The sequence below is a fragment of the Salvelinus alpinus genome, chromosome 15, assembly GCF_045679555.1.
Source record: "Salvelinus alpinus chromosome 15, SLU_Salpinus.1, whole genome shotgun sequence".
Taxonomy (NCBI): Eukaryota; Metazoa; Chordata; class Actinopteri; order Salmoniformes; family Salmonidae; genus Salvelinus; species Salvelinus alpinus.
The window spans coordinates 48,432,369-48,720,726 of NC_092100.1; the positions used below are offsets into that span (position 1 = coordinate 48,432,369).

General features: G+C 42.4%; 2 protein-coding genes and 1 long non-coding RNA gene across 9 annotated transcripts; 2 read left to right on the top strand and 1 right to left on the bottom strand.

The window, feature by feature from the left end:
* Positions 1-6,429: 6,429 nt before the first annotated feature.
* On the top strand, positions 6,430-7,217 carry LOC139539284 (uncharacterized). Its single transcript, XR_011667914.1, has 2 exons — positions 6,430-6,999; positions 7,127-7,217. It is a non-coding gene; the product is annotated as an uncharacterized lncRNA (long non-coding RNA).
* Positions 7,218-53,816: 46,599 nt separating this feature from the next.
* Positions 53,817-226,103, top strand: tmtc2b (transmembrane O-mannosyltransferase targeting cadherins 2b). Its single transcript, XM_071343867.1, has 12 exons — positions 53,817-54,229; positions 128,885-129,464; positions 170,275-171,121; positions 178,426-178,540; positions 179,065-179,150; positions 180,456-180,640; positions 180,942-181,020; positions 190,009-190,130; positions 196,178-196,259; positions 203,045-203,159; positions 210,475-210,538; positions 223,070-226,103. The coding sequence occupies exons 1-12, from the start codon at positions 54,147-54,149 to the stop codon at positions 223,247-223,249; spliced, it is 2,538 nt and encodes an 845-aa protein (XP_071199968.1). The 5' UTR covers positions 53,817-54,146; the 3' UTR covers positions 223,250-226,103.
* On the bottom strand, positions 197,505-201,245 carry LOC139540220 (putative nuclease HARBI1). Of its 7 annotated transcripts, XM_071343874.1 has the most exons (11): positions 200,851-201,242; positions 200,489-200,559; positions 200,225-200,401; positions 200,073-200,134; positions 199,904-199,990; positions 199,775-199,816; positions 199,533-199,706; positions 199,418-199,453; positions 198,765-199,319; positions 198,372-198,483; positions 197,505-198,277 (listed from the first exon to the last, which is right to left on the bottom strand). In XM_071343874.1, exons 1-8 carry the CDS (start codon positions 201,006-201,008, stop codon positions 199,418-199,420), a joined length of 807 nt encoding a protein of 268 aa, XP_071199975.1. In that variant the 5' UTR covers positions 201,009-201,242; the 3' UTR covers positions 197,505-198,277; positions 198,372-198,483; positions 198,765-199,319. The 7 variants fall into 7 exon arrangements, with proteins under 7 accessions (XP_071199975.1, XP_071199974.1, XP_071199973.1 ...); XM_071343873.1 differs by having other exon boundaries at positions 198,765-199,706; positions 200,851-201,245; XM_071343872.1 differs by lacking the exons at positions 200,489-200,559; positions 200,851-201,242 and adding an exon at positions 198,580-198,695 and having other exon boundaries at positions 198,765-199,816; positions 199,904-200,134; positions 200,225-200,311.
* Positions 226,104-288,358: the final 62,255 nt, after the last annotated feature.

A 288,358-nucleotide genomic window follows, 5' to 3' on the forward strand; every position in this document is an offset into this window, starting at 1 on the left:
TTCATGGACCCAAGGTCACTTGCCATGTGTATGCACCTGTGTGTATTCAAGGCACTCATTGCTTTAAGAGCACACAATCCCTCCTGCAACAAAAATGCAAACACGCTTTTTGACAGTCCAAAGATAGAGGCAATAATATAATTACATGTTAGTTTTTCAGAAAAACAACAGAAAAGACCACATATTTCGATGTTGGCAAGTCATACTGCATTACACATTGTATACAGTACATGTCTTTAGCTATCCTGTGTGGGTGGTTTCACGGTCAGTAACTCTAAAGCTAATAAACCTCTGCTCTATGACTTAATTGGATGTTTTTCCATATTTTTTCTCTGGCTTACATGCATTTCTGAGCCTGTTAAATTGTCTCGATGAAAGATATGCAAGCAGAGTTTGCTCACGGAAATCCATGTGGACGTGATGACAGTCCTCTTGGTTGCTATTTGTATTTGTATGTTATTTCAGAGCTTTTGCGGCCATCTACAGTTTTACCATTCTCGAACATGAAACCAGGGTTTTACATTGCAGCCAGAAAGCTGGTTATCTTAGGCTGTTACACTGACTGGATATTATGGGGCGATGCTATACTGGATCTGTGGATCTCTTAAGACATGTTTAAATTGAAACTTTCTTGGATGCAGACAGCAGTCAGCTGGATATGTCACTTGAAATCATAGGCCTACATAAAAAGCAATCACTATCATATTTCACTTTGCACTCAAGATAGTTGACAATATAAAATGCATCACCACTTAAGCTGTTGCCATTTAGAGTAATATACATTTCGATCTTTCCATTTTAACATTATGGCATAACTATCTCCGTATGCTAAAGTGGAATAGGCTGCTACAGTACCCCCCCCCATTCAAGACCGGTGAAATGTGAGATGCGAAACTAAATTAAACGTTATTGCCCCCTCTGTAGTGGAGGATTTGATCTGATCTGACCTCCATGCAGCTTATTAGCGTTAGCTGTGCTGAACGATAAACCTTCCCTCCCGGGACACCAGTGTCCCTGAGCCACATTTGGATTCAATTTGCACCAGACATTCTTTGTTGTTAAAAAATTATATTTCACTTTAAGGCGTTGCACAGGGTGGTCGTTGCATTGTCGTGCAAAGTTAGTGGGGAGCATTCCCTGCGATCCGATAGCTGTGGATTTATGGTGCCCAGTTGTGGTGGGGCTTTGTCACAGCTCTTGCTGACAGGCCCGGTGCTGGAAAAGCCACCATTGCATCTGGCTGCTCCTCCAGCTCCCAACACCCACTGTGGTTGGAGGGGTGTAGGAGAGCCAGGACTGGGTGGGGGTGAAGAGACAACAATTCTGATGTCTCATTGTCTCCTTTCTGTTGGCTGAAAATCTGAGGTTTTCAGGGAGAAGAATGGGTACCTTGAGATCTCTCACCTGTGCAGTCTGTAGGGATTGTGAGGGACAGGTTCTACTTCTCTTCAGCTGGTGAGGTCAAGCTAACGTGCCTTCATAAGCAGATCCCAGAGAACAGTCTAGTTTCAACAAAGCCAACTAAACTAAGGCTGAAAGCAGTGAAAGGAGACAGACTTTCCAAACCTAAATAGATGTCTCGTGACTTGTTTCTCTACCATATGGCGAGGGATGCAAATGTTTTATATAATTACATGATAATGGAATATATGTTTTAGTTGATTCATACCATAGAATAGGGAATCACAGTACCTGTAGCCAATTGAAGAGTACAAAGAGCAACATAACAAAGGGGAGTATAAGGACGTTGACTGTCCACGTTGTTTTGGAAAAGCTCCTGTTGCAGTGATATTTTAACAGATGTTGTAACTCATGGGGATCATTGATGCCATATTATTAAACCATATTGTTCCTCCAGGGTCTATATTCACTGTCTAAGAATATGGCTTATATTGTAAAAGGGAAATATGGAATGTGCTATGTGCTTATATTGATGTGATGATGGTTTTTGTGTCCCCAAGAGACTACACTATTATCTGTACCGACAATCTCTGGTGTCAGACAGAGATGTTCCGGGGCCTCCAGAGAGAACTCTTTGGACAACTTGAGAATTATGACTTGTTTTAATATGTACATCTTGATTTTATGCATCTTGTTTTTAATGTCCTGGAAATCACACTCTCACACTTTTTTGTCTTGTTATGCTCCATTAACTCCTATCCCTACAGTCCCAGTGAGACGTTCAGGTCATTCATTTTCACCTGAATATTATTTGCAGCGTGATACATGGCCTTTTTACGACAATGACACATAAATTGCGGCAGAGATGGAAAATTGGATGAAATGTTGTAGTGACATTACAGCACTGTTTCCTCTGCAGTGGCCATGGATTTAATGTGTATTATCTCCTGAGTTATCTCTTTCAACAGAGGACAAAGCCCTCATCAAGAAATAGAGCTGAACATTCAGAGAGAGAATAATGGCAGGTCTGCAAGCAGAGAACATACATTTGTCTTTTTATTGTAGCACATCCCTTTTAGTGTTTATTACTGTACAGTAGCCTTTGTCGGCCTCTCGTGTGTACAAAAGCAGTGCCATAAGTTGTTTCACATTAGACATGTTCAGATTACATTGCATATCCCACATCATCAGGCCAGCTGTTTTTAAATATGTATCCCTCCTAGTGCAGTGCCGTTTGTGACCCGCTTTTTCATTTCGAGAAATTCACTTTAATACAGTGAAGTTGTACATGCTACCATAAAATCAACAATACCATTGAAAGTGATGTTGACATGTTGTATTTTTTGCCATAAATATTATGTTGTGAAAGACACATTCAAAGTACAGAACAGTACAGTACAGCACTCACTTCTGTAATTTGAGAGGCTAGTTAAGGACCATATCATCTCCATTTTACCTGACAGCTTAGACCCAGTACAATTTGCATACCGCCGCAACAGATCAATGGAGGACTCAATCGCCATTGCACTGCACACTGCCATGTCCACTGGCGTAGCGCAGTTCCTTTGGAGCCCCCCCACCACAAAAATCGAATGGGTCATCCACTCACAAAATAGACTACCAATCGCTGTCCAGGGTTCTGAAAATGCGGCATTTACGCAGCCTCTTATCGACAGACTATCAGATTATATGGTGATGGTGCTTGAGTATAGCTTTGCTTTAATGGATACAAGCCAGGCTTCCCCAAAATATTTACCATGAAAAAAAATCAAAAAACGTATAAAATAATGCATATTTCGTCTCTCTGTGTTTCATAATGTACCTTACATTCACAAGAGGCTGAATGTATCGTGAAAGCTTCTGAGCGAGCGAAAAAGCACCCCCTCTGTCTCTGTATGTGTAGGCCAACTATCTGATGCTGTCTGGTCCAAAGGAGTATGACATTGTTGGCAGCGAGCATTTGGCCTCCCTTGATAGAAAATGTTAGAAAAAAAAAAGAAAATGCCAATCAGCATTGAACTAAACTGAGTGAGCTCAACTGTGAATGGTCCTGGTGCACAAAAAAAAGTGCCAAGAGAAGCCAGGTTGGACTGCGCTTCACTCCAAACACATCACATCGAGAGCATACATCACTGACAGAAACTCGTTGTGCATCTTGTTGTGTTGTTGTGCTCTGGTGGCTAGCTAGCTAGCTAAAATTAGCCCTTTCCTAAATTAGCCATGGATGGAGATAGGGATTTGGACTTGTGGTTTTACTTAATTCTCCGTACTGTCCAAAGATTATAACCGCGATTCTGATCCAGCCATAAATTCATACATTGTGCCCCTGGCCTGAGAGGATGGAAGTTCTATATGTAGCTAGATATAGAAGGCTAATCATAACTAGATAACGTTGCCCATGAAAGGAAGTTGGCTAGCGAGCAAGCATTTTAGCCCCCCAAAAATCTAAGTGTGTACTGTATAACAGAGTGATAGACCGTTTCATCAACATGAAATAGAGGACAGGATTGGTGTTCCTCTACAAGTAGGGTGAGTCAACATGTTTTTTCTACTTGCACAAACGCATGCACGCGCACACACACACACACACACACACACACACACACACACACACACACACACACACACACACACACACACACACACACACACACACACACACACACACACACACAGAAATCAGAGCCATGGACAGCCACATCTTATTTAGCTTATGTTGATTGGACTAAATAGTTTTTGGTATATTTTAGTTGTCACTGTATTAGACTAAGAATAGGTCATTTGATGATGTTGAAGTTGAAATTGTGTTGGAATAGTGGAGGCAGCTCCTGTTTTCTTTGCAACTTGTGGTAACTCTGTGGTTCTAAATCAATAATTGTTTAGTGGTTCGAAAATGTTGGAACATTAACTTGCTTGAGCAATATGCTTTGTGGACTTCACCGAACAGAGGTTGCTGTCCTGTTTTGTGATGAAACAAAGGTGTGGTTAAATTTATTCTGCCACTGTGTCTTCTTATTGTCTTGGCCTTGGGCCTATATATCACGGTGGCAAGGCATATGAACTAACAGGTTATAGAGCAAACAACGCAATTATCACAACAAATAGGTTGTAATGTGGCATTTTTTTCTGGATCGGCTTCCCCAGAGATTTTACCCACGTTTCGCTACTGATTATGCAGACAATGCAATCTACCCTAATAGCATATTTATAGCTATCTGAAGTATTTAGCTGGTAGCCTATTTACTGTATATTACATATTGGAACCAAATTTCAGGCTATCCGTCTCATCATTTGTAGGCTTACCAGTGTTCACAGAAGGGGGGTCGCTCTCAAGAGCACTGCTGGGTCTCTGGCAGTCATCAGCTTGGTTTTCTGGGAGAGGAGGAGGAGGAGGAGGGCCAGCACTCTCACTAGAGGAACTGTCACCATTTGAGGGGAGGAAGAAGAGAAGGAGCAAAGTCACTGTCATTGCCAGGTCCGGGCAGTGAGGTCTCTGTCAGGACTGGGAGGCTGCATAAGTAGGCTTACTAGTTTCCACTTGCGATGATGTTTAGTCAGTCGAGGGCGAGGTGGTAGCTTTGCTGATGTGGTTATCTTTGGTAATTTGGCACGAGCTTGATCAGATTGATTCACCTAACTTTTTTGAACTTGATAGCCAATTACAGAACCAGTCAAAAATTTGGATACACCTACTCATTCCAGGGTTTTTCTTTATTTTTACTATTTTCTACATTGTAGAATAATAGTGAAGACATCAAAACTATGAAATAACAAACATTGAATCATGTAGTTACCAAAAATATGTTAAACCAAAATATATTTGAGATTTGAGATTCTTCAAAGTAGCCACCCTTTGCCTCGATGACCGCTTTTGTCACACTTTTGTCATTCTCTCAACCAGCTTCATGAGGTAGTCACCTGGAATGCATTTCAATTAACATGTGTTCCTTGTTAAAAGTACATTCATGGTATTTCTTTCCTTCTTAATGCGTTTGAGCCAGTCAGTTGTGTTGTGACAAGGGAGGGGTGGTATATAGAAGATAGCGCTATTTGGTGAAAGACCAAGTCCACATTATGGCAAGAACAGCACAAATATTCAAAGAGAAATGATGGTCCATCATTACTTTAGAACATGAAGTTCAATGAATTCCGAAAATTCCAAGAACTTTGAAAGTTTCTTCCAGTTCAGTCTCAAAAACCATCAAGCGCTATGATGAAACTGGCTCTCATGAGGACCGCCACAGGAAAGGAAGACCCAGAGTTACCTCTGCTGCAGAGGAGAAGTTCATTAGAGTTACCAGCCTCAGAAATTGCAGGCCAAATAAATGCTTCAGAGTTCAAGTAACAGACACATCTCAACATCAACTGTTCAGGATACTCAGGCATCAGGCCTTCATGTTCGAATTGCTGCAAAGAAACCACTACTAAAGGACACCTATAAGAAGAAAAGACTTGCTTGGGCCAAGATACACGAGCAATGGACATTAGACCGGTGGAAATCTGTCCTTTGGTCTGATCAGTCCAAATTTGAGATGTTTGGTTCCAACCGCCATGTCTTTCTGAGACGCAGAGTAGGTGAACGGATGATCTCTGCATGTGTGGTTCCCACCGTGAAGCATGGAGGAGGAGGTGTGATGGTGTGGGGGTGCTTTGCTGGTGACACTGTCAGTGATTTATTCAGAATTCAAGGCACACTAAACCAGCATGGCTACCACAGCATTCTGCAGCGATACGCCATCCCATGGTTTGGTTTGTGATTGGTGGGACTATCATTTGTTTTTCAACAGGACAATGACCCAACACACCTTCAGGTTGTGTAAGGGCTATTTGACCAAGAAGGAGAGTGATGGAGTGCTGCATCAGATGACTTGGCCTCCACAATCACCCGACCTCAACCCAGTTGAGATGGTTTGGGATGAGTGAAGGAAAAGCAGCCAACAAGTGCTCAGCATATGTGGGAACTCCTTCAAAACTGTTGGAAAAGCATTCCAGGTGAATCTGGTTGAGAGAATGTCAAGAGTGTGCAAATGTAGCAGTGTGATGTTGTTCCCCTAGATTACGCACCAAATTGCACACAAGGACCAATTCAAATAGGCCAGGTCAAGAGGGGATGTTAATAATTTGATAATAATAATAATAATTCAGTGTATTTTTTTATTTAATTACAGCTGCATAGCTAATGTTTTTATTTGGTGTACAAACACTTTTTCATACCAATATTGTACATACAAGTGATTGTAAAAGTTTTGTATATTTTGGTTTGGCCCATCGCGGGTTATCTGTATTCCCATACCACTTTATCGTTCTCTTTTGCCTGACCCTCGGCTAGCAAGGTATGTTGTCCTTGGCTCCGAAACTGTTTGATATAAAACCGTCATAAGGTTATACAATGTACTGTTTTGCAACCATACGTTTGTTATAGTGTGGACAGTGTAGGAATTTATGTTAACAAGTTTCACATAGCTCACTGACTGGAGTATCTGTTGTAACTTCTGAGTACTTGTGACAGTGGTTGAGTGAGTGTCCATGTGCTCGCGCAGGTGCCGGAGAGCTGTGACTGCACCAAGGGTAACGTGTGTGTTGTCTCTTCGTGTGCAGGTATGTCTTTTATTTTGTCAGAATTATGTTCTGTATAGTTTTACTTGTATATGCTGTTGTGCAGCGAGTGTGTGCACGCAGCACCTGTTAATTCCTTTTGGCGCTCTTTTGCCTGACCCTCGGCTAGCAAGGTGCCGGAGAGCTGTGACTGCACCAAGGGTAACGTGTGTGTTGTCTCTTCGTGTGCAGGGCAAATAAAAAGATTTCAACGAGCAGACCATCAGTTGTGGCAGCGTCCTAATTAAAAAATACACAACGCAGAATGAACCACGCTACACAAAGCTGTCATCAACTCAAAGGGTTGCTACTTTGAAGAATCTAAAATATAAATGATTCCATATGTGTTATTTAATAGTTTTGATGTGTTCACTATTATTATACAATGTGGAAAATAGTAAAAAAACAACAAAAAAAACATGAATGAGCCGGTGTGTCCAAACTTTTAACTGGTACTGTAGGTAAGGAGGCAGAGATTGGCTGCCGCCGGCACCTCTGAGAAGTAGGTAATTAGATGAATGACAACTATATTGTCAGATTGGTCAACACAAACAGTTCGCTTGCTAAATGTGGAAATTAAAAAGGAGGGTTACTGTCAAAACTTACTGTTACAGTTAAAAAATAGCTTTGGCTGCAGGGGTTTCCGCTACGCATGTGGCCCTATCCCATTTGGACAAGAGGAATACCTACAGTTGAAGTTGGAAGTTTACATACACCTTAGTCAAATACATTTAAACTCAGTTTCTCACAATTCCTGACATTTAATCCTAGTAAAAATTCCCTGTCTTAGGTCAGTTAGGATCACCACTTTATTTTAAGAATGTGAAATTTCAGAATAATAGAAGAGAGAATGATTTATTTCAGCTTTTATTACTTTCATCACATTCCCAGTGGGTCAGAAGTTTAAATACACTCAATTATTATTTGGTAGCATTGCCTTTACACAGTTTAACTTGGGTCAAACGTTTCGGGTAGCCTTCCACAAGCTTCCCACAATAAGTTGGGTGAATTTTGGCCCATTCCTCCTGACAGAGCTGGTGTAACTGAATCAGGCCTCCTTGCTCACACATGCTTTTTCAGTTCTGCCCACAAATGTTCTATAGGATTGAGGTCAGGGTTTTGTGATGGCTACTCCAATACCTTGACTTTGTTGTCCTTAAGCCATTTTGCCACAACGTTGGAAGTATGCTTGGGGACATTGTCCATTTGGAAAACCCATAACTTCTTGACTGATGTCTTGAGATGTTGTTTCAATATATCCACATCATTTTCCTCCTTATGATGCCATCTATTTTGTGAAGTGTCCCAGTCCCTCCTGCAGCAAAGCACCCCCACAACATGATGCTGCCACCCCCGTGCTTCACGGTTGGGATAGTGGTCTTTGGCTTGCAAGCATCCCCCTTTTTCCTCCAGACATAACGATGGTCATTAAGGCCAATCAGTTCTATTTTTGTTTCATCAGACCAGAGGACATTTCTCCAAAAAGTACGATCTTTGTCCCCATGTGCAGTTGCAAACCGTAGTCTTGCTTTTTTATTGTGGTTTTGAAGCAGTGGCTTCTTCCTTGCTGAGCGGCCTTTCATGTTATGTCGATATATGACTCATTTTACTGTGGATATAGATACTTTTGTACCTGTTTACTCCAGCATCTTCAGGTCCTTTGCTGTTGTTCTGGGATTGATTTGCACTTTTCGCACCAAGGTACGTTCATCTCTAGGAGACAGAACGCGTCACCTCTGTGAGCGGTATGACGGCTGCGTGGTCCCATGGTGTTAATACTTTCGTACTATTGTTTGTACAGATGAACGTGGTACCTTCAAGCGTTTGGAAATTGCTCTCAATGATGAACCAGACTTGTGGAGTTCTACCGTTTTTATCGTTGGTCTTGGCTGATTTCTTTTGATTTTCCCATGATGTCAAGCAAGGAGGCACTGAGTTTGAAGGTAGGCCTTGAAATACATCCACAGGTACACCTGCAATTGACTCAAATGATGTCAATTAGCCTATCAGAAGCTTCTAAAGCCATGACATAATTTTCTGGAATTTTCCAAGCTGTTTAAAGGCACAGTCAACTTAGTGTATGTAAACTTCTGACCCACTGGAATTGTGATACAGTGAATTATAAGTGAAATAATCTGTCTGTAAACAATTGTTGGAAAAATTACTTGTCATGCCAAAACTATAGTTTGTTAACAAGAAATTTGTGGAGTGGTTGAAAAAAACGAGTTTTAATGACTCCAACCTAAGTGTATGTAAACTTCCGACTTCAGCTGTATGGTAGAATGCTGTTCATCGATTACAGCTCACCCTTCAACACCATGGTGCCCTCCAAGCTCATCACTAAGCTCAGGGTCCTGGGTCTGATCACCTCCCTGTGCAACTGGATCCAGGCCGACCACAGGTGGTGAAGGTAGGCAGCAACACCTCCGCCACACTGATCCTCAAAACGGGGGCCCCACAGGGGTGCGTGCTCAGCCCCCTCCTGTACTCCATGTTCACCCATGACTGCATGGCCACACACGTCTCCAACTCAATCATCAAGTTTGCCGTAGCCACAACAGTGGTAGACCTGATTACCAACAACGATGAGACGGCCTACAGGGAGGAAGTGAGTGCCTTGGTGGAGTGGTGCCAGGAAAATAACCTCTCCCTCAATGTCAACCAAACAAAGGAGCTGATCTTGGACTGCAGGAGACAGCAGAGAGATCACGCCACTGTTCACATCGACGGAGCCGCAGTGGCGAGGCTTAAAAGCTTCAAGTTCCTCTGTGTTCCTGAGGACCTGAAATGGTCCCTTCACACTGACATTTGGCTGGTACGGCATTTTCACCGGCATTTTCACCTTGCATCCGCAGGGCTCTCCAGAGGGTGGTGCGGTCAGCTCAACACACCATTGGCAGCACACTGCATGCACTCCAAGCACCCGGTGTCACAGGTTGACAAAGAAGGCCATCAAGGACCTCATCCACCCAAGCCACGGCCTGTTCACCCCACTACCATCTATAAGGCGGAGACAGCACAGGTGAATCGAAGCTGGGACTGAGAGACTGATAAATAGCTTCCATCCACAGGCCACCAGACTGTTAAACAAACAGCCACCACTAGACAGCCTCCGCCCAGCACCCTGCCCTCTGCCCAGTACCCTACTCTGCCCCTTAGTCACTGTCACTAGCCGGCTACCACTGGGTAATCTATGTACTTAGTCATGGAACACTGGTCACTTTAATAATGTTTACATACTATTTATATGTGACCGACCGCCTTGATTCAGTCTTATGTAGCAAAATTTGAAATTGTGTTTTTTACATTGGATAAAAGCATAGACACAGAGCTACAAAATGGTATATCATACACTGCATTTGAGGAACAATGGGAAAGTAATTCTGCTTTGAAAGTTGATAAACGTATCCTCACTTTTGTGAAAATGGCCTTTGAATACTTTTGGTACCTACTGGAGAGCTCTCCTTTGTCTTTACCCATTCAGCATCGTTCACACCCTCTTAAGCTTTAGCCCTACCCATCTCTTTAAGGATTGATCAGGGCATTCTGTCCTAACAACAGCTGTCAAGCACCCAAGCTAACTAGCTAACAATGGCTAGCTTGCTAGCTACATTCAGACACAAATGAGAGAACAGCTCACTGACCATTTTACTTGCACTAGCAGAGCTGGTTAGGCTGTTTTTATGTTATCCAGAGCATTGGTGACTGTAACTGTGCTGCTGGCAACAATTTACGCTTTTTGCTGGCACCGGCCATGAAATCGGAGTAAATAGCCAGAGCAAAATTACCAGCTACGTCTATCAACAGTTGTCGCAGTGACATTCTATTGAAATGGTTACTTGCATAGTGGAGTCTTTTATAAGACATGTTGCTAGCTAGCTAGGCAAACAATGAACCATAATCCTAACTCATGACGTTACTACCCTGCATGAATCTGCAGGTAGCTAACCAAACAGGTTCAATGTTAGCTAGCTAACATTAGGCAATAACTAGCAAAGCAAATGGCTCTGAGATACAAATAATGAGATCATACACGTAACTTTAGCTAGCGATCCTTGACAGCTAACGTTAGCTAGCTAGCTAACAGTACACTTCAACTTGAAACGAAAAAGACTTTCTGTCAAAATTGGAAACGTGTAATATCTGAAAATGTTGCTAGCTAGACTATTTTACCCATATACATCATGAATTGACTCTTCTCCCTGTCACGAATGCCATGGTTTCCCTTAATTTGAAGATGTAATCCGGAGACAGGTGTTTTCTCCATCTCCTAAACTATCAAACTCTAATTCCACTGATTTCAAAACTCAGTCCTTCAGAAAGTGGAGAGCAGCAGTTATATAGTTCTATTACGAAATACATTTAAAAAAAAGCCGCGTTAGACAAGATTACCTACTGTACAGATACTGACCAGCTCAAATAGACAGAAGCTTGCTGTATGGCAGACCAATCCGAACTCATCACTTGGTATGTCCAGCCCACTCATTATCTCAGCCAATGATGGTTTGCGGGATGGTTGCCGACTTTTTCTAAAAAACACTAAAACTAAAACACCTAGGCTCGTAATTTAACAATTTTATTCATATTTACAGATGGCATGCAAGTTTGTTATTAAGGCACATGAAAGTTCACATGTTTCAGCAGGCATTTCTGCAAAAAAACACATTGGATTAAAACATGTTTACGTTCAAATGGCTCTCCTGTGAATCAGTGGCCCACGACATACGCCTACTTTCCTGAAACAAGTCACACATATTAATTCTACTGCTGTAGATGATTTTTTCTTTCTGGATTATTGTGTGCTTGTTTGACATTTACTGCATTGATAAGAACTAGAAAAATAAGCATTTCGCTGCAACCGCCATAATACCTGCTAAATTGTGTATGTGACCAATCAAATTTGATTTGATTTTAACAGTACAGTGCAGTGTCAGAACATACGTTTCTGATATTGAGTTTCACTATATTATGATCAATATTGTGTTACAGTGTAAGGAGTGATAAACTACCATACTGCACTGTACATACAGTACAGTACACTGTCTTGATCCCATCAGAGCAACGTCTCCAGCAGTGCCGACCTCTAGTTGACTTAGGGGCTATGTGGACAGGGGAGTTTCACTGTGTCACCATTATCGCTTCATAAACACTTAACTACCACAGAACTTTGGTTTTCTCAAACCTGCTGGGAGAAAAATAGAGCCCCCTTGGTACATTAATGTTGATCATATATCCTGAGGTGGGACCAGAGCAAGATGACTGGGGAGGAGAGCTAGGAGATGAAGAGCACTGTGGCGCGGAGGCTGCGACTCCCCCAGGGTACGCTTATTCAGACGTATCTTCAGTCCGCTATGTTTTTAATTCAAATAATCATGTTACCTGGAATGTGGCTGTTATACCGCTGTGAACGTGGGTTGTTTTGTCAGAAAACACTCTGATCGAGGCTGACGACAGCTTATCATCGTAACAGCTTTGAACTCTATCTTCTGATGTATTCCCCACACACAGATAATGGCTTAATATTGCTCACATATTGCAGTAGATGAGCAGTGTGATAGCAATAGCTCAAGGAATCCCCCGGGTATGCCCTCCCTGTAACCGAACCGAACCGAAAGTCATCACTTTCAGTGAAATATTTTCAATTATTTCCACAGACCACCTTGTGGTTGACACACCTGCTAGATAGATAATATGTTGTGGTTTCCTCTATGTTTTGGTCATATATCTCTTTTAACTGTGTCCTGTGAGCACAATTGGCCACACAGCGTCCAGCAATCCAGTCCCACGGTTTAAATTGGGCAGTAAATCTCTAGCACTGTGCTCCCAGGGTGAGGCCTCAGATGCTATAGCAATGTCTTACTGGCAAGTCTGTCCTCTCAGTCTGAGCTGTAGTACTTGTCTTCAGCTTGCTACTAATGATCCTGTGGCCTCCATGCTCTGATCAAGGACAGGCTACATCCTCCCCCACAGCCCAGCTCAGTTATCTCTGCCTGGTGAAGCTCTTGGTTCGAGTCACGCTCATTATTCCACACATCAGGCCACACCAATAAGCAGCAAATTGGCGCCGTCTTTTTTATTGTTCCCCCTAGATTATTCACTACCTTCAATGGGAAGATGACTTACATGCACATGCCATTATAGACTCCTTTTGTAATTGCTTAATTACTGTGCCACCATCCGAGAGAAAGGGAATACATATTGCTTTCACTAAATGTCACGGAGAGAATGTATTTGTACGGAAGAAACCTTTACCTGAGTAGATTTGAATGGCTTCTCTTCCGTTAATGGACATTGTTGGGACAGAAAGGTCAGTTCACTTCAGGAGGCCCCATTCAGCCGGCAACGTCATTAGGATAAGCCTTGAATGGCGTAGAGCTAATGGGCACCAGATAATGGGCACCCCGAGCATATCAATGAGGAGGGAGGGTAGTGAGCTGTTAAATTAGGGATATTTATCATTTAAGTTGAAATGCAGTTAAGCTTGACAGTGACATATTGAGTTCGCCAGTTCATCACAAAAACAAATCATTCCATATCATCCTGGGTGATCCTCCAGTCCCCAGAAAAAACTCCACACAGAGGGCCCCTCCTCTGCATGCTGACACTAGTGATATAATGCACAATGGCCCTGCACATGGGCTGTGCTAGTTAGGTCAACGCCTGTGTGTCAGTGTGGGGAGATGGGGTCCAGATGGCTGCAGATATATGGCCGAACGGTGGCTTTTTAATGTGAACGTGTGGGATGAGAGAGCAGGGACCTCGGAGCTCCACTGCTCTGATCAAGTCAGCCTGGCGGGCCTGCCACAGGTCTGAGTCTGGGCCCTATGTTAATTGCCTGTTCCATGCAAACATTCCAGCCTGAGCCTCTGAGGGAAAGGAGGAGGAAAGGAGACACTGCTGGCAAGCACTCTAATCCCAAGAAACATGCATCCTCCATATTTCCACGACCTCTCCGTTGGATGTAATCTTTGGAGCATCTAATTTCTCGCTTGTCAAGGCTGTGAGTGTTTATGTGTCAGTGTGGAACTTGCTCCTCCCTACCGATCCACAGGCTCACTCTCTTTCTCTTTCTCTTTTTCTCTCTCTCACGCCCACGCACACACACGCACGCACACACACACACACACACACACACACACACACACACACACACACACACACACACACACACACACACACACACACACACACACACACACACACACACACACACACACACACACACACACACACACACACACATAGATTCCCCAGTGACAAAATGTTCATTCAGCAACTCCTGCAGGGGGTGCCATTTCACCAGGATGGAGGCCCCCCCCTAGGTCCTGCCCTAAAGACCACCCTTTATAGATACACACAAGGCATGGTTTAACGTGACCACACCCCCGAGTAGGATACAGCCATAGGGTACACCCGTTACTTTGAAATTGCCTACTTTACTCATAACCCGACAACGGCTGTATTCTTTTTTTTATCATTCTATAAACATTTTGGATGTACTTGGTTGGTCATTTTTCACATACTTCCATGTAATCTTAATCAAGAAACTACCTCATACCTAAAAAGATTGATTCTAAATGTAAATTTTTAGCATTAACAGAGACTGCCGCATGGAATGTACGTCATGACTATCAGTCAAAGAGCTGATTCCAACAGACTTTCTTCAACTAGCTAACTAACCCTGCTTTTAAAATGCCGAACAGCTGTTACGTACTGCTTTGTTTGAACAATAGTAGGAGAAAAAGAGGTAGGTTAGGTTTCAATGACCAGGACGAACCTCGTGGTTTCAGGCTATTACGCCACGATGATGATGGCAAGCTGTGGGTTCCAGTTACTCAACACATTTATGTGTGTTCGAAGCACTTCATCACCGGTAAGTCGCTGACACTTGTTTGTATATAACTAGCTATGTGTAATGCATAAAGCTTGTTAGTTAGCTTGTAGTAAGGACTAGTAAGCTGTATCCTTCCAAATAACAGTTATAATAATTTTCTGCATTTGGATATTTATGCAAACCTGGAGATTCCACCAAGAAGGTGTAGATATCACTATAGGCCACTTTGGGCCATTTGGTATTGTTGTCTCCCCAGCTGGTCTCCGGCAAGTTGAAAGGATGTATAGGCAAGCCAACGAGAATCAACTAAATACCTAGCCCATTCAGGGGCAGGCAAAGACTGGAAGTAGTGACACAACATTTATAAGACTAGCGAATTAGATTGCGATAAACTTCAATCGCTAGCCAGCCAGCTAACGTCAGCTAACCGGTGAAAAGGCAAACAAACAGTGACGTCAGTATAATGCGACAGCTTTACTAACTTTACTGTCACTGTTAGCAGGTTGGGGGAAAAAATGATAGTGGCAGAATAAGTATCATGCAAATAATTTGTTGTTGTGACAGCCAAGTATGTTAATAATTACACGTGAGGCTTCTGAAAACATTTATTGAAGCTACAAAAAAGTGTCAGTATTTTGCTTAGGATGATGTTAATACCCTACTCGGGGGCGATGTCACGTTAAGCCACGCCTCTCCATGTGTATTTATAGCCGAGTGTAATGAGAGGAGTGAGCTGAGGACTAATTGGGCTTTCGCAGGCATCAGGCTGTGCTTTATGATGTATGGGTGGAATATGTACGGCTGAGGCTCAGCCAGCCTGCCACTTCTGAGAGAGCGGCAACACAAATAAAACAGCCTTGATGAGATTAAGCGCTTCAAGATGTGTTCGCGTTCATTTAAGGCAAACCGTGAGAGAGAGACACTCAGGGCACTCCGTTGTCACTTCCTGTTGTTTTGTACGTGTACCTTGCTCCCTCTCTCTCTCTCTCTCTTTCTCTCTCCGTCTGTCTGTCTCTCTCCTTCACTCAGATCAGCAGACATGCCATACCCACACCCACACAGGTCTTATGTGTCCCACTGCAATAAACAAATTCTGCCATTTCCTGGATCCACATTCAAAAGGGAAAAGGCACATGCAGGATATTGTTGAAGATATACTCGAAGACGTCTGCTGCCCTTAAAATATAGTCTTAATGGGAAACAATGCTCTTTCTGTCTGGGTTCCTGGAGAATCTTTTTACTGGCAGAGATGAGTAAGTAGAGAACTCACAGCGAACATGGGGAAACATGTGTCCTTCCTTACAGCGGTTAGAAATCTTGAATGTCTCACACACATTTGCTAGCTAGTCTAAAAAAGTTTCCATTTCTGAAGCCAAAATGTGACAGAGCTTTGGCCCCTTCAATCTGGTTGCAAAGCTCTGAGTTATAGCCCAAAACAAATTCTGTTTGAATAGTTAATTTTATACTTGCTCATGTACACACATTCCCGGCCCGGATTGCCCTGGAGGACGGCCCAATGTCCTGATTTCTGAGCCGCAGCAGCTTTTTCATTTGGCCCCTGGTTCCCTCCAACGTACACAAGTTCATTCCTTTTTCCCACTAAAAAGGGAAAACAGTCTCATTAAAAAGCAGTGCTGAAATAACCTTTGTATGTTTGTTTTTCATGGTGGTATCGCGCGCAGATAGTGAAAATGACGTTTTTGAGAGAGTGTCATAGAGAGTCACAGCAGTAGAGTGTATACACGGCTCTGTTGGTGGCAGGGCCTGCACAGCACTGGGGAGCAGGATCCACAGGGCACCTCAGCACAGATAAGATCATCGTGAAGTGGAGGCCAACTGAACAACATCACTAACCCAATGACAAACAATAGGTTGGTGAAGGTTATCTGACATTGAAATAGAGTGTTTATAGTCTAGCCTGACCTTTGCGCTTGGAGGGAATGTTTGTTAAGTTTAGCTTGCCATTGCCATTTCATAATTTTTTTTACTATGTTATTTTATTCATACTCCTAGTCCTAGTCTTATTCGATCAACACTCTCTGTAACCTGCACTCTCTGTAACCTGTTTGAAATTATTTCACTGAGCTTTTTATGATAGAAAATCTTTAATATACACTGAATGTACTAAAGAGTAGGAACACCTGCTTTTTCCTTTTTTGTAAGATTTTATTTAGGATTTTTACAATACAAAACATACACATACAGATGCACACAAAGATCCACAACATCTCCCCTACCCAGACCCACCTCCTCACACCCCTATCTCCAACGCCCGTATCACTCTCCGCCACATGGTCTCCAACTGCACCGTTTTGTTTCTCTCCCTCGCCCACACACTTTCAACCTTCACATACAGGGCCTTAGGAAAGTATTCAGATCCCTTGACTTTTTCCACGTTATGTTACATTACAGCCTTATTCTAAAATTGATTAAATACGATTTTTTTCTCAGCAGTTTACACACAATATCCCATAATGACAAAGCGAAAATAGGGTTTTAGATTTTTTTTCTCACATTTATTACAAATAAAAAACAGAAATACCTTATTTACATACGTTTTCAGACCCTTTGCTATGAGTCTCAAAATTGAGCTCAGGTGCATCCTGTTTCCATTGATCCTCCTTGAGATGTTTCTACAACTTGATTGGAGTCCACCTGTGGTAAATTCAATTGATTGGACATGATTTGGAAAGGCGCACACCTGTCTATATAAGGTCCCACAGTTGACAGTGCATATCAGAGCAAAAACCAAGCCATGATGTCGAAGGAATTGTCCGTAGAGTTCCGAGACAGGATTGTGTCGAGGCCCAGATCTGGGGAAGGGTATCAAAAAATGTGTGCAGCATTGAAGGTCCCCAAGAACACAGTGGCCTCCATCATTCTTAAATGGAGAAGTTTGGAACCACCAAAACTCTTCCTAGAGCTGGCCACCTGACCAAACTGAGCAATATGGGGAGAAGTGCCTTAGTCAGGGAGGTGACCAAGAACCCGATGGCCACTCTGACAGAGCTCTAGAGTTCCTCTGTGGAGATGGGAGAACCTTCCAGAAGGACAACCATCTCTGCAGCACTCCACCAATCAGGCCTTTATGTTAGAGTGACCAGACGAAAGCCACTCCTAAGTAAAAGGCACATGAAAGCCCGCTTGGAGTTTGCCAAAAGGCACTTAAAGACTTTCAGACCATGAGAAACAAGATGTTCTGGTCTGATGAAACCAAGATTGAACTCTTTGGCCTGAATGCCAAGCATCACGTCTGGGGAAAACCTGGCACCATCCCTACGGTGAAGCATGGTGGTGGCAGCATCACGCTGTGGGAATTCCTTTCAGAGGCAGGGACTGGGAGACTAGTCAGGATCGAGGCAAAGATGAACGGAGCAAAGTACAGAGAGATCCTTGATGAAGTACATTAAAGTGTCTAGTTTGAGAAACAGATGCCTCACAAGTCCTAAACTGGCAGCTTCATTAAATAGTACTCGCAAAACACCAGTCTCACCGTCAACAGTGAAGAGGTGACTCCAGGATGCTGGCCTTCTATGCAGAGTTGCAAAGTTAAAGCCATATCTCAGACTGGCCAATAAAAAGAAAACATTAAGATGGGCAAAAGAACAGACACTGGACTGAGGAACTCTGCCTAGAAGACCAGCATCCTGGAGTCGCCTCATCTCTGTTGACATTGAGACTGGTGTTTTGCGGGTACTATTTAATGAAGTTGCCAGTTGAGGACTTGTAAGGCGTCTGTTTCTCAAACTAGACCCTCTAATGGAATTGTCCTCTTGCTCAGTTGTGCACCGGGGCCTCCCACTCCTCTTTCTATTCTGGTTAGAGACAGTTTGCGTTGTTCTGTGAAGGGAGTAGTGCACAGCGTTGTACGAGATCTTCAGTTTCTTGGCAATATCCCACATGGAATAGCCTTCATTTCTCAGAACAAGAATAGACTGACGAGTTTCAGAAAAAAAGGTCCTTGTTTCTGGCCATTTTAAGCTTGTAATCTAACCCACAAATGCTGATGCTCCAGATACTCAACTAGTCTAAAGAAGGCCAGTTTTATTGCTTCTTTAATCAGCACAACAGATTTCAGCTGTGCTAACATAATTGCAAATGGGTTTTCTAATGATCAATTAGCCTTTTAAAATGATAAACTTGGATTAGCTAACACAACGTGCCATTGGAACACAGGAGTGATGGTTGCTGATTATGGGCCTCTGTACACCTACAGTATGTAGATATTCCATAACAAATCAGCTGTTTCCAGCTACACTAGTCATTTACAACATTAACAATGTCTAGACTGTATTTCTGATCAATTTGATGTTATTCTAATGGACAAAAAATGTGTTTTCTTTCAAAAACAAGGACATTTCTAAGTGACCCCAAACTTTTGAATGGTAGTGTATGTATATATATATATATATATAAAATACTGATATTAGGACTTACTTTTGGGACATTTGATTATATCACATAATCCACATAAACGTCTCATTATCTTGAGTAAAATGTTTTGCCATATCCACAGAACAGTGTAATCAGCACAGCATGCAAGAGTATACAGAAGAAGAGTGGCGGTTTTAGCATGGAAATCTTGGTGTGGCAATAGAACAAAAATTGTGGCATGCATGCCAGCAAATTCATTACACAACACAACACTAAACAATAGATTAATTGCACTATAATGGTGAGAAACGGTGCCCACAAACTACATAAAGCCTACATAAAGCTGTCCCAACAGCAGAGTCCTAACAGCAGTCCCAACACCTTACCACTGCTACACCTGGCTATCAGTGGAGCCTTGTCTGGCAGCGAAACAGTTCATTCAGCCTCATTTACTGCCTTTAAAAAAACATAGCTGATATGGCTGACTTGCTTAAACAAATGTGGTTTATACTGACAATTGAGGTGTACAAACTATGGCATGAGGGGCCGACAAGCGGATATGAGGCAATCCGTAATTTCGATTAAGACATTAATGGGTGAGCTTGGACGGACGTAGTCAATATAAATATTTGTTCAGCACTTTTGAAATGTACAGCGACAGAATTCAGAACATGGGCCGTTCTTAGTGTAATTTCTCTTAATGATTTATCTTCATATGACAAGGACTTAAAAGGATTTGCCAGTAGATTGTCGACTTGATTTATGATGACTGCTCGGTAAGATTTTTTAAGTATGATGTTGACATGATCAGTCCAATCAAAGCTACTGTAGATATAACGGGATTTGACAATTGTATCTGTGGCCAACGACCTTGAGCCTTCTTGGATGGGCACTTCTAATGCAACACTATGACAGCATCCAAGGGGCTTGAATTTCCGAGCTCTACCCTTAGACTTGGCGGTGACGTAGTGTCCCCATGAGTGACAGAACACTGAGCCAATTACAGCACAACTAGAGAACATTACCAACACCTACGCTCCGTATTTTCCGCTGGCTGCCCCACCACATTTACATTACATTTAAGTCATTTAGCAGACGCTCTTATCCAGAGCGACTTACAAATTGGAAAGTTCATACATATTCATCCTGGTCCCCCCGTGGGGAATGAACCCACAACCCTGGCGTTGCAAGCGCCATGCTCTACCAACTGAGCCACACGGGACCACCACAGCAAGCACTGAGCTAGGCTGAAACACCTGCATTTTGTTGCTGGGCTCTGCCCCACCTGCCATGAATGACGGGTTGCCACTGCAGAAGAAGCATCTCACTGGGTACACCACATAAATTCAATGTGGAAATGTGGGCCAATACTTTGGCTGAGATGTTGATCAATGAGACTTCAACCATTATTCATCCACTCAAAAAGACAGACAGAAGTTTGTTGAATTCCCAATGTGTCATCAATATGCTCTCAACCATCTAAAAGCACAACCGAATTCCAATGGAAAAACAATGTCTGATTTACGGTGAAGTTGTTATCGCTGCGCCATTTAAATGCACAACAAAGTTCAAATGGGAATACAATGTCAGATATTTTGAACGTACCGTGTATAACAACTTAATGTGTTATCACTGTGCTTCATCTAATAGCACAACCAAATGACCTGGATTGCAGTTGAGATTACATTAGAAGTACATAGTGCAAGTGATTCATGTTGTTTGACATTCTGCACAGATTATTCCAGCAATTGTGAAGATCTCCATATTCCTGCGGCCTTTGCATGCTACCTTGAACATGCACGCGTTCTACGATTACATAACAAAACATTTATAGTTCAAGTAATCTCATTTAAAGTAACCTCAATGTGGCCATGGATGTGTTACTCATTTCGAGGTTTAATAAATACTGTTACAATAGTTTGTAATATAGCCTTAACTTTAGGGAATGACAAAAGTAATAATGAATTGTGTTTGGTTGACAACACAACCAAATATCAACATTTAAAGAAAAGGACTAAATCAAATCCAACTTTATATAAAGTGCATTTGAAGTTTGATTTGATCCTATTCTTTAACTTTGATTTTAGGTTGAGATGGAGACTTGAATCTGACATATCAATTATTAATTTGCAGACAAACTGGAATTAAAGCAGATTAAATCAGTGACACAGATGGTTGCATTAACAACCAAACACAATTCAACATTCAGTTTGACTACAAATTAATAATTGATATGTTGGATTCAGAAATATATACTGTATATATATATATATATATTTTATAAAGTATAGTTACATTTAATTTGCTCTGTTAAACACACCATTTGGAATGACTTCGATAGCAGTGAATCTATTTAGTTATTAAGGGAACTCTCCGTAATCATTCTCACGATAGCACATCGGTAGTAGTCAGTGACAAATATCAGGGCTGGCTTTAGTGAACACCCTGGATGGGAGACCAAATGGACAGCTGTAGACAGAAACTCTCCAGTCGGAGCTTGTTTCTTTCTGATAGTGGATCTGATGTTTCACAGGTACAAATTCAACATATTTTATACAAGGTTTGTCTATGTTGAAAATTGGTTGCCATAATGATATAATCCTGTGGTTAAAATGATACTCTCAAAACAAGAGTTTACGTTGTGAATTTTTGAAAATCCAATGTATTTTCCCCATAGATTCCACCTCACAATACATTGACAAATTACGTTGAAACAACGTTGATTCAACCAGTGTGTGACCAGTGGGATAGTCTTTAATTAATGTTATACTTGCTGTGTTTGCACCATGCTGTAATGTAACATTAATTCCAGCTCCTGTATTAGTAGCAGAGCCTTGAAGAATTCCCCATCGGTGTTCAGTGTTTCCACTAGAGGGACCATTTTATCTTTGCATTGAACATGGCCAGGATGCTGTAGAGTGGAAAAAAAATATTTCGAAATCACTGGGCCTGGCTTAGAGCGACAACGGATGCTCAATATCATCTGATGACTTCCATTTGAAAATAATCACTGGGGCTAACTGTTGATGCTGTTTTCATTGTCAGTGAGCATGGAGGGATTGAATCATTCAGCCACATGTGTTTTGGAATGGCTGCAAAAGGAGACAAAAATAACACGAGTTGATTTATGTTTTTGTCTTTAGGAGTTGAATTGGAACACTGCAACGGGGATACATCAGTTGTGTCAATGGCAGTATACTGTGTTATAGTAGGCCTACCTTGATTTCTCATCATGACAAAAGTTGAGGCCAAAATAGCAGGGTGACAGCTTGTGAATGCATGGGACCCTGACCTGTTCACCGGACGTGCTACCTTGTCCCGGACCTGCTATTTTCGACTCTCTCTCTACCGCACCTGCTGTCTCAAACTGCGAATGCTCGGCTATGAAAAGCCAACTAAGATTTAGTCGTGAGGTCCTGACTTGTTGCACCCTCTACAACCACTGTGATTATTATTATTTGACCCTGATGGTCATCTATGAGTGTTTGAACATCTTGGCCATGTTCTGTTATAATCTCAACCCGGCACGGCCAGAAGAGGACTGGCCACCTCTCAGAGCCTGGTTCCTCTCTAGGTTTCTTCCTAGGTTCCAGCCTTTCTAGGGAGTTTTTCCTAGCCACCGTGCTTCTACATCTACATTGCTTGCTGTTTGGGGTTTTAGGTTGGGTTACCTTAAAGCACTTTGTGACATCGCTGATGTAAAAATGGTTTCATAAATACATTTGATTGATTAATTATAAATACATTTGATTGATTTGATAGATGTAACACACCGTTACGTTTACCAGGGTTAGAATGTTGCTTCTGCTTTTCTCACCACCTTTACATACTGCAATTTAAATGTCTTGTGCCCTTTTGTTTTCAGGAGCTCTAGGGCTGACTTAGTTCCTGGCAATGGCAAAACAAACTGATCTCGATGTGGACGACTGTCAAACTATTATCCATATCACCCATCCAAATATTTACCCTGAATCCTCCATTTCTCTCTCCACCACACGTATGTTTACCCCCAGTGTTGAAGGTCTCTCCAGATGAAGACATATTATTACCAGAAGGATATCTCTGATCACCGGCGCTGCCGTGGAACCACAGAGGTTACAGTATGTAACTCTAGACAGCATGATAAACTGTTAGGAATATTACACCGCCCAGAACACAGAGGACAAAAGACATTCCTGTATGGTAGGACGTGCTTCACTCATGGAAGCCATTATTTTGTGATACAGTCCTGAGCTATCGGAGGATTTCCTGTAATTTAATTTGGAGTTTTGAACTGAGCACTTTCTGCTCTTTTATCTGCTTACCTTGCTGCCACACTGTAGTTTCTGTAAAGGGAGGATCCTGAGTTGCAGATAAGCAGACTCCTTTATGATGTTGAGTTACTGATGATAAACTGTAGTTAAATGGACTCTTAGAAACCTCATCTGTATCTTGTATTTCCATGTTTGTTCTTTCCTACCCCTGCAGGTATTTATAGTGCCTAATATTTCAGGAGGACATGAGGCTTACTGGTAGAGAATCGGTCTGGAGTAAAACCGTTCGTTGACCATGTGTGATTGACAGGTGAGTGGATGTGACTACATGTATTGTCTCAGCAGCGCACAGCAGCCTCTCATGATGTAAAATGCTACCTTAATTCAATGATAATTCCGAGGATAATGACTTTGTCTCCTTAGATGAAAAGTTAAACAGACATTGTCTATCAAACAATGCTTCTGAATGTTAGTGGCCTGGCATTCACTGAGAATTCTAGTGGCATTTCAGTACGTTACCATAATTGATCACAACATTACCAAGGTTCATACATTGGACTTGGAGAGACTCCTTTAGAAAACAGGCCATCGATACCCATCACATTAAATCAGCTCAAAGCTGATCAGTCTGTTGTGGACCTAGTGTAATAAAACTGATGTGCTGCACACAGAAAGCATGAAATCCAAAAACATTACATGTGAAGGAAAATATGCAGAGGTTGGTTGTGGCATTTATTCTCATTTTCAACTTTCACTCTTTGCTTCGTTTCTTCCGTCTCCACACTGCCTTTCCAGGACTGAAGTGGTCTTGTCTTCAGCTTGTTTTATATAATACACTATGAACTCATATTTGTCCGATCCAATTTGGTCCTTAAGCATTGAAGGCCTTACTAAAAAATGAAATGTCCGTGCAACAGGCTAAATGGATGCAGAAAGTCCCTTTCATGTGTCAGTTTGCATCTGAGTAAAGTCAGAAATGAATGGCTTTCGCTCGCATTTCCATCAGAAAGAGGACACACCCATCCGCACTGTAATTGGCTGTGCATCTGTTCTTCTGTGGCTGCTGTGTTTGGGTTATGTCATAAAGAAACATACCAACATAAGCACTGTAACTGAGAGGTGTCAGCATGTTCAGCTCTCCTGACCATCTCGTCCTGTGGAGGAGAGTCCAGTTATTTCAGGGCAACAATCCCTCCTTTCCCCTCCCATTATGTGCAATTCATCATGAACTTGTAGCAATAAAATAACAGACTCAGAGATCCAATAATGGTCAATGTTATTTGATCAGTCTATCACCTCGGAGTGCAGTCCTTCTGACAGCAGTGTGGTGAGTTCACTCGCTGCATGGGTCCTCACTCAATATGCCTAGAAATGCCTGCTGGAACCCCTTGCTGTCCCACACGGCCATGCTGTTTCCATAGACTTTACTGCTCTAATCACTAAGTCCCTCTCCCCAATACTCTATACAGATTATTCTGTATCAGCCTATACACTACAGAGCTCTAGGAACAGCCGATCCCTATGGTGCAGAGTTAAACGCTAGTTTCACGGTCGTTTAAAGGAGTGGACCAAGGCGCAGCGTTTTGAGCGTACATACTTGTTTATTTAACGATGTCGCCAACAAAACAATAAACAACCAACTGACACGTGAAGCCAACGTAGTGCTCACAGGCAACTAAACATGGACAACTACCCACAAAACCAACATGGAAAATGGCAACCTAAATTGGCTCCCCAATCAGAGACAAACCTAATGAGAATGTTTGGGGAATGTTCTGTGATGGTTGTTACAGATGTTGTGCACAACATTTCAGTGAACGTTAGGAGAACATTCATTTAAAACATTTTCAGTTATAAAAAAAGGGTTTTATCGAAAACATTCTTTGAATGTTTTTGGGAAGGTATCATCCTAGTGTTTAGCCTGTTCTCACAGACTAGACATAACAGTAAATTCTGGACACTAAAATGAGTATCATAGGTTACGTTTTGGTATGGCTATATAAGTCAGAAGGTTACTTAATGAAAGAAAGGAGGATGGCCATATAATGCGAACGTCTAGCAACCCAAACGTTGCATGTAAATATCATTTAAATATCATCACGGACAATTTTAGGTAATTAGCAACTTTGCAACTACTTACTATTTTTTAGCTACTTTGCAACTACTTACAATGTTAGCTAACCCTTCTCCTAACCCCAACCCTAATGTTAACTATTTAACCTAACTTCTAACCGTAACCGTAACCCTTACCCCAAGCCTAGCTAACTCTAGCCACCTAGCTAACATTAATGTTAGCCACCTATCTTTTGTTAGCTACATCAAATTGGAATTCGTAACATATTATACGAATTGAAATTCGTAACATATCATAACAATTGTAATTAGTAACATATCTATCATACGAAATGGATGATGGACATTCACAAATTAGTACATACCATACATATTATATTAAATGGAGGGATTTTTGCTTTTAATATGTTACGTCTACCCTTTAGTCCAGGTTGTAATGTTAGATTAAACCCTAACTACATAGAGCTTCATGGGAATCTTAGGGAATGTTCTGGGAATGTTCCCAGTTTGCTGGGAGGACAGGGAGGGAATCAGAGGAGAAATCGATGGAAGATGCTAGAAAGACCAGCTCCCCAATAGGCTACAGTAACTAAACCCCAAGCCTCTCCTCCCAGTATGTGTGGGTGTGTTTGTGCGTGCGTGAGTAAATGAATGTCGCTGGCAAATAAGAAAAAGGGGGGAATGAGCGTGCAAGACTTAAAGACCAAAAATGTGTATGCAAGACTTAACTTCCCTGCACTAGCTTCAGTGACTATTGCCCCTTTCTGCTGAGTGTTCAATCCATGATAAATCAAGTAGCATGTTTACGACCAAGAAATACTTCATCTTAGAGGTTTTCACTGCTACACACCGTGTGACTACTCTGTAAGCCCTCCATATTTAACACATTACAGATGTCCAATAAGTAGACTCAGATTCACCAGTTGTTCATTCTTCAGTACAGCATTGAAGTGTTAAATAGAGCACTGCATGAAATCCACATGAATGATGACACATTAGGATCATTTAGAGATAATACAAGTAACTGGCTTACAAATCTACCAAATCAAGTTTTAGTCACAATTATAATGTTGATTTGTAATGTAACTACTGAAATAAACTAGCAATGTGCTTTAAAGTGTTTGTGGCCAGTAAGTACATGTAGAACATGGCAAGAAAGAAATTGTTATTAGGATTGTCTTAGTTTGAGTTCATGTGATTTCCAGAGGCATAATGTCAAAGTCATTTGGGGTGTCAGGGATGTCAGAGGGGTCGGAGAACTACTACCTTAACATCCCATTCACCAGCTGTCACGAACCGGCTCAAAGCCCGTAACAAAAGGGAGACAACGTGGAGATAAGGAATAACAAAATATATTTATTTAACTAAGGTAACCTAAATGCAATTAACAATGGTGTGTGTAATCAGTAATCAGTAATGTAAGTGGGTGTTTTGCTTGCATAAATGTGATAACGCGGTGTGTTGAAAGGTGCTAAAGCAAACAACCAAAAAGTCACAAAAAGCCACAACCAAAATCTATGACGGTGTCTGCATGGAGAGAGTCTCCTCCATGAACGGGGAAGTGGTGTATTTATCCTGGGAGACACCTGGCCCAGGTGTTTCTGCATGGAGAGAGTCTCCTCCATGAATGGGGAAGTGGTGTATTTATCCTGGGAGACACCGGGCCCAGGTGTGTCTGCATGGAGACAGTCTCCCCCATGAACGGGGAAGTGGTGTATTTATCCTGTGAGACACCAGGCCCGGGTGTTTCCCATGTAGCTGACGACCCTCCCAACTCCGCCCACCGACATCCTAATAAGGAAACAAGAACAAAGAGAGAATACGGCAGACAGAGTCTGGGTCGTCACACCAGCATACATAAATCCTCACTTCCTGCTTTGTACACAGAACTACTAGAAAGGGCACCCCTCTCTGGTCCTCTATGCATCCATAAAATATGACGATTACTGCAGTTGATATGCCAGAGGGTATTGCTGAATACATGTAGTTTCCACATCTATTGTAGACAAGGTGTGTACAAGGTCATTTCCATGTGAAATGACCCATGAGCAACAACAGGTGAAGTTTATAGGGGCATGTCAAATTGGGTGTCAAATGAAAGCTAAGAGTCTATTTTTGAGTAATGAAGGCATACAGTGCAATTGGAAAGTATTAAGACCCCTTGACTTTCTCCACATTTTGTTACATTACAGCCTTATTCTAAAATGGATTAAACAGTTTTGTTTCCCTCATCAATCTACATGCAATACCCCATGATGACAAAGTGAAAACAGGTTTTTAGAAATGTTTGCAAACAGAAACACCTTATTTACAAGTATTCAGACCCTTTACTCAGTATTTTGTTGATGCACCTTTGGCAGTGATTACAGCCTTGAGTCTTCTTGGGTATGACGCTACAAGCTTGGCACACCTGTATTTGGGGAGTTTCTCCCATTTTTTCAGGTCTTTTCAGGTCTCTCCAGAGATGTTCGATCGGGTTCAAGTCGGGGCTCTGGTTGGCCACTCAAGGACATTCAGAGACTTGTCCTGAAGCAACTCCTGTGTTTTTTTGGGCTGTGTGCTTAGGGTCGTTGTCCTGTTGGAAGGTGAACCTTCAACCCAGTCTGAGGTCCTGAGCGGTATGGAGCAGGTTTTCATCAAGGATCTCCGTACTTTGCTCCGTTCATCTTTCCCTCGATACTGACTAGTCTCTCAGTCCCTGCCACTGAAAAACATCCCCACAGCATGATGCTGCCACCACCATCCTACCTGGTTAAATAAAGGTTAAATAAAATAAATAAATAAAAATCTTGCCTATGCCGTTCTGTACCATCACTCATTCATATATCTTTATGTACATATTCTTTATCCCTTTACACTTGTGTGTATAAGGTAGTAGTTGTGGAATTGTTAGGTTAGATTACTCGTTGGTTATTACTGCATTGTCGGAACTAGAAGCACAAGCATTTCGCTACACTCGCATTAACATCTGCTAACCATGTGTATGTGACACATAAGATTTGATTTGATTTGAATTAATGCAGGTGCTCAGACATTCTCCTAAGTATTGGCATGGGTTTTTGGGCTTTGGGTTTTGTTTTATATTTTATTAATAAAGCCAGTGTTGAATAATACCTAAATATGCAAAGTAGGATATTACATATTTATATCTTTGTGTACCTATTTAGGATACAACACCATGAAGAGAATGACATTGTAATGTGGATTCTGGGAGTCAGGAAGCAGGTGCAGTTAGTGAGTTTAATAATAACGAACATGGAACGTAACAAAACAAGAAAAGCGTCTGACATGGGAACACAAACAATACTACCTGATGACTGACAAAACAGAGTGCTAGATAAATGGTAAGTAATGAAGGTAGTAATGAAGTCCAGGTGTGACTGATGGTAGGGCGCAGGTGTGTGTAATGATGGTTGCCAGGTGTGCGTAAAGATGGGTTGCCAGGACCAGTGGTTAGTAGACCGGTGACGTTGAGCGCGGGAGTGGGCGAGCGGGAGTAGACGTAACAGAAGTTCATATTAATAATAATGCATTTCTGAGTAGTATAGATCAGGGACCCATGATGAAATTATGTTACTGCAATTCCGTTACAGGGTGGAAATCTACTTAACTTACTGTAGTTCAATAACCAAAATGGATTTTTTCAAAGTCAATATGTCATGTCATAGCTGACATCCCATTCTTTCTAGGGGTTCTACATTATATGCCCTACATTTTTTTGTAGGGTGGCAGGTAGCCTAGCATTTAGAGCGTTGGGCCAGTAACTGAAATACCTGGGCCGACAAGGTGAAAATCTCTTGAAGTGCCCTGGAGAAAAGCACTTGACCCTAATTTTCTCCAGGGGCGCTGTATTATTATGGCTGAACCTGTAAAATAAATCATTCCACTGCACCTATCCGGTGTATGTGACAATAAAACATATATTTAATTGTTTTTGCAGACAATGTACAATCTTAATTTGGAGCAGATATTAACAGAGTTTTTGGAAAACGTGGACACATACAGTATATGTAGATTTTACCTACATTCTGTAACCAAACTTTGCATATGCACAGTTCTTCCAGTTAAAATCTTTTGTCAAATGCTCAACGAAAATCTTTAAAAATAGTCATTGTGGGTAGGTAGAGTTGTACGGTTTATTAAAATGTTAAATCAATTGTTTTTGTTTGGCATACCTTTTAAGTGAAAAATCAATTATTTACCGTGGAATTGAACAAATACCTTTGTGCATCTTTAATTTAAAAAAAAATCTTCCATCTACAATTTGGAAACATGTTGCCTTTTGTCCTTGAATGCCTGACTCCAGCCTCACATAACACATATTCACTGTTAGCATAGCTGCTCCCTCAAACTCACTCTGATATAATGACATCACCACGAAAGTAAATTCCTGACTGTCCGTATCCTCTACCTTCCCTCTACCAGGGGAAGGGAGGAAGAGCGGGCCAAGGGGATGAGTAGGAGGACTCTGCCTCGGGCTCCTCTGTCGGAAGCTTTAACACAGATCATCTGGGATTCTCATCAAAAGCGTTCAGGATTATTACCACATGCTACACATCAGGCCCAGTGCTGCTGAAGCATAAACACACACAGACACAGCATTGTGATTCACAGTCTTCACCGACTGCTAGGGTGGAGCGCGACAGTGTTCACTCATCACTCTAATCCCCACTCCTATCACACGTGACTCCCATTTCCATGGCGTGGAAATATTCAACCTGACAAAGTTATTGGAGTTTATTTTGAATGTGATCATTAAAACACTTTAAGGGTGTTGAATTATTGCAGGTGCTCAGACATTCCCCTAAGTATTAGCATGGGTTTTTGGGATTGGGGTTTTATTTTATACTTTATTAATCAATAATTGTGTTACCACATATACCTTTTGTGCAACCAAACGTTCCCTCCATCTATCTCTCACGGTTTCTCTTCCTACTATTTCTTTCCACTTTACCCTCCTTATTGTTCTTGCTTCTCATTCCCCTCTTCTCATTGTCCATTAAAAGCCACCCCGGCCATGTGAGCTGATTGTGGAGGTATGTTGTGGTCAATGTTCCCTCTAATTTCATCACTGAGCAAATTTCAGGTCTGCTGAGCACAAACTTGAATGTTTTGAAAATTCAATGCAACTTCCGGCACGCATTTACTATGAACACTGAGGCTGTACCCACTTTGAGTTAGTTTTAACAGTGGCCAAGTAGGTCTACTGTGGTATTTGATCATGATGTAGGCCTACCAAAGTGGCCTACCATCAAAAACAATGCAGAAAATACATCCAATAACATTTTAACATGGACATAGCTGTACTATCATTCAGCCTACAGTAGCAGCCAATGTGTGGTGATCAATGTAGGCCTACATTCCATGAGACTTTTGAAGAAAACATGCAGGGCTTGACATTAACCTGTTCATCCACTTGTCCTTCAGACAAGTAGGTGACTGAAAATGTTGTTGTGTTGTTTGATGCAAGACACCAATTTACAAAATAAAATGCATCATTATTCCCATACCATTATAACAGAGAATCAGACAAATTATGCTACCCTCAGCCTATTTGCTACTTAGCTTATTCAAGCATGTCTCAAATGCAACACTGCCCCTTTACGACATAAAAAAGCTCTTTACCTGACTTGCTTTTCAAAGATGTCTAAAAATGCACATGTTTGGTGCTCTTGTAAGAAGCAATCCACTCCCCCATTGCTGACTACAAATTATCTATAACTAGGCTAATAACTCACTAACTAGCAAAGGATGTGAACAAATGTACAAATGTGCACACGGCGCTACATGTCGCTTTTGTTTTGATCTCAAAACAAGATCATCTACTCACTTCAGCTGATGCTGTAGAAACAGTCCAGTTCAAAGTGGATGGCACAGATCCATACATGGCAATGGTCTATTTGCATATTGGCCTGCTGCAGCTCTGATTGGTTATGGCGCACCGATATGTGTAGAGTACGGGCTTGAGTTGTGCCTGTTAAAGCAATAGAATCTTACTCCGATGCGTTCTGCCTATAACAAAATATATTGTATAGTTCGTTTTGCATACTAAGTCTTGCATAGTTAGTTTTGTTTCAGTATGTTGCATTGAAAGTGGCTAATATTGTGTTGATTCGATCACAATTGCCACAGTAAAGGGAAACATTGATGGTGTTAACTAACAGGGAAACTCTTTGAGTTGAGTGAAGTTAAATCTTGTGCTTCTCAGCGCACGCTGATATTTCTTATTCGAGTCAGAGGGAACATTGTTTGTGGTGGCCATGTTGGATTTGGTCCTGTACTGGGGTCACTGCCAGAGTGTCTGCCTTCTGACCCACTTCTGAGGACCTACCAAGCTCAGCCACATCCAATCACCAGAGGGCATTCACCAGCGTAAACAATGCCAATTGGGGCAGATGGCCTAATGGCACTATGCCATTTGGGGCAACGTGGGATATGGTGGGTCATGGTGGGCTATAGTGATCCAGTGAAACGCTGCTTGTGTAACAGATGGAGATTTGTAAACTTACTCCTAAGCCTGAAATGTCTCCACTTGCGTTGCCAAATACCTAGCTTTTGTGTGGCACGACTGGGTAAGAACGTTTTAGGAGGGCGGTCATGTGAGTTTGCCAAGCAGAGTTCCTGGTTTCTACTCTCAGTGTGAACTAGAGCAGGAGGAAGTGGGAAGGCTAAGCAAGCAGCACGATGTCTATTATACTTGTCCACGAAGAACTGAGTTTCAGGAGGATATGAGCAAAAGCCACAAAGTCTGCGTTGATGTTATACGCTGTCAGTCAGTTGGCCGCCAGTGTGGGATGTGGAGACAGACGTTAGGAATGACAGAGGTTTTAGTGATTGTCTAGAGAGACTTTGATTCAACCATGGAGGAACTCTGCTCTGATGTCATTTGATCATGTAAATGAGTAGGAGTGCTCCTGAGTTTGTTTGTACGCTGAAGGGGACAGGGGCGTGTGTCTGGCGGGATGTGTGGGGGTAGGCAGAATTATCCGGACATTTTGCGGGAAGCGTGCCACCACCCTGACCCTTGATGACTTGCAGTGATCCCCTTTGATTTGCTTGAGAGAGAAAATGGCATTATGAGAACGCCGCAACATTCCTTCCGGGAATGTATAGCATAAACAGATGGGAGGTCTTGGCAGCATCAGTCCAGACAGATATAACCCATTGTTCACTTCTAAAAAGCAGAAGAGTTAGCGAGCTAATTCAATCAGGTAATGTAAGGAATCATTCAATCAGGTAATGTACAGTGTCAGCAATATATGCTGATAATTATTCATTCATCATATAAATAGTTTCTAAATAAATAGTTGCTTGTCCTTCTTGCGGTTAGTTGCATTGTTCCCTGTCTTCTCTAGTCCCTCTCTCTGCTGTTTGAATAAACAGAGTGCTCCATCTTGTCCGGAAATAACCTTGACCTCTTCTGATGCGTTGCAAATGTGTGCAGGTGCAGGTACCGGAGGGAAAATACTGATGCTTTGAGCTGTATGGGCATGAACAACATTGGCCCCGTTCCCATAATAGGAAGTGACTAGTGGAAATTGCCCAAACAGAGAATTCTCTCCCACTTGACATCACAAGTGCACATACTTGAATGGCCACGAGAACTGATACAAACTAAAAAAGAACTAAGATTCCCCAAAGAGATGGCGTAGTCCGATGCAGCAGCGTGGGTGAGGGAGCGGAAATATTAAAGTTATTTATCCGTGACTCATTCAATCCAGCTTGCTCAAATTCTACCCAGAGAATAATGAGAATTAAACTCAGAACTACCCTGTTTTTTTTTACCCTCCTAGCCAGAGATCAGGACAGGCCTGCTCCCTTTAGACAAAAACACAATAATGTAACCAGTGTCTGTCACAGTTCAACGGAGAAGGCATTGAGAGCACTGACACGTCAGCACACAGCTCGCTGATGGACTGAGAGGAGTGAGGTTAGACTACTGGTAATCTGACTGTAGAACAGGAAGTGAACAGTGTGTTGACATAATGGGAGTCAAAAGGAGTCAGTAATTGGAGTCAATGCCCCTCTGTATTAAGTACCTATGACTTAGTCAAGTTCAGTCTAAGCTAACAGCGGGTCCTGATGGACTCTCCTGATTATACAGTGAGCTTTCTACTCATTTTCCCACTCAATTGGATTGTCTCTCTCTCTTTATCATTACACTTGGGGAGAGCTGACGTCATCGCCAATGATGGTTCTTTTATATTATCAGACAACTCAAGAGTCTCAAGACCCTACTCCCCTTTAGCAATGTTAGAGTCTGTAAATGTACAGTAACAGTACCACCCATGTCAGAATTGGAGGTGGTCCGACAGACCTCCACTTCCTCCAATCTCCTCATTATTAATAGGCCTGCTACTGTAGTAAAACTCCCTTCAGTCTAATGGGGAGGGAAAGAAATTATATTAATGACCATGTAACGGATTCCAGACCTATGCTGAATACATCTTCCTCACTTTCCAGCTCCATCTAGCCATAAGCAGCCTGTCCCTCTCCGTTAGGCCATCAAACCTGAAGTGACAACATGATTTATTTTAAAGCTCTCTATTTTGCGGCTGAGCGAGCCATGTGAGAGGAGGAGTATTTTGAGCAATGATATAAAGCTAATGATCTCATGTTTTCCCTTATGGCTGTGAGGCTGCCCATTATGGGGCAAGACTGTCTGCGATTGGAGCACAGATTGCACAGCAGAAGGGAGAGGTTCGATGTCACAACAGGGAAGAACAATATGACCAACAATACGCATGAGGAGGTAGAGGAAATGAAGTACAGGGAACTGCTAATGGTGCTAGAATAATGTTACCTTTGCCAGAGAATGCATTCATAAGAGATAATCCTACGTTACCTCATGCATCACCTACAGAATGAGAATCTGTCTTCTGTTTCCAGCTTTTTGTCTGTTTCCATTGTAATGGATGAATGAATATCGATATTCAGGTGGGCTTCATTGAGTTGCGGCAGTGTAAAACATTATAGAGCAACTGGCTGGTTAGCCATGTATATATTTCTGTTCATCACCCTCATTATATTTTATGTGTCAGTCAAACCGTATTACACATGTATCCCTCCAAAAAGGCCCTGTACTGTAGATGCTCCCATTAGAGTTCATACGATGTTACTCTCCATAGCCAGCTTCAGTTACTGTAAGTACCATTCACATTTTTTCCACTTTCTTTCCAGACAGTACTTCCTTTACCCCCAGATGTGGTCCTGAACCTGTTATTATCTCACAAGCCCAGAGCAACGTTCCTGTAATTCCTTGAACATGTAAGATCGGAAGATACAGCAAGATGGTCTGTCACATACTCGATCTCAGGCTGCACACATGTTTTCGCTTAGGTGGACACCTCACATGTGTCGGGACTAAGGGTTTATGGAATCAACAGGACATGATTGATCAACAGTACCACAGTATTAGAGCGCTCTGAAAGGGGAGCAGCAGGAGATGATGCAATATCTTGAGTTGAAATGGGCTTGTGATCTGACAATACAACCTCTCACCCTGATTATTGGCCTACAGCTGTGTAGCACTTGTGACCTCACTGTCCATCAGTCCTTTGTAATACATGGTAGGCCACACAAGCTCATAGAATGGGACCTCCGAGTGCTGAAGCGTGTAGAGCGTAAACATCGTCTGTCCTCAGTTGCAACACTCACTACCCAGTTCCAAACTGCCTCTGGAAGCAACGTCAGCACAAAAACTGTTAGTCTGGAGCTTCATGAAATGGGTTTCCATGGTCGAGCAGCTGCACACAAGCCTAAGATCATAATGTGCAATGCCAAGCGTCAACTGGAGTGGTGTAAATCTCGCCACCATTGGACTCCTAGCAGTGGAAACGCGTTATCTGGAGTGATGAATCACGCTTCACCATCCGGCAGTCGGACGGACGAATCTGGGTTTGTTTGATGCCAGGAGAACGCTACTTGCCCGAATGCATAGTGCCAATTGTAAAGTTTGGTGGAGGAGGAATAATGGTCTGGGGCTGTTTTTCATGGTTCGGGCTAGGCCCCTTAGTTCCAGTGAAGGGAAATCTTAATGCTACAGCATAAAATGACATTCTAGATGATTCTGTGCTTCGAACTTTGTGGCAACAGTTGGGGAAGGCCCTTTCCTGTTTCAGCATCACAATGCCCCCGTGCACAAAGCGAGGTCCCTCCAGAAATGGTTTGTCGAGATTGGTGTGGAAGAACTTGACTGGCCTCTACAGAGCCCTGATCTCAACCCCATCAAACACCTTTGGGATGAATTGGAACGCTGAGTGCGAGCCAGGCCTAATCACCCAACATCAGCGCCCAACCTCACTAATGCTCTTGTGGCTGAATGGAAGCAAGTCCCTGCAGCAATGTTCCAACATCTAGTGGAAAGCCTTCCCAAAAGAGTGGAGGCTGTTATAGTAGCAAAGGGGGGATGAGCTCCATATTAATGCTCATGATTTTGGAATGAGACGTTCGAAGAGCAGGTGTCCACATACTTTTGGTCATGTAGTGTACCTCTGTCTCCCAGATCTGGAATACTACATTTGCTCCTATGCTCCCCACACAGCAGGCTTCCTGTTGCTCCTGGCCGAGATGACATAAAGCGAAGCAGGAGAAAAGAAAGGAAAGGACTCCAAGCTAGGCTGAAAACATAGTATCCTGATGTCTAATGTCCAAACTCTGGAAAATAAACTTTGAACTCAGAAGAAGGCCTCAATCGCAGAGGGACATCAGTGAATGCTGTGTCTTTTGTTTTTACAAGTATGGCTTTTCAATTTTATGTATTGATTGAACGGCAATTTGTACCGAAATTGAAAACATCTCGAGCTCCTGTTCAGCTGACCGAGTTTGTGATGCTAAAATGCCGACTCCACTATATGCCAAGCGAATTCACATGTGTTATTATCACAGCTGTGTACTTACCGCCACAAGCAAACATCAAGGCGGCACTCAGCAAACTGTACAAGAAAATTAGCCAGCAAGGATCATCTCACCCGTAAGCAGTTTTTATTGCAGAGAGAGATTTTAAACAAGCACGTTTAAAACAAATTCTTCCAAAGTATCACCAACATGTATCCTGCCCCACGAGAGAAAATAACATGCTTGACCATGTGTACACAAACATCTGGGATATGTACAAAGCCATCCCCGCCCCCACTTTGGCCAATCAGGTCATGTCTTTCTGTTCCTACTCTCCGCCGACAAGCAGCAACTCAAGATGGAGCCACCATCAACGAATGAGGCACTGGACAGAGGAGGCTGACTCAATGCTGCAGGACTGTTTTGAGAATATTGATTGAAATATGTTCAAAGAGTCATCCACCCTGGACTCATCCATCAACATTGAGGAATATACATCGTCAGGCACAGGCTTCATTAGGAAATGTATTGATGATGTTGTACCCACAATAACAATCCGGAAATATCCCAATCAACTCACAAAGCCGCCAGCCCAGATGGCATCCCTGGCCGCATGCTCAAAATTTACGCTGACCAGCTGCCAGGCGTCTTCTCTGACCTCTTCAACCTGTCCCTGTCCCAGGTTGTAGTCCCCACTTGCTTCAAGGAGACCACCATCGTCCCAGTGCCCAAGAAAACCAAGGTGACATGCCCAAATGGCTATCACCCCATCACACTCATTCCTGTCATCATGAAGTGCTTTGAGAGTCTGGTCATGGCACACATCAAGGCCAGCATACCAGGCACACTGGACTCACTGCAATTTGCCTACTACTCCAACACATCCACGGAAGATTCCATTTCCATAGCTATTCACATGGCCCGAACACAGTTGGACAAGAGGAACACCTATGTGAGAATGCTGTTCATTGACTACAGTTCAACACTATTGTTCCCTCCAAGCTTGTCACCATGCTCAGAACCCTGGGTCTGGACACTATGACTTCCTGATGGCAGACCATAGACTGTGTCGTGTCTTTGGCTATGCCGGATTAAGTGATATGACATGCTATTCTATAAAATCATTTCTCTGTAATTCATATACCTGATTAAGCTAATCAGGTGAATGTAAATAACTAGAAAGTCGGGGCACCACAAAATAATGTTTATAGAGCTGTTTTCTTCTGAAAAAACTCTTAAAGACCTAGTAATCTTTTACATCAATAGCAGTCAATATTTAATCCTCGCCTTATTTAGTCGCACCTGAAAGTTGTAAATTCTTGGTTATCTTCACGAACCCTGGCTAACAAGTTGAATCAGCAATACAAAATTTGGTTTAATTATTTATTTACTAAATACCTAAATAATCACACAGAATTACATCTACACAGAATGGATCATACATTGATTACAAATTATGTGTTTAAGGAAAACGTCCCTAGCGGACGGAACAGATACGACGGCTGGTTACACAAAGAGAGGGGGTTGGGTTTGAGTGAAAGAGCGGGAAGACTGAGGAGCAAAAAGGTTTTGTGTCTCTATCGGGCCGTAGGCAGCCATGCTATTGTAAATACAGTATCTCATGCATTCTAAATAACCGCCCATTTGAAAAAGGAGAATGCAATAAATATTTACTCTGAGCTGCGCTTCGGTAGATTGTTCGTAGATGGGAGACCGGGTGGTCCAGCATGGAACTCTGGTCGTCTGAAAAATGTCTCTGGTGGTAAACTGTATATGTTGTAGTATTGTTGTGTGTGTTAGACTGGATACGTCGTCCGTCTTTTCCTAGCCCACGTTTACAGCGACTGCTGCTAACTCAACGGCTAGGAGGTATCACTTCTGGAGTGAATAAGAGTTCAAAGTTCATACCAAGTTGCCATACTGTTGATGGAATTTATATGTTTAAATTAATGATTAGAATATTCCACCCTGAAACCATATAATGGTATGAAATTGATTAGAATCATAAAATTATTATTAATGATGTGTGTAGTTTTTAGTCAGTAAAAACTACACTCTATAGTATCTTAAACACAAACTGTCTGAGCAAGATTCGGTGCCGACCTTGGCTAGGGGCCACTGAGAGATTTGGGAAAGGACAGGGAGTGCTTCTCACGGTCCCTAATCTTTGTCGGCTGGGTATTGATACAGTATGTGCGTAGGATACCTACTGTTCGTGTGTATGTATGTGCGTATGATATCTACTGTTTGTGTGTGAAAGTATGTGCGTAAGGAGCCAGTATAAAATGAATGGTTTTGTACAACGGACTAGCGCGCCCATGAATAAACATTTTGACTATCATAGATGGGCCTCCGTCTTTCATTCAACCAGTATCTTATAAATCCTGGGTTGCAGACTGAGTAGTTTAATTGAATTGGGTTATGAACATTGAGAACATAATTCTCGTAACACATACTTTTAAGCTCATGCTATATTCTGGTATCGTCGAAATTCATCCTTTCGGCATGTTGACCGTCATCTTCACGTTGAAATTCAATGCTAATTTCGTTAGGTTATTATCTGAGCCCTTTTAACGTAGGACCGTCGCCCTAACGTCCTCGGAACAGAAAGTTACATTTTCGTCAAGGGGTTTATATAGTGGTGAAAGAAGGGCGTGTTTCATAGTTTACAACCCATGTCTGTTCACTTGGGCGGGGCCTCAGTGAGCAGAGTGGTGTTCTTCTGACAAACCGTCCTCTCATTAAGAAGATAAAAATTACATTTAATCTTTTCACAAATAGTTTCATATTTAAACATTTAAATTGCACAACAATTCTATGTGAATCTGATAGCTAGAATGTGTAGATTTTCCAAGATACAGTTTATGTCGTCCTATCATCAGTAAGCATGTCTCAGACTTCAACTGAACTGACATCAAATTCATTCCCAACGCATATTTTCAACTGGTTGGATTACTGAAATATGGTTCCATTTCCCATCTTTTGATGTCACCAGACTCTCTCTCAATGTTAACAAAGGGATTTTCAATAGTCACATCGGTAGAGTAGAGAGAGGAAAAAGGGGAAAGGAATTTATGGGGGTCATAAACCTCCCCCCTCAGGCCAACGTCATGACAACTGTGAGGATTGGCAACAACACCTCCTCCACACTGACTCTTAACACAGGGGTCCCAAAAGGGTGTGTCCTCAGCCCTCTGCTGTACTCCCTGTTCACGAACGACTAGGTGGTTTTGCACGACACCAACTCCCTCATTAAGTTTGCTGACGACACCACAGTTGTAGGCCTGATTACCAACAACGACGAGTCAGCCTATAGGGAGGAGGTAAGTGAACTGGCATTATGGTGCCAGGACAACAACCTCTCCCTAAACATCATCAAAACAAAGGAGTTGATTACTGTCTTCAGGAAGCAGAGGAGGAACACACACTGATCCACATCAATGGGACTGCAGTAGAGAGTAAGCAGTGTAATGTTCCTCGGCATCCACATCACTGAGGACTTGTCATGGACCAACAACACCACCACTATTGTCAAGAGGGTGCAACAGTGTCTCTACTTCCTAAGGCAGCTGAAGAAATTAGGCATGCCACCCCTGGTCCTCTCCAAATACTACCGCTGCATCATCAAGAGCGTCCTGAGCGGTTCCATCATGGCCTGGTATGGGAATTACTCCGTCCACGACCACAAGGCCCTCCAGGGGGCAGTAAAGATGGCCCAGTACAAATCTGGGGCCATGTTCCCACCCATCCAGGACATCTTCTTGAAACGGTGCCTGAGGAAGTCCCACAGCATCATCAAGGACTCCACACACCCCAGCCACGATCTGTTCACTTCCTTACTGTCAGGCAGATGTTATCGGAGCATGAGGTCTGATACCAACAGCCTCAAAGACAGTTTCCAGCTAGCACATTTGGTTCCTTGGAAGTTGTGGGAAAGTACGTTTTTGGTTTCCGATTGGTTCTGAGTACGAAGCCATACGTTTCCTGACCGGTAATACGGAACGTTTTTTAAACGTTCTGAGAACTGGAGTGAACATTTTGCTTGTTCTGGGAACATACTGTCCATTTTTAGGACGCTACGTCACCGCCATGTCTAAGGGTAGACCTCTAAAATTCTAGCCCCTTGGGTGCTGCCATAGAGTTACATTAGAAGTGCCCATCCAAAAAGGCTTAAGGTCATTGGCCACAGATAAAATGACATCAAATCATGTTATATCTATGGTATCTTTGATTGGACTGATCATGTCAACATCATACTTTCAAAATCTTAGCTAGCAGTCATCATGAGTCAAGTCGACAATCTACTGGCAAATAATTTTTAATCCTTGTCATATAAAGATGAATAATGAAGAGAAATTATAGATAAAACGTATCGGTGCTCATCGGCCATTGGACATAAACATTACACAAGTTGGAAATCGCAAATTCAACAATGAGTGGTTTAGAAGGAATCAGTGGCTAACTGCAAGCATTGCAAAGCAATCATTAGCCTGCTGTTCAGTGGAGTGGCTGTGGCTGTGTGGTCCTAAATCTAAGATTAAGACTCTCTTTTCCTAGTTTGAAATGATAAACGTTCAACATTGGCCATGCTGTCAATGAAGCATGATTTGTGCCACGCTCAAAACAACTGTTAACTCGGTACTGCAAAATCTAACTTTAGTGAGTTCAAGACAACTGGGAACTCTGGAAAAACGAGCTACGACTGAGAAAATACATTTTGAACTTTAATCCAACTCGGAATTGGAATTCGGGAACTCAGGCCTCTTTCTAGAGCTACGACCTGAACATTACTGACATTATCATGATTCAACCTTTTTTTTCGAGTTTCCAGTTGTCTTGAAAGCACCATAAATCCAGAGAATTTGATGACAAAGTTTGATGACAAAAGTTGACGCGACCTTCCTGTTCAAGTGAGCACCACAAGGTGAGTACAAAAATGTATTGTATGCTGCTGCATAAATTATGTAATATGCCAGGGAGATATGTACAGTATACTGTAGCTAAGAAAGTAATACTAAGTGTATGTTATGTAGTAAGCTGTTAGTAGCCCATAAGTGTCACCCTAATAATTTGGTCTATTTTCACCTCTTAATTTTGCTTACTGTTCAGACTTGGTGGTGCATATGTAGCCTATAACCTGTTTTTGAGAAATGTAATTATTGAATATCGTGAGAGCTTTCATTGTCTGCTTATATGCCCCCTTTATTTATCCTTACGGTTCTGACTTGGTGTACAGGGAGAATACTGTAAAAACTGCCCATGTTCTGATTTCTGTTGCTGTACAAATAGTTATATAGACTACGTCCATCCTAGCTCGCTCATTAATGTGTTAATCGAAATTACGGATTGCCTCTTATCTACTTGTTATCCCCTTGTGCCATAGTTTGTACATCTCAATTGTCAGTAGAAACCACATTTGTTTAAGCAAGTCAGCCATATCAGCTATGTTTTTTTAAAAGGCAGTAAATGAGACTGAATGAACTGTTTTGACTGCCAGACAAGGCTCCGCTGATAGCCAGGTGTAGCAGTGGTAAGGTGTTGGGACTGCTGTTAGGACTCTGCTGTTGGGACAGCTTTCTGTAGGCCGTAACAATTTGTTGGCACAGTTTGTCACCGTTATAGTGCAATTAATGTATTGTTTAGTGCAGTGGCTTGCATCCCATTTTTTTTTTACCCACCAAGATTTACATGCTAAAATTACCACTGGTCTGGTATAAAGCAGACTGAAATATTATTATGCAGTTTTTTTATTTTACCAGATAAGTTGACTGAGAACACATTCTCATTTACAGCAACAACTTGGGGAATAGTTACAGGGATGAATGAGGTTTTGTAAGCTGGGGATTATTTGGTGACCGTAATGGTATGAGGGCCAGATTGGGAATTTATCCAGGACAGTGGCGTTAACACCCCTACTCTTATGATAAATGCCATGGGATCTTTAGTGACCACAGAGAGTCAGGACACCTGTTGAACGTCCCATCCGAAAGACAACACACTACACAGGGAATGTCCCCAATCACTGCCCTGTGGCATTGGGATATTTTTTTACTTAGAACAGTGGAAAGGGTGCTTCCTTCTGGCACTCCAACGCCACTTCCAACACCACTTCCAGCAGCATCTGGTCTCACATCCAGGGACCCACCAGGACCAACTCTGCTTAGCTTCAGAAGCAAGTCAGCAGTGGGATGCAGGGTGGTATGCTGCTGGCAAAAGCAAGTTGATTAAATTAAACCTGAAGCAGGTTTGTCTCTTGGACTTTGCCTGTGCTTAGCCATATCCTGTTTATTTCTATCCTGAAAAACGCCCCAGTATTTTCCAATGTCAAGCAAACCCATGATGCAGTCACCACCACGCTTGAAAATAAGGAGGCAGTTACTTAGTGATGTGTTGGATTTGCTCCAAACATAGGGCTTTGGATTTAGGTCAAGTTTTACTTCTAGCCATGTTTTTTTGCAGGACTGCTTTAGTGCCTTATTGCATACAACATGCATGTTTAGGAATATTTTTATTCAGTCTTGAGTGGCCCAGCCAGAGCCCGGACTTGAACCCGATCGAAAATCTCTGGAGAGACCTGAAAATAGCTGTGCAGCAACGCTCCCCATCCAACCTGATATCGCTTGAGAGGATCTGCAGAGAAGGATAGGAGAAACTCCCCAAATACAGATGTGCCAAGCTTGTAGCGTGATACCCAAGAAGACTTGAGGCTGTAATTGCTGCCAAAGGTGCTTCAACTAAGTACTGAGTAAAGGGTCTGAATACTATATACAGTTGAAGTCGGAAGTTTACATACACTTAGGTTGGAGTCATTAAAACTCGTTTTTCAACCACTCCACAAATTTCTTGTGAACAAACTATAGCTTTGGCAAGTCGGTTAGGACATCTACTTTGTGCATGACACAAGTAATTTTTACAACTATTGTTTACAGAGAGATTATTTCACTTATAATTCACTGTATCACAATTCCAGTGGGTCAGAAGTTTACATACGCTACATTTACATACGCTAAGTTGACTGTGCCTTTCCAGCTTGGAAAATTCCAGAAAATGATGTCATGGCTTTAGAAGCTGCTGAGGCTGATTGACATCATTTGAGTCAATTTGAGGTGTACCTGTGGATGTATGTCAAGGCCTACCTTGACTCAGTGTCTTGACTCAGTGTCAAACTCAGTGCCTCTTTGCTTGACATCATGGGGAAATCAAAAGAAATCAGCCAAGACCTCCCATTTTTTTTGTAGACCTCCACAAGTCTGGTTCATCCTTGGGAGCAATTCCCAAACGCCTGAAGGTACCATGTTCATTCATCTGTACAAACAATAGTACGCAACTATAAACACCATGGGACCACGCAGCCGTCAAACCGCTCAGGAAGGAGACGCGTTCTGTCTCCTAGAGATGAACGTACTTTGGTGCGAAAAGTGCAAATCAATCCCAGAACAACAGCAAAGGACCCTGTGAAGATGCTGGAGGAAACAGGTACAAAAGTATCTATATCAACAGTAAAACTAGTCCTATATCGACATAACCTGAAAGGCCGCTCAGCAAGGACGAAGCCACTGCTCCAAAACTGCCATAAATAAAGCCAGACTACGGTTTGCAACTGCGCATAGGGACAAGATCTGACTTTTTGGAGAAATGTCCTCTGGTCTTATGAAACAAAAATAGAACTGTTTGGCCATAATGACCATTGTTAGGTTCGGAGGATAAAGGGGGATGCTTGCAAGCCGAAGAACACCATCCCAACCGTGAAGCACAGGGGTAGCAGCATCATTTTGTGGGGGTGCTTTGTGGCAGGAGGGACTGGTGCACTTCACAAAATAGATGGCATCATGAGGAAAGAACATGATGTGGATATATTGAAGCAACATTTCAAGACATCAGTCTGGAAGTTGAAGCTTGGTCGCAAATGGGTCTTCCAAATGGACAATGACCCCAAGCATACTTCCAAAGTTGTGGCAAAATGGCTTAAGGACAACAAAGTCAAGGTATTGGAGTGGCCTACAAACCCGACTCAGTTACACCAGCTCTGTCAGGAGGAATGGGCCAAAATTCACCCAACTTATTGTGGGAAGCTTGTGGAAGGCTACCCGAAATGTTTTTACCCAAGTTAAACAATTTAAATGCAATGCTCCAAATACTAATTGAGTGTATGTAAACTTCTGACCCACTGGGAATGTGATGAAAGAAATAAAAGCTGAAGTAAATCATTCTCTCTACTATTATTCTGACATTTCACATTCTTAAAATGAAGTGGTGATCCTAACTGACCTAAGACAGAGAATTTTTACTAGGATTAAATGTCAGGAATTGTGAAAAACTGAGTTTAAATGTACTTGGCTAAGGTGTATGTAAACTTCTGACTTAAACTGTATATATATATATATATATATATATATATATATTTCTTTGGTATAACTTAGCAAAAAAAATACAAACCTGTTTTTGCTTTGTCATGTGTTGGGTGTTGTTGGGTGTTGTTTGTAGACTGATGAGGGGGAAAAGCAATTTAATCAATTTTAGAATAAGGCTGTAACATAACAAAATGTGGAAAAAGTCAAGGGGTCTGAATACTTCCCGAATGCACTGTATGCTATCACAAAAATTATAATTTAGTTGTGTTAAGTGCTACTGTAACATTAGAATACGATTTTTATTTTAAGTAAAACAATAGCATTTTCATTAGTGTATGTTACTGTAGGCTATATGTTAAAAAAAAGTATTCAATCACATTTTTTTGTGGAATGCCTTTGTTACAACTATGAAACAGAAAGCATATGTGTTGGAATACGTTAACAGCTTATTTTTATAACAACGAAATAAATACAAAAATACCCCAACCACCAAGAAGCACAGTCATAAGACGCGAGGTCAAATGATGAAAACATCAGTAGCCTAAACCTCATAATAAGCGCCAAGTGGCCTTGATAAATAGTGAAACTTGACACAAAAGCAATAATGGCATTAGAATGAAAGTATTCACACCTCTTGAGTTTTTCCACATTTTGTTGTGTTACAGCCTGATTTTAAAATGGTTTCAATTTATATATTTTTGTCACTGGCCTACACACAATAATCGGCAAATGTTTCACATTCCAGGCGTGGAAAGCTCTTAGAGGCTTACCCAGAAAGAATCTCAGCTGGCTGTCAAATGCGCTTCTACAAAGTATTGACCCAGGGGTATGAATACTTATTTAAATGAGATATTTCTGTATTTCATTTTCAATGCATTCACAATAATGTCTAAAAACATGTTACACTTTGTCATTGTGCGGTATTGTGTGGGGAAAAAAGTACTATGTTTAAATACAAAATGTATGTCTAATCCATTTTGAATTCAGGCTGTAACAGTGTACTGGGATACAAGGTAGTTGGGGTGATTGATTGAGGTAATATGTACATGCAGGTTTGGTTAGGTGATTGATGTAAGTACTATGTACATGTAGCTAGGGGTGAAAAGTCAAAAGTCTGGGTAGCCATTTGATTAACTGTTCAGCAATCTTATGGCTTTTGGGTAGAAGCTGTTCAGGAGCCTTTTGGTCCCAGACTTGGCGCTCCGATACCGCTTGCTGTGCAGTAGCAAAGAGAACAGATTGTGAATTGGGTGGCTGGAGTCTTTAGTGCCTTTAGCGCCATCTGTAGCGCCTTTGCTGTCAGATGCCGAACAGTTGCCATAACAAGCGGTGATGCAGCCAGTCAAGATGCTCTCAGTGGTGCAGCTGTAGAACTTTTTGAGGATCTGAGGGCCCATGCCAGATCTTTTCAGCCTCCTGAAGGGGAAGAGGCATTGTTGTGCCCTCTCAATGACTGTGTTGGTGGGTTTGGACCATGATGGCTACTTAGTGATGTGGACACCGAGGAACTTGCAGCTCTCGACCGTCTCCACTACAGCCCTGTTGATGTGAATGGGGTCGTGCTTGGCCCTCCATTTCCTGTAGTCCATGATCAGCTCCTGAGGGAGATGTTGTTGTCCTGGCACGGCCAGGTCTCTGACCTCCTCCCTGTAGATTGTCTCATCATTGTCGCTGATCAGGCCTACCACCGTCGTGTCGTCGTCAAACTTCATGATGTTGGAGTCGGCCACCAATGTGAATGCGTTCTATAGTTTATATGCTTAGAATACCAGTAAAAGTACATGTACTGAATGATATTGTAAAACATATCGAAGATAACAGCCAGACAGTAAATAATGATATGGATTTGAAAAAAGTTTTGTATTTGCACAGGCAAAAAAAAACATAACAATATTTCTCTATTGTCCATTATCACTAGCTTTGACTGAATAGCATTCCTTCATAGGCAACTCAACCGCCTGGTAGATCATATTTTTCAAGAGTTCTCATAATAGTAAAAGAACAACATATTAGTAATTTAATCATTCTTAAATTATGTTTTAGAGGTCAACAACATTTTACAACTTGGTAATTTCCCATTTTATACACAATTAGTTCAAGAAAAAGTGTGGTAAATGATGTTCGGTTTTGCGCATGTTCACTTCCTTGTTTTCAACCATCTTTGAATGGGGTGTTTAAACAAATATGTGAGTCTGATAATGAAACCCCAATGATCCTTTTACTAAATAGCATTGGTTGAGATGATAAAATGTGCGAAACAAAATGAATATGTTTAATTTAATTTAAAATTGGTTGTCAACTGCTCGGTTTTCTGAATTTAGACCTTAAACAGATAGTGCAAGGTGCAAACACAGTATTTGAGCATATGCGTGTAAAGATACCTGAGGAAATCTACACAAACACAGAAATATTCTTAATCATCAGTGACATAATCATTGATTAACTTTTCCACTGTTCCCTTAGTCACACTAGTCAAAACCCACTGGGTACACACTAACTGAATCAACGTTGTTTCCACGTCATTTCATTTAAATTTTGTTGAACCAATGTGGAATAGATGTTGAATTTGCATCTGTGCCCAGTTGGAATTCTTGTGCAAAGAGAGACCAGATACAGACCAGCTACAACAACATGACTAATGAGAGAGACCCGCTACAGAGGGAGACAGAAAGGCTGAACAAGAAGCTCAAAGGTGAGTCAACTAATGAGTCAGGAGTGCTTTCTCTATGCCAAGTTTTCTTCTGGTTACTTCATTCAATGTGAGTGGTATCAATCAATGTAACTAAAATAAGGACATGAACAACTTCTAGGGAGACCTTGTCAAGAAGGATGGAGTGTTGAATTCAATTTTTACTTCCTCTTCCTGTCTGCTTAAACCTGGGAGGAAAGCAGACAGAATTGTCTAGGGAGCGAAGCACACCTTGTGATCCTAAACAACAGAAAGGAACAGGTGAGAGAAAGAGAGAGAGGGGGGGGGGGCAGAGAGGCTATGTACAAACAATGTTTTTTTTCTGTGCCAAAATAACAGATATTTATTAATTGCTTATACGGAGTGAAAACAATCTAGATTGGTCTGACTAACTCAATTGCCTGGAAATGGGTGGATGGCACGTCACTGACCACACTGTAAGACATGAAGAGTTCTGTGTCACTAAGAAATCCCTCACTGGAGTAGTAGGATCTCAGAGAGTGGACCGTTTTGAATCTACAGTATGTGTTGTTTCTACTGCAGATATTGGCAGGATGGACAGCCTCTTAAAATGTTTTGCCAGAATTTCTGGCAACCCCATTTTTTTTGTGCCAAATTTCCGTTGACCACAAATCTCATGATGCAACTTTAAAATCTGTAAATTTCGGGGCCTCCCGGGTGGCGCAGTGGTCTAGGGCACTGCATTGCAGCGCTAGCTGCGCCACCAGAGACTCTGGGTTAGCGCCCAGGCTCGCGACCGGGAGGTCCGTGGGGCGATGCACAATTGGCCTAGCGTCGTCCGGGTTAGGGAGGGTTTGGCCAGTAGGGATATCCTTGTCTCATCGCGCACCAGCGACTCCTGTGGCGGACCGGGCGCAGTGCGCGCTAATCAAGGGAGCCAGGTGCACGGTGTTTCCTCCGACACATTGGTGCGGCTGGCTTCCGGGTTGGAGGCGCGCTGTGTTAAGAAGCAGTGCGGCTTGGTTGGGTTGTGTTTCGGAGGACGCATGGCTTTCGACCTTCGTCTCTCCCGAGCCCGTACGGGAGTTGTAGCGATGAGACAAGATAGTAATTACTAACAATTGGATACCACAGAAAAGGAGGTAAAAAAATTTAATAAAAAAAAAATATATATATCTGTAAATTTCAATTCATTTTATTTTCATATCTCTTATCAAGTTATCTTTCCCAAAAGCATGTGTATCTTGTTGCATGTAGTAATATGTACTCTTAATTAAAAAAAATACATAATTATATGTATAAAATATACATGCTTTGGCATCCCCACTGCAATTCCCCCACTAGGGGTTGCGACCCTGCCTTTGAAAATCACTAGCCTAATAGCTGGAAAGGAACAGAGCAAGACTGTGTGGAGTTTGTATACTGTTTAGAAGAAAATTACAATCTATTTGTCTGAAGAGCCTAACACTGTAAGATCATATTTTATAACTTGATAGCTTAATACTGTAAGATCGTATTTTATAATTTAGCAAGACGTGTTGGCAATAGAATAAGATTTCAAATTATGCCCACCTGACCCAGATTACAATGTATAATAGAACGTTTTTGGATTACATAAAGAACAACAGTAATTGTGGGACGCAGGTCTGTGTTACAAACAAAAAACTACAAGTGTGTTTGCTTCAGTTCCTCAGTGGCAAAGCTAGGAGAGATGAAAAAAGCCTTTTATAGTTGAAGGCTGTTTCATAAAAGTGCATTGAAATGACATAGTTTGGAGAGATGTGCGGCCGCTTGAAGACACCAGTTAGACACCCTTGTAATCGTTTTTCTAATCTTGAACCTACTCTAAAATGTCAATGAATTTTCTTGTTATGCTGTATGAACGTATCCAGAGTATTTTCAGATTCTGTTATTGATAAAATGCTTTGAAAAGTACAATAAATTAACAATGCACATAAAATCAACAGTGTAATGTTTGGATTCAGTCTTGTGTCAAGTGAACTGTTGTGTCCTCACCTTTAGTCTGATAATTTCCCCTTAATCTCCAAAGTGTTCTCTTTCAATGGCTACCATGGTGATGCATATGCTTTTTATAGTTTTACATTTCAATTTGGCCCAATTTCCAAAGGACCTCTCTGTCCTATCAATATTACCCGTCTAATCGTATGTCTGAAGACTGTTATTTGGTGGATTGGTAGTCTGAACTAGATGTGGGAAAATGGCACATGCCCACACACACAAATGATCTTAATATTTCACACAATGTACATCATTCAATAGCAGTTGTCAATAAATCATTGTTAAAGGTCCAATGCAGCCATTTTTATGAGTGTACAAAACATTAAGAACACCTTCCTAATATTGAGTTGCACCCCCCCCCCCCCCCATCACCCGCCATTTTGCCCTCAGTCAATACTGATTCCAATACTTCCACAGCGCCAGCCACCTACTACCATACCATGTTCAAAGGCACTTAAATATTGTGTCTTGCCCATTTCCCCTCTGAATGGCACACATACACAATCCATGTCTCAATTGTCTCAAAACCTTCTTTAACCTGTCTCCTCCCCTTCATCTACACTGCTTGAAGTGGATTTAACAGGTGACATCAATAAGGGATTGTAGCTTTTACCTGGATTCAGCTGGTCAGTCTAAGTCAGGGAAAGAGTAGGTGTTCTTAATGTTTGTATACTTAGTGTATTGCCACACTATGATGGTTGGAATAATACTGGGAAATTGTGAAAATAATGAAAATGACATTTTTGTGTAAGAGCTGTTTGAAAAGACTGCCTGAAATGTTTGCCTGTTTTGGTGGGATGGAGTTTTGGCCTGCCTGGTGATTTCACCATGCCAAATTAGTTAATAGACCAATAAGAAAGAGTTCCAAACTGCCAATAACAGTTCATTTGAAGTTTTCCACTCCCTACTCAGACCACTCCCAGACAGTCATAGCTAAATTCTTGCTTGAGAAATTTCTCTTTGCTAGGAAGACAATTTAAGTTGAAAACAATCACAGTAAAGTACTTAACTGTTACCCAGAAATTATTTGATATTTATATAAAATGGCTGCATTGGACCGTTAACTATACTGCCTCCACTATTATAATGCAGAAAAACATTGCCTGATCCCAGACATTTACTAGCAGATGGGTTAAATGCACATGAAAACACTGGGTCAGTCACTCCGATCAGTTTAATTAATTCTTGAAATCTATTACATCATCATGTCCTGCTGTTCAGTGAATGGCCACATTGATGCCTCCTCGATAGACTGGGGTCCCTCTATTGAAATACCATTGCATCAATATGCAGTGGACCATACTGGCCTCTTTGTCTATGGAGCACACTTTGGAGAACACTATGGAGCACAAAGATTGATTTAGTTTTTCTTCTCATCTGTTCCCCTGCTTCCTCACATTCTCCTTTATAGTATGCAATCTCAAAATACTCAAATGGTTATATTCCAATAGTGGATGTTGAAAACATTTGCTTTAGTGTAAAACATTTGCTACAGTTGGAAGCATGACTGTGCTGCTTTGCTTCAGTGTTCAGCCTCTATGTAACTGTGTACACTCAGTGTTGGTCTTCTTGCTGGGTGAGCCCTCTACTGGACGTTTTCAACGGCCAAAGGAAGCACTCGTAGTAGCCTGCAATGGCCACAAGTCAAGAAAAAATAAATACAACCCTCCTGGTTGAATTAATACTAAAGCAATGGACCTGCTATAAATGTGTAATAACCATGTTATACATTATGGATAGTAATAGGGCATATACATATCAGGCCTACGTCCCCTAGAAATCACACTTTTACCCAACTGTTCATACTCCTTTCTGCCATACATTTGTTTCACACAATAAGTTTTAGTAAATGTTATTTAAAACAAATAATAAACTCTCCCTTATTTACCTCTTTAATCATTGTTAGTTGTTAAGTTCTTTACTGAGGCTTCTTAAAATATTGTTAATTACTTTTTTATTGGATTGTCTTTTCTGCCTCAGGTTTATTGCACCGTGGAGTGTTTTGACTCAAGGCAGGCACCCATGGAATATTTACTACAGGGTTAACATGTTGTAATGCTCTAGAGCAGACTACTGTATTTTCCCATGATCCTTTCTGACATATAATCCTTAGTCTCTTATAAATACTAACTAGTTCAATATACAGTTGAAGTCGGAAGTTTACATACACCGTAGCCAAATACATTTAAACTCAGTTTTTCACAATTCCAGACATTTAATCCAGGTAAAAATAAGTAATTTAGGATCACACCTTTATTTTAAGAATTTGAAATGTCAGAATAATAGTAGAGAGAATGATTTATTTCAGCTTTTATTGCTTTCATCACATTCCCAAGGAGTCAGAAGTTTACATACACTCAATTAGTATTTGGTAGCATTGCCTTTCAATTGTTTAACTTGGGTCAAACGTTTTGGGTAGCCTTCCACAAGCTTCCCACAATAAGTGGGGTGAATTTTGGCCCATTCCTCCTGACAGAGCTGGTGTCGGCCTCCTTGTTTGCACACGCTTTTTCAGTTCTGCCCACACATTTTCTATAGGATTGAGGTCAGGGCTTTGTGATGGCCACTCCAATACCTTGACTTTGTTGTCCTTAAGCCATTTTGCCACAACTTTGGAAGAATGCTTGGGGTCATTGTCCATTTGGAAGACCCATTTGCGACCAAGCTTTAACTTCCTGGCTGATGTCTTGAGATGTTGCTTCAATATATCCACATCATGTTCTTTCCTCATGATGCCATCTATTTTGTGAAGTGCACCAGTCCCCCGTGCAGCAAAGCACCCCTACAACATGATGCTGCCACCCCCGTGCTTCATGGTTGAGATGGTGTTCTTTGGCTTGTAAGCCTCCCACTTTTTCCTCCAAACATAACGATGGTCATTATGGTCAAACAGTTCTATTTTTGTTTCATCAGACCAGAGGACATTTCTCCAAAAAGTATGATCTTTGATCTTTGTCCCCATGTGCAGTTGTAAACCGTAGTCTGGATTTTGTATGGTGGTTTTGGAGCAGTGGTTTCTTCCTTGCTGAGCGGCCTTTGTTGTTTGTTGTTGTTCTGGGGTTGATTTGCACTTTTCGCACCAAAGTGCGTTCATCTCTAGGAGGCAGAACACGTCTCCTTCTTGAGCAGTATGACGGCTGCGTGGTCCCATGGTGATTATACTTGTGTACTATTGTTTGTGCAGATGAACGTGGTACCTTCAGGCATTTGGAAATTGCTCCCAAGGATGAACCAGACTTGTGGAGGTCTACAATTTTTGATTTCTTTTGATTTTCCCATGATGTCAAGAAAAGAGGCACTGAGTTTGAAGGTAGGCCTTGAAATACATCTACAAGTACACCTTCAATTGACTCAATTGATGTCAATTAGCCTATCAGAAGCTTCTAAAGACATGACATAATTTTCTGGAATTTTCCAAGCTGTTTAAAGGCACAGTCAACTTAGTGTATGTAAACTTCTGACCCCCTGGAATTGTGATATAGGGAATTATAAGTGAAATCATCTGTCTGTAAACAATTGTTGGAAAAATTACTTGTGTCATGCACAAAGTAGATGTCCTAACCGACTTGCCAAAACTATAGTTTGTTAACAAGAAATGTGTGGAGTGGTTGAAAAACTAGTTTTAATGACTCCAACCTAAGTGTATGTAACTTTCCAACTTCAACTGTATATCTAAAAATCTAGTTTTGGTTGATTCGTAATTATGTTATGACTGACATTATGCCATTTCGGATTGTATAATCCAATAATCAACAGACATTTGAAGCCTAAATTAATAATATTTTGTATCATTTTGGGACAGTAGTTCTATTGAATTAGGTTACATTTTATATGTATATATAAAATTGGTTGTAGTAGAGCACAGATCAAACCTAGTGTTTTGTATGCCTGGAGGGTGAAGCCCTATAGCCCAGGTTTTCCCAAACTCGGTCCTGGGGCACCCCCTGGGTGCACGTTTTGGTTTTTGCTCTAGCAAAACTACACAGCTGATTCAAATAACCAACTCATCATACATGATTTTAATCAGCTGTGTAGGGCTAGGACAAAAACCAAAATGTGCACCCCAGGACTGAGTTTGGGAAACCCAGCTATAGCCTACTGCTCGGATTAAATCCAGATTATGGCACTATGCTGTATAGGCCTATACAAAGAGCTCTCCCGAGGGTGAGAATTGGAAAACACTGGTGGGCCTGGTGTCACTGTTCCACCGAGATTTACATATTCACACTCATAAGGGGCTATATACCGTAATTATGGCTAGATTACCTATAGCAAGGCAATGTGGATACAGCAGTTGGCAATAAAGAGGAGTCCCATCATGCAGTCTAGCTCTAGCCTAATCCTCAAATCATCAGCATCATTTTCTTCTATTCACTGCGAGGAGGAGGGACACCGCACATGCGCAGAAGATCCTTTAAACCACACGCGGCTCAATCACGACGTTTATCCACCGGACCACTATGAATCACACGAGCAGTCTTGTAGGAAAGGCGTGCAAATGCAGTCAGAGACACTGTAAATGCTGGCCGTTTGCTCTATTTCGTGTCGGATCATAGCTGTCCTCCTCTAGCTCAAAATGGGTTAGAGGGAGGATGCCTGCCTGGATTATCCACTTTCAACACTTTGCGAGGATGTGGAATTGGAATATCTGTTTTTGCAGAGGCATCTTGACAAAGACGGAGAGAGATAATAGAGATAGTATTTGAAATATATCTCCACTGTTCTTCTTCGTTTTCTTTCATTGTTTATTTTTTTGAGAAATGATTGCAGAATTCGTGTGCAGCGCCGTGGCTTTGGTCCTCTATGTCAACACTCTGGGCGCCGATTTCTGCTACGATGACAGGTACATGAATGAATGACATTGCTGCCCGTGGGCCTACTGTCAAAGAATACAGTGGTTTTTAATAGCGGTAGAGAATTGCTTGGCCTAGTAAAATATGTCTTAACATCTCTAGACAACATTTTGCGGTAGCGTACGGAATAGCGGGCAGAGGGAGGGTGACTTCTGTCAGTTCTCTCTGTTGGCTGCAAGGTCTCGGTAAACAGCAGGCACTTGCTTGCCAGTACTGTGTCACTGCATAAAGTTTGAGTCCTGAGAGGATCCAATGATACATAGTTGCAGGCGAGATGAACCGAACGCTACGAAATTATTAGGGGAGTAATTTGATACATTGTAACTCCATAATGCCATGCTAATAGTTGCATGAGGCAGCACCATGTACGTAGCACTGCATTAAAACCATTATCATGACCAAGTCTCGTCTTAAACAGAGATACTATGTATGACACAGTAATATTTGTTAGGGGCTGTACCGTCCACATAAACGGGTGAATAATATTTTCTGAATATCATTATTCTAACAGACAATAGTGAATGATGATCCCAAACGAATGAAATAAAACAACCCTGTTTTATATAGACGATAGGACTGAAATCAAATAAGACCAGTGCGCTTCATTAGGCAGGCTAAAACATATTGATACATTTTAATGTGGTTAATTCTCCATTAAAAAATGAACTGTCTAAAAAGTGGAAATGCGTTCAGTGCAGTCTGCCGCCGGCTGTTGTGCCTCCAGATAAATAATATTTCTCCCGGGCCTGATAATTTATTGTGCCAAACAGACTTAAGTACCTGTAAGGGCTGAAGATCTTAACACAACACCTTCCCGGTTTTATTTTACCAACGGCTGCAATACATTTGGACAGTTAAACATAATGGCCTCAGTATAATAGCTTGGTTGATTGATTTAACGAGTGATAGTGTAGTGCAAATCACACTATATTACATTTCAATATTTTATAACTGGTTTGATACATGCAGAATTGGAGGGTGGTCTCAGGGCAATTTGTATTATTCTGTGACACTCCATTTAGAATGATATGTTACATTCGGTTACATTATGAATGGAATAGAGGTTGTAAAATATCATACGATTTAGAGGACATACACTGAGTGTACAAAACATTAAGAACACCTGCTCTTTCCATGAGATACTGTAGACTGACCAGGTGAAGGCTTATTGATGTCACTTGTTCAATGACGTCAATCAGCGTAGATGAAGGGGAGGAGACAGGCTAAAGAAGGATTTTTAATAGGGATGCACCGATATGACTTTTTTGGCCGATACTGATATCCAATATTTTCCTTGCCAAAAAACCTGATACTGATAACCGATATTTAACATTTTAGCAGCCTTTTAAGCATTCTAGTACAGTTAACTAGTTGAAACAAAGTGTCATATGTTCATTTGTTCAGTTAGGAACAGATTGTTTAATAACTTGTAAATGAGAAAAATGACACATCCATGAATGTATTTTATTCCACAACAGATATTCATGACACAAATATTTTATCTGCCCCGCATTACAAAGATGGTTAAGTGGTTGGTGGCTCTTCTTACTCTCCAATCTTGACTGTATGAAGAAACTTTAAAATGATTTGAAAGAAATATAGGTTGAAACTAAAATTCAGTTAATCATTTTAGCTATAACTGCTTGAAAAAAGTACTGTCTCTAGGCTGTCATAAACTGCTATAAATGGCACAACTTCAACTTTTCAAATGTGCTCAACTGACATGACTAGTGAAATGAGAGGAAATTTACAACACGTCATCTCATCTTTCATTTATGAAATGAAAAAAATAAACAAAAAAACAACTGCTTTGTTTTAAATGAAATTAAAGTCTTGACCTATACCAGCCATGAATGAACAACAGAAAAGCCATTGGGCTTAGTTCCTTTTTTCCCTAGTGACTCTAGATGGCTGTGTTACAATATGACTGCCCATTTACAATTTTAACATTTGGGGGAGGTTTTTCTTCACAAAGAGGACCTGCTCGGCTTTGTCACAACAGAGTCTGTTTCTTTTTTTCGTCTACAATGTGTGAAGCTGCTCTGAAAAGTCGCTCACTGTCCACACTACTACAGGGAGCACCAAGATACTTGCGCACAGCTTTAGCTAAGGAAGGGAAACGGTGCTTGTTACTTCTCCAGTATCCAAGTGCATCTTCATTCCTGGGAATAGTAGGTTCTGTCAGGTATGCTAGTATCTGCAAATAATAGGGAAGGGGGGTTAGTACATTTAATACAACATATTGCATTATTCTTGCATTCCAAAGGATCATTAGGCATAGATCAACAATGGCAAATGTTGGCCGATGTAGTAACAGAAAATGAAAATACAACGCGTCTCTCTCTCACAGAGATACATACACACACTGACCAAAAAGTTATTTTGTTGGCATTTACGTATGTCCCCATTACCAGTAAAACATAATCAAAACCTAGTTCTTTCACTTACTCGCTGTGCTGTTTCGTTGTTCATTTGTTCAGTCGTTTCATTCTCAACCAAGATTTCATCATACATGTCAAGCAGTGAAATTTCAGCTCTGTTTGTGGCCTCTTCTGTCGTGGGTCCCCTTCTTTGGTGCGAACTGTCACTGTCCATTTCCATATTGTCCAGCTATGTTTGTAACATTTCACATAAACCATGTTTTTGTCTGCATCGAAGTAGCGGTCCTTGTACCTAGCATCAAGCATGGTGGCGACACAGTAAAGAGGCTCAGAGAGAATGCCACCGAATCGCTTGTTCAGAGCGTCTAGTAGAGTACTTTTGCAAGTTTTAACCCCACGGTCTGTGTCGGCAGTTTTGTTGAACAGGCATTTCAATGCCATGACAGAGGGTATCACGTCTGCTGCAGACGCAGTTGAAGAACTTACTTCTCGAGTCATTTGGTCGAATGGAGCTAGGAGGGTGCTCATGTTTTGAATGAGCGTCCACTGGTTTGTACTGATTGTTGCAGGTAACGCATAGTCGGCTGCGTACACGCCAAGCACGCATTTTTGTTCCAGCAGGCCCTCCATCATGTAGAAAGTACTGTTCCATCTGGCCTTGCAAAAGCCTTTTAATTTTCACTCCAAGCTGCTCCTGTATTGCTTGCAGGCGGCTATATGCTCGCTGTGAGTGTTTAAAATGACCCACTATCTTTCTACCGGTTGCCACTATCAAATATGCTGCATTGGGCTAAAACACCTTAGTTCACAGCCAGTTGCAGCATGTGCATTCTTCCAAAGCCTTTGTCATGTTACGTGCATTATCACGTAGCACAAGCGTGTACATTGTTCTTGGAGATTTTCCAAGTTTCAAACATGTTCTTAAATGCCATTTAAGTGGCAGCAGTGGTATGAGAAGCAGCACATTCTTGAGCATGCAATATGGCTTTCCTCAGTACGAAATCCTTGTTAACCCACTGTGCTGTCAGACTCGGCATGCTCATGGGGCTGACATCGCTGGTCCAAATGTCAGTCGTGAAGCTAATAGCAGTGACGCCCATAGCAAGTAGCTTGTGGATGTGCGATTCAACAATACTGTGTAACTCCGGTAGGGCAACATCTGAAAAATAGCGCCTACTTGGTAGTGTGTACCGGGGCTCGAGGAGAGCCAACATCATCCACAACAGAGAACGGTTGATTGTCAAGGGCAATGAATTCCATTATCTTGGCGTTAATGGATTTCGCCTTTGAGTTGTCTCGCTGAAATTGTATTACTTTTTCAAATGACTGCTGGACTTGAACTTGTTTAGTTTTTGGAAGTGTGCGCTTATTTTTTTCTGCTTTTGTTCTAAGTATTCGCTGAACGTCTGGGGGTGATGCACTTTCAAATTAGTAATTAGGTTAGTGGTATTGAAAGATTTGAATTTCTCCCCTCCTCGGGAAATAATATCAGCACAAACGTTGCATATGGCCTTTTTGTTATCTTTCGTTGAAACTTCAAAATAGAAACACACCGCAGACATTGTGGGCTAGGTTGGGAATGCTGTGTTGCAAGTGTGATACTGTATTTTTCGTGGCATCATTATGTCACCTACCTATGTTATATAGGTATGCACGTCAGCTTTGACACCGGTTTTGCACATTGGCGTTAAACTAGACATCGGGCCGATGTCGATGTTGGCATTTTTGGCTAATATTGGCCTATTCTGATATTCTCACCGAAATATCGTGCATCCCTAATTTTAAACCTTGAGACAATTGAGACATGGATTGTGTATATGTGCCATTTAGAGGCTCAATGGACAAGACAAAATATTTAAGTGCCCTTGAATGGGGTATGGTAGTAGGTGCCAGGCGGACCGGTTTGTGTCAAGAATTGCAACGCTACTGGGTTTTTCACGCTCAACAGTTTCCTTTGTGTTTCAAGAATGGTCCACTGCCCAAAGGGCATCCAGCAAACTTTACACTACTGTGGGAAGCGTTGGCGTCAACATGGGCCAGCATCCCTGTGGAACGCTTTCGATACCTTGTAGAGCCCCAACGAATTGAGGTTGTTCTGAAGGCAAAAGGGAGGGGTGAAACTCAATATTAGGAAGGTGTTTCTAATGTTTTGTATATTCAGTGTATAGTGTCATATGTCAGTCTCTGTTGTCTATACCTTTTAGCTACATGTAGGCCAAGTTGTGCACTCAACAACCCATGTTGTTAAATAGCAAGGAAAATGGCAAGGAATCAAATATGGAAGTTTTATCACAATGTTTAGTAAATCCTCCTCTCGAAATTCAGAAAGCAAATTTGTACACTAGTAGAGAAACCTCAAGTCAAGTGCCTTGACTTAACCCAGCTAATGAGTTTAAATCCAGTGTGGCACTGTGTCGAGCATAGCCAGGAGCACCGAGGGTGGCTGAGAACACTACCTGAAGATTTCTCATCGGTCTTGCTGCTCAGGAATACGTAATTATACTGCTCTCGTTACATTCAGTTGTTTTCTTGAGAAAATAAATCCTACAAGAAATTGAGTGCTCTGCTTGCTTTACTTAATGTAGGGTTTGCTGAGTCAGATCTCTATAGGACAACCCTGTTCAAAGATCACTGGTTTTACGGGTTGATTTAAGTCACCTTCCACTTACCAGTTGTTGTACATTGTAACTCATCATGGTTAAAGTTAACAACACCTTAACTACATGTTTTGTGTGATGTGTTTGCTAGCCTAGCACCAAACAACTATTTTATATGGAGGATTCTAGGGGCCTCACAAGGCTTTCCACTGTCAATGCTCTCAGCACCACCACCAGTTCCCTGCACAAACAACCCAGCCTTGAAGAGTCGTCCATTATGTGGTGCCAGAATCACCCCTGGAAGTTGGTTCTCCATCTGGCCATGGTCATCATTATCACACAGAGCCTTGACACCTGCACTAGAACATAGTGAGTCATATGTATAGTTCATATCTCAGCCTATTGCTATAATCCTGTATGAAAATAAATGGTCTGTACTCTGCAGTGTTGTGTATCCATGGATGCCATGAATACACCTTTATTTAACTAGGCAAGCCAGTTAAGAACAAATATTTTCAGATTCCACCTGCGAGAATACCATTGAAGTTCAGCTACATTCTCATACAGCTCATTATTTTGGGATTGCAGTTTCTTCAGCTCGTTCTCCAGGAACGTTATATTTCCCTTGTTCTCACTCACAACTGTGAGAAGCCGACGGACAGTTTCTAACAATTTATCAATCTTCTTTGATGTTTCTTTGGTAGCCCACTCTATGGTGGAGACTTTGAAGACCGTGGCGTCTTGTTTAGTAGTCAGGGTATTGATTACAGAGAGAAGTTCAGACATGGAAATGTCCTCTCTCACTTTTTTTTCTCCGGGGGATTTTAATTGGGGTCTGAGGTAAAGCATGTAGCACTGCAGTCTGATGATGTGGTGTGGCACTTGGTGGCCAGAGCGCTAAATGTTTCAGTTCAATGACACACTAGATTAGTCATTCTAAAGTTCATCAGTTGGGGAGAGACAGTGGAATGCCAAAATGACTAAATCAAATCAAAGTTGATTTGCCACGTGCACCGAGTACAACAGGTGTAGCCCTTACAGTGAAATGCTTACTAACCAACAGTGCAATTTTTAAGTAAAAAATAGGTATTAGGTGAACAATAGATAAGTAAGGAAATAAAACAACAACAGTAAAAAGACAGTGAATAATAACAGTTATGAGGCTATAACAGTAGTGAGGCTATAACAGTAGTGAGGCTATAACAGTAGCGAGGCTATAACAGTAGCGAGGCTGTAACAGTAGCGAGGCTGTAACAGTAGCGAGGCTATAACAGTAGCGAGGCTGTAACAGTAGCGAGGCTGTAACAGTAGCGAGGCTGTAACAGTAGCGAGGCTGTAACAGTAGCGAGGCTATAACAGTAGCGAGGCTATAACAGTAGCGAGGCTGTAACAGTAGCGAGGCTGTAACAGTAGCGAGGCTGTAACAGTAGTGGTGGCTGAAACAGTAGCGAGGCTATAACAGTAGCGAGGCTATAACAGTAGCGAGGCTGTAACAGTAGCGCGGCTGTAACAGTAGCGAGGCTGTAACAGTAGCGAGGCTGTAACAGTAGCGAGGCTGTAACAGAGGCGAGGCTGTAACAGTAGCGAGGCTGTAACAGTAGCGAGGCTGTAACAGAGGCGAGGCTGTAACAGAGGCGAGGCTGTAACAGAGGCGAGGCTGTAACAGTAGCGAGGCTGTAACAGTAGCGAGGCTGTAACAGTAGCGAGGCTATAACAGTAGCGAGGCTATAACAGTAGTGAGGCTATACAGGCACCGGTTAGTCAGGCTAATTGTGGTAGTATGTAGATGTAGGAATGGTTAAAGTGACTATGCATATATGACAAACAGAGAGTAGCAGCAGTGTAAAGAAAGTAGGAGGGGGGGTAGGTTGCCATTTAGGTTGCCAAATAGTCCAGGTAGCCATTTGATTACCTGTTCAGGAGTCTTATGGCTTGGGGGTAAAAACTGTTGAGAAGCCTTTTTGTCCTAGACTTGGCACTCCGGTACTGCTTGCCATGCGGTAGTAGAGAGAACAGTCTATGACTGGGTTGGCTGGGGTCTTTGACAATTTTTAGGGCCTTCCTCTGACACCGCCTGGTGTAAAGGTCCTGGATGGCAGGAAGCTTGGCCCCGGTGATGTACTGGGCCGTACGCACTACCCTCTGTAGTGCCTTGCGGTCGGAGGCCGAGCAGTTGCCGTACCAGGCAGTGATGCAACCAGTCAGGATGCTCTCGATGTTGCAGCTGTAGAACCTTTTGAGGATCTGAGGACCCATGCCAAATATTTTTAGTTTCCTTAGGGGGAATAGGCTTTGTCGTGCCCTCTTTATGACTGTCTTGGTGTGTTTGAACCATGATAGTTTGTTGGTGATGTGGACACCAAGAAACTTGAAGCTCTCAACCTGCTCCACTACAGCCCCGTCGATGAGAATGAGGGCGTGCTCTGTCCTCTATTTTCCTGTAGTCCACTATCATCTCCTAGACTCAGCATTTGGGAATTGACCTGTTTGTGTCTGACTCAGATTGTACATTCTTTCTGTATGATGAAATGGGGATATGTGGGAATAATATTTTCACCGATATAAAGCACTGCTTAGAGGTAGGATGAATATTTTATTTCCAACATGAGTTATAACTTAGTGTTCGGAACGGATTATGGACCTTAGTTCTTTCCTGCCTGTCTGCCAGTAATCTGTTGTTCATAAATAGCCTTGACATTATGTATTTTCCCACGGATCACATTAAGGAGTGGCTGAGTGGCTCAAACTATAATGAATCACTTGGTTTGATGACACACGCCTCTAAGTAGCTTTCTGTTCACTAACACCCTCAGCCTCGTATAATGTGCTCAGAGTGCTGTGTGTCTGTCTGTGTGTGCGTGCGAAATCGTCATCACTGACAAATCATCCCACGTACCTACCAGGATAAAGGAAATACAGACAATAAATATGTAGTCCTTCACACGTCTTAGGCATTCCTTCTTTATTCTTTCCTGCCTGTGCTGAGGGCCTGAACGTATCTGGGTTGTCTGTCTGTGTGAGGCTGACTGCCCTGTAAATAGCCCTGGCTGGCCTGCCCCTGGTTGGGTTTCGGTGGTATTGCTGTCTGAGCTGGCTCTGCTCTGCTTTGCTCTGGCTGTAGTGTCCACCCAGTGGAATAGGATGGGCCAGCCCACTCCAGTCCGGGCCCAGCACTGTGGTAATGTAGTGAGCCCAAGGGCGTCATCCCAACAGTCTGAGCATCTCTCCCACAGTCTCTCCCAGTGCCCTGTAATTAGTGGAAGCCTCCAGAGTGGCGTGGAGGCACGGACGGCAGACTCTCAACAGGCGTGCAAAGCCTCTCGCTCTAATCTTCCGTCGTCTGCAGCCAGATGGTCGTGTTTTTGCGAAGCGTTGAGGTTTTTTCTCGCCTGTGCTCTCGGGTTTGAGGTGGAGTCAAGAGCAACATGTTCAGTGCAGCCAGGATGGAGACGTCAGTGTTTTTCAGACTGAATGATGAAGCAATCTAGGAGGTGTGTGTGAGAGGGGTCCTTTGGTATTGTTCACACATTGACGTTTGTTATTTTTTTTGTTGTTGATGTGCCTCGGGATTGATTTAAACGTCATTGAGACCCTGAAGAGTGTTGATGTGTTCTCTTATTTCAATGGTTTACCATACAATACAAGGTCCTTCCACGCTTTTCTGGCCTGTCACTGAAACAGCGTAAATCAGGGATGCATTTTCAAGTCAAGCAATCATTTCCACTTATTGAGTCATGCAGTTATTGTTCTCTCTATGCGAATGCTTGGAAGTTGGCTTCTATCGTGATCAGACAGACAATTTCTCATCTACCTATAGCCCAACAAGATCAGCACACAGATATATGGGTTGACTTCCTTTCATAACTATATTTTCCAGCAGATAAAGAGCTCAAATTGTAAATGTTATTTTCACAAATGTGACATAGACTAAGAAGCTTTCAGTATTTGTTGCTAAAAATACTATTAATGAGAGGTTTCAGTATGTTGTGCATTGCTTCAGTTTTGCATAAACCCACAGAATTACTTGAAGCATTTTAGCCTTGGATTCGATCAGTTCACCTTTAGGCCGTGGGAAACCATTGACTAGATACGATGCACATTTTTCCATCAAAATTTCCATCAAAATTAACAATCGTATCGTATCAAATTTGTAAAAATGTGCTCAATATTCCAAGTTTTAACAATAAATGGTGTTGTTGATGATGCAAGGTACAGCACATAATCAGGAAGTGAGTAGGAAGTGAGGGATGGATTGGGGCTACATGTTACCCAGCAGCAACAACTCTGGGGTATATTTGACTCCCCTTTCCCTCTGGGTCACTGCCTCACTCAGTGACTGTCAACACTATTACTATTTAACCCCATCTGCGGCGCGGTGTGTGATGGCAGCTCCCACTGGGTGATCTGTGTGTCGGCTGGTGTGACCCTACCGTGCTGAGGTGAACTTTCTCAGTCATTATCCCACTGAGCTCTCACTGTCTGAGCACTGCTTCAGGTGATCAAACCTGGATTTGGGATTTTTTTTAAATCATGGGGATTTGTGGAGAGTAATAACTTTTGGATAGGTATCTACTGTGTAGTAACATACTATATATTTGTTTTAACATAATGTCAAAGTGATACATCCTCTGTAATACATCACTATAGGTTGATTCAAAACAGTAGTGTAAAATGTGTGCAAGTCAATTAACTTTTGATTTACAGTCCTTATCGATAGCATTTAACATGATGAACGTGTTCCGGAGATGCCACCAGATAGCCATAACCGCCGTTGTCCAGATGGTGTCTAGACTTAAGACAGGGGACTTAAGATAGGGGACATCCATCCATCGGGTTTTACCCTCTCTCCATGGGAGAAATTGGATAGGCCTGGCCCATTCTGCTGCTGTAGTAGGGGAGTAAATTGCCTCTGTGATTGCCTGGGCAGATGATTGTCATGTGTGAGGTGCAGTTGGAATAGGGTGATTGTGGGTTGGCCTGATCAGTCACTGCCCACCGGTTCATGAAAGACCCTGTGCACAGACAGACAGCTTCACAGTCAGTCTTCCCAAATTCAGCAGCCCTGGATGCTTTGTAATCGTCCCACTGGAACCCACAGAGATGAGGAACTGGCCATAAGTAGTTGTCGGGTTTACTGCTTTGTGGTGGACAGCATTAAAGATGAACTTGAACCACGCTACACAAGAGTTTAATCAGCGCCCTCTTTGCCTTTTCACAATCTCTTTGTTGACTATTTAATTAAAGCCAACAGATTATCTCTCCAAATGTATCATGTGGTGCGCCTACCACCCCTCTTGACACACACACACACACACACACACACACACACACACACACACACACACACACACACACACACACACACGTTTATACACACCCACACGGAAACTAATCATAATCACCTTAGACGTACATATAACGGCAGATTGAATTATCCAGCATTAAAATTGTTCACATGGGCAGCAGTGCATTGTGAAACATTTTACAGCGCAACAAAGTAATGAGACGTACTGTAAGTACTTAAGCTGCCAGAAGAAGACTTGAAGCTTGTCTGGGCAAAAATCATCTTTTTTGAAAAAGCTGCTTGGTCAAAGAATAAAACCCTTGCAGCAACACGATACTGCACTCTCCACAATGGCTGAAGGGAGTCCCCCCTCTGTAAAGGTTTGGTGTAGTGTTTCCTCCCATCATTAGACATGGGTTTTAAATCATTTGATTTCATGCGGGTGAGTCGGTAATGGGTCTAGACAAGGCCTTGGATTCAGAGGGCCAATGTTGGCTGATGGATCTAATGCCGTGTCCAGGCCCGGGTTGCCGAGCTCTCTTCATATTAATGGGATTAACAAGGGTTTTGGATGAGAGGGCGACTGTAAGCAGAGAACCCAATCCATTAGAAACAAGAACTCCCTTGTTGCCAATATCAAACAAGGATGCTATAGTTCATCGGTGGCCTTGTTTTCCTGTAACATGGGACATTGGCACGTTGTGATAAGACTATTGACAGCCTGGCCCGGGCCTGGGCCTTTGTGCATTGTGCATGGACTGTGTGCATTGTGAATGGACTGTGTGCATTGTGAATGGACTCTCACTATTCTCCCTGGGCCCAACGAAGGTCCTTATTTGTCACAGATGGGCGAATTAAGACCCTGGTTGTGTCGGCTGTTGTTTTGGGCAGATAATGAAATAAGACCTCACTGTTGTGGCACCTTTGTGGGCCAACTTGTCAGAACCAACCGGGTCCGCTCCTTGTGGGTGTACGTGCCTGGGTTAATGTAGCCTACTCAATGGGAGGGAGAGCTCCGTTTTGCAATGGCCAACCCAAGCTGTTTTGTTGTGTCCACTCAGCAGTGGGTGGCATGGCTGTGGGATGGAAGGATGTCGGAAGAGCTGGGAAAGAACAAACTGAAGTGACTTGTGATAAAAGTGTAATATTGTATCCAGTGCTGCAAAATACAAGTGTTGGATTTCTTTGACGTTCTATTATTATTGTGGTCAAAGGGGTTTCAAATATGATTACAGCATCCTGTTTTTGGAGAGTGAGTCAGATGTAGGACACGTTAGTTTGATTTAGCTACTGTACTGTTGGCGAACAGGCAATCCTCTCAGGTCGACCTCCAGAGGGACGTGATAGGCCTACTGCTACTGTCCTCACTGCTGAGGTCATTTTGATGCCACAGATGGGTTTGTTACAGCAGAAAGAGAAAGAGAAGGATTAGGCCATATTGTGTTGTCAGTCAAAAAGTATTTTGATGGTGATTTGTGGGTAGGCTGTGTGGGAGGTGCTTGCACTGAGGACCTTTATGTTTTCCAGGTCTGTGTGATGGAGAACCCATCTCAGGTTGTCACGGTCTGTCTCTAATTGCTACTGTAAAAGCATGAGTCCTCCCAGCGTACCTTTGAATTCACGTCACTGCGTCGTCAGACAACCTCTGGGACATCGGCACATATTAACATCCAGACGGTACTGTCTTTACTGTATATCGTTTCTCTTAAGTGGGTGAAAAAACAGCTTGGAAGTGGGACCCCCAGCATTTCATCAAATTGCTACATTGAGAGAGGGCAAGAGTTGAATCCACTCCAGCACTGTAATCTAAGCTCTCTGAGCTTTTCACCAAGTGGTTGTGTGGGATATGAAAGAATGAAACCAGAGCTGTTGCAATGTTAAGTCATCGCTAGTGGAGCTGGGGCAAACTTCATCCCAACTTTTTTTCCCTGAGCTCAGTCTAACCCAGGCTGGCTGTTATTTTAATGTCTGCTGAGCAGTGGGGGTTTTGTCAACCCTATTTCTGTTTTGGCCATAACTGTTTTTTTGTGTGTGTTGGAAAGTTGCATACAAATGACATTATTTGCACAACAAGTAACAACTATGGTGATGAAGTTTAGTGTGTAATAGATTTTTTTCTAAATCCAGAGGAAGACAAGTCTGACATTTCTCCAGATAGAGAAAGACTCATGTTATATTGCATTTCTCATTTTCAGCCAACTCTCTCCGTCTCTCTCTCTCTCTCTCTCTCTCTCTCTCTCTCTCTCTGTGTCTCTCTTCTATCTCTCTCTCTCACCATCAAACGTATTTATTTTTAAACAGCAAATTCTTCATGAAGACTTCACCAGTGAGTCAGCGATAGACAGTGTCAGTTTGAAACGTGAACACATTTGATTCCCATAGTTTATTTTGGCTATGCATTGACCCTCAGGATCGCAAAACATATTATAGGCATACTGTATATGTTGGCATAATGTACATGTTTTTCCCCCCTCTAGTGATCCAGCCAAGTGAGGTCTTCCTCTCCGACGTGAGGAGGATACACATGGCGAGTGACAAAGGTTTATTTTTGGTCGGTGAGGAAGTTTGGGGTTCTGAGAGAGTGGTGCAAATTATTTGATTTGACTTCTTGGCCCCTGAGGTTTGAGAAGCTGTAGTGGTGTGCTGTCAGCTCATCTGCCAGACTAATGAGACTTCCTAAATGTGCTCTCAAGAAAAATAACGAAGTGGTCAATGTGGAGGAGAGAAAGAGAACGTGAACTGATCTCTGATCTGCTGTCTGTTGGCTCATGCTGCTGAGAAGACCTTGGGCTATCTGTTCTCAGTCTGCACAGAACAGCATGAGTACTGACCATCAACTCCTGCAGCCTAAGGACTAGACTTAAAGGACTTTTACCTGAGGAGCTGTTAGAGATGTCATCACCACATCGGAGGCTTTGCATGGGTATTCTTTAGGCATCGGCACCAGCCACACCATCATCAGCCTGTCTAGTAAGGAGCAGTTTAAGTCAATCCATCCTAGTATTGATTGGTGTTTTAAGCTCTGATTTGCTTCAGGGTGAGGGACTGCTGATAAAGCCTGGCGTCTTCATGAAGCCATTCACATCTGAGCGGGAACTCTTTGCAACAAATTGTCACTCATCATGGCTCATTTGGACCCACATTACAGGATTGGTAATGTGGTGCGCTTGTCACTCTCTCTGATTGATGTGTCTGAGTACTGAATGGCAGCTAGCTAGCACAGCCCGGTAATCCTCAGGTTGGTGTATTGTGTGCTCACTGGACCCAGGCTATTTATTTGAACAGAATAGATTGACAACATTATCTGTGATCTCCTTCTGGAACGCTCCACAGCTATTGTCATTTGCCATAGAGGCATTAAAGACTGACATTATGGGGGTTGATTTCTGTTGATGAATAAAAGTGTGGGTCGTAGGTCGGTACTGAGTCACAGATGTCTGGTCTTCATCGGAATACTTTTTTCAATTTTCATTCAACCCCAGTTTGACAATAAAGGGTTTTAGTGTCTCTTGCCTGCAATTTCACAGCGGTATATGCTTTTATGCATTATATATACACCCTGGGCCTGGATTCCGTCTCAAAATGGCTTGTGCACTTAGCCTACATATTGATGAATGGTGCCGCAAAGCCCATTTTTTGGGGGCTAGCACAAGGAAATGAAAATGCACTAAAATGACTCTTTCATATCTTCTTAACGTGTGATCCATAGCATGTGGGGCCTGCTGACACGCAGAGATTTGAGGTGTGTCTGGAGACGTGGTGTATCTCACCCGCTGGGTGCCGTATTGGGAAGGGCGTCTGGGAGTAAACCTTGGGAGTGATTGATACTGGGTGTCATGAGAAACAGATGTGTTTGTGTGTTCCATGAGCCTTTAATTGTGTGGTAATTACTCGACATGAACAAAGATGGGGGTCTCTGGTAATCAGAAGCCTTGGGAAAGAATACTACCAGGTTACATTTCCATTTCTCAGGATGCAGTGTGGTAACACATGGCAGCTGTGTCTGATCGACGAATCTTGCGGTGAGAAGAGTTGTAAGATGTCTGTTGGACAAGGGTGACCCAAAGAAGTAATTTCAAAAAGACAGTCCGGTGACCTTAGATGTTTCAGTTGTTTCATTTTGATGTCCTGCTGCCCGACGTGATCGCAAGCTGTGCTCCCAGGGCGCTTGTTCTTGTCAAAAGCGAGCAGAAACTGAAAACTAGGAGGCGTCTCGTCTGAAAGTGCCTAAACTACACGTTAGACATGTTCCCTTCAAAATCAAACAGACGAATCCATGGTTGCTGTGAATTTTTGCTACTCTGCACAACATTTGGGATTGATCAAAATCTTGAAAGTTTCAACGTTTATTTGCCATGTGCACAGGATAGAACAGGTGTAAAACAGTACAGAGAAATTCTTACCTTGAGAGCTCTTTCCCAACAATGCAGTAATAATAACATGGGCACTAATAACATAATAATAATACAAAATAGAATTAAACAGAAATACGATGTGAGTTAAAGAAACACAAGAATGCAAGGACAGTGCATTCGGAAAGTATTCAGACCCCTTGACTTTTTCCATATTTTGTTACATTACCGCCTTATTCTAAAATTGATTAAATCGTTTCCCCCCCCTCATCAAACTACACACAATACCCCATAAAGACAAAGCAAAAATGGGTTTTTAGATTTTTTTACACATTTATATATTTTTTTGACTGAAATATCACATTTACATAAGTATTCAGACCCTTTACTCAGTACTTTGTTGAAGCACCTTTGGCAGAGATTACAGAGGAGGAGTTTCTCACATTCTTCACTGCAGATCCGCTCAAGCTCTGTCAGGTTGGATGGGAAGCGTCGCTGCACAGCTATTTTCAAATCTCTCCAGAGATGTTCGATCAGGTTCAAGTCCGGGCTCTGGCTGGGCCACTAAAGGACATTGAGACTTGTCCCGAAGCCACTCATGCATTATCTTGGTTGTGTGCTTATTGTCACTGTCCTATTGGAAGGTGAATCTTCGCCCCAGTCTGAGGTCCTGAGCGCCCTGGAGCAGGTTTTCATCTTTCCCTCGATCCTGACTAGTCTCCCAGTCCCTGCCACTGAATAACATCCCCACAGCATGATGCTGCCATCACCATGCTTCACCGTAGGGATGGTGCCAGGTTTCCTCCAGACATGACACTTGGCATTCAGGCCAAAGAGTTCAATCTTGGTTTCATCAGACCAGAGAATCTTGTTCCTCATGGTCTGAGAGTCTTTAGGTGCCTAAAGCATGCTGTCATGTGCCTTTTACTGAGGAGTGGCTTCCATCTGGCCACTCTACCATAAAGGCCTGATTTGGTGGAGTGCTGCAGAGATGGTTGTCCTTCTGGAAGGTTCTGTCATCTCCACAGAGGAACTTTAGAGCTCTGTCTGAGTGACCATGTTCTTGGTCACCTCCCTGACAAAGGCCCTTCTCCCCTGATTGCTCAGTTTGGCTGGGCGGCCAGCTCTAGGAAGAGCCTTGGTGGTTCCAAACTTCTTCCATTTAAGAATGATGGAGGCCACTGTGTTCTTGTGGACCTGCAATGCTGCAGAAATGTTTTGGTACCCTTCCCCAGATCTCTGCCTCAACACAATCCTGTCTCGGAGCTCTACGGACAATTCCTTCGACCTCATGGCTTGGTTTATGCCCTCACATGCACTGTGAACTGTGGGACCTTATATAGACAGGTGTGTGCCTTTCCAAATCATGTCCAATCAATTGAATTTACCACAGGTGGACTCCAATCAAGTTGTAGAAACATCTCAAGGATGATCAATGGAAACAGGATGCTCCTGAGTTCAATTTCAAGTCTCATAGCAAAGGGTCTAAGTACTTATGTAAATAAGGTATTTCTGTGTTTTATTTTTTATACATTTGCAAAAATGTATAAACCTGTTTTCGCTTTGTCATTATGGTGTGTTGTGTGTAGATTGCTAAGTATTTTAAAAAATGTAATCCATTTTAGAATAAGGTTGTAACTTAGAACTTGGAAAAAGTCAAGGGGTCTGAATACTTTCCGAAGGCACTGTATATACATGTCAGTGCCAGTACCTTATTCAAAGTGCAGGGGTACTGGAGTGGTTGAGGTGGGTTTATACATTAAAAGTGGAAAGTGACATACAGTACTAGCAGGGATATATAAATACTTATGGTGATATACTAATGGTAATACTGTATACTGTACACCTAAACAGGAGTGATAGCCTTCATGTAGGTCCTGGATGACTGGGGGCTCGCCCTCAATGATGCACTGGGCCATCCGCACCAACCTCTGTTGGACCTTCCTGTCGCGTTTGGTAAAGTTGCCATACCAGATGGTGACACAACCAGTCAGGATGCTCTCAATGATGCAGATGTACTAGTTCCTGAGGATCTGAGAGGCCATGCCAAATCGTTTCTCCCTCCTGAGGGAGAATGGGCGTTGCCGTGCCTTTCTTCACGGCTGTTTGGGTGTGAGAAGAGCATCTTAAGTCCTCAGGCCTCTACAAAAGCTGGCCTATATTTTAGCCCACCACTTTGTGTCATGCTTTTCATACAAATGGGACATCTTCAGATTAATTGCGGTACACTTATGTCACCTATTGTCAGGCTCAAAATATTTCCTGGTATTTGACCAGGAATCCTGCAGCAACTGATGTGCAGCCAGGCCTGTCTTTGGGAGCCTGTGTTTGAGTGCAATACAAGCTTGTAGTGTATTTGAGTTTTAAAAAGCCTTCAACATTTTTGTAATTTCCACTTTGAAATTTCCGACTTGATTTGCCCTAACAAAAAATGTATCAATCACTACAAAAATGTCCATTAATTACAATCCACATAATAATTCAAATTTCCTGTTGCTGCAATTAAGATCCTACATCTGTATGCAGAATCTGGCCTGATGTGAAATACAATGAGGCTCAATAATGCTTAATTTGATCCAGTTTTCTATAGCAGGAAAAAAATCTGAAAGGTTGCTGAATCGAATCCCCGAGCTGACAATGTAAAAATGTGTCGTCCTGCCCTGAACAAGGCCGTTAACCCTCTGTTCCCTGGTAGGGCGTCATTGTAAATAAGAATTGGATGTCCCATTTCCTCGCCTGGTTAAATAAAGGTTACAAAGTTTTTTAAATACACGTAAGACGAGCATTACGCTTTGAAGCGTATTTCTTTATTTAACCATTGAGAACACATTCTGTTTTACAATAACGACCTGAAAGTAACTTGATTTAGCAGCATCTGGGAAAGAGCAGTTAGACGTTAAACATTAGTCAGTGAAATTATCCTCCCCTTTCTTTTTGGCCAATGGTGTTGTGCCTTGGGCTTATTTCAGGCCAATTGGCAGTTGGTTCCTTGCGAGTTTGCAGTTACACAATTTAAGATCTTGGCCCTCACCCTGAACAATTACAATCCCTCAGTTGACTGCCGTGATTAGCTGTTCTTGCTCTCCATGACACACTCAACACTAGTCACCTATACCGGAAAGTGGTAGCACTCATTCCTGAATAGCCGTACATGTTAGAGTTTTAACAGCCTCCTCTCTGAGGCTAGAGACATTAGCACTGGGGCCCCGCAGGGTTGTTTGAGTTTACCCATCTTATTCACACTGTACACAAATGAATGCAGTAAATGGGCTCCCGAGTGGCGCTGCGGTTTAAGGCACTGCATCTCAGTGCTATGGGGTGTCACTACAGACCCTGGTTCTATCCCAGGCTGTATTACAACCGGCCGTGATTGGGAGTCCCTTAGGGCGGGGCACAATTGGCCCAGTGTCATTAGGGTTTGGCCAAGGGTAGGCTGTCATTGTAAATAAGAATTTGTTCTTAACTGACTTGCCTAGTAAAATAAAAATCCTGATAACTATATTGTCACATTTTCTGATTATACTGCCATTCTTGGTCTGATGTATAAAGATGATGATATGTACAGCTCAGGGATTCAAAGATTTGTCAAGTGGTGTGATGAGCACCATCTCATCCTTAATGTAAACAAAACGGGGGAGATGCCAACAATGCCTCTATTTCCTACGTAGACTCAGGGTTTTTGGAGTTGACCAAAAAATGCTCCTGTTCTACCATGCGGTCATAGAGAGTATCCTGAGATTCGGCCTCAGTCTGGTTTGACTATTTATCAGTCCAATTGAAATCCCAAGTTTGCTGCCTGATACAAACGGCCATGAAGGTCATGGGTGTGAGGCAACATCCTTCCCTGCAGAGTAATTCTGAACAGACCTTTATCAGACAAGCGCAGAAAGTAATTTCAGGTCAGATCAGATCAAATCCCTCCCATGTACTTTACTCTGAGTATCAGCTCCTCTCCTCAGACAGAGACTATAGGGTCCCTCCTCCCCTCAGACAGAGACTATAGGGTCCCTCCTCCCCTCAGACAGAGTCTATAGGGTCACTCCTCCCCTCAGACAGAGACTATAGGGTCCCCACATGTAAGCTGAATAGATATTGGCTGGAATAGATATTGGCTGGTGTTTTTACAGACATTTTCCAATCCTCACTTGACCAGCAACACGTGCCAGTATTGTGGAAAAACTCAATAATTATACAAATTCCTAAAGCATCTAATCCCTCTGTGCTGAATGCCTACCGCCCTGTCGCCTTGACATCCTTAGTAATGAAATGCCTTGAGAAAATTGTGAAAAGTCATATTCTCAGCGTCACCCAGAAGCTCCTCGACCCATTTCAGTTTGCCTATCAGCCTAGCAGAGGAGATGAATGATGCCATTCCTACCCTCCTTAACATGGTCTATAGACATCTAGAGGGTGCCAAATCTCATGTCAGGGTTCTGTTTGACTTTTCTTCTGCCTTCAACACAATCCAGCCTTACATTCTGGCACAGAGACTCATTCGGGACTTCTCCTTAGATGGGGGGCTGGTTTTGTGGCTGTTTGACTTCCTGAACCAACGCTCACATCGAGTCAAAATAGGTCCTCACTCGTCAGACATACGCAATACCAACACAGACTCTCCTCAGGGATGTGTTTTGTCCCCACTCCTGTACATCTTGTACACTAATAGTTGTACTAGTTCCCATCCTGACAGACACCTCGTTAACTTCGCTGATGACACTGCCTTGATCAGCCTGTTGCATGATGACGAGGAACATCCAAGCCCGGTTCTAGATGACTTTGTAGAGTGGTGTGACGAATCACACTTGGTCCTCAATACCAACAAGACCAAAGAGATGTGCATAGACTTCAGGAAGCATACAACACCTACCTCTGCAACATCTATCAGAGGTCAGAACATAGAGATTGTAGAGGAATACAAATATCTGGCTGTCCTCTTGGACAATAAGCTTCAGTGGAGAAAATGTACAGACCTGATCTACAAAAAGAGCCAACAGAGACTGTACTTTCTCAAAAAGCTGGGATCTTTTCGTGTTGACTGTACTATACTGACTCTGTTTGACAAATCTTTCAGTGAGAGTATTTAAACTTTTTGTATTGTTTGTTGGTTTGGCAATGCCACTGTCATCCAGAGAAATATGCTGAGAAGGATTATCACCACAGCAAGCAAGGTACTTGGAGTCAAACAGACAGGCCTGGATGAGATCTTTAAGGTCAGGGCCCTCCGCAAGGCTCACAAAATCATTTTAGACCCGAGCCACCCCCTGTACCCGGACTTTGAACTACTCCCCTCTTGGCGCCAGTATAGGGCACCCATCGGCAGGAAAAACACAACTAGACAATCATTTGTGCCAGGTGTGATATCCCTCCTAAATAGCTTGGGCTAACGTTCCTATCTACCCAGTAAGGCCAGCAGGCTAACGTTCCTATCTACCCAGTAAGGCCAGCAGGCTAACGTTCCTATCTACCCAGTAAGGCCAGCAGGCTAATGTTCCTATCCACCCAGTAAGGCCAGCAGGCTAATGTTCCTATCCACCCAGTAAGGCCAGCAGGCTAATGTTCCGATCCACCCAGTAACGCCAGCAGGCTAATGTTCCTATCCACCCAGTAAGGCCAGCAGGCTAATGTTCCTATCCACCCAGTAAGGCCAGCAGGCTAATGTTCCTATCCACCCAGTAAGGCCAGCAGGCTAATGTTCCTATCCACCCAGTAAGGCCAGCAGGCTAATGTTCCTATCCACCCAGTAAGGCCAGCATGCTAATGTTCCTATCCACCCAGTAAGTCCAGCAGGCTAATGTTCCTATCCACCCAGTAAGGCCAGCAGGCTAATGTTCCTATCCACCCAGTAAGGCCAGCAGGCTAATGTTCCTATCCACCCAGTAAGGTCAGCAGGCTAATGTTCCTATCCACCCAGTAAGGCCAGCAGGCTAATGTTCCTATCCACCCAGTAAGGTCAGCAGGCTAATGTTCCTATCCACCCAGTAAGGCCAGCATGCTAATGTTCCTATCCACCCAGTAAGGCCAGCAGGCTAATGTTCCTATCCACCCAGTAAGGCCAGCAGGCTAATGTTCCTATCCACCCAGTAAGGCCAGCAGGCTAATGTTCCTATCCACCCAGTAAGGCCAGCAGGCTAATGTTCCTATCCACCCAGTAAGGCCAGCATGCTAGTCTTTTTTTATTGGTATGTAACTGTTATGAAAGTTGTATTGTCAATTTTGTTTTGTATTTAAACGGCACTTTAAACGTGTACATGACACTGCAGCAAAATGTCTCTATGGGGACAATAAAGTCAGTAATTAAGTAAGATATAAATAAGCACTCATTCATTCCCATGTCCATCACATACTGTACCTAAACAGCAATAAGTAAAGCTCAGCTGTGTTAGGACACCACTGTGGCTCAGTCACTTACAACACCAGGGTTGTGGGTTTGAGTCCCATGGGGGACCAGTACAAACAAAACATGAAAATGTATGCAACCATTACTGTATGTCGCTCTGGATGAGAGCGTCTGCTGAATGACTAAGTATGTAGCTAAATGATAAGGGTAATGCAGTGTATGTATTATGTTGAGTGTGTAATGTACAGTGTCTATTTTGTACACAGCAGTACTGTGTGTCGAAGACAATTTTCCCCTTGGGACATTAAAGTTCATCCTATCCTAGTTAAGCCCAGCTGTTGCATTAGCCTAAAACTCACTTTATTAAAAAAAAAAAAAAACTCTGCGCAAACACCACAATGCATAATGTAGTTCGTGACCTTGTGGACGATACAGCGGTAGTGTTTAATGCTCAAGCATCTTTGGAGAGCATATTCAGCTCTGCTATAATCATCGTGAAGGATCTCGTGTCAGTGAAAAGGGCTTCTGCCTTGCTTCAGGTGTACTGTGCTGCTTTATTCCTATGTCCCGCTTTGATTTATAGTGGAAAGAGCTGTTTGAAAGAACAATTTCTCTTGATATATATATATATGCTCGGAAGCCCTCAGAGCTCATGGTGGTTCACAGTGTAACATTTTTCCCCCTTGTGGAATGGTTGTCATTGTTTAATATCAACGAGTTCAGCCCCATTAAATTCCCGTTAGTCATCATCTTGGGCAGGATCATCTCTTGCGTGGGACAGAGCCAGTGAGGGCTAGGTAGGCTGCATCTGCACTGGGTAATCGGAGCTGGGTTTGAGATGAGCCGTAGGTCAACTGCACTGCCGCGTGCGTTCACCACAGTGTGTCTCAGCGATGATTCAGCCGCCCCTAATCAAAAGCACATTTTGTGTGCGGTTATGCAAGTCCCCTCCAAAACGCTGCTGGTAACGCTGAAGTGCTGTGGTGGACGTCGCCTCACATGAGACGTTTGCCTCTTCCCTTTGCGCTGATCTTTTCTTCTCTCAAAGGAGAGATCACGACACACAGACAATTTGGCACCCTGAATTGTTTTCTCATTAAGGCATTTGTTTTCTCTGTGTGCAAGCTCTGAAGGTATTACAAATAAAACAGCGGACAACCCACCGAAGCTTTAATTATTTGCAGATTTGTCTGACTTCAAATCAAATCAAATCAAATTTATTAGTCACATACACATGGTTAGCAGATGTTAATGCGAGTGTAGCGAAATGCTTGTGCTTCTAGTTCCGACAATGCAGTAATAACAACAAGTAATCTAACCTAACAATTCCGCAACTACTACCTTATACACGCAAGTGTAAAGGGATAAAGAATATGTACATAAAGATATATGAATGAGTGATGGTACAGACGGCATAGGCAAGGTGCAGTAGATGGTATAGAGTACGGTATATACCTATGAGATGAGTACTGTAGGGTATGTAAACATAAAGTGGCATAGTTTAAAGTGGCTAGTGGTCCATGTATTACATAAGATGGCAAGATGCAGTAGATGATATAGAGTACAGTATATACATATACATAAGAGATGTGTAATGTAGGGTATGTAAACATTATATTAGGTGGCATTGTTTAAAGTGGCTGGTGGTACATTTTTACATAATTTCCATCAATTCCCATTTTTAAGGTGGCTGGAGCTGAGTCAGTTTGTTGGCAGCGGCCGCTAAATGTTAGTGGTGGCTGTTTAACAGTCTGATGGCCTTGAGATAGAAGCTGTTTTTCAGTCTCTCGGTCCCTGCTTGGATGCACCTGTACTGACCTCGCCTTCTGGATGATAGCGGGGTGAACAGGTAGTGGCTTGGGTGGTTGTTGTCCTTGATGATCTTTATGGCCTTCCTGTGACATCGGGTGGTGTAGGTGTCCTGGAGGGCAGGTAGTTTGCCCCGGGTGATGCGTTCTGCCGACCTCACTACCCTCTGGAGAGCCTTACGGTTGTGTGCGGAGCAGTTGCCGTACCAGGCGGTGATACAGCCCGACAGGATGCTCTCGATTGTGCATCTGTAGAAGTTTGTGAGTGCTTTTGGTGACAAGCCGAATTTCTTCAGCCTCCTGAGGTTGAAGAGGCGCTGCTGCGCCTTCTTCACAACGCTGTCTGTGTGGGTGGACCAATTCAGTTTGTCCGTGATGTGTACACCGAGGAACTTAAAACTTTCCACCTTCTCCACTACTGACCCGTCGATGTGGATAGGGGGGAGCTCCCTCTGCTGTTTCCTGAAGTCCACAATCATCTCCTTTGTTTTGTTGACGTTGAGTGTGAGGTTATTTTCCTGACACCACACTCCGAGGGCCCTCACCTCCTCCCTGTAGGCCGTCTCGTCGTTGTTGGTAATCAAGCCTACCACTGTAGTGTCGTCCGCAAACTTGATGATTGAGTTGGAGGCGTGCATGGCCACGCAGTCGTGGGTGAACAGGGAGTACAGGAGAGGGCTCAGAACGCACCCTTGTGGGGCCCCAGTGTTGAGGATCAGCGGGGTGGAGATGTTGTTACCTACCCTCACCACCTGGGGGCGGCCCGTCAGGAAGTCCAGGACCCAGTTGCACAGGGCGGGGTCGAGGCCCAGGGTCTCGAGCTTGATGACGAGTTTGGAGGGTACTATGGTGTTAAATGCTGAGCTGTAGTCGATGAACAGCATTCTCACATAGGTATTCCTCTTGTCCAGATGGGTTAGGGCAGTGTGCAGTGTGGTTGCGATTGCGTCGTCTGTGGACCTATTGGGTCGGTAAGCAAATTGGAGTGGGTCTAGGGTGTCCGGTAGGGTGGAGGTGATATGGTCCTTGACTAGTCTCTCAAAGCACTTCATGATGACGGAAGTGAGTGCTACGGGGCGGTAGTCGTTTAGCTCAGTTACCTTAGCTTTCTTGGGAACAGGAACAATGGTGGCCCTCTTGAAGCATGTGGGAACAGCAGACTGGGCTAAGGATTGATTGAATATGTCCGTAAACACACCAGCCAGCTGGTCTGCGCATGCTCTGAGGACGCGGCTGGGAATGCCGTCTGGGCCTGCAGCCTTGCGAGGGTTAACACGTTTAAATGTTTTACTCACCTCGGCTGCAGTGAAGGAGAGCCCGCAGGTTTTGGTAGTGGGCCGTGTCAGTGGCACTGTATTATCCTCAAAGCGGGCAAAAAAGGTATTTAGCCTGTCTGGGAGCAAGACATCCTGATCCGCGACGGGGCTGCTTTTCTTTTTGTAATCCGTGATAGACTGTAGACCCTGCCACATACCCCTTGTGTCTGAGCTGTTGAATTGCGATTCAATTTTGTCTCTGTACTGGGACTTAGCCTGTTTGATAGCCTTGCGGAGAGAATAGCTACACTGTGTGTATTCGGTCATGTTTCCGGTCACCTTGCCCTGGTTAAAAGCAGTGGTTCGCGCTTTCAGTTTCACGCGAATGCTGCCGTTAATCCACGGTTTCTGGTTTGGGAATGTTTTAATCGTTGCTCTGGGTACGACATCGTCAATGCACTTCCTAATGAACTCGCTCACCGAATCTGCATATTCATCATTGTTGTTGTTGGACGCCGTGCGGAACATATTCCAATCCGCGTGATCAAAGCAGTCTTGAAGCGTGGATTCAGATTGGTCGGACCAGCGTTGAACAGACCTGAGCGCGGGAGCTTGTAGTTTTAATTTCTGTTTGTAGGCTGGAATCAACAAAATGGAGTCGTGGTCAGCTTTTCCGAAAGGAGGGCGGGGGAGGGCCTTATATGCGTCGCGGAAGTTAGTATAACAATGGTCCAGAGTTCTGCCAGCCCTGGTCGGACAATCGATGTGCTGATAGAATTTAGGGAGTTTTGTTTTTAGATTAGCCTTGTTAAAATCCCCAGCTACGATGAATGCAGCCTCAGGGTGTGTGGTTTCCAGTTTACAGAGAGTCAGATAGAGTTCGTTCAGGGCCATCGATGTGTCTGCTTGGGGGGGAATATATACGGCTGTGATTATGACCGAAGTGAATTCCCTTGGTAGATAATGCGGTCTACATTTGATTGTGAGGAGTTCTAGATCAGGTGAACAGAATGACTTTAGTTCCTGAGTGTTGTTATGATGGTCACACCACGTCTCGTTAATCATGAGGCATACCCCCCCGCCCCTCTTCTTACCAGAAAGATGTATGTTTCTGTCTGCGCGATGCGTGAAGAAACCAGCTGGCAGCACCGACTCCGTTAGCGTCTTTTCAGTTAGCCATGTTTCCGTGAAGCAGAGCACGTTGCAATCCCTGATGTCTCTCTCGAATGTTACCCGTGCTCGGATTTCATCGACCTTATTCTCAAGAGACTGGACATTGGCGAGTAGTATGCTAGGGAGTGGAGCGCGATGTGCTCGTCTCCGAAGCCTGACCAGGAGACCGCTACGTTTGCCCCTTTTTCGGCGTCGTGTAGCTTCGCCGGCTGGGATCAGGTCCATTGTATTGGGTGGAAGGCAAGACACTGGATCCGTTTCGGGAAAGTCATATTCCTGGTAGGAAGGGTGGTTAGTTGACGTTAATCGTATATTCAGTAGTTCCTCCCGGCTGTATGTAATGAAACTTAAGATCACCCGGGGTACCAATGTAAGAAATAACACATAGAAAAACAAAATACTGCATATTTTCCAAGGAACGCGAAGCGAGGCAGCCATCCTGTTCGGCGCCACATTAAGAACCTCACAGGGGATGAGGCAGCTGTTACAATACTAGACCCCACTAAACCAGATTAGGGGTTAAAACCTTTTAGAGGCAAGGGTTGGGAAGCTCTTTAAAACTCTCCTGTGGTGTGCATCTATTCTCTACGAAGGCTTATACAGTACATGGGAGAACAACGTACTGTAATTGCATCACAGATCCTCATTATCATTCAACTCAGGTTTAGAATCCAATTCAATCTGCAGGAACATGTCCAAATTCATGACAAAAATTCTGTTCTGCTGCCATGGCTCAAAACTGAGGATGAATCTCAAAGGGTCAAAGAATCAAGCCTCAGATCTCTGGAAGCAAAGGAAAAATCCTGCTACACTTCCTGACACCTGGAGACCCAGGTCCACTCTTGCATTTAATAAGCCCTTGGAAGGTTGACCTAGCACAGGGAGGTGTACAAGGTTCTTTGACGCCGGCAGGAAAGGGCTGCTCTGACAGGTTCATCCATCGTTGTTGGAAAAATGGTAGTGAGATTTATTGAAATCACACAAAAGCAAGTTTGGCTGTACACGTCATTGCTGGGGACTTGCAAGAACCATTTATCAGGGCAGGCCTCCAATCAGTTAAAATGTTCAGGGGATTGCAGATGCTGTCATGCTGCGGAAAAGTGAACAGCTCTATAAAGGGTATGCCTAAAGGCCAGGGTATTCAAGCTAACAGCAGAAATACTCAAATATAGGCACCTCCTAGAGCTCCTGCGCTGTCAATCGAATGAACTAGTGATGATGCAAGTGTAGTGGGGTGAGGGGTAGCCCTTGTCTCATGCCCAGCCAGCCTCTTGTAGCAGCCAGCCTCGCTCTCGCCCCTTAGCTATGTAGTCGGCTTCCACGTCTACTTTTACAGAGGTAACTGCTGGCAACCCTAACAGGAAGGGGCTTACATGGCCAGACGCGGCTTTATAAACATTGATACATTCGGCAAGTCTCCTCAACATTTTTATGCAACACAAATCGGACAGATGGCCACATTAAGAGTGTTTTTGAGGTCTAACCAGTCTTTATTAGCATAAGCATGTACTCACCTATTTCTTTTAGCAGAAATCCAAAGAAAAACGAAGCTTTGTGACCTTTGCCATTTTATTCCAATGCATATTTGACTGTTTTACTGATTCACGTTGAGTACTACTTTTCAGCAACCTGTACAAGGCTATTGACTGGATGGTAAAGCCAGTATTTACTTTGAATGTCGAATTGTTCCTTTCTTTTATGACTGAGCTAGCAGCAGCCAGGAAGTGTTCCTGCACTGTGAGACGCTTAAAGAACAAGACACTAGCACCGATAAAACATGCTTTACTTAGCCACTCTACTTACACGTTGTTCGCTTCGAGGCTGAATGCCCTGGACAGCTGTATGCAACAGTGTTGTTGGCTATGTGCTGAGAACTTTATTTTAAAAAAAATAAAAAATTGCTGTTTTCCCAAACATGTCAAGGAAGTTTGACAGTGTGTATTTGCTTTGAGTTTACGTCAGTGTGTATTTCCATTTCAACAGCAGCTGAGTTATTAGATGGATGTGTGCATATGCCTGTGTTTATTTTTTAGAGATTTAAGGCAGATTTGATTAGGATCAGAGCCCAGGCTCAGTGTATAGTAGTGGTAGTTAGATAATGCAGAGTAATTAGATAATGCGGAGAATGAATGAGTTCCGTAAAAGGCCAACGGTTTTGGTTACCAGTGTTGGAAGGTCTGCTGTGGCCTTTACATTGATAAAAAAAAAGCTTGCCCCTGACCTCAACACACTCGCTCACCTCAGGTTTTTGTCCATCGTCCACCGTTTCCTACTTGGCAGCATTTAATCAATAGCACCTGGTGTGGAATGGGCAGAATGAGCCCTCTGATTGTGAGAGGCATAGAGTGTACCACAGGCAGTCCGCTAGGGCTAAATAATTAAAACATTGTCTGTGTTCTACCCCACTTTGAGGATTGAGTGGGCTGCCTAAAAAATGGAACCACAAATGATCCAAAAAAAGACAGCGCCGCCTTCAGACGAGGGATACTGCCGTAGGTTTGTATACAATAACCTTCATTGTGTACCATGGCAACACAATGGTGATGACTCACTGCTTACTGCAGTGGAAGTCGGGATGGGAATTCCCAGGCACCTCACGATGCAACGTTATCACAATACTTAGGGGCCAATACGTATTCACTCATGTATTGCGATTCGATATTGCGATTTTATTGCGACTTCATGTTCCAAACATATTGCTCACTATACGTCTGCTGCAGAGAGTCGAGAGAACATTAGAAAACACGTTTTTTTTTTTTAAATCAGTTACAAATAAAAGTGCTGAAAACATGTTGGCTCTATTTAAAAAAAAGATGGAGAACAACTATAGGATGAAGAATACCAGCGTTTTGGCACAGGTAGAGCTGAGAAGCGCTAGCTAATGCTACCCTACAGTAGCAAAAAATACTTGGAGACATGTAACTGTATCGACCCCCCCATCACTACGTGGAAGATCCCATTTAGTCTCATGAAGCATGACATAATCCAACAAAATGCTCATTGTAATGTGTGCATTCAAACTCATGTCCATGTTTAGCTTGGTTTTTTGTTGTTAATCATGTACTAATCGTGTTCTTTAAAAGAAAAAAATGATCCTATGGTCCTCAACCTCTCCCTGACTCTGTGCTGCTGGCTCTTTATCAAAGGCAATGCAATCATGTTGATTTCTGTATGGAATGCTGTGCTCTGCTTTGTTGTGAACATCAATGATGGCTTTTAAGTTGAAATTCCACCCGTACTAGATCAGACCCAAACTGCTCTCTCCTCTCAATACTTTCACATTTCATACAAAATGATTCCAGTTCTTCTTTGTGATTTGAGGGAAAACAGGCCTTCAGTCGCATGTCTCCAAAAGCAGGCAGCACTGGATCAGTCCAGTTCATTCCTATTAAGTGGAGGGAGCAGCATCTGATCTAACTCGACAGACTAGAGCCAGGGAAGCTTCCCACAGCATGTGGCTGGTAATTGATTTGATGGAGCTCCCCTCACTGAGGTGGTGAATGAGATGACAAGCCCAGAGGGGGACGATGGGAGATGAGAGAGCATGGGGGTGATCAATGCTGCGGATACAGAGGAAATGGCCTCTAAGATGGGCATTTGTTTGCCGAGCATGGACCTCTCTTACCAACTGCCACTCTCCGTTGTAAGATTACAAAAGGACCATGTTTCTGCACAGCCCATTTGTTTTTACGGCCATGTATTAGATCATGTGGTTTTTCGTACCACAGGCCAGAAATATTTTTAACTTCCCCTCATTTTAAGAGATATCAAGGTCATAAATTCAATATGAGTCCCAACCAAAATCTGTTAATATGGCATGACACGGTCCTGCTATGAGGGGATGTATACGTTATTCCCCCTTTTACTGAACTCAAGTGTGGTTTAACATCCCCTAGAAGTCATAATGAAGGGCAATAACCACAATTATTTTCGATTGGAAATGTGGTGATATACAGGAGTTGATGCGCGACATTGAGATTGCAGTGAAATTGCTGCGAGGCGTTGAATGGAATAGTTCTCCCTTTAATGACTTAACAAACACTCTTGTTGGGGTTTGTGAGTACAATATGCATTTCACAGTGGAACATTAATGAAAAAACGTAATATTTTGAATGCCTTGCAGTACGTATAAACTCCAAAACCAGATGTACCCATAGAGTTTCATTCATCTGTTTTCATGCAACTGAATCCTACCACACAATACAGTACCTGACAGCTTTGCCTTCCAGCACAGCCTTTAGCAGCCAACAGACTAGCTTGCTCAATTGCACTGACACTTCTCAAATCGTAAAATTCCATATTCTGTAAAAAAAATTCTTTAAGTTCAGAATTCCATACTGTGGGGAGGAGAGGGGAAGAGAATAATACCCCACTTTGCACCTCATAAAACACGAGCGTTTTTCAGCAGAGTGCGCTCTCTCTCCTTCTCTGAAGGGGCCTCAGTTGCACCCCTCCAAGGGGGCGTCCCAGAGGAGAGTAATTTGAAGTGGTGAGGGGGGGCGTGTGAGGGTACTAACTGTCCTCACACTGTCATGTGGATCTGATCTCCTTCACCTGGGAATGGATAGGTATGGCAAGTATTCAGGAATGCCTCTGCTATTTCTCTCTCTTTCCCTGTGAGAATAGGCAGTTATTTGGACTGATAAAAACAAAAGAGTGTCCTAAAGAGGACAAGTATGAAAGAGGTTTGCACAATTTCTTTCTTTCTTTCGTGTTCTTTTGTTCTTTCTTTCTTTCTCTGCTCCTTTCCCTCTGCCTATGTCTGAGAGTTAGGAGTGGAAGTTGATAGGATGCAGGAGAAGCTTGTGGCTGGCTTCCACTTTGACCCTGCTGACTCCTCTACCCCACGCGGCTGCCAGTCGACACTGCCGAGCGGTAAACTGTGTACTGAGATTAAACCCCCTTTTTGCTGCAAATCCAAGAGTCTGGGCTGAGCCTGTGCCTACTGAGCTTAATAGAATGTGTTCACTGTGGTGTTTTAGCCCAGTTTGCGTGACTTAAATTTTTTATATCTGTTAAGCTCTAGGAATGCTCTCTGTGGCACTGAAGTAGCGGGATGGGGGGGAGAACTACTCTCCCCCTAAGTGATTCAATTATTTTGCAACAGTTCACGAACACCCACCACTGTTAAAGTGCTATGACAATTCAGTGAGGTGGAACAATTGAGGAAGTGTTTAAAAAAAAAAATTGTAAGCAAAAAATTTAGTATTGCCACAGATAGACGAAAAAGCGGTAGACGAAAAAGAGGTAGACGAAAAAGAGGTAGACGAAAAAAGCCAGTATCCTCGTATAAGAACAAGCCCTCTTGAACGTGTTGTTGGTTTGAAAGCTGTATTGTCGCAGTATTTGGAAAATGCAATATAACATTCAGATTCCGATGTAGTCCATGTAAAACTAAGAGGGGGGGGAAGAACATGAGGCATGCTCATACTCCTAGTGGTTTATAATGACAGACTGGGTCATTATCCATGTAATGTGGTTATAGACCTTCCACCGGGAGATGGGTAAGTGATTGAGGAATGATTGACCTTGTTGTGAGGGATATTATCGTCCCAGAGATGTCACCAGAGCTTATCAAACCACTTTGTGCTCTGCTTGTGATTGTGATGTGTAGCTTATATCAGACAATGCCAGAACAGGAGGTATTTTGTAGCTGCTATAATTTATCAGACCAGAGAGATCAGGACAATCAGAGTCAAATTGATTATCTGGGGGGGTGGCAGAAATTAGCAAGGAAATGGCTTCCCCTGCTCTTCTCAGAAGTAATAAATTATAGTATGCCACTCTGTTGTCCAGATGGATGTGGTCCTCATGTCAGTGGATTATGTTAATTATCAGACTGGGTTGGAATATCATACAAATAACTTTACAGTACTGTATGTGACATGATAGGACATTGAAATAAATCTGTTCATTCACTGACTTATCCCAGACAATGAGGCCTAATCCTCACAATGAAGTGTAGTGACCACACGTGAACTCTGTTATCAGGGATCAGATCTCTTACAGGCAGGTTGAGCCCAACCATGAATATAATTCAACTTAATGTTTTAATGGGGAGCTCTCTCTCTCTCTCTCTCTCTCTCTCTCTCACTCACTCACTCACTCACTCACTCACTCACTCACTCACTCACTCACTCACTCACTCACTCACTCACTCACTCACTCATATATTACTAGGTGAAAAGTCTGTCGATGTTCACTTGAGCAAGGCACTTAAAGGGATACTTTGGGTTTTGGCAATGAGGCCCTCTATATACTTCACCCAGAGTCAGATGAACTTGTGAATACCATTTTTATGTCTGAGTGCAGTTTGAAGGAAGTTGCTAACTAGCGCTGGAAGTCTATCATTGCGCTAACGCTAGTTAGCATTGACTTGTCCTTTATTTGTCATCTATGCTTCAGAACCAAAAAGTTGTGTTTTGATCGTTGACCAATGACCATATCCAGATTAGTTACCAGAAAAAACTTGTTTATTCTCCTCCAGTATTGCCTGGAAAAAAGAGAGTAAGCTTATGTTTATCATCCATATAAAATGCAGTTTAGAAATCTACTGCTGACTCAGCTTTGCCAGAAAAATAGTCTACCTGGCGATTTGATTGATCATTTTCATATTTCAGATCGGCCTAGTTTGGGTGGTGACTAGCTACATGTCTAAAGACAAGCAGCTGTAACAGTTGACTACCTTTAATATTATGGGTTAAAAAAATTTGACATTGGTGAATTTGTTAAGATATTTGTGAGGAAGAACAGGGCAACCCAGCAGGCAACGAGCACTCTGCAGGTAGACTACCCTTCAAAGTGATGGCGCGGTGCAGAGAGAACACGTTTTCCATCTGATCCTGCAACCTCTGCTACAAGTATATCGTATGATTTCCCTGGACTCCAGAGAAGTGACATGACACCTGCTCGTCGAACATCTCGTTCCAAAATTATAGCCATTAATATGGAGTTGGTACCCCCTCTGCTGCTATAACAGCCTCCACTCTTCTGGGAAGGCTTTCCACTAGATGTTGGAACATTGCTGCGGAGACTTGCTTTCATTCAGCCACAAGAGCATTAGTGAGGTCGGGCGCTGATGTTGGGCGATGAGGCCTGGCTTGCAGTCAGCGTTCCAATTCATCACAAAGATTTTTGATGGGGTTGACGTCAGGGCTGTGCAGGACAGTCAAACTGTTGACACAGAGTTGGAAGCACAGAATCCTCTAGAATGTCAATTTATGCTGTCGCGTTAAGATTTCCCTTCAGTGGGAAACCAACCAAACTTTACAGTTGGCACTATGCATTGGGGTAGGTTGCGTTCCCCTGGCATCTGCCAAACCCAGATCCGTCCGTCGGATGGTGAAGTGTGATTCATCACTCCAGAGAACGCATTTCCACCGCTCCAGAATCCAATTGCGGCGAGCTTTACACCACTCCAGCCAACGCTTGGCATTGCGCATTCATGAAGCTCCCGACGAACAGTTCTTGTGCTGACGTTGCTTCCAGAGGCAGTTTGAAACTAGGTAGTGAGTGTTGCAACCGAGGACAGCTGATTTTTACGCTGTTCAGCACTCGGCATTCCGGTTCTGTGAACTTATGTGGCCTACCATTTCGCAGCTGAGGAGTTGTTGCTCCCAGACGTTTCCACTTCACGATACCAGCACTTAAAGTTGACCGGGGCAGATCTAGTAGGGCAGAAATGTGATGAACTGACTTGTTGGAAAGGTGGAATCCTATGATGGTGCCACGTTGAAAGTCACTGAGCTCTTCAGTAAGGCCATTCTACTGCCAGTGTTTGTCTATGGAGATTGCATGGCTGTGTGCTCGATTGTATACACGTGTCAGCAAAGGGTGTGGCTGAAATAGCCAAATCCACTAATTGGAAGAGTGTCTACATACTTCTGTATACGGTGCATTCGGAAAGTATTCAGACCCCTTGACTTCTTCCACACTTTGTTACGTTACAGCCTTGTTCTAAAATTTGTTACAAATAAACATCTTCATCAATCTACATACAATACCTAATAATGGCAAAGCGAAAACAGGTTTTTTGAAATGTTTGTTAATTTATTCAAAATTAAAAACCAGAAATACCGTTTTGAATACATAAGTATTCAGATCGTTTGCTATGAAACTCGAAATTGAGCTCAGGTGCATCCTGTTTCCATTGAGCTCCAAGACAGGGTTGTGTCAAGGCACAGATCTGGGGAAGAAGCCCAAAACATTTCTGCAGCATTGAAGGTCCCCAAGAACACAGTGGACTCATTTTCATTCTTGAATTAAAGAAGTTTGGAACCACCTAGGCTCTTCCTAGAACCCAATGGTCACTCTGACATAGCTCCAGTTCCTCTGTGGAGATGGGAGAACCTTCCAGAAGGGCACCCATTTCTGTAGCACTCCACCAATCACGCCTTTATGGTAGAATGGCCAGACGGAAGCCACTCAATAAAAGGCACATGACAGCCTACTTGGAGTTTGCCAAAATGCACCTAAAGGACTCTCAGACCATGAGAAACAAGATTCTCTGGTTTGATGAAACCAAGATGGAACTCTTTGGCCTGAATTCCAAGCATCACGTCTAGAGAGGACCTGGCACCATCCCTACGGTGAAGCATGGTGGGGGCAGCATCATGCTGTGGGGATGTTTTTCAGCGTCACGGACTGGGAGACTAATCAGGATCGAAGGAAAGATGAACGGAGCAAAGTGCAGAGATCCTTGACGAAAACCTGCTCAGGACCTCAGACAATGCTAATGTTCACCTTCCAACAGGACAATGACCCTAAGTACACTGCCAAGGAGTAGCTTCGGGACAAGTCTCTGAATGTCCTTGAGTGGCCCAGCCAGAGCTCGGACTTGAACCTGATCGAACATCTCTGGAGAGGCCTGAAAATAGCTGTGAAGTCCAACCTGACAGAGCTTGATAGGATCTGCAGAGAAGAATGGGAGAAACTCCCCAAATACAGGTGTGTCAAGCTTGTAACGTCATACCCAAGAAGACTCAAGGCTGTATTCGCGGCTAAAGGTGCTTCAATAAAGGGTCTGAATACTTATGTAAATGTGATATTTCAGTTCTTTTATTTTTTATACATTTGCACATGTGCATGGGCGTGCGCTGGGGTCGCAAGCTTGGTGGGCTAACGCTCCTACTCCTTTTTGGGGTCGAGGGTCAAAAAGTTTGAAAACCACTGGGATACATGATAGTGGCAACAAATGGAGTTGGGTTGGATATAGTTATGGTAGCCTACAGTATTTCTGACAATATTCTATTTTGACTGAAATTGTGTTAGTCATTGTTAATAAGTGCAGCATTTATTCCACTTCAAAATAGTTTACTCATCAGGTTGTGCTGCTTTTTCCTCATCTTGTAGTAATTGCTCAAGGAGTCTGTGACCGCAGATGCAGGATTTTTTTTGCCCCCAATAGATCTGTACACTGCCCTACTTTTGCTCCTGTAAGTCGCTCTGGATAAGAGCGTCTGCTAAATTACTCAAATGTAAATGTAATTTAGTACATCAGTGAATTAAAGACTCTCAGACTGGCTCGCTCAGGTGGCACACTGGAATTGACCACACGCACGCACGCACGCACGCACACACACACACACAAAACCTAATGGAACTGAGTATCAGCTGAAGTTTCAGGAGTACATGAGCAAAAGCCACAAAGTCTGCGTTGATGGTATACGCTGTCACTCAGTTGGCCGCCAGTGTGGGATGTGGAGACAGACGTTAGGAATGACAGAGGTTTTAGTGATTGTCTAGAGACACGAGACGTTGATTCAACCATGGAGGAACTCTGCTCTGGTATAATTTGATTATGTAAATGAGTAGGAGTGCTCCTGAGCTTGTTAGTACGCTGAAGGGGACAGGGGCGTGTCTGGCGGGATGTGTGGGGGTAGGCAGAATTATCCGGACGTTTGTGGGAAGCGTGTCACCACCCTGACCCTCGATGACTTGCAGTGATCCCCTTTCTTTGGTTTGCTTGAGAGAGAGAAAATTGCATTTTGAGAAATCCGTAACATTCCTCCCAGAGTGCTTATGTCTGTACAGCGTAAACAGATGGGAGGTCTTGGCTGCATCAGTACAGACATAACCCTAGGTTTCATTGTTCCCTTCTAAAAAACAGTAGAGTTAATTCTGCCAAGGATCCAGCAGTAGGTGTCATACCCTGCGCCAGCTGGAATAGGTCGAATAGCTGGAATAGGTGTCGTTTTTGGCTGCAAAGGAGTTCAGTAAAGCGTAGCAAAACAGCGTGGGCTCAGTGTTTGAAAACATTACCTCTCCTCAGGCTAACGAGAGGCGTTCTGGGTAATCCAGGGAGACAAGGGGATTTGGATGATGATGTGATCAGCTCAAGGCTTTCTTCCCAGTAATCTGTGTGATTACATTGAAGAGAGGCGACTGACCGATCTCTTGATTTACAGATACTCTGGGGCTGTATTCAAAAAGCATCTCGGAGTAGAAGTCCTGATCTAGGATCGGGTCCTCCCTGTCCATATAACCTTATTCAAAGAGAAAAATGATCTTGGGTCAGAACTCTTTTGTGAATACGGCCCTGGACTCAACGGACCGATGGTCCTCTACCCCTTCAGACGACGGGCCTGGGGTGCTTACAGATTGAAACAGGAGTGAGTACAAGTCTAAGCAGCTGTAATTTCAGCACTGTTAACCAATAAACCCTGATGTCTGACTGTTTCAAAAGGTCTTGGCTTCGAGGAATGTTTTCAAAACGGCCGTGTCCGCATGACAGAAAGATTTTCTATCGACGCCGGAAGCCTCGACTGACATGCCAAAGGCACAAGCCATCCACCCAAACAATAACCAAATCCCTCTCCAGGGACAAAGAGTGATAAATCCCTGTGAATTGATGATGATTGCTCAGTCACTCAGAATGCCCTGTTTTTATGAGCTCGTATCAGTAATATCCCAGAGAGAGTTTTACTGCTAGATTCCTCTAGCATGAGTTTGACTGTTTCACTGGCCCAGTCGACCGCCAGACCTCCCAGTCTCTGGTTTCTTAATGAGCGTCACTCCTAACAGGTGATCCGGGTGTGAGGAAGGATGCTTGCGTGTGTCCTGTTTATTTGCCTTACTGTAGATTATAGGCTATACTCTTATGATTCCAGCGTCGCCTTCTCTATGCTGCAAATACCATAGTGATCCATAATGTTGAAATCCCAATATACTGTATACCAAATGCCTAAATCAGAGAATGCAAGATCTTAAAGTAACTAATCATCCCTAATTGAAATGCATGATTGTTTACCATGACATTTAATAATACTGTAATAACTCTAACATGAGGCTGCTGGCGTTTCCTACACATGCTGCATTGCACGGTGAGTGGGCTGTTTTGCAATCCAAATATAATGGCGGCTCCATGTAACAGCACAGCTGGAATGAAAACAGACATAAAACAGGCTATTAATTGTTTCCAGTCGTTGCCTGTCCAGCATTCTGCTGGTGCACAGCATGTAGTCATTACATCTTTTTGTCAAAATGTATCTGTATGTATAAAGGCCTATATCCAAACAGTTTCATGCATCATATACTGTTGTTGCCTTCTGTTATTTTCACACTTGAAAACCCAACATAAATATCGCACGTACATATGTTTCTTTTCCCGCTTTCAATACAGGCCTGTATGGTGAACCACAACTATACTTTTTTCCTATAATCGGCAAATGTTGCTCCCATTACTATCTTTGTGTTTTACATATGCTTAGGGCTGAGTCAGGTTTGTTTCTTTGTGTCACGACCGTCAAAGGAAGTAGACCAAAGCGCAGCATGGTGAGTGTACATATTCCTTTTTATTTAGGATGACGCCGACAAAAACAATAAACAATACAAAAACAACCGTGAAGCTTAAGGGCTATAGTGCCACAAACAAAGCCAACTACCCGCAACGAAAGAAGGGAAAAGGGCTACCTAAGTATGGTTCCCAATCAGAGACAACGATCGACAGCTGTCCCTGATTGAGAACCACACCCGGCCAAAACATAGAAACACAAAATCATAGAAAAAAACTAAACATAGAATGCCCACCTCAAATCACACCCTGACCAAACCAAATAGAGACATAAAAAGGCTCTCTAAGGTCAGGGTGTGACACTTTGTTTCAATTAATCATCTTTGCCATTTCTTCAGGTGAGGAGAGAACTGTTACTTTCGCTATGCCAATGCATGCATAACAGGAGGGCTCCTATGTTCGTTTCACTTTCAACTCAACCTCACTTGCCAGTGTGATTTAGAACTTGTTAAAGCTATCCACATGAAACCTGTAGTTGTCACTGCTACGTTGGTAAATGGTATAATGAGTCACGCTGAGTAAATCTAGTCTGCAGCTCCATTCAACATCTATTATTTCCATGTACAAAATGTGGAAGTGCAGTCCCTACCAGGGAATAAAATAAACCAACTTTCATCTTTAGTTGCTGGCAGTAACTAGGCTTTCATTTGATTACAGAATAAAATTTGGACACTTGCAAGGAACAGACTAAGGTCATTTCTCACAAGACTGTAACAACATGCACCGTGCTCCCCGGCTGTTCTCTACAGAAAACAAATGAGTCACACAGGACAAAACATTACTGAAGTCTTATTTGATACACGCTTTCATGTCAGTTTCAAAGGAACAAAATGTGGAATGATACCTGCTACATCTGAAACATAGCTATGTTCTATATTGATCATTCATCTCCCTCTATTCTTAAACAGCCCCAATGTCAGAAGAAAATAATGGTATTATAGTATTTTGGAACAAATGGCTGATTAATGTTGCACTAATCCATTTGGACCATTCAGAAGATGAATAAGCAGAAAAGCAGTGTGCCTGGGTAGTTGTTTCCTTGGCAACCTAGAATGTTGGACAGCTGGTTGCTTAGGCCTACACTGACTGCCATGTGCATGTGATTCTACCTAAATGCACCTCTCTTTAACAATATCCGGGAAGAAAGGTGAAAATAAAGCTGCCATGGACATTGTGGTGTATTAGATCAAGAAAAGATTATGGTGAATTAGATCAAGCTGTGTTTCTTTTTCCATCTGGGCCCCATGGGGACCATTTGTTCTTACACGTCTGGGTTTGCGATTCTTGGTCAGTGCCGGCTGACCAGAGTGATGGAACAAAGCAGGCCTGCCTGGCGAGCCCATGTCTTTGTCTCAGAAATATAGCTCATTAGTTGAAGCTGGCTGCTCAGGACATTCCTCTGTACTACAATGTTACGCCACAGGATTGCTCCGGGCTGCAGCTGACTTTCAATAGAAATCTGATTTGAAGGATGGTGAATAATTCCTTTTGGGGGGGGGGGGTTTATAGGTCACTGTGCCATCGTTTGTTCCTGGAGGAGGGAAGTGGATTGGGGAGGGGCGATGGCTGTGGGGGAGAAGGAGCTCGCTTGTCTAGTTGAAAAATCTCAGCCCCTCTTGCACTGCGCTGCTGTAGGGGGACAGGAAAATATTCCCAAGCCTGCTTGACCCAGAATTCCCCTCTTCACAGCAACAAAGGGATTCGAGTCCAGGTATAATTTATAATATAATTTAGTGCCTTCAGAATGTATTCGTACACCTTGATTTATTACACATTGTGTTGTGTTACAGCATCAATACAAAATGTATTAAATACATATATTTACACCCATCTACACACAATATACCATAATGACAAAGAAAAACTAACTCGGCCACTTAGGAACATTTACTGTCTTCTTGGTAAGCAACTCAAGGATAACATTTGGCCTTATGTGTTAGGTTATCGTCCTGCTGAAGGTGAATTAATCTCCCAGTGTCTGTTGGAAAGCCGACTGAACCAGGTTTTCCTCTAAGAATTTGCTTGTGCTTGCTTTTTATCCTGAAAAACTCCCCAGTCCTTAATAATTACAAGCATACCCATAATATGATGCAGCCACCACTATGCTTGAAAATATGGAGAGTGGTACTCAGTAATGTGTTGTATTGGATTTGCCCCAAACATAACACGTTGTATTCAGCACGAAAAGTGAATTGCTTTGCAAGTGCCTTGTTGCAAACAGGGTGCATGTTTCGGAATATTTGTATTCTGTTCAGGCTTTCATTGGCCTCATGGTGAAATCCCTGAGAAACGGAGGAAGGACGCCTGTATCTTTGTAGTGACTTTTCATGAAATAGAGTATGTTACAATCCCTGGAAGGAGATTCTCGCCCTGAGCTTGTCCACATTTTTATCCAGAGACTGAACATTAGCGAGTAATATACTCGGAAGCAGTAGATGGTGTGCGCACCTCCTGAGTCGGACTGGAAGTCCACTCCGAATACCTTTTCTCCCCCGGCGGTGTTTTGGATCAGCCTCTGGAATCAGTTCATATTCCAGGTCGTAATGCTGGTGAGTTACCGCCAATCTGATATCCAAAATGTCTTTCCAGCTGTATGTAATAACACAAACAATTCCCTGGACTAATAATGTAAGAAATAACACAAAAACGAAATACTGCAAAGTTACTTAGGACAGCTCTGCTTCTAGCTCCTATCTGTCAGCGCCATCTTTATATTTAAATGTTTATTTAACCTTTATTTAACTAGGCAAGTCAGTTAAGAACAAGTTCTTCTTTACAATGACGGCCTACCCCGGCCAAACCTTAACCCGGACGACGATGGGCCAATTGTGCGCCGCCCTATGGGACTCCCAATCACGGCAGGTTGTGATACAGGGTCTGTAGTGACGCCTCTAGCACTGAGCTGCAGTGTTGATACACCATCCAAAGTGTGATTAATAACTTCACCATGCTCAAAGGGATATTCAATGTCTGCTTATTTTACAACAAAAAATATATATTTAAGAAACTTTAATATCTGAAGCGAGCAGTACTACCTTCATATGAGTAATGCAAATGTTGTTTTTTGAGTAAGACACGACTTAAAATGTATATGTAAATCAACAGTTATTTTTGATTTCTCGTTAAATTAAATCAGTATGGTGAAGTAAACATACAATCTTTTTAAGTCAAGGTCACTTAAGTATATAGTTGCAATACTTTAAATGCTTGAGTTTAGGAAAGGCCACCTTACTTAGAAATTGTAATTTACCATTACTCAAATGTATCTAAGTTTACTTAAAACATTTTAGGAAACTGATTAGCTAAAATGTTTCAATTAGCCTTCACTCATATAAAAACAGTGAATTAACTACACTCAAAAAGCAAAAGTTCAGATGCAGAAGAGTTTAGCTAAAAAAAAATGTATTGCACCTTAGGAAATTACACATGGTCAACTTCAAATTGCAGGTGTGAAAAAACATATTCAACCCTCCAAAGCTGCCCCTGTTCCATAAAGGGTGAGCTGGTTGCCTAGGGCCAGAGAAGAAGAGGCAAAACGAGAGGGATATGGACCAAACTAGGTCAAGAGAGTGATGAATTTGGTCAACAAAAATTGTAATGGTTATTTGCTATGTGAGGTTCATTTGATCGAATAAAAGATTCATAATGCTTAGGTTTTGAGTGGTCTGTAACGGTCCTGACCTGTTTTATGTTGTTTTTTGTATGTGTTTAGGTCAGGGCATGTGTTTTGGGTGGGCAGTCTATGTTATCTGTTTCTATGTTGGTTTTGGTTGCCTGGTATGGCTCTTAATTAGAGGCAGGTGTTTTGCGTTCTCCTCTAATTAAGAGTCATATTTAGGTAGGGTGTTCTCACTGTTTGTTTGTGGGTGATTGTCTCCTGTGTCGTCGAATGTATGTACCATACGGGACTGTTTGGCTGTTCGTTTATTTTGATGTCGTCTGTTTCCTGTCCGTGAGTTTACGTTTAGTTATGTAAGTTTATGTTCAGGTTTCGTCAACGTCGTTTTCTTGTTTTGTACTTTTGAAAGTGTTTTGTTTCTTTCGTGTTGCCATCATAGTTTTTTCCAAATAAAGAGATGGCCTATTTCCCTACTGCTGCATTTTGGTCTGATGATCCTTCTCTCCTCTCCTCGTCCGAGGATGAGGAGAGCGACAGCCCTTACAGAATCACCCACCATTCCAGAGCCAAGCAGCGGAGTAAATGGAGTAAGGGACAGGAAAAGAAGGAGCAATGGACATGGGACGATATATTGGACGGAAAGGGTTGCTACACATGGGAGGAGATCCTGGCTGGTAGGGATCGCCTCCCATGGGAACAGCTGGAGGCACTGAGGAGAGCAGAGGCTACCGGAGAGAGGAACCGGAGCTATGAGGGAACGCGTCTGGCACGGAAGCCCAAAAAGCCCGTAAGTAACACCCAAAAATTTCTTGGGGGGAGGCTAAGAGGTAGTGGGCCAAGGGCAGGTAGGAGACCTGCGCCCACTTCCCAGGCTTACCGTGGAGAGCGGGAGTACGGGCAGGCGCCGTGTTACGCAGTAGAGCGCACGGTGTCTCCTGTACGAGTGCATAGCCCAGTGCGGGTTATTCCACCTCCCCGCACTGGTAGGGCTAGATTGGGTATTGAGCCAGGTGTCATGAGGCCGGCTCAACGCATCTGGTCTCCAGTGCGTCTCCTCGGGCCGGCATACATGGCACCGGCCTTACGCATGGTTTCCCCGGTTCGCCTACATAGGCCGGTGCGGGTTATTCCACCTCCCCGCACTGGTCGGGCGACCGGGAGCATTCAACCAGGTAAGGTTGGGCAGGCTCAATGCTCAAGAGTGCCAGTACGCCTCCACGGTCCGGTATTTCCGGCGCCACCTCCCCGCCCCAGCCTAGTACCTACAGTGCCTACACTACGCACTAGGCTACCAGTGCGTCTCCTGAGCCCAGTTCCTCCTCCACGCACTCTCTCTGTAGTGCGTGTATCCAGTTCGGTGCCTCCAGTTCCGGCACCACGCACAAAGCCTCCTGTGCGTCTCCAGAGCCCTGAACACACTGTATCTTCTCCCCCTACTAATCCTGATGTGCTTGTCCTCAGCCCGGTGTCACCAGTGCCGGTACCTTGCATCAGGTATAGAGTGGGCTTTGAGAATACAGTGTGCCCTGTCCCTGCTCCCCGCACTAGTAGGAAGGTGCTTATCCTTAGCCCGGTGCCTCCAGTTCCGGCACTACGCACCAGGTCTACAGTGCGCCTTATCCGGCCAGAGCCATCCGTCTCACCAGCGCCATCTGAGCCATCCGTCTCACCAGCGCCATCTGAGCCATCCGTCTCACCAGCGCCATCTGAGCCATCCGTCTCCCCAGCGCCGTCTGAGCCATCCGTCTGCAATGAGCCTGCAAAGCCGCCCGTCTGCCATGAGCCTGCAAAGCCGCCCGTCTGCCATGAGCCTACAGAGCCGTCCGCCAGACAGGAGCCGCTAGAGCCGCCCGCCAGACAGGAGCCGCTAGAGCCGTCCGTCAGACAGGATCTGCCAGAGCCGCCAACCAGACAGGATCTGCCAGAGCCGCCAACCAGACAGGATCTGCCAGAGCCGCCAACCAGACAGGATCTGCCAGAGCCGCCAGCCAGACAGGATCTGCCAGAGCCGCCAGCCAGACAGGATCTGCCAGAGCCGCCAGCCAGACAGGATCTGCCAGAGCCGCCAGCCAGACAGGATCTGCCAGAGCCGCCAGCCAGACAGGATCTGCCAGAGCCGCCAACCAGACAGGATCTGCCAGAGCCGCCAGCCAGACAGGATCTGCCAGAGCCGCCAGCCAGACAGGATCTGCCAGAGCCGCCAGCCAGACAGGATCTGCCAGAGCCGTCAGCCTGCCATGACCAGCCAGAGCCGTCCTGCCATGACCAGCCAGAGCCGTCCTGCCATGACCAGCCAGAGCCGTCCTGCCATGACCAGCCAGAGCCGTCCTGCCATGACCAGCCAGAGCCGTCCTGCCATGACCTGCCAGAGCCGTCCTGCCATGACCTGCCAGAGCCGTCCTGCCATGACCTGCCAGAGCCGTCCTGCCATGACCTGCCAGAGCCGTCCAGCCAGGACCTGCCAGAGCCGTCCAGCCAGGACCTGCCAGAGCCGTCCAGCCAGGACCTGCCAGAGCCGTCCAGCCAGGACCTGCCAGAGCCGTCCAGCCAGGACCTGCCAGAGCCGTCCAGCCAGGACCTGCCAGAGTCCCTCAGCCAGGACCTGCCAGAGTCCCTCAGCCAGGACCTGCCAGAGTCCCTCAGCCAGGACCTGCCAGAGTCCCTCAGCCAGGACCTGCCAGAGTCCCTCAGCCAGAACCTGCCAGAGTCCCTCAGCCAGGACCTGCCAGAGTCCCTCAGCCAGGACCTGCCAGAGTCCCTCAGCCAGGACCTGCCAGAGTCCCTCAGCCAGGACCTGCCAGAGTCCCTCAGCCAGGACCTGCCAGAGTCCCTCAGCCAGGACCTGCCAGAGTCCCTCAGCCAGGATCTGCCAGAGTATATCAGCCGGGACCTGCCCCTTGTCCCGGTGTTGCCCCTTGTCCCGGTGCTGCCCCTTGTCCCGGTGCTGCCCCTTATCCCGGTGCTGCCCCTTGTCCCGGTGCTGCCCCTTGTCCCGGTGCTGCCCCTTGTCCCGGTGCTGCCCCTTGTCCCGGTGCTGCCCCTTGTCCCGGTGCTGCCCCTTATCCCGGTGCTGCCCCTTCTCCTGGTGCTGGCCGTTTATTTAGGGGATGTGAGTTTTAGGGTGGTCATTGGGAGGGGTAGACAGAAGCGGGGGGTGACTATGGTGGTGTGGGGACAGCGTCCAGAGCCGGAGCCACCACCGTGGTCAACTGCCCACCCAGACCCTCCCCTGGACTTTGTGCTGGTGCGCCCGGCGTTCGCACCTTGAGGGGGGGGTTCTGTAACGGTCCTGACCTGTTTTATGTTGTTTTTTGTATGTGTTTAGGTCAGGGCATGTGTTTTGGGTGGGCAGTCTATGTTATCTGTTTCTATGTTGGTTTTGGTTGCCTGGTATGGCTCTTAATTAGAGGCAGGTGTTTTGCGTTCTCCTCTAATTAAGAGTCATATTTAGGTAGGGTGTTCTCACTGTTTGTTTGTGGGTGATTGTCTTCCGTGTTTGTGTATGATGTTACACCTTACGGGATTGTTTCGGTTTGTTCGTGCGTTTTTGTAGTAAGTACTTGTTCGTTCGTTCTGCGTGTGTTATGTCAGTTCGTCGTACTAAGTCTGTCTATTTTCGTTTTGTTATTTTGTTAGTTTATTCAAGTATAGTTTGTTTCGTTTTGTCTTATAAATAAAATTCATCATGTATTCACAACCCGCTGCGCCTTGGCTCGATCACTACTCCACCTCTTCTTATGAAGAGAGAGAGGACAGCCGTTACATGGTCTGATATAAGTAGTGACACCCTGCAACTTTGAGAAAAAAAACACAGCTATACATATTAATGATATGAGGCTGCTATGCATATTAATGATATGAGGCTAGTAGCATAGCATCTCTCTCCATTAAATACAGGTGGTTGATGTCAAGCCCCTCATCGAATTTAAAAAAAAAAGTTTTAAAATCACAAGCTGTGGCCACCAATCCAAAGAGAGGAATAGGCGGGAGCTTGGCTGCCTGCCGTTCTGCTCTGTGGACAACGAGTCCCATTGTTAGGGTGGAGACATAACCATCTCGTCATTTTATCCAAATCTCTGCTTGAGCCTTAGGCCTGTGCAGACAGCACAGGAGAACACAAGAGGTAAGAAGGAATAGTCTTTTATAGCTTATTCCAAACAGATTTATGGGGAATATTTTCAAAATAGACTCAGGCTGAAGATGTGAAATAAAAGGAAGCAATCTATCCATAAATGTGCACACAAGTCATTTGTGCCGAGTTCAACTGGAAGCAAATGTGCAAGCTTAAAAGACCCCTGTAAAATCCAACTACAACTAATAACATGGATAAATTGACATTTGTCACTACACATGAACATAGAAGAACATAGTACAATACATTCTACATCTTGATGTTGATGTGCGTGATTTACAATTGTTGTCGTCTCCTTATATGGGGTCACTGCAAATTTCCACACTTTCGTTTAGAGGTTCGTAGTAGGTCCAAACCAAAATTGAGAGAGCAACATAGTGAGTGTATATAGACCTAGTACCTGTGTGAGTGTAAAAGAGAGGGAGAGTGTGTGCACGTGTCAATCACCCCACTGACTGTTTACTTCACTATAATTGGAGAGCATAGACTGTGTGCCATTAATAGTGACCTTAGATATTCAGTAGATAGTGTGCCTCAAAATGAGAGGGAGTGCGTGAGAGAGAGCACAACAGGCTGCTCACAGCATCACTACACATGCATCAATAGATCATTCTTCAATAACTGGAGCTGAGCATTCAGCTTACTACCATCTACGCCCCCAACACAGATCTTTCTGGATGAATTGGAATGTGTTGGTGAGTTCCTTTGGGTAGCTCAAATGTCGGGCATAGATCATACCTAACGAATCAATGAATCCCTCAGCAAAAGTGGAGAGGTTGGTCACCACAACTTCAACCTTCACGACAACGGCCATCATGACAGGGTTGAAACGGACTGGTACTTGGTATGTTGTCACGGGTGACCGTGAGGATGACTACCGCTGCATCTCCCAGATCTGGTTCATCTGAATCCTCCAGCTGGAAGAGATAAAAAGGACAAGAACATTCAGAAATTTCACCAAATATACTAGTGATTAGGTATACATTGTCTTGCCATATTGTTTTCATCCAACAATCACAGGTCTTCTTATGTGTCTAGGAGTTAAGACAAGATGCTTCATGGGAAAGACATACATGTACAGATAAGCAATTGTAGCCAGCAAGTCTTGAAAAATCCTGAGGCATCTTCACGCAGAAACACAGGAAGGATGCGGGAACAGTGGTTCGTCTACTGTAGGAATAAGCGCTATACATTTTTGTGACACCGCAGTCTAATCTGACCTGGTACATTTGGGCTCGGTTTCCCGGACACAGATTAATAAGCCTAGTCCAAGACTAAAACAGGATGTGAATGGAGATTATCCATGGCTTAATCTGTGTCCGGGAAACAGGTGGGCTGTTGACGATCTCCTGCTGTGATACATGTAGAATAGAAGGCATCTTAAGAAATACTGAGCTGGGTCGTCAATTGACCAGCGTCACTCAGATTCTCAGGAGCATCAAGTGTATCTGAGCTCGGGCCAGGACATTACTCTAGCACAGCATCTACATCACTGATGTCTGCAGACTGAACATGAGCTGGGTGTGTCCTAGACTCGTAGGTGTTAAAGGACGAGTACACATTGGTATAATAATCGCAATTCTTAAACTGACATTTTACTGTCTCATGGTTCATTTAAGTGCCCCATTAAGTGACTGAAGAGAGTTGAATTTGAATATGGTTGCTTGAAAGCACACAAGGGACAAATAAAAGATACCTGCTTCACACCTGTACCAACCCTGGTCTGCTCAGTGTGAAACCGTGACAGATTCATTTTGAGGGCATTGGTTGACTGGAATGTGCAGATACAATCATTTTAGAGACACAAACGTGGACTGACCCTAGAATAATGACTGTGCTGCAAACGAATGTGTTTCAGCAATCCTGTCCTGAGTGAGATGAGGCAGCACAGCTTACATTTCCAAGCCCTTCTTCAATGGCACTGTAATAATAACACAAGGAATGAGTTACTAGAAATTCATAAAAGGATAGCTAAATGTGAAATAATTGATATTTTTAAATACGCATACACTATTATTTACAGTGGAACATTTCTCTATACTCTTGCGCTCAGCTGGCATCTGATTGGCTCACTTGCTAAACGCCAAGAAATTTGAATGATTCACAGCTGTTGACTTGAAAACCAACTAATTGGGAAATCTACAATTATACTTAACAATAAATAAATTCCACAATGTGTTTCTTCTTTCTACGTTTTAAGATTCTCCAACACGTCAGTCGACTGTTCTTGATAAAAGTTAGCTAGCTAGCTATCAACTTTGACAACTGAAGACCGCCATGTTGAATGAAATGTTTTACTAATGACGTACCGCACGTTACCCACGTTGATGACGTCTGTTAACGTTTATCGCCAAACGGCTGCAAACTCATTGGGTTCATTACTTGCAAAAACGATTATCACAAGCCTCCTTAACTTCAAACATGTTATGCTGTTCAAGTTTTGTGCACTCAAAAATGAAATAAACGTTGAAGTCACACAAATGTGTCAATTTAGCACAACTACTTCACCAATATTGTGTGGCCCTCAATCAAATGAATCAGTGAATTTAACTGTCCGGGTTTACAGTGTGTTTTTTACCCATCTACCAATAGGGTCATTGAAAAACCTCCCTGGTCTTTATGGTGGAATCTGGGTTTGAAATTCACTGCTCGACTGAGGGACCTTACAGATAATTGTATGTACGGGGTACAGAGATGAGGTAGTCATTCAAAAATCATGTTCAACACTATTACTGCACAGAGAGTGAGTCCATGCAACTTATTATGTGACTTGTTAAGAACAGTTTTACTCCTGAACTTATTTAGGCTTGCCATAGTCCCGTGTGGCTCAGTTGGTAGAGCATGGCGCTTGCAACGCCAGGGTTGTGGGTTCATTCCCCACGGGGGGACCAGGATGAATATGTATGAACTTTCCAATTTGTAAGTCGCTCTGGATAAGAGCGTCTGCTAAATGACTTAAATGTAAATGTAAATAACAAAGGGGTTGAATACTTACTGACTCTAGACATTTTAGCTTTTCCTTTTACATTTTTTATTGTTTTATTTTGAAAAACATAATTCCACTTTGACATTAGGGGCCAGTGCTAAAATATCTAAATGTAATCAGGCTGTAACACAGCAACATTTTGAAAAAGTCAAGGGGTGTGAATACTTTCTGAAGGCACTGTACTTTCTGAATGTATTTATTCAAAGCATTTTTAACACATGCATCTGATTTATTCCTGATATGAGAATGCATGCAGGTTTATCAATACAACGTTTTCATCATGAGAAGCTGCCTCTGTGGTAACATTAGACAAAGAATAAAATCATTATATTATTTATATATTGGAAGTTGTGTATTCTTTAGTAGGTACTTTAAAGGAGTAATGATGAGGTCCAATGTGGCTACCTGCAATAACAAATTATTTTCCCGTAAGTGATTAGAGAGGAAAACAAGAATTGCACCTTGCATGCAGTTTATTTTGTGCACAATATAGATTGTTCAGTAGTTTATCATTTTTCTCATGAAATATTACTCATGGTGTTGCATGCAGTATTGCTCTCTTTAAATGCACTGCTTCTTTGTGAATAGGGTGCACAGCCAAATATCTTTTCACATACAGTACCTAATATATTGTTACTCACTAATTGGATAAATTCCTGGACAGATGTTCTCAGCTGTCTGTAATATATTGGAGCCAGCTAAACTAAAATAACTTTGATCTCCACGTTGTTTGCGTTCCTGGTGTCCCATCTTTATCTCTGTAGAGATAGAGATGTGATTTCCGGACAAATGATCATGAGGTGGAGAGATTGAATAAGGCTGTAGTAATCATCCAGAGCTTTCTTAAGTCACACAGATGGACTAGGGCTGTGTTTCATGGCTGGCTCTAGTTGTCTTATTTAAAGACTCTTGTCTTAATGGTGTGATAAGGCATATCCCAGGTTTATCCGTTTTTTTATGAGAGGAAGAACGAGTCAGGCGATCGATGTGGCTATGTATCACAGAGGGTAGTTTTACACTAGAAAAGACATTAAGTGAAATGATTTTCCTGATAATGATAATTACATTACTGTTTTAATTTACTGTGATCGTTTAATGATCTTCATTAATATGGTCAATTGGGATTAACCAATTATTTTGACCTGACTGATAAATTCATCACACAATCCTTTATCAGTTTATCACAGTCCTAATTGGTCAGATTGTGTTGCATTGATGTCTGATGCTTCTCTGTCTCACATGGGATGTGTTTGACTTGGCACGGTGGGAGAGCATGTGGGCTGTTACTCTGTGAGATATTGTTTGTTGTACTTTTTTCCCCACATCGCCCCTAGATGATGTATACCTGGGTAGTCATCCTCCCCATAACATAACACTACGCTGTTTACTGTCCTTCTGTCGTAAACTGTCTTTACACTTATCCTCTTTACAATTACAAGGAATCAAAGTGTGTACACAGTAGGACCATTTTACTACAGGCACCTTTGCTGGTTTACCTCTCAGTACACACGCAGAACACTTTGCGGTCGTGGGAGACAGACCCTGACGGGGATATTTCCAGATGTTCTAATGGTCAACTCACCACCCCTATTCTTAGACTTGTTGATTTTACATCGGGTTAAAGGGTCCAGTGAGAGCATGGCTGTTGTCTTGATTTTGATTAATTTACAGTGTATTTTGTTCCCAGTAACCTTGCATATACTTCCTCATCTTGGGAGATCCACTCACCTCCACGCCTTTGGGAGATGCACACAGCTACAGTTGGAAATTCTTCTCTTCTGGTAGTGTTGAGGTGCTTCTCTACCCTTATCTGAACCTTTCCTGGACAACCCCATGTTCCATGGACCTGGAAATACTGGAGGATGTCCACACTAAGCCCTCCACACTTACTCCATGTGCATTCAAACAACATGTCGTACCTCCGTCATCGGCTGTAACGAGCTGTTGACTGATGTTCAAAGAATTTGTGCTTATGTGCCCAGTGTAGCAGGATCCTCTCTGACAGTTTGAGATCATGTCATGAAGCACGTACCGCAGGCTGGGGTTGTGTGTAAGCAGCAGATAAAATAACACAAAGCCTGTTGTGTAAGACCTGGCTGACTGGATGACTGGTCACGGCAGGGCAGTGGAGTGACGTCAGTGTCCTCCTGTTCTTTCCTGTGTTCCCATGATCTCTGATCCTATGAACTGTTAGGCTGTTATACGTCTTGGCAGGCTGACCTGGAAACAGTGAGAGAGCTGACGCAGATAGGTCCGTGTGTTTTAAGAGACATGGACGGGTCTGTTTGGCCACTTCCATCTTTTGATGTGAGAAGGACATGGTTCCATCTGTTTCCTGCTGTTCTTTTTGCAGCATTCAGACCAAGACGTGAGACAGATGAATGTGGAAGAGATATATTTACGGTGACACATGAGTGAGTGCTTGAGTGTGATCGTGGAACATTGGTTCAGATTATGCTGAGTGGAGTTAAAGGAAGTGTTTTATGAATCAAGATGGAATGTGACTGAATAAACATCCTTAATTCCCAGATGTATGTGTAGACAATAGAAAAGTGTTTGAAGAGAGTTTTAATGCTGTTGTGTTTACCTGGTAGGGTTCCATTGTGTGTGTCCTTTCTAAACAAGTTACACAAAATGCAAGACATCAATTCCTGCGGAGACAGTTGTTACGTAGGAGTTTGTCTGTTCCGTTTGCTGCCCAGCCACCTCCAGTCTCTGACCCCTTTCTGTGTCCTCTCTGTCCTTCTCAAGCACCTGTCAGTCCCATTGTCTTCCCCTGAAGGAGAGGAAGCCCACGCAGGCATGCTCTTATGGCCCCTAATCTATGGCTCTGCTTCTCTCTCACACTCAGTTGCCACTGGTCCTTTGTTTCCTGGCCCTTTCTTACCAGGTTTGGGGAGAACAACAAGGGACCATCCGTCTTCCTATTGATAATGGACCACACATGGTCCTGCTCCAGTAGCTTTCTAAGGCCAGGCCTCAGTGCGTGCGCAACAGGACCGGCTTTCCTTATCCCTCCCTGGCCGATGGAGAGCTCCACTCAGCTCTTTGTTCACAGAGCCAGCTTCTGGGCAGTGCTTTGCTTGCCTCTTTGTCCCACTTGCTGGGGGCCTGTCCCACTGTGTTCCCTCCCTCTGCTTTGTGTTCACTCCACCTACAATATGCCACCAGCAAGTATTCCAGAAATGCAATGAATGCCAGTCCCTTTGTGGTTGTGAATGTGTGAAGAGGTAGAAGGGGAAAGGGAGGTGCTTTATTTAATGTTGCTGAGGGCTTTGGGGTATTGTGATATTGTGCTGACAATTATGGGCAGTGTTGAGTAGGTAGGTCCGTGAATTCATTCGGGTGTAAGGATAAACGAAATTCCAGAATTCCTTTTCTTTCTTATAATAGGGTTTTTTACTGGGGTAAATTGGTCTTGCTCTTGTAAATGTTTATTTATGGAGGGTATTTTGCTGTATAAAAGACTTCACAAGTAATTGTGTCATTTTCTTAAGTCGATTTGAATTAAAGGCAACGTGTTGCAAAATAAAAATCTGAATGCTTTGGATTGAAACCCTGTGTATTGCAGACGCCTTAACACAATGAGTCCTACCGTATCGCCAGCGTGTTTTGGACTTCTAACCCCTTTTAAACAGTGTGCATTTGAGCTACAGACTTCCGGGTTGTACCAATTGGATTAGGCTATTTCTTTAGGATCTGTAGATACCAACCATTGGTCTGTGTGATTAACGGGGGCTGAGCTAGAGCCTTGTTTGTGAGACAAGGACAGATCCTGAAGGGGCCGGGTCTTTTATACATAAACGTCTGTAGAGTCCGAATGGTTTGAGCTACAAACTACTAAAAGCTATCTAAAAAAGCAGAGACTCTCACTAACATGCACCTATAGCATGTTTTGCTCTATGACACTCACAAGCTGTCAATAAAACTCATGAATGCAACTGTTTATGTCAAATAGTTTCGTGTCTACTTGTAGTCCTAGTTGTCCTGAAAAGAAAATGGTAAAACACTTAATTGTGAGGCTAAATATAAGGGCTGGACATGCAGATAAATGACAGTCAGATAAATGAAAAGCCAATCTTTTTTGCTGGGGTCTCGGGATTGATAGGGTTAACAATACTGAACAGACATCACACCCACATCACTGGTATTGATTGTTGAATCCCCTGCATCACTGACCACGAAAATGCTAGGGAGTGTGGCTAGAAATGGGTGCTTTGGGTTTTGATCGAGCTCAGATCTGGAGACATTATACCATGGCTCTGTTGAAAGAGAGAGCCAAAAATGTTCCTCAGAAGTCTGGATATCATAATAAACACGTCTGCAACGTAACACGGTATATGCCCTCTGTCTTTTAGTTTTAACATGGCTGACATTGCACCCATAAATCCCTCTACATGAGAAAGGCTTATTATGGGGCCTTTCTTTAAGGAAGGGAAGCCGTTTGATGTGTCACCCACATGTTGAAGTCTTTTTTCCCCCCTCTTTCATGATGCCGGAGAGCATGTTCATTTCTAAAACTTCTGTTGAGCCCTCCGGTTGTGCCTTAGCCACTCTGTTAAATTCCCATGAGGCATGTTTAGTAGAAATATGATGTAACCTTAATGACAACCCCAGGCTTGATTAACTACAGTTCATAGTTAAAATACTGTAAACATCCCTTGTGAAATGTTTTAAAACTTGTTCACTCTCGTCAATATAACCGTCGTGACCAGCAAGACAGAGAAGAGTCAGTCGGATGTGGTAGAAGATTTCTCCGCTAATCTCATGATTTAGCAAAACTGCCTTGCCGGTTGAACCGAGCCATAGAAATAAACTGAAGTGTTCTCTCTGTGGCTTGGGTTTGTCCATGCTAACAGTACAACTTAGCCATATGGGCCCCTGTTGTTCTGGTGCTCATCAGGAAATATACTTTGTGAGAACATCAAAGGAGCATATTTGACAATAGGAAATGGCCACTTCCTGTGGCTGGCTGTGCAGGGCAACTTTCCTTAAAAAAGCACTCAAATGTTTTCATTTTTGCTAGGCTAGCTCAGGGACGTTTGCTGGCAACGGCATAGTTTTATACATTCAGAGTGGATACTTTGAGGTATCAGTGGGCAGAAAAGTCATATTATGAAAGGAATGGATTTGATTACCTGACCCATGTGAAATTGCTGTTACTTTATTTGGCCTTTTTTATACGCTTTTTTTATTTTCTGCTGCATTAGATCTGACTTCTGGTAAACTTTTATACCCCATCATCAAGAAAATAAGAGTACGAAGACCAGGAAACCACCCCAGACCAATTGTGCGTGTTTATGTGCTACCCTTACTTCCGCAGGCTTAGGGTTCGTAATAAAATAAAAGGCATCTGTATTTCTGTTGGTTTCCTCTCAGATCAGACCAGTGGCTTTTGCCTCCTGATTTGAGCTAATTCACAGTTTGGACGATTGAGGAGAAATACACACTAAATCTTATTTAGATCAAACTTAATCAAACTTGTACAACCTGGGAAAGATTGAGCTGAAGAAATGCTCCTAGCTAAATCCCACCACACTGTTCTGTCTAGCTAATCAAGACAATCAGCTAGCTGTTCTGCCGACAGGCCTGCCATCGAAAACGGGGTCGGTTTCCAGTAATGCAATCCTTCTTTCTTCATAATCACAGGTATAATGTGGTCAGGCAACGCACATCAATCATAGACAATTGATTCTGCTTAGTTTTGCCTAGGATGGTTCAATGCTATTGATATTGCAAAATCAGTATTCAGCTCTCCCCATTTAAAACACCTCAAATATTGTTTTACTGAATGGATTATGCTGACTGTTGCAGTACATCTAGGTCTGTGATTCAATTAAGCCGGCTGATTGGAGTGAGGAAAATGACCCAAGTATTGTATTGACTCAAGGAAAGTAACTACTTCATAACACATTGATATAATAAGGCAGTGAAGACAATGTGAAGGGATCAGGAAACTGAAGTCAGAGGGGTTGGCATGGTTTGCCCCCTGGTCTGGTGAACTATAAGTACAGTTAACAGCACTGGCTGCGTTGTTGCATTGAAGCCGTTGGTTTCCGTGTGGCTCAGTTGGTAGAGCATGGCACTTGCAATGCCAGGGTTGTGGGTTTAATGTGGGACCATTATGAAAAATGTATGCCCTCAATACTGAAAATCACTCTGGATAAGAGCATCTGCTAAATGACTCAAATGTAAAATGAAACCACATGACTTCTTTAGCCTGTTTGCTAGCTGCAAGCCTGCTAAAAGCGCCCCCCCCCAGATATCTGTCTGATTTAGTGGTTTTTCATGGTATGTGACCCGACGCTGTCAGACTGTGTGACGATTAAGCCCGCTTTGTTATAGCTTCTCACCAATAGTTTTCCATTAATTGTATTTAAACAGCTTGTTTTTATTGGCCAACACAGTTTTATTTTAAACTAAGCTCATGGCAGGACTTAAATAACCCGTCACGCCATCAACTGTCTGACCAACATGTTGTTAATTTGTTTTAATTTCTACATTGAGGAATTCAGCATTATGTAAATGGAAAAGTAAATGGTGAAGTCAAAAAGCAGTAAAAGTACAACTGCTTACCAGGAAGGATGTGTGGTTTTTGTGATTTGGTGGCTGTAAAATTTTAAATGCATAAATGAGCTCCTTCACAAAAATGCAAATTGACACCATGTGGAAGACAAAGCATTTAAAAACACTTACGTGGCTATTTGGATCCCTTTTAGACATGTTTATAGGATTACTAGACTCTGCAGTCTCACGCGAGAGCGGCGCTCCTCGGTTGCTTTGCATTAATGAAGGCCTGAAGGGCGAGGAGATGGACCAGATGTCTTCCTTTCCTCATTTGTTTTATACTTAGATTTATATACATTTTTCAAAATCTCTTTCCAATACATTCAACTCTATATACAAATATTTGTGTTTACAAACCTGAACAAAGATACTGTATATTCCATGTTAAACATGATATGGAATAAGGAAGCTGTAGTTCGGTTTGGAGTCTACTCTGGCTCACCAGTAAATACCCCATTATCTGTTTGATACCCGATTACTAGACCTTGACCAGATTATACTTGTCCTAGCCTAACGTGTTTGTTTTTCCAGATCACAGTCATTGGCCTTGGCTATCTGAGAACGAACACTGAGTTAAAGGCATCATCAGAGGTAGGCCGCAATGGATACCATTCGAGAGCTACCAACTACACAATGGGGAACCACTCAATGTTAAGTAGCCAGGCCCTCCACTGTTGCACTGGGAGCCTTCGCTCAATATGGTCTTCTCCAATGGGAGCTCCATGTGCCTTCAATTAAGCCTGGAACCCTAATGAGGAAGTAATAAGGTGTAGGGTGGGAGGCATATGTCAACACAGGCCTGTAGTGACTATCTAATGAGATCACACAGAGCCGCATCCCGCTCGAAACCTCCCTCATTTGCATAATAAATCTGTGCACATGTGGATACGCCACGTATGCCACCGGTCTGAGGTGTTGTTGTCTCGGGAAAAACAACAGTATCCGATTTCAGAGGGTACAGTTGTATTAAATGAGCAAATGTGTTAGTGTGTCGTAGCAGTTTTTGTTTACATAATGTTAACAGGGTTTATTTTAATTTGGTAATGGCATCCACATTACACTAATCATCACAATGTGCCCGCCCTGAAGTTTTAAAGGATGGCAGTGTTTTTCACCTCTTGCTCATCTACATAAACAGGATATTGGGAATACGACATACCCAGCCATCACCTGTGTCTCAAGACATCTTGAGACATTGCTGTTTTGAATCAATAGGTAAATAATGAAACCTTAGCAATACTACTTACAGTGTCTTAAAAAGTAGTATATTTTAAGACGTCTTGAGACATCTTTAAGACGCGACACGTCTTCACTTTTTAAGAAGTCTTAAGATGTCTCAAGACGTCTTCACTGACGTGTCTTAAGACGTCTCAAGACATGGTAACGCCTAGGTATGAATAGTTTAAACCCCTAGTTAGCTCTCTCTCTCGCATGGCTCCTTGGCCTATTCACATTTGATTTATTTTACATTTTAAATTTAACCTTTATTTCACTAGGCAAGTCAGTTATGAACAAACTCATATTTACAATGACGGCCTACCCCGGGCCAAACCCGGACGACGCTGGCCCAATTGTGCTCCGCCCTATGGGACTCCCAATCAGGGCCGGATGTGATACAGCCTGGATTCGAACCAGGGACTGTAGTGACGCCTCTTACACAGAGATGCAGTGATAGATTGCACAGAGCTCTCAGAAAACACTAGGTAATCACAATCCCTCCCGGAGTGATCAGTAGAGTGGTAAACCATGGCCTCGTTGTGTCCTTATGCACCAGCAGATGCAGGACGATTGGCCATAGCAGCAAAATGAATAGAATGTAATGTTACTCCTACAGCTCTTTTGAATGCCACCGACTGAAATAAGACTCGCGCTAGCGGAGATCAGAGCACTAAAAGCATCCGCTCCTTCTTGGTCCGCTGGCATTCTTTCTCAGTTGCTCTTCCTGCACTTATGTTCCGGCTATAAACTTCAGTGGACAGAGGAAAGAGGAAGGCTCAGCAGTGCCGTGCCACGACCTGGCCCATCCTGAATGTCGGCGTTCCTCTTAAAGTCCCTCAGCGCTGGGGGGCAGGGAAAGAGAGATGGCAGGGCACAGGCCCACCACCCACCCATCTTCCCTGCCACATGTACTGCCTGCATGGGAGTCTAGGGCCCGACATTCTACAGGCCCGCTCTCATTCATCTGGGTCAACAACCCCCCAGCCCAAATGATAAAAAAGCCCCAAGGTGGGCAGGATGGGACCCAGCATGCAAACAGAGCACGAGCAGATGAGAAAATGGGCTCCCGTATTGATGTTCCTGTCCATGGGAGACAGGAGAGCTCTCCAAAACACAAGGGGAACAAAGTTTAATTAATTTATTATACCCTGGCCGAAAAGGTCATGGCGTGACAAAACTTATCCTGTTGTGAATAAGGCTGTGGAGGAGGATGAGCCCCACTAAAACTGTCCGGACTGTCTAGTAGACTGTTTAGACATGGGTCAGAGAGAGAGCGAGAGACAGACAGACTGGCCATGACTAAGTGATAAGATGGATAACATCCTTCCTCCAGAGCATAGGATAAGAGGCATTGGATAAAGCGTATTTGTCTGCCGGAGCTGCCTGTCAGTAAGATTCTTAAGAGCTAAGCAGTTAAATGCAATTAATTGTCTTAAAACTGTTTTTAAATGTCTATTCCTCTGATTTCCTAATCCCGCCACAGATGTTCAACCCAGCAGCACAATGAGCACATGTATGACTGAGTTAATTTATTTTCCCTGTCTGGCATAGCCATACAATAGACCTGTGTTCATGTCTCCCTACACAACCGTCTTGAAGCCTGTCTCATCATACAGTATGTCAACAGGGAGCAGACAGGTGTTTGGGTCTCTGAGTAGACTTTCTCTCAGGAGGGCCTGCATGTTGAATTACACCCTCAGGAAGGAAAACACCTGAGATACAACAGTGGAAACCTCTGACCTATGTCTACCCACAACACTTAACCAAGAGTCGATGTCCATGCCCCTGTAGAAATGTAATTACCGTAATCAAAAATCTCCATCAAAATCCGTCTGTTTAAGCTAGAGATATCTGGGGATTTTTTTTGCATGGGCTGCGTCTCAGTACACCGCATCCGGTGATGTCAGTCTTACGCATCTGCGGTGGAAGGTGGCAGAGTTACATCTGTGTTTGTCAGACCAGCAGACATCCCGAAAATCGGTGTTCTCACAAAAAGTATGTAGTGTCCGAAAAGTTTGACCTACGAACTAATATGGAAATATGAGACTCTCACAAACACGTACATGTCGGTTGTTTTTCTCTAGGACCCCCACAATCCTCGCAAGACTCTTCTGAAGTCAGTACCACCGATCTGCCAACTTCTGTCTGTAGCGTCTGACCAGTTTGACCTACAAACTAATATGAAAATGAGACTCTCACAAACACGCCGGTTGTGTTGCTTTAGGATGCCCTCAAGCCACACAAGACTTGTCTGAAGATAGCCCGGTACCAGATTAAAAATGTATCGAAGAAAGAAAAAAAAATGTATATATACCCCTTTATTTATGCCACATTGTGTTATGTTGCAGCCTGAATTCAAAATGGATTAATAAAAAAAAGTTAGCATCCATCTACACACAATATACCATAATGACAAAGTGAAAACATGTTTTTAGACATATTTGAAAATGAAATACAGAAATATCTGATTTACATAAATATTCACGCCCCCTTCTACAAAGTCAATACTTTGCAGAAGCACCACTCGGGAACATTCAAAGTATCTTGGTAAGCAACTCCAGTGTAGATTTGGCCTTGTGTTTTAGGTTATTTTCCTGCTGAAAGGTGAATTGGTCTCCATGTGTTTGTTGGAAAGCAGACTAAACCAGGTTTTCCTCTAGGATTTTGCCTGTGCTTATAGCTGTATTCCATTTATTTTCATCCTTAAAAACTCCCTAGTCCTTGCCATGACAAGCATACCATGACATGATGCCACAACCATGCTTGAAAATATGAAAAGGGGTACTCAGTGACATAATTATTTGTATTCAGGGCAAAAAGTTAATTTCTTTGCCACATTTGTTGCAGTATTACTTTAATGCCTTGTTGCAAACAGGATGCATGTTTTGGAATATTTGTATTCTGTGCTGGCTTCCTTCTTTTCACTCTGTCGTTTAAGGTTAGTATTGTGGAGTAACTACAAGTTTGTTGATCCAGCCTCAGATTTCTCATATCACAACAATTAAACTCTGTTTTAAAATCACCATTGGCCTCATGGTGAATTCCCTGAGCAATTTCCTGCCTCTCCGGCAACAGTTAGGGAGGATGCCTGGGTCTTCATAATGACTTGGTGTATTGATACACCATCCAAAGTGTAATTAATAACGTCACCATGCTTAAAGGGATATTCAGCGTCTGCTTTTTCTCTTTACACATCTACCAATAGGTGCCATTTTTTGCGAGGCATTGAAAAACCACCCTGCTCGACTGAGGGATCTTACAGATAATTGTATGTGTGGGGTACAGAGATGGGTTAGTCATTCAAACATCTTGTTAACCACTATTATTGAACATGGAATGAGTCCATGCAACTTATGTGATTTGTTAAGCACATTGTAACTCCTGAACTTATTTAGGCTTGACATAACAAAGGGGTTGAATGCTTATTGACTCGAGACATTTTGGCTTATTTTTATTATTATTGATAAACAACATTTCTACAAACACAAAATTCCACTTTGACATTATGGGGTATTGTGTGTACATCATTGATACAAAATCTAAATTGAATAGATGTTTTATTCAGGCTGTAACACAACATGTAAAGGGGAATACTTTCTGAAGGCACATTATATATGGAAGTAGTTTAGTGCCAAAACAAAGGGGTTACACTTTTGTTTATATATAAACTGATCAAAAATATAAACGCAACATGTAAAGGGTGTGTCCCGTGTTTCATGAGTATATATAAAAGATCTCAGAAATGTTCCATATGCACAAAAAGCTTACTTCGCTCAAATTTTGTGCACAAATTTGTTTACATCCCTGTTAGTGAGCATTTCTCATTTGCCAAGATAATCCATCCACCTGACAGGTGTGGAGTATCAAGAAGCTGATTAAACAGCATGATCATTACATAGGTGCACCTTGTGCTGAGGACAATAAAAGGCCACTCTAAAATGTGCAGTTTTGTCACACAACACAATGCCACGGATGTCTCAAGTTTTGAGGGAGTGTGCAATTGGCATGCTGACTGCAGAAATGTCCGCCAGAGCTGTTGCCAGAGAATTGAATGTTAATTTCTCTACCATAAGCCACCTTCAATGTTGTTTTAGAGAATTTGGCAGTACGTCCAACCGGCCTCACAACCACAGACCACGTGTTACCATGCCAGCCCAGGACCTCTGCATCCAGCTTCTTCACCTGTGGGATTGTTTGAGACCAGCCACCCGGATAGATGATGAAACTGAGGTGTATTTCTGTCTGTAATAAAGCCCTTTTGTGGAGAAAAAAATAATTCAAAACAAGCTTCCTTTTGAATTATCTGTTTTTCCATGTATGAATCTGTTAACCCCTTACACAGTAGGGGTTAACTAAAGACAGAGGAGAAGGGGAGGGAAGATTGAGTGCTAGCAGGAGAGGGTGGTAGAGGAAAAGGGGCAGAGAAAGATGGAGGTAGAGAGAGAGAGATGGATAGAAAGTGCATGGCGTGGTGTTGTCACGGCAGCCCTCTGCTGTCTACCCAGGAGTGAGGAGCTTGTTGACAGGTTTATGGGATGTAATAATCAGAGTGTATATCACACAGCCTGCTCTGCACAGGCAGGTTTGTAATTGGCTCTCACATCTGGCTGAGATTGGCTAGGCAACGCTATAACCTACATACAACTTGAAAGTTAGCCTTGGAAAGAGGCACTGCAGAAAAGGGATTGTTGTACTGAAGAACGCCCTAACTTGGCTCAATGGAAGAAAACGTGATTTAGCCATAACTCTAATTTTGCAGAGGAACTGCTACTATGCACTACGAGGGTCTTCATGGCCTTTAGAGGAAGCCAAACTATGCTATGCAGTTATGAAAGGCAATATTTCCATCTGTAAGAAGTTTAGTTGCTTGCAGAGCATTTACCTCCATCCGTGGCTCCTGTTTGACTAAACAGTGCTGAGTGCGGAAAATTGCCTTTATTACTCTGTCCAATCCTGGGCAGTGCAGCCAGACATGGTTCCGTCTGAGGGGGAGGGGCACTCCGACAGCCCTATTAATCACAGCCCTGCTGTGGATCTGCTCTCCTCTGGTCTTGTCTGTTACAGTACCGCTAATGATGCAACAAACACCTCGCCCAAAGCAACCTTCCACCATGCATAGCTGCCTAACCAGGGCTGCCCGGCGCTCATTTCTCCATGGTGATCAGTATGCAGAGCACACCCCAATAGGACCATCCCAGTCTAGTACAAAGGAGTGATCAGGATGCTAGGGAGCAGGCGGTGTCGTCCATTGAGCTAAAACAGTACTTCATCACTGCCCAGCTCCGTTCCATGGTCTGTCAAAGTGTCCCACTGTTTGTTTATCTACTGTGGCGTGAAATGGAGTGAGCCTGTGCGTTTGTACTGACGGAGCATTGCAAATAACCGCAGGGATGGACTCATTCTGCTGTGTTAGAAAATGCTAATATGCTAAAATAGTTTTGGAGGTTTCATATTATAATTGTTCATCCTTCAGTTTTCTTGACCTCAGACTATGGAATTCTATTATATTCAATCCGATACAACTTTATTGTCCCTCATAGGGGAAATTTAATGAGTCATTTATGCAAATAAAAGACAAATTACTGTATAATGAGGGTAATATGAGCATATACATTTTTATATAAAAGCAAACCCCTAGAGGAGGTTATTGACTTTGACCCAGTGTCACCTGCATCTTAAACCCCCAGTATCTACTCCTCCATTAACAACTTTAATGTGGGATTGCACAGGAGTCATTTATCCTTGTCGAAGGAGAGATGCGTAACACCCAACACTTAATTTGTGTAGTTCGTAGGAAAATTAAATCTATAAATGAGAAAGTGCCTGGGCTGGGCTTGTGTCAATCATTCTGCTCTCGAACCAACAAGGAAATGCCAGTCAGATCTGAAGAGTTTTTTTGTGGGAAGATATTGTATACAAAATCTGTCTTTCTTCTTTTGCCTGCATTTTAGTAATTTATGTCAAATGCAAGTAGGTTTTCATGTGAATAGCAATCAAATAGGTTAGCTAGTTTTACTATTTCCACCTATGACTAAACAACAGATGCTTTTAAACAAGTGATCCAATCTTGTATAACACTCACGTTCCTCAAGGCTGATATTGTCTGAGGCTTCTATTATAATCTCACTTATCATACATGTCAAACAGAGTGGAGGAACTATTCATCCCTGGCAAATGGGGATTTTCAGTGACCACAGTGTTCGTGTACTGTCTACAATGATCTACACCACAATTGTGACCGACCAATTTTTACATTGGATAAAAGTAGAGACTCTAGAAAATGGTATGTCATACACTACAGTTGAGGAACAATGGGAAAGTAATTATGCTTTGAAAGTTGATAAACTTGTAATCTCACTTTTGAGAAAATGGCTCTTGACTGTTTTGGTAAACCTACTGGAGAGTTCTTCTTTGTCTACACCCATTCAGCATCGTTCACACCCTCTTAAGCTTTAGCCCCACCCATCTCTTTAAGGATTCATATGTGAAGCCATGTACAAAACAACCAAATATTTCAAGACTAAAGGCTGGTTTATACTACGTCTATCGACAGTTGTCGCAGTGACATCATGAACATTCTATTGTCGTCTGTGTCACGATCGTCGTAATAACATTCGGACCAAAGTGCAGCGTGAAATTGGTTCGACATATTTTATTTGAAGTGAACCGCACAAAAAACAATAAAGAGCAAACCACACGTGAAGCTATGGAGTGCTCACAGGCAACTACACATTAACAAGATCCCACAAAAACCCAGTGGGGAAATGGCTGCCTAAATATGATCACCAATCAGAGACAACGCTAAACAGCTGCCTCTGATTGGGAACCATACCAGGCCAACATAGAAATAAAACAACCTAGATTACCCACCCTAGTCACACCCCGACCTAACCGACATAGAGAATAAAAAGGCTCTCTATGGTCAGGGAGTGAAAGTCTGACATCAAACTTGTCATTGTCGTTCTGAAAAAGTATAAACACAAAAATGACAGGCTGCCCAAAATAGCCTAATAAGATTATTTTAACACCAATAAACAAACCCCTTTAAAATGAATTTAGTAAATGTCAATCTAGCAAACCAGGCAACTAAAAACAACAATGTTCTAAACAATGTTTTGGTTTGTTTCTACCTTGTTAGCTAGCTAGCTAATGTTAAGTTAACTTGCTAGCCAGTTCAAATAATGACCATATCATATAGCTGACAACATCTTCCCTTTAGCTCATTTGTCTTCATTATTACAGGAAAATAAACTCACAACAAGATCATTATTTACAAGCCAATGACAGAAAATTGCTTATGGCTTGAGTGTGACAAAATAAAAGAAGGGCATTCTAGCAGAGAATTTTAGAACTCGGACACGGTCTCATTGGCCTAACGTTATATCCTAATTTGACTTGGTGCATGTTATGTTCTTCACATTACCGTCTCTGGTAAACACATACTATATCAAATAAAACCAATGTTTATTTGTCACATGCACAGGATACAGAAGATGTAGTGCAATGGTTACATGCGTAGTGGTGTCTTTTGTTAGCTAGCTTCAGAGGACACATGACTCGACCTTCGCCTCCCGAGCCTGTTGGGGAGTTGCAGCGATGAGACAAGATCGAAATTGGGGAGAAAAAGGGGGTAAAATACAAAAAATAAATAAATATTATAATAATTCCAAATGTATAATATCTGAAAATATAGCTAGCAAGACTATCGTACCCATATACATGGATGGATGCTTCTCCCTCTCTGTCACGGATGCCATTGCCCTATTTGAAACTCTCGACCTGCTGCACTACAGACCCGTCGATGTGAACGGGGGCATGTTCGGTCCCTCCTTTTCCTCTAGTCCACGATCATCTCCTTTGCCTTGATCACACTGAGGGAGAGGTTGTTGTCCTGGCAGCACACTGCCAGATCTCTGACCTCCCACTTATAGGCTGTCTCATCGTTGTCGGTGATCAGGCCTACCACCGTTGTGTCGTCAACAAACTTAATGATGGTGTTGGAGTCGTACTTGGCCACGCAGTCGTGGGTGAACAGGGATTACAGGAGGTGACTAAGCATGCACCCCTGATGACCCCCGTATTGAGGTTCAGCGTGGCAGATGTGTTGTTGCCTACCTTTACCACCTGGGGGAGGCCCGTCAGGAAGTCCAGGATCCAGTTGCGGAGGGAGGTGATTAGTCCCAGGGTCCATAGCTTAGTGATGACCTTTGTGGGCACTATGGTGTTGAACACTGAGCTGTAGTCAATGAACAGCATTCTCACATAGGTGTTTCTTTTGTCCAGGTGGGAAATAGAGTGCAATAGAGATTGCATCATCTGTGGATCTGTTGGGGCTGTATGCGAGTTGGAGTGGGTCTAGGGTTTCCGGGATGATGGTGTTTATGTGAGGCATGATTTTTCACCAGTAATTGAAAACGTGAATAAAACTGTAAATACATTAAGCTCCATACATACATACATACATACATACATACATACATACATACATACATACATACATACATACATACTGTATGCGCCCACAGTAGAAACGACATCACGATATACAGGAAATAAGGAACTTACTGTCCAAAGTTATTATTTGTAGGGAAAACAAGACGGAAGGCAAAGCGAGTGCCAGCAAGAAAATTTTCCAATTCTTGCAAGACTGCGCAAATATATGCATACTTGATCTGCGCAAACATGAGTGAAGTGCGGTGAAGTGAAGTTGCTTTGGGCTCAGTAAAGCATCAAACATAAATTGTCTCTGAAATGGGCTACTTCTATGTGAATTAATGAGGAGGCGGAACACACCTCAATTCAAACTGTTGTTAGAAAATACAACTTGTTCGAAAATAGTTTGAAATTGACAAATTGAAACACAGCCTATAGATAATTAGCAGGCAGTGCGTGTTAACTGTCCTGTTGCGTAATAATCACATTTTGGAACAGTGAGTGCATTCTGACATCATGTGCATAAAACAACTCACGCTGGGGCAACCGTTAGAGATATTTGGAACGCACGTGTGAAAAGGTTAAAGGTCTTGCTCACATCAGCTATGGGGAGCTTGATCACACAGTCGTCCGGAACTGCTGGTGCTTTCATGCAAGCTTCAGTGTTGCTTGTCTCGAAGCGAGAATTACTGACCAGCTCATGTTATAGACAGAAGCCTGCTACATGGCAGACCAATCCGAACTCATCTCTCGGCATGTCCAGCCCATCCATTATCTCAGCCAATCATGGGAAGGCCCCTTCTTTTTCCGTGGCTAAACCACCTAGGCTCGTAATTTAACAATTGTATTCGTATTTACAGATGGCGTACATGTTTGTTATTATGGCACATGAAAGTTCACATGCTCCAGAAGGCATTTCTGCCAAAGTTTACTTTCAAATGCCTCTCCGTGGAGTAGTGACGTGCGACATACGCCTAGTTTCCTGAAACAAATCACAATTACCTTCTCTGTTTGTCCTGGCTGACTGGCGGGCCACTAAACTCTCTCCTCCACTGACTGTATAGCTTGTGGTCCCAGTTCTCTTGTGGTCCCAGTCTTGCCAACTCCTATGCATTGTCACGCCATTGTCAAGACTACACAAACTGACAGCACAGATCTGAGACCAGGCTACTTATAGGCCTACTAAACTCAATTAGCAAAATGGCTGACATTTATTGTAATCGGCCGCCAGCAGGTCATATAGAATTTAAAAATATATATAATAGTTGATGTTTAGCTGGGTGGTGCAGAAATTAATTATAGTGATAACTCAGGAACCATTGTTTGTGATCAAGGTGTCTGTTGACAAATATATCTAATATGATTGTTGTCTGAATATGAATTGAAGCAAATCAGCATTTACTCAGAACAGGCATACTTCTATATGAGTATGCAATAGCACTGAGACTTGATCATGTTTTGGTACGTTTGGCATATTCTTATCCAGACATGGCCCATTAATAGTGTGTTTCTCTAATGCCTGATTTGTAACGATGACACAAAGGTTTATGTTTTTTTCTCTCTTTAGGCAAATTACTTCTGTGACTGACTTTGAGCTTTTTATTTTAATCTCTTACTTATATTAATAATTCCTTTTTTCAAATTATATTTTTGGAGGTTTTGAGTATGTTGAAATTCAAAAGAATACAGTACTACAATTGATAAGACACCCTTTCTTCCATGAGTGAGAGTAAAAGTCAATCATAAAGATGACTTTTACAGTAGTACTCATGTTCTGTGGTGTTCTTGTATAAGAAAGATACAAATGTTTATGTTACACTTCCTTAACAGATACAGCATGTATTGTCATGATTTTACAAACAGAAGCAGTCCTCATAAGCACTTGAGCACAAAATGAAAGAGTCAGATTGCCAACCTTGAGAATTGGCACCATGAGAGTGGCATTAAGGTTTTATACTGTTCTATTGTTGACCTGTTAGCATGCCCATGGAAAGAAACATTACACAAAGGAGCTGGTGGAAAACCTGAGAGGAGAACACAAAGGCCTCAGTAGGCATTCGCAAAATACGGCTGTGCTCCTTTCAGATATTAAAGCAGGGTGATGACACATACTTGGCAGAGACGATCACTTTTCCCAACTGCCAGTGCAGTTTTCCCTTGTTTTACATGCTGGCATAAAGTGGAAACGATTTGTGTATTGTTCTGAGAAGACCACTTTTTACAGTCATTGCTCTCCCTCTAAAATTGTCTCTGATAGCATACTGTATGATAAAAGTAAGTAGGCTGTTTCAACGTTTTTCAAAATGTTTGCTTGTCAACTTTACGTTCTTTAAATCTGACATATTCCTGTCAAAGAGGATGTGTGAGTGCAGCAGTTTTGATGTGACACTCTCCATTCATACATCTCAGCTGTAACTTATTGGAGGAAGGAAGGAAACACACTGACAGAATTAGCATAGTCATTAATCTGCCAGTTTCTTCTGCAGTCCTTGGAAGGTATCTCTACTCGTATCTGGCTTCTGCTCTCTGATTCATCTGATTCATCATCCCATTCCAAATCGTTAATGGTACCCGTTAACCTTTTACTGCAGTGGCCTAAATCAGGGTCACACATAGTGTTTCTTGGTAGACTTAAAGAAATCTACTTTGAAACAAAAATATACACCTCACCAGTGGCGACTCATCATTCAGGGCAGGTGGGGAAGAGCCCCACCTGTTTTGAGCCCCATCTGTTTAGCAAAAAAAAATAACATGTTATTTTGGCGCTAATACGTGTCACATATCAGTTTGCAAACAATGTAATGTAACAAGTCGCCAGATGGAAGCCACTCCTCAGTAAAAGGCACATGACAGCTGCTTGAAATTTGCCAAAAGGCACCTAAATGACTCTCAGACCATGAGAAACAAGATTCTCTGGTCTGATGAAACCAAGATTGTAGTTCTTTGGCCTGAATGCCAAGCGTCACGTCTGGAGGAAACCTGGCACCATCCCTACTGTGAAACATGGTGGTGGCAGAATCATGCTTTGGGGATGTTTTTTAGCGACAGGGACTGGGAGACTTATCAGGATCAAGGGATATATTAACAGAGCAAAGTACAGAGAGAGATCCACGATGAAAACCTGCTCCAGAGCGCTCAGAACTTCGGACTGGGGCGAAGGTTCTCCTTCCAACAGGACAACAACCCTAAGTACTCAGCCAAGACAATGCAGGAGTGGCTTCGGGTCAAGTCTCTGAATGTCCTTGAGTGGTCCGGCCAGAGCCTGGACTTGAACCCGATCGAACATCTCTGGAGAGACTGAAAATAGCTGTGCAGCAATGCTCCCCATCCAACCTGACAGAGCTTGAGAGGACCTACAGAGAAGAATGGGAGAAACTCTCGAAATGCAGGCGTGCCAAGCTTGTAGCGTCATACCCAAGATGACTCGAGGCTGTAATCACTGCCTAATGTGCTTCAACAAAGTACTGAGTAAAGGGTCTGAATACTTATGTAAATTTGATATTTCATGTTTTATTTTTTATACATTTTCTAAAATGTATAAAAACCTGTTTTTGCATCGTCATTATGGGGTATTGTGTGAAGATTGATGAGGAAAAAAACGAATTCAATCAATTGTAGAATAAGGCTGTAATGTAACAAAATTAGGAAAAAGTCAAGGGGTCTGAATACTTTCCGAATGCACTGTGTATATATATATACATATATTTTTTCAATATATTTTCCTTTATTATTTTCCACTAACCCTGCCACCTCTCACCTAATTGGAGTAAACTAATGAACAACAACACTTAGGCTTCTACTTCCAGCTTATTGATACTATATACATTTTACAGACACAGTGTATTTTACAATAGTTATCATGTTGTTTTTATTCCCACCATTCAACCCCTCCCATCTATCGCTTAACACCATCCAAATTGGATTTCTATATTTTTCAACTGTGATGTTTCACATAAGTTCTGAACCTTTCCATTCTGATAGTTTTTACAGATTGTAAATTAAAGATAAACATTTTTGCTAAAAGTGTTATTATATTATAGATTGATTGACTATGACTTTTTAACCTCTCTGCTGCGGGATCATTTTCCTAAACAACCACTGAATAGCAGGGCGCAAAATATTACTAAAAATATTTATAATCATGCAATCACAAGTGAAATATACCAAAACACAACTTAGCTTGTTGTTAATCCACCTATCATGTCAGATTTTGAAAATATGCTTTACAGCGAAAGCAATCCAAGCTTTTGTGAGTGTATCAATCAATGCTAGAACAGCTAGCCCCAAATTAGCATGGTCACGAAAGTCAGAAAAGCACTAAAATGAATCGCTTACCTTTGATAATCTTCGGATGTTTGCACTCACGAGACTCCCAGTTACACAATAAATGTTATTTTTGTTCGATAAATATTACTTTTATAACAAAAAAACGCCATTTGGGTTGCGCGTTATGTTCAGAAAACTACAGCCTCGTTCCGTTCGACGAAAATTCCAAAAAGTATCCGTAATGTTCGTAGAAACATGTCAAATGTTTTTTTATTTAATTTTTTATAATCAATCCTCAGGTTGTTTTTAACATACATAATCGATAATATTTCAACCGGACCGTAACCTATTCAATATAAGAGAAAATGGAGAGCTACCCCTCTCGCGCGCAGGAACTAATCAAAGGACACCTGACTAGTTTTGAAAAATCTCGCTCATTTTTCAAAATAAAAGCCTGAAACTATGTCTAAAGCCTGGTCACAGCCTGAGGAAGCCATTGGAAAAGGAATCTGGTTGATACCCCTTTAAATGGAAGAAAGACTGGAAATGAAACACAGATACAATTTTTAAAAATCACTTCCGGGTTAGATTTCCTCAGGTTTTCGCCTGCAAAATAAGTGTCGTTATACTCACAGACAATATTTTGACAGTTTTGGAAACTTTGGAGTGTTTTCTATCCTAATCTGTAAATTATATGCATATTCTATGATCTGGACCTGAGAAATATTCCGTTTACCTTGGGAACGTTATTTAAAAAATAAATAAAAATAAATCTGACCCCTAGCGTCAAGAAGTCATATTGCTATCTGCAGAGTTAGCTACATGTAAATGTTGCAATTCTTCAGCCATTCCTGGAACTGTGACCAAAAACAAGCTACATATGGACAGCACCAAAATAAATGATCTAATGCCAAATGATCTAATGACACAGCAAAATCTGCAGAGCTGGAAAGGTTGTATCCCCCATATATTTAACGTTCTATTGGATGCAAGAATTTTGTATAATCATTTAAATTGAAATTAAAGTTTTGCGTATCAGTTCATAAACCGTGTGCCATGGAATCGGTACATAGAAAATATTTTGGGGGTCCATACATTGCAATTTCATTGTGGCATGAATCATACACACTCTTATTAAAATGAAAATACATTTATTATTTCAATTGAGCTTTTAACTCTTGCGTTTTCAAACTAGCACTGATCAATCTCCATAATTTTGAGACGTCTTTGCAAAAAGGTATCCATATTTGGCCTCTGCAGAAGTCAGGGCATTCATTCTTCTTGCACTTTGCAGAGCAGCGCAGAGCTGTTGTGAAGGAAGTTGTCAAGGAAGTGAGTTACTGTTTATACCGGACTTCCTGCCCTCACCTACAGTACCGTCAACCAATCAATGTGGAGCTACACGGAGCCCTCCGCATTTTTTAAAAATTTGAGAGGCGCACGGCAAAAGCACTATGAAATTCAATTTGATCTCTGCTTGCCTCCGGAGGCTCCGCAATTGCGTCACACCATCAATACGGCGCCTCCGACCTTATTATCGGATCAAGCATGAATTGGCTCTTAATCACGGCTTTGATATAAGCACCAGACACTTTACTGGGTTTGTTTTCCTTTCTGGGTGAATCACACGCCTTTGTTTTGATGAAGTCATGCACTACTCTGGTCTCAAAACATTTGAAGTCATGAGCTGCTATCAACACTGCTGCATTTGAGTTTTGTCTAGATCCACCACAACAATCACTATGAGTACCATCTTGCCTGGTGGATTAAGTTATCTACATACTAGGCCTACATAAAGTTGATAATGTTTCCTCTATGAGCTTGCATCGTTTATATGTTTTTCTGACTAGCCTGCTCTGTAGGCCTATCTTTTCTTGAGCTTTGGATGAACCTTCCTGTTAAAAGTGAACATTGAAATACTTAGTACGTAAAAAGTGCACCAGAATCTGTGCAAAAACTTTGGCAAGCCAGAGTGATGAGGAAAAAAATATCTGACCGATTAAGTCACACAATACTCTTCCTAGAAATTGGGGCGCAGACATAACTTAGGTGGGACAGGGTGGAAGCCTGGGTGGGGTGTGAGGAAGTGGGAGGTGATGCTTTTTCGGGTTTCGCTTGTTAGCGGTCACATGATCCCGCCGGTCCTCTGGGAGTCGCCAGGCAGGCGCAGAAAGCGTGCGGGTGGTGAAGGAATGCACTCACGTCTGGAAAAGATTTGCAGTGCACAGAGAGGTCTTCCTGCTGCCAGCTTCCCAGAAAGATGTGCCCAGCCACATAAACCCAATCTTCCACTCTGCCAGGCAGGACCGGCAGGCCCTTTAGCCAGAGCTGAATGGGGCTGGATGTGCTGCGGTGATCAGGACCCACGCAACCATGCTGAACAGGATTAATTAATGAATGGCCTTGGATTGCATTGTGAAACTGGCTATGATTAGACTTGTCATCATACAAATGTCTTAATTCCTCTGTAGACATCCACTTGGAGCAGTGGTGGGTAAGGAGACGTGGGTTATACGACCCCTTCTCTTATTCCCCTCTCTCTCTTTCCACAGTCTTCCATCCTCTCCCCCTGAGAGTGCCTGTCAACTGCAGTGGTGTAGGTGATCGCCTGCCTCTCTGACATGACATTCAAGAAGCTGACACTCGGAGAGCTGAACATGCAGTGCATTCGAAAGTAGTCAGACCCCTTAACTTTTTCCATATTTTGTTACTTTACAGCCTTATTCTAAAATGAAGGAAAAAAATCCATCATCAATCCGCACACGTTACCTCACAATGACAAAGCAAAAACAGGTTTTTATACATTTTAGCAAATTTATTTAAAAAAAAACATAAATATTACATTTACATACAGTAATTCAGACCATTTACTCAGTACTTTGTTGAAGCACCTTTGGCAGCGATTACAGCCTCGAGTCTTCTTGGGTATGACGCTACAAGGTTGGCACACCTGAATTCATTCATTCTTCTCTGAAGATCCTCTCAAACTCTGTCAGGTTGGATGGGGAGCGTCGCTGCACAGCTATTTTCAGGTCTCTCCAGAAATGTTAGTTCGGGTTGAAGTCCGGGCTCTGGCTGTCCCACTCAAGGACATTCAGACACGTGTCACTCCTGCGTTGTCTTGGCTTTGTGCTGTTGTCCAATTGGAAGGTGAACCTTCACCCCAGTCTGAGGTCCTGAGCGCTCTGGAGCAGGTTTTCATCAAGGATCTCCCTGTACTTTGCTCCGTTCACCTTTCCCTCGATCCTGACTAGTCTCCCAGTCCCTGTCGCTGAAAAACATCCCCACAGCTGCCACCACCATGCTTTACCGTAGGGATAGTAATTGGCCAGGTGATGAGCGGTGCCTGGTTTCCTCCAGACGTGATGCTTGCCATTCAGGCCAAAGAGTTTAATCTTGGTTTCATCAGACCAGAGAATCTTGGTCTGAGACTCTTTTAGGTGCCTTCTTGCAAACTCCAAGTGGTTGTCATGTGCCTTTTACTGAGGAGTGGCTTCCGTCTGGGCTCTCTACCATAGAGGCCTGATTGGTGGAGTACCGCAGAGATGGTTGTCCTTCTGGAAGGTTCTCTTATCTCCACAGAGAAACTCTGGAGCTCTGTCAGAGAAACCATTGGGTTCTTGTTCATCTCCCTGACCAAGGCCCTTCTCCCCCGATTGCTCAGTTTGGCCGGGCGGCCAGCTCTAGGAAGAGTCTTGGTCGTTCCAAACTTCTTCCATTTAAGAATGGAGGCCACTGTGTTCTTGGGGACCTTCAATGCTGCAGAAATGTTTTGGTACCCTTCCCCAGATCTGTGTCTCGACACAATCCTGTCTCTGAGCTCTACGGACAATTCCTTTTGACCTCATGGCTTGGTTTTTGCTCTGACGTGCACTGTCAACTGTGGGACCTCATATAGACAGATGTGTGTCTTTCCAAATCATGTCCAATCAATTGAATTTAACACAGGTGGACTCCAATCAAGTTGTAGAAACTTCAAGGATGATCAATGGAAACAGGATGCACCTGTGCTCAATTTCGAGTCTCATAGCAAAGGGTCTGAATACTTATGTAAATAATGTATTTCTGTTTATTTTTATTTTTTATTGATTTACAGACATTTCTTAAGACCTGGTTTGCTTAGTCATTATGGGGTATTGTGTTTAGATTGGCATTGGTTTTTGGTATTTTATTTTGGTGCCAGAGCTGGTGAGGTTTCAAACAGTATATAATGTATCTGTCCTTTCTGCCACCACTTCAATGTACAATGGAAAAAAGGCACACTTGTCTTCCAAATGGATTAAAGATGTAATTGAACCATAATGCCTCTGATGTGAGCGCCTTGTGCTGGAGTGAAGATCTCACTTGACAAATTGGCTAAAGAAAATAAACTTGTATATCAGAGTCATGAACCAAAGAGAGATCTTACTCTGCCAGTGGTGAGTTGCCTGGAGGTTCAGAGAAACCCATCAGGCCTGGGTTCAAATACTATTAGAAATCTATCATATACTTTCAGCATTTGCTTTAGCCTGTCTGTAGAGCCAGATGGGTGGGGTTGGCACTTTTGTGACTATTCTATTGGTTCGATTGTGCCAGGCAAGCTCTATCAATCCCAGCTCTTGTATATGAAATTATTTAAAATAGTTTTGAAACCAGGTCTGAAACCCAATGATCTGCTCACTGACATGTCAGGCATTTTCATTACATAGAAATATCTCTGGCTGATTATCTTTGCCTCTCCGCTTCCATATAGGCCAGGTTGGTTCTATTAATTTCCCCCCAGATCTATCATAAGGAGAGCTATCTGTCCTCGCCCTGTCAGAGGTAGTTCATTTAGCTATTTGTTGTGGGTTGCAATCTTCATACCTTTCCCCTTTTCAACAACCTCATCTGCTTTCTGGCATAGCCATATTGAGAAGCAGTGCAAGATGGCTGCTATTTGCGGCCATGTAGGACAATGCCGGGTAAAAGTTCTAGGTTTAAGAGCTACACAAAGGCAGAGTTTTCCCCCCCAAAATTATCCATAGATAAATTATTCACCTTGATTCATCTGCCGCCGTGGCGCATTTCTTTGAATTCCTTGTTTGTCTCAGTCCGTTATTGTGTGTTGTGCAGTGTGTGCCTGTTTTCTCCCTCTCCTCGCTCCACGTCTAATGGCGTGTGCTAATTGTGCCGCCGTGGGGACTCATTACAACCTGTCGTTCTCGGTATGTTATCACACGTGTCATATCCCATCCATCAGGCTTTTTAATTACGCGGTGGCATTCTGTGTTATCATGCACCTCCTCCTCTCTAAGGAGGCTCATTACATAGCCATCATCTCCCCGCCTGCTCCACCTGCCTCCCCCTGTCTCCCGCCTACTTCCCAGACACACGGGGTTCAAGGTCTTGTGTCAGTGCCGGTAACAGCCAGGTAACAAAGACGCAGACATGATCTGCTCCGGTAGGGGGCTAATAGCACATCTTCCAACCCTCACACCTCACACAGCTTGGGCCTGATGTATGGCCGTCAGGGTCAAACACTCAGGCGCAACCCCGGACACCAGCCATGGGGAGGGGGGACAGTACAGTACACAGGCCAGGGTTGCCCCGTGGTGGGGTAGCTACTGTACATGCACAGCATGGTCTCTCCATGAGTGTCCATGGCCCCTCAACACTTATTATGCATGGCCTTAACACTGCTCTCTAGTTTGCTCTCTCTAGTCCCTCCTGCTTTGTAATCCCTTCCACAAACATATTTATTCATCCGTCCTCCCTTGCCTCTCTCTCTTGACACAGTGTGGCGTGTCTGTGTGTGAGATACCCAGTACTCAACGGTTGGTAAACACAGGGCTAGCAGTGATTGACACGTCTTTGGTCCCTGGCTCCCCATGCTCCTTTATGCCAACATGGCATTCCCCCTCTCTCTCTCTCTTTGTTGCTTTATTTGTTTTTGGTCAAGGGTGTGGTACATGCGCCTCTGCAGTCCCTGAGTCCACACAGTAAGAGCCTTGGTGAGCACTCCTCTCTCTGCTTACTCAGACTTTATGTCGGTGAAGGCCACAATACCACTCTCAAAGAAGGTTTACGCAAGTTTCAAGCTGCAGTACTTATATACAGCAATGTATCACACTCAGAGGGGTGATCACACATCTTTACATGTACATCAGCCTTCTCTGTGATGGGTTGTGTCCCTGTCAAGCATGAGCAGGTTTCAAGGTGATTTGATTTCTGTCTAAGGCTCCTATCTTTGGGGCATGATAAATGACCACTGCTGAGTTTGAAAAAAAGCCAGACATTTCTTTCAGTCCTTGCAATTCTACTGAATGTGATAGTACAGTGAAAACATACTGTGTCATATTGATTGAATTGACTGAAACGCCAGTCCCAAGCGCTGTGGTGGCATTGCCCTTGATCAAGTTATCTATAAGCATGAGGATCATTGCACATGCATCTTCTAACCCCTCTGTTTTCCATCTGCCCACAGCCGTGCGATCAAAACCAATCAGGATCTGCTACCAGAGACTCCGTGGATCAACATCTTCTACGATGACTTCTGGGGCACCCTGCTCACCCACAGCGGCAGCCACAAGTCCTACCGGCCCCTGTGTACCCTCTCCTTCCGCCTCAACCATGCCCTGGGTGGCCTGGAGCCCTGGGGCTACCACCTGGTCAACGTGGGCCTCCATGGGGCCGTCACGGCCCTCTTCACCTGGCTGGCCCGCTTGCTGCTAGGAGAGGGCCTGTGGAGCCTCCTGGCTGGGTTATTGTTCGCCTCGCATCCCATCCACACGGAGGCGGTGGCGGGCGTGGTAGGCCGTGCCGACGTGGGCGCCGCCCTCTTCTTCCTGCTGTCTCTGCTGTGCTACGTGCGTCACTGCGCCCTGCGAGGGGGCACTGCGGGGCCCTGCAGGCTGGGGGCCTGGCTCCTGGGCAGCCTGGGTTGTGCTGCCTGCAGCATGCTGTGGAAAGAGCAGGGGGTGACTGTATTGGCCGTGTCGGCACTCTATGACGTCTGCGTGTTCCACCGGCTCAAGTTGCGTCAGGTCATCATGCTCTTCTACAAGGTAAACAGTTTGTTTTTTCCCATGTATCTGATTTCCTCCTCTCTCTCTCCCTTTGGCAAAACCCCGGAAACTGCAAAGTGGAAAGCCGATCTATTCACATGGGTTTTGTTGTGTGGAAGTATGCCTGTGTTATGTTTGCTTTTCATTAGGATGTAATTTGCAAAACATTTTGCCATGTATGTGCAGCTGTGTGATCCGGAATGAGCTGCTGTTTTGTCCTTTGAATGCAAGGAAATATACACGTGGGGAAGAAAAACAAAGGGAAAGTAGGCTATTTCTATATACTGTTTGTGTATTTGGATACAAACACAAAGATACACATCCGTAAGTGACTGTCAGAGCAGTGACGTGAGTTATGGAATCGTATTATTATGGAAATAGGGTGATGGGAAGCTGATAAGGACTTTTGTCAGTTGAATTTGAATTCTCATGGTGCCTTGCTGCCTTGCTGTCTGTCGTTTTGTGTACAAATTCTACATTATCCTTGAACAGTGTCATGATCATTATCCATCGATAACTCCCCTTGTGACACAATTTGTTACCAAACACATATTAGATCTCGCTTTAGTAATACGTAAACAATCAAAACGATCACAGTTTCAGGATTTGTTAATTCATCGTCTGTCACTATAATGTAGTGCATGTTATTGAGATGAATGATACTTTAAAGTGACATAATGATGATGAGGTGGTACTTTGTTTACATGTAAGACGTTATCATTGGAATTAATCTTCATCATGTGTTTTTAGCGTGTGTTTGTGTAACACTTGTCAAACGATTAAATAATTTGATTGAGTTAATCACATGGTTTTCTGTGCGATTAATTTGATTAATTGAAACAAATATATATTGTTTAAATTTTACCATAATTAAAGATGTTTCAATTTAAAAGAACATCACATTTGGGCTGTAGGTATAATATATTTTGGTTATAGGGGTAATGTCACGCCCTGACCTTAGTATTCTTTGTTTTCTTTATTATTGTTGGTTAGGTCAGGGTGTGACAAGGGTGATATATGTTTTTTGTCCTGTCTAGGGTTCTTGTATGTTTATGGGGTTGTTACTAGTCTAGGTGTTTTGTTATGTCTGTGGTTGCCTAGATTGGTTCTCAATTAGAGGCAGCTGTTTATCGTCGTCTCTGATTGGGAACCATATTTAGGCAGCCATATTCCTTGAGTATTTCATGGGTGATTGTCTATGGTTAGTTGCCTGTGTCAGCACTATTATTATATAGCTTCACGTTCGTTTTGTTGTTTTTGTATAGTTCGTTCAGTGTTCTTTCTTCATTAAAGAAGATGTACTCAAATCACGCTGCGCTTTGGTCTCATCACTATAACGAACGTGACAGGTAAACACTAAATAAATAACAACAGATCAGTCAGGTCTGAGATCATGTAAAATATCATACAGCTATTAGATTTAGCCTAGGCTACTTATCCATGTTCTTCAACTAGATCACAAGCTGCTACTACTAGAATTGGGATCGTTTGCTTTAATCTTTTAACCTGTTAACTACAACAAAAACAGTAGCTAAATTGAATGGATGTCCTGTTCCGTTGTGGGAAATTATTTTAAACAAGAGGCATTCATCCATGGTATTGTAAACATTCTCGTTTGGTTAGCTAGCTAGCTAACGTTAGCATTTGCTAGCAACTTCTGTGCAAAACTGTGCATAACTAGACGGCTAGCTTTATTGTTGCTCAAAGCTGCGTGCATGGTGGATGTTTAAGCACCACAGACCGCTCTACAGGAGCTGTTACAGAAGTCAGATCTTCAGTATGAAATGCACAGAGAATCTCACTGCCGACAGATACTTATCACAGTGGTAGGTCGTTCTACCTGCTTACTGCATGCCGACCCGGTAGTGACGGAAATGCCGTTTCTACTTGTAAATTCGTAATGCTTATCAGTGGCCAATAACTTGACTTTGAGCCAATCAGAGAGCACGAACCAACACTTGGGGGAGCCAATAGGGGTGACAACAAAAAGGAAAAAAAGAGGGCATTTTCTCTGTACATTAAATGTCATGAGCCAGTCACACTTCATATGCAATGTAGGCTTTGGGATGGTAGATAGCTAAGTGCACAGACGCATTGCACACCACATTAAATACTTCCTCCAAGCTAGCTAACCACTGTCGCTAGTATTGACATTATAACTAAATCACAATGGATTTGTTTCCATGAAACAGCTGCCTGTGTTAGCTGCGGAGTTAGTGCAGTGTAGCTAGCTATGTTGTGATATCTAGCGAATACGAGAATGCGCCGAATACAACAAGTGTTGTAAACACAAAAAGAGATTGACTGCTGACACTGTTCAGAGGAAACATTTGACTATCATACCGGTGTGTCTGAGCTATTAATTTAAGCCAGTTTGCTACAGCAGGAAAATAATTCTGCAGCAACAGGACATGTGAATGATAGATTATAATTGTTGTGTATATAATTAAACTTCAGAAGCCTTTTTAACTAAGAGCCTATATCTGTAGCTGCTGAGACTGAGAGCACACAGCACAGCCGAGTACGTTTTGTGCTGCTCTTAAAAGGGTCAGTGCGGAAACGTTAACTTTTGGTTGAAGAAATGGAGATGAGATGAAATATGTGAACTTTTTTTTAGGGCATTACAAATCTCAAACGTTAACTGTAAATAACGCGTTTGACAGCCCTAATAATATTACAGGGAGAGAAAAATAAACCAAGTAAAGCCTTTATACCTACACAAATCAAAGATAAACAGGAATGAGAATCTAGCCTAGTCTTACAATTTCCTTGTTTCTTTTTGAGCACAAAGCCATCATCAAGTAGCCTTTTCCTCTACTGCGCCCCGTCACAAATGCTTACCGTCTGCTGTCGAATCAATGTGACTTCCACAAGTCTCTGCACATCAGGCCAAATTGAACAGGACATGTGCACAAATGTGACAAAAGGGATCCAAGAAGTGCCGATGGCACTCCAGGATGCTGACTCATACAGGCGATGTACGAAGCCCATTTCTGCGAGGGGGAGAGTTGGTGGGGGCGGAGGAGAGGGAATGACAGAGACAAAAAATAGAGAAAGAGAGAGAAAGGAAGAAAATCTAGCCTTTCTGTTTTAGTGCTCATCATAGTGTGAAAAAGTGAGCGAGGCCCCTAGCTGTCTTCGTCTCCACACGGGCCTCTCTCATGATTTAAGCCTTAACAGAGCCTTGGTGTCCTCTGGAGTATGGCCCATACATTGACTGAGGCAGACAGGCCTGCTAATAGTGTGACAGGCCTGGCATTGCCGGGAGAACGCAGTGCTAGGAGGGCTACAGGAGAGGATACTTCATATCTGACAGCTTCTAAATATTTGATTAGAAACCCAACACACAAACACACCTCCCCTGCCAATACAGGCCGATCTACTTGCACAATGCTGTCATGGATGGGCCAGAGCCTATGGATTATCTTATGCTTTGCCATGGTGTTGATGAATTGTCTAGGAAAACACCTGTGCGCCATATTCTATGCATATGACAAGTAGATCCCATTTACTGTCAAATCAGTTGAATACATCAGAGGCTTGTGACGGATGTTTTGTCTGCAGTGCCATCTTTGAATTGGCTATGATGGAGTCATGGGGTCTACCTGCACCTGCTCAACACTTAACATAATTTACTCTGAGGGAGGAAAAGGAAGGAAAAGTCTGTATTTAGATCAACATAGGACAGCAAACATTGTGAGGCTGTGTTCTCTCCCTGTGCTGTTTCAGATGAAATAAGGAATAAAGGATAGAATGCTTTAGAAATAAGTTGGGCTTATTTGGTGTGAATTTCTAGTGCAGTATCACAGACTCGCTGCATATCTTTGAACCCCAGCACAGAGGAAACAAGCAGGGGAAGTTGACAGATCACTCCCATCACTTGAGTGTCGTTAAGGCTGGCAGGTCTCATGTGTTTACAGTATGTACGGTTACAGTATGTACGGTTACAGGATGTCTTTTTCTGCGATAACGACGCCAAGTCATCTGAATGAATGTTGAAACCTGATTTCAGATGTCTACTTTGTTAGTATGAATGGGACAGGCCACTGTCATTAGGCCAATGTCCGCCTTACGAACCTATCAGCCTGTGTATATGTAAAGATCTGGAATGGACACAACAGAAATAAATGTACTTTTTCACAGTCTGGCCCAGAGATATATCAGGTGATGACAGTTGAGCCGTTAAGCTTTGTGATGAAGAACTTCCCATCGTTAAGTGTGAGAACAGGCCGTTGTGGAGGGATACAACTAGGGTTGCAAAGGGTCGGAAACTTTCCGGTAAATTTACAGCATTTTCCCGGAAATTTTCCATGGGGAGTTAAGCCCGGGAGTTTTGGGAACTTTGCTTAAATTCATTAAAAAAGTTAGCTTATAACAGTGAACCTTTTTTTTGTGGGATACACATATGGCAATTCTAGGTCTTGTGGCTTATTTTGGTTAAACTATCCCCAATTCAATGGAATTGCAACCCTCTGCATTCTTCCATCACATGAGTGCACTCTTCCATCACATTTACATTACATTTTACATTTAAGTCATTTAGCAGACGCTCTTATCCAGAGCGACTTACAAATTGGTGCATTCACTTTATGATATCCAGTGGAACAACCACTTTACAATAGTGCATCTAACTCTTTTAAGGGGGGGGGGTTAGAAGGATTACTTTATCCTATCCTAGGTATTCCTTAAAGAGGTGGGGTTTCAGGTGTCTCCGGAAGGTGGTGATTGACTCCGCTGACCTCCATCACATGTACAGCTAATTCTCATGATCTTGCACACTAATGAGATGCTATTGAGCCCACACTACTACACTGTCTGAGCCAAGGACTACATGCTTTCTGGTAAGTTTTGATTACGATACTGGGTGGGGTGAATATATTGTATATGACATACATTATTTTTTTGTTAACTAGTAAATAGTAGTCTACAGCAAAGTGTGTTTAAATCCTTTCTAACTTGTTAACAATTTCTGCGTGTTAGTTTTTGCTACCATGTGGGTTTTAGCTTGCTTGAGACTGCTATCTAAGGAGTGTTAATTCACCTGTTTCCATACATGTTTTTATACATTATCTTACAAAGGAGTTGTTTAATCTAACTGCTTAACTATTTATCTGTACATGGAATTGTATTTTTTTTTAAATAAAAAATGGATTCTAATCTTTACAGGAAAATGCCACGGGCACTATCTGATGTGTGAAGACATTTCACTGCAGTAAATGTAGAAGGAAAAGCTGTGTACATTTGCAAATACTGTGCCAAATAATATATGAAGAATGCAACAAAGATGCAGAATCATCTGGCCAAGTGCATAAAGTTCCCTCATCGCTCACAACAAGCAACCTCTGACAAAAGTCCTGCTACTTCTATTCGAGGTAAAAATGATGAATCAGACACCTTATCGATAGCAACAGCTCATGGTCCTCCTGGAATCAGAAGTTTTTTTGACTCAATGGAGGAACGTAGTCAGAGAAATGCTGATGAATGTCTTGCTCGAGCTGTGTATGCAACTGGTTCACCTCTGGTGCCCACAGGCAATGTGTATTGGAAGAGATTTCTGAATGTTCTTCGCCCAACATACACCCCTCCAACCAGAAATTCTTTATCTACTCATTTGCTGGATGCAGAGTTCAACAGAGTTCAAGTGAAGGTCAAGCAAATCATAGAGAAAGCAGACTGTATTGCAATCATCTCTGATAGGTGGTCGAATGTTCGTGGGCAAGGAATAATTAACTACATCATCTCCACCCCACAGCAGGATTCTACAAGAGCACAGACACAAGGGACAGAAACACCGGTCTCTACATTGCAGATGAGCTGAAGGCGGTCATTAATAACCTCTACAAGAGAGCCAAGGAAATGGTTAGGTATGTGAAGGGTCATCAAGTTATAGCAGCAATCTACCTCACCAAGCAAAGTGAGAAGAATAAGAGCACCACGTTGAAGCTGCCCACCAACACCCATTGGGGTGGTGTTGTCATCATGTTTGACAGTCTCCTGGAGGGGAAGGAGTCTCTCCAAGAAATGACCATATCACAGTCTGCAGTTATGGACAGTTCCATCAAGAGGATCCTCCTGGATGATTTTGGAAGAGAGTGGTAAGAAGCCTGAAACCTATAGCAGTACCCATTGCACGGATTGAGGGAGACAATGCCATCCTATCTGATGTTCAGACTCTGCTTGCAGATGTAAGAGAAGAAATCCGTACTGCCCTGCCCTGCCCACTTCACTGTTGCTCCAAGCAGAGGAAACTGCAGTTCTGAAATACATAAAAAAGCGTGAAGACTTCTGCCTGAATCCCATACATGCCACAGCGTACATGTTGGACTCCAAGTATGCTGGCAAGAGCATCCTGTCTGGTGCAGAGATCAACAAGGTCTATGGTGTCATCACTACCGTGTCTCGCCACCTTGGCCTGGATGAGGGCAAGGTTCTTGGCAGTCTGGCAAAGTACACTTCCAAGCAAGGGCTTTGGAATGGAGATGCAATATGGCAGTCATGCCAACATCTCATCAGCCACCTGGTGGAAGGGACTTTGTGGATTTGAGGCTCTTTCCCCTGTTGCCTCCATCATCCTCCAAATCACGCCAACATCAGCCGTCTCAGAGCGCAATTGGTCCTTGTTTGGGAACACACACACCAAAGCACGCAACAGGTTGACCAATACAAGGGTTGAAAAATTGGTGGCCATCTGGGCAAATTTGAGGCTTTTTGAGCCTGACAAAGAGCCATCCTCAACAAGGTTGGAAAGTGACAGTGAAGATGAGGCCTCAGAGTCTGATGTTCAAGAGGTGAACATTGAGTAGGTCCAGGGAGAAGACATGGAAGCCTGTGAGGAAGACAATCAAAGCTTTAGTTTCTAGACTATCATTTTACAGATGTAAGTTGAAAACGTTTTTGGGGATAATTCAATAGTCCCTTTCTTTTGTTGTTCAGTGAAGTCATCCCATGTGAAGAGTCAACTCATTTAATTAAAGTTCAATTCATAACTAAATAGTTGTTTTTTTTATTGGAAGGATTTAATCATTTGCAATTATGTCTACTTATGATAAGGTAAAAGGTTTATGTTTCAATATGATATGGTAAATATATCCAATGCAAAAAACATCTACATTTAAATGGTATTAATATTAATTTGCATATATTTCTGTGTAACGTTTCTCGTGGGCTGAAGGAAGAGTGGACCAAGGTGCAGCGTGGTACGTGTTCATGATCATTTATTAAACCTGAACACTGAAACAAAATGGAACAAAACGAAACAGTTCTGTCTGGTGCAAACACAAAACAGAAAACAACTACCCACAAAACACAGGTGGGAAAAGGCTACCTAAGTATGGTTCTCAATCAGAGACAACGATAGACAGCTGCCTCTGATTGAGAACCACACCCGGCCAAACACACAGAAATAGAAAACAAAGAACACAAAACATAGAATGCCCACCCCAACTCACGCCCTGACCAAACCAAAATAGAGACATAAAAAGGATCTCTAAGGTCAGGGCGTGACATTCTGTTAATTCCCATATATTCCCGTTAATTCCCATATATTCCCGTGGATTCCCACGGAAAGTTTCCACCTCTGAATATTCCCCAAAATGTGCAACCCTAGATACAACGTTTAGGAAGTGTGAGAACAGACTGTTGTGGAGGGATACAACGTTTAGGAAGTGTGAGAACAGACCGTTGTGGAGGGCTACAACGTTTAGGAAGTGTGAGAACAGGCCGTTGTGGAGGGATACAACGTTTAGGAAGTGTGAGAACAGGCCGTTGTGGAGGGATACAACGTTTAGGAAGTGAGGCTTGGAGATTGGAAAGAAATAAGGTATTATTTAAGGTGTTAAAGCTCAGTCTGCCACTGTGTTTCACTGTTTAACATCTAACTATTACGGTGTCCATATTAGGACAGCCTCTGCCTCAAACAGATGAGACTGACACCAACTCCTTTTGAGGCTGAGGCTGTCATAATATGGACACTGTAAATCACTCATTCTCTCTCGCCTCATCTCTAGATGACATGTTAACATGGTATTGTACATTTTCCTGTATACTCTCAGTTGAAGTAGGTTGACATTTCGAAAACGTTATCGGATCATGAAATGGGTTCCTTATCTGATTGTGGCTTTCAGTCAATTACATTAACGTTTTATATCCACTGCAAATCTCCCATTGTGTCATTATGTGTTCTCTGTGCGGTTTCGGTTTTTAAACAACTAATTGACCGACGTCTGTTCAATTATTTTAATTCCATTTAGTTCGTTTTTTTCTTCTGTGCCCAGTTTCTCTAGAGATAAATCAGATCAAGCCCGAACTGTGCGATGTACAGTGGTTCTTTCTTTAAAAGTTTTGAGCTTATGCCGCGACCGTTTGTGACTCATATCCGCCAGGCTAGATCATAGCTTTCACCTAGATTCACCTTTCATGTAGGACGATATATATCAAATTAATTTGATTAATTAGGATGTATGTTTTTGCGCGATATTCCAAATGCTTGTATTGCAAGAATCAGTAAAAAAAAAAGAACGTTTTTCTGAGTATTTATGTCCACTTGTTCTCATGTTGTCTTTTTGGTCTCATCTCTTTCGCTCCTTCTGTGCTGTGTGCCTCTTCCCATTTTCACACACACACAAAGCCCCTCCCCCCGTCACTCACAACAACAAAGATGAGAGATCACTTCTTCCTCTCTGACAAACGGTTTCAACTCGCTATTTGCATTTGAGGTTTGGTCCAACAGTACCGGTCATGTCGACACTGAAATACATTGAGATATTATTTTACTGTAATAAAGGAGAAGTTAATCTTTCTAATGATTTTTATGTCTCAACTCCTCAAATTGCACACAGAGCAGACACCACTAAAACGGGAGGATCAATGAACATTGATTCTGGAAAATGAATGCTCAGTTTGTCACGCACGACATTGCGGTACCTCTAGCAGCATTTTGGCCAAATACTGTTATACTAGTTGTCTAGTCTGAGTTCTATAAATGTGCAATAAGCATAAAACACAATTGTGTAAGGAATTGGCAACTCGTTTTCTCATTCTGGGAAATAAGGTAGACCACTTGATTTCAACATCTGAACAAAGTGGACAAGCTGACATGCTGTTCAAACAGTTGGAGCTGGACATACGGGTGTGTTCATAACAATTCAACTGTTCTACCTTGTAAGCTAGAAACTTTCAAATGAAATATAAAGATAAGCTGGCTACTCACTAGCATGTGGGCTTGCGTTTGAGAGATTGTCCATGAGACCTGTGTTCATTTTCTATAATACCTGCTACAAGAAGTTAGTCATTATTAGTGAATGTGCATTATGCATGGTTCTGGTTAAACTTGTAACAAAAAGGGAATTTTCACAGATAGACTTGAAAGCCAGAACAGTGATTTTTGCAATAAAGCAGGTTAAACTATTTTGTTAAAATAATAAAATGATGGTTGTGGAAGGCTTATATTTAGCCTAGGTATAACTTCACAAGCCCTGAATTCATTAGATTATTGCTGACTGTTTGAAATGCAGTGTATTTAACCAAGTGGCACAGCGGTCTAAGGCACTGCATCTCAGTGCTAGAGGTGTCACTACAGACACCCTGGTTCAAATCCAGGCTGTATCACAAGTGGCTGTGATTGGGAGTCCCATGGGGCGGCGCAGAATTGGCCCATCGTCGTCCGGGTTTGGCTGGTGTAGGCCATCATTGTAAATAAGAATTTGTTCTTAACTGGCTTGTCTAGTTAAATGTAAAAAATAAAAAATAACATTTAAATGTACAACAAAGCTTATTTCTTCTAGATATACACTATATTGTGAATCGACCATAGATTTTTTTTTTTTAATCTAGATATTATTTTTAGGCCATATTGCCCAGCCCTACTTTCATGTCTACTGTGGTATCTATGGCATGGATATTTTGGAATGTGATCTCTGTGCATAACTTTTTGCTGAGTAGCTAAGCCAAAGGTTTAAATAAGATTTATACTAACTGCTAAAAAAATATCCCTTGATTTCAGTGTGTATTTATTGTGCCACTAATAGAGGATGACCAGGCTATAACCGGTGTCCATTTGTTACAACATGGAATGACACATGGGAATAATCTCAGCTGCTCGAGGCCAGCATTGTGTGTATGTGCGAGTACATGTGTGTGTGTCTCCAGTCATTTCCTCTGAGTCAATGGAACCTGGACAAAACTAGAACCTGGACCTTTTCCAGCCATGGCCTGCCAGCCAAACTCAAATGCCTGCAGCAGAGGTGCTATTGGCACACTATGTACTGTATAGTGCGGATTCTACACATTCAGCGCTGACATTCAGTCCCCGCTCTCCATCAGCTCTGTATACTCTGAAAAGCCGGACTGACCAGTCAGCAGGTTTCATTTGTTGCCATTTCTGTCTTGCTAAATCATTGTCCACTCTAGTCTATGCCAGTGGCTGGCCACTGGTCAACTTTTCTAGCTGTGGTTTCTTCTTGACAGATTCATAATACAGCCTTTTCTGTCTATAAAACCAGCCAAAGAAACTGCCAACACATTGCTATTACTAGTGGGTGATGAGGAGAGAGAGAGACAGAGAGAAATAAATAAATATTTTTTAAGAAATAAGAGAAGTGACTTTTAAAGAGAGAATGTGCGTGACTAATGTGAATGGCTCGCTCTCTCTGTGTAGCCCAGTTTTAGCTGGCCCACCCTCCAAGAACACAAACCACTGGTGTACACTGTACCAGGCCCTCGTCCACACAGTAATCAGCCATGTGAAAATCCCTACATATTTCATCACGTTTTATTGGAGCGTTGTTGTTGTTGCACTCCTTCCATTCCACAGGTATGAGTCTTGGCACCTCCGAAAACATCGCTTTATTTGAGCCTAATTTCTTGGAGCTGCTATTCACATGCTAATGTATTTTTGTCTCTGCCAGCATTAAGTGGCTGCTGTCCATGTCTTTTTACACCTTGGACGGCTTGCCGCTGATTGGTCAGTTATGGAGCCCTGTCACACAGATGCAGGGGAGAAAAGCATGTTATTGAACTGAAGACGGAGAGGTCCATCACTCTTAATTTAGCATGTGCTATTTCCTGGGAAATGACATGATTTTTTTCCAGACCATTTTTGTATGCAAGCTACTGTTAGCACTGAGAATACATGAATATAATTTGTTTTTTCTATGCCTTTCTTCGAAAGAAGGACAGAATATTATTTTACCCTCTTTTCAGTGAGGTCACATCAAATGTGTCGCTGCTGTCAACCTGAGACGGCCACCATTTGGATTTGTGTTTAGGCATTCTAAAAGAAAATTCCTTAATATTTAAAATGTCATTGGTTTCAATGATTGTTAGACACATTGCAGGCATGTGGATTTTAGATACTGTAGATATGCTAAAGCAGCAGTTTGAGCGCAAGACTGATGATAAACATAAATCATTGATATGCTTAGTATTGTGTTCCATTTTCTTTATATATAATGTGCTTGTTGGAATGATAGATTTCATCTCGTCAGCATGAAATATCATCAGCATCAAATATGCTGGTGTTCAGTATTTCCCTTTCCTGACATAGTCAAGCAACAAAGAGGTGTGTGAGAGGCAATTGTATGTGTGTGTGTGTGTGTGCATTGAAAAAAGAAAGAGAGGATGAGAGTAAGTGAATGAGCATATGTTGGGTTAACAGAGAGAGAGAGAGAGAGAGAGAGAGGCTGGATGCTGGGTCTCTGAGCTCTTGGCAGCCTCTCCTTCCTAGTTCTCTGGGGAGAGTTTTATTGAGAGACCTGGTAGAACTCTTGGATGCTCTTGGTTGCTGCTTACCCCCTTTATATAAAAAATAAAAACACACTGTGTTCCTCCAGCCAGTCACCCGTCACTACAATTAAACAGCTGTTTTTAATTACCATACAGACTTAGACATCTTGTACATCTAGTACACTCTTGGAAAAAAGGGTTCTAAAAGGGTTCTAAAAGGGTTCTTCGGCTGTCCCCATAGGAGAACCCTTTTTGGTTCCATGTAGAACCCTTTTTGGTTCCAGGTATAACCCTTTTAGGTTCCATGTAGAACCCTGTGTAGAAAGGGTTCTACATGGAACCCAAAAGGGTTATACCTGGAACCAAAAAGGATTATTCTCCTATGGGGACAGCCGAAGACCCTTAAAGGTTCTAGATACCACTTTTTTTTCTAAGAGTCAACGTCTTTTTGACAAACAAACAAACTATGATATATCCTGCCACAAACATTAGCACTGTCCCGTTTGCTCTAGCTAGCTATAGTTACACTGGTACATGTGTATTGGAGTCTGGCCTAATGTTTACACTAGGGATATCACATTCTGCACTATTTTCAACAGGTCAGGATTAGACTCTATTCCAATCCTAGACTACAGCCAAGACATGTAGTCAATAGGGATGGGAATCATTTTCTACACTGTCAGAGTGTGTTTATTCAAGTCCCCCTTTATAACGTGGATATTCATCATGTAGTGTTGTAGCATTTATGGAAGCATAGCATGCTAGCCTGTATTAAGCCTACTAAATATAACATGGCTGGCAGCGCTTACGTTTGTAGTGTAACTGATTTATCTTTGTGGGAAAAAAACTTTTTATTAGCTATTGTTATACGTGGAACTGGTTCATAGGCTCATTTTCGCTAACAGATACTGAAGTAAGATACAATTAGTACACCTAGCTTGGCCAACGTTAGCATTGCTTTTCAATATGAGCTCAGAATGTTTCTTCATTAGCAATATGCAGTAAAAAGTATTTCCTGAGGACTTGGCGTATGCAATGTTTTTCCATCAAGCAAATTGCTTTGTTTGTTGGCTATTAAAGTAAATGTTTGGACAACTGTGTGACAAAGAGTTTTGTCTACTCGGGAGCTTTAAAAATGAGAAATGAGAGAAGAGAACTAAATGTCTACCCCGTGATTTTGGGTAAACATTTTATGATGACTGAAATTAAAATAGTTCCCTTTTGATGTGCAGTTTAGATTTTGTATAAAGGGAGTGAAGGCCCATAGTTCCTCTGTTTGTGACTGTGGACAGGTGTGCCTACATAATAGTACATTCTGCCATAACATCTCAAACAGGGGAGAAAACAAAGCAGCACTTGCATCATGTTTGCTTCAATTTGCATACCGCCCCAACAGATCCACAGACGACGCAATCTCAATTGCACTCCACACTGCTCTCTCCCACCTAGAAAAGAGGAATACTTACAGTATGTGAGGATGCTGTTCATTTACTACAGCTCAGCATTCAACACCATAGTGCCCTCCAAGTTCGGGACCCTGGGATTGAACACCTCCCACTGCATCTAGATTCTCGATTTCCTGACGGGCCGACCCCAGGTGGTAAGAGTAGGCCGCAACACTGCCATGCTGACCCTCAACACCCTCAGGGGTGTGTGCTTAGCCCCCTCCTGTACTCCCTGTGCTCCCACGACTATGTGGCCTCACACAACTCCATCATCAAGTTTGCTGATGGTAAGCCTGAGCACCAACTGCGATGAGTCAGCCTACATGGAGGAGGTCAGATACCTGGCAGTGTGTTGCCAGGACAACAATCTCTCCCTCAACGTCAGCAAGACCAAGGCGCTGATCGTGGCCTACAGGGGCGGGTGCACACACCCCCATCCACATCGACGGGGCCGCAGTGGAGTGTCAAGAGCTTCAAGTTCCTCTGTGTCTACATCACTGAGGACTTAACATGGTCCGCTCACACCAGCACAGTCGTGAAGAAGGCTCGGTAGTCCCTCATGAGGCTGAAATGATTATTCTTAGGAACTTTTACAGCTGCACCATCGAGAGCATCCTGACTGGTTGTATCACCGTCTGGTATGGCAACTGCACCGCCCTCGACCCGAAGGCCCTATCGAGGGTGGTGCAGATGGCCCAGCACATCACTTGGGATGAGCTCCCAGCCATCCATGACGTACATGCCAGGCGGTGTCTGAGAAAGGCACAAAAAATTGCCAAAGACTCCAGCCACCCGAGACATGGACTGCTCCGGCAGGTGTTACAGGTGCATCAAGACTTAGACTAACAGACTCCTATACAGCTTCTATTCCGTGGCCATAGGACTGTTAAATTCCTAACAACTACTGCTCCCCCTCACACCTAGGCTGCTGCTAAAATTATTATTGACTAGATTTATTACTACCGGTCCCACTCCTGAACTATGTGGACTTTTTATGTTGGGAAAAATAAACTGGGGGTCGGTGATGTTGCTAAACTCATATGATCTCATGACCCCTTTTCCATACCATGCCTCCCATACACAGCATTGTGAATACACAATGCTGAGACATGATACTTTACAACTGTCAGCTGGATAAAGAGGACTTATCCTGGCATGATGTCTTGACACCTCATGTGCCTAACATGTAAGGTTAGGTCATCCCCAAATTAGCCACCCACATCCACCCCTCCCCAAAGAGTCAAACTACAGTTGAAGGACATACTGTATGGCTGTAGAGAACCTGAGAGCAATCTGCATAGGTCATTTATCCCTCTTCAACATGTATAAATCAACCATTACAGTGCCTTGCAAAAATATTAATCCTCCTTGGAATTTTCCCTATTTTGTTGCATTACAACCTGTAATTTAAATGGATTTTTATTTGGATTTCATGTAATGGACATACACAAAATAGTCCAAATTGGTCAAGTGAAGTGAAAAAATTAGTTGTTTCAAAAAATTCTAAATATAAATAAACAGGAAAGTGGTGCGTGCATATGTATTCACCCCCTTTGCTATGAAGCTCCTAAATAAGATCTGGTGCAACCAATTACCTTCAGGAGTCAAATAATTAATGAAATAAAGTCCACCTGTGTGCAATCTAAGTGTCACATGATCTGTCACATGATCTCAGTATACAGTTGAAGTCGTAAGTTTACATACACTTATGTTGGAGTTATTAAAACTAGTTTTTCAACCACTCCACAAAATTCTTGTTAACAAACTATAGTTTTGTCAAGTCGGTTAGGACATCTGCTTTGTGTATGACACAAGTAATTTTTCAACAATTGTTTACAGACATATTATTTCACTTATAATTCACTGTATCACAATTCCAGTGGGTCAGAAGTTTACATACACTAAGTTGACTGTGCCTTTAAACAGCTTGGAAAATTCCAGAAAATTATGTCATGGCTTTAGAAGCTTCTGATAGGCTGATTGACATAATTTGAGGCAATTGGAGGTGTACCTGTGGATGTATTTCAAGGCCTACCTTCAAACTCAGTGCCTCTTTGCTTGACATCATGGGAAAATCAAAGGAAATCAGCCAAGACCTCAGAAAAAAATTGTAGACCTTGTAGACCGTCTGGTTCATCCTTGGGAGAAATTTCCAAACGCCTAAAGGTACCACTATTCTCTGTACAAACAATAGTACGCAAGTATTAACACCATGGGACCACGTAGCCGTCATACCGCTCAGGAAGGAGACGCATTCTGTCTCCTAGAGATGAACGTACTTTGGTGCGGAAAGTGCAAATCAATCCCAGAACAACAGCAAAGGACCTTGTGAAGATGCTGGAGGAAACAGGTACAAAAGTAGCTATATCCACAATAAAACGTGTCCAGTATCGACATAACCTGAAAGGCCGCTCAGCAAGGAAGAAGCCACTTCTCCAAAACCTCCATAAAAAAGCCCGACTATGGTTTGCAACAGCACATGGGGACAATGATCGTACTTTTTGGAGAAATGTCCTCTGGTCTGATGAAACAAAAATAGAACTGTTTGGCCACCCAAAACGTTTGAGTTAAACAATTTAAAGGCAATGCTACCAAATACTAATTGAGTGTATGTAAACTTCTGACTCACTGGGAATGTGATGAAAGAAATAAAAGCTGAAATAAATAATTCTCTCTACTATTATTCTGACATTTCACATTCTTAAAATGAAGTGGTGATCCTAACTGACCTAAGACAAGGCTCTTTTACTAGGATTAAATGTCAGGAATTGTGAAAAACTGAGTTTAAATGTATTTGGCTAAGGTGTATGTAAACTTCTGACTTCAACTGTATATACACCTGTTCTGAAAGGCCCCAGAGTCTGCATCACTGCTAAGCAAGGGGCACCACCAAGCAAGCGGCACCATGAAGACCAAGGAGTTCTCCAAACAGGTCAGGGACAAAGTTGTGGAGAAGTACAGATCGGGCTTGGGTTATAAAAAAAATATCCCACAGAGTACCATTTAAATCCATTATTAAAAAATGGAAAGAATATGGCACCACAACAAACCTGCCAAGAGAGGGCCGCCCACCAAAACTCACAGACCAGGCAAGGAGGGCATTAATCAGAGAGGCAACAAAGAGACCAAAGATAGCCCTGAAGGAGCTGCAAAGCTCCACAGCGGAGATTGGAGTATCTGTCCATAGGACCGCTATAAGCCGTACACTCCACAGAGCTGGGCTTTACGGAAGAGTGGACAGAAAAAAGCTGTTGCGTAAAGAAAAAAATAAGCAAACATGTTTGGTGTTTGCCAAAAGGCATGTGGGAGACTCCCCAAAGATATGGAAGAAGGTACTCTGATCAGATGAGACTAACATTTTGCTTTTTGGTCATCAAGGAAAACGCTATGTCCAGCGCAAACCCAACACCTCTCATCACCCCAAGAACACCATCCGCACAGTGAAGCATGGTGGTGGCAGCATCATGCTGTGGGGATGTGTTTCGGCAGGGACTGGGAAACTGGTCAGAATTGAAGGAATGATGGAGGATGCTAAATACAGCGAAATTCTTGAGGGAAACCTGTTTCAGTCTTCCAGAGATTTGAGACTGAGACGGAGGTTCACCTTCCAGCAGGACAATGACCCTAAGCATACTGCTAAAGCAACACTTGAGTGGTTTAAGGGGAAACTTTTAAATGCCTTGGAATGGCCTAGTCAAAGCCCAGACCTCAATCCAATTGAGAATCGGTGGTATGACTTAAAGATTGCTGTACACCAGCGGAACCTATCCAACTTGAAGGAGCTGGAGCAGTTTTGCCTTGAAGAATGTGTAAAAATCCCAGTAGCTAGATATGCCAAGCTTATAGAGACATACCCCAAGAGACTTGCAACTGTAATTGGTGCAAAAGGTGGTTCTACAACGTATTGCCTTTGGGGGGGTGAATAGTTATGCACGCTCAAGTTTTCAGTTTTTTTTGTCTTATTTCTTGTTTGTTTCACAATAAAAAAGATGTTGCATCTTCAAAGTGGTAGGCATGTTGTGTAAATCAAATGATACAAACCCCCCAAAAATCGATTTTAATTCCAGGTTGTAAGGCAACAAAATAAGAAAAATGCCAAGGGGGGTGAATGCTTTCGCAAACCACTGTACCTTATTTCCCTTAACGTGTTTATATTGAGTCTCAAGCTAACATATTCCCTATCATATTTTTACATCACAAAACCACCTCACATTACATATCATGTTCCGGGTACCACCCAGTTACTTAACCCTGCACCTTAGAGGCTGCTGCCCTATGTACATAGACATGGAATCACTGATCACTTTAAATGGAACACTAGTCACTTTAATAATGTTTACATACTGTTTTACTCATTTCATATGTATATACTTTACTCTACAGTATTTTAGCCACTGCCAGTCAGATATTACTCATCCTAATATTTATATATTTTTTTATTCCATTCTTTTACTTTTAGATTTGTGCGTATTGTTGTGAATCGTTAGATACTACTGCAGTGTTGGAGCTAGGAACACAAGCCTTTCGCTACACCCGCAATAACATCTGCTAAATATGTGTATGTGACCAATAAAGTTGTATTTTATTTTGATTTTATTTGATTTAGATATAGAACCTCCTCATATATTGTCTGTATATGTACTCTCCTCAAACTGCTGTTATCAGGGACATGGTTTCTTTGTTCAGTTATGTTTCTGGCAGTGGACTGAGCATGCCCAGTGTAACCAGCCTGGCTCAGGTGTTGCAGACTCTCTGTCGTTGCAGACTCTCTGTCTGAGAAGAGGCAGGCAGACCTCAGGTGTTGCTCTGTCTGAAATGTTGGTAGTGTGTATCCCTTCATGGGAGAGGTGAGAACCAAAGGCGGCCAGGTGTGTGTGAGTATATAAAAGGATGTGTGAGGTGCACGTGAGTTGTGCATGTAGATGTGACATGTTCTTGCCATGTGAGACCATCCAGAGTCTCACAGATGTCTTATGTTCTAATGGCTGCTGTCACTGTATGATGGAGTGGGCATAGCAGAGGTAGCCAGTGTCCCCTGCCCTCACCCACCTGCCTCCCACCTGAGGATAGATACACTCCACTGGGCCTCGCCTGGGAGAGGAGACCCATATGCAGACTGTTCAGGTATAATGCGTCTTTCTAATGCTCTGTGTATTTAGAAATGAAGCAGATGCAGTATTTTCCACCGAAGAGTAGACGCAGTGCATTCTATTTAAATGGGGAACACGGTCAACAGTGAGGCTTTGTTTTCAGTGTTTTTTCTCATTCTACAGAAGCTAATATCAAGTAACGCTATAATGTGTAGAAATTCCATCTGATGCTGAATGAACAGTTCTCTACTGTTCCGTCCTCCAGCTCTACAGCTACTGGCTATGGTAGTGGACCTGCGTTGATAGAAAGTGACTGGAGTTGGGAGCTCTAGATCTTTCTTTCTCTGGCCCACCCCTCATCAAGGATAAGAGGCGCTGACACGCATCGTGTCGGAGACAGCCAAAGCTCTGACCCTGGCTCTCCCCTTTGCGAGAGTGAGCAAAACAGAAGAGAGAGAGAGAGAGAGAAACAGAGCACACTCACTAAGTAGCAGAAAGGAACATGACATCTCTTTGAAAACAAAGATCCGCTCGCTGGCCGCTCCAAATATCTTACAGCCACTTTCTCTCTCTCTCCGTTTCTTATTCTCTCTTTCCTTTATTTAGAACCAGTCTGCTGACAAGCAGTTTCAAATAAAATGTTATTGGTCACATACACATGTTCAACATATGTTATTGCGGGTGTAGCGAAAGGCTTGTGCTCCTAGCTCCAACAGTGCAGTAGTATCTAACAATTCACAACAATACACACATCTAAAAGTAAAATAATAGAATTAAGAAATGTATAAATATTAGGACGAGCAATGTCGGAGTGGCATTGACTAAAATATAGTAGAATACATTATATACATATGAAATGAGTAAAACAGTATGTACACATTATTAAAGTGACCAGTGATCCATTATTAAAGTGACCAGCGATCCCATGTCTATGTGGATAGGGCAGCTGCAGGGTTGAGTAACCAGATGGTGCAGGGTTGAGTAACCAGATGGTAGCCGGCTAATGATGGCTATTTAACAGTTTGATGGCCTTGAGATAGAAGCTGTTTTTCAGTCTTTCGGTCCCAGCTTTGATGCACCTGTACTGACCTCACTTTCTGGATGATAGCGGGGTGAACAGGCCGTAGCTCGGGTGGTTGATATCCTTGATTATCTTGTTGGCCTTCCTGTGACACTGGGTGCCCCCAAGTGTCCTGGAGGGCAGGCAGTATGCTCCCGGTGATGTGTTGGGCAGACCGCACCACCCTCTGGAGAGACCTACGGTTGCGGGTGGTGCAGTTGCCATACCAGTTGGTGATACTGCCTGACAGGAGGCTCTCAATTGTGCATCTGTAAAAGTGTGTGAGGGTCTTAGGGGGCAAGCTAAATGTATTCAGCCTCCTGAGGTTGAAGAGGCTCTGTTGTGCCTTTTTCACCACACTGTCTCTGTGGGTGGACCATTTCAGATTGTCAGTGATGTGTACACCAAGGAACTTGAAGCTTTTCACATTCTCCACTGGGGTCACGTTGATGTGGATAGGGGCATACTCCCTCTGCTGTCTTCCGAAGTCAGCTCCTTCATTTTGTTGACGTTGAGGGAGAGGTTATTTTCCTCGCACCACTCCGCCAGGGCCCTCACCTCCTACCTGTCTCGTCATTGTTGGTAATCAGGCCTACTACTATTGTGTTGTCTGCAAAATTGATGATTGAGTTGGAGGCGTGCGTGGCCATGCAGTCATGGGTGAACAGGGAGTGCAAGAGGGGGCTTGGCACGCAACCTTGTGGGGCCCCAGTGTTGAGGATCAGCGAAGAGGAGGTGTTTCCTACCTTCACCACCTGGGGGTGGCCCATCAGGAAGTTCAGGACCCAGTTTCACAGGGCGGGGTTCAGACCCAGGGCCACGAGCTTAATGATTAGCTTGGAGGGTACTATGGTTTTGAAGACTGAGCTATAGTCAATGAACAGCATTCTTACATAGGTATTCTTCTTGTCCAGATGGGATAGGGCAGTGTGCAGTGCGATGGCGATTGTATCGTCTGTGGATCTATTGGGGTATGCATATCTATTGGGTATGCATATTGAAGTAGGTCTAGGATGTCCAGTAAAGTGGAGGTGATATTATCCTTAACTAGCACTAAGGATCATATAATTTATAGTCATTTAGTTAAGTTACCTTTGCTTTCTTGGGTACAGGAACAATTGTAGACATTTTGAAGCAAGTGGGGACAGCAGACTGGGTTAGGGATAGATTGAATATGTTCGTAAACATTCCAGACAGCTGGTCTGCGCATGCTCTGAGGATACGGCTAGGGATGCTGTCTGGACCGGCAGCCCTGCGAGGGTTAACACGCTTAAATGTCTTACTCACATTGGCCACGGAGAACGAGAGTCCACAGTCCTTGGGAGCAGGCCACGGCGGTGGCACTGTGTTATCCTAAAAGCGGGCAAAGAAGGTGTTTAGCTTGTCCGGGAGCAAGACTTTGGTGTCCATGACGTGGCTGGTTTTCCACTTGTAATATGTGATTGTCTTTAGACCCTGCCACATACGTTTCGTGTCTGAGCCGTTGAATTGTGACTGTACTTTGTCTCTGTACTGACATTTTGCCTGTTGTATTGCCTCACGGAGGGAATAACTACACTCTTTGTATTCAACCATATTCCCAGTCACTTTTCAGTGGTCAAATCCGGTGGTTCACGCTTTCAGTTTTGCTCGAATGCTGCCATCTATCCATGGTTTTTGGTTTGTGTAGGTTTTAATAGTCACAGTGGGAACAACGTCCCCTCTATGACGTCCCCTGATGAACTTAGTCACTGTGTCCGTGTATAAGTCAATGTTATTTTCAATCTTGAAGCATAGATTCCGATTGGTCAGACCAGAGTTGAATAGACCTTAGCACGGGTACTTCCTGTTTGATTTTCTACTTATAGGAAGGGATGAGCAAAATGGAGTCGTGATCTGATTTGCCGAAGGGAGGACGGGGGAGAGCCTTGTAGCCATCCAAGTAATAATGGTCGAGAGTATTTGAAACGTAAGTTCTACAGGCAATGTGTTGATAGAATTTCGGTAGAGTTTTCCTAAAATTTGCTTTGTTAAAATCCCCAGCTAGAATAAATGCGGCCTCAGGATATGTGGTTTCCAGTTTGCACAAAGTGGAAGTGGAACAGGGGAACTCAAGAGCAGACTCAGACGAGGAAACTGGGATGAAGTAACCAAGGTATTTATTGAGACACAGGGGGAGATGGAGTGCAGGTCAGGGGAAGCTCGGGCGGGTTGCTGGAAACCAGGTACGGAGGCTGAGGCTGGAGAGAGAGGGGTTGAGACAGGGTAAGCAGGTCTGGAGGGGAATCCAATGGAGTAGTAGAGTGGGGAATCCAGGACAGAGTAGCAGGATGAGGAGACGTGGGACTGGAGACAGGGACCAGAGTCAGAGCGGGCAGGACTGTAGCGGAGAGGAAAACAGCATCAGGCAAGGAAAACAGGCACAACAGGATAACAGGATCTGAAGAGTAACAAGCGGCTAGAAACGTAGACTGACTGATCAGCGATTACAATCTGGCAGCGTGGAAGTGGCAGGGCTGAGTATTTGTATAGGTCTTGATTATGGAACAGGTTGCAGTTGGTGGGGATCTGCTCTGCACACTTGTCTCCGCCCACACAATCACACAGAGAGGGAGAGGGAGAGAGTACTGGGGGAGTGGCGGCAGGTCAAGGAGACACAGGATGAGCAGTAGAGGGCGTTGCAGGACAGATGTGACACAAAGTCCAGTGTAGTTCCTTGAGGGCCGTCGTGGTATCGGCTTGACAGGGAATATACACGGCTGTGACTATAACCGAAGAGAACTCTCTTGGGAGGTAATACGGTCGGCATTTAATTGTGAGGTATTCTAGGTTGGGTGAACAAAAGGACTTGAGTTCCTTTACGTTATCACAATCACACCATGAGTAGTTAATCGTGAAACACACAACCACCTTTCTTCTTCCCATAGAGTTCTTTATTTCTGTCTGTACGATGCACTGAGAACCCAGCTGGCTGTATGGACAGGGACCGTTTAACCTCTTTGGGATATGTGGGACGGTAGCGTCCCACTTGGCCAATAGCCAGGGAAAATGTAGAGCGCCAAATTCAAAACAATTATATAAAATCAAACTTTCATTAAATCACACGTGTAAGATACCAAATTAAAGCTAAACTTGTTGTGAATCCAGCCAACATGTCAGATTTTAAAAAGGCTTTTCTGCGAAAGCATAAGATGCTATTATCTGATGATAGCACAATGTCAACAAAGAGAGAGTAGCATTTTTCAACCCTGCCGGCGCTACTCAAAACGCAGATATAAAATATAAAACATGCATTACCTTTGACGAGATTCTTTTGTTGGCACTCCAATATGTCCCATAAACATCACAAATGGTCCTTTTGTTCGATTAATTCCGTCCATATATGTTCAAATTGTCCATTTATTTGGAGCGTTTGATCCAGAAAAAAACAGCTCAATTTTTGAACAACGTCACTACAAAATATCTAAAACATTACCTCTAAACTTTGCCAAAACATTTCAAACTACTTTTGTAATACAACTTAAGGTATTTGTAAACGTTAATAATCGATCAAATTGAAGACGGGTCTATCTGTTTTCAATACAGGAGAGCAACAAACTAACGCTACTTTTTTTAGTCTTGTGCAACTCTCAAACAGTACACATGACGTTACACTGCTTCCTGATGGCCTTCTTCTTCTTTGCACAAATTAATAACCTCAACCTATTTCCTAAGACTGGTGACATCCAGAGGAAGCAGTAGGAACTGAGAACAGGGTGATTAGAAATCTGGCTTCCCAATGAAAACTCATTGAAAAGACAGTGACATAAAAAGAAAGAATATTCTGAATGGTTTGTCCTCCGGGTTTTGCCTGCTACATAAGTTCTGTTATACTTACAGACATGATTCAAACAGTTTTAGAAACTTCAGAGTGTTTTCTATCCAAATCTACTAATAATATGCATATCTTATACTCTGGGGATGAGTAGAAGGAAGTTGAAATTGGGCACGCTATTTATCCGAAAGTGAAAATGCTGCCCCCTATCCTAGAGAAGATATCCAGAGAGAGCCATGATTCCGTGAAACAGAATATTTTACAGTTCCTGATGTCTCTCTGGAAGGAGATCCTCGCCCTGAGCTCGTCTACTTTTCTACTTTTTTTGTCAAGGGACTGAACATTAGCGAGTAATATATTAGGAAGCGATAAATTGTGTGCACGCCACCTGAGTCGAACTAGATGTCCACTCTGAATACCTCTTATCCGCCGGCGGGGTCTTGGAGCAGCCTCTGGGATATGTTCAATTGCATTGGGGGGTACAAACAAAGGATCCAATTCGGGAAAGTCGTATTTCTGGTCATAATGCTGGTGAGTTACTGCCACTCTCATATCCAAAAGTTATTTCCGGCTGTATGTAATAATACCTAAAAAGTTTTTGCCTGATAATGTAAGAAATAACACACAATAAAAAAATTCTACTGAAAAGTTGCTTAGGAGCTAGAAGCAGAGCTGCCATGTCTGTCGGCACCATCTTCTATTCCAAACTTCTTCCATTGATTCTCTGTTCGCTTTCCCCCAGAGCTGCACACTACAGAAAGAGTGGGAAGCGTCGTACACAGCCGATCCAGGGAACTGTCATGCTTTAGGTTCAATATAGATTCTGTGGTTGTTGAGGCTGTCTGTTTCATGATCTTTAAGGCTTTCACTGAGCATGTTTGATTTATACGCTAGGCTGGAAATAACCCTGGTCACAATTACAGTAGTCGAAAAAATATGGAGCTCATGCCTTCGTCTGTGCAGTGTCTTGGAATTCAGATTTCCAGTGAGATTAGTTCCATGCACCAGAGATTCAGAACAATGAATGTATATATTGTTTTTACTCTCGTTCCCCATTTTAATGAGTATTTTATGAGAACACTCAGTGGTTTGTTATGACTGCTGATGAATAACATGATTTGTATGCTTTGCTAACACCCTCAGGTTAATTGATATTAATCTAACTGTGATTGCGCTGTCGCAAACCACTCTTTTGGAACTCAAAGCAATTCATATGTTTCTAGTGAAGAGACAATAAAGAGACATGTGAAGTCATCAACCAGCTCATTTTGGAGTATAAATGAGGATGGCACTGTAGTCACGGTGATGTTCCCAATGCAGCCAGAGAATACTGCATTATTAACCACAATGTGTTATCTCAAATCACATCAAATCAGACTTTATTTGTCACATGCGCCGAATACAACAAGGGTAGACCTTACCGTGAAAAGCTTACTTACAAGCCCTTAACCAACAGTGCAGTTCAAGAAGAGTAAAGAAAATATTTACCAAATAAACAACAGTAAAAAATGAAATAAAAAAATTATAATAAGTAACACAATAACGAGGCTATATACAGGGTCAGTGTGCGGAGGTACAGGTTAAAGGTAACTTGTACATGTAGGTAGGGGTGAAGTGACAATGCATAGATGGTAAACAGCGAGTAGCAGCATTGTACAAAACAAATGAGGGAGGGGGGGGGGGGGGGGGGGGGTCAATGTAATAGTCCGATGGCCATTTGATTAATTGTTCAGCAGTTTTATGGCTTGGGGGTAGAAGCTGTTAAGGAGCCTTTTGGTCCTAGACTTGACGCTCCGGTACCGCTTGCCATGCGGTAGCAGAGAATACAGTCTATGACTTGGGTGACTGGAGTCTCTGACAATTTTATGGGCTTTCCACTGACAATCTTTTCAGTCTCCTGAGGGGGAAAAGGTGTTGTCGTGCCCTCTTCACGACTGTCTTGGGGGAAGAGGAGGACCTGGATGGTCCTCCTGTTATCCTCTTCAATCAAATGTTTTACTTTTAAATCCCTTCACTACATTTTGTATTATGGAGTGGTCAGTACTATACTCTAATATAGGTCTACTGCTTGTTTTTCTGAACCCAAGAAAGGCACAGCAAATAGGAAGGTGTATTTTTGAGAGCTCTCCAGTATGTTGTCCTAAAACATCAATAGAATCTATACTGAGCTCACCCAGAGCAGAGCAGTGGTCCCATTTTTACCTGAAGTGATTGGCTAGCTGTCTGCTATGGTTATTTGTCTGGGCTGTGATCCCTCTCTGAGCGCAGCAGTCAAAGCCAGTAGACCACTATCCACCCACATCACCCTGCTGCCGAAGCTTCTGGAGATGAGAAGGAAGGAGAGAAGGAGGGAAAGAAAAGAGAAGAGAGGGAGGAAGGAGATAGGATGGAGGGTGGAAATGGTGGAGAGAGAGGGGTGTGAGGTAGAGAGAGGAAGAGCGAGGTAGAGAGAGAGAGAGAGAGAGAGAGAGGTAAAGAAAGATAGAGAGAGGGACAAAAATAAATACATACTGTAGAGAGAAGGATGGAGAGAAAGAGAAAGAGGCAGGCTCTGGACGAAACATTCTCAAAGGGCAATGTTCCATCTGACATCCCTTGCGTAGATGTCTTGTTGTTCTCAGTGAACCAGAAAGCGGGTGGTCTATTTTAGGACATGCAGAGTTGCAGATGCACTGGAATGTTCACATTCCAGGTCCTCCACTGACCTTCTGCATTGCATCAACCACTAAATTCCTCTCGCTCTTACAGTATATTAAATACCCGTATAGTAGATTGTTTTTGATATGAATGTTATAGCGAGTTAAAAAAAAGGACAACAATGCAACAATTTAGTCGCCAACCAGGTAGGTGCATGCCTTGAAGTCCCCAGCCTCTGGTTCCAGCCCTGTCCTAGACCCTGTCTCAGGCAATTCCCATCTGTCATTGTCACACTGCTCTTGCTCACGGTCATACATACCATTTCATAACAGTCACAGTTAGTTACAGTGACAACAAATCACAGTGACCATATACAGTGCATTCGGAAGTATTCAGACCCCTTGACCTTTTCCACATTTTGTTACGTTACAGCCTTATTCTAGAATGGATTAAATTATTATTTCCCCTCATGAATCTACACACAATACCCCATAATGACAAAGCGGAAACAGGTATGCTGAAATGTATCCACATTTACATATTAAAAAACTGAAATACCTTATTTACATAACTATTCAGACCCTTTGATATGAGACTCGAAATTGTTTCCATTGATCATCCTTGAGATGTTTCTACAACTTGATTGGAGTCCACCTGTGGCCCTTATGTTATAGTGGCCAGACGGAAGCCACTCCTCAGTAAAAGGCACATGAAAGCCAACCTGGAGTTTGCCAAAAGGCACCTAAAGACTCTCAGACCATGAGAAACCAGAATCTCTGTTCTGATGAAACTAAGATTGAACTCTTTGGCCTGAATGCCAAGCGTCACGTCTGGAGAAAACCTGGCACCATCCCTACGGTGAAGCACGGTCGTGGCAGCATCATGCTGCGTGGATATTTTCAGTGGCAGGGACTGGGAGACTGGTCAGAATCAAGGGAAAGATGAATGTAGCAAAGTACAGAGAGATTTTTGATGAAAACCTGCTCCAGAGCACTCAGGACCTCAGACTGGGGCGAAGGTTCACCTTCCAACAGGATAACAACCCTAAGCACACAGACAAGACAACGCAGGAGTGTCTTCGGGTCAAGTCTCAGATTGTCCTTGAGTGGTCCAGCCACTGAAGGACCTGAAAATAGCTTTGCAGCAACGCTCCCTGTCCAATTTTACAGAGCTTGAGAGGATCTACAGAGAACAATTGTAGAAACTCCCCAAATACAGGTGTGCCAAGCTTGTAGCGTCATACCCAAGAAGACTCGAGGCTGTAATAGCTGAGTAGAGTGTCTGAATACTTATGTAAATCTCATGTTTCTGTTTTTTATTTCTAATACATTTGCAAACATTTCTAAAAACCTGTTTTTGCTTTGTCATTATGTGGTATTGTGTGGAAATTGATGTGGAAAAAATCACTCAATTTTAGAGTAAGGCTGTAACATAACAAAATGTGGAAAAAGTCAAAGGGTGTGAATTCTTTCCGAATGCACTGTAAGAACAATTATTATGACCAGTGAATTAGTTCTTAGGTAATTTATCTTACTCCAAACCAGGTCCTTGTGATTAGACACATGTATTTTGCTGAATTAGCTTGTGCAGACATGAGTGATTGAATGATGTTCCACAGCAGTATTTTCCCCACAGCTCTAGTTTTATTGCTGAGCCACAGAGTTCTTATCCTGAAACATTCAGTTTGTAATTTGTGATTAACCGTCTTGGCTCAGACTAAATTAGAATTTCTCCATTGTGACACACTGGAACGATTATCACAGCGGCGTAGCGAAGCCACAATGGACAATCTGCCTGTAAACATGAATACAAATTGTGGAAAATCATTCTCATAACAATGCCACTTGAGCAGAGTTAAGACCCACTTTGATGAAATTCCCTCTCGTTCTGAGTGATCAAAGGTTTGTTTTGTATGCAACAAGATGTTTACACACCACAAAGGAATCAACAAAACCCAGATCGGAAGTCGATGACAACCATATAATGAATTGTGGGCTGATGTTTCATATTTGCAGATTTATTTGACATTTTACTCCACAGAAAAATATTTGCATAGAGCAAGTGAGTCATCCTTGGTATGTTCTAACCCAAGCAATCCCCATTGAGATTCACCATTCACAATAAACAATATATATTATATAAGAATATTGCAGATAAACTACTCTTTCCCAGATTCATCACCAACTCCAGTGCATCAAAACACTGAAACTGTGATGCCATAATATGACAGAAGAACAAAACGGGAACCAACCTCCTAAGGTGCCAACCTTCTGTGCTAACACAGCTGGGAATGTCTCCTCTCTCCCCCTCAAAATGCTGCTGTGTGGAGCCAGAATTGAGCTATCATGCTCTGGTTGGAATCCAAGGCTACAGGGAGTGACAAGGGAAGGTCGGGAGACCAAAAGGAAGGAGTCAGTCATGCCTCCTAGAATATTCCCACACTTCTAGCAGAAGTTTTTTTCTCTCTCGCCTGATTTGTTTCTCGCTTCATCATCCAAGGGCATAACACATCTTTGTCTCCTTGTGTCCTTCAGTGTCACCATCCTTTCCATTAATATATACCTTGTGCCATATCATGTAGGCTAGGACGGTGACTCAATACTTCTGCAGCGCAGACACTATTCCACAACAATGAACATTTTGTATTCAGCAAATGCTTTTTGTTCAATGCTTTTTAGATAGCTGTAAAAAAAATAATATGAAAGGGCAAGATCTAGTCAGTTCTAAATGTCTCCTGGAAATTTTCAGATTAAGTGTCAGAAAATGTGAGTAGTAATCGTCACCAGTATAATATTTTTTTAATCTGTTTTTAGTCAATATCTTTAGCGCGACCTTATGGCACTCTAGCGTAGGATATGATATTATTTTCAGCATTTCCACTGAGGGCTCTGTAATTAAAGTGTAGGAGTTGACAGTACTCATTTTGTACTCAATGGAGAGGATGGCTCCGATATTCCACCACACACACACACACACACACACACACACACACACACACACACACACACACACACACACACACACACACACACACACACACACACACACACACACACACACCGTCAGCTCACCCCATCCTCTCCCCGTCTGGCTTTTAAAATCAGACTCCAGAGGCGAGGGCCTGGTGTCAACTACATCTGCATCATATGCTGACGAAGAGAGGGAAGAAGGAAAAAGTTACATTTCTTTCAAGGCTCTCGTGCTATCCTCATGTTATATTTCCATCCAACATTGATAACGTTATGTAAGGTGGGCGTGTGGAGAGTTGGGTGGAAGGGAAGGAGAGTTGAGTGTGGTTTGGAGGAGAGACAGGGCTGGGGTGGGTTGGGGACGGGAGGTTAGGAGGGGGGGTGATGAGATTTGATTATTCTGTTTGAGTAAAAGAGGCGTTCGCTTTGCCCCTCCTCTCTCCTCTCCTCACGACACACACACAAGCACACACTAAATGTAATATTTTACTTTTTTGTCTATATTACTTTAATTACTATATCATTATTACTATATCACTATAATTTATGATCGAAATAGCCATTATGAATAGATCTGGGGTGAATGTCAAATAGCTTATTATCGGGTGGTATTTGACCTTAAAAACAATATTACTCTCTAAATGCTCCCTATAAACCTGCGTCAGCGATTCATTGTCAAACCGCAAGTCCTCACTTTGTCTTTATTGAAGTGTTCTCCTGTCAAGTGTGGCCAATACAAACAGCGCTAATGTTACCTTGTCACAGAAATGCAGTGGACCTTATCAAGACAAAACATCACGACAACATCCAGAGAAAAGCACTCTGGGAAATGGCCCCTCTCTGAGAGAAGTGAAAGTGATTGGCTTCTGACAGCGCTTTGACAGCAGATCTTCTTGGCTTCGATCTCCTGTCTGCCTCCTCCATGCATGTACTGTGAAGAGGCTTACATTGCCTCTAAACCCAGTCTAAAGCCTGCATGCAGGAGGTCTGATCTGCCAAATGGCGTGGTAATGAGTGGGAATCCAAGGCAGAGAGCAGAGCTCTTTACATTTTGAAACAGCGTTGCCAACCAACAGGCGACTGGGAACGTACATCATGAAGCTCTTTAGAAATCCCAAATCCATGCAGTTTTCATGGATCGTGCTGAATTAACATCAAACTCCAGGACCTCTTTCCTCCGTCTTTCCTCCGTCCCTCCTGCAAGCAAACTTGAATCAGCATCTTGTCTCAGCCAAATTGTCATGTAGTTATCACACAGCCAAGCAGGACTTTGGAAAATGTTGTGAAGTTTGGTTGGCATTTCAGACACCCTATACACTCAAGTTACGATATTGACTCAAACTTAACAATGGTAGGATCTCACATTGATTGACTGTTTATGTTTCCTAAGGCTTTAGGTTGGTGTTAGACCACCCCAATCATACTTCAGGGAGAGACTGCAGCGTTCCTGCTAACGCAGCACATTCCCTACCAAGGGGCGCTCTTTTTTATATTTCCTCCAGTTAGGAGGCTCCCTCAGGTTGAGGAGAGGGAAACGTGTCCTTTTTACACTTTGAATGAGGCTCTTCAGGTTGCCATGACTGATTGCTACTTATGAGGGACATTAATGGGCTCTGATTAAGACACAGGGGGAAGGGGAACCTCTCTGACCCTCAAACCAGGGTCACCCGTCTTTGGTGAGAAAGGAACCGTTTCAACAGGAGTGTGTATGATTGTGCTTTCCTCGGAATGAGCAGAGGGGATGATTGGAACATCAATATGAGTGTGCTAAATGGTTTGAGAGAGAGAGAGAGAGAGAGAGAGAGAGAGAGAGAGAGGTGTTGAATGTAGCATTCTGAAAGGGGTCATCTGCTGATTATGATTATGGTTAATAAAGGCTGACCAACAGAACATGAGCTGGCGTAACTCAAGGCATTTAAGTTTCAACAGTTTCAAGGCTATATTCTGCCTGGGTTTTGTATATAGGCTGTCATTGAAAATCTAGTCCATATCAGTTTGGAAAGGAAAGAAAGTGCTTTGAAAGTACAGCAGTGAGCACCCAGATAGCCATTGTGGATTAATGTTGTCAGTCCCATGAGCTATGCTCTTTGAAAGTAATTTCCTCTCATGCGAAGTGATGGTGTGCCATCCTCTCTCATCTTCCCCTCTTCTTGATCTTTGCCACTCTGCTGGAAGCCCCCGTGTTTTTATTTCCCTTATCTTATATTTCTCACAGTCAATTAATGTCCGTTTTTATCTCAACCAGATTCCTGCCTCATCTCTGACCTGTTCCCAAAGTCTCCTGTGGGTTTCTCCATGACTCTTGACTGAGGGGGTTCCATAACTTCCATACCAGGACCAGCTGACTCTGTGGGTTGTGTCCGGGCTGTGAGAAGGTTTCCCCAGGTTAAATGCTTTGATACAGGCCACTGCTGTGGCTGACTCACTGAAGGTTTGACCCCGTGACCCCTCGAACCATGTGGCCCACAGGGGTCACATGAGTCCTGGTCAGGCTCTGTGGTCGTTAGAGGTGAACACTGTCATGGTTATGGTACCACGTATGCCTTATTTTAACAACGTGTTATAGTGTGTGCGTCACGGGATGATGTTTGGATGTTTGTTTAATTGGTGAACGGTTCAGTTGAATATAATGTGTGTTTTTACTTGGCCGCTCTTCTGACAAACAGATCAACGTGTTTATTTGACTAATATTGAGGACAAGATCATAAAATGGAATGTCCATTGTACATTGTACAGCCTCATGCTCCTTCCCAATTTCCCCACTAACCAGAGAAGCTTATCTAAGGCACTATTTGGTTTCCCAGAGAGAGGAGTTTTCTAAACCATCTAGGAAACCTTGGCCAGCCGTTAGTTATCCATCACACATTTTTGGGAAGTAATACACAGAGACTCTTATCTTGTCATTCCTGCAAACAATCAGCGTGTTTTACTCACCAGGATTCACTGCTTACTTACTGAACAAACTCTGCAGATAAGGAGAGAGAACACAGAGTATGCTATGGTACAAGACAGGCCAGCATGAAGCTGGTTATCATGTTAGCCAGTGGAGGGTGTGAATATATCAGTTTTCAGGAAACGAGCGCAAAGGGAACAGCAAGGTCTAAGCAAGTGAACGTATAGGCTTTGGTATTGAAAACAGGATTGCCACAAACATGTACTTTTTTTTGGAACGCTGCCAATTCCAGTTCTCAAGCCTAATCAATGGCAGAGCACCTCTCCTACAAATCAGTGGCAGCTCTCAATAACCATTTTTGGATCAAATTTTCTTTCCGCTCGTTTCCACCCCAAGTGTTGAGAAAAAAGGCATTCAAAGCACCAGAAAATACTTTCTGTAAATGTTCATTTTTGCACTTCATCTCCAAGGATATTTTCTTCACATGCCTTCCTCATAAAGTTGAAATACAAAAAGAAAAAAGGGGGAGAAAAATCCCTTATGCCTCCTACCGGGAAGTGCTAAACCACTTATTTCAAGCTAAACGGGATTATAGACAAAATAGACAAAGCTGGAATTCCTTGGCTCACAGCATAATGGATTTGTGGCACTCGGGGACCCCTTGCTGGGCCCGTAATTGAACTTGTGCTTTTGAAAGGAGGACATTTTAACTGGAGGCATATTAGGGAGAGGCACATGTTTGTTTAATTATGAGATAATAGTGATGCGCATCAAGTTATCCAACACCGGCCAGTGAACCCTCAAAAGGTTTTCTTTAGCAGACCCATTGCATTTCCAGTTTGTTCAACTGATATCCTGTTTTGTTTTGCAGTCAATGTTCCCCAGCTAGTCTAAACCAGGCAGTAAAGTGAGTCCATATATGAAAGTGTAGAATTCACAAATAGTGTGTGTTGAAATGTCATTAAAGGCTCTTTTCATGTTTGCCATTATGCCTAAGGTATTAGCCTGTACCTAACAGAGACACAGAAAGTAGCATGGCATACACAGAAAACTCCAACAGACATGTTGTTAGCATGGTGGTGTTTGACTGTGCAACGAGGCTGGGAAGTGAGTTAGAGAGTTAGCATGACATACATGTTTGTCCCAGAGCCAGGTACTGGGTATGCGTACGCCCTGGGCCAGAGAGCCATCAGCAGCACACAGTCATCAGGAGACTCAAATGCCCTTCTGCCCTGCTGGAAAGTGGTCCCATCACAACAGGGATAAATCTGCCTGGCAGAGCCCAAGCCAGAGTCAGGGGCAGCCATGCGCAGCGAGCTCAGCCCTGCAGAGTGGGGTGGTGGCGTCACATTTGTTACGTGGCACTCCGTGAGCTGCCTCTGGCTCCCAGCCCACTCGGACTGCTGTTCCTATCCCAGCTCCACATCCAACACGCGGAGCCCCTCTTCAAATCGCTCCCCCCTGGTGCGCCTTGGCTAAACACAGAGGTGGTGTTTCAGGCCCCTGCCCAGGCCCGGGGGATGGTGTGAAAGCACTGTGATGCGGCGCTCAGTAAATCCTGTCCAGATCCCCAGCAGCAGGTGTTATTAACACCACAGCACTCTGACCTCCCTGGCAGCATCCTACAACAGCTGCAGATCCTGGTCCCCTTCCAAATCCACATCTTCTTATTTACAGTTTCTCTCGCTTGTTTAGATTGAGAAGTGGCGGAGCTACTTTGCACTATAATCTTTTTTTTGAGTTGGATTTAGTGTGTGTAAAGCCAGTGGTGAGATTTGTGGAGTTTTTTAAGTGTACAACCGACAGGTTCACGTGAAGTTCAGAGGACAGAACTGTGGGACATAATGGCAGGGGGATCTGGGATGTAGGGTGGATTTCACGGCCACCAAGAACAATGCTGATTTATATCTGTTGAAAAGCATGACATGTCCCGTTGCCGCTATCCTTTTTTTATGTATGTCATATATTTCAACCCAAGCTGTGCTTCCTCTCTGTTACTTAATTCCCAAACTAAACCACATGAACATATTTTTGGCTCTGCTTTTAGCGTCACTCGAACATAGCAGCGACTCATACAGCTGTTGACGTCTCATATCTTTCTTTTTTTTGTTGAAAGATTAAGAATTAGGAATTGAAATGGGGTACGGCTCTGTCATCATCAGATGTGACGTGGAATGGTCACAATATCCCTACATGTTCTATCCATTGCCTAATTTCAGCTCCTCACACAGATTAATGCTGTCATAAGAGTGTCCCAAAGTGTACCTGGTCCCAGATCCGTTTGTGCTTTTTTGCCAACTCCTATGGTCAGTTGGCAAGGCAGCACAAACAGATCTGGGACAAGGCTATCCCAGGGTCAGATCCTCTTTCAACTAAAATATGTACAGTAAGATCTATTATTTGCGGACGACAAGCCCGAGGTGAAGGGGTGATGACATTGACCATAATCCCCTTTGTTCATCTGTTTATTTTAGTAATAACCATGACATGTCCCTTTGAACTGACACAATGGCTAATCCTACTGCGGTCAGCTTTAAATGCCACATTCCTCTGTGTCAATCACTCCTCCTAGTGGAGTCCTATGATACATAGATATGATATTAACCTCTGGTCCAGGGGAAGTGAGCCCGTATGTCTTCCTGCCCTATAGGGCTACTAACCTACTTTCCCTGTGTCTCTATGACCCTACTTACACATCAGCTCCCCTGTCCCACAGCTTGTCCTTTCACATACTCCTGACACAGATACCACACACCAACAGATACCACACACCACAGCAAACAACATTGTGATATTGGTGTGGTGTTCATCAAGATGTGTAATACTGTAGTCAGCCGTGCTGTAGTCGTCCGTTCGCTTCCCTTGAGCAGAACCACTAAGTTCATGGTGAGTCAGGCTAACTTTCTAAAAGATGAGTCATGGTCCTGTGGTTGTAATAGGTTTAAACCTCCGTAGAGCATGTTCATTATGTGTGCCTATAAGATTAAAGAGGAATTTTATAACATGAAAGCCAATGATTTCTTGAAAGATGCGCTATGCAGAAATCGCTCCGTCCATTTCCTGGTTTCTAAAATTCAAATATTTAGCCGAATTTCAGTTTATGTTACAAAACAAGCAAGTATATTGTAGAGAATCAGTGTACCATCTAAACCGCTGTGAAATATATTTTCCATAACCAACAATATTATATTTTCAGTTGTTTGAAGCTGGTGTAAAAAAAAAACGTAAAAGACGCAAAAATAAAACTTAAGAACTGGAAGCATAGAAATAGCGCACATGGAACAGATCTACTGCTTCTTTGACTTGCTTTCAATAAGATGGCAGATCTATAACACACATTTATATGTGAATTTGGTCAGGTCACCCAAAAAGTTACAGCTTTAATGCTTTATTTCGGGAAGCATAGCCATTGTATGCTGTTTACCTGAAGTAATGCTGAGTAGGTGAAACTGTCCCTCCTCTTCATCTTCCATTGGGACCTGACCTAAGACTTTTGATAGTCATTCTTGAATTAGCAAGAAACATGGGATATGAAGAAACATGGGATTTGAACTGGTGACCTTTCTGTTGCCAAGCAACATATTAACCTCTGGAACGGACTGTATCACTGCCTGGTACGGCAACTCCACCACCCGCAACCGCATGGTTCTCCAGAGGGTGGTGCGGTCGGCCCAACGCATCACCGAGGGTACACTGCCTGCCCTCCAGGACACCTACAGCACCGATGTCACAGGGAGGCCAAAAAGATCATCAAGGACATCAACCACCCGAGCCACTGCCTGTTCACCCCGCTACCATCCAGAAGGCGAGGTCAGTACAAGTGCATCAAAGCTGGGACCGAGAGACTGAAAAACAGCTTCTATCTCAAGGCCATCAGACTGTTAAATAGCCATCACTAGCCGGCTACCATCTGGTTACTCAACCCTGCACCTTAGAGGCTGTTTCCTTATGTACAGAGACATGGGATCACTGGTCACTTTAATAATGGATCACTAGTCACTTTAATGTTTGCATACTGCTTTACTCATTTCATATGTACGTATATACTGTATTCTATTCTACTGTATTTTAGTCAATGCCACTCCGACATTGCTCGTCCTAATATTTATGTATTTCTTAATTCCATTACTTTACTTTTAGATTTGTGTGTATTGTTGTGAATTGTTATATATTACTGCACTGTTGGAGCTAGGAGCGCATGTCACGTTCCTGACCTATTTTATGTTATTTTTGTATGTGTTTAGTTGGTCAGGGCGTGAGTTGGGGTGGGCATTATATGTTTTGTGTTTCATTGTTTAGGTCACTTGTAATTAGCCTTATATGGTTCTCAATCAGAGACAGGTGTTTGACGTTTTCCTCTGATTGAGAACCATATATAGGTTGGCTGTTCACACTGTTTGTTTGTGGGTGATTGTCTCCTGTGTCTTTCGTGTCTGTATATGTGCACCACACGGGACTGTTTTGGCTGTTCGTTTCGTTTGATGTAGTCTGTTCCTGTTCGTGAGTTCTGCGTGTAGTTATGTAAGTTCCATGTTCAGGTCTGTCTACGTCGTGTTTGTTATTTTGTAAATTTCAAGTATTAGTTTTTCGTGTTCGTCTTCGTCCTTTCAATAAATCATTATGTCATCATACCTCGCTGCGTATTGGTCCACCGATCCTTCTCTCCTCTCCTCGTCCGAGGAAGAGGAAGACGACAGCCGTTACAGCGCAAGCCTTTCGCTACACCCGCAATAACATCTGCTAAATATGTGTATGTGACCAATACAATTAGATTTGATTTGAACAGTGGCAGATCCTCATCCTTTGAAAATAATGTACTGATTTGTCATACATTTTGACAGTGTTGCCCTTACACATTGTTTTTTAATTGGGATGGTATCCAACGAGAGTCTACTCAACTAGCACATAACGCTGTGAGAACCATATGCTTCTTAGAGCTTAGTGAGAGTGTGGTTGTCCTATGGTTATTTTGCATACAAGCTTCCCACAACTTTCTGGGAATGGTGCACGGTAGTTGCTTGGCTTTGTAACATTCTCAGCACATTTAAGGAACTTGACAAAAAACATTTATTTTCTTGGTGTTTTGTTACTTTAACAGAGCGTTTACTAAAAGTTCAAACACAGTTATATTTAATTTCATTTTTGGTAATGTTCTAGGAACATTCTCCAACTGGTTTGACATTGGTAATGTTCTCAAATAGAAACAACATTCTTCTGTGGGAATTTCAGTACAGAAATATTTGTGTGTGTCCTATCCTATTCCATGTGTCCTATCTGTTCTTGGAGTTCAAAAAAGTGTATCCAAAATAAGCTAACAGTGTTATTAAAAGTCTTATTGAAACATTCAGTGAAAGTTTTCAAGAATATATAAAAAAAACTCAAAATAACCTATAATTTCCATTAATAAAACCTCCCAGGTAAACTTAAGGAACCTTAAGTTCCCAGAGCAGGAGAAATGTCCACTTCTGTTCTCAGAAGTTAAAATCTAAAACTTTCAGTTTTACCGGTCAGGGAACGTATGGCTTAGTTCCCACAACCAATGTGAAACTAAAAACATAAGTTCCCACAACTTCTAATTGTGCTAGCTTGGTAATGTTAAGGAATCTTGCTCTGGAGCCTTATGGTAGCATAGCCTACACCAACAGGCTCACTTACAAATTAGTACAGCATGGCTGGATACATATTTAATAAATGTCTTATTTAATCTCAATAGCCGGAGATTGGAAGATTGAGTCTCCGGCTGCCTCTGTCTTTCTCTTCAGTCATGCTGTTCCTCTCCGCCTCTGTAGCCTGCCGCTTAAAGATTAAACTGGATGGGTACACAGTTATACGACCGGGCCATTTTGACATGAGGCCTACTTCATGGGGGCCTAGACGGCCCACAAAACCATACCAGGGGTAAACGGAAGAGACTCAATGCTGGAATCAATTCAGATTTGATCTCTGTCAATTAGTCCTGCATCTAATGATCTGATGATAATTCCGTTACTCTGACAACACACCAGTTCATAGTTTGTAAGTAGCAATTGTGATGGATTGTACAGCATAGCAGAATCTCGAATTTCAATGTTTGTTCGAAGCAAAACTTTGATCAATGAACTAAAACAGATGTCAAATGAATGAACAGTAATGACGAATTTTGATGTCTTCAACATGTAGGTTTACAACATATTTATTTTACATATTTAACTGATTAACAGACTGGATGTTCCATTGCCAATGTTATGTCTGTAAATTACTAGATAGAGTAATTAAATCAAGTGGCTATACTATTATTGTATTAAGCTATACCCCATCCATGAACCAATCGGGTTATGGTTTCTTTAAATAGCATTTTTAAATAGCTTTTTAATATGGAATGACTGAATCACTCTCTTTATATCTCTTTCAGTGAGTAGCATGATGTGTGGGTTTGTGTGAACAATTCATTAACAGTACAAGTCTCTCTATTGTACTGTGATAGTAGCCTAGCTGAAGGCCTGTCTGTGTTCACCACTGTCACTATCTGTGGGGAGAATGACTCTGTACTGTACATCACTGCTAGTCATCAGCGGCAGATGAGAGGAGAGTATGCCCCTTTAATCCCATTTCCCCTGAGGATACACACATCTCCTCACTGAATCAATCTGCAATGACAAAAGACAATCAATCAAAAATCAATAACACAGCCACAGCCACTGTCACAGCCACTGTCACAGGTGTGATATGCAGTAGGGTCATTCCACCAATTGGGTGACTTTTGAGTAGTTTAACTTGGTCATTCAAAAAAACACCTCATTTTAACATTCTGTAATAAAAAGCACATGTTCATTTTCAATAAAAAACACATTTTCCCATCTCAAGAGGTTACATCAAAAAATTACTATGACACGGAACAAAAATATAAAAGCAACAAAGATTTTTACTGAGTTAGGGTTCATATAAGTAAATCAGTCAATTGAAACCGAGGGATTTCACATGACTGGGAATACAGATATGCAACTGTTGGTCACAGATACCTTAAAAAACAGTCAATATCTGGTGTGAAAACCAGTCAATATCTGGTGTGAAAACCAGTCAATATCTGGTGTGAAAACCAGTCAATATCTGGTGTGACCACCATTTGCCTCATGCCGTGTGACACATCTCTTTCACATAGAGTTGACTATGGCCTGTAGAATATTGTCCCACTGCTCTTCAATGGCTGTGTGAAGATGCTGGACATTGGCGGGAACTGGAACACGCTGTTGTACACGACGATCCAGAGCATCCTAAACATCCTAAACAGGATGTTCGACTCGCCCACTTTTCCAGCACAAAACACCTGGAAATTCCCAAAAAGAGTAAAACCTGCTCACCTGCTTTTACACTATGGGTTGACTATTAGATGCTTCTTTAGATTTTTTTTTTTTTAAAGGTACTGTTTCACCTCATGAAAATGAAAGTTCATTTCACGTAACAGGGTTGACCTTAAAATGAGGGACATTTATACATGAAATAAATAATCACATTACATAAATAATAATCTTCAGATATTACTTTGTCAAAGCAACAAAATATGTAGAGATTTACAATGATGGTAACATTTTTGGGGATTAAATGGGTTAAAATCTTCCTAGAAGGAAAATGTAAAAGTTTTTATTCACATAAAAAAAATCTGGAATTCTCCATGTGGTGTATATTAAAGGGCAAGTCAATTAATGAAACATGCTTTTAAAATGCAATATTGGTGCAACATTTCTACATGGAATATCAAAGGGATGCAAAAGGCACTCATTTCATGGAACGACCCAGTATTTGATCATACAGTAGATGCTACATGTAATCCATTTGGCATACTGAGATGGAAGAAGGCACATCAAATGGACGTAAAGGGATTTCAGCTGTACACCAGCCATGGCTTTCTATTTAAATGGTAAAGAGGGGTGTACGTACCAAAAGAATACTGTACAGCACATGGGGAATAAAAGCCAATACTCTATTGCGTGTATGTCTGTGAGGGATGTCTATTATCTTGAGATCTCTAAGGAATGATACGAATTAAAGTCCATCGCATAGCTCCAGGGCTTTGTCTGTGTAATGTCACTTTGTGATAGGCAGTCTGATCTGATCCTTTATATTCAATCTCTATGGGGAAATTAGTCATTTACAATACATCTAAATTGGTAAGATATTATATGTTATGTATTATAGCCTCATGATTAGGTGCTGTGCCAGTATGAGATCAACCTCTCATGACCACAGAGTACTGTTGCCGGGCACAAATGAATGTTTCCCTGCATATATTAGTTGGCGTTATTGTGAAAGGGAAGCCATAAAGATTTTTTAAAGCGTGAGTGTTCTTTCCAAAATAAACACAGTGGGAATGGCCAGTTGATCCTACTGCAGGAACTGTTCTATTGGGATCAATATAGGCCAGCTTTTTTATCTGCACTCCCACCAAAGTGTAAAAGATTCAAACGCTTTATAAAGACTTCACAATCATTTCCGTGTAGGAGTTTCACAAAGTATTTCATATCAAGCCTGCAATATGAAGGTTAAGACCGCCTATGGGCCCGTATTCTGCCGTTTATTTTGACATGTCCGCAAAGGCCAGGTCTGTGAAGAGAAAGACAACACGGAATAAGTGAATGCTATGATGTAAGACCACATTTGCTCAGCAACAGTCAATGAATCCAGCGTAGCCGTGATTATTTTGGCTTGAGTCAAAGATAAAGTCACAGGGTAGTTTTTCCCTTTCTTTTTTTTCTGTTGGTTTATAATCCCAAGCAACTGTTAACTGATATCTTCCTGTTCATGGGTGTTTACAAACCAACATCACAGCCAAAACATAACAATAAAATCCATTGTAGTTGACTTTTTTTGCAACACATTCTAAAGATGCAGTCTAACACTTGGCTGAGAAAATTGTGCATGAACACAGCTTTTGTTTCAGATAACGTTACATAAAACACTCTTGTGTTTTTCCTTTTCCGTTTACGAACCGTTATACTTTCTTGTGTTGTTTTTCCAGTTATTACATTCACTCTTATGCTCAATTTACCGACATGGCCTGGATCAAAATCAAATGCAAAGACTCCAAGAGTTAGAAAAATCACCAATCAACCAGAAAACGACTTTGGCTCTAGCTTCTCATGATATTTTCTTGCTGTTGCTGCTTGCTTTCCAGTCGATTGCCGTTCCTCCTGGTTTCAGCTCTGTTGTTGTTTTCTCTCTCTTCCAGAGGAGGAACGTCCACCTGCTGTTGAGTGTGTTGCTGTTGGCTGCCTGGGGTGCTGTTCTGCTGGTCTGCCGCCTTTACTGGATGGGTAACAAACCACCCAACTTCTCCAACTCAGACAACCCAGCGGGGGACTCCCCGTCCCTTCTCACCCGAGCACTCACCTTCCTCTACCTGCCCGCTGTCAACATGTGGCTCCTCCTCTGCCCGGACACACTGAGCTTCGATTGGTCCATGGACGCCTTGCCTCTGATCAGAGGCATTGTTGAATGGAGGAACCTTCATACCGTGGCCTTCTATGTGGGACTGCTCCTCCTGACTTGGTTTGGGCTTTGCACCCGCCGGGTCAAGGGCAAGGAGACCAACGGAAAAGCTCATCATGTAACCAACGGCAACGGGAGGTCCAACACCAATGGACACAGCTATCACCACCCTGACGTCCCCGACCACACAAACTCTGAAACAGAGCCTCACCCTGCCAGTGCACAAAACGGTACCAAAAAGCATTACGTCACGAGGACTCGACTGCCCACCACTGAGAATGTAGTGGTGTTCTCCTTGGGCCTACTGGCCATCCCTTTTCTCCCTGCCACCAACCTGTTCTTCTATGTGGGCTTTGTGATAGCAGAGAGAGTACTGTACATCCCCAGTATGGGCTTCTGTCTGCTGCTGGCGGTGGGGCTGAGGTCCCTGTACGTGCGGCTGAGGCGGAGGTCCTCCAGGACTGTTTTGGTGTACTGTAGCGCTGCCATGGTCCTGCTGTTTGGGGTTAAAACGGTGCTGAGGAACCAGGACTGGCAGAACGAGGAGATGCTCTACAAGTCAGGAATATACGTGAATCCTGCTAAAGGTAACACACATAGACAAGCATACACACACACACTTTAACATTCTCACATAATATAGGTTGACTCTGTATGACCTAAAGTAACATCACGTTAAGTGATAGCGTGATAGCTACTCCCTGTTAATGTGGGAGTGAAAGAAAGGGTGATTTTAAAAATGTACTCTGAGATATGAGCATGAGTGTTCAGAGCTCCTTGATAAATTGTTTACAGTATATCTGCTTCCAGGCAGTATATCCTCTCCAGGCAGTATATCCTCTCCAGGCAGTATATCATGGCTGAAGGACCTTTCAACACAAAGCCTCCATTGTAACCTACTAAATATCCCACTATGGCAGACTAGAGTCTCTCTCCTTCTTACTTTTGGAGGACATCTTCACTGACATCCCTGCTTGATTGGCAATGAGGGGAAACTACATTACTAGAATATTCAAACATTCAAATTTAGGGTCACGGTCATCCAAAGAGTACTGTGTAGCTAATAGTGTTACTCCTGAGATAGTGAGCCGGGGCTAAGGACAGAGGTAACGGCAGGACATGTTGTGTTAGCTAATTTCCCTTTCAGATTCTGCGGCAGGGCTGATACGTGACAGCTGTTTATCCTGGCAACGCAGAGCAGCAGCTACGTTCCTTCCCTGGACCACTGTCCTCATACGATGTGTGATGAGACGCAATGGGCCGAGTCTGAAATAGTGACACACTCCGTTAAGCATTGAGAATAAGTTCTGTGAGAAAACACAGTTAAAGAGACGGAACAAATTCACATGGCAAGGTTTCTGTTGTAGTATATTCCCTATAAAAGGTCTTATTGTATTTACAGTCACATTTTAGAGGGTAAAGTTATTGACTTGTTTTTTTCTCTGCTCGGCTTTCCTATTATTGTTATTGAGACTTTGGCGATATCTCTCTCAGACGCCTTAACTAATAAATAAATGCATAGCTCAAAGGAGCCTTTGGCATTACTGAGCACTTGATACATTTTTATGAAATGCAACCCGAATGATTTGCTATTTGTCTTTCCCCTCCTATACAGCCATCGGGAGAGCATGAAGAAACAGTGTCTAAGGGGCAGATTGTTCACTGTCATTCATGTTCACAGTTCTCTTACTCTTACTGCCTTCGGCAGTATATAGACCCAGTTAAATAGTGCATAAGTGCATACATAAGCCCATATGTATACATGATGGATCCCAACTGTCCATACTTAGCTACAGTATTGATTTAGTTGTCAAGCTAAAATATTGCAGTGAAACACTATTCAGTCGATTTGGTTGTCAAGCTACACTATATTTACAAAGGTATGTGGACACCCCGTCAAATGAGTGGATTTGGCTATTTCAGCCACACCCGTTGCTGACAGGTGTATAAAATTGAGCACATAGCTATGCAGTCTCCATAGACAAACATTGGCACGACAATGGCCTGACTGAAGAGCTCAGTGACGTTCAACGTGGCACAGTCATAGGATGCCGCCTTTCCAACAAGTCAGTTGGTCAAATTTCTGCCCTGCTAGAGCTGCCCTGGTAAACTGTAAGTGCTGTTATTGTGAAGGGGAAACGTCTAGGAGCAACAACGGCTCAGCCGCCAAGTGGTAGGCCACACAAGCTCACAGAAGGGGACCGCCGAGTTCTAAAGCACGTAGCGCATAAAAATCACCTTTCCTTGGTTGCAATACTCACTACCGAGTTTCAAACTGCCTCTGGAAGCAACGTCAGCACAAGAACTGTTCGGCAGGAGCTTCATGAAATAGGTTTCAATGGCCGAGCAGCCGCACACAAGCCTAAGATCACCATGTGCAATGCCAAGCGTCTGCTGGAGTGGTGTAAAGCTCGCTGCCATTGGACTCTGGAGCAGTGGAAACTCGTTCCCTGGAATGATGAATCACTCTTCACCATCTGGCGGTCCGACGGACGAATCTGGGTTTGGCGGATGCCAGGAGAACGCTACCTGCCTCAATTCACTGTAAAGTTTGGTGGAAGAGGAATAATGGTCTTGGGCTGTTTTTCGTGGTTAGGGCTAGGCCCTTCAACCAAATCAAACACATTTGGGATGAATTGGAACGCCGACTGCAAGCCAGGCCTAATCACCCAACATCAGTGCCCAACCTCACTAATGCTCTTGGCTGAATGGATGCAAGTCCCCTCACCAATGTTCCAACATCTAGTGGAAAGCCTTCCCAGAAGAGTGGAGACTGTTAAAGCAGCAAAGGGGGGACCAACTCCATATTCATGTCCATGATTTTTGAATGATATGTTCGACGAGTAGGTGTCCACATACTTTTTTCTTGTAAAGCAGTAATCAATATAGACGTATTTTTCATAGGAAAATAAAAATACCACTTGACAACAGAAATGTAGCTACTATACCTACTCCATTCACACCCCTGAGATTGATTGCACCATTTTACAGTCTACCAGACTAAATTTTCACTCTATATTAATATACTATAGAGCAGTCGTATGGAACCGTTATTTTATTCATTTTCTGTTTGGAAATAATTGGGCTCTTTGACACACTGACTCCCTGGGGAGTCTTTTTTTCCTTAGTCTCCTTGGTCCCAGTAGCTCAGTACCAGCTGTGGATATGCCCTCTGTCCCAGCCTGCACAATGCCCTCTGAGGAGGGTAAAAACCAGACTGTTCCCAGATCAGTTTGTGCTGTCTTGCCAACCCCTATGGTCATTGTTTGACGTGACATTTGACGTGACGTGGCAAGACAATACATACAGATCTGGGATCAGGCTTTATTTATACAGCACATTTTAGACATGAATGCAACACAATACGCTTCACAGGAGAATATATATATTTTTTTTAATGAAATATTTACTACACAACAAACATAAGAGGATTAAAAAGAAAAGAATAACAGTAAAAACTGAAAGTCTAAAAAAAGCACTGTAAGGAAAAGCGAAGGTGTGCTTTAAGATCTCTTTTAAATATGTCCATAGTTTCGAAACCCCTCAGGTTCTCTGGCAGGCTATTCCAGAGGCTGGGGGCATAGTAACTAAAGGCTGCCTATCCATGCCTCTTGGTCCTAGACTTAAAAATGACTAAAAGGCCAGTGCCAGAGGACCTGAGGGACCTACTGGGTACATAACTCAAAAGCATGTCTGACATGCATTGGGGTGCACAATCATATATTGATTTAAATCAATCATCTTAAAATTGATTTTAAACCTCACAGGCAGCTAGTGCAGACTTGAAAATCGGTGTAATGTGTGCTCCCCGTCTGGTCTTGGTCAGTACCCGTGCTGTAGCATTCTGTATGTTTTGCAGTTGACCAATGGCTTCCTTGGGTAGACCAGACATGAGAGCATTACAGTGGTCAAGCCTGCTTGTAATATAAGCATGGATGAGTGTCTCTGTACCAGCCTAAGATAGAAACGGCTGCAACTTGGCAATGTTCCTAAGGTGGTAAAAAGCTATTTTGGTCCCATTCCTAAAGTGTCGTTCGAAATTGAGTTCAGAATCTAAAATGACACCTAGGATTTTTACCTGGTGTTTTATCTTTATTAAAATGTGCGGCCAGTTTCTTTCTCTGTGCTTTGGCTCCAACAATGAGTACCTCAGTCTTGTCTTGATTTAGCTGGAGGAAGTTGTGAGCCATCCAAGTATTTAAATCACTAATACGGTCTAATAATTTATCTGTGGAGCTAAAATCCTCTGGTGACACAGAAATGTAAAGTTGTGTATCGTCTGCATAGCAGTGAAAACCAATGAAGTGCTTTCTGATAACGCTGACAAGGGGTAACTCATATAAACTGAACAGTACCGGACCCAAAACACCACATTTTTAGAACCGGACCAGAGAGGCCAATCCACCTCTTTTTTCACCTTTATAACCAGGTAGGCCAGTTGAGAACAAGTTCTCATTTACAACTGCGACCTGGCCAAGATAAAGCAAAGCAGTGCGACAAAAACAACAACGCAGAGTTACACATGGAATAAACAAACATACGGTCAATAACACAATAGAACAATCTATATACAGTGTGTGCAAATGTAGTAAGATTAGGGAAGTAAGGCAGTAAATAGGCCATAGTGACGAAATAATTACAATTTAGCATTAACACTGGAGTGATAGATGTGCAGATGATGAAGTGCAAGTAGAGATACTGGGGTGCAAAACAAAATAACTATATGGGGATGAGGTAGTTGGGTGGGCTATTTACAGATGGGCTATGTACAGGTGCAGTGATCAGTAAGCTGCTCTGACAGCTGATGCTTATAGTTATTGAGGGAGATATAAGTCTCCAGCTTCAGTGACTTTTGCAATTCGTTCCAGTCATTGGCAGCAGAGAACTGGAAGGAAAGGCGGCCAAAGGAGGTGTTGGCTTTGTGGATGAACCATGAAATATACCTGCTGGAGCGCGTGCTACGGGTGGGTGTTGCTATGGTGACCAGTGAGCTGAGATAAGGCGGGGCTTTACCTAGCAAAGACTTATAGATGACCTGGAGCCAGTGGGTTTGGCGACGCATATGTAGCGAGGGCCAGCCAACGAGAGCATACAGGTCGCAGTGGTGGGTAGTGTATGGGGCTTTAGTGACAAAACGGATGGCACTGTGATAGACTACATCCAATTTGCTGAGTAGAGTGTTGGAGGCTATTTTGTAAATGATATCGCCAAAGTCAAGGATTGGTAGGATAGTCAGTTTTACGAGGGTATGTTTGGCAGCATGAGTGAAGGAGACTTTGTTGCGAAATAGGAAGCCGATTCTAGATTTAATTTTGGATTGGAGATGCTTAATGTGAGTCTGGAAGGAAAGTTTACAGTCTAACCAGACACCTAGGTATTTGTAGTTATCCACATATTCTAAGTCAGAACCGTCCAGAGTAGTGATGCTGGACGGGTGGGTGGGTGCGGGCACCGATCAGTTGAAGAGCATGCATTTAGTTTTACTAGCATTTAAGAGCAGTTGGAGGCCACGGAAGGAGAGTTGTATGGCATTGAAGCTCGTTTGGAGGTTTGTTAACACAGTGTCCAAAGAGGGGCCAGATGTATACAGAATGGTGTTGTCTGCATAGAGGTGGATCAGAGAATCATCAGCAGCAAGAGCGACATCATTGATGTATACAGAGAAAAGAGTCAGCCCGAGAATTGAACCCTGTGGCACCCCCATAGAGACTGCCAGAGGTTCGGACAACAGGCCCTCCGATTTGAAACACTGAACTCTATCTGAGAAGTAGTTGGTGAACCAGGCGAGGCAGTCATTTGAGAAACCAAGGCTGTTGAGTCTGCCGATAAGAATGCGGTGATTGACAGAGTCGAAAGCCTTGGCCAGGTCGATGAAGACGACTGCACAGTACTGTCTTCTATCGATGGCGGTTATGATATTGTTTAGGACCTTGAACGTGGCTGAGGTGCACCCATGACCAGCTCGGAAACCAGATTGCATAGCGGAGAAGGTACGGTGGGATTCGAAATGGTCGGTGATCTGTTTGTTAACTTGGCTTTCGAAGACTTTAGAAAGGCAGGGCAGGATGGCTATAGGTCTGTAACAGTTTGGGTCTAGAGTGACTCCCCCTTTGAAGAGGGGGATGACCGCGGCAGCTTTCCAATCTTTAGGGATCTCAGACGATATGAAAGAGAGGTTGAACAGGCTAGTATTAGGCGTTGCAACAATTGCGGTGGATAATTCTAGAAAGAGAGGGTCCAGATTGTCTAGCCCAGCTGATTTGTAGGGGTCCAGATTCTGCAGCTCTTTCAGAACATCAGCTATCTGGATTTGGGTGAAGGAGAAGCGAGGGGGGCTTGGGCAGGTTGCTGCGGGGGGCCCTTCAGTGAAATAAAACAATAATAACTAACCGAAACAGCAGTAGACAAGGCAAATTGATATTAGAGATAGGCATAAAGCAATCACAGGTGTTGGTCGGGAGAGCTAAGACAACAACGGGTAAATGGCGATGAATGGGCAGAGAGGGTCAGTTAGGTACACACAGGACCTGTGTTTGAGGCTGGGGCCGACAGATAAACAAAATTAGGTACAGTGTTACTGAACAGACCAGCAGGCATCAGCTGTGTAGCCTAGTGATCATAGGGTCTAAGCAATAGGTGAGTCAGGGAGCCGTTCGGTAGTCGCTACTAAGCTATGCGAGCGGGAGACACGGCGTTCAGAAAGCTAGCGGGCCGGGGCTAGCAGATGGGTCTTCGGCGAAACCGCAACGGAAAAGCCTGTTGAAACATCGGACGATTACGTCGGCAGACCAGTCGTGATGGATCGGCGGGGCTCCGTGTCGACAATATGGGTCCAGGCCAATAGGCAAAAGAGGTATTGTAGCTCACGAATTAGCTGGTATACTCTGTCGGCTGGCCGGGAGATGGGCCTAGCTCGAGGCTAGCTCAAGGCTAACTGGTGCTTGCTTCGGGACAGAGGCGTTAGCCAACAGGAGCCGCTAGCTAGCTGCGATGATCCAATGTAATGGTTCAGAGCTTGCGTCAGGAATCCGGGGATTTCGTGGAGAAAAGCAGTCCGATATGCTCTGGGTTGATATCGCGCTGTGTAGACTGGCAGGTAATTGTCCGAGCTAAAGCTGGCTAGTGTCCGAGCTAAAGGTGAAGACCGCTAGCAGTGGCAAACAATGACTAGTAGTTAGTAGCTAGTGTGCTGGCTAGCTTCTGATGGAGGTTCCAGTTATAAGGTATAAAAAAATAGCAGATCCGTACCACGTTGGGTGAGGCCGGTTGCAGGAGAGGATGTTTCGTTCGTAGATGGAAAGTGAGATTAAAATAGGAAATAGGAAAAAAAATAAAAACAGACTATTTACAGACTAATTAACACGCGACAAGAAAAACACACGTCCGACTGCTACGCCATTTTGGATCTCTCCAGTCTGTCCAGAAGGACATCATGGTCAACAGTGTTAAATGCAGCACTTAAATCCAAGAGTACAAGGACAGAGACCTGTTTGGCATCTGTGTTGGCTCTAAAATAATTTACAACTTTAACTAAGGCTGTCTCTGTGCTGTACTGTGCTGGGCCCAAAAGCCAGATTGGAATAAAAAAATATATAGTTGGCACTTAAAAAATAATTTTGCTGTTTGACAAACTTTTTCTCCAGATTAAGGTTGGATATTGGCCGAAAATTGCTAAAAATTGAATAATCTAGATTATTTTTATTCAGAAGAGGTTTCACCGTAGCAGTTTTTAGTGCAGCGAGGAAAGTGCCTGTGAACAGGGAGTGATTAACAATAGCTCGTACTTTTTCAGATACGCAAATAAAAACCTAAGGCAGAGATAGAGGGTGTTCGAAAGAGGCTGGCAGCCATGTTGATTGACACTGTTAACCTTATTTTCTCCCTCCATCAGCATGGGGCAATCTTGGAAACGTTCTAAAGAACCAGGGCAAGATGGCGGAGGCGGAGCAGGCGTACAGGAACGCCCTCTACTACCGCAGGAACATGGCAGACATGCTGTATAACCTGTGAGTGTCTATATCAAATCAAATCAAATGTATTTATAAAGCCCTTTTTACATCAGCATAGACTCTGTGTGCATACATGAGCATCACTGTCTCCCCTTACACACACACGTCTGTCTATTGATCAGTGGTCTTCACAGAGAGGAAATTGTGTTTTGTGTTCCTGCTGTCTCTGTGACAGTAGGTTATTAATCATGCTGTGTCAGCATGAGGGTAGGACAACAGCCAGCACACAGCCAATACTCAACATTAGCCTCAAGGGCTTTAGGTGTTACTCAACAGAACCTTAGATTATTTTCAATTTTTAGATTGTTTAGAACAGATGTAGAGATTAGCTACAGTAGCATTTTATTTTACGGCACTGTTTCCAATTATATTGATCTAGTAATTACTAGGAAGCTGTATTACCTTGTTGTCTCACGTTATTCAGTCTTATAAGACACATTGGACGTTAATTAGTCACTTCTGTTGAGATTTGTAGACGTGAGAGTCCCTAACTTTCTCTGTTACTTCTTTCTCTATTATAGCGGCTTGCTGCTACAAGAAAACAACAAGTTCTCTGAGGCGCTCCACTACTATAAACTGGCCATTGGGAGCAGGCCAACTCTGGCTTGTAAGTACAGCTCCTCTTTTTGTTAACAATTTCCAGCTCTTGGTATTGCACAGTGCCAATGTCCAGGCAACTGCCAATGGGACTGAGGGTGAGGGAGGGCACAGGCAGGCCTGCTACATTGCTAGATGAATGATTGAATACAACCTGTAGGTTAGCTTTCAAGGACCACAAGCCGACAGATTAAACTATTGCATAATTTAATTTAATATGAATTGAGGTCAAAGTCTCTCTCTCTCCTCTCTCCTCTCTCGCTCAATGATGATTCTTTTCCTCTCTTACCTTGAGGAAAGTTGCATGCATGTTTTCTGTTAGTTCATTATCCCCCTCTTTCTCTCTCCTTCTCCCTTAATGGTGCTAGTTTTCCTTGAGTCTTACCTTAACTCTTTCATGCACGCTTCCTGCTAGCTCGTTATCAGCATCGTTCAACTGTCACACTGCCTGGTTAGCAGAGGTCACTCTCACGTGCTCAATTATTCCCCATTGTTTTTCCTATCAACCGATGACAGATAAACAGTGGAGTCCTTGATTTCCCTTCGTTTGTCTCCCAAAGTGTAATTAATAATGATGAATATAATCAAGATGATGATCATAGTCCTCATTCATTATGCATCTACCCCATCTTTTACTGGCGATAGCTAATTGAATGATTTACCTAAAGCGGTGGTCGTGGTGATGGAAGAAGTGAAGGAATGAGAGCAAGTCAGATAATAGATGTAATTTGTCAAGGTTGTACCATTCTTCACTGCATTTAACTGACAGCTGGTACAACTTGGAATCTGGTCAAGTAACGATTCCAAAGTGCCATCTCCATGACGATAGAAAAGCTCTAATGATAGACAGTTCTATTCACACTGTTCTCATATCCCTTTCAGGCACACATTCTTAATGGAAACAGTCTTCACCAACACTCTAGCCAAGGGAATATATGCAATTTATTCCTAGAATGGGATTGTTGAGTAGAATTTGGAACTTGGCCAGTTCACTTTGGATGGACAAAGGACAGAGAGAACTGAGGAGAGGGGCTAGGTAGGACACTAGTGTAGTCTACGTTTCATCAGCATGCTGAGGCACACATACATTATTAGTAGAGCCAGTTCCACCCCGCAGACTCCCATTCACATTCCATCCCCTCGGAGTCTTGAACATGTATTGGCACCCCATGGATGTGGCAGCTAATTGATCCACAGTGGGTGGCCAATTTATTTCCGAAAGACGCTTGATAATGACTAGTTTCAGCCCCATAGAGCCTAATTACTCTCTGCCTGCATGTTGATCGTGTATTTGATCTCTCGTTCCCCCCTGCAGCAGCCTACTTGAACACAGGGATCGTCCTGATGAACCAGGGGAGAATGGATGAAGCCAAGAGGACCTTCCTGACCTGCGCCGATATCCCCGACGAGAACCTGAAAGACCCCCACGCCCACAAGAGCTCCGTTACCAGCTGCCTATACAACCTGGGCAAGCTGCTCCATGAGCAGGGGCATCAGGAGGTAGGATAGAGGGGCAGATGGAGGGCGCACACACACATACACACACACACACACACTCACAAGGACACACACACACCAAACATACACACAGAAACACACACCAGTGGAGGCTGCTGAGAGGAGGAAGGCTCATAATAATGGCTGGAATGCAGTCAATGGAATGGCATCAAACACATCAAACACGTCGTTTCCATGTGGTTGATATCATTCCATTGACTGCAGAAGAGAAATGACTTGTGGCCCCGGCCTGGTTGGGCCCTCGTGCCTAATGGATGGTTCCTTTTGTTTTATTAATTCCTAGGAGGCCCTCTCGGTGTATAAAGAAGCAATACAGAAAATGCCAAGACAATTTGCACCTCAGAGCCTCTATAACATGATGGGTAAGTGGCAATTCTCTTTCTCTCAAACCAAACACAGAAGCTGTTATTTTTTTTGTGAGAAAAATTATATTAAAATGGAATAGAAGATTGGTAGATCGGAATGCAAGTTAATGTGTGTTTCATTTGTAAGTGTGGGGGTACATTTGCAACCATTGTGTCAGCTGTTGGCTGTTAGCTTGGCTCCATTTACAGTACTTCTACCGGAGTTTGTTGAACTTTATTCCACCTGAAGGGTCTCAGGATTGAATTGTATTGCTTGTGGCCAGGGTCTTGAGCTCGTCAGCTGAGCTAGGCTTACAGTAAGCATGACAAATTAGCATGGTTTCGGAGGGTAGACTCTGCCTAGGGTTGTTCGTTTTAAAGGTGCTCTGTTTTCATAACGTCTTATAAATCTTCATCTGGTTTTTTTCTAAGATACGTAAACCGGCATCAAAGTCGGGGTGTGTGGCAGCAGCTCAACGCACCCATTGAGGCCCCAATGTTGAGGTTTCCACTGTGCGTTAACGCAGTTAATTTGCTTTCCACTGCAATAATAACCGCGCTCCTCAAGTTACAGTCATGTGAAAGCAGCTGCAGACTGAGTTGTGACTTTTGACTGCAAAAAACAATAATATTTAATTTCAAGTGACCCCCAATTCCACTCACACCCTTGTCCCTCAATGGCCATTCTCAGCCCTGCTGAGAAGTCTCAATCTGCCTTTGCTCCCTCTGTGGCTCCCCCATGTTGTTCCTTTCTAACGTTCTCTCTCTTACTCTCTATTTCTCTCCCTCTCTCTCCCTCTCTCTTTTTCTTCTTCTAGGTCTCTCTCTTTCACTCCCTCCCTCTCTCACTCTCTTGCTGAATTCCAACAAGCCCCCCTAATACAGTACATTTACCAGTGGAGTCAAATTCAGCTTGACAGAGGTGCTGAGATTATGTCCAATTGTTGACCAAATCATTTCTAACAGTTTGAAAGCTGTAAGAGCTGTGGGAGGTTGGGTGGTACAGCATTTTCCCATATTTCTGGCAACTTTTGGCAGTTTACATGGCTGTCTGGGTCAAAGTTGGGTCTTAATCTGACACCCCCCCCTCCTCTCAAAGGTGCAATGGAATGTTCCACTATATGTGGTTTTCAAGTCCTTGAGATTTGTTTCACTTCAAATTTTATGTCCGTGTCTGTGCTCCCTCACAGAGCTCCATCTGAAGCTGATGGTTGGCTAAAAAGGCACGAAGTCGGTTGCTGTTACCAGCTCTACATTACACCATGTCTGACAAATATGTATATAGATTAAGCTATTCATATTGCCCGTATCATAATCATAACAGTCAATATACAGTATTATATTAGCTGCTGACAAGGACATTTATTAAGTCTGGGGATTCTGTAACCCAACTAGGACATACAATATCTCACATCTGATCTGAAAGGAAAGAAAGTTTGTGCTGATGGAGAACAGTTTTAAAGATATCTCTTCTAACAGACTTTCTTTGGATACTTTATATACTGGCTTACAAAAGACTTCCCAAACTCTGATCCTTATCAAAAATGAAAATGGGGTCTTATATTTGATACCGTTTACATGCTTGAGTATCCTGTATTTAAGGGTATATTAAGGGTACATTACAGGCCATTGCTAATGAAGAACACGGAGATGTCTGTTGATCGTCTCAGAGGTCAGCAGGTTAGCATTCCTCACCAGCCACCTGCACGGGCGGATTGGCCAAATGGGAATTCTGGCAAATGCGAAAAGGGCCGGACCATCTTTTATTGGGGTGGGCTGGTCGAAATTGACCCCAAAATGCGCTATATATACAAAAGTATGTGGACACACCTTGAAATTAGTAGATCTGGCTATTTCAGCCACATCCGTTGCTGACAGGTGTATAGAATTGAGCACACAGCCATGTATTCTCCATAGACAAACATTGGCAGTAGAATGGCCCGTACTGAAGAGCTCAGTGACTTTCAACGTGGCACTGTCATAGGATGCCACCTTTCCAACAAGTCAGTTAGTCAAATTTCTGCCCTGCTAGAGCTGCCCCTGTAAATGCTGTTATTGTGAAGTGGAAACGTCTAGGAGGAACAATGGATCAGCCGCACAAGCTCACAAAACGAACTGACGAGTCCTGAAGCACGTAGCGCATAAAAATTATCCATCCTCGGTTGCAACACTCACTATCGAGTTCCAAACTGTCTCTGGAAGCAACGTCAGCACAAGAACTGTTCGTCGGGAGCTTCATGAAATGGGTTTCCATGGCCGAGCAGCTGCACACAAGCCTAACATCCCCATGCGCGATGCCAAGTGTCGGCTGGAGTGGTGTAAAGCTCGCTGTCAGTGGACTCTGGAGCAGTGGAAACACTCCAGAAGAGTGGAGGCTGTTATAGCAGGTAAAGCGGGGACCAACTCCAGGAGCTGTTCGAGCAGGTGTCCACATACTTTTGGTCATGTAGTGCAGTGGTTCCCAACCAGGGGTACTAAGACCCCCTGGGGTACTTGGCCTATCCACAGAGGGTAAATATTTATTTGCTTCTGGATCTCAGTCTCTTCAGCCCAGCGAGTGGGTTTATGATCTTGTAGTAACGAGTGACTCCGCTTTCGGATTGCATTACATAGCCACCGCCTTTGGAGGCTGGAAAGTCCCGCCTATTTCGTTCGCTGAAAGGCCGGTCACTTGTTAGCAGTATTATATCCATCCAAAACTTTAAGGAACTGGCAGTCTCTCTCTCTCCTTCTCGCTCCCCATTTTCTTCTATTAAATTACATGTAGCCTAATATTTTAACACTTAGCTAAGTGGGCAGGGGGTAACATTACATTCTCTAATTTTAATTATAAACTGGGCTGTTCGAGCCCTGAATGCTGATTGACTTACAGCCGTGGTATATCTGACCGTACACCACGGGTATGACAAAACATGTATTTTTACTATTCTAATTACGTTGGAAACCAGTTTATAATAGCAATAAGGCACCTCAGAGGGTTGTATACCATGGCTAAGGGCTGTATCCAGGCACTCCGCGTTGCGTCGTGTTAAGAACAGCTCTTAGCCGTGGTATATTGGCCATATACCACACCCCCTCGTGCCTTATTGCTTAAATATGTAGTTACGCTGTTATAAGGTAGTAAATAAGACAATGGTCATCTATAAGGCATGTATTTTAAGGGTCCATAATAAACCATTTATAAATTGTGTTTAGCATTTATTTATAATTTCTCCCACATTAATAAACAATTTACTAATCATTAGAAAATTATTTTTGCATTCCCCAATCTAAAGTGAGTGCTATTTATACTTTAGAAATACTTTATAAATGTTTTGAGTGACCAGTTTAATATCTCACAAAAAGTTGGCCATGCCATTGGTAGACATTCCTGCAGTACCTGGTAAAAGAACAAGCACACAAAACAGGATGTTCAAGGAAATAAATATGTACTGTATGCATGTGTGAATAACTAGCTAACTTACATTGACAAATGTGGGAGTAATAGTTCATAAATGGTGTGCAAACAGTTTGTAAATACCTTATAAAGTGTTAATTATGGACCCTTGAAATAAAATGTTACCCTAGGATGTTGCTGGGCCCAGCACAGGTCCCTGGTCTTCTGGTCCCAGTGATGCTAGACACATGTACTGCCAGTTTATTTATAATTTGGCTCTATATTATATACAGTGCCTTCAGAAAGTATTCAAACCCGCTGGCTTTTTCCTCATTTTGTTGTATTACAGCCTGCATTTAACATGTATTAAATTGAGATTTAAACCACATAATGTCAAAGTGAAATTATGTTTTTCAAAATGTTTACAGATTAATTGCAAGCCGAAATAAGTTCAGGAGTAAAAATGACAAGTCACATAATAAGTTGAATGGACTCACTCTTTGTGCAATAATATTTTTGTAAATTTTTTTTATACTTTGTTTTTATTGTAGGAACACAAAGAAAGTACAAATAAAGTAAAATAAAAGAACAAAAATGATCTGGCAGTTACAGTGCACTTCATACCTTCATCATCATATCATCATATTAGTTACATTAGCATCTTTGAATTAGACCTTTTCCAAGTATGAAACCCATTTCTCCCAGTATTCCTGACCTCTCTCCTGTTGAGTTCTTAAAGCAAAGGTCATACGCTCCATGTGGTGTATTTCTTCTACAATGTCTATCCATTGTGTCACTGTGGGAGGGTCTTTTTGTAGCCATTTCACTACCTCATCTCTTTACCCCACACTTACAATTTTCTGTAAGGTCCCTCATTCGAGCAGTGAATTTCAAATTTCAAAACACAGATTCAACCACAAAGACCAGAGAGGTTATCCAATGCCTTGCATAGGAGGGCACATATTGGTAGATGGGTTAAAAAAAATCAACAGACAATGACTATCCTTTTGAGCAGGGTGAAGTTATTCATTACCATTACACTGGATGGTGTATCAATAAACCCAGTCACTACAAATATACAGGCGTCCTTCCTAAATCACTTGCCGGAGAGGAACAAAACCGCTCAGGGATTTCACCATGAGGCCAATGCTGACTTTAAATAGTTACAAAGTTTAATGGCGGAATAGGAGGATGGATCAACAACATTGTAGTTTAATTCATTTATTTCATTTATTTAACCTTTATTCAATGACGGCCTACCCCGGCCAAACCCTAACCCGCATGACACTGGACCAATTCTGCGCCGCCCTCCACAATACTAACCTATACAAGCCAGCCACACTAATGTGTTGGAGGAAACACTGTACAACTGGCGACCGTATCAGCATGCATGCGCCAGGCCCGCCACAGGAGTTGCTAGAGCGCGATGGGACAAGGACATCCCGGCTGGCCAAACCTTCCCCTAACCCAGACGACGCTGGGCTAATTGTGCCCTGCCTCCTGGGTCTCCCGGTCACGGCCTAGATCAGTGCTGTGCTTTAGACTCCGGAGGCCCCAGCAATTCACTTTTGGTCCCGAATACAGTGTTCCTACTTACATGTACAAATTACCTTGACTAACCTGTACCCCCACACATTGACTTGGTACCGGTACCCCCTGTCTATAGCCTCATTATTGTTATTTTATTGTGTTTTTTTTGTTGTTTTTTGTTGTAAACATTTTCTTAACCAACAATGCAGTTCAAGAAATAGTGTTATGGGCTTGTAAGTAAGCATTTCACGGTAAGGTCTACACCTGTTGTATTCGGGGCATGTGACAAATAAAATTAGATTTGATTAGATTTTTATATTTTTTTGTTGTAATCGTTAAGGATTGGGGAGTTTTTCAGGATAAAAAGAAACAGAATAGAGCTAAGCACAGGCAAACTCCTAGAGGAAAACCTGGTTCAGTCTGCTTTCACCCGACACCGGGAGAGGAATTCACCTTTCAGCATGACAATACACTGGAGTTGCTTACCATGAAGGCAGTGGCCGAGTTACAGTTTTGACTTAAATCTGCTTGAAAATCAATGGTAAGACCTGAAAATGGTTGTCTAGCAATGATCAACAACGAATGTGACAGACATAAAATAATAATGAAAAGAATAATGGGCAAATGTTGCACATTCCAGGTGTGGGAAGCTCTTAGAGACTTACCCAGAAAGACTGACCGCTGTAATTGCTATGAAAGGTGATTCTGCGGGTTGAATACTTATTTAATCAAGACATACAGTGGGGCAAAAAAGTATTTAGTCAGCCACCAATTGTGCAAGTTCTCCCACTTAAAAAGATGAGAGAGGCCTGTAATTTCATCATAGGTACACTTCACCTATGACAGACAAAATGAGGGGAAAAAATCCAGAAAATCACATTGTAGGATTTTTTATGAATTTATTTGCAAATTATGGTGGAAAATAAGTATTTATATATAGAAATATAAGTATAAGTATCAATGTTGGCAGAGTATTTTGAGTAGATCGTTGACAAAAAATGACAATTACATCAATTTTAATCCCACTTTGTAACACAACAAAATGTGGAAAAAGTCAAGGGGTGTGAATACTTTCTGAAGGTACTGTATGTAATAGTAAACGTTAGGATAGGGGGGACATGTATGGCAGCCAGGCACTTGTATTTGTAATATAAGTACACTGAACAAAAATATGAATGCAACATGTAAAAAAAAATGTAATGAGCTGAAATGAAAGATCCTAGAAATGTTCCATACCCACAAAATACTTATTTCTCTAAAACATTTTGCACAAATTTGTTTACATCCCTGTTAGTGAGCATTTCTCCTTTGCCAATATAATCCATCCACCTGACAGGTGTGTCATATCAAGAAGCTGATTAAACAGCATGATCATTACACAGGTGCACACTGTACTGGAGACAGTTAAATGGCACTCTAAAATGTTAAGTTTTGTCACACAACACAATGCCACAGATGTCTCAAGTTTTGAGGGAGCATGCAATTGGCACAATGACTGCAGGAAAGTCCACCAGAGCTGTTGCCAAAGAATTTAATATTCATTTTGGCCTTGCACTGCAGTTCGATGTCGTAACCGACTTCAGTGGACAAAGGCTCACTTTCGATGGCCACTAGCACGCTGGAGAAGTGTGCTCTTCACAGATGAATCCCGGATTCAGATTGCAGACAGCGTGTATGGCGTTGTGTGGGCGAGCAGTTTGCTGATGTCAACATTGTGAACAGAGTGCCCCATGGGGTTATGGTATGGGCAGGCATAAGCTATGAACAACGAACACAATTGCATTTTATCGATGGCAATTTGAACGCACATAGATACCATGACGAGATGCTGAGGCCCATTGTCGTGCCATTCATCCACTGCAATCACCTCATGTTTCAGCATGATAATGCACGGCCCCATGTTGCCAGGATCTGTACACAATTCCTGGAAGCTGAGCATGTTTGGGATGCTCTGGATCGACGTGTACGACAGCCTGTTCCAGTTCCCACCCATATCCAGCAACTTCGTACAGTCATTGAAGAGGAGTGGGACAACATTCCACAGGCCACAATCAACAGCCTGATCAACTCTATGCGAAGGAGATGTGTTGTGCTGCATGAGGCAAATGGTGGTCACACCAGATACTGACTGGTTTTCTGATCCACCCCCCTACCTTCCTTTTTAAGGTATCTGTGACCAGCAGATGCATATCTTTAATCCCAGTCGTGAAATCTGTAGACTGAGGCTTAATTTTATTTATTTATCACAGAGTGACAGACAGACAGACAGACAGACAGACAGACAGACAGACAGACAGACAGACAGACAGACAGACAGACAGACAGACAGACAGACAGACCAGACAGAACAGACAGACAGAACAGACAGAGTGACAGCAGAGAAGATGCAGAGACAGACTGGACAACAGAGAGGCAACAGCGGCAAAGTTATAGTGGTGAGTTGTATCTCCAGTGGTGCTTTTACATGTTGTTCTGGTTTTAAACATGAGCTGGTTAAAAAGAGCTGGTTAAAAAAGGAGGAGGACTTTGTTTCACCATTCACTGGTACAGTAAAAGTAGAGAATTGCTGTACTATAGTGTACTGCAGCCATACTCAACTGGTGGACCACGCTCCGGATCTGGACCCAGAACGGGGTCAATACTGACCACGGGTCCCTTCTTAAAAAACTCAGTCAGGCTTTTAACTTACTGCTGTTGAGAATTGTAATAGTACAGTGCACAAAGTTCAATTTCGATATGGGCAGTTTTCCTCTTATGTCATTCACTGACAGACTCTAGAGAGCTATTTTTAACCTGTCAGAAATGTCAAGTTGGTCAACTACTGGCCATGTTAGCTAAAGACGAACTGTTTTGCCGGTAGTCGTGGTAATACTATGAAAGTTTAGATGCGATCACCATATAAGTTCAATGATGAAAAAGCCTGGAAGGAGGAGAGATGACAAGAAATGATTCGGATGGCCGTTTTATGTGTGGATTAATTTGTCAGAGTAGAGGACCTTGTGCAGGTAAAATAACAACTCAATGTTTATATCCCAGGACAAATTAGCTAGCAACAGCAAGCTAGCTAAATAGGACAAATTAGCTAGCAAGTGCAAGCTAACTAGCTAAATTGCCATACATATTTAATGCTTTTCGACCTGTCCCCAAATTAATGTCATTGTTTCAGAGTTTGTTTTGATATTTTAACCTGCGTGTCGTGATCGCGTTTGGTGTAGGCGGACAAAATACATTTATGCACGATAGCGCAAGATGGCGCACGCGCGCAGCCGGTTTGGGTGCTGTGTTAGGTGTCCTGACACACATAACACGCATGCGGTGATGTGGGCTGGTGTGGCTAAAATGCCAGGGATGAATTTTTGTCCCAGTCCACCCCTGGCCACCTGTTGTTTCTCTCCAGTTTCTTATCAATGGAAATGATTAGCCATAATCCCCAGTGTATTATCTAGCTTCAGTCCGCTAGTTTAGATTACACATCCCGTAATTTGCACTCCTCGTGGGTGTGGATTGAAAAACGAACCATGTTACAAGTTCATGTGAAACCTATCACTGTCACATCCCCTGTCCCTGTATTATTCCTGAGATAATTACATTTAAAACATTGTTTTGTCTTGTGTTTTCCCCATTTACCCAACTGTGTCGTCAGCGTTCTTATAATACGTGTGAGGAGCTGGATGAGGTATCAGATGATGTCTGAAGGATCAGGGAGGGTGTTTCTACTCATGTCATCAGCCTCATGTCATCCGATCAGCTCAGGCCAGTCTTAGCAAAGTACTTTAGGCCTGAAGTACATTAGGCCTCCCACAGAACTCCATCTAACAAACACATGGGGGGATCTGAAAATCCACCTTTAGGTTCAATTATTATTTTTACAGGATTGTCACTGAGCAATGTTGTAATGGGTGTGTCCCTGACCCTAGTCCTAGTAATAGCTCCATTAGCTAATAAAGCACGAGTTTGGTATCGGGTTTCAAAGTGCACTGGAGTCATGTCGGGCCTTTCTGGATGACTGCCCTAGCTGTCATTGAATGTGTGAGACAATGGGAAGACGTGTGGCTCCTTAACTTCTGACCCTTGACCCAACCCCTCACTTCCCCTCGCAGGAGAGGCCTACATGAGACTGAACAAGCTGACCGATGCCGAGCACTGGTACAAAGAGTCCCTGAGAGCCAAGCCAGACCACATCCCAGCACACCTGACCTACGGCAAACTCCTCGCCCTCACGGTAAGTTGTTCTTCATCATCGTTAGCATCTTCTTCTTCTTTCTTATCCTTCTTCAGCTTCGCAAGTAGCCCGAGAGTCTGTATGCAGTTAATCAATGGCTTGTGCAGGTGTGCGGGCTTGTGTGAGGATAACATTGCATTTTTCAAGGTGCCCCATCATCCTGTGGCGATAGCTTCCTGATTGAAACCCATGTCACGACTGCCCTGTGTGTTTTTAAGATCTCTTACCAAATCCCCGGACTAATTCTTAACAGGCACTCCATACTGAACCCTAATCAATTTCAGCAACAGAGGTTGCAAATGGCTCGAGCTAACTAACCAGCGTCTGAAACCCATTAGCCCTGAGGAATCTCTGTGGAGTGGCTGATCTGATGTGGATTCTCCTCTAACTCCAGACCGTGCTGCCTTTAGTGCGCCTCCTTCTGTGCCTCTGTGCACTCAGATGATATTGACCAAGGTCACGTGGTTGACCCGTGTTTGACTAAGAGGAGAAAGGCTGGTTTGTGTGCTGGGGGTAGTTGACTCCACAGGGTTCCAGAGTTCACAGGGAAGGGGTCGTGTGGTGCACACAGTGAGCAGTGACAGATCGGGCCCAGGATGGTGTGTAGAAACAGGGAAAGAGGGGTGAAGGTGGTCCCCCTCTCCCCAGGCTGACGCCACTCTCTTCCAGGCAGCAGCCCAGCGTCTGGCCCCTGATGGAGGGACATGAATGTGTTCAAAGGTCCTGGGATGGGGATGAGCCCTCTGGAGTGCTTAAGAAGGACCAGGCCCTTCCTGTCTGTCTCCCCTCATTTCCAGTGCTTTACCGGAGCCCTTTTCAAGTCCCATTCATTTGTTGTGTCAGGACAATCCAGGACAATCAGGATAAATAAAGAAAACAGTATCTATTCGCCCTAATCACTTCTCAGCAAGCAAGGACACCTTTGATGGTTAACTTTATTGATTGGCAATAATGTTATCTGTGGTAAAAATGGCCATGTCAGTGATTTTCATTTAATTCTGAACTAATGTGAAGCAAGAAATACAGTTGAAGTCGGAAGTTTACATACACCTTAGCCAAATACATTTAAACTCAGTTTTTCACAATTCCTGACATTTAATCCTAGTAAAAATTCCTTGTTTTAGGTTAGTTAGGATCACCACTTTATTTTAAGAATGTGAAATATCAGAATAATAGTAGAGATAATTATTTATTTCAGCTTTTATTTCTTTCATCACATTCCCAGTGGGTCAGAAGTTTACATAGACAATTACAATATATGCAATAATCAGAATGCATGATTTGTCACCAGTACTTGAACATGTGAATAAAACTGTAAATACATTATGCTCCATTCATACTGTATGGTACAGTAGAAACGACAACACAATATACAGAAAATAAGGCACTTTGATAGGAACACAACTGTGAAGGCAATGCGAGCGACGGGCCAGAAAATGTGCCAGGGGGAAAAAGTTTGTGCAAGACTGCGCAAATGTCTGCGTTCTTGATCTGCGGAAACACTGGGGAAGTGCTTGGGCTCTCCTCGAAGAGAGAAGTTTGTCCGGCTCAGTAAAGCCTATCACATTTTGGAACAGTGAATGCATTCTGACATCACATGCATAAAAAAACTAATGCTGGGGTGACCGTTAGCTGACACTATTTGGTAAGGATTAACAGAAGCCACTAGACACAATCTCTGGAATTTACATCTGTCACAGCATACACTGGGTAAACAACACTATCCAAAAGAAGCAGAAAAATGGCAGGCAGGGTAAAACTCACTGAATCACTGGCCACTTTAATAATGGGACACTAGTCACTTTAATAATGGGACACTAGTCACTTTAATAATGGAACACTAGTCACTTTAATAATGTTTCAACAATGTTTACTTTGTGTCTTACTCATCTCATATGTATATATTGTATTCTATTCTGCTGTATTTTAGTCAATGCCAGTCCGACATTGCTCGATTTATTATTTTTATATTTCTTAAATCCATTCTTTTACTTTTAGATCTGTGTGTATTGTTGTGAATTGTCAGATACTACTGCAGTGTTGGAGCTAGGAACACAAGCATTTCGCTACACCCGCAATAACATCTGCTAAAAATGTGTATGGACCAATTACATTTGATTTGATTTGATAAGGAGTGAGAAGTAGATGTTGTTTTAGTTAAGAAAGGGCTATTGATTTAGAGGAAAGTGGGGAGTTCAGAGCTCAGGGCCGTGTGCCTCTCTTCTGGATCTCAGGCAAAGATAGACAACGGCCTCCTTTCTCCTCTGGGTGTAAATTATGGGATGAGGAGAGGAGAGCTCTGTCAGACTTACAGGCTAGCTAACCTTGAGATGATTTTGAAAGAACAGAGCATAGTGTAAAATGCAGTGGCTGAACCAGCCCCAGCACACATTTGTATCTAAAACGGCACAGGTATGTATGTTTATTTATTTGCTTTTTGGTTATTGTATTGATAGATATTATTACTGCACTGTTGGAGCTAGAAACATAAGCATTTTGCTGCACCTGCGATAACATCTGCAAATCTGTGTAAGTCTGTGCTGTCCTGTCAGAGGTCCTAGGTTCAGATCCTGGCAGGGGTTTGTGGGTATGGAGAGGGGTAGTGGTAGTGGTGCATTGGGGGATGTGATTTGCTCGCTTATGGTGGAGGTTGGCGTCATTCAGAGATATGCACCGTGGTGGTGGGTGTTATTGAACTCAGTCATTCACAAGTCATTTCCGGGCCTAGTGTGATGCAGGCTCCATTCATAATTACCTCGGTGGCTGCCAGAGCGGCAATACACATCTGTTCCGCATCTGATGTCCCCCGGGAATGTGGGGGTCAACACTAACAATAAATACAGTATGTGTGAAAACAGGATATTGCACCTCCATAATGAGTTGATACTGAATAGGAAGTGGATATGGGTGGCAGGGATTTTTTAAATATTATTTCTCCACCTTACCAATTAGCCCCTTCACCAAAGAGAGAGAGAGAGAGAGAGAGAGAGAGAGAGAGAGAGAGAGATTCTTCCAAACACTGCAGGCTGTCAGGCCATCCATCAAACATAGTTATTAAGATGCTTTCTCTCTGCTGCTGTTACTGTGTTTGTTGCACAGCCAGGTTTAGAGCATTGGCTACATATTAGAGGTCTTCACGGGTCCAGAAAGTTGGACTCGTTCTGAAATGGTCCTGGGTCTTTCCCACCCAGAAACAATATGCATGAATTCATTTATTTTATATAGAGACCCTTTCTGAACGGACCCGATGACAACTAGATCCGTTCTGTAAAGACCTGGTCGGATCCAGACCCGATCCGAGTGAGGGAAGCAGCAGAAAAGTCATTTTTTAACCTACTAAATTAACCAGAGCTGATAAAGGGGGAGAGGAGGGAGAGAGAGTTGCCGCTCTGGCAGACGGGGGAGGGGCCGTATTGTGAGCGAGTGACACGGGGAACAGGGAGGGAGAGATGAGAGACAGCAACCAACCAAGCCGACTCGCGCTATAGTAGTTTCGCTGCCATAGCTAGTTTATTTATCATCAAATATGATTACATAGTAACTGTCTTGACTGCATCAAACCGGGAGAAGCTAGCTAACGTTAGGTAGCTAGTCTAATTGAGACTACAACTCCATTCAGAATATTAAGTAGCAGCCTACCTGTTGGCTCTTGGTCGTTGTAGCCTATCCTTCTCCTTTAACTTTTAATTCCGGCATTTTAATTCCATCTTCTATTGATTAGATATCTGGAGGCTCTATGATTATTGCTGCTTTGATGACTTATGATTGGCCAACAACAACAAGATACAGGTGCCATGCTCCACTCGCATAAAAAGCAAGAGCAGCAGCATAGATGATAACATTTCCATATTTCGCTCTACTGCAGATTTCACGTTCAAATCTGTACTGGCCCTTCCGTCAGTTAAAGGAGAAGTTTTATTTTTTACAACCAAATCTCAATTTTTGATGTAAATGACATATTATAGAAAGGTCCAGAAACCTTTTTAGTGATTTCACCTGTTTTAGAGAAACTTACCCCAAACAGCAAATCAGTTCCTCATCCTCGTTGTGTAGTATGGGGCCCCCGAAGAAACCATTAAAAAATGCTCCAAAAACATTCAAATACATCATTTTAGAAATGGCAAAGCTCTCACTATAGTGATGCAGGTCTTCAGATGTTGTACATATGAAATTGTGTCATTCCGAACTTTATTCGCAACATTATATTCCATTTTGTTTCGATACCTCTTCGTCCATATTACAGGTAACTTCCGAAATAAAGGAAACACTTGAGTAAATGAGGGATACAAAGTATATTGAAAGCATCGTGTCTCGGGTATTCGGGTACAGGTGGATCCGTGATGACTTCTACTACATACAAACCACCACACTAAATAGAGTTTATCTGGATACCTGACAGTTGTGAGAGGGAAAGCTAATGGGCTCTAAGTGTTGAAATTATGCAGCTGGATTTCATTCAACAATCTGCTCAGAGAACTCCTAAGACTGATAAGGCAAAGCATGGATTCAAAACATGAGAACATCAATGGAGTCATTTTCCACACATTGTCTGACAACTTTTCATCAGTAAAGAGAGTTCCTCACTTCTCAGTCAAACCTGCAATGTATGTTCCTCATACACTGTAGATTCTCTATCAATATTGTGAAATGAACATTAGACTATCCGGGTCCATTCAAAACCACACGCACAATGAGAGCCAGTGCATTAAATTGTCATAACGTGGTTTCCTGCCAGACATTTTGTCTGAACTTGAGTAAACAGAAATATGCTGATGTTATGACTATTCCAGCTGCTCCTCAGCTGAGTGCTTTGTACTATTTGTGAATTTGAGTGTGAAAGCATACAGAAATAATGCCTTTTGCACTGGATCTGTTACTGTCACTTTCACGCCTTAAGCTGCATTAAACATATACTTATTGCTCGTAAAATGATCCATCACATCAATGAATATTACACTCAAACATTTCCACTTGTAGATACTTCTTGAGTTATTGAAGGTCAGGCCAGTGAAAAATGGAGGCATGTATTTATACAGTATTTTGATGTGTGTATTTTCTGTAATTTCTGTAATTTAGGGCTCATCTGTAAAACAGACCTTGGTCTCAGTATGATTCCCTGATAAAGTAAAGGTTAAATAAAATCCAGATCGGATTGCAGTGTTTAGATAAATGGCTTTTTTTTTAAGACTGCAATTAAAATGTAAGATTTGTCTTCTTTCATTCTTTATAATGGAATGTGTAAACATAATTTATTCTGGTTACTGGCTTATGTACTGTAAAATTAAGGGAGTCCTTGCTGCTTTTTTTTTTTACATAATCTAAAATGATGTGGCATTTCTTATATTTAGATTTCTATAGGCAATGATTGATAACTGGCATTATGTTTATAGAATGTAGCTGTATTGTTGATCAGAGTGCAGCTGATACACAGATGAGACCAGTGTTGTGTGCGTGAGACAGAGGCAGCTGTGCTGGCTGGAGCCTCTGTGTGTTAGCAGTGATTTGGTCCGGCTCTGAGGCCCCCGGGGGACTGGCTCCTCTGGGCCCCAATCTGTCACTGCTGCTGCTGCCCCTCATCAGGCTGGAGTAATCCAGCATGCCTCACCACGCCCTCTCTCAAGATCTACGTCTCTATGTCTGCCGTACTGTGTGTGTGTGTGTGCATTTGTATGTGTGTGTGCGTGTCTGTTGGGTCTCGCTCTCTCAGCTGCAGTAGTTTGGCCACACACACCGCTTTTGCGGTCATACAAGTGTTATTTGTACAGATATAAGCGTGTTATGATTAAATGCTCAGACCAGGCAGTCAACTGTGCCAAGCATGACATTGTGTACTTTGAGAGTAAATCTTTCGTAGGATGACACAAGGTGTTAAAAGAATAATGTAGTTACATGTGTTTTATGTCTTCTTATTAAGATTTAATGTTACAGTTAGTTTGTGACTTGGCAAAATCAGCTTTTACATGTAAAATTATGTTTTTATATTGAAATTGATGGCATAGCAACGGCAAAAAATAGTAACAATGTATCTAATTAATCTCCCTTCTTAGGGTCAGAAGACTGAAGCAGAGAGGTTCTTTCTGAAGGCCATCCAACTAGACCCCACTAAAGGAAATTGCTATATGCACTATGGTAAGTGGTACAGTTTGGGGTTTTGGGGTTTCTTTTGATTTACCAAAATGATATCAAGGTTATACTGTATACTAAGGTTAATCTTCTGACATGCCATTGGCCACATTGAATCAACCAAATAGTGTACTTTTGCACTACAACAAAAAATATCTGTATGTTACACTGTTCTGACCTCATTCAACTCATGAGTTGAAATTCAAATTGAATTGGCCAAACCCCACAGGATGTAGAATTTTATTTGAGTTTGAGTGGCAGGAAGTAGAATTGAATTCAGTGCAATTCAAAGATATTCCACTCAGTCATAAAACATGAGAGTTTCATTAAACACTTCCAGATACCAAAGAATAAATTATATATCCACCAACCATTTCATTTGTTTGGCCTCTTTTCATCCGAAGAGGAGGAGCAGGGATTGAACCAAAATGCAGCGTTTTCATAGGACATGAATTTAATTAAACACGACAAAACGAACTATACTTGAATAATTAACAAAACAAATAAACGATGTAGACAGACCTGGGGCCTGTTGCACAAAACTAGGATAATTGATTAAGCCAGGATATCTTGGTGATCCTGGCTCAATTGATCCGTAATCCGGTTGCACTAAAGATGGATAGGGGGCAGGAGGATATGTTATGGTATAAATTACCATGGAGATTTATTCTGTGGAGCTAGCCTGCTCCAGACCAGGCTAAATTCCAGGATCTATTTAATCTCATCCCTAATGTCAGTCAGCAGTCACCACAAATGGAAACCAATAGTTATTTCACTGCTCACTATACATTGTTATCACATATAACTAGACCCACTGTTATTATTTAAACGTTTGTGATCATTAATTTCAATGATTTTGGATAAAAAATGATTTTTAGATGATGTTGCTATCATTAGATAATTTACAGTTTCCCATAGACTATAAGGCTATATATAAAATGATAGAATATTAGGGCCACAGAGGGGAAAAAAACACAAGTCATAATATTGTAACCAGTTGTTTTAAAGGAGGACAGTTGTTAAAATGACAGATGTGGGGCATTTCGTGAAATTGTACTTCAGTATGGTTTCATAAACAAAGACATGCTGATGTGCCAGAATATTAAGTATCACATTGTCATAAGTATCAAAACTGTAAAAACAATATGTAGCTTTTCTGCAGAAAGAACCAGCCTCATAAATTTATGACTTTATCCTTTTTCTTCAGTGTGGCCCTAGTACTCTGTCATATAAACAAATACACATTCCATATGAATATAAAAACACAATGTGTAACATTATGTTCCTTTATTGAATAAGGACAAAACAAAGCAGGTAAACCATCAGCTCCTTTCGAAACTGAAGTCACAGTGACTCTACAAGATGGAAAGCACAGAATCCAAGCATATTATACAAAATGATACATACACATTCAAAGGTCTGTATATAACACACCCTGCATGTCTGCACACTAAAATAAATGCAGGACAAATCCATACACATCAACTGAACAGACAAATGAATGGATGCAGTAGCCTCCCTGCAGCCTTGTATTACACACAGTATACCGCACAAACATCATAAGAGGCCAAATTCGTCAAAAAACGAACCCAAAAAAACCCAAATTCCTCTGCCACCGCAGGACATATTTAACCAAAATTGAAAGCACACATACTAACTAAAATAATTCAACACATATTGGTCCCTCAGCAGCCGACCACTGTCGTCATCAGGGAAGATTGCCGGATTGTCCCAGTCCATGGCTGGTGGCACTCTGGGGGCCCTCTCCTTCCTCAGGCAGGCCACATTGTGGAGGACAGCACAAGCCACAGTAATATCACATGCCCTAACAGGGCTGACCCTTAATTTGTGAAGGCAGTGAAAGCGTGCCTTCAGGAGGCCAAAGGTCATTTCAACTCTGGCCCTGGTCCTGGCATGGGCATGGTTGTAGGCCTGCTGTGCTTCCTGGGGGTCTGTGAAAGGTGTCAGGAGAAAAGGCTGGCAGCCATACCCCCTGTCTCCCAGCAACACACCAGAGAATTCACCTGTCAACACAAAATCTCATCATTACTACCTCATAAACACAGTGATATTCTTGACACAGCCATGATGGTTATAAATAGGGGTTGTGTGGCTTACCTTGTGATAGGCACTGATAGATTTCAGAGGCCCGAAAGATTCTGGAGTCATGGACTGAGCCAGGCCATTTTGCCACAACATTGCTGATCACACAGTCAGCATTGCAGACCATCTGAAATCATAAGATGAGGAATATTACACCAATCAATGCACATCACTGGCAATGCAGAGTGTTCGTCAATGGACAATATCAAAAAGTTATGTTCACCTGAACATTAATGCTGTGAAAGGATTTCCTATTCACAAAATCGGCCTCATGGGCACCTGAGGGGGCTTTTATCCTTATGTGTGTGCAGTCCACTGCACCAATGACATTGGGGAAACCTGTCACACAAAGTAATGAGTATCCTACTATGTGTTAACAGTTGTCCTGTAATTTGTAGATCCTCTTACCTGCAATCCTATAGAACTCCTCTTTGATGTCACAGAGTCTTCTGTGGCCAGGGAAGGAGATGAAGACATCTGCTAATGCTTTGATAGCCAGACACACACTCCTTATTGTGCGGCAAATTGTGGCCTTGTTCAGCTGTTCTGCATCCCCCACTGAGTACAGGAAGGCTCCACTAGCAAAAAAGCGCAAGGCCACACAAACCATTTGCTCCACACTCAGTGCATGGCTCCGTGCAGTGCGGTGCTTAATCCTGGGACCCAGTAGTCTGCATAGATACCTGATGCCATCTGCAGAAAACCTGTATCTTTCATATAGATGGTCATCAGGGAAGGCCAGTGGGTCCAACCGGTCCCTGAAGACCCTTTCTCGCCTGAAGGCTCTCCTCAGCACAAGTGCTTCTTCATCCACCACATCTCGCACGAATGGGCATGCCATTGTCAGAGCAGAAAGGAACACACAATTTTGGGCCTTCATATAGGCTAGTGGCCACACCTGGTGCTGGGGGGGTGGGCAAAAGAGGGCGATGCCTTATAACGATGACTTGGTTGTACTGATTGCTGGGAAAATAAAAAAAACCTTAGAAAGATGCCACCGTCCTGTGTGCTCACAATAAGAGCTCATATGTCATGGCTCACTTGACTTTACGAGAATATACCTAATTTTTATTTTGAGCTGTGTCATCTTCTTGGAGCTGGGGGAGGAAAGAAAAATAATGATTAATACATTTGTGTTACAGTTAGCATACAGTGTACATTGAAGGCATATCTCACCTCCCTCTCAAGTTTTTTTATTTCAAGGTCCAGTTTCCTAATTGTCCTCTTTTTTATTTCGGACTCCAGTGCAAGATTTTCCATCTTTTTCTTCTTGTACTGAATGTCTATGTCTGCCAGTTCTATTTGGCGCCGGAGGTGGTTGCCATACAACTTTCTGATAGCTTGTGAGCTCTGTGAACACAATACAATTAGCGCAGCTGGAATTTGGCAGGATGTGGTGTCCTTTTATTAATACGCACTATGTTGCCAGGCTGGTTTTCCCACTGTATAGCATCTGGGTCCTGTAAAAGAAATTCGATTTTTTGATTTTGATGAGGACTCCTCACCATTGTAGAGTAAATAGTACTTTCACAGTCTTAACATGATACCTCATGCCTTCTGGAATCCAGAGAGATGGTCTCCTCCTCATCATCGTCTCCATCATGTGCTGTTGCTGCTGCACTGGGGCCTTCACCCTATCACATTTAATCGGATTCATATTGAAGCTAGTAGACAAGACATGCCAGGCCTACAGTATGCCTTTGATGGAGTACTCACTGGATCAGCATCGTCTGGTGCTTGTGCTGGTGGCTCTAACAGGAACACAGTGCTGCCAGACACTGCAAGGCAATAGGTAAACCAAAGTCAGACAGTCCAAATTGATTCAATATGAATGTGGTTGTATCCCATGTAGAGATGGAAGGACATACCTTGAATGAAGCGGGTGGCATCTTGGGAGGAACCTATGCTCGTCTCTTTCCCCCCAGGGATCCCCTCTAAGACGGGCCTGCCTTTATTTAGCTCCAAGGCCATGTCCTCTGCTGGGGTAAGGTCAGCCTTTGGTGACCCACCACCCGTGCCTTGTCTGTGGGTATTCTTTTTCACTGCTAAAACAGTACAGACAATGTGTGAGCAGGCACCTTCTGGGTACAATATATGCTTGTGCTTTGTTAAATATTAGTCAGGGACCATACCATTCTGCAGAATGTTCTTGTATTTGATTTTGACCTGCTGCCATGTCCGTTTTGGCCCGTTCATGTTTAATCTACACACACACACACACACACACACACATTTAATGGAGTCACACTGCAAAAAATTACTTGGTATTTTTGTCTTGTTTTCAGTAAAAATATCAAAAAATGTATCATAGCTTTATACAGTGTGATGGAGTTACTTTACACAATTTCACTCATATCTGCAGTGCATTTCAATTAAAAATTTAACCGTTTCATAATTACAGTACAACTGCATTTTTGGAGATGTGAATTAAATATTTGAATTGTAATTGTGATGTTTCAGCGGAGCGGTGAGTGTGTAATTGTGCACTACTTACGCATTCAGGCGGTCTGCAATACTTTGCCACGCTTTTTCTCTTTGCTTTATCACTGTGGCGGTGTTGCCTTTCTTCTTAATTATATCTTTTACCTCCTCGTATGCCTCCATGAGGATTTGTGCTTCCGACGGGGAAAAGTACGCGGCTCTAGTTGCCATGGTAAATCAGTTAATCTGTGATCTGTGGCGGGGTCTATTTGAGTGAGCCGTGAGCGCGCACCTATCCAGGATTGGTTTCACCTGGCTTAATGAATCCGTGTCTGCTCATCCTGGCTTGGTCTTTGTGCAACCAATTAAGCCTGGACGCACATGTTTTGGCTTCATTGAGCTCAGCTGAGTCATTTATCCCGGATGTCTTAATTCTACTTTTGTGCAACAGGCCCCAGGACGACGAACTTACATGAAACACGAAGAACGCAATAACAGGAAAACTGACTACATAAAACGAACGAACAAACAAAACCGAAAACAGTCCCGTGTGGCGTAACATACAGACACTGACACAGGAGACAACCACCCACAAACAAACAGTGTGAAAACACCTACCTTAATATGGCTCTCAATCAGAGGAAATGAAAACCACCTGCCTCTAATTGAGAGCCATATCAGGTCACCCTTTAAACCAACATAGAAACAGAAAACATAGACTGCCCACCCAAACTCACGTCCTGACCAACTAACACATACAAAACTAACAGAAAACAGGTCAGGAACGTGACAGTAAGTGATTATTGAAATATAATAACTTAGAATATTTGCTCACAGGTTTTGTTTTCCTTCATCATTCATTTTAAGAGTTTGTCCTGAAAATAATTTGTTTCAACAATACTGTTTGTATATAACGACATGTTTGATGTTTTATGTACAAGATGCATATTTTTATAGACTAGACCTAATATAGAATAGAAGAGGTATTTGAATTTAATTATATTTCCTTTAATTCTAATTCAAATTCAAAATTGCAATTCTGGATCCTGTTTACTACTTGAATTGGATTTATAAAAATAAATAAATAAATAAAAAATCTGAATTGAGCCCAACCCTGAGAACAAGTCACTTCTCAGGACCACTCTCTCTTGTGGATTTTTGAACCAAAGCCTGTCCACACACACATCTTGACTGGATCCCTTCCAGGTAGTTAGCAATGCTGGCTGACCTCTCTTCCTGTATTAAGGTTGTGTACGTGGCTGGTTGGGGAGGATAGCGTGAGGGAATATTCACACTATTGACCAATGAAGATAAACCCCAATTTCCTCACATTGTTCTCAAATATGACATGTGCACAGATGTGGAAAGAAGGAGCGTGACAGTTGACATGTCTTTTTTGCTGAACACCATTTGATCTTACGAGAAACAACCAATTTGATCTCTACTAAGGTCACTTCAAGTGTCGTCTTTGAAATGTGGGTTTGAGAGCGAGTGCCAGCAGAAGAATTTGTGGTAATGTACCGTGTGATCAATCTTTCGTAAAATGAAAGAATTTCCTTTATTTCTTGATATTTTAAGGAACAGCTTTCACATATTCTTAACCACTCCAATAAAACAAGAGTTGACATATTGAAATCTATCCCATGCCATAGCAGTGTTTCTAACCTGGAGGTGCTCTGCAATACATTGGAAATCAGTCAGTGCCAAAGTGCTCTCTCCTTTACCTAAGACCTGTAGCAGCAAAGTCTACATTTCATCCGCAGCTATTTAGGAAAATATGCTTGGTTTCCACCAGTGGTCTGGGAGCATTGTACAGTAGTGGAGCTCACCAAAACCAACAGGCTATTAATTCCTCCACAAACCTGACCCTCTCCGAGAGGTCCGACCCCAGTTCATGCCCCCATCAGGGATCCACACTCTAGCCTCAATAGGATGGGCTACAAAGGCCCTGCTCTATAATTTCAGCTGCACCTCAGAACTTACAGAACTCCAGCCAGGCCCGACGCACATGTCAGAGAAACATACCTATCAAGATCCTCCTAATTGGACAAATGGCCCTGAGCGATACCCAAAGAGCGATGGCTAAAGTGCGATGGTACGCTCTGCTTGTATCTTGTGTTTCAGCAAATCATTCGTATGCCGGCCGCTGTCCGCCCTATCTCCGCGGGCCAAACACAATATTCCCAGCAAGTATTCATCCCACTCTAGGAATACATCCACATACAGCATTTTAACTTGGTGTTTATGTCCTCTCTGGCTGCTCCCAGGTCAGTTTTTGTTGGAGGAGTCTCGTCTGCTGGAAGCGGCTGAGATGGCAGAGAAGGCGGCGCGTCTGGACAGCGGGGAGTTTGATGTTGTCTTCAGTGCAGCCCACATGCTCAGGTGAGTGTTGGATAGGACGGACACACTGTGAGGGAGGGGAGGGGACAAGAGCTGGGGGAGGTAGAGCGTCAACGGTCTGTACACTTTATCCCAGGGATTACAGCGCTCTACTGTCAGTGTGATTTACTTGGCCGGCTGCTGTAATCCCCTTCTCTGCTGCTGCAGCGGTAGCCAGGGAGCTGCCATCTTGTCTTAGATCGCCACGCAGCTACGTGCCTGCCTCTGCTCTCCCTCTGCTGTTTCTGGCTCATTCATGAAAAGCCGGTTTCAAATCAGAGCAAAGTTCAGCCGCGCGGCGTCTGACTCACAGTTCTCCTGGAAGCCGCAAGCTGTTGTGTTTGAGGTGCAAGCCGCGAGTGGAAATGTGTAAATACAGGAACGTGCCAATTTACAGTATGCCACACAGACTGAGGGAGCTCAGCTTAGAGCCAACAATATTATATTTACTATTTTGTAGGTGTCCCTTGTTTAGACTTATTAGGGTAAATCAGGGTTTTTCTGTGTGAGAATTACTACTGCTGGCTGTGGGAAATAACGACTACTTAAACCGTTAATGCGATGTCTTGAATCATTGTGCTCCACTGAGGTAGTTTTTGCGGTTCACTTTCTTTACCAAAGACAGAAGGAGGCTGTGTCATGCAGTGCTATATAATGTCTTTATCCAGCTGGTTTTCACATGGTGGCCCGCTGCACAGCACTCTGATCCAGGGGGATGTGCAGCACTAGTATTTTTTATTTTAGGAGAACACCAGCTCAGCTGGCCATGCTTTACAGAGCCTCTTCCGGGGTCCGGACCCCTGGCTGTTAAAGAGGGTCTCAGGCTGGGCTCAGCAAGGGGCTCCCCACCACCGCGCTGGCATGGGGTCTCGCTCCTCTGGAACTCATGTTCTTTATGTGTTTGTCTTGGAACCAAGACGTGGAAGGCCCTCGGTTGGTGGGGGATACTAGTGAATTTGAATAGGGAGGGTGGGGGACTGGGCTTTCAGATGTGAAAACCTTCTCTTATTGCTCTCTGGTGCCCTTGGTCTTTGACAAGTTTACTTCCTCACTATCCATTTCCCCCGGCCTTCTTTAAACAATCAGCACGTTATTCCAAACCTTCGTCTACAGTAGGGCTAAGGAGCAGCGGCATCAGCTGGCAGGCGAAGGGAAGGGAAGGCTGGCTGAGTGCTATCTCCCAGGGGAATGTGCTAATGCTGCCCTTTAAGTGCTCAAATCCCTCTGCAAGCCAGACCCACCGTTCACTAGCTGTGTGATGTCACAACACTGTTCCGGGAAGCCAGACTTGTTTGACAGAAGGAACAAGGAACATTTGTGTAACGTTTGTGGGTCTTGTTGCTCGAGACAGATGGGCTCGCTGTAGTTAGTACACATATCGTACACTGGCTGTTGTTGCTGAAGCAATTTGTTCATTAAGTTTGTTTTTTTGAAACTGCCGTTAGATGTACTATAAGCAGTGCTGTCAGCTGTTTGACTTGTGTGTCTGTGCGTCTGCACTGGGGTTAATAAAGCATCTTTAGATTACCAACTGTCAGGGCTCGAAGACAGAGGGCTCGGCGGTCGTGTTGCTGATGTGAAATATGTTCCAACATTGTTTCATCCAGAGAGTTCTTTATTTTCATTCACTCATGATCCCTATTTTCCCTCCATCTCTTCCACTCCATCCTCTTCTAGTTCTCCTCGCTTGCCTCTCTTCCCAGCAGCTTTATCTCAGAGGACTTGGGTCTAACCGAAGGCAGAAGGGTGTCGTCTTCTCTCATTGTGCTTGCTGTGCTCTCACAAGCCACTATCCCCTGGCAATCCTTTACCACTCATATTAAAGATCTTGTTTGTCTGGTGACAATGGTTTGACAGCTCTCCAGTTCGCCAGTCTGATAATGGTATGTTTATAGACTTGAAAATGATATAGAATTAGATTAATTCTCGAGAAGAAATTCTATTCTGAATATGATTGTGGTTATCGCAACACATGGTTACGGTCACGGTTAGACACCAAACCCATATTTGTCATCGCTGCACAATTTCTGGTATGGGGCACTATTTAAGTTACTTTTGAAAGGGTATTTGTTAAACAGTTCAATGAGGTTACGCAAGGAGTTATTGTTGAGAAAATAAGTTATACTACTTTGAATGATGGTTATTTTGTGTGAAGTATTTGTTTATTCAACTACAAATGATGATCCATGCTGCTCAATTGAGGTGTTAGCTTGGGCTCTGCTTTCTCGAGTTGCACAAACACAGGGCGCTCTATTTTAACTGCCAACGCTTAAATATAAGGGTTGGCAGTAGTGCTATAGGTCCTGTGGTGTGTCAGAAATATGTTTTTCTATTTTCACAGCCGGAATTATGAGCACAATAGCTCGCAGTAGTGCGAAAGGCTGGGTTTGAGGAATAACAAGTTGTAGGTGTGACGAGGGCTTGGCCACTCACTGGCCAATCAACATCCAGTGTTTGCTCAATAGCCTACTATGTTTGGAGTATTGGCAGTCAACGTAACATTGTTGTAATTGGCTTCAATGAGCCTAGCTTAGCCTACATGTCTTTACATGTAGGCTAAAATAAAAAATACTAGGCTCCTGTAAATTGTATTGTATGTATGAGGCACATTCTCATTAAGAAAAATATAGCCTAGGCCTACCATTGGTACTGTATTATAGAACTGAATCATTTAAATACGTTTGGAGGAGCGCAGCTTTGGTAACCGGATGAGAGGCGCTCTTTGGAGATGGGGATGGACACTTGAACAAGCTAAATGAAGTATGCAGGTAGGCATATGTGTGTGTATGTTTTAGGATGTGTAGTATATTTTCAATTCAAGGCACTGTAATTGAAATAGACCATTTAAACAGATTTTATGGATAGGCTACTTTGCAAGGCCAGGATAAAAAAGACAGTACATTGCTGTTGAACCAGCCTTCTTAGCCTAGGCCTAGGGTAAGGGTAGCAGAGGGCTTGATATGAAACGGTAAACAAGCAATCAGTTTAAAAAATATATATATATATTTCTAAATAGGATGTGGTCAAAAGCATGATATCATAAATCGCTTCTCTCGTACAATGGCACTTGTACAAAATGTGCACGTAGACCTAAATGTCTTTATGCATAGCATTCACACATCTATAAAAAATAATAGGCTTCTGTCATTTGTATTGTTGTGCGAGGCAGATTCTCCAGAAAAAATGCAGTTGATATGGCATTATAGGAGAACTGAATAGTTTGGAGTAGCGTGTCTTTGGTAATCGGACGAGGGGCGCTCTTTAAAATGGAAATGGGTAGTCTACTTGAACTAGCATAATGACGTATGCAGGTATGTGAATTGTAAATAATGAAAAAGCATCAGGGTAAAAATCTCTAATATATTTCAAAGCACCCTCAGTAGACCATTTAAAACCCCTTTATTCATAGGCTACTTGGCTAATGGCCAGGATAAAAAAAGATGTGCCTATGCGATGCTGTAAACCTGAGGGCGGCAGGTAGCCTAGCGGTTAAGAGCATTGGGCCAGAAACCGAAAGGTAATTGCTTCTAATTCCCGAACCAGCAGGTGGAAAAATCTGCTGTTCTGCCCTTGAGCAGGGCAGTTAACCCCCAACAACAACTGCTCCCCGGGCGCCGATGACATTGATTAAGGCAGCCCCCCACTCCTCTCTGATTCAGAGGGAAGACACATTCTGGTTGAATGCATTCGATTGTACAACTGACTAAGTTTCCCCCTAAACCAGCCTTGATTAAGGGGAGAGTAAGCTATGCTTTGTTTTTAAACGAAATGGGGGGAAACCAATAATGTTTTTCATGATTCGGAATATGAGATGCACCGGCATATTAAAACTTCCCATTAGCGAGTGAACCTTATTTATAATAAGGGTTACATGGAGAAAATCGGACCTCTCTGAAATGAAATTGGATGGCCCTCCCTATACCCAAAATAATGATTAAAACATAAAGTGGATAGCAGAGAACATGCCTTTCGTTTACCTTCACTTCTTGTGGCCTGTGCTTTTTTCCATTTTCTTTAATAAAGGTAGGCCTATGGCATACCCTCTCATACCCCCCCAATTCCAGTCCTGGTTTAAACTTAACAGCCCTTCACTGACATGAAGGTAGGCTTTTCAAAGAGTGCATGGTGGGTGGAAGAATTGGCCGACAAATCTATGGATATAGCAGCCTATAGCCTAATTTTGTCTGTCAAACAGGTAGGCCTACCTCTTATTTCTTAAATAGGAAGAAATAGGCTCCAACACAAAGCCCTCTTGTTGTTAATAAAGTGTAATGAAAATGAAGGGTTTAAATAAATTATGCCTATTCAACATTGCCTACTTTCAGCACCATAAGCTGCCCATTTCCGATTGATTGTTTCAGCACCACAATGTAAGTTACTAGAATCTGGCTTATTGTGAGGTCAATAACTCGATGATAAATACATCAAGGGCAAGAAACATATTGTTTTTATTTAAATCAATTATAGTTGTAACAAGCTATCAAAGTTGACCTCCGGTCCTCCTTCTCATCTTTGTGCTCCTGCTCTCCTTCTCAAACTGAACAGAACATAGGCTATAGCACACAAGATATTGCAAAAAAAAAACATTTTTAAAAGAAGCCTTTGACTCTCCTCCTGAACTGCCACTATAGGCCTACACAGCACAGCCATTGGTTAGGCAGCACACACAAAAATGTTTTGATCAGCAGAGCAGGCCAGGGCTCAGGGTTGGAATATCCATTGCAGTGTGTAATGCAGCCTAGTTTTATTTACACCATCCCAGCAGCTATCTTAGAAAGATAACTTTGATCTGTGCTTCTCCAAGCATGCACATCCGTAGCCTATAGCCTACTGTATAGGCAATTGTTCATTTGATTGAGACCACACTAAATAGCCTATAGCACACTTGATATTGTGCTTTACCCAGCGGAGAATTAGAGATGAGAGGTGACATCAGGCACACATCGACATATAGCCTAATAAGCAACTCATTCTAAAACACAGAGAAATTTTGACTTTGTCAATTACAAATTGAATGACCCTACCCTGGACTAGATTTAAAAACCTCACCTTGACTGAAATTGAAAAAGCATGACCCTCTCCCCTCTCTCCCATTCCGTACATTTCGACCCACCCCTTAGAGCTGTGTGAAATTGTCACTTTTGCCCTTGTTTTTAAATATTGCCACCCCTCCAACCACAGCGCAAGCAAGCTGATGTTAGACAGGTAAATTGCAGAACCAGGCATTAGGGCTGGAAAATGCCAGTGCCCCAGTTTTTACATGACGAAATTGTAAACTACGGTGCGTTTTGACACAAGTCAAAAATAGAGACCAGTGTGTTTGAGTTTTCATAGTGATAACTTGTGAATAACAGTGGCACACGCCAGTATCCACACCTCCTACACAAAGGCCTTGGACTGAACTGTATCAAGAGTTATTTGAGGGAGGCAAGGCTCTCTGCACTGAGTAAGGATTCTCAATGATTCTCAACCCTCATTAGTGCTGGATATAGTATGACAGATGCCGAAGCCAAGCTGTGTTCTTTTCTTGAGTTAGATCGCATGTCCGTCCAAAACATCTTCACCATATCATTTCACACCACAGACTCCATTCCAGTCCCTCATACCACTACCGGTGTCACCTCACGGTGAAAGCATTCACCCATGTCTGTTGACCAGCCATTACCACTGTGGCTTAACAACAGTGTTGGTCTCAAAGGAAGCTCGATGGTGTTGTGTATCGTTTGTTTTTTGTGTGCATTTTTTGTTTTAGCATCTGAAATGTGACATTCTGATTTGGCAAAATGAAAATTGAATGAGGGAAACTCCTCCCTACCGCTGGATATTGTGGTGATTGAAATATTGGTTTCTAGAGAGAACTTGGGTTTTTGCTATTATTAGAATTGCACGCTGTATGCTGCTTTCAATAATGCAGACTGCCAAGAGAAGATGAGTACTGCGCATTTATCAGAACTGCTTCTCTTGCCTCTTGACCTATCAAACGTTATGTTCATATTCTTATCTTGTATTATTTCTCATTGTTGTTTCGTTGTCGATAAAGAACCTGCAAGTAAGGATTTTGTTAGACGATGTATACCATGCGCATCCCATACATACGTCTAATAAAACTTGAAACTTGAAATCACAGCGTGTTCTGATTAAAGTTCAACAAGAATGTGACAGCACTTATGCTCTGCAGAATAACCTGTAGGTCAGGTATTAGTCTCTTTTGACAGACTATGAGATTTTGTTCTGGGTTCAGAGATAACTCAGGTATGGATATCTTCGGGGGATTGTCGTGCTAGTCGTGGAATGTGAAAGTGGCTGTATAGCACTGCAATATGGAGGAGGATTCCTTAATATGGCCAGACAGGCTTAATGAAATCCCTGTTCAGTTCAGATGGTCTTGCTTTCATCATTACGACTCGGGACTCTGGAGCCAGCAGTCGTTGACTCCGTCCTTGACTCTGTCAAAGTTAAACTGTTTGCAGTGAGACAATTGTTACCATCAGTGAAATGCAGCTGCGGGTTGTAAAAATGATTTCTGATTTATAGGAATATGAATAAACGGAAAAGCTCTTGGCCAAAGGGAAAGATTCACACAGTCAGGTAGGACAGTAATCTAAGTTTACTAGCGTAGCATATTGTGGATGGAGATGATGAGCATATGGAGAACGTTCTTGTTTTGACTGGAACCTTTATTGGAGAATCTACAGACTCTAAGTACTTCTAGTCTTCTGGGATTTGCAGGCTAACCATCTGTCTAGAGGTGCCTTTACCTTACATTACTATATCGTTTCCACTGCATGTTTTGTTGTTGTGTTTGTACAGTACAATTAAATATAATGATATGATGCTCCCAATTTTTGTAAAGTACATAAACTTGCAACACATCTTCACATGGGTTTCTGTGATAATCTCCTTCCTAGTTTTCAACCCCACCGACAGTACCAAAAACAATAGATGGGTTTACATAGAAGACAGGGGACAGGCCTTCGAAGTGATGTTTGTTCTTACTAAGGCAATGGTTGATGAGAGGCCTATTGTAATGACACGCAGGTCAAAGATCATGACACAAAGGTTGCGACCCAGGATATAATGAAAACAATCAGGGCATGCTGTACACCACTCAGCATGGAGGGCTGTCTGCTGAAAGGCCTGCAACAAATTGCCTGTTTCATTGACTCCTCTCGTTGCTACACGGCATTCTCAGCCGTGGCCTAACCTTACTGACCCCGTAGCAGCATTAAACAGACAGAGTTCAAGGTCTCTTATGAACCCTCTGAAGTTCGAAGCAATAAAGATGAGGGATGATTGCTTTTTGTGCTTTCCTTTGCAGACAAGCCAGTCTCAACGACGCAGCCGAGAAGTATTACGGACAGGCAGCCAGCATAAGACCTAACGTGAGTATATCAACCTCTGTTGACCTATTATTACTCAACATGATGGACACTCTGTCTGCAATCACTGGCTGTGTGGCTCTCTGACCAATCACTGCTCTGCCTGTTTCCTCACAAAGGCCTGCATTGTCAAGTCATCGGAGCTCCAAGGTTTGTTTGTGTAGGATCAATCAGGGACTTCAAAGGAGGGGCCAGGGCAATTTAAGGGTGGTCAGATTGAAAGGAATAATGATAATAACACTTAGTCACAGGGCTTTGGTGTGTGGATAATAAATAGGCTCAAGTAGTTGAGTATCATCTGACGACACAGATTTGACTTTGTTTGAACTGCAGTGGAGGAAATAAAGTTTGGCCTCTGTGGTCTTAATGTTAGTTCCATCCTGATTAGAAGAAATCACTTGTCAAGGAACAATGCAAGTTTGTCTGGACAGTGTCACCCGTCGTGATGTTTGATTCAGCCAACAGAAATGTTTCCCGTAGATGTAAACATACAACATACACAATTTACACCATTTGCCCACCATGTTTATGTAACATAGAGTGTAAAAATGTTGCAAATAGTTGTGTGCTTTCAATGGACTATCTTGTATTTGTGAGTCTCAAATTCCCACCATTTTAGAGCAGAAAAAATCCTCGTTATTGTCATGATGTAGTTCAAAGGATTAATAGAGACAGGACACCAGAGAGTGGAAGGTGAAGTGTGGAGCTCATTTCTATAATTCAGTGCTACTAAAGGTGAATTTAGATAACCCTTGTTAGGAAAGAAAAAAGTCAAAAAGTGTACGATTCTGGATTTTTTTTTACAGCGAAAACATCTGAAACCCTTAGCAGAGGCACTCTGGAGACAAAAACGACAGCCTGGCCAAATGGAGAGGAGGTGATGAGGGAGGGATAAAATGGACAATCGTAACATCAGTAGCCTATCAACATACACCTCACGATGTGTGCTGCGCACATACACACACGCCACACTCGTAGCCTAGTTTGAGCAGAATATCATCTGTCGGGCAGCAAGAGCACGCAGCTCAAACAACTGGTTGTCCCTGGACTAGTTTACAGCGGTAGGGTAGTTCAATTGAACTAGTTTCTCATAATTAATTAAAATAATTAATCAGTGATTCGTATTTCCTGCAACTTTCTGAAGAGGTAACGCCTGTTTGTGAGCGCCCATGTGTGTTGTGTTGCCAGTTAGCATACCGAAACAGTAATTTCTAAGGCTTTCCCCAAAACCCTTCCCAATTAAATGTTGACTCCAAAGTCGGCCTACCTGGCAGAATGATATCATGATGATTTGTAACCTATCAATCGGGTGGTCATTTGTTCTTGCAAACTCAGCCATCACATGTACACTAGGCCTACTGTACATTGTACAGTACAGAAACACCACTAGCCAAACATATGGTGAATTAAAGGGGAACTACACCCCTCCCAATGTAGAATTGCAGGAAATTAGCTTCAAAATAACATACAAAATGCTAAAGCCCCTAAATTAAACTTTTGGTGGTGTATTTTATTAATCTTAAGGAACAAATGCAGGCTCCAGTCACCATTTTAGAATTTTTGATATACCATGACATTTTAACAATTTGACCCCTGACCGTCTGTCACGCCCTGACCTTAGAGAGCCTTTTCATGTCTTTGGTTAGGTCAGGGTGTGATTTGGGTGGGCATTCTAGTTTTCTATTTCTTTGTTGGCCGGGTATGGTTCCCAATCAGAGGCAGCTGTCTGTCGTTATCTCTGATTGGGAATCATACTTAGGCAGCCTGTTTTTCCACCCTAGTTTGTGGGATGTTGTTTTTGCACAGTAGCTGTATAGCCCTGCAGAACTTTACGTTCTTTTTTCCCCTTTGTTGTTTTTTGTGTTCATTCAAATAAAGTATGATGTATGACTTTCCACGCTGCACTTTGGTCTCATTCCGACAACGGACGTAACACCGTCATTTACATGTGAATAAAAAAATTCGGAGCATGTCGGGAGTGTGTTAGAGGCCATTGTTTGAAATTCTTTCGGGAGAATCTTAAAGGTCTCATCGGTTCGATCTCCTTTGACACGAGCAAATCATAAGACAATCACCACAGAACGCAGGGTGTTCCCAAAGCATACTTTTTGGTACCCACGTGGACAGAAAGTGAATGCAGTGTTGAATTTGATGAAATGCAGACGAAATCATCATTTGATTTCTCCTCCATAAAATGTTGTCGGTAACAGTGCAATGCATCAGATTAGGGGAGTCCGGGGCTGTGCGTCACACTTTTACAACAAAAAAAATCACCAGTAGGCCTATAGGATGAGACTCTTTTCAACATTATTAGAAAGACCAAGGTCTTGGGTTGAAATGGCTTCCCTTTAGTCCTTATAGCTTATTCCAAAATGGGAGATCTTACCTATCAAAACACTGTCTACTTGAAATAAAGAAATGAATGTAGCCTACAGAGTCTTAGAAATAGCCAGGTTATTTTGATTGAACAATATTGTTTACAAAATTAAGCAGTTTATACTTTGTAAGTATAACTTATTATATAACCATCTCCAACTGAGCATAAAAGCAAGATTATGATAATTTCCACATGTCTTGACCTAGCAACTTTGAAAATAAGTTTGAAATATAGCTATCCCTTTCCTCATTCCAACAAACAATTTTTCATGAATATCTGACTCCCATAGTTCAAACAATGAAAATACCAAGACTATACTTTCACCTCCCATAAAAACACACAAATTCCCTTCACCTCAAAGTAGTCACACATTTTAACCTTAAAATGACTAGACTACACAGCACCCTCTAGATTGGGAGTAACAGACTAAACTATACTGTGAAAACCAACCTATGTAACATAGAACCCCGGTCTCCCCTATTCCCCGTGCAGTTAATAGAATGCTTATTGCGCTGTTTAATCCCCCATTTTGTTAGAAGACCAGCAGAAAGTAAAAATGTGAACATTGGTACACTCAGGTGAGTCTCCATTATTAGGCTATCATAGATGGAGTTAAGGCAAGCATTTTGTCCAATAAATGAATGACTTGCATGCACACACAGGCACTCCCTGCTGTGAAGACATCTTATTATTGTATAGGAGCTTCATTCTTCTGGTGCTCAGCAGTAAATATGAGAAAAAGATAGAGCGTAATGCTGAAGCTGTGCGATCCATCCAAGTGTTCCTGTAGAAGTCATATCTAAAATTAGAATCTTTCACACTGAGATGTGTGAAGACGTGAGAGGTTTCTTGTGTGTGATGCTTGAAGTGTAAAGTAAAATGTCAGAACATTGGCTGAGATGCAGAGCAGCACGATCATCTGTATCTTCTTTTCTACGTGGTTGTCTATTTCAGGAACAGATCGTCATCATTTTCACCTCTTAGCATCCACAAATAATGTATGTAAACATGCATTCGATGCATCCCGTGTGGCTCAGTTGGTAGAGCATGGCGCTTGCAACGCCAGGGTTGTGGGTTCATTCCCCACGGGGGGACCAGGATGAATATGTATGAACTTTCCAATTTGTAAGTCGCTCTGGATAAGAGCGTCTGCTAAATGACTTAAATGTAAATGTAAAATCCAAGTCCAGAAACAGAGGCAGTTTCAGCCCAATGGGATCAAATAGTTGGGATGCCTCCTTTGCCATTTGGCCTGCTTACAGTGGAGGCTAGATAATGATTGAGGATGTTCATCCATCTTCCCCAGTATTACCCTTTGTTCTCTCTGATGTGACTTGACTTGGACCATGTTCCTGTCTATCTTCATTTGTCATTGCATGCTATGCTTCAGCCTCTGTATTGCTTAACTTTTCAAATGATATCCGTGTGTCCATTCACTTTGAGTAGGACTGGATGATTGGCTTAACTCAAGGGCTTTGGTGCCTCAACCCTCCCCCGTCTCTTTCTGTCCAGAGACCAGCCTATCAGAGGCCTACGTAGGGCACCATAAAATGACAGCATCTGCAGTCTTTACAGTTGTCAGGCCAATTAGATATGGTCCCTATGCTTTCTATTTACAGTGGAATTAAGGAGGTTTATGGCCGGTCGTTGCTCCCTCCTCATCATACTCCCATGGCTTTAAGCAGCTGTTTCTTCTGAGGTCCGGCGAATATATTGCACATCTGGTGGTGCTTCTGTCACGACTACATGTCAGAGGAAAGGGTAGCGTAGGGTGGGCGGAGGGTCATTGGGGCGGGAAGGGGGATCTTTTGAAGCTCGGCTGGAGCAGGACTAAAAGGAAAAGCAGGAAGAGCAGTAGAATCCCTACCCAGGAGTCCTTGCACACCATTCTCTCTAATGTGGAAGTGTCTTGTGTGAAGGCCTGTGATGCTATTTCATTGTGTTCAGCCAGATCTTCTCCTCTTCTTCTCCAGGGGTCACAGCTTTAACTTCACCTGATTATTCACTCCCAGACAGCTGGTTTCAATTTGTCTTCCTCAAGAAAGTTAGTATTTAGAATTTTAGTATTTTATTAGGATCCCCATTAGCTGTTGGCAAGGCAGCAGCTACTCTTCCTGAGGTCCAAACAGATCTACATTACATCAAACAAAACATTGTGCATTATACAAATTTACATTGCTCCAATATTACATTACTAAGAATAATGTGTGTGTGTGTCTCTTCACAGTCCATGTTGTGCTATGAGGTGTTGTTTAATCTGTTTTTTAAATCTGATTTCAATGCTAGCTTGAGTTATCTGAGGTGAAAGATCATTCCATGTAGTCATGGCTCTATACACTGAATGTACAAAACATTAGGAGCACCTTCCTAATATTGAGTTGCATCGCCCTTTTACCATCAGAACAACCTCAATTCAACGGAGCGTCCACAGGGATGCTGACCCATGTTGACTCCAATGCTTCCCACAGTTGTGTCAAGTTGGATCGTGTACCACTCTTGATAGTCCAGAAGAAAAAGAAACGCACACCTATTTAGGCGAGGTGCTGGCTAGCGGAGTAGAAAACTTGAAAATAAAGGAGAGCTGCACACTCTAGGAGCTCAGATGCAAAAATGTAATATCCAACGTTTCGACAGCCAAGCTGTCTTCATCAGGGTATAAGGGTATATCACGGTATATATACCATTCTTGATACACACAGGAAACTGTTGAGCGTGAAAAACCCAGCAGTGTTGCAGTTCTTGACAAACTCAAACCGGTGCGCCAGGCACCTACTACCATACCCCGTTCAAAGTCACTAAAATCCTTGTCCTGCCCATTCACCCTCTGAATAGCACACATACACAATCCATGTCTCAATTGTCTCAAGGCTTAAAAATCCTTCTTTAACCCGTCTCCTCCCCTTCATCTACACTGATTGAAGTGAATTTAACAAATGACAGTAAGGGATCATAGCTTTCAGCTGGATTCACCTGGTCAGTCTATGTCATGGAAAGAGCGGGTGCTTCTAATGTTTTGTACACTCAGTGTATAGTACTGTGCATTTCCTAGCCTCTGTTCTGGCCTTGGGGACTGTGAAGAGACCTCTGGTGGTATGTCTTGTGTGGTATATATGAGTGGTCTGAGCTGTGTGTTATCCGATTGAACAGACAGTTTGGGAATTTTAACACGTCAATACCCCTCTCAAAGACCTGTAGTGTTCTCCCCTCTACTTTGAGCCAGGAGATATTGATATGCATGTTGTTGATATTAGCTCTCCATGTACATTTAAAGGCATACTGCGGGATTTTAGCAACGAGGCCATTTGTCTACTTCTCCAGAGTCAGATGAACTAGTGAATATCATTTGTATGTCTCTGTGTCCAGTATAAAGGAAGTTGGAGGTAGTTTGGCGAGCCAGTGCTATCTAGCATCAGTGCAAATGACTGGAAGTCTATGGGTACCTGCTGTGTTCAGGCCTATGTTCATTTACGTATGGAAAGGAATGAAGCCAGTTCGTCTTGTCTAACGCACAGGCAAAGTACCCATTCAGCTCTCCTGTACCTTGTGGCCTTTTGGGCATCAGTGATGACAAGAATTCATCTTCATCAGATGAACGCTGTCTCTGTCAGATGTTCTCAGACCTAAAAACATGGCTAATGTTGAGATGAGTCCATGTCTAGTTGTACTTATTGTGTAGACTCACAGTTATATGCACAGTTAGACTTACTGAGTCTCTGGCTTTTATATGAAGGTTATCCTAATTTACACAAAGTACAGTACATAGCTAAAAATCCTAGGTCTAAATACTGTATGTCATGACCAAGCAGGCTAGCTAGCTAGCTCACTTACAGTAGCTAGCTCGCTCACTTGCTGACTTTAGCCTGATGTTGTTAGCTAACCCAGATAACTTTCATAGCTAGCTAGCTAGCCACCACCACTAATAGTGACATTGACATGCTAGCCGTATAGTCTTTCATCATCAGGTGGTGGTTAGCCATGTAGCTAACTTAGCTGCAAGAATATCTTGCTAACATTAGCATGCTAGACAACTAAGCTAATGTTAACGTCCGTAAGTTAGACTATTAGATAACTAGCTATACTAGCTGATAAAGCCATCCATAGGGAAATGTTTGATTTTGATCATTCATAGAAAACTAGCAAGTTATCTTACCTCTACAATGTTTCCTGAAGTTTGAAGCAGAGTTTTTGTAGGGTGCCACCTCCGCCATCCTGGATAAGCAAAGCTTGCATTGCATGGCCTCTCCTGTGCTTAAAGGAGAACTGGTCACAGTCACAGTCTCCTCCATCTCCATAGAAACCTTTCCCCTCTTTCACGATACGTCTTGAACTAAATTAACTAAGACATTTGATTTGATTGGTCACAGACTAAACAACGATGAGCTCTCGCAAACTTTCCTTGCGCTCATATCTACTATTGTGGATAGCCTACAAAATTGTACAATACTCAATAACATAATTAAATACTCAAAAAAGTACAAGTACTCAGAAAAGCTACTCAATTACAGTACTGAGAGTATTTGTTACTTCCACCCCTGATTGATTGGCATATGGCTGAAATTGGAGCCACCTACTGTGAGTCCTCTGACTGTGGTTTGGGTGACTCCTCCACCTCTCCTCTGAGTGTATCAGTCAGGCCAACAGTAAGTAATACAGTGGGCATCTCCATTGGTGATGCTGGGAATTTCACCTCACACACAGTGGAACCACTCCAACACCACAGACGAACAGTAACACACATGGTATCACCACTACCGATGTGTTGCCCTTTCGATTAACAAGTTCAGTGTTTTTTTTTCTCGGTGTGGTCCGTTTATGGTTACCATTTCTCTGGGGTTTGACCCATCAATTTCAGGGTCAAAATTACCATGGCCATTTAGCCATGAAATCTGGCTGCTCATGTGATCTAAATGTAGAGAAAATATTTTACTTCTTCTGCTGGGAATATTGCTATAGCTACAAAAGTACCAGTCCTGCAGTCCGTGGTTACCAAAGCACTTCTAAGATGAAATCACAAATGAATTTTTGTCTGACAATTAACTGCTTTAACACACTGGAGTCAGCAGGAGTGGGATTTCCTGGTCATGCCAGCCTTTACTTTGGCCCCGGCCACTGTAGCGAATATGTTTTCTTACAGTGCCCACGGAAAGTATTCAGACCCCTTGACTTTTTCCACATTTTGTTATCTTACAGCCTTATTATAAAATTGATTTTAAAAAAATTTTTATCCTCAACCATCTACACATAAATACCCAATAATGACAAAGAGAAAACAGGTTTTTAGACATTTTTTAAAATGTATTAAACGTTTTTAAAAAACAGATATACCTTATTTACATAAGTATTCAGACCCTTTGCTATGAGACTCGAGATTGAGCTCAGGTGTATCCTGTTTCCATTGATCAGCCTTGAGATGTTTCTACAACTTGATTGGAGTCCACTTGTGGTAAATTCTATATATAGACATGATTTGGAAAGGCACACACCTGTCTATATAAGGTCCCACAGTTGACAGTGCATGTCAGAGCAAAAACCAAGCCATGAGGTCGAAGGAATTGTCCATAGAGCTCCGAGACAGGATTGTGTGTCGAGGCACAGATCTGAGGAAGGGGACCAAAAAATGGCTGCAGCATTGAAGCATTGAAGCTTTAGGGACTGGGAGACTAGTCAGGATCAAGGCAAAGATGAACGGAGCAAAGTACAGAGAGATCCTTGATGAAAACCTGCTCCAGAGCGCTCAGGACCTCAGACTGGGGCGAAGGTTCACCTTCCAACAGGACAATGACCCAAAACACACAGCCAAGACAACGCAGGAGTGGCTTCGGGACAAGTCTCTGAATATCCTTGAGTGGTCCAACCAGAGCCCGGACTTGAACCCGATTGAACATATCTAGAGAGAGCTGAAAATAGCTGTGCAGCAATCCTCCCCATCCAACCTGACAGAGTTTGTAGCGTCATACCCAAGAAGACTCGAGACTGTAGTCGCTGCCAAAGGTGCTTCAAAAAAGTACTGAGTAAAGGGTCTGAATACTTATGTAAAAGTGATATCAGTTTTTTGTTTTTATAAATTAGCTAACATTTCTACAACCTGTTTGTGCTATGTAGTTATGGGATATTGTGTGTAGAATGATGTGGGGGGGGGAAATGTAATCCATTTTGGAATAAGGATGTAACCTAACAAAAGGTGGAAAAAGTCAAGTGGTCTGAATACTTTCACTGTATGTCTGTTAAGGGACACGTGGGGCTGTCTAAGGGACAATGGGATTATTTCACAGGCAAGTTTGATGTATTTATCAATTTAACTCCTCTTATGAGAGGAGAGGCGCTATTGGACATAGTGTTCCCATATAAATTCTCATGCATGTATCATCACTCATCCAACCTTGGCACTGGAAAAACAGAGATGATAAGTTTCCTAGACTGGAGCAGAACAGCCCAGGGCAGAGCTGAAAACGATTGTTACTGCAGCTAGCACAGCTCAGACTAGTGTGGACAAAGCAAGACAAATGGCCAGACAATGGGAGAGTGTCTGTGGTTTTAATGTCCACGCCTCCAGGAACTCATTCATGACTGGATGACCAAAAATGTCTTTAGTCTCCATGACATAAGAAGTATTTTTGGTCCTATACCTTCAGACTAATGCTTCTAGGTCCTGGGGCTACTAGGATAAGACAGATGTATTATTAGCTAGCAGACAGCACGAGAGCCTGTTGAAATTACTAGTCAAGCTTGTTATTTTATGTTATTTTATCGATTACAACATACAAGTTGAAAATTATTTTCGTTTTACAGTCAAGACATGCATTTAGTTTTAATTCCAGAGATTAGTTTCAACTTCAAATATTTCACAAAGCCCCTGTTGTTTATACAAATGTGCATAGTGGGGTATGTTTAGAAATCTGTAAACCTTGCAGCATTTCCCATTGCGTATATAGTAACTTTTTCCCTGCCGTGCTACAGTATTGGCAGCAGCATCACCCCACATTGTTTTACGGTCTAAGGCTTTTATAAACTTTTGGGGAAATTTGCTAAAATGTCAAACCTTGACATAAACACGTGGCGTTTCATGAGGCAAAGTCCTATGGGTCATAATTACTTATGAGTTATTCGATATGACTTCACAGGCCATTATTGGTCATTTTATTGAGATGGGTTACATTTCATACTCCTGTCTTTTCTTTTTCTTGTTTCTTTTTTACAAATGGTAAATAATAAAAACAAACAGAAATCATCAATGCCCAGTTTAGGAATCACGTGTACGGTAGCACGTGTCATGATGCTCATGAATACAACTAGTGTTATTTCTTCCACAACATGCTGTCGAGTCAACTTTACATTCAAAACAGTAATGAATTAACAAAATGTAAAGCCATGTGCTATTACTCAGTAACAGTCGCTTAACTACACAAGTACACTTCTGCTCTACTCCTTCAGATAAAATGGAGATCAGATGTGAGATGTGATACACTCCCATGGTCTCTATTTAAACTCCCAGGGATTATTTAGATGGTACTCTGAACACTTGCACTACTTTCCTACTATCCCGGGTGACACATCCCTTGGACTGGTTCTGGTATTTGCCTCTTGGCATCAGCAGGAAAATACATTATAATATGTTAATCATGTGTCCCACTTCAAAGAGCTGGGTTGAATTGTGGATATACCGCCCCAAACAGGCCACAGAGACATGGAGAAGTCCTGACACAAAACTCCCCTCAGAAGAGCACTACGGACTGGGCAGTGCGGATTGCTGGTCCAACAGCATCACTACTGTCACAATATGGCTTCCAAGATGAAACGATGTCCCTGTTAAGTGGGACTGTTTTAGTTGAAGGTCTGAAAAATGACTACTTATTTCTATTGGCTGACTCATTAAAGAGGTTAAAGCCCTTGGTTGAATTAACCTATCATGACATTTGTCCTCAGCTTTGGCAATCAGACATTATTGTAATTGGTCAACAGAAAGCATGTTGTGTTGGGTTTGCTATAAAGAGAAAGTAATTGTTGTTCGCTGTTTTCTTCTGTCTTTTCCTTTTTTCTCTTTAGTTCATTCTCTTGGTTGTTGGTGCATTGGAGGGTTCTTGGGGGTGGGGAATGGAATTAATTGTATTTTTTATTTAGATTTTTCTTCTTGGGGGGGGACTGTGGGAGGGGTCTCGAATGGTTGAGGGACAGCTATTGGGGAACTGTGGGGGGATCTTGGAGGGTTCGGGTTCATGTTTTTTGGCCTGGTGGGAGATCTGTCAACGTGCACTTGAGCAAGGCATTGACCCTGGATGCTTCTGTGTGTCGCTCTGAATGGGAGTCTGTTGGATGACTGGTATGGTGTAGTTGTTGAGCGGCTTCACTGCAAGTATATTGTATGTTCCCGATATTCTATAAATAAATAAATAATAATAATAATAAATAAGTAATTATGACCCATAGGTCTTTGCCTCATGAAACGCCATGTGTTTATGTCAAGGTTTGACATTTTCACAAATTTCCCCAAAAGTTTATAAAAGCCTTAATTTCTTCTCAGTGTGTGTATAGAAGTAGAGCTTGGTTTCCGGCAATAGAATGACTCCATTCTAGTCAAACAAGCTTCAATGTGATTAAAAATGTCCTGCTACTTTTTTCAACTTTAATCAATGTCCTATCAATATTCTCGGAACTTGTTAGTGTTAGACTGTCATGCCATCTCTTTTGAGAAGTACTTTCCTTAAAAATATTGTTTCGGGCCGTCTAGATTCATACATGAAGTACAGTATCAGTCAAAAGTTTGGACACCAATTCATTCCAGGGTTTTTCTTTATTTTTACTATTTTCTACATTGTAGAATAATAGTGAAGACATCAAAACTATGAATTAACACATATAGACTCATGTAGAAAAAAAAAAAGTATCAAGCAAATCCAAATATATTTTTGATTTTTGATTCTTCAAAGTAGCCACCCTTTGCCTTGATGAAAGCTTTGCACACTCTTGGCATTCTCTCAACCAGCTTCACCTGGAATGCTTTTCCAACAGTCTTGAAGGAGTTCCCACATATGCTGAGCACTTGGTGGCTGTTTTAATTTCACTCTACGGTCCAACTCATCCCAAACCATCTCAATTGGGTTGAGGTTGGGTGATTAAAATGTGTTCTTAACTGATTTGCTTAGTTAAATAAAGGTCAAAAAAATTAAATAAATACAAATAAATTGATGTTTCAGCATGATAATGCACGGTCCCATGCATGGATCTGTATACAATTCCTGGAAGCTTAAAAATGGCCCAGTTCTTCCAATGGCCTGCATACTCACCAGCCATGTCACCCATTGAGCATGTTTGGGATGCTGTGGATTGAAGTGTACAACCGTGTGTTCTAGCTCTCGCCAATATCCAGCAAATTCGCACAGCATTTGAAGAGGAGTGGGACAACATTTCACAGGCCACAATCAACAGCCTTATCAACTCTATGTGAAGGAGATCTGTCGTGCTGCATGAGTCAAATGATGGTCACACCAGACACGGACTGGTTTTCTGATCCATGCCCCTACCTTTTTTTTTAAGGTATCTGTGACTAACAGAAGCATATCTTTAATCCCAGTCGTGAAATCTGTAGACTGAGGCCTAATTTATTTATTTCAATTGACTGATTTCCTTATATGAACTGTAACTCAGTATAATCTTAGAAATTGTTGCATGTTGCGCTTATATTTTTGTTCAGTGTAGATAATATGACATAACTTGTCTCCTTTTCTTTTTGTATTATTCTTTTTATGGTTCTCAGCCTCGGGATGACGTGATGTTCTAGATGTGCTTTGCAATTTATTCCTCAGTCTAACCAGAGGACATAAGTGTTTTAATGTGCTAACAGGTTCTCTGACTGAGTGGTACTGTATGAGACTGTTACTCTCCTGCCTCTTCTGCTACTGTCTCACTAGGCCTGACTCTGCTCTCGGCAGTCTACTCCACTCTCCACTCATTCTCTTGCATATCCATCTCTGACTGTTACAGTGTCTGCTATTACTGAAGAGACCATTCCGAGTGACATTTAACCAACGATTTTGCAATACTGCTAGAAGAAATGGTGCTATAAAGAACCAAAAGGCACCGTACTTTTTTAGCAGTGTAGCCTTCTGTGAGATGTGCTTCTGAGAATGACTGAACTGTTCTGTCCTGCCCTTGTGTTCCAGTATCCAGCAGCCCTGATGAACCTGGGGGCCATTCTCCATCTCAACGGGAAGCTGCAGGAGGCAGAGGCCAACTACCTGCGAGCGTTGCAGCTGAAGCCAGACGACACCATCACCCAGTCAAATCTGCGTAAACTGTGGAATATCATGGAGAAACAGGGCCTGAGGACAATGGGGCCGTGAGTTATCTCACCAGCCAGTCAGCCATCTGTGCAGCAGATGGGGGAAGAAGTGGCCCGTTGCTCCCTTGGAGGAGAAACTGGGGTAGTGAGGATGGAGGAGGACAGCAGAAAAAGGCACAGGACTGCAGAACGCTCCTTGTGACTCTTCACTACTCCTCAGGCCAGGAGTAGCTTCCCTGGTAGGCTGTCCATTTGGAGGAGCACTACCTTTGAATAATGTCTTCCTGGAACTTTGTCCAAAATGTGTGCTCTCCCAGGGTTTGTGAATCTCTACCAGAGCACTTCATTTGAAGTGGGCCATAGGTTCATACTTGAAGTCTTGTGATTAATTAGGAATTTAATTAGTTATAGATGCTTATAAGATCATGTAGGACAACATTTGTCCTGGGGCAGAGTCCCAAGGTGCTGCCCTCCGAAGCAGGAACACTGCAGTAGAAGTTACGTTTTTTCCTCACCGTCGAATTAAGTTTTTGGTCTAATGAAGTTGTGTTCATTGGCTTCTGTGCACATCAGTGAAACTCATGGCATGATATAGGAGATAACAGCTTTATCAATGAATTCTCAAATTGAACACAACTAGTGGTGGCCAGGATTGATGAATCATTCATTGTGATTGTTTATGAGATTTCACTGATTTCACATGTTGTTGGACATTGCGAACTACAGCTTCTGCAAAGAGATGTAGCAGATTGTTGAGGATCGTTGAGTGATAAAAAAGGAACCCACTGATCGATATTGTCTTATAAATAACACTTCCACAAGAGTAAACAGATACCGTATAAATGGAACATGTGCCCTCAGGGTACAGTCAAGGAGCGCTCTGAGTATTTCCCACCCTGAAACATATGAATCACTAGAATATAATTTGCCAAAAGACACAGTGTTAGTTGTGAAAGAAAATACCAATAAGATAGTTTGAAGGAAAGGAGAAATGAATTTGAACTGGAGTTTCTGTCATTATTCCCTAACTCTATTATGCCTTTTCTATCTGAAGGCGCAAAACTATTCCGTGTAAATGTAGCAGTGAATTTCAAATTGCTTCGCTAGGCTTGTTGTTTCATAGAGTGACATAATATGGCTCCTGTGTAGGTCAGAGCCATATATTAAGATGAACATATGGCTCTGGTGTAGGCTACTCATGTCTCCTTGGATAATTTACTTCGAGGAAGGTAGCTAATGTGTTATGAAAGGAAATGGCAAATGACCTTCCCATGGTACTAACATTAGCCCCCCATCAGCTGACATGCTAGTTGGAGAGTTGGACAGCAGCAGAGAACTGAAGGCTTCCCCTCCCTTCACAATACATACTGTACTGATGTGTGCTGATGACCGGTCTTTAGACATGATAAGAGGACAGTTGGAAGTCATTGTTGATGTCTGAAATCTTATAACCAAGTAGCCGTCAAACCGATGCACTCCGTTACATAACAATGCACAGCCATAGTTTGTCTGAGGGAATATTTTCATGTAATATTGCTTTGATTGAAATTGTTCCTTTTCTTTTATTTGTATGTATATATGGATTTGAATATATACAGTAAAAACCTACATACAGTATAATAGACAATAGTCTGACTTGCAAGGGAAGGTCAGTGCCCACCCAGCAAGTTCAGTATCTGTAAGATATGAATCATTTTTCCTAGCGTCAAAACATCATGTTCTCTCACTCTTTTCAGTCTTAAATGTCAATATTGTATATATTCTGTGTAGTTTACATCTACTTGGTTGTTGTCATAAAAAATAATTTACCACCGTTTATTAACTGTGTCTCCAACTTGGAAGAAAACAGATAATCCCGCTATGACATTTCTGTTTATTGTAAAGAAGCCCACAGCCACCGAGCGGTTGAATATTTGTAAGTTATTTCTTTGTGTTATCTTGGCATATAAACCAGCTGGCACTGTGTTACATTTTCAAGTGTATGTTGAAGATAAGTATTGATCCATTTCACTTTATGAAATGTGATATACCTGTACACATTTGTCTAAAAGACTTTTCCTTGCGATTCTGACTGAAAAAATACAACTATTTGATTCCAATTTTTGAACAGAAGTTTCTTAATTTCGCTAAAATATTGCATTTGACACAAAGAAAACAAAGTTCATGATAATTGAAATGACTAGCAAAAAGCCAAAAGTATTTAAACATTGCATTTTCTTGTGCTGTCCACTTCCCTACACAGTGACCCCATCCTCAGAGGTCATATCCAGTGCTTTATGGAGTTAGTAGTATGATAGTTGCCTTGTTCTTTCTTGAACATTAAACATGTATGAGCCCTGTTCCACTCTGTACGTAACCTCTGTTCTCATGTCTGTCTGTCAGTCTTTTGAAGGCACAGCACGGCAGTCTGTCTGTCCGGCTGGAGCTCGATAGCTCTACTGGTTCTTACTATCGTAACGGTTGTGTATGTCTCGACTGCGTCAACACTGTGGTGTATTTAGCTATGATCACCATGTCTATCTGTCTGATATAATGAAGTGTTGAGCTAGGTTATCACCATGAAGTATTCTACCCTCACACCTTCTCCCCAACACCACCATCCCCCATCACAAGTTGTGCTAATTTGTCTTGTGTATAAAGTGTTGATGAACAAGCGAGAGTGTGTGTCTGAAGATGGAAATAAGTGTTTCACTCTGTGTCTCTGCTCAGGGATTTCAAGCGGTGAGTTGTATTGCAGACTCATGCTCACAGAGCACTCAGAGTTTCTAAAGTTATATTTTTGGAAAGTTGTATTTGTATAAATGATCAAGATTTGTAGCCTTTGCTTTTTGTAATATAAAAAAAAAACATGTGCCAGAATAGACTTTCCCAATGTTTCTTTTTTCCCACAATAAAATAATGGTGTTCTGCTTTCATCAACTGCCTGAGTGTTTTGGGGGGGCCGTTTTGAAGAGTTTATTTTACATTTACTTTAGCATGTAATACTTAGCCTCAGAAACACATTTCCCATGACTTCCCTCTACTGAATATACTGATACAGTATATACAGTCTATACTCATATTTGCCTCATATTCACAAAGGGTATCAGACTTAATGGGGTGGTCTTGCAGACTATGGAACGGGTTTTACAAGGCATTTAAAGTTCCGCTGCAAATTTGCTGAAAATGTGTCATAAAATCTACTCAAATGGACCTCCTGCTTTCATCTATGCACAACACAAAGGGGATGTAAATATTCCCATATGGAAGGGAAGGGTAACACAGTGTCTACATCTGGCCTGCGCGTCTCGCCCGCTCCTCCCCCGCCCCATACCTCGGCCCTGACAAGCAGAAGGCCCTACCCAGTAACCCTTGTGATGTTTCTCACATGTGGTGCGTCTGGTCCGCTCCCATGATGTGAACACCCCATGGTGTCCAGGGTTCCTTATTGATTCAGAATGTGATGTGCGAAGCCCATTGCCATTGTCCATGTTGGATCATATTCTACCAACACAGGTGTGCTTCTCTTATCGTGACAAATCATGATCAAACATGTCAGATACCAGGGCCGTGGAAGCATGCACCAACTCAATGAAGTGCTCGTATTTCTTACCATTTGGTTTAACAAGCACGGTTGTTCCAGCCCCTTTGCGATGCTAACCATATGATATGGTTGACTGCGACACCGTTCTAAAAATGCACAGGCATTTAAAATACATTATGTGCATGTGTGGTGCCTGCAGTTGGAGTGAAAGCCTACGCTGACCTATGTATGCCAGTTCTATTGTAGCTAATGCTCAAAATTAATTCAACCATGTTAATCCATTTCCTCGCTGCCAAAAAGCGAGGTAATAGTTCTGAGATGAGAGGAACAGGCACACATGAAAAAGGTATTCACACACAATATCTCCACATCATAATATGTCCTCATTGCCTCCATAGCCTACCTACCTACACTACAGGTGTTTATGTACCACTAATAACTCCATTATTAATCCAGGGATTATTAGCATAGCATTACAAGTTGAGGACAGATGATGACAGATTGCATTCGGTAATGACATAAGGATGTTATGGTCAATAGCCAATAAGAGTAAATACAGTATAAGCCACTTACTACGAGTGCTCAACAGGTACTGATGCTCTTTGTCATTTTTAAGAATAAATTGACTGTTCGGTGCTGCCAAATGGGACCTTTTGTATGCATACCAATATGTTAGCCTTCAATTCTAGCCATGCAAGAGGATCACAACGACACTTTAAACTTTCAAATAAAAAAGGTCTGAACTTCCATCACCGAGGAGCACATCTCATGCGATCTGATTTCCTGCTTCCCGATCGATAAATGCACATTTTTATCATGGCATTAAACATTAAGTCATGGATTCCCTGGGTCCAGAACTCAAGGAAATATATCACATCTGTCTTCCATTTTCATGACCTACTTCATCATGTTACGATATTGCCTTTTGCATCCAGAGGAGTCCGAGCTGGAAGACAGGGGCTTACCACTTCCTTATGTGGGTATTTTTCTTATTATGTTGTTATATGGCAAATCTGCAAGCTTTTATCAAGCAAATATTTTGCAGAATGTGCCAGCGACCTATCAGGGCTTTGATCTGAGTGGTTTGGGCCAGGCACTCGGAGTGAACGTGCGCCGTCTTCAGAGCGGATCGCTGTGCGTGACGCAGGGAACTCTTTCCCTTTGTACTCAACAGCCATTGTAATTGCGTGACAGAAGAAGCATTAGAACGAGGATTAGGCACGAAATGCTTGCCTCAACAATAAGGCATCTACATGTGCATCTCCAAGACACTGCTTCATATTATTGAAGGGGCTTTTTTTAGCTTCAGGAAATTGCATCTCTTTTGCATTTCAATCGAATGCTTTTCTCAATGCTATCTGTACCACAGATCAACAACAACAAAAAAGTCAGGCCCTGCGGATGAAAGGTGCTGGAATGATGGGAGGATAGTGTGGCCCTTTCTTCCTCTGCTTTGTCAGAACAAGCAAAGTACAAGGAAACCAACTGAAAGAAAGACCTGTTCTTCTGTCAAGCAATTACAATGGCTGTTGAGTACAAAGGGAAAGACTTGTGGTCCCGTATGGCTCAGTTGGTAGAGCATGGCGCTTGCAACGCCAGGGTTGTGGGTTCATTCCCCACGGGGGGACCAGGATGAATATGTATGAACTTTCCAATTTGTAAGTCGCTCTGGATAAGAGCGTCTGCTAAATGACTTAAAATGTAAAAAATGTAAATGTAACAGTTGGCTATTAACATAAATAGTAGTTATTGTCTTAAATGCATGTGAATATAGTCTTTGCTGAAGTCACATGAATCTGTGGAGTTATACCTGTAACAGTGTTGGGGAGTAGTAAACTACATGTTGTTCAACTAGTAATTTAACAACGTTTTGCAGTAGCTTGGTGGTAGTTGAACCAAATTCAAATCTTGGTAGTGTTTTCAGTAGTTAATTACTTCTTTGCCATGTAGCAGTGTAGCTAACTATTGGAATGACACACTAGTTTTTTGCAAAAATAAATTACTGGTGAAGTAGGCAAGAATTTCCTTTCTTTTTCAGTATCAGACCTGTGTGATTCTCAGGAGAAACATAGTTTTGGTTTAATAGGATAAATTAACATCTGACTTACAATTTGTAGTCTATGATGTTTCAGACTAAGATATAATCATTAATCACAAAGTAGTGTGAATGTAGTGAACTACTTTTCAAAGTAACTCTGTTAAGTGTAGCTGTAATGTAGCTTAACTTCTTCCAGTGTGAAGTAGTTGGTAGCTTGGTAAACTATATTTTCAGAGTAGCTTCCTGTACCTATAGCCAAATGCAGCCTTCTTTTGACATTTCACAGGCCACCATCTGCTTAATAACTTCTGTACAATACTTCCCTTACGTCAAATGAATCATTTTAGCTGAGAGTAGAGGAGGACTAAGTCTTTCCTTAATAGGGCCTTCAGAATCATCTGGCAGGGTATACTGTATTTGAACTTGGGCGGCCGTTCTCATAGCTTGGACCAGAAACGAAAAGTGACACTGCAGGTCTTTACAGATACAACGATGAGAGAGGTATCTTGTCTATGTGCCGGTCTGTTCATTGTCTCGTTTATTGTTTTGCTATGACTTATTTCCCTACTTCATTGTAAATAAACGTGTCACCTTGGGCATTGCACAGTCACCATCTTGCTGCCTCCTCACTGAAACCTCCACCTCCAAGAGAACCACTTCACAATAGCATAAAATAAATTAGACATAAGCCTTCTGGCTACACAACGTAATCAAATGAAATGTAACTGTAGCTGACTGATTCTCAAGACCACAAATAAAAACAAACACATGTAGAATAACGTGAGCCTTAATTCTCATTAATTAGCCTCAGGCCATAGGTTACTTAAAATAACCTGATAGGCCTACCCGGTAACAAACAAGCAAAATAATTAGCATGTTTAACTTAAAAAAACAATCTCCTAAATGGGCTCTCAAAAAGCACAGTGCATCAATCAGACGGTTCCTGATTTTCGTCACACGTTGGCCACAGACAGCGAAACTCTCTCGGCCTCCATGGAGGTGGCCTGAGTTGTAGCGAGCCTCTCAAACAGGTGCTGGATGTATTTTGACCTGTTGTTGGTTGCTTCGAGCAGGGAGAATTCCTTAGACAAGATCTTCAGCAGATCGGTTTCCTTTTTTGTTCTCTCTCTCTCTCTCAGCGCTCTGGGATTCAGGAGGTACAGTACCTATGGGTATGAAAAAGAAAAGATGAATTAATAAAATGTAAAAACAGCCACGTAGCTTAACCCATTTTACATAAAAGACAGACAGGACAAGCCAATTTAATTTATATTATTAGCCTAATAGGCATACCTTACAATAAAAGAGAAATAGTATGTCAGCATACCTAAAGAAGGACATTAAGTTCTTCTGCTTCCTCTCCACGAGCATGGCCTCGATGGCACCTCGAACCTCTCATCCCGTCGGCTTTGATGATGGTGCAGTCCAGGTGGCACAGTGACTCCACGTCCATCTTCACCAGTTTACGGCAAGTACAGAGTTCGATCAGCAGCTTCAGTTGTGCGTCGGTCAGGGCTTGTTCACAGCCCTGTGCAACCTTCCAACCTCACGTTCCCCTGTAGCTTGTCATCGCTAACTCCCTTATTTGCGAAAGTGACGTGCAATCCTCCTAACTTTCTCCACTGTGCTGGGCAGCTCCCCTCTGAGCTCGTATGTTCCTCACACTCCCCATCTTCCTCTTCATAATCAGCATCATTCTTATCATCACTGTCACTCGGGGCCAGGGGTTGCGCTTGAGGGCAGTATATTACAGTCGGTCACAGTAGCACAGCTGTAGCTCTGGAACAACAAGTTTCCCATACATTCACCTTAACTGATGCACCATCTGTAGTGCTGCACACAATGTGGTCTTGCATTGTGAGGTTGTATGAGGCCAATTGCGCAACCAACATCTCCTTCACCCTTTCACCTGGCAGGCTACCTGGGAGTTTAACCATCCCCAGGGTCCAGTACTCTTGGAAGGTATGTATATTTATATTCATCAATCGTTTTTTCTGGCTGGAGGTGTACTCATTTATGGTTAGTGAGAAACGGATGGCTTTCCTCACCATGGCCTGGAACTTGTCGGCTAATCTGCTCTTCTCTTTCTCGTCATATCCTCCCACCTGTTGTGATATGTCCAAGTGATTATTGGGGAGGGTATGGCCATCTTTTTTTGTGCTGATCTGATGTAGTTATTGTTTGCAATGGCATGGTAGGAGAACCTGTCGCACGCAGCTATTTCTGATATAATCGGTGATTGGGGTGGCCATTTTAGTGATCGGGCAGAGACCGTTTATTAGTTCTGCTCTCACATATCTGCCATTTATCACTCGACCCCCTTCGTTGCCACAGTACTTTGAATGGAATTTCAACTGCAATCCAGGTAATTTGGTTCTGCTATTAGATGAAGGACAGTGATAACATGTTCATCTGTTGTATAAATTAACAAAATAGCTCACACTGTATTCCCATTTGAACTTTGCTGTGCTATTAAATGGCTGAAAGGGCAGTGAAAGACATTTAGCTGAAAACTAAGCCCAAAACTCAGTCATTGTTTTTCCATTGGAATTTGGTTGTGCTTTTAGAATGGTTGAAAGCATATTCAACTAACTTTTGCCTGTCTTTTTGAATGGGTGAATATAGGTTGTAATCTCATTTATCAGCGTCTCAACCAAATATTACCAAATTATCCACATTAAAATTATGTGGTGTTCCCAGTGGGTTGCTACACAGACAACATTTTGGGAAGGAAGTAATTGGAAGCAGGTTGGCCCAACAGTAGCTCAAAAGTTGGAGCCATTTTTATTACCGTATTAACTACCTTTCAGTGACGCATCTACAGTTTTAGCATAAACCATGCGTGCGCTTTGAATTTATGGCGACTTTGTGTAAGTAAACACGGTAGGCTACTACAATGCACCCTGAGTGTTATTGAGCATGCAGATAGCAGAGCAGCGAAGGCCGAAGAAGACAGATTTAGACATTGCATATAATTTAACAGTTCCATTTCACGTCACGCTGTTCATAAAAATAATTTCTTATAATTTACAGATTTCTTAACATTATTTATCCCGGGAAAAGGGAGTGTGCTTGGGGGGGAAATCTGGGCTAATCTCTTCCTATTTACAAGCAGAAACTCAAACAGGATTTACCTATGACTCGCTCCGTTAAGATATAAGAATCAGAGATTATACTACAGGACTGCTTTGTTAGCGCTGATTGGAACGCCAATAACATTGACGAGCTAACCACCTCCGTCACCGGCTTCATTAGAACATTTATTTAGCGACGTTGTCCCCTCGGTGAGGAGGGCTGGTGTCCCCTCGGTGTAGTGTTTGGTGGAAAGGCTAGGCCCCTTAGTTCCAGTGAAGGGAAATCTTAACGCTACAGCATACAATGACATTCTAGACAATTTTGTGCTTCCAATTTTGTGGCAACTATTTGGGGAAGGCCCTTTCCTGTTTCAGGATGACAATGCCCCCATGCACAAAACAAGGTCCATACAGAAATGGTTTGTCGAGATCGGCGTGGAAGAACTTGACTGGCCTGCACAGAGCCCTGACCTCAACCCCATCGAACGCCTTTGGGATGAATTGGAAGGCCGACTGCAAGCCAGGCCTAATTGCCCATAAATCAGTGCCTGACTTCTTGTGGCTGAATTGTCAGGACCCGGTGAGAGAAACAGTCACTAATAGTCGGCAGAACCCAGAAGATGAGGCAGACTCAGCAGTACTAGAGATGGTGGTTTAATAAAAGGACAAGATCTTCAGGCAAAGAATATAAATCCACCACGTCCAAAAATAAAGCCAAGAGGCACAAAATGGATATCCTCTAAAATACAAAGAAACTCCACAAAGTGGTAAAAACAGCAGGGAAAAACAAACCTCAAAAGACTACTCAAAATACACAAGCACTAAACCAGAGAATCTCTGGAAAATCCAATAAGAGAAATATATGTTCACAACAAGGCTGGGGCTGGGTGCTAACATACAAACACTGAGCAAAGAACTGAGGAACACACAGGGTTTAAATACTAACAAGGGAACGACACACAGGTGCAAACAATAATTAGAGCAAGGAAATTAGAGCAAGGAAAAAACAAAAGGTACAAAAAAGGTGCAATGGGGACATCTAGTGACCAAAACCAGAACAGTCCTGGCCAAAACCTGACATGAATGGAAGCAAGTCCCCACCTCAATGTTCCAACATCTAGTGGAAAGCCTTCCCAGAAGAGGGACCAACTCCATATTAATACCCATGATTTTGGAATGAGATGTTCGACGATTAGGTGTCCACATACTTTTGGTCGTGTGATGTATCTACCTCCATCACTCCAGTATCCATGCACATTGTAAATATCGTATCGGAACTGACCCTGTAAATAGTATGCTTTCTTACTTATTGTGTTCTTCATATTTATTATTATTTTAATATTTTCTTGTAATACATTGTTATTGATTATTGCATTGTTTGGTTTTGAGTTTGCAAGAAATGCATTTCACTGTACTTGTGCATGTGACATTAAAACTTGAAACTAACACGGTTCCCGCCATTCACCCATAAACCTGTTCTATGTCTGGTCATGACAGGAATGACAAGAATTTAAATACACTTTCATCAAGGCCTCACTTTGTATTTTACAACCATCAAATATCAATGTCATGAAATAAAGGCATGAAATGCACATAAACACAATCAGGTAATACAAACTTATAATTACCATGAATACACAATTCAATAATAAGTGCAGGCACATGCCTAGAGCATTAAAATAGCCTCCGTGTGAATTGGCAACATTGCATTACCCAAAACCACAGGATATTTGGCGCTCCTGAATGCACCTCTGTTTAACGGCTCGATTGACGACAGTGGAAGATGGAGGCAACGGAAGTTTGGTAGGCTATGAAGGTGAAGGTGTGTCGAATGAAGTTGTGGAGAATGCAGTCCAAAGAATTTAACAAAAATGTATAACATTTTAGTGGAATGTCTGTTAAGGTCTAGGTCTGTTAATGCCTTGTTTCGGGTTGGAATGTGTTTTTGAGATGAAAATATGTTCTTGAGAGATCTGTTTGTCATCTCAAGGAAGGTGAAGAAAGCCTGCCAATAAACCCCAATGAAAAAGAGCTCTGTTTGACAGCAACAACAACAAAAATAAAATGTCACCTCTTCAATTAGCAGGAATGACACCTAATACAAACTCTTTATCACATCTATGAAATAAAAATATAATGGGGAGCTTTTTGACCAGACCACTACGCCTCCTGTCTGCTTATTAATGAGACACAGAGCTTTCGATGGCAAATTGGCTTGCATATAAAATCCAGAGCCGGCCTAGCCTGAACCTGAATCCTGCATAGAAAACAGCTCTCTTGTCATTGTGGCACCGTGTTAACAAGAGGCATTGTTAGTTCACAACAGGAGGCCCAACTTGTGTGGGTGACAGTGAATCGAACAGAATAATTGCTGATTTGTCACCTGCTGACATGCATAAACAGACAATGTTATATGACTAAAATTCATTCTGAACTTAGTCTTCTATGAAGAAATGTAAAAATGTGTCCCGGTAAGTCACACATTTCAACAATAGTCATTGTACAAGATGAAGCTCCTAAATAGAGGAGGATCTCGTATCATCAAAGAAAACAATGAATGTTCATGTTTTCTGTGTAATTTAGGAACCCAATATATTACTGTAATCAGATTGAACACATTCATTATACCAGTCTGGGCAATTAATAGATTAATCAATTATGAAAATATTCTGATCCATTGTTCACATTGTCGTGCTATACGTGGCATTTATTTCACCATAACACAAGTAAAACGTGTAAACAGTTGTTTTATCATTGCAAAATTCCAACCTAACTTTCTGCTATTCACAATTTCAAGGTGATTGATGTTTTCATAACAGTGGATATTGAAAATACCAGATGCAATCTAATAGCAACCAGCATACTCATTTCTAAAGATGAATCTACAACATTGTGCAAAGAACATTTTAAACAAATTCCATTTATATTTATGAGAAGTGTTGTACTGTCATAACAATTTTTTGCTGTGTTCATTCCTCATTAATAACGAGAGAGATGTCTACACTAAGTTGTCGGAAAGAAGAGATTGGGGATTTTTGATTCCATTAAACCAAAGCAATCTTAGTGATTCATCAGTGTTGCAGAGGAAATGTGCTTCATAGTTACAACAAAAGACTGCAATTTCAGATACTATTAACTGCACATGTTACATTTCTAATACAAAAAGCAAACACAACTGGCACTGTTATCATGGAGAAATATTCCACTCATCTCCTCTCTACCAGCATCCTTTTATCACTTCATAACTCTAACGAGACAGCTTTAGAGAGCCATAAAGAGCAAATATTCCTCATCCTCCCCAGTCATGACTCCTATACAGTATGTAGGAGAGGTAGAGCCCACTCAAAAGACAAAACATTCATCAACGTGGCACATGGATATTCTTTCAGTAACTGTCCCCCACAATGAAATTGGGAGGGGACTATGGATCTGTCTCCATACATTCGTACGTACATACGTTAGTTAGTCACAGGCAATATCTCAGGGACCACTGGCCCGATTTTCTGGATTTTTGTTTTAGATTCCGTCTCACAGTTGAAGTGTACCTATGATAAAAATTACAGACCTCTACATGCTTTGTAAGTAGGAAAACCTGCAAAATCAGCAGTGTATCAAATACTTGTTCTCCCCACTGTATAGTAATCAACTGAGATTCCAGTCAGGACATGTTGTACATATATGTATCTCCTCAAGAGCAACACGTTTTTACCACAAGGACCTATAAGCCTGACCCATTATATTTTCTTTCTCTCTCTGAGCATTGAGAATACAATTTCTATCTAAAAAGGACAGTAGCTGAGAATTTACCAAGAGCTCTAATATTTCCGCTAAACATGAAAGATTTGAGATTGGGTGATAATTATGAATTATCTCTATGTTCTAATCCCACTCTCTCTTCCGCTTCTTAGCCTCCATCAGTCTAACTACCTATTCTCTATCCCCCCTTCTGTCACCCATCTCTCTCTCTCTCTCTCTCTCTCTCTCTCTCTCTCTCTCTCTCTCTCTCTCTCTCTCTCTCTCTCTCTCTCTCTCTCTCTCTCTCTCTCTCTCTCTCTCTCTCTCTCTCTCTCTCTCTCTCTCTCTCTCTCTCTCTCATATTAATCGACGCAACATAAGTTTGGGCGCCGCATCATTCGTGGGGGATGACATGTTTACTGTTGCCTTGTTAATTTATGTTGCACCATGTAGACAAGCGGCGGTGTAATTATGCCCCACTGATGTGACTGTGTGATAATAGTAATGTTGTGTGTGTGTGTACTGTAGGTGTGGGTGTGTGTCACTGATACTGCCCAGGTAATGTAATTAAATTGGGTGGTCCTCCATCTTCCATGGTGGAAAGTTTCCTCTGCATGTCCTCATGGCCTTATCTTCTTGTACTGTATCAACCCTGGTGTGTTCCAATTTTAGCTTGGACTCTCACGGCAGCATTGGACAAACTGCCGCCATTCATAGTTCATACATGTACTATTAAGACATTTTGCTATATGACAATTAAAAAATAGGAAGCTGAAGATCAGCAGTATCCATTTAGCTAACTTACAAAACTCTAGCTCCTGAGAGAGAACAGAGATCCTACTGAGAGAGAGTAAAAGAAAAAAGAGAGAAAAAAAAGAATGTTAAACTTCTGAACCATACTGACACGTTGTACAGACACCACCACATTCAACCTCAGGGTAACCTCTCTTGAGCCTGGCCTCAGATCACCTCTAACGCTTCACCGCCTAGTGCCCTGGGCCCGGCCTGCCATGCCTTTACAGGGTGTAATCACACACAGCATGTGTGAAAAGAGGAGCCAGTGATGGAACCCAGAACCCTGTCATGTCAAAATGGCAGCCTGGGAGGATTTACAGAGCACTGTTACAGCCGAGGCCCAGGAGCCTCATAAACTCCCTATCATTTGGCAGCATCCGAGTCCTTTGCTCAGGAAATGACACCCTTTCTCTCTCTCTCTCTCTCGGTGAGGACAGAACACAGTTTGTCTTGCGTCTGTCCTCACTCCTCATCACTGGGTAGCCATTCCCATAGTTGTTCCCAGCCTACGTTGAGTCTGTTTATGCAGTCTGTGCATTACTGTATACTGTGAGAGCAGCAGGTGCGGCCGGAGCGAGGCGTCAGGATTGATTCGTTCCAGGGAGGGAGACAGATGTGGAGGATCCAGCAGCGTATATATCAAAACAAGGCACTTCTCCAGATTCCTAGACAGCTGGAGATCCATTCAAGATCAGGGAAGATGGACCAGGGAATATGGGAGGGGGGGAGCTATCCGAGGGACAGCACTTGTTATTGCCCAGCAGGAAACATACGCTCCACCTACAATAATAATGGGCTATTAAGCATCTGGGCTGCATCTGGGCAGGTTTCCCACTTGTCTGTCCTTCTCTCAGGGGTGACTGTGGTCATTGGGATTGGAGTGGACTTCTATCCACTCCTACTCAGGTGGATTAGAGAAGAACATCAGTGGCTATGGAGCATGTCTGTGATGACAGGAATAGAGCATGAACACGACATATTCAACATTTATTTTGACAGGGAAGTCATAATGAGACTAGGGTCTCATTTACAGATGAGCCCTGCATAAATATATCAAACACATACAATATACAAAATTATAAAATGTTGTATATTATGGAGAGCTGTATTACAGAAAAGGTATTGCAAGCTATCTGTTTTCTTTCCAGTAACCAGATCAATAATGTTACTTTGCACAGTTGCATGACTGCCAAAAATATAACACTTGACTACCCATCACAGATAGCAACTAGCCTAAACTGAATGAAAAAAGTGCAAAGAGAATGATAATTATACCCAATTAAAGTTTAAATAGAGAATAATTACTGTTTATGTGATGTAATTGCACAGTGTTAAGTGCCTCCTGTTGCTCATCTGACATCCTAAATGCAGCTTGAGTGTGACACAGCACATCAGATTCACAAAGCACCACAAAACAACACAAAGCACTGTTATTCACAGCACCACTTGCATTGGTAAGCTCAAGAGGCCCTCTCTTTACCTCAAGATTCTTCAGAGACAAACCAAACTCTGTTCAGGATAGAGCTACAGTTTCACATTCCAATGGAACCCTGGATATTGCCTGACAACTCTTTGTTTTTTAGACCTTGATCCAAGCTTAAACTTCAGAACAAGAAAGCAGCTTGCCTACAACAGAACATCGCTCAGGGAATTATACTGTGCCTACTGTATTAAGACAATAGTCATTTGATTGGATTAAGCCAACAAACCTGTTTAATTTAATATATTTTTTACATTTTCATTCTGTTTTCCTTCTGCCAGTTTACTCAGTGGAATTATTGGACACATCACTGCAATCTATACTCTGTAATCAAATAAAATCAAATACAATGTTATTGGTCACATACATATTTTTAGCAGATGTTACTGCGAGAGTAGCGAAATGCTTATGCTTCTAGATCCGACAGTGCAGCAGTATCTAACAGGTAATATCTAACAATTCCACAACATCACCTAATACCTAACAAAGTCCACAACAAAACCTAATCTAGTAAAGGAATGGGATAAGAATATCTAAATATAAAATATATGGATGAGCAGTGACAGAGCGGCTAAGATGCAATAGATAGTAAAGAATAGATAGTGAAGGATACAGTATACAGTATATACATATGAGATGAGTAATGCGAGATATGTAAACATTCTTAAAGTGGCATTATTAAGTGACTAGTGTTCCATTTATTAAAGTGGCCAATGATATAGTCTGAGGTAGGCAGCCGCCTCTCTGTGCTAGTGGTGGCTGTTTAACAATCTGATGGCCTTGAGATAGAAGCTGTTTTTCAATCTCTCTGTCCCAGCTTTGATGCACCTGTACTGACCTCGCCTTCTGGATGGAAGCGGGGTGAACAGGCAGTGGCTTGGGTGATTATTGTCCTTGATGATCTGTTTTGCCTTCCTGTGATATTGGGTGTTGTAGGTGTCCTGGAGGGCAGGTAGTTTGCCCCCAGTGATGCGTTGTGCAGACTGCACCACCCTCTGGAGAACCATGCGGTTGTGGGCGGTGCAGTTGCCGTACCAGGCGGTGATACAGCCCGACAGGATGCTCTCAATTGTGCAGCTGTAAAAGTTAGTTAGAGTTTTCGAAAGCAAGCCACATTTTTTCAGCCTCCTGAGGTTGAAGAGGCGCTGCTACTCCTTCTTCACCACACTGTCTGTGTTCGTGAACCATTTCAGTTTGTCTGTGATATGTACAGAGAGGAACTTAAAACTTTCCACCTTCTCCACTGCTGTCCCATTGATGTGGATAGGGGGGTGCTCCCTTTTCTGTTTCCTGAAGTACACGATCATCTCTTTTCTTTTGCGGATGTTGCGTGAGAGGTTATTTTCCTGACACCGCACTCCAAGGTCCCTCACCTCCTCCCTGTAGGCTGTCTCGTCGTTGTTGGTGATCAAGCCTACCACTGTAGTGTTGTCTGCAAACTTGATGATTGAGTTGGAGGCGTGCATGGCCACACAGTCGTGGGTGAACAGGGAGAACGCACCCTTGTGGGGCCCCAGTGTTGAGGATCAGCGGAGTGGAGATGTTGTTTCCTACCTTCACCACCTGGAGATGTACCGGCAGGAAGTCCAGGACCCAGTGGCACAGGGCGGGGTCGAGACCCAGGGTCTCAAGCTTAATGATGAGTTTGGAGAGTACTATGGTATTGAATGCTGAGCTGTAGTCAATGAACAGCATTCTTACATAGGTATTCCTCTTGTCCAGATGGGATAGGGCAGTGTGCAGTGTGATGGTGATTGCATCGTCTGTGGACCTATTGGGGCGGTAGCAAATTGGAGTGGGTCTAGGGTGACAGGTAGGGTGGAGGTGATATGATCCTTGACTAGTCTCCCAAAGCACTTCATGATGACAGTGCTACGGGGCGATTGCCATTTAGTTCAATTACCTTAGCTTTCTTTGGAACAGGAACAATGGTGGCCATCTTGAAGCATTTGGGGACAGCAGCCTTGCGAGGATTAACACGTTTAAATGTTTTACTCACGTCGGCCACTGACAAGGAGAGCCCACAGTCTTTGGTAGCGGGCCGCGTTGGTGGCACTGTATTGTCCTCAAAGCGCGCAAAGAAGTTGTTTAATTTGTCTGGAAGCAAGACGTTGATGTCCGCGACGTGGCTGGTTTTCTTTTTGTAATCCGAGATTGTCTGTAGACCCTGCTACATACGTCTCGTGTTTGAGCCTTTGATTTGCAACTCCACTTTGTCTCTATACTGATGCTTTGCTTGTTTGATTGCCTTATGGAGGGAATAACTACACTGTTTGTATTTGGCCATGTTTCTAGTCGCCTTGCCATGATTAAATGCGGTGGTACATGCTTTCAGTTTTGCCCGAATGCTGCCATCAATCCACTGTTTCTGGTTAGGGAAGGTTTTAATAGTCACAGTAGGTACAATATCTCCTATACACTTCCTCATAAACTCGCTCACCAAGTCAGAGTATCCGTCAATGTTATTGTCTGAGGCTACCCGGAACATATCCCAGTCCACATGATCGAAGCAATCTTGAAGCGTGGAATCTGATTGGTCAGACCAGCGTTGGATAGACCTAAGCATGGTCACTTCCTGTTTTAGTTTCTGCCTATAGGAGGGAAGCAACAAGATGGAGTCAAGGTCGTATTTGCCAAAAGGAGGGCGGGGGGGGGCCTTGCATGCATCGCGGAAGTTAGAGTAGCAATGGTCGAGCGTGTTACTCGCTCGTGTACTGCAATCGATATGCTGACAGAATTTAGGTAGCCTTGTTATCAAATTAGCTTCGTTAAAATCCCCAGCTACAATAAATGCTGCCTCAGGATATATGGTTTTCAGTTTGCATAAAGTCCAGGGAAGTTCCTTGATGTCCGTCTTGGTATCCGCTTGCGAGGGGGATATACACGGCTGTGACGATAACCAAGGATAATTCTCTTGGGAGATAATACGCCCAAGTGATTGGCAAATGTACTGCAAATTAAGAAATCATGTGACTAAACTAAATCAAAATAAAAAACAAACTACACTATGAAACGAAGATAAATTATATAAAGAATGATAGTAAAAAGCTTTGGGGCACCATAAATTAAATTTTCGGGAAAAAAGCCACCTCAGCTCCATCATTTATTGAATCAGATGGCTCATTCATCACAAACCCCACTGATATTGCAAACTACTTTAATTACTTTTTCATTGGCAAGATTAGCAAACTTAGGCATGACATGCCAGCAACAAACGCTGACACTACACATCCAAGTATATCGGACCAAATTATGAAAGACAAAGATTGTACTTTTGAATTCCATAAAGTCCGTGTGGAAGAGGTGAAAAACTATTGTTGTCTATCAACAATGACAAGCAACCAGGGTCTAACAATCTAGATGGAAAATTACTGAGGATAATAGCATAAGATATTGCCACTCCTATTTGCCACATCTTCAATTTAAGCCTACTTGATAGCGTGTGCCCTCAGGTCTGGAGGGAAGCTAAAGTCATTCCGCTACCCAAGAATAGTAAAGCCCCCCTTTACTGGCTCAAATAGCCGACCAATCAGCCTGTTACCAACCCTTAGTACATTTCTGGAAAAAATTGTGTTTGACCAGATACAATGCTATTTTACAGTAAACAAATTGACAACAGAATTTCAGCATGCTTATAGGGAAGGACACTCAGCAAGCACAGCACTTACACAAATGACTGATGATTGGCTGAGACAAATTTATGATAAAATGATTGTTAGACTTCAGTGCAGCTTTTGACATTATTGATCATAGTCTGCTGCTGGAAAAACATATGTTTTATGATGGCTTTACACCCTCTGCTCTAATTTATGAGAGGTATTGACATGTTGAATGCACCGAGCTGTCTGTCTAAACTACTGGCACACAGCTCCAACCAACCAACTACCTACCTCATCCCCATATTTGTTTTTGTTTTTCTGCTCTTTTGCACACCAGTATTTCTACTTGCACATCCTCATCTGCACATACAGTGGGGAGAACAAGTATTTGATACACTGCCGATTTTGAAGGTTTTCCTACTTACAAAGCATGTAGAGGTCTGTAATTTTTATCATAGGTACACTTCAACTGTGAGAGACGGAATCTAAAACAAAAATCCCAAAAATCACATTGTATGATTTTTAAGTAATTAATTTGCATTTTATTGCATGACATAAGTATTTGATCACCTACCAACCAGTAAGAATTCCGGCTCTCACAGACCTGTTAGTTTTTCTTTAAGAAGCCCTCCTGTTCTCCACTCATTACCTGTATTAACTGCACCTGTTTGAACTTGTTACCTGTATAAAAGACACCTGTACACACACTCAATCAAACAGACTCCAATCTCTCTACAATGGCCAAGACCAGAGAGCTGTGTAAGGACATCAGGGATAAAATTGTAGACCTGCACAAGGCTGGGATGGGCTACAGGACAATAGGCAAGCAGCTTGGTGAGAAGGCAACAACTGTTGGCGCAATTATTAGAAAATGGAAGAAGTTGAAGATGACGGTCAACCACCCTCGGTCTGGGGCTCCATGCAAGATCTCACCTCGTGGGGCATCAATGATCATGAGAAAGGTGAGGGATCAGCCCATAACTACACGGCAGGACCTGGTCAATGACCTGAAGAGAGCTGGGACCACAGTCTCAAAGAAAACCATTAGTAACACACTACACCGTCATGGATTGAAATCCTGCAGCGCATGCAAGGTCCCCCTGCTCAAGCCAGCGCATTTCCAGGCCCGTCTGAAGTTTGCCAATGACCATCTGGATGATCCAGAGGAGGAATGGGAGAAGGTCATGTGGTCTGATGAGACAAAAAGAGAGCTTTTTGGTCTAAACTCCACTCGCCGTGTTTGGAGGAAGAAGAAGGTTGAGTACAACCCCAAGAACACCCTCCCAACCGTGAAGCATGGAGGTGGAAACATCATTCTTTGGGGATGCTTTTCTGCAAAGGGGACAGGACGACTGCACCATATTGAGGGGAGGATGGATGGGGCCATGTATCGCGAGATCTTGGCCAAAAACCTCCTTCCCTCAGTAAGAGCATTGAAGATGGGTCGTGGCTGGATCTTCCAGCATGACAACGACCCGAAACACACAGCCAGGGCAACTAAGGAGTGGCTCCGTAAGAAGCATCTCAAGGTCCTGGAGTGGCCTAGCCAGTCTCCAGACCTGAACCCAATAGAAAATCTTTGGAGGGAGCTGAAAGTCCGTATTGCCCAGCGACAGCCCCGAAACCTGAAGGATCTGGAGAAGGTCTGTATGGAGGAGTGGGCCAAAATCCCTGCTGCAGTGTGTGCAAACCTGGTCAATAACTACAGGAAACGTATGATCTTTGTAATTGCAAACAAAGGTTTCTGTACCAAATATTAAGTTCTGCTTTTCTGATGTATCAAATACTTATGTCATGCAATAAAATGCAAATTAATTACTTAAAAATCATACAATGTGATTTTCTGGATTTTTGTTTTAGATTCCGTCTCTCACAGTTGAAGTGTACCTATGATAAAAATTACAGACCTCTACATGCTTTGTAAGTTGGAAAACCTGCAAAATCGGCAGTGTATCAAATACTTGTTCTCCCCACTGTATATCACTCCAGTGTAAATTGCTAAATTGTAATTACTCGCCACTATTGGCCTATTTATTGCCTTACCTGCTTACTTCATTTGCACACACTGTATACAGATTTTTCTATTGTGTTATTGACTGTACGATTGTTTATCCCATATGTAACTCTGTGTTGTTTTTGTCACACTGCTTTGCTTTATCTTCGCCAGGTCCCAGTTGTAAATGAGAACCTGTTCTCAACTGGCCTACCTGGTTAAGTAAAGGTGAAATAAAAAAATAAAAAAAATGTGGATAAAGAGTTACTTGTCTAACAGAACACAGAGGTTCTTCTTTAATGGAAGCCTATCAAATATAATCCAGTTAGAATCAGGAATTCCCCAGGGTAGCTGTTCAGGCCACTTGCTTTTTCAATTTTTACTAAAACATGCCACTGACTTTGAGTAAAGCCAGAATTTGCTATTCATAGCCGATCATTCAGAGTTAGATACAGCAGGTGCGGTAGAGAGAGAGTCCAAAACTGCCGGTCCGAGACAAGGTAGCACATCTAATGAACAGGTCAGGGTTCCATAGCCGCAGACAGAACAGTTGAAACTGGATCAGCAGTTGGAATGGTGGACTGGGGACTGGGGACAGCAAGGAGTCATCAGAGAGAGAGAGAGAAGGAGAAAGAGAACGAGAGATAAAGAGAGAGAGAAAATTAGAGGGAACATATTTAAATTCACACAGGATAAGACAGGAGAAATACTCCAGATATAACAGACTAACCCTAGACCTCCGACACATAAACTATTGCAGCATAAATACTGGAGGCTGAGACAGGAGGGGTCAGGGAGACACTGTGGCCCTGTCTGACAATATCCCCGGACAGGGCCAAACAGGCAGTATATAACCCCACCCACTTTGCCAAAGCACATCCCCCACACCACTAGAGGGATATATTCAACCACCAACCTACTACCCTGAGACATAGCTGAGTATAGCCCACAAAGATCTCCCCCACGGCACAAACCCGAGGGGGGCGCCAACCCGGACAGGAAGATCAGGTCAGTGACTCAACCCACTCAAGTGACACACCCCTCCTTGGGACGGCATAGAAGAGCACCAGTAAGCCAGTGACTCAGCCCCTGTAATAGGGTCAGATGATGAGCTTTGTGGGCACTATGGTGTTGAACTCTGAGCTGTAGTCAATGAACAGCATTCTCACATACTGTAGTTGTTCCTTTTGTCCAGGTGGGAAAGGACAGTGTCGAGTGCAATTGAGATTGCGTCATCTGTGGATCTGTTGGGTCTGTATGCGAATTGGAGTTGGTCTAGTGTTTCCGCGATGATGGTGTTGATGTGAGGCGTGACCAGCCTTTCAAAGCACTTCATGGCTACCGACATGAGTGCTACAGGGCGGTAATCATTTAAGCAGGTTACCTTCGCTTCCTCATGTCAAAGCAGCTCTGCTCTTCCTCTGGATCTCCACAAGGTTGCGTGCTCTCTCCTCTCCTGTACATACTATACACTAATGACTGTCGTAGCGAATATGAAAACAAGCACATCATCAAGCTTGCTGATGACTCTGTCATCGTCAGTCTACTACATGATGGAGAGTCTGAGCATGGGCCTGTGGTAGATGACTTTGTGTCATGGTGTGAGAACTACCAAAACTAAAGATGGGCCATTGACTTTAGAAGGTAGACACTGTGGTCATGGGAAAATATATTGAACTGGTCAGTACCTACAAGTACCTGGGAACAGTGCTGGACAACAAGTTGACGTTTGAGGGGAACACAGATGCCGTCTGTAAAAAGGGACAGCAGCGGCTTTTTTCTCTGAGAAAGATTAACTCTTTTAATGTCAGCAAGACAATGATGACACTGTTTTACATGAGTTTTATTGAAACCGTATTGATTTTCTCGATGGTGGCCTGGTTTGGCAATCTTAATGTTTGCAACAAAAATAGGTTGGACAGCTCTCGGTGAAATTCAGAAAGCAAGTGGTGAGGAGAGCTAGTGATCACCCCCTCCTCGACGATTTTGTGCTTCTCCCCTCAGGTTGTCGTTTTAGACTTCCGAAATTCAATAGCAACAGATACAAGAACTCTTTTATCCCACAGGCCATAAACATTCTGAATCTGCACATGAAATGAAATGTCTATTTTTTGCTTCACTTTTGTACATTGATTGCTTCTTTTTAATCCATCTCATTGTTTCATGTTATGTGTATATCAGATGTATGGTTATCACTGTTTTTAATCCATCTCATTGTTTCATGTTATGTGTATATCAGATGTATGGTTATCACTGTTTTTAATCCATCTCATTGTTTCATGTTATGTGTATATCAGATGTATGGTTATCACTGTTTTTAATCCATCTCATTGTTTCATGTTATGTGTATATCAGATGTATGGTTATCACTGTTTTTAATCCATCTCATTGTTTCATGTTATGTGTATATCAGATGTATGGTTATCACTGTTTTAATCAATCTCATTGTTTCATGTTATGTGTATATCAGATGTATGGTTATCACTGTTTTTAATCCATCTCATTGTTTCATGTTATGTGTATATCAGATGTATGGTTATCACTGTTTTTAATCCATCTCATTGTTTCATGTTATGTGTATATCAGATGTATGGTTATCACTGTTTTTAATCCATCTCATTGTTTCATGTTATGTGTATATCAGATGTATGGTTATCACTGTTTTTAATCCATCTCATTGTTTCATGTTATGTGTATATCAGATGTATGGTTATCACTGTTTTAATCAATCTCATTGTTTCATGTTATGTGTATATCAGATGTATGGTTATCACTGTTTTTAATCCATCTCATTGTTTCATGTTATGTGTATATCAGATGTATGGTTATCACTGTTTTTAATCCATCTCATTGTTTCATGTTATGTGTATCAGATGTATGGTTATCACTGTTTTAATGTTTATTTTATTTTATTGTTGAACCCTGACTGCACAACAAATTTCACAATTGGGAAAATAAAGATAACTTGAACGTATATATTTTTGTTCAGTAGACATGGTCCAACACGTTGTTTCCTCTCGTTGGGCAGGATACTGTACATGTTGGGGATATTTTGGAAGAATTTGTTTTAAAACGTACTTGGTTAAAATCCCCTGCGACAATAAAGACTGCATCTGGCTAATGTTCTTGTACAGTTCGCTAGGTTTTGCTTGTTTGCTTGTGGTGGTATGTACACAGCTGTGATAATAACACACATGAATTCCAACAGCTTATAGTGGGGCCAGCATTTTAGCATCAAAAACTCCAGGTCGGATGACAGGAGTTCGAGATGTTTTCAACTTCGGTCCAGCAGGAGTTGTTGATGAGGAAGCATACACCTCCCCCTACTGTTGCCACAAGCCGCCGTTCCATTCATACGGAAAATTGAAAGGCCGTCCAGTTGAGTCAAAAACATTACCTAGTAATGCCTTATACTGTTAGAAAGCTCTGAAACATAGCTTTTTGGGGTATTTATTGTTTATCTATGACTTGTATGCACTTTTTGCACTGCTATAGTAGATTTCATTTTCACATGTTATTATTATTTATTTTTCTAACCTTTATTTAACTAGGCAAGTCAGTTTAAGAACAAATTCTTATTTACAATGACTGCCTACCCCGGCCAAACCTGGACGACGCTGGGCTAATTGTGTGCCGCCCTATGGGACTCACAGCCAGATGTGATGCAGCCTGGATTCAAACCAGGGACTACAGTGACACCTCTTGCACTGAGATGCAGTGCCTTAGACCGCGGCGCCACTCATTGTGTGCTTGTCATAGAACACAGATTTTGTGCCCTAAGTAGATTTTTATTAAGAGCGCGTGTCAGTGTAATACTTAACACCTCTTGAGCTTCCAGTGAACATAAACATTACAGTGGGGTTAAACTCATGGCTCACAGAGCAGGACAACCGGTCTAGGGCTCTGATATGCGATTTGACCGGGAGCCAGCGCACCTTACGCTACCCTTCATCATGGATTTAGAAACGTTGTGAATGCACACAAATTGACATATAGGACTTGATTTTGGAAATATGGATGAATTTTAGGTAGTGTGTGTCTCCGGTTCTATGCATTCACTCACCATTGGGCTTATTATCTTGTTGAGAGGGAGCTGGTATTTTAGGCATTTTTGCAGGGTGCTGCCTATTCCCTCCCAGTCCCTGCCGGACCCCCAGAGCAGAACCCTCCCACTCGTTATTTATCCGGAGCGCAGTGGAAATGGCTGATTGTGCTCCTCAGAGACCCATTAGAACAGACGACCTGCCGCAGCCAGACACCACTCTGATCCATCATGCAAATCTGGAACATGGACACCGTGCGCAAGTACACCAGAGTCTGCTTTATTACACCAGTGTATCAGGAGCGAGCACAAAGTGTTGCTAATAACTCTGGACACCAGGATAGAAAAACACAAATAGGGAAATGGAATACCAGCTGGTGGGTGGCTGTGTGGGAAGGTGCAACAGGCCCCAAATCAGTGAGGATTCTATTACCCAGCTTTGACATTCCCCGGCTTGGCTCCCCACCTCTGCCCTGTGCAGTAGCTAACCCAGGTACTTCTTGAATAGAGAGCAGGCTATGTTATTCTATCTTCATCTCTGGTGAAGGAGGTAATTTGCAAATAGGCTTCAGAATGTCGAGCGCCAGGGTTTCAGAGGCCCTTGACAGTTCTGAAATTAATTCCAATGGAAAACCCTTTAGAGTTGTGATTTGAAAATGGACAAGTTGACTTGAAATTCCGGGGATAGTTCTGGACTGATATAAACAATGTGTTTTTCTCATATTTAGCATGTCAGAGAATCCACTTCTGCTGATATATACAAATAATTGGGATGAAGAGTGTATGTGCAAAGAACAGCCATCTTGATGACATGACTTAATAACTCAAAGTGCCTCTCCAAGTGCCTGTCCAAGATACTATACGCTTCACAACCTTTACTGTGACTCGGTCTGTGGGAAATTGCCTATTGAAACTGAAATCAACTATTCTCTTTCATGTCCTACTATAACCATCTCAACATTGCTTCAGTTGGCAACCGCTCATATTTGAAACCCTGGATAGGGCTTGGGGCTGCGTTTCTATTGAGATCAGAGCATGTGCAAACCATTTTGCCTTCAAAACAAGGGCCTGGCTGAGGAAGTGCAGAGCTCCCTCAGATTTGCTGTGTGACAGTGATGTAGCAGTTATTTGGATGAAATAGATTCGGAACTGTTAAAAACTATTAATCAGCGAGTCACATATGAGCGTTGTTTTTATTTCCTGACAAGTATTGCCATATTTTCCAATTGTCTAAGAAACATAAAAGTTAACGAAATATTAACAAACGTTTGCAGTCTTCGCACGAATCACGCAAACGTGTCTTTCCTCAAATCATTTTCTCCAGCTAAAGTACTGAGAGGCGGTATTCCCAAGTAATTTCAATTTCAAACAGTCCTGATAGTTTCCACATAAGCCTGATTGTAATCAATCAATTTGGAGCTTTTGATTATATCAAGCGTTGATATCAGCAGCAGATCCATACAGTAGGGAGCTAAGATGCTTCCTCATATGAGTAAACGTACCAAACAAAACACATACAGCAGGCAGTACCTCAAATGGCCCTAATCAGAAGCAGTAAACTATATAGGGAATAGGGCGCCATTTGGATTGATGGTAACCTAGTACTGCTGCTCTTCATCAAGGAGCATGAAGGGGAAAAGACCCGTCTCTACTGACACCAAAGGTAAAAACTCTCCTACTGCAAAAAGAGACAAATGAAAAGCTGCTGATTTGAGGCAAAAGAGCTGCAGACCGAAAAGGTAAATGTTATTGACGAAATTGTATATCAATGTGGACACATTAAATACCTTCCCACCTTTTCACTGAAAACATAATCCTTGGGAAATAATCCAAACTAACCAGGTTTCCATCCAACCTTTTTATGCTTTAAGTATATACTGTACATGTCGGATAAAACATGTCATGACAGGCCTGATGGAAACAGAAAACATTTCGTCAAAACTAAATATGCTAGACAATGTGGGATATTTTTGTGTTGGTACAATGAATTATGCGAGAAATGTCAGTGGAAACGATTTTATGCTCAAATATTGATATAGTAACCATCATATCGAAGTAAATTTGGAGCCGTGCAATGACGTGTGGTCCTCCCACTGCGACTAGTCGGGAATGCATGCAGTTTGTTAGGCCACAGATGACATCAATTATGAAGGACTTCACAGGGTGGTGAAAGTGCAAGGTGATGAGTTCGCGCTCCTTTCCAATAAATATCAGGGTCTTATTCTGGTGAAATTATCATCAACGCTTGGCTGCCGTTTGACAAATAAAAATAAATCTACCTCTTTTGTCCATAATGATCTCATCATGTAGACTACGTGTGCTCTATAGCCAACAGCGAGCAGATACTATCTAGAGTGCACATGCCAATACCAGAGTGGGCACTCTCACTATAAAACATTATTTCTATAACATGTGATGGAAATCCATTTAACTTGTATTTTTTATTCAGTACATTTAACCGGATTTTTTAAAATGTGCACTACCTTGTCACGCACAGCCTTTTATCTGCAACTAGTCAATTTGATGGAAATGCATCTCTGGTGGGAAAATGCGCATATTGTTTTTATTTGCATGAAAATCTGTCACCTATTGGATGGAAACCTACAGTAGCTAGCGCAATGCATGTACATTTGCGCGATTTGATGAATGGAAATAGACATCTATTTACAAAACACCAAAAAGTATGCCTAATGACATTCAGCGATTGCCATTGATTAAGCGATAATCCATTGATTTCACATGACTGGGAATACAGATATGCATCTGTTGGTCACAGATACCTTAAAAAAAAGGTAAGTGCGTGGATTAGAAAACCAGTCAGTGTCTGGTGTGACCACCGTTTGCCTCATGCGGCACGACACATCTCCTTCACATAGAGTTGATTGTGGCTTGTAGAATGTTGTCCCACTCCTCTTCAATGGCTCTGCGAAGTTTCTGGATATTGGCGGGAACTGGAACATGCTGTTGTACACGTCAATCCAGAGCATCCCAAACATGCTCAATTGGTGACATGTCTGCTGAGTATGCAGGCCATGGAAGAACTGGGACATTTTCAGTTTCCAGGAATTGTGTACAGATCCTTGCAACATGGTGCCGTGCATTATCATGCTGAAACACGAGGTGATGGCGGCGGATGAATGGTACGATAACGGGCCTCAGCATCTCGTCATGGTATTTATGTGCAGTCAAATTGCCATCAATAAAATGTAATTGAGTTCGTTGTCCGTAGCTTATGTCTGCTCATAACATAACGCAACCGCCACCATGGGGCACTCTCTTCACAACGCTGACATCAACAAACTGTTCGCCCACATGACGCCGTACACGCTGTCTGCCATTTTCCCGGTACAGTTGAAACTGCGATTCATCCATGAAGAGCACACTTCTCCAGCGTGCCAGTGGCCATTGAAGCTGAGCATTTGCCACTGAAGTCGGTTACGACGCCAAACTGTATTCAGGTCAAGACCCTGGTGAGGACGATGAGCACGCAGATGAGCTTCCTTGAGACGGTTTCTGACAGTTTGTGCAGAAATTCTTTGGGTGTGCAAACCCACAGTTTCATCAACTGTCTGGGTGACTGGTCTCAGACGATCCGGAAGAAGCCGGATGTGGAGGTCCTGGGCTAGCATGGTTACACGTGGTCTGCAGTTGTGAGGCCAGTTGGACGTACTGCCAAATTCTCTAAAATGACATTGGAGGCGGCTTATGATAGGAAATTAACATTAAATTATCTGGAAATAGCTCTAGTGGACTTTTCTGCAGTCAGCATACCAATTATGCTCCCTCAAAACTTGAGACATCTGTGGCATTGTGTTGTGTGACAAAACTGCACATTTTAGAGTGGCCTTTTATTTTCCCCAGCACAAGGTGCACCTCTGTAATGCTCATTCTGTTTAATCAGCTTATTGATATGCCACACCTGGCAGGTGGATAGATTATATTGGCAAAGGAGAAATGCTCACTAACAGGGATGTAAACAAATGTGTGCACAAAATGTGAGAGAAATAAGCTCATGAAACATGGGACCATCACTTTACATGTTGCGTTGATATTTTTGTTCAGTGTACATTATTATTTTTAAATCAATAGTACAAGATGACTCACTCAATCAATGAGATGGATGTGCCTGTCTCTTCGACACCAACAGGTCAAACCTTGGAGGGAAGGAGTAGAGTAGAGGGACAGTCTCAAAGTGTTTTCAACAGCCAGTCTGCTGCAATATTTAGATTTTGTTGCAGCAAGAGAGGAGTAGCTGGTCTCATATAAGTAGGTAGAATGAAAGGGGATTAACAACTTCACTGCCATCTCACTGAGTTGGGGGTATTCTCCGCTGCTGAACAGCCAGAACATGGAAAGGTGCATCTCAATAAAACGACTGTGCAGACCGTGGTCACAGGACATCTCCAATAGTTTATCCTGAAGAACCGGTGAGAATATGTGAGTCTCCTCAGTGCTGGTGAATGGATTACGGAAAAGTAAGTAATCCTCGAATTTGAGCAGATTTGGCTCAGATGTGACCCCATCAATTTACGCATGTGATCTATGTCCACATCACCCTCATCAGCCAGAGTTGAGGATAAGGGGAACATATTTAAAATGCCTCTATACACTCGGTCTCTGCAGACACTCTGCTTTTTCTTGAAAGTGGCAATTTTATAGTTTGCCTGGAAAATGTCACTTGTACATCCCTGTATGGATAAGTTCAGTTGGTTGAAATGGTCAAGTACTGTATATCAGAGAGGTATGCAAGTTTAGTAAATCATTAATTGTCTTGAAGGTGCAGAGCTAGATCTGATTTATTTTGGTCAGTTCATTGACCCTCCTGATCCCTCTCCCCCTGGAGAGCCAGCACATAAAAGCAGGTGACAGTGATCAGCCCCCATTTCCTTGCAGCAAAAATGTGAGAGTTGGTAGCGTTTGCCTTTATGAAGTTGACCATCTTAACAACGTTATTAAGGACCTCGTTGAGTTCTGGAGATAAGCGCTTTGATGCCAGCAGCTTGCAGTGAATGACACAGTGCCATGCCTGTGCAAAGGGAGACATCATGGCAGCAGCCCCATCGGTACAAATCCCAATACAATGGTCCCATTGTAATCCATGGTCCTTTATGTACTTGTTCAGAACACAGAATATTTTGCCTGCAGTTCACAGTTGTATTCTGAGGCAACTCTTTGCAACAAAGACATTCTTAATGAAAGGTTCCTTCATATACGTAGCGGATATTTACAAGAAGCTGGGCTGCATTTGAAATGTCAGTCGATTCATCTAGTTGGATTGCAAACCAATTTGATGCGGGGTCTGTCGAAAACATGTGATTCAATATCATCTGCCATATGACAGTGTCATTGGAAAGTGGGATTTCACTGATCTTTGTAGCAGCAGTTGGGCCTAAAACCTCTCGACAAGCGTCCACGACTGAGGGGATGACCAGCTTTTCACCTATAGTGAAAGGAGCCTGGTACATGGACATTTTATGAGAGAGTAAGTATGAAGCCCTCAGTAAACTCTTGTTTTCTTGGAAATTATTGTGCAGCATTTTTGTTTGGTTGGTCATCAAATCTTTTTTTCATAAAAAATAAATCTGGTTTATCCTTGAGATGTGGATGTTTTGTTTCTAAATGTCTGCGCGATTTCGATGGCGTCATAGCATCTTTGTGAAGGCAAGTCTGACATATCACACAGATCGGTTTTTGCGGGCAGCTGTGGTTTGAAACAAATCCAAACTTGATGTAGCATGGATCATACTTACGAGGGAATGGATGATACTTTTTTGCCTCGGGTTAGTTTGTTGGGTCCACTTCTTTCGCATCACGTTTTTTATCTAGTCGCTTTTGTTTAGAGCAGGCCATGGCTATAGGTCGTTTGGTTAGTTAACGGGGAGAGAGAGCATGCAGGTTGCACAGCAGGGCTAGCTTGTGTGTGCTTGTGCATGTGTGTTTGGTGTAGCTATACTTCATCATGGCAACACAATTAGTTTACTGCAGCATGCATAGTTCAGCACATTGAGCAAGTAGGCCTACGGCAAGTATTTATTCAAGTCAAATATGGTGTGGACCCAAAAACAAAAAATCATATTCAAGACAAATATTCTATGGACCGTTTAGCATTCCTCTACACGTGGACCGGACAGGGTTTGAGAAAGGCTTGTCTAAATAACAACATTTACTAATTTGCCTGGCTGTAAATATCCTGCTGCTCTGATTGGATAGAGTGAACCTGTATTTCTGCATCCACTCACTTCCTAATTTCATCCGATCACATTTCCTCACATGTTTTTGGTCTGATCATTTAGATTGCTGCTGCCTGCTACTATGAGAAATCACATGGCGAGGACGTTTGCTATCAAGCTATCAATGTGTACAATATCTAACTAGTGGGGCAAGGGTAGGGGAAAAAAGAAGAAATGCTAATGCACATTCTGACTGAGTGACAGTAAACTTGGCTGCCCTCTGCAAGTTGAGGACACAGACACACACTCACCCACCCCTCTGCGCACTGCTCCTAATCTGCAGCTTTTTTGCAGTGAGAACGTGCAGGAAGTTATTTTGCCAACATCTATTTAGGCATATTAAAACACTTGTTTTTTCCTATCATGAGTATCATCCGAGACGACTATCAACTGATATTACGGATACGAATACGAACATGGCCATGTCGCCACACCCCTATTCTGGATAAGAGAGGAGGGGATTGGGTGACAGACAATGTGACACATTCAATACCGCTTTGCACACTTGCCTGCATCTAGCTGATCTGGGGTGTAATCATTAAAATGTTCCCTTTTGCTACTGAAACTAGAGTTTCTATTGGACAAACATTTTGCAACAAAATTGGCGGACTGAATACACCCCTGATCACCCTCACACACAGTTCACTTTCATAGCAGCCACATACAGCATCATCACTTTGCTCATTGTATAAATACATGCTCTCCCCCGCTCACCTTTTCTCTTCGCTTGTGGCTAGCTTTCTGTGACCAGGTGCAAAAATGTCTTCAAGCCAAACTTTCATGCCATAACTGCTAACCTCTACAGAGCCTACATACAATAGTTGTCACCATATTAACGTTATAGTCAACAAACTAGAACTAACCAACAACAATCAAATGCCAGCTAGCTAACATTGTTTGAGTCAGGTTATTGAGTCATCTAAATTAGCTGCATTAGCTAAGTGAAAGGTAAATTAAGAAGAAAAAAATTACAATAAAATATAGCCAACTCTCTCTCTCTCTACTGCTTTTCCTTGATATTTTAAGAATTGAATTTGTTTACAATTCTTCAACTATTGTTTTTCTCTCTCTTTGAGTCAACTACTCACCACACTTTATGCACTGCAGTGCTATCTATCTGTAGCTTATGCTTTCAGTACTAGATTCATTCTCTGATCCTTTTATTGGATGGGCAGCATGTCGGTTCATACTGCAAGAGCTCTGATAGGTTGCAGGACGTCCTCCAGAACTCGTCATAATTACTGTGTAAGTCTATGGAAGGGCCTGAGAACCATGAGCGTCCTAGGTTTTGTTGCCTAAGTGTATTCCATTCATCATATCAGAAGATAATTAAACTGTTTAATTGTATCATTCCATTTTCTAGAGAGAGAGCAAGCAGCAGATCAGGAAGCAATCATATTTGCCAAAATAATATTCACTTTACGCTCTGTTTAAAACTGCTTTGTGGCGCTGAATAAGGACTGGCGGTTAACTCTTTACTAACCCAGCCATTAAGCTGTCAGTGTAAAACCGGCAATATTTCTTCATTAGCTTGAGAAACCCAGAGTACTTTACAGGGCCTAGAGACCTTTTAACCAACATGAGAGACCAGGCCTTAATGACTGTGTCCTGTATACATCACCAGCTTCTCTTTGTGAATGCTTAATGGCCTTCTTGAAAATATCAAGCTTTTGAGGTATTTCTTTTCTACTTTTTGCATGATGTGAATCATTCCTCTCTTACTCATGTGATTGTGGGGCACACTAACCATGAAATTACATCTTAATTAAAGGACCCCTCTGCACTCGTTCCAGACTTTTTAACTTTTTAACTGGACTCATGGAGTTCATTGAGGTTTGAATTGCTTCGTTAGTATAGTGCATTCATGATGCAGTTTGTGTCTGAGCTGATGCTCCAGGCGTTCTGTCTAACCACTTACTCCAACATCCCGAGGCTTGACATTTTACCAATAGTATTGAGATTGTAATTGAAATGGATCCGTCCACTTCTCCCCATCCTCTGGAATAGGCTACACACACAGCTTGCCAAACCGACACGCAATCTGATGCACATTTTTACACTTAAGGTGCTGAATGTATTAGAGCAGATATAAATCATTTCTCTGCATAAAATAACTTTTTAAAAAGCATTCCATGCAGTCCTATTGGTCACATTTACTTTTGGATAAGCTTGAATCAACTATTTAGTTCACTATTGTGGTTGCCCTTTAGTATTCAGGGTAACACTTTTAACAGAGTAATACCTTTCAGGAACATAATTATGATTGATAAGTAAGAGAAGGAAAAAGGGCCAGAGTACCACATTCAAAAGACGTGAGTGTCGACTAGACTCTAATGCCGCCGGTTACGTGGACATTCGTGACTTCATGTGAAACAACAGATAATTGGTAAGGTCAGGGAAATTGAATTAATGGTCTGGTAATTAAATCTATAATGAAGGGATTGAGGCGTTTGGTGTCAGGGATCCCATGGGAGTGGTTCACCAAATCATTACCGGTTAGACACATTGAAGGGGATTTCCTGTAGATATGCAAAATAACCAGAAAACCTGCATGTTCCTTAGGGGGAGAAGAGCACACGAGGCCAAACACATCATGACTTGGCTGGTAAAGACTAAAGATGCAGTGAAGATAACAATTACGTTCGAATTGATCAATGATAATATAAGGAATCAAATCAAATTGTGGATACTGTATCTACCGAAATAGAGTATGGTAATGTTAGGAGAGCCCCTCCTGCTGATTTATTATGTCAATTGTACATTTTCAAACCTAAAACAAAAAGCAGAATTTAAGAGATTTCTAAAATGTGCTGTGGAGGTATAACAGCAATCACTATGTTACAGTGACATTTAATCTCATTTTGAAACAGCTGTGTTTTTCCTTCAGATATGGGCTAGCTATACTATCCACTTCATGCAGCTTCTTCTAGATTCCAGACTTTCTATTGGATGTTTGATAAGAGTAAATCATGTTGGTAACTCTTTATTTGGATAGTCTATCTGTAGATTATCTACAGACTATCAGTAACATTTCAACTAACTATCTACTAACCCTAACCCTTATTCTAAACCTAAACTTATCCTTAACAGTAGCTTATCACCAGATAGCTTGTTGATCGTATGGCCATCTGTAGCGCATTTACAAATAGATAATCCGGACAATACAAAGAAAGTGTTACCAATATACACAACTCTTGTTTTGCCATCTCAGCGGGATCCATTTGACATCACAAAGGAGACACACTGTTTTAATAATGGCTGCCTGCTCCTCAGGTGGTTCTTTTGAAGTCTTCTGTCAACATACAGTAGTACTTCATCTACCACAGGATTTCTGGATATCACAGTCTATCAGCCACAGGGTTGATGTCCTGAGCATGTGGCTCTGTTTCATATTTTCTGTATGGCATGGTCTTTGTAGATACTGCACTATAATTGTATTATATATATTTGACCCTGTATTGACTGAGAATACATTCTCATTTACAGCAACAACATGTGGAATAGTTACAGGGGAGAGGGATGAATAAGCCAATTGGAAACTGGGGACGATTAGGTGGCCAAATTGGGAACTTAGCCAGGACACCAGGGTTAACACCCCTACTCTTACGATAAGTGCCATGGGATCTTTAGTGACCACAGAGAGTCAGGACACTCGTTTAACATCCCATCCGAAAGACAGCACCCTACACAGGGCAATGTCCCCAATCACTGCTCTGGGATTGTATTACATTTTTGTCCAGAAGAAAGAGTGCTGCTGACTATTATTCAATTTAGATAGTACATTTAGGAGGTCTAGAATACATAGTAGTCTCTCATTAGACCCTTCTTGCCAACCTTCAAATAACAGCAGCCATAGGTACCTCAAAATGCAATTTAGCTAATGACATTGTAAAAACTGTATCAATCCCCAAAAGTTACAAGCAGAGAATTTTACAAGGTGAAACATTTACATATTTATGGGGGTAAAAAACATGTTCTTTGTTATCGCACTGAGCGTATCAAAGAGTGTTTTGTGTGAGTGATGTTTTTTAATGACCCCAGGTAGAACGTGCTATTTACACAGACCATGCCTTTGTCTTTACATCCACACCTGGACGAAAGAAACAGAGAAAAGCGTGGAGGTGCAGCAGAAGCATGGCTGGCCTGGTCTGTTTGGATCAAAGGCTTCTGTTCTCCCTCTGTTTCTCTGCACATATGCGTAACCACAGCCAATTACTCAGGTTCTACCTAAACAATGCATGTGAAAGACCCATTCACCATTCACAGCCATGCCCAACATGCTCATATACTCTAAACATGCACATCCACTGCAGTTTTGGTCATTCTAACATCATTCCCATTATTCAATTGACTTTGTGTTTGTCCCCACCGGTGTTGTAGATCAAACTTGTAGCAGAGGATCAGGGATGCGTTGTGATTTAAGTGCTATACCAGTTGCTTGACCTCTGACCTAAGAAACAATGTCCAGTGAGTATCAGTGAGGAAAGAGTGGGAAAAATGCTCCTCGTAATTATGTACACCCCACACTTCCTGGAAGTCCCCAGAGATCGTAAATCATTGTTGGGTCAGTTAGCTAAAACACATGAGTTAATAAGACGTCAACAAAAATGACCCTTAGAATAAACATCTGTGTACCATAGCGAATATACTTTTCTATTAGGCTCACGAGCTGGAGCACACATGTGGAAGGAAAGGTGATTCATGAATGACAAGAAAGAAGCCATATGGATAGCAGATAAAAAGGCTGAGCTGGGATCGTTAAATCTATTCAGGTATGTGTGGACTTTCATAATCATTGGATTATGTGGAGACAAAACATTTTAATTAATAGTAACCTATACGCTACATTGGCACTTGTGTGTGACTGAAACATGTTCTGATCCCTATCCAATTCCAAAGCCTCCCATTATATGTCACGCCCTGACCTTAGAGATCCTTTTTATGTCTCTATTTTGGTTTGGTCAGGGAGTGAGTTGGGGTGGGCATTCTATGTTTTGTGTTCTATGTTTTCTATTTCTGTGTGTTTGGCCAGGTGTGGTTCTCAATCAGAGGCAGCTGTCTATCGTTGTCTCTGATTGAGAACCATACTTAGGTAACCTTTTCCCACCTGTGTTTTATGGGTAGTTGTTTTCTGTTTTGTGTCTGCACCAGACAGAACTGTTTCGGTTTCGTTCGTTCTCTTTGTTATTTTGTTACTTAGTGTTCAGTTTTATTAATAAATCATGAACAATTACCACGCTGCGCCGCTTTGGTCCACTTCTTCATGCAACGATGACCGTTACATTATACTGAATAAATGATACTGTAAATCACCAGGGTAAACATAACCAATCGCAGCTATAGCTGCCTCCCTGCTTGGCATACAGTATGTGAAATAGGCAGAATAAACAGTATTGGACAAATAATATACTGAACAAAAATATAAACGCAACATGCAGCAATTTCAACAATTTTACTGAGTTACAGTTCATATAAGGAAATCAGTCAATTGAAATAAATTCATTAGGCCCAAATCTATGGATTTCACGACTGGGCAGGGGCGCAGCCATGGGTGGGCCTGGGAGTGCATAGGCCCACCCACTGGGGAGCCAGGCCTAGCCAATCAGAATGAGTTTTTCTACACGAAAGGGCTTCAATACAGACAGAAATACTCCTCAGTTTCATCAGCTGTCCGGGTGGCTGGTCTCAGACGATCCCGCAGGTGACGAAGCCGGATGTGGAGGTCCTGGGCCGACGTGGTTACACGTGGTCTGCGCTTGTGAGGCCGGTTAAATTTATTGCTAAATTCTCTAAAACGACGTTGGCTTAAGGTAGAGAAATTAACATTTTATAGTGGTCTTTTATTATCTCCAGTACAAGGTGCACCTGTGTAAGGATCATGCTCTTTAATCCTATTATTGATATCCCACATCTGTCAGGTGGATGGATTGTCTTGGCAAAGGAGAAACGCTCACTAAAAGGGATGTAAACAAATTTGTGCACAGAATTTGAGAGAAATAAGCTTTTCGTGCATATGGACAATTTCTGGGATCTTTATTGCAGCTCCTGAAACATGGGACCAACACTTTACATGTTGCGTTTATATTTTTGTTATTATAGTAGTATATTAGTTAGTATATTAGTTTGGGATGTTTGAGAGATGAGCTGTTACATCACCTGGGAATTTTCTGAACCATTATTTAAGAAGATAAGTGGAATATTATTGCCTGATTAGTTAATCACGCGGGTTTCCACCTTCCCAGATAGACAAACATGATTTAAACCTGACACTTATTCAGTGTGTGATCTACTGCCTGCTATATAATACATGAATCAAACGTTATGCGTTTTCTCATAGCAAGATGCCAAGAGGTGTATTTTAGTTCCTGACATCATCACAAAAAAAGGGAGAACATGGTGCATCTGTGTTTTTTATCATCATCTCCCATCTTTTCCCTGGATAGTTCCTTTCACGAGTCATAATTTTTTCGATAAAAAATCTGGAGGCAGGTTCTGGTTTAACCATCAAATTTAACAGAGGTCTAGGGCATAGACAGAACACGCCCAGAGTTTAGGAAATAAATGCAGCTTATCACTTTAAAGGCCCCCAGTGGTATGGAAGCTCCAATTCTTATAAACATGAAATAGCTGGAAGGAGTCTCATGGCATAGGAACAGACATTCATCAGGCCATGGTATTGCTGAGAGACAGCACTGGCCATCTGAGTGGACATGATGGATCTTTTTATTCCATGACTTCAGCACTTGCCAAGTAGGGTTGAAAGTGTACGCCTGAAGAAAGAATACATTCTGAGGCATGTGTTATTTGTGTGTTATTTATGTTGAATCTGAAACATGAATTCAAGTTAGCTAAAGTTATATCAAGACCACACAAACACCAATATCTCCCTGTATTTGAGCTTGACCATGATTAAAGGTAACCGTCCGTATGATGCACACAAGGGTAGACGTTTACAGAACTGAAAGCACATTGGTCAACAAGAAGTGTTCATGATTAGGGCTAGGATCAAACTGACAGGCATAAACTCCAGGGGCCTCATTTATCAATCATGAGTAGGCACAAATCTGTGCATAAACCATGCGTGGGATCATTTCTATGCAAAGTGTGAGATTTATTAATATGAATGTTTGCTTGAGAGTGTGACCATGCCTATGCACAGTGCAAAGTGGTAGAATAAGGGAACTGCTTGTCAAGCATAGAATGTGGAAAATATATGTTGAAAATGTGTGAAATTATGAGAGTAATAATTAAATAGGTTTTCGATTGTGAATTCATGCAACATGTATTGACAGGCTATGTATAATTCAACCACAGTGCATTTGTTAAGATAACAATCCATATAAAGTACAGTCATTTGTTAAATTAGAGGCACTTGTGAAAGTGAAACCATTGTTGAAATACTATAGAGACAGGTGGCACTTTTTCAAAAAGTATAGATTGGCTCATCAGATCGTTTCCCAAACAAATTTTATCGGATCTTTGCAAGGATTTAAATATGGGGTCAATTTCACGCCACATGTATTGAATTCAAAATAAAATAAATCGTGAACATGAAAAATAAAGTTGAGAATGTAAATATTATATTTTTGAGAATGGGTGAAATAATGGATGTGGAAATCCAAAACCCAACAATTTAAAGCAAAATGTATAGAATTGTAAACCAAAAAAAGGCATCAAAAGCAAAACCCAAATACTTGTAAGTAAATCATTTTTAAGTGGGAGCAAAACTCTATGACAAATTATTTTAAAAAACATTTGAAAACAAATGCAAAAATAGTTTTAGGTTAAACTTTCCCAGCAACCAATCCTATTGAATAGATTTTGCATACTCTCTTGCCTACATGTACCACCTTTTGGTTACGCTACTCGTATCTTTGCTTTCAATGTCTATTTCTTTGCTTTCACTGCCAGTCTTTTCGATTGTGAGTTTTGGTATTATTTTTCAGTGAAGGGAGGGTTTAGAGGGAGGCGTAGACAATGAGTCTCCATTGGTCTGCTAGTTTTGGAGTGACGGTTCGTCTTAACCCAATCAATGAACATGATAGACAGGCTTTTTCTCTATTGCCTACTTAAGTAAAGCGCTATCCACTCTCGTGTTTTTGGCAACGGACACTTTTCAGTGGAAGCTTGCCGATTGGCATCTTACATCCCTCGACAAGCCAGACAAGCCAAACAAAGTCTTAACATTCAATTTCCATACACCATCGCACAACAGGTTGAAGTCAAGAGGGGTTTCTTTGCCATCAATGGGTTCCGAAATACGAATGGAGCAATAGACGGCGCCCACATCTCCATAAAAGCACCATCCCAAAACAAGTTCAACTATGTGAACAGAAAAGGCTTCCACTCTTAATGTGCAGGTGATAGGTTATGTATGCTTAGAAAACGCTGCTGAATGTGGGTGCAAGGTGGCCAGATGGAACGCACAACTAGTTTATTCTGCAGAACAACAATGTTGGTCTATACGCCTACAGGAGGGAGCTCTTGAGGATGGATGGCTTGTTGGTGAGTTTTAAGTATATTTGCCATTGCTAAAGCAACTTGTCCTAATTGTCCTAATGTTCCTCTCTTTGTAGCTATGTTTTTGTTTTTACTGGTCAAACCACAACTAAGCGAGCCTAATAAAACATTTTGGTTGTACTCAATCAATAGCACCAGTGGAGGCTGCTGAGGGGAGGACGGCTCTTAATGATGTCTGGAATGGAGTCAATGGCATGGCATCGAACACATCAAACATGGTTTCCATATGGTTGACACCATTCCATTGACTCCATTCCAGACATTATAATGAGCCATCCTCCCCTCAGCGGCCTCCACTGACTAGAACCTCTATTTCAGTCTCGGAAAAGTATTTTTTCCTTAGCCTTTTTTGGTTGCACCGTTGTATTTCATGGTATGGCGTTGTAGATTCCCACGGGTTTTAAAGGGATGATTTTTGACCATATATGGTTAATTAGGGGCGTTTCAAAATGCAAATAGCCAAGTTCGTGCAAGGGCACTGAGGCTGAGAGCAATTGGTATTTTATCAATGGTTCTCCTACCAGTGTGCATGTGATGCTCATAAGATTGTTTGATAAATCACACCTTTCCTATGCGTACAAACATTCTAAATTCCATCCGTAAGTAGTATTTTAGAATAGTTTCTATGCCATATTGATAAATGAGGCCCCGGGCCCTAGTTCACAAGCTCATGCAGGAAAAGCTCCTTGCCCTAATCATAAGATTTATAATTCCATTTTGAACTCTTGTCCTCCATCAGAGATGCAGCTGATGAGGATATGAGCTGGCTGGAATGGAATGGACTGGAGAGAGGACTGTGACTGTAGTCAGACTAGTCTGAAGAGTCCACCATGGAGACCCCAGTCCCCAGGCTCCCACAAACTCACAGCCAATCCAAACATTTTGATGTGTCCGACACTTATTCATTGAAGTAAATAGCTTGGACCTTAGCCACGGTCAAAAAGTGACATTAACATTAAGTTGGGTACATTTGAACTAGACTAGAATGTAGTCTGATGTGATGAACATTGTTTAACTTCTACTTATTCACTGCTGGTCTATAAGAGTTATAAGTATCAATCACATGTATTTATAAAGCCCTTTTTACATCAGCAGATATCACAAAGTGTTTATACAGAACTCGAGCCTAAAATCTCCCTAAAAAGGCAGGAAGCTAGGAAGAAACCGAGAGAGGAACCAGGCTCTGAGGGGTGGCCAGTCCACTTCTGTCTGTGCCGGTGGAGATTATAAGAGTACATGGCCTTTAAGGCTAGATCGTTCTTCAAGATGTTCAAGCGTTCAAAGATGACCAGCAGTGTCAAATAATAATCACAGTGGTTATAGAGGGTGCAACAGGTCAGCACCTCAGGAGTAAATGTCAGTTAGCTTTTCATAACCAATCATTCAGAGGTAGAGAGGTAAGGAGAGAGAGAGAAGAAACAGCCGGTCCGGGATATATTAGCAGGTCCAGTGAACAGGTCAGGGTTCCATAGCCTCAGGCAGAACCACAGAAACTGGATCAGCAGCACGACCAGGTGGACTGGGGATGGGGACGAGGACTGCCAGGAGTCGTCAGACCAGGTAGTCCTGAGGCATGTTCCTAGGGTTCAGGTCCTCTGGGAGGGGGGAGAGAGAGAGAGCATACTTAAGATCACACAGGGCATCAGATAAGACAGGAGAAATACACCAGATAGGACAGACTGACCCTAGCCCCCCGGCACATAGACTATTGCAGCATAGATACTGGGGATTGAGACAGCGAGGGTCGGGGGACACTGTGGCCTCGTCCGACGATACCCCTGGACAAGGCCAACCAGGCAGGATATAACCCCACCCACATTACCAAAACACAGGCCCTACTGTACACCACCAGAGTGATATCAACAGACCACCAACTTACTACCCTGAGACAAGGCTGAGTATAGCCCCCACAAAGATTTCTGCCACCACACGAGCCCGAGGGTGTGTAACACCGGACAAGAAGATAACGTAAGTGACTCAATGCACTCAAGCCGAGTATAGCGGACAAATCCTGGCAAGACTTGATGAACCCCTCCTATGAGAGAGCACTAGCAAACCAGTGACTCAACCCTCGTAATAAGGTCAGAGGCAGAGAATCCCAGTGGAGAGCCGGCCAGGCAGAGACAGAAAAGGTATTTCGTCACTCCAGTGCCTTGCCGTTCCCCTTTGCACCCCTGGGCCAGACTACACTCAATCATAGGACCTACTGAAGAGAAGAGTCTTCAGTAAAGACTTAAAGGTTGAGACAGAGTCTGCGTCTCTCACATGGATGAGCAGACCATTCCATAAAAGTTGAGCTCTATAGGAGAAAGACCTGCCTCCAGCTGTTTGCTTAGAAATTCTATGAACAATAAGGAGACCTGAGTCTCGTAACCGTAGCGTATATGTAGGTATGTACGGCAGGACCAAATCGGAGCGATAGGTAGGAGCAAGTCCATGTAATGCTTTGTAGGTTACAAGTAAAACCTTGAAATCAGCCCAGGCCTTAACAAGAAGCCAGAGGCTAGAACTGGAGTGATATTATATAATTTTGGGGTTGTAGTCAAGATTCTAGCAGCCGTATTTAGCTGACGTTAATTTAGTGCTTTATCCAGGTATCCGGAGAGTAGATCATTGCAATAGTCTAATCTAGAAGTGACAAAAGCATGGATTAGCTTTTCTGCATTATTTTGAGACAAAAATTATCAGATTTTGTAATGCTACAAAACTGCTCTTGTAATATTTTGATATGTTTGTCAAAAGAAAGATCTGGGTCCAGAGTAACGCCGAGGTCTTTTAGTTTTATTTTAGACGACGATAACCATCAAGTTTAATTGTCAGATCAAACAGCAGATCTCTCTGTTTTGAAAGATTTACGCCATCCACTTACTTATGTCTGAAACACAGGCTTCCAGGTTAGGCAATTTTGGGGCTTCACCATGTGTCATCGAAACAGTATAGCTGTGTGTCATCTGCATAGCAGTGAAAGTTGACATTGTGTTTCCATATGATATCACCAAGAGGTAGCATATATAGTGAAAACAATAGAACCTAGAGCAACACCGAAACTTACCATTGATTTGTCAGAGGACAAACCATAACCAGGGAGGATCTGATATCTTTCCGACAGATAAGATCTAAACCAGGCAAGATCTTGTCTGCATAGACAAATTTGGGTTTCCATTCTCTCCAAAAGAATGTGGTGATTGACTGTGTCAAAAGCAGCACTAAAGTCTACGAGCACAAGGACAGATGCAGAGCCTTGGACTGACGCCATTAAAAGTAATTTACCACATTCACGATTTTGGTCTCAGTACAATGACGGGGTCTAAAACCAGACTGGAGTGTTTTGTATACATTATTTGTCTTCAGGAAGGCAGTGAGTTGCTGAGTAAAATCTTTATTTTTTATTTTTTTAAGAATGGGAGATTCGATATAGGCCTATAATTTTGTATTTTTTCCAGGTCAAGGTTTGGCTTTTTCAGGAGAGTCTTCATTACTGCCACTTTTAGTAAGTTTGGTACACATCCAGAGGATAGGGGGCCGTTTATTATGTTCAACATATTAGGGCTAAGCACAGGAAGTAGCTCTTTCAATAGTTTAGTTGGAATAGGTCCAGTAGGCAGCTGGAAGGTTTAGAGGCCATGACTATTTTGTGAATGTGTCAAGAGATACATGATTAAAAAACTTGAGTGTCTCCAAGTAGGCTATTAATGTGCAATAACCAGGCTCACACCTATTTTACTAGTCAGGTCACACTAGGATTTGACCCTACTTATTACTGAAGTTTTTATTTGTAATTTATTTAATTATTTTAAAATAATGACACCACACAGCTCACTGTTGATTTACAGTAAAATTACTGTAAAAAAAAGTGACCGTCAAAGTACAGTATCTTGGCAACATTCTCTCCAATATAAAAGTTTATAGATGCGGCCATTGGCTCTGCTATCCCAGTTTGCTGTGGTGAGGTAATTGACGCTGTACAATGTTTCCCAAGTGGCCCTGACCCATTATCACCTTCGTTATTAGAAAATGGGACTTGGCAGCTAGTTCTAACACAAAAGAAAACCAACAAGCCACACTGTCACAACAACAATTTATTTAGTGATAACAAGCCAGGAAGACAAGGAAGAACATCCAATTATAATAATGTAACTTCATCTAAGGAGCTGGTGTTTTGTAAGTTAACATTGAATGAACATTGGTCTTTCTCTGAGAGTACTGTATTGTACTTGACTACTTGGACCAAAACAAAGTGTCACTCACAATATTGCCAAGAAATGTATGATTGCTCAATAAGATCTAAAAGTTCAGCAAAGATTTAAAAAAACATCATAGGATTTCAGTAGAGGAGAATCTAGAGACACGTTTCCTAGTCCACACCTGGGTGGTTTACGTACCAGGAAAAATCATAATTCACATGTCATACATCAGAGAGTCTACAGTCCAACATAAGCACAACCAAGAGCTTTTAGTGTGTTTGGTTTTCTGTAACTTTGAGACGACTTTGTTCATTATAAATGGTGTTGTGCACTTAAAGCAGAAACTCATTTGGTTCTGTTGTGTGAGATTGTGCAGAAGTCAGGGTGAAAGGTTTTAGCGAGAGAATCCAATTCCTATTCGGCCTTCAACAGTTTGAATATAAGAGCTTTATCAAGATGACATATCATCGTTAGAATAAGGCTCTGCTAAACTGCTTTCACATTTCACCCATTGAGTACCACCAAGTTAAAGCTGGAATCCTTAATTGAAATAATAACAAAGCAAGCACCCCACCTCTGTTTTGATAAAAAAAAGCTGAGGGATGGAGCTGTAACCACTCTCAAATTCATAGACAGAGCCATGAATGCAAGGACTGACCACTCATGATAGGACAATTATAGCTTTAACCATGTTTTGTGGCTATACAGTGTTTGTTTATGTTAACATAGTTTACAAACATTAGTGGAAAACAAGCTTATATTTTGGGTTCTGATGAGGTAAGACAGTTGAACTAAGCTCATGAGGCATTTACAAGTTATATTTTTTAAGAATCAATGGGTACATATAATCAATGTGTAAGTCCAAAAATGGATGTAACAACTAAGAATTCTAGCTTTAAGTTACTGTACAGTATGTTATTCAATACTCGCAGTGCATGTTTGAGGGCATGAGTCCGGTTATGAAACGGTTCTCCACCTGTTGAATACTACTACTACAGTACGTTCCTTTTAGGACAGTAATATATGGTTCCATTAAATATGATTGATATTTCTGTAACTGATATCTTTCCCATAAAATACAGGAACACAAACATTTTGGATTTCTCATAAATCATGTAATGTGATTTAACAAAAATGATTTGATTTCCATAAATGGGTCTTTGAAAAAAATCTAATATGCCTAGGAGAATCCGGACAGGAACTACAATCCACACAATAACTAATATTGTCAGAAATACATAGATTAGCCTCAATCATTCTGAATCGGAATCCTTGAAGAGATGAGTGTTGGAATACATGAGGAGAGCTTTCTTTGGCTTCTAATAGTAATGGTTTGAGGTAGGATTCCGATGTTTACCACTCAAACTTGGAGCAAATGTGCAGTTATTGTTTTACATGCTGTATTTGCTGTCGTCCTTATCTCAACTAACACTAGCTGAACCGTACAAGCAACACCTACAGTAGTTCAACCCAATGGTAACTTGAAACTATTCTTAAGTGTTTTCAACCCATACCGTCCATTGAGAATGTTATTTTTCTAAAAATCACTTTACCTCTTTAACCCCCAGCTCTTATATGATTTTTCTCCTGAGCTGAATATCTTGCATTGTATCCTTCTGATTTGGGTGAATGCACTTTGAGGAGAAGTTGCTCCCTCAACAAAGTTATACCATATGTTATGATATTACATTTCCATGAAATCAGAATTTAAGCCATGATCAAGAAGGGCAACCAGCAATTGCTCTGAAAAAAAAAAAAACTAGTTACAATTCCATGAAAGACCACTATTTAACACAAATTAATACTGGTGGCATGTTTTCATCTGGGAGTGATCATCCATTTTAGCTTTAGCCTGACCATGATGACAAATAGCCATTTTCTTTCCCCTTGTCTCAGTGTTTTTCCACCGCCCCATGCAACAACAGTGGAAACTTGAACTTCTCGCATGGTGCGAATTACTCATAAATTTGATGAATGCTGCTTCAGCTTAATGCATATAACCCTTATCATACTGTTCCCAGATGTTCTCTCTAAACCACATAGTCTTGCCTCTACTGATTTAGGCAAAAAAGATTTGCCTTTCACAAATAAATGTCAAGAGAGAAGAGCATTATTCTCTTTACGCAAACCTTAAAAGGTTCAATCAAAATACCACAAGAATCAGACCTTCCCTGAATCATGAGCACAGTACAATTTAGCATTGACATTTGACTTTTAAAGTAAAAAGTGAAGTTTCGTAAGCAGGCATCCATGAAATGAAGATACCCTATGTTCTTTTGTGGATGCAGTCGACCCAGCCCATGATGACTCATTCACCCTCTTTGGCCCAAAATATGAATCCCTAGAGAGGCTCTGGTCTCCCTTGTCATTCCTGGGCTAAATCAGGACCAGTACTACTCCCCTGATTACACACTCATTCATCTCACTTCACACACTCGCTGACATTTTATTTTCAGAATTCTCCATTGGAATGCTATAAGAGCTTGTCAGGTTTGAACTTTTGGGAATATGATATGCACATACCCAGTGTCCAAAACAGGACAGCACCTTCAGCGTGTCTATTTTTCTGGCATATTACGAACATTGTGATATTTCTATGTACTTTACGTACAAGTGTAAATCAGATACGCATGTTCATTTGTCAGAACACTCTAAATACAGGAAAATGCTGCAGTTGTTGTGGGCAGCTGTACTGTCCACACACTGAAGTTTGGTTGCTACTCACGAAGATACAATAGACGGAAGCCTCCAAGTGGGTAAAATACTAGACCGATTTATGCAGCTCTGAGTGTGGGAAGAGAAGCATCATAATTATTACCTGAATGCACCCACTATGGAAAACAACAGAGCCAGTCATTCACAGGCGTCAGCAGTCTCCTCATTCAGAGCAGCAGGCTTGTAGGAGTCCCCTTAATGAGACTGGGTGCATGTCTTTGGCCAGCTCTGAAGTGTTATGGGTGGCTGCCATTCTCATGACGGGAGGCCACATCCCATACCAGCTGCTATTTTTCAAAATGAAAGAAATCCACAATTAATTACACAATTTTGCTAATCGTATTGCCGAGCTGGTTGCTCTCATCCACTCCTCCAAAGTATTAGTCCCATTGAGGAATGTTTACAAGTGAAAGGATAGCCAATTTGACCTCGGAACGAGCATTCATCAGGGCCTGAGAGGGAATGTGCAAATCTGGAGGAGCTAAGAAGGATCTCAAGGGGAGCAACAAGTTTTCGAAGACAAGTTGTCTGGGAACCTACACAATTCCTCTTTTCATCAGTCAACTTACCATAACTTGTGAGTTTAATGACTTAAATCTAATGCTGAAAGACAGTTTATGCCTCAGCAATGAATAGACTCCATATGGCCCACTACTCGGTACACAATACATCTAGTATACAGTATGCTGAAGAGTGTCACAGAGGTGGAGATGAAACAAACCTACCCTCGTGTATCAATTCCATTATATGTACAGTATGTCCTATGTTAGTCTGTCAAACAACAGATGCTGGTATCCAAAGCGACTTTCAGTAAAGTGAATGCATTCATTTTTAGCATGTCTACAGTATGTAATCCTTACAGGAATTGAACCCACTGCCTTTGCCAAGTCAACACCACAGTCTTACCAACTGGGCCATGTTCACACAATACATTGTACTGACTATTTTGCAGGGCACCTAGCGATCTGTGCAGTTCCATTACCTTGTCACTCAGTGACAGTGGTTTGGACAAGTTTGGACACTCAAAAAGTTAAATAAAAAATATATAATAAATAAATAAAATATATGAATAATAATATTATTGAATTTCTAAACACAATCCACCTGCAGTGAAGCTGCTCGACTATCCAAGACCCCCACCCCCATAGAAAACTTCCCCCATCCCCCCCTCCCCTCTGCGCCACCATCCCTGTCCAAGCCAACCAAACAACGACCAATAAAAAGAAAAAGAGATAAGAACAAAAGGAAAACAACAACAAAACAAAAATGTTAAACAAAATACTTTTTGTTTATTTTTGACTGTCATTTTATTGATTCAGTATCTGCGATGGTTGTATGCTCCAAATATTCAAAACGTTTTTTATTTAAAAAAAAATCTTTATTTCACCTTTATTTAACCAGGTAAGCTAGTTGAGAACAAGTTCTCATTTACAACTGCGACCTGGCCAAGATAAAGCAAAGCAGTGCGACAAAAAACAACAACACAGAGTTACATATGGAATAAACAAGCTTACAGTCAATAACACAATAGAAAAAAAGAAAGTCTGTATACAGTGAGTGCAAATGGCATGAGGAGGTAGGCAATAAATAGGCCATAGTAGCGAAGTAATTACAATTTAGCAGATTAACACTGGAGTGATAAATGGGCAGATGATGATGTGCAAGTAGAGATACTGGTGTGCAAAAGAGCAGAAAAGTAAATAAAAACAATATGGGGATGAGGTAGGTAGATTGGGTGGGCTATTTACAGATGGACTATGTACAGCTGCAGCGATCGGTTAGCTGCTCAGATAGCAGATGTTTAAAGTTAGTGAGGGAAATATAAGTCTCCAGCTTCAGCGATTTTTGCAATTCGTTCCAGTCACTGGCAGCAGAGAACTGGAAGGAAAGGCAGCCAAAGGAGGTGTTGGCTTTGGGGATGACCAGTGAGATATACCTGCTGGAGCGCGTGCTATGGGTGGGTGTTGTTATCGTGACCAGTGAGCTAAGATAAGGCGGAGCTTTACCTAGCATAGACTTATAGATGACCTGGAGCCAGTGGGTCTGGCGACGAATATGTAGCGAGGGCCAGCCGACTAGAGCATACAGGTCGCAGTGGTGGGTGGTATAAGGGGCTTTGGTAACAAAACGGCTGGCACTGTGATAGAATGCATCCAGTTTGATGAGTAGAGTATTGGAAGCTATTTTGTAGATGACATTGCCGAAGTCGAGGATCGGTAGGATAGTCAGTTATACTAGGGTAAGTTTGGTGGCGTGAGTGAAGGAGGCTTTGTTGCGAAATAGAAAGCTGATTCTAGATTTGATTTTGGATTGGAGATGTTTAATATGAGTCTGGAAGGAGAGTTTACAGTCTAGCCAGACACCTAGGTATTTGTAGTTGTCCACATATTCTATGTCAGAACCGTCCAGGGTAGTGATGCTAGTCGCGCGGGCGGGTGCGGGCAGCGAATGGTTGAAAAGCATGCATTCGGTTTTACTAGCGTTTAAGAGCAGTTGGAGGCTACGAAAGGAGTGTTGTATGGCAAGAATTCTGTACAACAATTTCAACTGAAAAGCAGGAAGTGTTGAATCTTGTGTCATTTTGTATATCAGCTCCTACACCCAATGCCATGGAATCGGTACATAAAACGTCTCTTCCCAGCTATTTTGCAATCTGAATGGTGCAGCTGTCAACATCTAGGTCCTTAAATGAAACTGGTATTCAGTGCCTTCAGAAAGTATTCACACCCCTGTAAAAACAACGTTTATTTTTGTCATCTGAAGAAGGGGGGCGGTGGATGGGCTGCCCCCCTCCCCATTTTTTATTTTTTTAAATAAACAATTATTCACACCCCTTTACTTTTTCCACATTTTGTTGTGTTACAGCCTGAATTGAATATTTATTAAATCCAGATTTTTTTGTTACTGGCCTACACACAATACCCCATAATGTCAAATTGGAATTATGTTTAATTTAATTTAATTAATTCAAATTGAAAAGCTGAAATGTCTTGAGCCAATAACTATTCAACCCCTTTGTTATGGCAAGACTAAATATTTCAGGAGTTAAAACATTTGCTTAACAAGTCACATAATAAGTTGCATGGACTCACTCTGTGTGCAATAATAGTGTTTAACATGATTGTTGAATGACTACATCATCTCTGTACTCCACACATATAATTATCTGTACGGTCCCTCAGTCGAGCAGTGAATTTCAAACACGTATGTGACCGACCGGCTCTATTAAGTCTTATGTAGCAAAATTTAAAATGTTTTTTTTTTACATTGGATAAAAGCAGACTCAGAGCTAGAAAATGGTATATCAAACACTACAGTTGAGGAACAATGGGAAAGTAATTCTGCTTTGAAAGTTGATAAACTTGTAACCTCACTTTTGAGAAAGTCCCTTAAATGACCTTAAATGTTTTGGTACCTACGGGAGAGCTCTTCTTTGTCTACACCCATTCAGCATCGTTCACACCCTCTTAAGCTTTAGCCCCACCCATCTCTTTAAGGATTCACATGTGAGGCTATGTACTAAACAACCAAAGATTTCAAGACTAAAGGCTGGTTTATACTACGTGTGTGTTTGTATATTTAATCTGGAGTGCCAGACTGTGCTCTGGGCGTTCGTAAACTCAGTGCGTTGTCAGATTGTCCGTTCGTAAATTCAGAGCGTTTTGGTCTTGGAGCGTTCAGAGTGCACACTGGACGCTCTGGCCGAGGAGTAGGGTTGATCCAAGCCTGCTAGCTACTTCCAGACACATAACGAGAGAACACCCCACTCTGACCATTTTACTCGCCCTAGCAGAGCTGGTTAGGCTGTTTTTATGTTATCCAGAGCGTTGGTGACTGCAACTGTGCCGCTGGCAACAATTTAATTACGCTTTCTTGCCAGTGTTTACTGGCACCGGCCATATTCAATGAGTTTCAACGCATTTTGATTTTGAAGTTTACATTCAGATGGCGCTCCTGTGAAGTAGTGACGGGTGACATACACCTAGTTTCCTGAAACGAATCACAAATAGACCGGTATTTATTGTATCTCTCCATGGTTGAAGGATCTTGTCTATTTCTCCAAATGTTTGATTGAAATTCATTGTGGAGAGCTCATTTATTCCTTCTGTGATATGATTACCAAGTATCTACTTCACCGTTAGCCCATTCCATAGGTAAACTGCAGGGTAATGTAAAAGTTGTGTATTTTAAAGATCCAATACGTAATATGGTACACTTATCAAAATTGGGTTTTAGGCCAGAAAAGGTAAGTTAAGACTCCTGGATGCTGGCCTTCTAGGCAGAGTTGCAAAGAAAAAGCCATATCTCAGACTGGCCAATAAAAAGAAAAGATGTGCAAAAGAACACATACACTGGACAGAGGAACTCTGCCTAGAAGGCCAGCATCCCGGAGTCGTCTCTTCACTGTTGACGTTGAGACTGGTGTTTTGCGGGTACTATTTAATGAAGCTGCCAGTTGAGGACTTGTGAGGTGTCTGTTTCTCAAACTAGACATTCTAACGTACTTGTCCTCTTGCTCAGTTGTGCACAGGGGCCTCCCACTCCTCTTTATATTCTGGTTAAAGCCAGTTTGCGCTGTTCTGTGAAGGGAGTAGTACACAGCGCTGTATGAGATCTTCAGCTTCTTGGCAATTTCTCACATGGAATAGCCTTCATTTCTCAGAACAAGAATAGACTGACGAGTTTCAGAAGAAAGTTCTTTATTTCTGTCCATTTTGAGCCTGTAATCGAACCCACATGCTGATGCTGCAGAGACTCAACTAGTCTAAAGAAGGCCAGTTTTATTGCTTCTTTAAATCAGCACAGCAGATTTCAGCTAAGCTAACATAATTTCAGAAGGGTTTTCTAATGATCAATTAGCCTTTTTGAAATTATAAACTTGGTTTAGCTAACACAACGTGCCACTGGAACATAGGAAAGATGGTTGCTGATAAATTTAGATATTCCATTAAAAAATAAGCTGATTCCAGCTACGATAGTCATTTACACCATTAACTTGTTTACACTGTATTTCTGATCAATTTGATGTTATTTTAATGGACCAAAAATGTGCTTTTCTTTCAAAAACAAGGACATTTCTAAGTGACCCCAAACTTTTGAATGGTAGTGTAGGTCTCCATAGCCTTGGCCTCCGGCCCCGACAGAGAATACAGTCATCCCCGGGGCAGTGTGGTGCCTGGAAGAAGGTCGATCTCACAGTCATAGGGTCGGTGTGGAGGAAGTGAAGTTGCCCGGGTCCCGGTACTCCGCGGGTACACCGCGGGAATGGCAGAGGTCCGGGGCAATTTCCGAGCCCATAGGAAGACGTCCCAGGGCAGGCTGCGCTGACTTCAGGCAGTGGGCGTGGCAGAACGGGCTCCATCCCATAATGGCACCAGCAGTCCAGTCTGAGGGCATTGTGTCACTGGAGCCAAGAGAATCCCAATACCACAGGAACCTGAGGAGACTTAATCAGCATAAATTGGATTGCCTCGCTGTGGTTCCGTGACACTCGTAGGTTGATAGGAGTGGTATTATGAGTGACCCGGCCTATAGAGCACCCATCCAGCGCTCTAACGTCCTTGAGAATGGAGAGGGGCTGAGTGAGGATGCCCAGCTCGGACACCAGGGTAGAATCCAAAAACCTCTCATCGGCCCCAGAGTTGATGAGTACCTGGAGTGATTTTGAATGGTTCCCCCACAGCAGGATGACATGGAAAAGGGTGCGAGTAAGGGGAGAGGAATAGTTCACGGTATGGCCCACCAGAGTACTTGCCCCTTCTTGATGAGCCTGGGTTTTTAATGGGCAGGTAGTTACAAAATGTCCCATAGCTCCACAATATAGACAGCTCTGTGTGTGGAGTCGGCGTAAGCTCTCTGTCGGAGTCAATCTAGCCCTGCCCAGGTGTGCATGGACTCCGAAGGAGGCGAGTCGGCAGCCCTCTGTGATTCCCGAGAGAACTTGGGTGACGTTGGGTTCACTCAGACATGTAGACTTCGGGGGTCGCCAAAATTCTTCGGAGGCGAGGTGGGAATTAAGGGCGAATGAAGGCGATAGGGCACAGATTCCCTCTACCTCCTACGTTCTCGAAGCTGCCTATCAATCCGGATGGTCAAGGCTATTAGGAAGTCAAGGTCCAGGGGCAGCTCCCAGGCTGCGAGCTCATCTTTGATGACCTCCGATAATCCGTGAAGGAACATGTCAAACAATGCTTCCGGGTTCCAGGCACTCTCAGCCGCCAACGTGCAAAAATCAACCGCGTAGTCTGCCACACTACAGGAGTCTTGATGTAGTTGTCTCTCCTGGACAACGGAGAACCAAACACCTTCGGAAATTCCACCTCGAACTCCTCCAGACTGAGGCAGACGGAGGACTGTTGCTCCCACATCAGCGTTACGATGTACGCTATCCTCAAGCGGTCTGAGGAGAACAAAAAAGGCTGCAGCTCGAGAATGAAGGAGCACTGGGAGAGAAAAGCTCGGCAGGTTCCAGAATCTCCAGCGTAGCGCTCCGGAGGAGGTAAGTGGGGTTCTCGGGATACTGGGGTAGGCTGGGAGATTACTAGTGTGACCCGCTACCCAGTAGGGAATCCGCGGAATTGCCCCAGCAATGTATCGAACGCCTGGTCTCGGCATTCTGCCAGGGTATGGAGTCCCTCCATAAGACATTGCAGTAACTCCTCTTGTCTTCCGATGGTGGCTCCTTGCAGGGAGACAGAATTGTGGAGCTGGTCTGAGTCTGCTGGGTCAGTCATGGCCAGTTTGTACTATCAGAACTCAGGATAAGACCCAGATGCAGAGTCACATATGTTTATTGACACAAACAGGGGGCAGGCAAAATACAGGTCAAAGGCAGGCAGAGGTCCGTAATCCAGGGCAGAGTCAACAAGGTACAGAACAGCAGGCAGGCTCAGGGTCAGGACAGGCAGAGGTTCGTAAACAGGTCAGAGTCAGGCAGGTACAGAACGGCAGGCAGGCTCGGGGTCAGGGCAGGCAGAATGGTCAGAACTGGGGAAACTAGGGAACAGAACTTGAGAAAGCAGGGAGACGGGAAAACATGCTGGTAAGACCTGACAAGACAAGACTAACTGGCAACAGACAAACAGAGAAAACAGGTATAAATACACTGGGGATAATGAGGAAGATGGGCGACACCTGGAGGGGGGTGGAGACAACCACAAAGACAGGTGAAAAAGATCAGGGTGTGACACTGAATAAGAGTAGGCCTATAGTGTGTGATGTCTGAATAGATAATGACCCGGACAGTTTTCCTGGTTGAGTGTCTATGTACAGTACGTAACATAAAGTGAGTGTAGCCTTAATTTTCAGGATGATAATTGTAATCCATAGTATCAACATCATAGCTCCAGTAAACATCATATTCATAGAAAAACACATACCAGCATTTCCATAGCAATTGACGTTTCACATGACTATAAAAGAGATTTCATTTCTATAGAGACGCCTTCACTACAGTACAAATGTATCTCGTACAAGATGGTATTCCCCAATGTCGGTGTTCTGATCTCTTCCCATTGCTTGTTGTAAACCGGCATTGCTTGATTATGCAATAGGCTACAGTAAATCCAGAAAGTACAGCTAAAATGGGATATGTGTCACATAATTGTATTCCATGGTGACAAATGACCATTTAATGACTGGAGGACCTAATTGCGCTGGCAAACTCACTCCCCCACTTGCCACAACAGTGGCCACACTGTAAAACCAAGGAAGACGGATGTATTTTCATTGGCCTTGACACTATCTTTTAATAGAGGCTTGTCTTTTTCTCTAACACAATACATGGTTCCCATTCGTAACCATGCTGGGTTTTGTATTTCTTCATTCAGTCTGTGAAATAACTACATTAGCTCACCATGCTCCATGACAATTCTAACAAGCTATTTCTTTTAAATACCACCTGAAACCACCAGCAACAGAATCTATTGAATCAGCAGGTCCATATTAATCCATGGTTGTGCTTGTGAAATAAGTTCAATTAAAGCCTTTTCTGTTATGTCCAATGAACACACAGGCGGCAGTGTCTCCGGTGTAGTAGCATGCCAACTATTATCAATATTGAGACATAAAAAAACTAAAAAGGTAATAGATTGCAAATATATTTTTTATCCCCTAGTCATGAGAAGCATCCCAAAGTCAGTGCCCTGTTCATATCCAGTATAACGTCTTAATTGTGCCCAGTTATGAAATGCAGTCTAAAATACATCAACACTGAATAATTAATCATTTCTGGCCTCACAAAGCCTGTTCTTCGAAATATGCTGTTTTCCAATGAATATTGCTCGGATCTGGCACAACACGGATTTCATTTTAATTTTTTTAACACCGATGTGATTAAACTATGATACAGACGGAAGTCCCGTCATTCTCTGCAGCTTTGCTATTTCAAGTCTGAATGGTAATAATAAACAAGCGTAAATAATAAATATGCATAAGTTCATAGATGCTCTGGAGTGCTTTGGTTTTAATTAAAATAGGAGCATCAATCACCGGCAAAATTACACCTGTGTGTCTCTGTAATTACTTACAGGGGTTCCAGGGCTTGAACTGATGTAAGTAATGTTACTGCTATAATATCCTCAGGCACCCCTGAGTGAAAGTAATGATGATCCCATGTTTTACACTTGAAAATTGAAAAGCATGATAAAGAATATTCCGAATATCCTGTACTGTTCCATCCAACCTCCCAGCTAGCATATTTGGTTCTTTGGAAGTTGTGGGAATGTATGTTTTTGGTTTCCCATTGGTTCTGGGAACGAAGCCATATGTTTCCTGATCGGTCAAACTGAATGTTTTTTAAATGTTCTGTGAAAGGAAGTGAACATTTAGCCTGTTCTGGGAATGTTCATTTTTATATTGAAGGGAAGTTCTGAGACTATTTTACTATGGTTCCCTGAAAGTTTTCTTGGGAGGTTTTATTAACGTTCTGAGAACGGCTACTTTAAGGTAATTAAATAATGTTCTGAGAACATGCTTCAATAAGACTTTTAATAACACTGCTAGCTTAGTTTGGGTTAACTGTTTTGAACTCCAAGCACAGACAGGACACATGGAAATGTGTTTGCTTCGGTATTAATCATGCAAACACATTTATTTTTTATTGAGGCAGTGTCAGTGAGATTTGAACTTATGATCTTCTGTCGTTTATTCATAGTATTAGTCCACTACGCCACCAGGATGGCATGCCATGTTTTTTTTAACTCATACAAAGCTGTTTTTAGTCTCTTCAAACAAACCCCCTTTCAAAGGAAACAAGCACTCATTAAGATCAGGTGTGGTCAATTAGTGGGCGCGGGCCAACACACCTGAACACACTTAACAAGATAGAGGATATAGGTTTTGTTGTCACTGAGAGCGAAATGTATATGTTTTTAAATAACATTCTTAGAACGTTCTTTGAACGTTACTAATGTTTCCTTGTAGTTTTTATGAAACATTTTCTTAACGTTCTGAGAACATGACTTTAAATAGATCTATGAGGAAACCTGTAGAAAAGGTTATGCTGAAGTACTAACATTCCCACATAGAACGTTGTTTCTTAACATTCTCAGAACAATCTGAGAACATTACTTTAAATAGAACCATGAAAAAACCTGTACGAAACGTTATGCTGAAGTACTGAAATTCCCACGTAAGAAACATATGGTTCTCAGAACGCTATGTGCTAGCTGGGTATCCTGCACCATTCCCAGAACTTTATGGTAAAGTTATATGCAAAATAACCATAGGACAACCACGCTCTCGCGAAGCTCTACATGGTTCTCAGAACGTTATGTGCTAGCTGGGCTACATGTCTCTCATGGAATGTATTATTGGTTTGAGAGCATACATAATATATAGCTGGAAATGTCAACGCTGTGGAAGGATACCATTGGATACCGTCGAGACATATTTCATTCATTACACGTCTCTGGCTGCTACATTGCTATAGCCCAGTCCACCTCTGACAATCAACATCAGTGAGCTGTGCATCTAAAGGCATGTACTTGGAACTATATCCTATAGAGGCCCAACAATGGCTACCCAGAGCCCGAAAGTCTGCCATCGGGGAAAATGAATAACTACTACTAGATAATTCCGCCTGTATGTGTGAGGGTTGTGAACTGAGGGGAAATTCGTCTCACGGTTCCCGGAAGATTTCACTCTGAAACAAGGGCTGGCTCAAAGTTTGGTCTTGTCAGTCACCTTTCAGATGACTGAAAAGAGAAAGCAGTACTCCCAACCAGCCAAGTCACTGAGCACAGAGCATCCTCTTCCCATCGCTTGTCTCTGCCATGGAGACAGGGATGCAAGCTGGAGGTGGAGAGGGATTTTCTTCTGAATTTACAAAAGAACCAAGCTTGGTGCCCATTGAAACACTCACAATGCCTGTGTTAGCATTATATGCTTTTGTCACAGTTGTATTTTATGCTATACTAATGTAGGAAGTTAAAATACTGCTCTTCTAAGTTTATACATACATTCTGAATGAAGTAGCACTGGTTTTCAAAAGATTTCATGATTTGTCGATAGATAACATTTTGATGAAATTAAACTGTATTGCTCAAAGTTGAAACTGCTTTTAAATTAATCATATTGCAAAAACAATTGAGTCTTTGGCCTTCAGCTATTGCAATATGTTGCTCTAGTTAGTCTTCCCTTATTCTGAACGAATAAAAGTACAGTCTGGAGCATCTCTAGAGCATGATCATCAGAGTGGAATGTAACACTGCACTCACACAGGCGTTTTATTCCAATTCCATCAGATAATATTTTATTTCTTATACTGAACAAAAATATTAACTCAACATGCAACAATTTCAACGAAATCAGTCAATTGAAATTTGAGCCAGACCCAGCCAATCAGAATGAGTTTTTCCCCACAAAAGGGCTTTATTACGACATAAATACTCCTCGGATTCATCAGCTGTCCAGGTGACTGGTCTCAGATGATCCCGCAGGTGAAGAAGCTGGATGGTGGAGGTCCATGGCTGGCATGGTTACACGTGCTCTGCGGTTGTGAGGCCGGTTGGACGTATGTTGGAGGCGGCTTATGGTAGAGAAATTAACATTCAATGCTCTGGCAACAGCTCTGGTGGACATTCCTGCAGTCAGTATGCCAATTGCATGCTCTGTGGCATTATGAAACGTGACAAAACTGCACATTTTAGAGTGGCCTTTTACTGTCCCTGACACAAGGTGCACCTGTGTAATGATCATGCTGTTTAATCAGCTTCCTGATATGCCACACCTGTCAGGTGGATGGATTATCTTGACAAAGGAGAAATACTCATTAACAGGGATGTAAACAAATTTGTGCAATTATTTGGGGTGAAATCAACTTTTTGTGAGTATTGAACATTTCTGGAATCTTTTATTTCAGCTCATGAAACATGGGACCATGCTGAATTTATATTTTTGTTCAGTATACTGTATACAGTGCCTTCAGACCACTTGACTTTTTCCACATTGTGTTAAGTTACAACCTTATTCTAAAATTGATTAAATAAAACATTTTCCTCAGCATTCTACACACAATTCCCCAGAATGACAAAGCAAAAACAGGTTTTTAGAAATGTTTCCAAATGTATTAAAAATAAGGAACAGAAATATCTTATTTACATAAGTATTCAGATCCTTTGCTATGAGACTCTAAATTGAGCTCAGGTGCATCCTGTTTCCATTGATCATCCTTGAGATGTTTCTACAACTTGATTGGAGTCCACATGTGGTAAATTCAATTGATTGGACATTATTTGGAAAGGCACACACCTGTCTATATAAGGTCCCACAGTTGACAGTGCAGGTCAGAGCAAAAACCAAGCCATGAGGTCGAAGGAATTGTCTGTAGAGCTCAGAGACAGGATTGTGTCCAGGCACAGCTCTGGGTAAGGGTACCAAAATATTTCTGCATCATTGAAGGTCTCCAAGATCACAGTGGTCTCCATCATTCTTAAATGGAAGAAGTTTGGAACCACCAACACTCTTCCTGGAGCTGGCTGCCCGGCCAAACTGCGCAATCAGGGAGAAGGGCCTTGGTCAGAGAGGTGACCAAGAACCCGATGGTCACTCTGACAGACCTCTAGAGTTCCTCTGTGGAGATTGTCCAGAAGGACAACCATCTCTGCAGCACTCCACCAATCAGGACTTTATGGTAGAGTGGCCAGATGTAAGACCCTCCTCAGTAAAAGGCATATGACAGCCCACTTTGCCAAAAGGTATCTAAAGACTCTCTGTTACGGATACAAGTGTTCTGTGTGTATCCTGTGTGTATTTCTTTTCTCTCCTTCTCCCCAATCTCACAGGTGACCATCATAATTCATAATTCATAATTCATAATATAATGTTCACTATTATAATTTGCGTGAGTTGTGTTACGGGTCCCATTACCATCCCCCCCAGACTGTCGAGCCAAAGGGATTCGTAACACTCTCAGACCATGAGAAACAAGATTTTCTGGTCTGATGAAACCAATATTGAACTCTTTGTCATGCTGTGGGGATGTTTTTCAGCAGTAGGGACTGGGAGACTAGTCAGGATCGAGGCAAAGATGAATGGAGCAAAGTACAGAGAGATTCTTGATGGAAACCTGCTCCAGAGTGCTCAGGATCTCAGACTGGGGTGAAGGTTCACCTTCCAACAGGACAATGACCCTAAGCACACAGCCAAGACAATGCAGGAGTGGCTTTGGGACAAGTCTCTGAATGTCCTTGAGTGGCCCAGCCAGAGCCCAGACTTGAAAAAGATTGAACATCTCTGGAGAGACCTGAAAATAGCTATGCAGCAACGCTCCCCATCCAACCTGACAGAGCTTGAGAGGATCTCCAGAGAAGAAGCTTGTGCCAAGCCTGTAGCGTCATACCTGAGAAGACTCGAGTCTGTAATCGCTGCCAAAGGTGCTTCAACACAATACTTTCTTTTTTTTAAAAGAAATTAGCAATTATTTCTAAAAACCTGTTTTTGCTTTGTCATTACGGGGTAATGTGTAGGTTGATGAGGGGGGAAAAACGATTTAAAAAACGATTTAATCCATTTTAGAATGAGGCTGTAACGTAACGAAATGTACTGTATTTAGCTAATACCCAACTCACATGCAGAGTGTTGAAGCCCTATGCATCATAAACCTGTCTACTCCTGGAGTAACTCCCTGTCAGAGTGACTGATTAGAGGGTTTTGCCGGAGGCCCTGGTCCAATGGGAGGTCAGGGGTGAGGGCTTAGGGGTCAGAGGGAGTGAGAGTGAATTTAGACATGAAGATACAACTTGAACCACAGAATAAGGCTACCTTCAAACCAAAATGCATGTTGGTTTGAATAGCTGCTTGAATAGCTTGCTCTCTCAAGAGCATTCAGTACCTCTATCCATTTCTCTACAGACTGGTCCAAGGACCTTCAGAGCCTTCTGACCAACTAGTGTACCTGCGATCTCTCCAGAGCACAGAGAAGTAAGCTCCGCTGGTGGTAATATACTTTATGCACTATGTAAACCTCCTTCACTGTGGCTGTCTGTTTGATGACATATAGCATATTATCCAGGGCCACTGGTTGGATTGGATTTACTGTACTCACTTCCAAAACTCATGCGCTCTCCCCCCACAAAGTCTCCCAGACTTCTATGAAAACAAACGTGTCCACCCCTCTATTCCCAGGTGAGTCTGCTGGGCCATGGAACTCTAGAGCAGCATATCAAAAAACCTGACACCCTGTTGTCAGCTATCGTTCCCTGAGGAAGGACGCAACTACCAAGGCTTTCAAATTGTCACATTTGGGGGATGACCACCAAATGCAATAAAGTTTTGTAAAAACTGTGTCATTTTTTAATTGATTACAAAACAATAACTGTTTCTTAGTCTGTCTCTTTTTTTCTAATTACTATGGTAACTTAAACATCTGACAACATGCAGACTTTATCCATCAAGACAACACTTAGAGCTTATGATTCAAAAAGGTCAAAAATCAATGCAAGTCTCATATCCAGGGTGAATAAATGTTTATTCATGTAGAAAGGACATCACACAGGTGTGCCAACTAAAATATTTATCCCAGACAAGACTGAAGAATAGGACAAATAGGCTGTGTTAAAATAGGCAGCCCAAGTCTGAGCTTTTTTCCCACAAATTGGTCTTTTGAGCAATCAGATCAGCTCTGAAAAAGAGCTGATGTGAAAAGATCTGCTGTGATTGGTCAAAATATCCAAATTGGGCTGCCTGTCCAAACGCAGCCAGGGACAAGTGAATATAAGTCAGTTCTTGTGTTTGTAGACGTTTCTATGAATTTGAGTGGTTACATACATTACATGTTAAATGGCTATGAGACCGAGGTAAAGATATTCTTGCTGTAATCAAAGGGAAGGTACCGCTGAAGGCCTCAGTATTCAGGCAGGCAGCTGATAATGAGATTACAATAAATGCATGATGTACCTTTCATCACCAAAGCCGTGTTAGCATTTACTGCAAGTTGCTGAACAATCCAACCATTTGTTAGTGTCATTGATATAAATGGGCAATTCTTCTACATTCTCATTGCTTGCTGTTTGGGGTTTTAGGCTGGATTTCTGTATAGCACTTTGTGACATCGGCTGATATAAAAAGGACTTTATAAATACATTTGATTGATTGATTCAAATACAATATCCAGTTCATAAGCATTGACTGTAATACCTCTTGGGTCCTTTGGTGGTCTGGCAGCTTGCTGCTCTCTAGTGATGTTACTCCCTCTCCAGCTGAAATGCAATAACAACAAAAACATGAATAACAGTAATCCTAGTCAGTCACTAACTTGGCTAATTAAAAGATCATGTAAAATGTGCACATTAGCCAAATGACACCCAATAATAATAATAGTCTATTTGCAGTGAAATTGGGATGGGCATTTGTCAAGCCAACTTTTTCTGTCACTAATTAATCAATGAACAAGCAGTCGAATTCAAAAGACACTAACAAGTCTCTAAAAAAGTCGCTTCAAATATATATTTTTATATTATTGTATATACAGTTGAAGTCGGAAATTCTCATACACCTTAGTCAAATACATTTAAACTCAGTTTTTCACAGTTCCTGACATTTAATCCTAGTAAACATTCCCTGTCTTAGGTCAGTTAGGTTCACCACTTTATTTTAAGAATGTGAAATGTCAGAATAATAGAGAGAATTATTTATTTCAGCTTTTATTTCTTTCATCACATTCCCAGTGGGTCAGACATTTACATACATTCAATTAGTATTTGGTAGCACTGCCTTTAAATTGTTTAAATTGGGTCAAATGTTTTGGGTAGCCTTCAACAAGCTTCCCACAATAAGTTGGGTGATTTTTGGCCCATTCCTCCTGACAGAGATGGTGTAACGGAGTCAGGTTTGTAGGCCTCCTTGCTCGCACAAGTTTTTTCAGTTCTGCCCACACATTTTCTATAGGATTGAGGTCAGGGCTTTGTGATGGCCACCCCAATACCTTGACTTTGTTGTCCTTAAGCCATTTTGCCACAACTTTGGAAGTCTGCTTGGGGTCATTGTCCATTTGGAGGACCCATTTGCGACCAAGCTTTAACTTCCTGACTGATGTCTTGAGATGTTGCTTCAATATATCCACAAAATTTTACTTCCTCATGATGCCATCTATTTTGTGAAGTGCACCAGTCCCTCCTGCAGCAAAGCACCCCCACAAGATGATGCTGCCATCCCCGTGCTTCACGGTTGGGATGGTGTTCTTCGGCTTGCAAGCCTCCCCCTTTATCCTCCAAACAGAACGATGGTCATTACGGCCAAACAGTTTTATTTTGTTTTCATCAGACCAGAGGACATTGCTCCAAAAAGTACGATCTTTGTCCCCATGTGTAGTTGCAAACCGTAGTCTTACTTTTTTTATGGCGGTTTTGGAACAGTGGCTTCTTCCTTGCTGAGCAGCCTTTCAGGTTATGTTGATATAGGACTCATTTTACTGTGGATATAGTTACTTTTGTACCTGTTTCCTCCAGCATCTTCACAAGGTCCTTTGCTGTTTCTCTGGGATTGATTTGCACTTTTTGCAACAAAGTACGTTCATCTCAAGGAGACAGAACGCGTCTCCTTCCTGAGCGGTAAGACGGCTGCGTGGTCCCATGGTGTTCATACTTGCGTACTATTGTTTGTACAGATGAACGTGGTACCTTCAGGCGTTTGGAAATTGCTCCCAAGGATGAACCAGACTTGTGGAGGTCTCCAATTTTTTTCTGAGGTCTTGGCTGATTTCTTTTGATTTTCCCCATGATGTCAAGCAAAGAGGCACTGAGTTTGAAGGTAGGCCTTGAAATACATCCACAGGTACACCTCCAATTGACTCGATTAGCCTATCAGAAGCTTCTAAAGCCATGACATCATTTTCTGGAATTTTCCAAGCTGTTTAAGGCACAGTCAACTTAGCGTATGTAAACTTCTGACCCACTGGAATTGTGATACAGTGAATTATAAGTTAAATAATCTGTCTGTAAACAATTGCTGGAAAAATTACTTGTGTCATGCACAAAGTAGATGTCCTAACCGACTTGCCAAAACTATAGTTTGTTAACAAGACATTTGTGGAGTGGTTGAAAAATGATTGTTAAAGACTCCAACGTAAGTGCATGTAAACTTCCGACTTCAACTGTACAAGGCGCACCTTTGGAACATCTACATTTTAAAAAGTCTAATAAATCACTTTTATATACACCATCACAATAATTCCATTATTTATTTTTGTCAGGTCTAAAGAAATTTCAGAAGAACAGAATATGAGTTAGCCTACTGTAGGCCTGTTATCTGGCTATGCTCCATGCCATAGACTGTAGGCTTGTTCATGTACCAGTTTGTGCCCAGTGGAAACTGGTACGACTAGACCGATTACATTTAAATCCATTATAATACAATGATTAGACTAGTTTTGTGTGATGACTTGACAATATGCCATTAGAAATGTAGATGGGGTTGCTAAAAATTCTGATAAATTCCCTCAATCCTCTACATTTTAAAAATTTCTCCTCCTAGACAGAGTTTTTCTTCATATTCGTTAATTTTCTTTACATATTATTCTATGTGCCCAATACAAGGTATCTAGTGACTAAATCAAGAAGCCAACACTCAGGAACAGCCTGCCTGTTATGTTCATTATAGTTGGAAAACCTGACCTGCACATAACATGAGCTAATTCCCCTCCTGCAGTCATTTCCTCTAAGCATTGTCCAGTGGTACCTCCTCTACACAGGGCACAACACGGGTCACCTCCAACTAAACTCAATGAAGATCGTTTTCACGGCAGATCGTTTTTCGACCCAACAGCATGAAATGCATCATACCAAACACAAAAAACTCACCGACTCTTGTTAGTATCTCCTCAGTTGGTTATTGCCCTTTTAATGTGACAGGGTTAACCAGTTGTTTCATAACAGTACAAGCCCTTGCCCTCCTCCACGTATACAGTATATTCTGAAGCAAAAACAACCGAGTCCTACATTTATTTTGCGAGTTCAAGTCATCATCTCGTGTGTACAGATATTGCCTTCCTGGGACTGGTTGGAAACACTGGCTGCGATTCCTTATTTACCAGCTGGAGTACAATCAGTAACGTTTCCCTGCTACTGAAATGTTGCAATGTTCCTTCCATTCAGAAATACTCCGGCCAATGTATTTGTCTTTTAACTGTAGTTAATGTCATTTAAAAACAATCCCGGTATAACTTCAACTTAAATTTGACCACTTCGTTTGTATTTCAGGGGCAGCTTTAGTGGAAAGACCAACACTGACTGACCTTTAGATTAGAGTCCTGTTTGAGTAATATATTCTGACACAGGGTTTATTTTTTTCAGTTGTGGTTCATTGATTGACAGATGAGGCAAAGGTCAACTCCAATTAATTCCTCAGGGAAATCTGGTGGGTTTTGGTCACTGTTTTGTTGAGAGAGAGCCTTTTCTCCAGGTCTGTTATGGCTTCACATTTAACCACACTGAACCAGATTGAAAGGATAATTATTCTATTATAATCCTGTGATGAGGTTTTCCACAGGCTCTCTGGGAACAGAGCTTTCGGCCATCATGTCATCAGGCTCAGGAACTCACCAGAGGTCTAACCATAAACTAAGGGGTCAGGGGGAAAACATACACATGCAAGGACATTAGTTTTCATGTGGCGTGCACACCAATAGTATAATGCACAGCAGTTCTAATCTTTTACAAACATTAAACACATTCTTTGTCCTGAAATAGATCAATTAATTGGATACTTTTTTTGAACATCTTGTTAACATTTAAACAATTAGAAAATAACAAAGAACAGAAATAAAGGATATTTATTTATTAATCTAAAAAAGACTATTGGATGAACTGTATTGATGGACAAGATAGTGTTTTAGGTTGGACTGTGGGTTTAGTTCCTCTATTATATTAAGCAGTAGTTATTCAAAGAGGCTATTGTATCACATTTGATCAAGGAACATGAATAGTGTATTAACTGTTCTGTGAAGGTCTCTTTGTTCTGCATTGATGCTTAATCTGGGTATGGGAGTCAGCCATCATACAGTGCCATACCTAAGACTGTTAATAATCAAGAATCAGGTCTGTGTCTTTCCTCAGATCCTCTTATATCCCATGAGTTATAATATTGTATCCACTGCGCCAGCAGCCCATGCCCCTCTTCATAAAGTATAACCATTACAGTTCCGCCATGGTGTCTCCCACAACAAATGTCTACCTGGGTGTCGTCTTATTACGGGACATTCAAATCTTTCATTGAATAAAGATGAAGGGAACGTTGAGGATGAGAAAAGACAGTAAAGTGTCTGAGGTGGGATTTACTGAGGTCTGTGTGATTTATGGTTACCCATAACAACCTGCTTAGGACTGTGTGGGTGGCGTGCGGCGTGTCAGAGGACAGCTCGCAAAAAGGCCCTTTCCACCGCCCCGTCAGGACAGAGTGCAAACACCATCTCACCTCTTCGTCGGCTGTATGAGAAGGTTTGAGGCTGTATGAGAAACACTTTTATAGTCCGAGCTGAGGGTGACAGGTAGCAGGCTTTTCCTGCACACGCACAAAAGAGCCTCAGTTGCCCGGGCAGCAAGAGGTGGAGGAAGGGGATGGGCTCTGTCCGTGTGGGTCCTGCTAAACGCAGCATTATTTTTACAAATGAAAGGCAAACCTCTGTGGACTATGGGTACTCAGCTCTTTCAAGCCCCATTAGTGTAACATCACAATTTGAATCATACCACAGCCAGTCAAGCTACTATATATGTGGTTTTGTATTAAGACTTCAGTGGAGGTTTCTTT

Coding starts and splice junctions, on each gene's coding strand:
- tmtc2b (XM_071343867.1), top strand. CDS start 54,147: ATGATTGCAGAATTCGTGTGCAGCGCCGTGGCTTTGGTCCTCTATGTC. Junction 171,122..178,425: donor ATACGTGAATCCTGCTAAAG/GTAACACACATA, acceptor TCCCTCCATCAG/CATGGGGCAATCTTGGAAAC. Junction 203,160..210,474: donor AGTGCAGCCCACATGCTCAG/GTGAGTGTTGGA, acceptor TTTCCTTTGCAG/ACAAGCCAGTCTCAACGACG.
- LOC139540220 (XM_071343872.1), bottom strand. CDS start 199,236: ATGAAGGCCCAAAATTGTGTGTTCCTTTCTGCTCTGACAATGGCATGC. Junction 198,696..198,764: donor GGAGTTCTATAGGATTGCAG/GTAAGAGGATCT, acceptor TTTGTGTGACAG/GTTTCCCCAATGTCATTGGT. Junction 198,278..198,371: donor CTATCAGTGCCTATCACAAG/GTAAGCCACACA, acceptor TTGTGTTGACAG/GTGAATTCTCTGGTGTGTTG.